We start from the raw sequence: 288,358 nt of genomic DNA on the forward strand, positions 1-288,358 counted from the left end.
TACCCTCATCTAGTTCACTTGTAAAGATATTAAACAGAACTGATGTTCCTCTACACTGAGCCCTGGGGAACACCACTGGTGACTGGCTGCCAACTGGATTTAACTCCATTCACCACAACTCTTTGGGCCCAACCATCAAGACAGTTTTTTTACCCAACAAAGTGTACACCAGTCTGGGCTATATGTAATCAGTTTCTCCAGAAGAATGCTGTGAGAGACTAAGAATTCTGATGTCCTAAGAAACCAGCAAAGGAAGGTGTGATATTGAGCAGAAAATAATTAAATATTCATAATGTCACAAGGAGAAGATAGTAGCATGATTTTATAGCCTGAAGAGCAGGGGAATGACCTGTTCATAATTATGAAAGGACTACTCTGTATATTATTCAATATTTAATATAATACATTAATAGATATTTTGATTTAAAGTATATGCTTTTATTCAATCAAAGCTGTTACAGATTTTAGCTTAGTTGTTGTGGTTGTATGAAATTGATTTTAGTGTAGATTAAAATTTATACCTGTGATCAATCTTATTTTTTTTCTTGATGTGTTATCTCATCTCAACCAAAGCTGACATACAGAAAGCTTTAAAAAATTATTACGATATGCACACACATAACCTCAAGGTTTGTTATTCTCCTTAAGGATTGAAATTTATCTGAATGAGAATCAAGTAAAAAGGAACAAAACCGGAGGAATAAAACGTTTTTGTGACACAGTAGTCCTGTCATAAGAACTAACAAAAAAAAAAAAAAAAAATGACTGTGTGTCTGATGCAAGAAAACTTTATACACTTACTCAATAAACCTTTTTGAGGTCTTGACTGTGGTAGGAGTATGTTACATGCCAGCTGGAATAAAACACAAGTATGTTGGACATCTTCCAAATAATGACATGCCAGGATAATGAAAGTTCCAAGTATCCCATCTTTCTACCACGTTGAGCCAACACTTTTTCCTCTCAACTCACCATTTTGTGTCTAAGAGAAACAGAAGTGTAAGAAGGGAAGTGAGTCTGGTCTTAGACAAAAGTGAATGAGTGATGCCTATTCACATAATTGTAAAATGGGTTGGGTTGGAAGGGCCTTTAAGATCATCTAGATCCAACTCCCTGCATAGCTAGGGACACCTTCCACTAGACCAGGTTGCTCAAAGCCCAACCCAAGCTGGCCTTTAACACTTCCATTCATTCTATTCATTTAGGTCCTCACATAGTTTCTAGCACTTAGTATTACAAGTGTCAAACCAATATTTGAGAATACTGATTGAATTGACAGATCTTCTTACTTCAGATATTTAATACTATCAACCTACTAACCTATCAGAGTGTGGCATTAGTATTTGAAATGTTTGAAAAATGACAAAAAACCAGACTATTTGATTAGTTTGATACAGCTCCATTTCTTATTCTGAAGTTTTAAGAATAAAATAATATTTAAGAGATGCTTCCTCCTTGCATGAATTTAAAAATAGCCAGGTCTTTAAAAGATAAATTCACAAAATGCTGGATTGTTCAGTTACTAATAAGGAATATGAGTTGGGTTAGACCGTCAGGAGACAGGTGATGATGTGTTGTTGCAAAACAAATTTTGAGCTTTTGCATAGCTTGCAAATTTAAAATCCAACATTTCAGAAATTTCAGCCACTGAACATAAGGGAAAAGAATGTAAATATTCAATTCCACCCATTTCCACACTCAGACCTTTTGTCAGGTGCCACCCAAATGGAGTCTGTAGACTCCAAAAGATCTGTACTTGCAAAATCTAGGACTCTAAATATCTGTTCTTAAGGATGCTCAGAAGCCAAACTCTAGAAGGTGGAATTGGTATAATTAGTTGCCCACTTCCTGCTCAAGCTCTACCTGCAAGTACACCCTCTGGGGTCAGCATACATGTAGCAATAGAGGATTATGTCCCTTCCTTTGCATCCCTGCTGTGTTGAGTTCTGGAACCCTGGACACAAGAAGGACATGGATCTCCTGGAGCAAGTCCAGAGCAGGGCCACAAAGGTGATCAGAGGGCTGGAGTACCCCTCCTATCAAGACAGGCTGAGAGAGTTGGGGTTGTTCAGTTTGGAGAAGGCTCTGGGTTGACCTTAAAGCAGCTTTCTAGTACCTGAAGGGGGCCTATAAAAAAGCTGGGGAGGGACTTTTTAGAAGGAGGAAATTCTTCACTATGAGAATGGTAATACACTGAAAGAGGTTGCCAGAGAAGTTGTGGATGCCCTATCCCTGGAAGTATTCAGGAGCAGGTTGGATGGGCTTTGAGCAACCTGGCCTAGTGGGGGGTGTCCTTTCTCATGCAGGGGAGGTGGAACTAGATTATCTTTCTAGTCTCTTCCAACCCTTTCAACATTCTGTGATTCTGCGATTCTATGGCTCTTTTCTCTGGTGGCCTAAGACAGGCTTAGGCCTCAATAAGTGCCAAGGTTGATCCTCTTTGTCTGTCTCAGTGGATTAACTACATGGCTTCTGTGTGCAAGGCCTACTCACAAGTCCAGAGGGCAGTCTTCTCTAGACTTGGGGACAGAGGGGTTTTTTATCTGTCTTGAAACTTCAGAAAGATCAGTTTCCACTTTGTAAACGTCAGTTCAATGGGCTTTCAGAGTTGTATGGGTTTGATCTTATAAATTTGGCAGGAATTTCTTGCTAAGAGTGCAAAATCTAGGCTCTTATCTCTTCTCTGGTGTCTAATTGCCACAGGGAGCAGCCCAAAGGTTTCAACATAGCTATGACAGTAAATATGTTAACAAGTACTAAATAAAAGCAACGGTAAATGTAGGAACTTAAAACTCTGAATCTCATGGCTTATCATGTGTGTCTTTTGTAAGATAAAAAGTAAACAGAAGCTGAGTTACAAAGCCTTTTAATGCCTTATTTGGCAGTACTGCAGAAAAACAAAGCTGAGTCACCTTGCTCTAAATGATACATAGGAGAGCCATGGCAGTTAGTTCTGCACAGACCTTTTATGTACCATGATTTGAGATCCTTGCCTTTCTTCCTGTTCAGGTATAAAGTCCTGTCAAAGGTGATGCCCAATACAAGAGATTAGTTTTTGCACCTCTGATTATTGTACTGTTTATACTTATCTTTTACTCCTTAGCTTGGTGAGTGCAAAGACTTAGAATTCATGACATGCAAAAACCATTTCAGTTATAATAAACTACTGCACCACAACAACAGACCTTAAGCAAACATAAAGTCTACCAGCTTCAAAAGACATCACATAAAAGCAGAGGCTTGATAAAAATTTCAACACTTCAGAATAAATTATCATTGGAGAGGATTATGGAAATAGGGATGCATTTTTCCCCACTTCTTCAATAAACATCCACAATAATTACATCCTTCCTGTTGCAGAAAAACAGAAGTGAATGACAAACATTTTTTAACAGGGCAAAAATTACATGTTTCTGTTTCTCACCCTACTGATTGACATTATATAGATGAATTAACTCCCTTAAGAAACCTCAACAACAAATGGAGATCTGTCTTGACTTGGGGGTGCTCTGTGAGAACTCAGAAGTATCCAAGCATGACCCTTCCATAAATCTGGAGAAAGAATGCTTCATATAATGGACTTTGAGACACCAGATCATCCCTTGACTCCTGTACAAGCAGGATTGAACATAAAAACACAATAGTTTTAAAGAAATCTCTCCTTTGTACCTGCTTATTCGCTCTCTGCAGTAGCAAATTACCAAGAAACCACTAAATGTTTGGACCCCAAAATCACAAATGCAAGTAATGAATCCAGAAATTTACGCAAAACTTGGATTTACATGTGAATTTAAGAGAAGTCATAATTGCATGGAAAGCTAGGGATGGGATTATGGATTCCAGTGTCTGTCAAGCAAAAAACCATCTCCCTTGAACTTCACAGAGAAAAAAAAGATGCTCTCAGCAGCAGCAGGCTAAGGCAGGCCAAATTATCTGTAAACTGGCTAAACTGTTGGCTTGATCATCCATTTTATCAGATTACACAGGTTTAGGATTGTATTTGCTTTCAATGCCTCTAATTTAGCAATGTTCAAAGCAGAATTAAAATATGGAAAATGTGGAAACTTCAATCAAAACTCCAAACAATTTGCAAAATTGAGCAGTTTTAAGAAGTTTCTAGTGTCCTTTTTATCTCTCCCTTTGTTGTTTGCTTGCTTTTAGTTCAAATACTGACAAGGGGTTGAAGTCACAAAGTTACAGAGCTAGATTATTTTAAATATTTGGTCTGTGAGTCACACCACAGCTTCATTATTTTTCAAGTGCCGACAAAAATGATGGAAGTTATCAGAGACACACATATGGACATTTTTGTATTAAGCTTTCTGATCCTTACCATTTTATCTCTAGATGAAATCTGAGTTAGTGTAAAATATTTCAAAAGGTGCTAATGACACAATTAATGTATCTTCAAATGTTAAGTGCCTGAGCAACAATAAGAGGCAAAGCAAATTCAGATTGTTCTTCCTTTGCTAATCTCTGGATACCAAAGCAATATAAGCTTTTTGATACCAATATATATAAAAGCAATTCATATGGCTATTTACTAAAAATGGTACTCAACACCTGTTATGTAAGTAATATAGATATAGTTATTGGCTAGATAGAAATATTTAGAAATATAATTTTAGAATGACTGTATAGATTGAGACCTCAGGAACAGATGCACATGTCTATTGGGTAAGGCATAAGGTCCTGTTAGCCCAGTAATCTCTCTGGTTATTTTTACTATCCCAGAACCAAAGTACAATAGCATAAAAACTAAGAACATACCAGGGAACCTAAGATACAGAGTCTTCTTGTGATCTGACTTTCTTAGACTGAAGTTATATCTTTCTGCTAAAAGATAAGATTGGGCATGCTGAAGAGGTGTCACAAATCAATTTTACAGATGTTTAGACCAAACTGACTCACCTTTTATAGGCGGCTTGTAGAGAGTGGGTCAAGCCTTCAGGTAATGTATGTCAAATATGTTAGTTACAAGTTTAATTTCAGGGGCTTTTCTGAAAGTAAAACTGTTTTTCTCTCTACATGCTACCAACTAATCATGTGTTTAATGGCTTAGCTTGTCAAACGGCCAGCCTGTATTTGAATGGAAAAATTCAGTCTGATCTGGATTATCTTCCTAAGCTTTTGCAACATTACACTGTGTCTAAAAAAAAACAAACACAAAAAAAACCCCAGAAAAATCATAAACAAAAGAAGAATTACCTTTTGCTGTCACTTGAGTGTTAAAACTCTATCACTGTGTTGGTTTTGTACCTCTCAGGTGGCATTACAAACCAGAGTGCAGAGGCTATAGACCTCCTTTTTCTAAACCAGTAGCTAAAAATGGAATTGTGGTAATCACTAAGGAAGCAAACAGCACACACTTGATTCTGAAGCTTTCTGCTAGTAATAGTTCTTACCTAGGAAGGGGAGTTGTGAGTTTTTCTAGCACAGCTGCAGAGAATTGCAAACTCTGGAATAAATTAAAAGCTGAGGTAAGCAAAAACAGCCTCAGCTTTTTTGAATGCCTGGTGGGTGAGACATTTGGATATCCAATGAAAATACCAATTCCTTCAAAATACGTGGCGCCACTTCTCACGGAAGCTTTACATAAAATGTACATACCAGTATTCATCACTATGCAACTGACATTTTAAAGACAGGTCATTGGTCCTGAGAAAATACTAGAAATTAAGTGACTAAATTCCAGGTAAATTGATTGTGTGAATTTGCAAGGAGTTTGTTTCATAGAAAATATTGTTTAAAATCAAAAAAGCATAGTGGTAAAGCTTGAATGTCCAAATTAATAATAGAGGACATTAACATTATATGATAATTAGTGAACACTGAAAAATGGAAGGATCACATATTTTCAATTATTTAATTTTTATATAGTTGGAAGATTCTGGATGTGCCGCTGGGTGCTTGGGTCTGTAATGATATGGGCCCAGGCCAGCAAGGCACGGACACAAGCAGCATGTTCTCATGCCATCAACGGAAGAACAGGTGACTCAAGGGATGAGTCTGAGGAAGAAGCAGCAGAGATTCGTTATTTGTTGATATGTAATTCATAAATCTCAAATGAAACCCTTGCATGTGTGAATGTTCACCTTTTCTTTATGGTGTATGACACAGAAAAAGTATTGTTTTAATTGCAGTAGCTGGAGTGGGCTTAGAGACAGAGGCTGTAGGCCTGCAAGTTAAAGAACTGCATTTTTAACCTTTGTATTCTTGCTACTGTACTCTAGTCCTTTTCTATGTTTGTGTTACTTATTGAATCTGGCATAGCTCTTGCTTGGATTACTTAGATTGAGGTGCTTTAGGAAAGAATCCAGACAGTGTTTTTCTTGTGTGCTCCAGATGTTTGCAATAATATACTACTGAAGTGAATGCTAGTGGTAAAGGGATATTCCTCCACAGGAAATACTTTGCATCTAACACCAACCAATAGCTCTTTAGGGGGAAAAAAAGCACTAATTTGCTAGCTGACAGTTAACCAGTAAACAAAAAAAGTAATCTTGGTAAAATTAGATTAAGCATATAGCTTCCAGTAACTCAGTTTTGAAAAAAACCCACAACATAAGAAATGACCAATACAAAATATTGCTTTAGGACCACTGCAGAAATATATTCAGCCATTATTCTCCTTTCTGTCTTGCCACCTGTTTATATTTCAGTTTTTAAGAGAAATAAAGAAACTTCTACTCTCTCCAAGAAATTATGCAGAATGTATTCAATAGAGAAAAAAATTGTATCTTATCTCCCATTATTCCTATACTTAAAAAATACTTAGATGGATATTTCAAAGAGACTTGCAATAAGCAAGGTATAATCATGTTTCTCCTTCCCTGATCCATTTCCTGTTTATTTTTTGTCATGTCTAATGTACTACCAATTTGCATTAAGACAGCTGTTTTTGTTAATTTTCTCCACCAAAAGATTGGACATTGGAGGGTTTACCATGAGAGCAAATACTTTTCTTCCCCTCTCAAGGATGTGTATGCATATAGTTCAGTTTTATTTTCCAACATTAAATAAATACATTGCTGATACTTTTTTTTCATTTCCTATCCAGCATGTCATTGGTAAGTCAAAGCATTGCACATGGAATTATTTACAATATTAGAAGCCACTGTGTAATGCAAATGGACAATGTTCACATAAACTGGACAAAGTTCACATCACATCACCTCTAGGTATCTGTGTTCTGGATGAATTTGGTTTTATTATCCTGTCTTAGTAGATCTATAGGCTGTACTCTGTTAAATTCTGTACTGGAACCTAAATTGTTGTTCAATTAAAATAAGTCAGAGATATAACTGATACTCATATTTTTTAGTAAGATGCTCCATTTCTTTATGTAGGTACTGAGAAACTATTTTGCAGAAAACAGAGAATTTAAATTCTTTCTCTTGTGTATTTTTCAGAGCTTTTGACATTTTTTCAGAAATACTTTATTAAAATTTGACAGAAAAAAAAAGTTCAATGCAGTTTAGTGCCTGGGAATATCCTGGGCAAAAGATGGTTCATTTAGTATGGTTGTTTTACAGGTCACCAAGGAAGCCTGACAGAAGTCAAGTGGTTCAAAGAGGACTTAGTTGCAGTAAGTTTATCTTACTGCTAGGTAGTATTTCTTATTTCCCTGTGAAGCTGTAATAAATCTTGGGAGCTGGCATTCCATTACAAAGACATTACACAGATTTTTCTTTGATCTGTGTTAACTAATGTGGCACTCCATCTTGAGCAGATTGATAGAACTGAACATGAGTTATGGATGGGAGACATTCCTATTTAATAGAGTAATTCTTGAATATATTTTTAAAACTAGGCCAAAATAACTAGATAATTTATTTCCACAACATCACTCAACAAAGGATTTGCCAGATAAAGTGTGTAACTTCTGTTGTCCCTCTGATTGTACATATTACAAATAACATGCAATGAAAACAGATTTGGATTCCGTAAAACTCTGCTATACTTTTTTACTTCTAAAGGAGAATATCAAACTCTGAGCTTTCTGTGTAGTTTCTTAAAAGCTTAGCCCAATGCTTGGGGTTCTGCTCTACAAATAAACATCCCTGTACCTTTTTATCCAATATGTAAATCCCTATGAGAAACGTGTAGAATGTGCACTTGACTGAAGGCACAATATGAGTAGTTTCATATTATAAATAAGGCATGCCTGATTTTAAGTGAATAATAATAAGAAAAAGTTTGGAGAAGTAAGACAAGAATTTGTTGCAGAGGCTCACTTTGCTTTAATCCTGACTTCCTTTATGTTTACTGCTTGGAAATGAGCCAACTCTATTCAGAACTGTGTAGTTTACTTCATGAGATCTGGAGTTCTTTTTAAGGGAATAACTTGATTTTAAAGAAGTGAACACAATGACATTTAATTATACCATACTTCAGAAAGTGCTTTTAATTTTTTCCAAGAGTCTTTCAGCTTCTACCCAAATGAACTACAACTCTATAGGTTGGAGTGTAAGCAGCCAGTGTGACTTCCTCAGCATCACTGTCACAGAACTTATTAAGAATTAAGAAAAGAGCATAATTTTCAGTTCAATATTGGAGCATTTTGGAAAGAGATTAGCCCACTATACTTGGAGGGTGGAAAAGATAAAATACAAAAACCTGTGTTTAACAAATAACATAGAGTGTAAGTTAGTGACACTGTACTATAGCTTAACCCATTGTTTTAATTTAACTTATGATTAATTTTGAGGATTTCAGTGAGTATTTTAATTAGAATTTGTCTAATAAGCAAGCCTGTGGCAATTGAATTAAGCTTTCTTCCACAATTTCATTTGGGATGAAGAGTAAAGTTTTTCTGTTTCAGTGGTTCCCCATTTTGTTTCTGGAATATTTCCTTTAAGGAAAAATTCAAAAGGGATAGAAAATAAAATACAGGATTTTTTTATCTTTCTCCAAACTGGATAGTTTATGTAGGTATCTTTTTGCTTTGTAAATTCTTCAAATTTTTTGAAAAGTTTGAAAATTTTGAAAATAAATCAGAACTTTCAGATTAAAAAATGTTTTGTTTGAACTTGAGGACTTAGTTCAATTTTTACCTTTGATAAATAGCACAAATCTCAAACAAAACACCTTCAACAGGCAACAGCAAAACAATTTTTAATTAATCTATCTGAAACACTAATGACATACACAATTTGTAAAGTACTCATTTAGTTTTTACTATAATACAAGAGTAAGTGTGAAAGTTTTCTTTTATTGTACTGCATCAGCCCCTAGGAAATAAGTAATCATTTGGGGCTTTAAAAATTTTATTTTGTTTTAATGTGATTTTTTTAATAAGAGAGAAGTAACTAAGTTTTAATGAATTACATTTCTGTATTTCTGATAAGACTGGTCTGGCTGATTCTTAGGAAAAAATATTTCTGTGATCCATATGCATTTTATGATTATTGATGATTTCCTGGGTAGTTTCTGACTCTCTTTTTGACTCCACACATAAAATAAATAGCATAAATCAAACTGCATTATAAAATAAGTGCTTTCTGTGTGTGTGCATTTAGTTTCTTCTACTTGTAACACTGTTCTGAGATACAGGATAATTTTTTCCAAAAGGAAAAGTGCCATCTACTGAATCACCAAAACAAGATTTTTCAGCATCTTAAGAGATTTTCCTGAGTGATGTCTTTTCCAATTACTGATCAGGCCAAGGCTTACTCAACCTGTGAGCTTTAATGAGATCACAGCTGGCAATGGTATGGTCGAGTGCCACATCACTACGTATTCACTTGATAATGTGCTTTGTTTTTGTTTGGGTGTTTTTTTGTGGATTAAAAGCATTAGTGGAAGATCAGTGAACTGCACTTTGAAGGTCTTAAGCTTTTATTTCCAAAATAGCTTTCTCCCCCAAGATTTCTGGGGAGATGTCTTGTGCATCTACTGTATCTTCACTACAGCCTACAGAGGTCACATTTACAATAAGGAGTTGCTCCTCTTTTCCCTGATATGCCACTTCAGGTTTGATGAAGGTACAGACGGAAAGACTTCAAAAAGAATAACTGATAAGACCCTGATAAATACCATTTACTTGCAGTGATGGAAGAACTAGAACAGCTATTACATAACTTTGCTATGAAACAGTACCTATTATTTAACTGAGATATGGTTTAGCAAGGTAAGACACATATTTAAAGAAATAAAATTGTGTTCAAGACCAATAGGACAATGAACTTTACTCAGGAATTAGAAGAGCTGTCAGGTTTTTTTCATGGATAAGTAGCAGATACTTGGATGAATACAAAATATCAGCCACTATATAATCCTGCACAGCTCTTAATAGAATGTCACTACAGAAGTGAAGTGATTTGTGAAGTGGACATGATTTATGTCTTCAAAAATTTGGGAATTCTCCAAATGGGATAACACAATTAAGGAAGTTGGATAATCATAGAATTATGGGTTAAATCTTGTTATGTCTTAAAACTAACTGATGAGATACAATAGGAATAAATATTCCCTTCTTTGAGTAAAAATATTTAGCAGAATATTTAGCATGTAAGTAAGTAAGTAAAAATATTTAGCATGGATGCTCAGTTAGGTTAGACAAAATTTAAAGGGTCTAGAGCAAATTTTGTAGTAATTTTATGACAATGTTGATGATATATAAAGAAATACAGCAGAAAGCATCCCTATCTATTTAAACCATGTTATGTATAGATATGTACAGTATACTGTTATAAAGTATCCTTAAATTATCTCAGAAAATAGACTTTTTTCTCTAACTATAGATTGGATAGGTGCTGACTTCTGCAAGGATAATTTCACTGACAGCTTTTCATATATTTTTTTTTTCTTTTCCTGTTCATACAATAACTTTGAGGAATAGTATTCAAACATATTATTTAAAACTTACTCAACAACTTGTGGGTTGATTTCTTCCTAATTTAGTGGTGACAGCAGTTTGGAAATTCAGACTGTATGACTTAGCTAGCTTCAAAACCCATATGATGTTATTGCTCATACAGAAACAGTTAAGCAACAATCATAGACTCATAGAATGGTTTGGGCTAGAGGAGCCCTGAAAGATCATCTATATCCAAACACCCTGCATTGGCAGGGACCTCCCTCACTACATTAGGTTGCGCAGAGGCCTGTCCAACTTGCCCTTGAACACTTCCAGGGATGGGGCTTCCACAACTTCCATGAGCAACCCGTTCCACTGTCTCACCAGGAATGCTTTTAAACGTCAGTGTTGGATGATCTTTTGCTTTAGTGAGGTGAAAAAAAACCCTACCATGAAACTTGGGGAAAGTTGAAACACATAGATAGGCTCTTCTTGAACATGGCCTGAGTGAAATTACTCAAAAGGTCTGTAAGACAGATGCGGAAGAAGTTACAATGTATGCCCACTAGCAAATTATTTCAGCCAAACACCACAGGTTTTATAGTGGCAAAAAGTCGAAAGATAATCATACCTAACTCAAGGCAGTAAGAGGTGCTGTCAGCCCCTGTCTCTTCATATCCCAGTCCTACATGCTTCCTAGAGACAAACTGTTTGGCATTAAGTGAGTTTTTTAACACGTGCAGACATATCACTCTGGAAAAGGTTTCTGCTTCTCCCCTCCTGCTTTTGCTAGGTTAGAACATCTCAACCTGCCAAAACTCTCAGAAGCATTTACTGCATCAAAGTCAGTTGCAACCATGCAGGGTAATCCTCACAGCTGGAGTTGGCTGCTTGCCTTCTCCTTGATGTTCATAGCTAGTGGGAGGTAGAAATACCTAAACCAATTCCTTTTACTTGAATGTTACACCTTTTTGCAGTTGGATGAAAAAACACCTGAAGTGAGTGATAGCTAGTAATCTCTTACTTTTGCTCCACAGACTGATCTCTGAATAACACTAGGGGAAGTGTGCGTTCAAAAGCAGCGCTGGCTTCTACTTCTGAGAAAGAGCCAGGCAATTGTACTCATAAAAGCTGCTCTGGTTCATGTGCATTTTCATTCTATCTGATGAGATGCACAACCTTTACTTCTCGACCAGAATAGGGTCTACTTATCACTGTGTATTTGCAAAGTGGAATACAGGGGTGGGCAGAGACATGTAAGAGCCTTTTACCAGTCTGGTGGCATTTACAAAACACTGTCCTTCCTACAGCTTCCTTACAGCAGCAAAGTCCAAAACGATTACTGTGCAGAGGTGTGCGAGTGTCACCTCCCAGCTATGACTTCTTCCACCAGAAACAGGCACTGTCGTTGCCTCCTTCGACAGGAATTTTGCAACAAGCCCGCCAGTAAAAGAGTTGTGTTTTTTTTTTTTTTTCGAGAGCTCTTTCGGAGGGTAAGTATTTTTCTCCGTGCAGCCAGCCTCCGTGACCGGGGACTACCGGGGAGGGTCTAGGGTGATGCAGCGCTGCGCTCTCGTCCCCACGGGCTGTTGGGCAAGGACGAGGTGGGGGAGAGAGCGCCCCTTCCGGAGGAGCTGCCCGGCTTCCCCCGACCCCCAGGAGCGCAGGCGGGGGCGATGCTGCGGGTGGCCGGGCCCTTCTCCCCCGGCCGGAGCCGGCGCCGGAGTTGGCGCTGGAGCCGGAGCCGGAGCCGGAGCCGGAGCGGGCGGCGGCGCGGGCGGGGCGAGGCGCAGGCGCGGCGCACGGCGGGCTGCAGCCGGGCCCCCGCGCCGCTCCCGGGAGCCGATGGCAGCTGCACAGCGCGGCCGCCCGGCGGAGCGCGGCGCGGCTCGGCGCCCCCGGCGCGGGATGCGCGGGCGGGCAGGCGGCGGCGGCGGCGGCAGCGGCTGCGGCAGCTCCGGGAGCCGGAGGGACGGGGCCGGGCGGCCGGCGGCCGCCGCGCTCGCCTGACCTGCGTGCCCCCCTGGCCGCTCCGGGCTGCCCCGAAGGATGTCCGCCCAGTCCAAGGGGACCGCATCCTCCTCCTCGTCGCCCTCCGAGGGGCCGCCGGCAGGCTCCAAAGCCAAGGTGAAGGAGCAGATCAAGATCATCGTAGAGGATTTGGAATTAGTCCTGGGGGACCTCAAAGACGTGGCCAAGGAACTTAAGGAGGTGAGAAGCGGAATGCTCCGCGGCGCGCACACCCGGTCGGCCGCGGGGGTGGGGAGGAACACCCCTCGCCTGGGGGCCTCGTTCCCTCGGGGCTTCACTGACACCCCCAGGCTCTTTTCAGCAGTTCCTCACCGCAGGTCGAGCAACTGGTGGCCGGGCAGGGCACGGGGCGGCCCCAGCCCATGCTCCAGGCCGGGCGGCTGTGCCTCGCTGGGGCGCCCGCTGCCTGGACCGGGACGGGGCGGCGCGGGAGGGAGCCCCGTGTCCAGGGTGCGTTGCGCTCCGGGGGCCGGTCATGCTCCCCCCGGCTGCCAAGCGGCTTTTTCCCGGGACTTCGGCTCAGCTCTGGGAGTTGTGGCTTTTTTTTCCCCCGAAAGGTCGGGGGTGCCTCTCTTGCAGAGTCCTCGCTGGGCGAGCCGCGGGATCCGCAGCCCTACCCGATGCCGGGCTGCGCTGGGCCGGCATCCCGACCACATCAGGAGCAGCTCCGCTCCTGTTCCATGTTCCAGTGGGTTTGAGTTTACGGCTGCACAGTGCAGCCTATGTTCACTCCCAGCCAGCAGCCCGGCTCTATCTCTCGGCCGGTGAGAGCTGGGGGGTCCCGGATCCCCCGCACTCGCTCCTCTGTGCGAAGGGTCCCTGCCTGACTCGGCGGTACCGGCGCGGCGAAGTCTGCCTCTGCAGGCTGCTTCACCCAGAGCTGAGCGCCCTGTTTCTCTTGCCGGTCTGGCAAGATTGCCTTCGTAATCTTCGTTTTGCCGGTGGCGAGTTTCATCTCCCCTAGGTTAATCTGCAGGCGGAGTGCGATTACCACTGGCACGTCCCTAAACAGATGGGTGTTGCTGCAGGAGGACAGTTTGTCTGTCCTTTTGGAGATTTCCACGTTATCTTGATTTTGCTGCACAACTGGTGAACAGATGGCTGGATTATGCACTGAAATTCAAGACCAGAATCTCTGTGCATTCCTTTATAATCCTGCATTTGACATTTATAACAGGAGGTATTTCTTTTCTGTCAAATATTACTTTTCTATTTTAACAACATTGTCAACAAGTTTCATTTAACAGACTTTTGCCATCTGAGGCAGTCTGAAATTCACCCGGTGCTTCATATAATGTTGAAAGATACATAAACACATGGCTCACTAATCACAGCTGTTGGACTTCTTTCTCACCCACAATTCCAGTTTTCACCTTCTTTTTTGAAATTAAAGCTATACTCAGTATTTTCCTTAATGTCCTGCTGTCTGGGCTTTGTAATTTTTTGAGGTAGTTAGAAGTGGAAATAAACATGGTTTGTACGGCAGTTCTTTCAGCATTTTAAAGACTGATAGGGCAAACTGGCTTCTTTTGCTGCAGAAGTACATTTTCAGGACCTGGAGAGGATGTACTGTGGTCTGTCCCATGAATGTAAATCCTTCTCTGCACATAATCAGTCCTAGCTTTCCACTAGTGAGAGAACAAGATTGCTGTAGGTGGAGGTCTGATGGCATCCTTTACTGTGGTGTGTTTTATCTAAGCAAGCTTGTCTGTTCTAGTTGACTGCATCTGTGAAAGAGAACTGGATTTAACTCTGCTTGACATGGAAGTGGCTTGTGTGAAGCTCCTATTCCCAAGTAGAATGAAATGTGAAAAGGAAGTTGTGGAGGAGTGGTGCTGTAACACTCTTAGATACGATGTACCTGTTGAAGCGTGGAAGTATTGCCAAGGGCATCTCTTTGGAGAAAATAAAAGTATTTTTATAAAAACGGTGGTTAAATCTTACAACCAAACACAAATTTTTAAGTAGTGCTTTTCTCTAAATATGTCTGACAAAGATGGTATCTGTGATACTCTGACAAATGGGTTGCATATGCAATTATCTGCTTGCTTGCAATATTAACATTACGTATTAAATACACTTTGTATGACATTTATTTTGAAAAATCTGTAGAAGTTTGCCGTCTGAGTACCTCCAATTTTATACCTTTTGTACCATGGACTAAATCTGTAAAAGATACCTTGATGCATCTGCAATGTATGCCTTTCTGTGTCAAAGTGAGTTGATTGATGACCTCTTTCATAAGATGCAGGTGTTAGAACTGACAGATCTTTCCTTAAATCATATAGGAAATAGGTCTGTAGTCAATTTTGGTGTATTACACCTGTGCTTCATTTATGCTTCCTTACTGTAGGACAAGGCAAAGTGATAAACTAGAGGATATTAAGTTCACACTTTCTATTTTCACTACAAATTGTGTTCTTCTTCTGGAAGTGTTTTGGCAACGTTTTTTTTTCTTCTCCACTGTGAGTTTTCTGCACTCTGGTTGTGGTACTACAACCTCTCTGTTGTTAATTCCTTTTTTTTTTTTTCTTTTTTTTTTTTTTAACTAAGAGTATTCTGAAAATAGACATTAATTATTTTTATTACTATTATGATATAATGGTATATACCAAGAGGGCTTTTGTGTGACATTATAGTAATATTTAGTTGTAATATGGAAAAGATGGCTCTTGTAGAACACTTTTTTCCTATTTATGTCTACTGGTTTTTTATCCTTAAACAAAACTATTTTTTTTATTAGATTATACTTAATGTAGGTATTAGGATAGACTGGATGTCTCCTAGCATCTTTCAGTCTTATTTTGTGAGATTTTATATTCAAAGTCCTGTCAAATGGCTTCAAAGGGAGCTGTTCTGTAACAGAGAATATGGCTGTACATAACTTACGTGTTTTGTTACATTTAGCGTGTTACAGTTTACATACATGAATGTATTTGCATCTGCTCTTTGTTCCGAATATTTTTTCTGGTTGACACTTTTTTTTTTTTTTTTACATTTAAAAGGAGGTAGAGGAGAAGTGGGGAGAGAATGGGGTGCTAAACCCAGATACACAAACCCTGAGGCTTATAGATTTTCTGTAAAAACACATGACTAAATAATGTGGATTAAATCAAGTACATGTTAGGAGTTGCATTGTTTCAAAAGTGGAACATTTGTCTCTTCCTTTCTCACACCCCTGTGCCCCTCTTCCCACCCCTCCCCGCCCTTCATTTATTGGTCTGGTTTGTTTAGGGTAACACAAAAGAGTAAGGATGGAGAAGGAGAATGACTGGGAGATGTGTTAGGATGGAGTGCAGTGAAGCCCTGAGTCTGAGCTCATGGCTAGCTAGTCCTATCCAGGATGCAGTTGAATAAGGAGAGGCTTGGCCCCTTCTGTCTCCTTGCTAAAAAGAAACACAGAGTGGGTGTGTACCAACAGTGGGATGTGTTTTTGTGCTGGAAGAAATGGATGGATTTGAAATGGATTGAGAGGCTGTTATTTGATGAATATTCCAAAGAAAATTCAAAGGAGTGCCAGAGGATTGAGTAACACTGACTGTTCATTTAGTCCAGGCTATTTCAAAATCGAGTTGCTGAAGCCTTAAGCTTTGATTCTTCTCCAGAAGTTGGGATAAGAGACCATTTTCTTTGGAGTCTGTCTAGAAAAATTGTTATTATTAAATCTTGCTTTGCTGATGATATTTATCTGTCTGCTGTGTAAATAATGAGGTGATGAACACTACTGGAAACCAGAAGATGTGCTAATTCAGCTATTTTGAATGTAAAATGCATGGTTTAGACTTAATTCTGTGATTACTTCAGAAGGGATTGTAGGTGGTATGCATGTGCACCTGTGGACAGCAAGGCAGAGAGCTCTGTATCATCTTAATACTAGTACTGTAATATTTAAGACTTCCCTGCTTTCACATTTTATGATAATGTTGCAAATTTCTGTAGCCTTGCACTTGTTTACATTAAGGAGATACTTAACTAAATCTTTTGATAAATACTTTTTGTAGTAATAAAAAATTCATCATGCAGAACAAATTCCTGGAAGTTATGTGTGAAACATTTGCATAGCTTTTAATTGGCCAAATATGCTTTAACCTTTTATCAAAAGGAAGCAGCTGGGTAGCTATTGCCAGTGTTTAGAAAAATCCAAAATGGAGGTGCAGGAGGAACAGAAGCCCTCATAGGCATTGCACATGCATCAGTAAATTTCCTGTCTTTCCAAGTCAACCTCCTCTGCTTTAAATCCTCCAAAAATGTCGTGGTGACAGAACAAGTGAATAATCCGCCCTCATCCAATGGATGCATTTATTTTCCATAAAGATGTGATCCATAAAATTTGGGCATGATTTAACAAATAATGTTTTCTAAGTTATGATGGAACTAGCAGATGCCAACCCCTCCTTCCCTTCAAGCAGTATGACAAAGTTTTTTATGGCGTAGACAATCTGATTCCATAATCATGGTCAGTTGTCATTCTTTCAAGTGGAGGGTGTTCATTTATTCCTTGGTCTTAATTTCTGGATCAAGCCTGCAGGAGCATATTAAAAATTCAACACCAGTGTTTTCCATTCAGTTTTGTTTTTGTGTTCAGCTAATGATCCAGATGGCTGGAAGAAAATTCAGGTTCTTGCCTCTTAATCCAGAAACTAGGAAGCTGCAATTTGTATCCCTCAAGAGGATTAGAACAGCAACAGACAGTCATGAATCACTATCTCTCATGAGCAAGCAGCAATGCAAACACCAATTAAAAAAAAATGTTTTGGGTTCATATTGCTGCAGGAAGGTGAGGGATGGGGGATATTACAGCAGAGATATAGAATATACTAAATAGAAACCTAAGAGTAGGTAGAGCAATAGCAAAACATTTGAGTCCCTCCCTTCTTCTTCTGCTGATCCCTGTCTCTTTTTGAACTCTTGCCAGATGTCAAGAACCTGCTGTGCTCCTTATGCTTGGTTGTGGCAGTTGAAGGAAAAGATTTTTGAGTGATGTTCCTACCATTAGAAAGTCAATAAATGTGGATGCCCTTCTTGTGTGTGGATTCTGGATGCTGGCCCTCTTAACAGTGTTCCCCTCAGAGTCTTGCTTCAGTGCATATTCAGTGCATATTCAGTGCATATATGCAGATCTGGTCATTGAGATGTGAGAGGGACTAAAGTTTTCTTGTGATTTTTATTTCTGTAGTTGATGTTGTGGTCCAGTTCAGGAACCAGGATCAAGATGCCATATGAATAATGACAGTGCCTATTCCAAAACTTGCTTATCTTTCCAGCAGCAGACTTTTTTCTGATTTCTTATTGTGTGTGATAAATGCAATCATGAACTGTACTTGGATGTTTATTGAAAATGTAGAATTATCTAAGAGAAGCAATGCACATCAACTTTATTGTGATCTTGCCCAGGAGTCCAAATGGGTTCATAAATAGTTATTGCAGGTAGCTTAATAATAATTTCCCTTTCCTTTTGTTTTATATCTTGTGGTCTATGAAGCATTTCTACAGCTATACACAACAAGAATGTGCAAATGTATCAAGATACAATTATTACAGTGGTAGTGTCAATAAAGCTAATAGACCTAAAAGGTAACTGTGAAACTTAAAAACATGCGATGGTTTAACGTTCTCAGGAAGATTTTAAATGCTGATACGTGACAAGGTATGGTTGCTCCACATCTGATTTGAAACCAAAGCTACCAAGAGTTAGTAATTGTATTGTGTAACACAATGAAAAGAGTAACTAGTCTACCTATAGAGCATTGCTTGCTTGTATCAAGGGGCTTGGCAGAGGGAAGCACACTGTCAATTTATGCTAGCTATTTTGTTTTTATAAACACTCATGTCAGCTACTTCTTTCTTTTTATGCAGTACTAAGCTCCTGATTGTAATGTGTATTGTGCAACCTTAAGCTAAATAGAGCATATATAAATACAGTTTTCAAATAAAAACAGTATCACAGTGAAAAAATATCTTTGTGTTAACGTTTGAACTTCCACAGTCTGTGCACTACTGGCAGTGATGGAGAAAACTAAGGCATGAACTTCAGTCTGTTGCAGTCAGATTTTGCTATCAGCTTCAGTAGAAATTAAAATAAGTGTAAGGGTGCTGAAAGTTAGTTTTAGGCAGCTTTGTTTTTATTAAAACTTCAGAAATCAGAGGAGTCTGTTGCTGCCATGTGTATATATGAGTACATCATACAAAAACAATGACTTAGTTGAGCACTATTGTTGAAGTTTTGCAGATTTTTCCAGTTTCCTCTGGAAATTAAACAATGCTTCTGTTCCTGTTACTCACATTGGACAAAGTTCTGGAATAGCCTTCCCACTTCCAGTCAAAAAGTTCCAGCCACATTTCTGCTCACAGTTCATTTGTCCCCACCTAATTAATACTTCTCTTTTGGGAGATGTGGAAGAAGTGCAAATGTTGTCTCTGAGTTTATAGAGTACTTTCCCATAGTGCCTGCTTCACAACGCTTTTATGAAGAGCATCGCTATCCTCTTCTAGTTTTAGTTTCTCTTAGAGCTGCAAAATATTGGTGGCTTATAGTTTTCACTGTATGTTATACCTGCTCTTTGAAAGGCAGATGAACTGCATGGTTAGTGACCTTACAGGTCACTCATGTATATCCTGCTCAGGTGTCCCCATTTTTTTTCTTCAGTAGAGGTTATTGCTGTGAAGCAGACATTGTGAAGGGGTTTGCTTTGAATATGGATTGCTGTCCTTGCCACATAACCTGTGAGTGACATTCAGCCGTGCAGGTTAACACTAGCTTGGTTACCTATACATAGCTAGGACTTTGTTTTATTCTGCTAGTACTTGGGCTTTTTGTTTTGTTTTCATGTTTTGGTAGATTTTTTTGTTTGTGGGTTGGCTTTTTGTTTGTTTGTGGTTTTTTTTTTTGTTTGATTTTTTATTTTATTTTGTTTGTTTATTTTCTTTTAATAGATGCAGTAAATAGAAACTAATGTACGTTGTTTTCTTAAGGTAAAGGTTTTGAGGTAGCATTTCACTCAAATTTCAATGTAAGGTGCATATTATCTGCTTTACTGAATCCTTAATATGTTTGCCATTAATGGACAATAAAGGCTGCATCCTATACATGCCTCTTTCGCTCACAGCCCATGTCCAGCTTGGTACCTCATTGACTTGTAATTCTTACTGCAGCTACCTACAATGCTTCAAAATTCCCTTTCTAAGTGTACTCAGGGTAAGAAGAAAAGCACAGCCTTTGCTGTGGAAGGGCTGAGAAAATCCTCTAGCAGATCTCTCATTACAGTTTCCTTATGTCAGCATGCGTGTTCATGTTGAATGTCTGAGGTTGAAGGCTTGGTAGCTAAGCCACTGGCATTCTGGTTTGGTTTAATAGTATTGTGCTGCAGCTGATGGTAGTGGTGAGGCGCATTTGCTTCCAAACAGGAGTAATATTGTCAGTTTTTGCTTTTGCAAAAAATGCACTATGTTTGTATGTCCTTAAAGGTTAACACACTCATCCCTTGTTTCGTGCAGCATGTGCCACATTGCATTATGAAGACTGAGAGCATTGATGTTGAGTAATTTCCAGATTTCATTGTAGATTATTTTCAGTAATCTGAAAATTCCTGCAATTTTAAATAATCTTTCAATTTTTTTTATTTTTTTATTTTTTTAAATAAATCTGCAGTAATCATTTTAGTCTTTCACCCATGATGGTATTTTATTCTTCATTTTATTGTGGTCTGTTTACAGTTCTTTCAGTGAGTAACTTCCATGTAGATACAGAGTAAGACATCCTTATTTGCACTGTAATAATTTTGGTTGTAAGTAAGAGAAGAATATAATTTAATAGTTCTGAAAATAGTGTGAGAAGCTTATTATTTATTTAAAATGAGACCATCTGCATGGGGCTCCAGAACTTTGACAGGGGACTAAAAACTAGATTTGGTCTTTCCATTCATCTGCAGAAAGTGAGATAAGTGTTTAAAGCATTCGAAATTTAGGTGTGTAGTCATATGTTATACTTTACTGGAAATGGCAGTGTGGTGAGACAGGCATACATAGTAAGCGGCCTGAAAGATGCAGATTGTAAAAAAAACCCCAAACAACAAAAAAACAAACAAACTGAAAATATTAACAAATTAACAGTTTGGACTTGCTTCTCCATTTTAACTTAGTGCATGCCCATATAGCTGTGTCCTTTCTGTATAAAATTAATGTGAAGATGTGAAAAATCAAGGTCACTGTGTTTTTTTATTTACTGCAGTGTAAAAAAGCCCAAGCATATTTCTTTCTTTGTATGCTTTGTCTCTGAGATTTTTTTATTTATTTATTTTTTAATATGGTATGCCTTCTGCTTTTTCTTGCTTTTTTGTTAAGTAACATGCAAACCCCACTACTTCTTCAGTGTTTATTCTTGAATTGTGGTAAAGGCACATGCTAATGAGAGCATAATTGTCTAGCTAATTTAAATACTGAAAGTTCAGTAGTTATTGGAGAAATAATTGGCACAAATGTATTTCTTTTTAACTACAGAATCACAGACTGGTTGAGGTTGAAAGGAGCCCCTGGAAACTGTCAAACTTACTTGAGTCAACTAGACTTGCATAAGATCTTGTACTTGAGTGTCTTCTGGGATGCTGACCCCACAGCCTTTTTGGACCGCCTATTACAATGTTGAATCACCCCTACACTAACAATGTTTTGTCTTTGTCGAAATAGAATTTCCTGTATTTCAATTTGTGCCTGTTGCCTAATGTCTTTATTTAGCATCACTGAAAGGAGTCTAACTTTGTCTTCTTCCTCCTTTCAACCAAGTATTCATACTTGGGAGATAAGATTCTCCTGAGCCTTTTCTTATCCAGGCTGAACAATCCCACTTTGCTCAGTTGCTCCTCACAAACTGTTGCTCTGACATCTTAGTCATATTCCCAAACTTTTGCTGTACTAGCTCCAGTATGTTCATAACTGTCTTGCACTGGGGAGCCCAGAATTGTGCACTGTACTTCAGAGTTGGCATCAAATAATCTGGTATATAGTCAGTAAAAAAGCTAGGTTACACACATTAGCTTTCCTCAACAAATATTTCTTTCTCTGAAAATTTAAATTTAGCTGAAAACATATTCTCTGCTTTTTCATTAAAGTTGCAGTAATAAATGGTTATGGACTTCACACTGTTTGTGATCTGAATCTGGATTTTACTTTCAGACAGAAGAATAACAGATTTGCAGTGTAACTCACTGTATGAAAATAATGAATGCATACAGCAGGGGTATGGAGCTGGTGTTCATAGGTGAGTGCAGCCACTGAAGTGTGTATGTGACATTAGTCAGTGGTGACAGGAAGGGAGGACTGCAGCTCCTTCTGCTTTTACAGGAATACCACTCCTCCATAGCGTCTCTCCATGAAACTATGATACATCCTTTTCTGCTCCTCCAGTCATTCTGGATATTTTAAATATGTGTGTGTGAAGTTGGTGTCTGATTTGTGTAATTAATATTCTTCATTTCAGGATAAATTAGAACCTCAGTACTGTGTAGACTGTAATGTTGAGTTTCCATTTCTTTTATCTAAGGCTTAAGTTCATTACATACCAAAGAATTATAGTTTAAGATTGATAAAAATATATGTAGGAATTTTACATTTAATGTTAGGTAACTGATAGAAATGCATGTTAAACATCTCTGAAAATGTCTTTTAAAATCTTTAAAGTCCTTTATTGGACTTCTAGTGTCTTCTGTTCACTAGTGAATCTTTTCTGAGAGTTTATTACACGATTATAGGTGTTGCAGGTAGCATCCTACAGCATACCTCGCTGTATCTTCATAAATGACTGCTGCATACTATTTCTAGGAGATGAACTTTTGGCTATCATAATTAAAATTTAGTTCAAGTTTCTTGCAAATTTAAAAGAAGAACAAATCAGATCTGTTTAAGTCTAAGATTATTCAGTGTACAATACTGTAGAAATAGGGGCCAGTTTTAAAATATTTTTAACAGAATATTGAGTGTACCAAGTCAGTTATTTTCTCCATAATATGTTAGTCTGCTGCAAACTTATGTCTGGCTTTAATGGATAATAGTCAACCAAGGGTATAATATAAAATACTAAAAGAAAAAGTGAATAAATAACCCTCTGAATTAATTATTTCTTTGGGCAAAATGTAAACAACCTTTACTTGATACTTTGTATTATTGACTCAGGTGTAGTTAAACTATTATGAAAAGAGGAATTATCTATATTTTTGTAGATCGTGCGGATCATTTGCCAAACATGAAGCATGCTTCTGCCTAGTTTTTGCCACTTCTGACAGTGATATCTCATGATGTAGCGTTAATGTCCTGGTATTATATAACACCTTTTCAAATTATTTTTGTTTCTTTTATAGCTATCTTTTGAATGAGCAGCAAGTCTCAGAGGGAATTTGGAACATTATTGAGGCCTAATTTTCTAAAAATCAAGTTTTTGTTTTAATAACTGCTTAATTTGTACAGGCAGAGTACTTCTCCCATGTTCATCTATTACTTCTCAGCTTAATTTATTAATCACCAATAAGGCAGCATTGTTATCACTGTAAATTACAAACATGATATATCTTCCTTCCATGCATGGTTTCTTGTACATAACAAAACAAAGAGGTCTGTTATATAAATGTGAATATATTGCAATTAAATCTTGACCAAGTTGATTTAATGATATTTAAATGTCTATTTGGAACAGATTAAATTGTTCTCTTGCTTTTTGTTCAGTAGCTATAGTCTGGCAACACTTCAGTACAGTTTTTCATTGAAGAACTTTGGGTTATACTTTAGGAGCATCTGTGGCTACAGGACAGTATCTCAGCATCTTGCTTTCTTCTAGTGTAGAGCAGTATCAATCGTATGTGGCTTTAAGGTTTTCTTCCGATGAAGGAACTGTTGTTGGAACCTTCATGTGCTTCCTACTGCACACTGCCATGTGATACAGACATAGGAAGTATAATGCAATGTTTTTTGTGAATGTAAACTGATCTAGGCAAAAAAAACCCCAAAAAACAAACAACAAAAACTAAACAGGGAAACAAATAATCAGTGATGCTGAAACTTTGTTAAATTGTTTTTTAAATTTTTATGGTAGCACAGAGTAAGGGGAGGTTTATTGCAAAATCTTTTCCCCTTAGCAGTACCCTTTAGTGATTTTTCTTCTGCTTCTGATTTTTTGTATGGCATTCATTTGAGATGCTAAGTGTATGTATGATATATAAACAGAACACTAGTGTGGCTAGACTAGTTGCAGAGCTTGTCTCCTGTGACACAGACATGTTCTTTATATAATTTACTCTGCTTATGCATATATGTCTAGTGGAAGTGGTTGCAGGTAATACACAAGGCATCATCCTTATTTTTAGTGAGCACATCCTTTTTATTTGCTCTGTAGGAAGAGATTTCTCTGAAGGAATTATTTTCTTCAGGGGCATCAATGGGGAAAAGAATTACCTTAACTCTTTTCTGAAACCCATCTAAGGAATAATGAAACTATAAAAGCTCTGCAGGGACTTGCAGGCTAAGTATTTGCAGGATGAGATAGTGTGGTCCTCAGTATCACTGTAGTGTGTACATTATCAAGAATGAAATATTGAAAGTGGATAGTCTGCTTTCCTAAATGAGGAGGCAAATGTGTTGCATTAACAGTTTCCTCTTTAGAAAGGTTCTATGTTGTTATTCTCCAAAATAAATATTGAGACAGTCATCATCTTGATTTGCAGACTGCTCTTGGGCCTCTGCTGTTCCTGGGCTCATCCTTGCCTTTTGTAACAAGTTGGGTAATATTTCACTTCAGGTGTGAAGAAAATCTTAGTACAAAAAGAAGGAATAATAAATATTTTTAAAATTTTTAAACTCTTGATTAAACCTCAGCATGTTGCAGGTGATGGAGGAAATGCAGGAAGAGAGGAAGGAAGAAAAAGGAGGGATGCTGATGGTGAAGGAAGTCAGATGCTAGAAAAAAACCTTTGCATGACAGTTTTTTTCAGTTAGAAGAGGAAAATTAAATTGGAGTAAAAAACATTGAAGCCATAAACTCAGCTTATGATAGTATCTTTAAATTTATTTATTTATTTAATAAACACCCAGGGTATTTTTGCTAGTTTTGCCATTCAGCTCAGGTAGCTCTTGAACATTCCTTCCTCTACCTGTACATATATGTTGGTACATTAGTAAAGCAGGTCTTACTCCTTTTACTAATTGGATATATTCTCTCAATTTTATGAAACTGAGAGCCTTTAATCTCTTGATTGAATTAATGTTCGTAAAAATGTATATGATACTGTAGGTGAGGTCTAACCAGAGATGAGATAATCTAACTGGAGGCTTGATCTTGTTCCATACAGACAGTTATATGTAGTTTGATTATCACAGTTTAGCCAGTTTCATTTACTGTCTTTGTTTCTTTCTCACAGGCATTTCCAAAGTGAAGGGGTTTCATTTTAGGTGTATCAGCCAGTAGCTGCCATTCTTCCAGTTAGATATAAATGTAATATAGTACTTTTTCTCCATCCCCTGGTATCTCATTTGATTGTCAAGATTAAAGAGTCTTGCTACTGGCCCTGAAGGTAACTGTGTCAGCATTTTTAGACCAGCACAGCTGAGCTTGCCCCATGCTCTCACCTCGGCACATTTAGTTTCTAGGCTTTCATTTCTGTCTCTGATGCTTGGAGTTTAATTTCCTTTGTCTGTCTTGTGGCTTTATAGGCATAACTGATATTCAGTGTAGGAATAAAAGCCAAGTAGTTCAACCAGTACTCTTGAGAGCTAGTACAAATTAAAATTCGAGGGCCAGCTGTCTTTAAAGTATACTGGCAACCATATTCCTTACTTTTCTTCAGCAAGTCAGAAGAATCTTTCACTGCTTAGTATCAGTTACAAAGTGTAATTCAAGTTGTTAATTATCTCTTTAAGAATATATTCTTCTTCATTGTTATTTTCATAAAGTCTTGGTGAACTGTTTATATCTGTGTGCACTTTGAGGTAGTTTCACACCAAATTAATTCTGGATGTGAAAGGCTGCGATACTTCTGATTGGTTTTGTACTTTTACATTAATAAATTGCAGTTCTCTGGATCGAGATTCATGAGCTTCTCAGTTAACATTGCTAATCAGTCCCATATATTCTGTTGACATATTTATTTATTTTTTTTTTAATTCAAGACCTATTCCTGTTTGATTGTTTTTATTTATTTATTTTAAACTAAGTTTGTTAATTTCCTGTCATTATATGCCTATTTATTTCTATGATTGCTCTTTCCACAGGGCCTGAAAGATCTGAAATGGTGTAATCTATTACTGAAGCAATGACTATTTGGGAAGGATGTATCTGCTTTTACCCTCAGGAACACTTGTGTATTACCATTAACGATAGCCATGTTGCCTGTGTCACTGGACATAATGGAGGTGGGAAGAGATGGAAAGTGCAAATACTAGCTACTAAGTAGTTTCCTGGTCAGTGAAGTAGTTTCTGTGGGTGTAGTTGGTCTGTTAGGCTCAAAGACCAAACATTTACCAAACCTTGTTATGAAACAGTGGTTACACCACTGTAGTGTTATTAAATTATTGTTGCAAAAATCTAACTGACAACAATTGAGACTGCAAAGAGATGAATTGAAAAAGCAAGATACAAGGTGAAGGAAACTGATCTTAATCTTCGGAGTCTGATTAATGTCTATGCTGTCTGGCAAGGAAATTTGAAATGTCAGGAATACAACTCCAGTGGGGCTTTTCACTAAAAATTTATCCTTGCTATTCTGAATATTTTCCCTACCTCCTTTAAAAGCTTCTTCTTAGTCACCTTACATTGCAGCTTTTACTTTCATGAAAGAATATGTCCACTGTGACTTTTCCACAGGGATAGTCAGTCTCCTGTTGTTATTTATAGACTTAGGCATGTTTCTGTTTCTTTTGGGATTTTTGTTGTTAATGTTTTGTTCTTTGGATGTTAGAAGATGATAGCATTTTTGTGTTGTGCTTGATGAAGGTGGCATATATTGTGGTTCTGCTTTTTTTTCTGCCTGTTTCTCAGACCATGATTATTTTCCAAAAGCATGTTTCAAAATATATTTTCCCTTTCTCCCCTGTTTTTACATCTAAGAGGAAACAAAGGCTGTTTACATGACTTAAATTCTGTCCTTGTGCAAGGCAAAGTGATGCTTCTAATTAACTGCCACTGAGTGTCCTGGCCTGGTTTGTCTTGTGGCAACCCCTTAATTCTCTCAGCAGAGGAGTGAACTTTCTCAATGTTTTATGTCTTCTGCAAGAGTTAGGTTTAATCTCTTGTGAAGCCATGGCCAAAGAGTAACATCCTGTTGGGACTCGAATGTCCACTTTAGCACATTTCTTCTACTCCCTTCTCTTCAGTCAGTAGGTTTCTGGTAAGGATTTTCAGGCTATAGAAAATATTGTATCAAGACAACCAATTAAAAGCAAGAGTAACAGTAGTAGAATATAGCAATTTAAGTGGTGTTCTTTTATGAGGAAATGACATTAAGCATTTGTCTTTGCATGTTGTTACAAACCTACTCTATCAGTGAAGTAAAATGTCTTAAAGACTAATTTACTATAGCATATTCATGTCAAAGGAGCACTGTTGAAATGGCTGGGTACATTTTCAAGGGCATAAAAACCCATTCTGAAAAGTTTACTTGGGTTTTTTTCACTTAATTTTGATTTGTCTACCTTTGCAGACCAGCATAATGATACAGACAGTATAATGCATGACTAGATTGCCAGGTGCTTTCCTTTATAAAACACTGTCTTCAGGTGGTTGTAACCTTTTTTAATATTAAATAGTACAGACAGAAATTTTTTTAAAACCTACCAACTTTATTTTAGACTAAGTGATTGATCTACTTTAAAGCAAAAAGCATGCTACAATGTCATTGTTTAGATGATGCTTGCCATCTTCATGCTTGAAAGCTGTTTTCCCCTACCTTTGTCTACTCCAGCAAAGGGGTCTAGCCTTTACTAGAGTGTAGGTTTTTTATCAGGGAAGCCTGTATGGCATGACCAGATGATGTAAATGCCCCCCTCTCAGCTACTAAAAGAAGTCTGAGTCCAGGACTCCAGCTTGTAAATGAGGAGGAAATTTTTGGTTTTAATTGTTGCCCTGGGTAAACCAAGCCACTCTGGTGAGCTAACTTGGTAGAGTGATCCATACCTGTAATAACAGGAGAAGGCTGAACAACAGATCGAGGGTCAACTGGGATGAGGATGCTGCTATGAACGTGAACTGCATATACAGTTTACCTTAGCATAAGGAAAGGTTGGCAGAGGGGGATGGCAAAATGAAAGTAAATGAAAAGCTGGTATGATGACAAGTCTGTAACCAGAGATGTGCATGTTTGCGGGCTCTGGGAAGATGTCAAGTTGGAGAGTTCTGAGCAGAATCTGTGTACTGAGGTCCCTTTTCTTCAGAGTGCTGAGTGAAAAGGCTTCCAGCATCTTGGACTCTTTCCCACCTTTGTCTGTAAATGTGTGAAACCCTCTAGTAAAAGGCCCATCACTCTCTCAGGTCCTTTGTGTCATGGCTGTCAGTTATCTTGTTTCATTGTGTATCGAGGTTCTTATAATGATCTTCAGACACAACTATCAGTATGGTTCCAAATAATGCAGCTGATCTATTCTCTGTTTTGATTTACTTTTAAATTAGGAGATGCCACATAATCTAAGGGTGTACATTATTGTTTTTTATGAGTTTTCAGTTGCGTTCTCCTAAGTCTTTTATGTGACACTTTGCCTGACTTAGATTATTTTATGATGGTTCATGCTTGCTATGTAATTAGCTCTGTGATACTATGTCATTCTAATTATTTGGTGAGGTAGCCCATGCCTCATACATAGCATGTTGTTCAGAGCTGTTCTGGATGAAGAATTAATTTCCTTTTGGATTTTTCTGTGAAAAACATCACTATGGTCTGGAAAAGTCTAATAAATCTTTAATTAATTTGTTTTCTTGCTACATTTATGAGGTGAGATCCTCCAGTCTGCAGATTCAAGACTTGACGGTGCCAAATGAGGAACAGTAGAAGCCTCAGTTTTCAGTGTATTACATACTTTATAGCTCCACTGACTTCAGATGTAATAGGTTTATCTTTGGCAAATCAGATATGAGTGTTTCTGGTCAGAATTTTTATTTTTTTTTTTAAGTCTCTGTTGTTTTTCCTTCCAACACAGTAATCCAGGGTTTTTTTCACCAAATGAAATTGGTCCAGTCTCAGGCCAGCTTCACCTTTTCCATTCAGTCAAGTGGGAGTTACGTTGAGAAAGTCCTGTGCAAGCAAGTTTGGACTACAAAACAGATGTGCTAAGGGCTCCAGCTAAAATAGTAGGGACAATTTTAACCCAGTTACTCTAATTTTTACCCTTTAGACTTTGGTAGACACTGAAGGGCACAAAAGGGATGCAAGTTTTACATTAATTTTCCAAATTAATTGCTTCCTAGACTGAAAAGAGGCCACTAAAAATTGTGAGATAGCTTATGGAAAATGAACCAACAGCTAGCTGAAAATTAACTACCTGAATAATGAAGACATGTAATAGTGTGTCTGTCTGTTAACTGTTTTCAGCTGAAGCACTATTGAAATCTGTATGCATTAAAGGAGAAAATACCACCAAAAAGCAGACTCTGTTTTCAGAAGAGATTTCAGCCTTGTATTTTCATTATTCTGTGTTCTCAGAATCAATTTTGCAGAACCTTTTGCAGAAAGATCTTATATGCTCATGTATTACAAGGTGTCAGATATAAGCAGCTACCTATTAAAAAAGCATTTCAGGATCTGTGGAGTCTAATCAGTCTATGGAAATATTTTAACTTATGATTGATTAACTGTAAACATTAATTTTAAATTATCTGTACTATGGATATATTGTTTTCTCTCTACAATCGAAATGTGTATCATCTCCTGGTTTAAATTGCAGTCCTTTTTATCTCATTGTTCACAGGTAATTAAGTTATTTTCATTTAAAAAACAGTCATTTAAGGAAATGTGCCCTCTTTTTGCCATGTTATCTTGGTCAATAATGATCCTTGATGTCCCTTCCAACCTATGATTCTATGATTTTAAGTCATTCAAAGAGTATCTTTTATTTCCTAGTTGTGGCTGGTCTTCATCTCTTTTGTAATAATGATTTTTTTTTTTATTAATTAAAAAAAAAAGAGAGAAAAAAATAACTGGGATATGTTTGATCTTCATTATAATACATACTGTGACAACAGACTGGTTACATTTTTTTTGCTAGAATTTTAATTAAGCTCTAAGGAAGACTCTGTTTTGGTACCACTCCAAAAGGTTTTTGATTTGTAAATTTTGTTGCAGCATAACCCCAAACTCAGTGGGGTGTTTAGTTTCACATATGTTGAAAGGCTCATCAAAACTTGGAGAGACAGGAAAGGGGACTTTTTTGTGTGTTTTTGTTATATTTAGAGGTGACAAATTGCTACTTTACATGTAACTAAAATTATGCCTAAGTCAGCAGTTGAAACTGAAGAAAGTTGGTATTGGTCTTTTATGATTTATTTTTTTTTTTAATATAGCTTTTACATTTCTAGGTTAGGGTTTCTAAGCAAAGCAGAGTTTAGCACAATTTTGATTTGAGTGTATTGCTGTCTGGTCTTTACACGCATGCATGCACAAGTACAGTCTCTGTCTTGCCCATTTTTTTTTTAATGTCGTTTCTTTCAGATCTTCTAGTGACCTCTGTATATGGTCATTGTGGCAGTGTCAAAGTTTTTCCATGTGCACAGGCTGTTTGTCAGCTTTCTTGCTCAACTGTTGCTGTCCTTCCATTGAATGTGCATCTGTCCAAACGCTAGAAAGACCATCTTTGTAGTTTTAATATCTGAATGAGAATCGGCTTTAACTTTAGTGGGAACTGGGTACTGTTGTTGCAGTCCAAAACCAGCCCTGGTTCAAGCTTTAAACTTGGGCTGGAGTGGGCTCTTTTTGAAAATCATTTTAACATCTGCAATTTATTTTATATTTGAAATTAAGCCCTGAAGTTAATTATTTTTCCTTGTTTTGACCTACTTCTAGGTTTCATTGCAAGTATAGTGCACCCAGAAATGCCTCCTGACAAAGGATTTTGAAAATGAAATGCTGTGTAACTTTATAGCTTAAATTCAGCTCCACATCTGTGCATTTGGTTTGACTATATTTCTCTGACCTCACCAGGGTGTTGTAAAAATAACTGCACTGAAGATTGTAAAATGCCTATATGTTATGGTAATAGGGGCCATGTAAGTACCTACGATAGTTGGATAGACAGATAGCATTAGTGCATTAGAGGGTTCCTTGAGAACACTAACTAGATTAAGTGCCAGTTTTCTCCTATGTAGCAATGTTAATTGCCAATTTTTGGCAGTTGCACAGGTGCTAATTACTTTTTAATAGAACCAATGGAAGAAAATTTTCCACTAAGCTTTTATGGATAATTATGGCAATTTTTTTTCCTTCCAGGAGCTTGAAAGTTTGCTCTTACAGCATCCATCTGATCTGTCTTCCAGATAAATGGTAGCATTACACCACAGGCAAGATTGTGTTCTGTAGTTTTATACCATCCCTGTCGGCTTTTTAAATGATACCATTTAGAACCTAATCCCTCTTTGAACAGAGGGTTTATAAAAATAGCATTATCACATAGCTTTGTTGCATTGGAATAAATTGTGTTTCTATGCAGTGTGTTACACAACAGACACATCTGTAGGGACTGTCCACTCCATTCAGAGTATCTGAATGAAGCCTCACGACTGTGCTGAATAAATACACAGGAGCGCTAGGATGTAAAGTACTAAATTTGCCAGTGTCTGTTTCTAAAGGTTTCCAGGATTTACTCTTTCTATGTTTTACTCTGTCATTATGTATTCACGTTGTGCTTCAATTAAAAAGAAGACATTTTTGTACCAATGGTCTCAGAAATATAAGATTCAAGTAAGATGATAAACTTTAAATCGTTAAAAGATGAATATGTCATTTTGGATGGACTGAAATAGTATTGGCATCATCTTACATCACCCTTCTGTCAAGAATTAATTACAGTTAATTGGGATTTCAATGAAAGACTCATCTTTCATAATAGTTCCTAAAAAAAAATGGTATGCCTTCTCTGGGGTAATGAGTTAGGCTGAGCACTGGTTTTGGCTTCAGACCTTGCAGTGGCTTCACTATTCAGCATTGGATACAGGACCAAATATCAGGTCTTCAGCTGTAGGGAATTCCTTCAAATACAAGACTTAGAGATTCAAAAGGAAATGAAGGTTTGCATTGGTCAAATTCTGGTAGTTATTGAAAGATCCTTAAGAAAATAGGTATTTGTAAAACCAAGAGTGTTTTGGTGGGCTATGTGTGCAAGTAGGAACAGTGCCCCAAACCATCCGCTCTATGGGGATTGATGCAGAGTTTACTCAGATGTGTGTGGGTCCTCCCTTACCTCTTGTCCTGTGTTTAGCTCTAAAATACTGCTCTGACATGCCTGGTTTATATTATGCATTAGTATTTTTTTTCTCAGTGTTCTGTTATATGTAATAATTTAAACGTATACACCTGAAGTTATAAATAACATTATGATATTATGATTACAGAGTAAGAAAGCTGTGATTTAATAAAAAAAAATAATTAAACATCAGCAATTGTGAAACCTGGTTGAAGCAATGTTTGGTTAGAGATCTGTTAAAAGATCCTTTTAGTGTTTGTATGTGTATAAGGATAATGTGTTTATAATGTAGTGTATGCTCATTTGCTTCTCTAGAGCCATTCAGTTGATTTGCATTAGTTGTTCCTCACTGCTTCTTTCTCCCTTTCTTTGTGCTGATCTTTTCAAAACCATAAATCACTCACTGCCCTCCCCAAATCATCTTTCTTTTCCAAACTATTACTTTCCACTCTGCTTGTGACTTGGTCATGGAATAGTCAGGATCACAAACCTTGCTTACAGTACTTCATATGGCATTCATTCACACATTTCAAGGGGTTTAAAACTGCAGCTCAGTAAGGTATTAATAATGATGAAAAATCTTGTTGTTCTCCTGAAACTTAAAGTAAAACTGCAAGTTACAAGATTTATTGCATTTCCTTAACTCTTTTCCAGAATCACAATATTTTAATCAGCTTATATTGAAGTATTTTATTTGTGTTTTTATAAGTTAGTAATTTATACTGACACAGATGAGTAGATGAGAAGGAATGGAAGAAGCACTAAGAGAAGAAGCTTCCAGAGGAAGAAGACTCCTAACAGAATAGGTGGAGGAAAGAAACACCATTGAGTTCAACTAAATTGACTGGTTCCCTCATCTCCTAGGGGTAGAAACTACTACAATTGGTTCAAACACATGATGTGAATAACCTGTGAAAGACCGTTGGGAAGATTATTGAATCTGTTAAGTGCCAATTTCTGAGACTGAGTAAACATGAAACATCGAACAGGAAATAGGCAACAGTTCTCAAAACAGGCATATGTAAGAAATCCAAATGACACTGAGGACAAGGAGTGGCACTCTTGTAAGTCACTCAACATAACACCTTAATCCAGAACTATCATTAACATCTGGCAGTTAGGCTAAGTGGCTAGCAGAGGGAGCAGTAACAGGATTGTCCTCACCAGCTCTCTTTTCTCATAACTTGTAATTCATTAACAGAATATTGTAGAATGCTGGTACATGTGGAAGTTCGTTCATCAGAACAAAATCCTGACTACGTAATCATTGTCCACAGTTGGATCTAGTCCAAGGCACTCCCTTCAGTTCCAGGCTCTCAGTAGATGGCCATCATTAGATGTTAGAGCTATCGTCCTGTACATTATCAGATCTGCTGATGCCACTGTTCTGCCACTACTCCTACAGTGTGCGTGGAGAGCAGGAGTTCACCAGGAATTTTCCTATATGCACTTTGTTATTTAAGATTTTAGATGTTGATTTGCCATTAGTACACAAAAGATTTTGTGATGGGTGTTTTGAAAGTAGCGTTTTCTTCTACACAAAGAAACACTGCACATGCAAAAATGTCTGAATTCTGTACCATAGCCAGCCCTGTAAAGAAATTAATTTGTCATTCATTTGAAGCTGGATTCAAAGGCAGTTCATTCTTGATTCAAATGAAGATAGGAAACAGCTTCTGGTTCTTAGCAGGAATGATTTCTTACAGTGGTAAAAAGCTGCATTTTGTCACATGTGGAGTTTTAAACACCTCTTCTTCCTTCGCAAGCTGAACTTCACTCGTGTCCTTGTTTAAACAATAAGGGCGAACCACAAACTAGAAGGCAGAATTGTTCCTGGTTACACCCCCTCCATCCTTCCAAGGGAAGATAGAGGGGAATAAAGAGGGGAGACTTAAGGGTTGGAAATTGAAACTGGAACAAAATTGCTGTAACAGAAAAAGGGAATAACACATGGGGGAAAGAATAGATATATAAACTAATACACAAATATATACAAAACTGATATTGATGATTAAAGGAATAGGTGGGTAAGAGTCCCTTGCTGCCAAGCTACTTCAGTAGAGGGTTCCTCACAGCACCTGATGGAGTTGGATTCTGGAGAGCACATGGCAAACTGAAGAATCTCCAAGCAGTGGCAGCAGCAAGGAAGAAGGCACAGAAAGGAAAGGGGCTGAGCTTCTGATTCTCCTGGCTTTTACAGAGTATGGCAGGAAGTGGGGGAAGTACTGACCCCTCTCTGTTCCAGCCCTTCTGGGTCTTTCAGTTCCTCTTATAGGTGTCCAACAGGGTCACTTAATCTATAGCAACTCCTAACTCTCCTGCCTCCTCCACCTAGAAAGTGCAGGGGGATGGGAAATGGAGGTTGCAGTCAGTTCTTAATGCTTTGTCTCTACTTCCTCTTCCTTCTTACTTTCTTTCCCTGCTCCAGTGTAAGCTCCTTCCTGTAGGCTACAGTTCCTCAAGAACCGCTCGAGTGTTGGTCCTCACCACGTGATGCCATTCTTTAGAAACTGACCTCTTAATCTTTGGTCCCCTAGGGGTCACAGGTCCTTCCAGAAACCTAGGGGTCACAGGTCCTTCCAGAAAACTTATTCCTGTATGGGTTTCTCTCCTCAGGCTGCAGATCCTGTCAGGATCCAGCTCTGACCTATGTCCTCCACAGGGTCACAGCTTCCTTCAGTGCACTTCCTGTGGCATGGGGTTCTCCATGAGTGCAGGTGTATGTCTACTCTGATGTGGTCCTCCATGGGCTGTAGGGGACAACCTGCCTCACCCTGGTCTTCACAACAGACTGCAGGGAAATTTCTGTTCTGATGACTGGATCTTCTTCCCATGCTTCTTCACTGACCTTAGTGCCTGCAGGGTTGTTTATTTCACACTCCTCTCTCCTTGCTGCTGTTGCACATTTTTTACCCTTTTTAAAATGTTTCTCACAGAGATGCCACTATCTTGGCTGCTGGGCTCAGGTGCCCTGCAGTGGGTCTCTTGGACCTGGCTGGACTGGCTGTGTCTGGCAGAGGACCTCACAGCAGCCACCTTGCAGCCCCTCTGCCAGCACCTGGGCACCTGCACCCAGCACAGAAGGCTTGTTCCAGAAAGTAAATGGAATGTGCAACAGAAATGGAGTGCACTTTTGTTTAATATTAAATAGGAAACCCAGATGCTGGTAGCAAGATGTGATGCAAAGCCCTTGTCATATCTCAGGAAACACACAAAGGTTCTAGTCTTCTACTTCCAGTGATTATTTAGGAATAGGTAAAGTTGTATTTATTTGTATTTATTTTGTATTTATTCCCCCTTTATGTGCAAAAAGCCCCTCCAGAATCAATGAGGTATCTATTTACTTACATTATTATAGTGGACCTAATTCAAAGTAACGTAAAGGCCATAGTTTTTGTGTGTGTGTGGTTTTTTGTTGTTGTTATTGTTATTTTTCTGTTTGTTTTGCTTTGTTTCTAATGGAAAACCTGCCAGGTGAGTAGCTGAATAGCACAAGTGTGATGTGTGATCAGCCGGCTAGGCTGATATCTGGCAGGTTCCTTTTTGGTGTGACTCAAGTTTTTCTTCCTCCATTGCCTTCAACAGTATTAGTGTTGCAGTGTTAGTGTTACAGCAGGCTTTATTTTTTTCCTCTAATTTTTGTCTTTCTTGAATTTTGGTATAATCATAAATGGTTTGTTGAATAAAATGTTAATAATGCTTTAACTTTTTTTTTTAATTCACAGTGCATTAGAAGGTATCATGCCAGTTTCAAGTCCAAGAGGACATTTGGTTTTAGGCTGCCATAGATAAGGGGTAGGTTTGTGTGAATGCTTTGCTGCAGCTTCAGATGGACGTTTCAAGTTTCTGTGCAGGAGCAATTTGGGGTTCTGACAGTAAGAACACTGAGTTGTCAATACATTGTGACAGGACTTACTCTGGTAGCTAAGAGACTTTGTTAGGGCATGAAGCTTATTCCTATTTTACTCAAATGTAATCCAGTCTCCAGACATGAATGACTGTGGTTATTAGTACAGAACTATAATTTTAACAGATCTTGTAGTAGTATGCTGTTAAAGTGAACATCCTGAACGGTATCATATTCAAAGTCTTCAGATGAAAAGAGCTGGCAGCTTACATTAAAGGAGAGAAGAAATATTAAATCAGTTATGTCATGTTTCTTTCCAAGAAGGTGATTTTAAAATTATTTTTGTGAGCCAAATAAAATTTCATTGACAATTTACTGATTTTAAACACCCCTAACATCAGCATTGTAAGGTATGAGTATCTGGAGCAGCAGAGGGCAGGAGAACCTACAGCTAAGGCAAAGTCAAAAGAGTACAAGGCAGAAATTTCAGAAATAGAAAAGACATGACAATTAGTAATCTCTATTTCTGCCTCCTTGACTTCCTTTACTTGAGAAATATATGCAAATATTTTTATTTTGAACAAATACACTGTTTTTCTATTCACTGGATATGTTTATCTTGTTAGTGGGTGGATGCTACAGCATGTCTTTGGGGAAAGTGCAGTTCTGAGGTATTCAAGTATTGCAGGGACTGGGTGGGATGGGGAAAATAGAGTGAAATGGAATTGGCCTTTTGAAGTTCTATACGTTAAATATTTTTCAGTAGAAAAAAAGCGAAACTGAAAACAGCAGCTGAGAGAGTCTGTACACAGCTGTCTAATTTTCCTTCAGGGTCAGCCACAGCTTCCCACCAGGCTTCCTAGGTTTTGTGCAGGTATTTACAATGCTGCTTAGAATAAAATATTTCAAGCTGGGAAGTGGTATAGACTTAGTCAGTAATTGGGGAAAAGGGGAAAGGGAAAGGGAAGGAAATCCGCAGGCTGCTTCCACAAGTACTTTGTGATTCAAAATTATTTGTATTATTTGGTTATTTATCAGGACTGTATTGTACCAGATACTACAGCAGAATATCCTTAGTGATTTGCTGTGTAAGGATAAGACAAAAATCAATGGGTGAGTATTAACTGGAAGCACAGGAAAGCAATATTAATCATTTTGATTTGTTCAGCTATGGCTTTTCAAATACTTTGTAGGAGAAGGGTAATGGTTTTCTGCAGAAATATCCACCCTACCTCTGTGGGGTAGCATTGAAGAAAGCTCACAAATTCTCACTTGAAAATTGTAACTCTGTGGCTTAATCATGGATACTTTATTGTTGCTGTTCCTGCTGCAAGGCTGAGTGAGAGCATACAGTGGAGGATGGAGAAGAAGGAAAAATAAGTTAATGCTTGAAAAAGTGTTCCAGTAGAAAGGAACCTTTTTCAAAAAGACTTACTAGGTTAGTCATCTTGCAACAACATTCTGGATAGTTCTGGATGAGGCAAGTTTATCTTCTTCAAGATCTGGGAAAAGGATGTTGCAGTAATCTTTACAGCTGCTGGTGACTACCCTCTTCCTCAGCAGTCACTGTTGTTTTTCATAAGATTTCTGCTATCAGAGTATAACAAGATTTTTTGCCCTGTAATGATAATGAAATCTGTTCAGTGGAGTGTATGAGTAAGAGTGCTCAGCACAATGCATGGATGTTTTAGATCACAGAATAACCACCTTCTTGTACAGCTGCCCTTTCTCTATCAGTAATCACTCTGTCTTAAAGAATGGAAGCCTGTATTTGTCAGTGACAGCAGAACCTGTCTCTGAGAACAAGTGATTGCAACACAGCCAAGAACTGGATGCTAGAAGGGGGATTGATGCTCACCTGCTCCCAATTAATTACAACCTTCTATGGTGAAACCAGGAATCCTAGTGGACAGATCACTCTGTCTTTTTTTTTCTCCCCATTATTTGCCCACCACTAGACTGTAAACTGCAGAAACTTGTTAGAAGTAGTTTCTCGTCTCTTAAAACCAGCCTTCTCTGTTTTTCCAAAGAAATGCTAACTCCAGACACACCAGCTCCCTTTCAGTATTGCTACACTGTCAGATTCCACCAGTTTACAAGCTTCCATGGCAATACCATGTTTGTCTGATTTTCTCAAAATCTCCAAACCCAAAAACAAGCATTAAATGCTGGCATTCCCAGCATATCTTTCATGGTGGGTGAATGTTGAGGATTTCAAGATTCCTAGCTCTTATCAATGCAGTAGTGCAATAGCTTCAAAGACCTAAAGGCAGTAAAGAGCTGTGAGTAAATATATTCACATACACTGTTGGAAAAATCTCTTTTTTAAGCTATTAAAGAATAGCTTAATTTGGGGGGTGTAGTTTTTTTGTTTGTTAGGTGGGTTTTTTTCAGCTCCTTATTCAGTTTAAAGATATCCCGTATTTTAGGTCAACTGGCACATTTTTGCACTGACCTTACCAGTTCCTCTTGTGGTTGAGTGCCACACTCCAGGATTTATGGCCACCAATCTCAGAAGCCCCCCTGCCTTGCTAAGAAACAATCCCAATGGGCTGTGAAGAGTTTCTTGGAGGAAGAGGAACTGAACAGCTTCGTTTTAAAGCAGTGCTGTTTGCATTAAGTTGTCAGAGTGAACTTGATCAGAGCGGACAAGAAGAGAACACGCAGCTGTGATAATGTCAGGTGTCATAGTTTGCATGGAAAGATTTTGGTGGCAGGGGGGCTACAAGAATGGCATCTGTGAGAAGCTCTAGAAGCTTCTCCTGTGTCCTACAGAGCTCTAGAAGCTTCTCCTGTGTCCTACAGAGCCAATGCTGGCCAGCACTAAGGTGAACCTGCTGCTGGCCAAGATCAAGTCCATCAGTGACAGTGGTAGTGCCCCTGGTACAGTGAGTGTATTTAAGAATTGAGAAGAAAACCTGCGCAGAAAAACAGCCAGATGATAAGAGTGGGAATATGTGAGAAAAAACTAAGCAGAGAACAAGGTCAGTGAAGAAGGAGGGGGAGGAGGTGCTTCAGGCACCAGAGCAGAGATTCCCTTGCAGCCTGTGCCAAAGACCATGGTGAGGCAGGTTGTCCACCTGCAGCCCATGGAGACTTGCAGAGGAGCAGGTATACACCTGCAGCCCATGGAGGATCCCACATCAGAGCAGGTGGATGTGTCTGAAGGAGACTGTGACCCATGGTAAGCCCATGCTGAAGCAGGCTCCTGGCAGGACCTGTGACCTTGTGAGGAGAGGAGCCCACACTGGAGCAGGATGGCCCCTAGGACTTGTGACCCTGTGGGGGATCCACACTCAAGCAGTCTGTTCCTGAAGATTACACTCCATGGGAAGCACACACTCTGAAGCAGTTTGTGAAGAACTGTAGCCTGTGGGAAGGACTTACATTGGAGCAGTTCATGAGGGACTGTCTCCTGTGGGAGGGACCCCATGCTGGAGCAGGGGAAGAGTGTGAGGAGTCCTTATCCTGAGGAGGAAGGAGCAGCAGAGACAATATAAATTGAACCCAATTCCCATTCCCCACCCACTCCCCTGTGCCACCAGGGGAGGGGAGGAGGTGAAGCAAATCAGGAGTAAGATTAAGCCTGGGAAGAAGGGAGGGAATGATGGGAAGATGTTTAAAGATTTGGTTTTATTTCTCATTATCCTACTCTGATTTGATTGGCAATAAATGCAATGAATTTACACAGGTCAAGTCTGTTTTGCCGTTGGCAGTAACTGATGATTGATCTCTCCCTGTCCTTAACTTGCCCCACCAGCCTTTCGTTGTATTTTCTCTCCTGTCCAGCTGAGGAGAGGAGTGATGGTGCAGCTTTGGTGGGCATGTGGTGTCCAGCCAGGGTCAAGCCCCCCACACATGGGAATGAGTGTTGTATCGTATAAGGTTTCTGGAGGTGCAAGCCCCCTTAATCCTCCTGCTTTCTTGCTGTCTGAGTGTGTATCAGGTTGTATGCAGAATCTATGTCAGGCAAACTGTATTTTCCTGATCATCATTTTATAAAACTCTTCTTAGATGAAGGCTTTACTGTTTGATTGTAATTCTCTAAGTTTAAAAGCATCTTGTATGTTACTTTCACTCTATTTTTATTTTGGGGGAGACTTTTTTTTCTGAGACTGGAAGCTGTACTTTGTGGCTGCAGTGGGATGTTACTTTTAGTCAGCTAGCAGGAGAGATCATTTTGACTGTGCAGTGTACAGAACTGTACATCTTCAGGGTTTGCTTCTGTATATGCACAGATGTCTTGCTCAAATCTATTGTTTCTGCCTTCTGCAGATTGGTTTTGAGGCATCTCCTCTTCTATCTGAAGACTCTAAAAAAACCCACAAACAAACCAAAACACAACAACCAGACTGAAATTTCTTTCTTGGGCATGCATCAGAAATGAATTATGCCTAGCTCCAGTGAATAACCAGATTTAACATAGGGATTAAATTGGCCATTGATACTGTACTATTTTATTTATTTATTTATTCCCCTAAACCATGCAGGCATTATTTTTTCCTATGGAACCTCTTAACTTCTTTACTGATGTAAGTATAGCTTTGAGGAGAAAAGTGTTTTTCAGCATTTCAGTGTATTTGCTGCATGATTTATGCAGGCTGATGTGACTTACTGTAACATGACTTGTCATTAGAGAAAAGCTGAGAAAACAAAAGTGAGTTCCTGGAAGCTAATGCTGAAGAAAAAACGGTGTTAAGGGCAGAGCAAGAAAAATGCATGCTTTTAAGAATAGTGCCTTCCTTTTTCTCTTATTTCCATTAAACTTAAAGAAAAAAGTTAGCTAATAAAAACTTGGCAAGTAGTAAACTTTTGGGTAAGATCTTGGATTGTTTTCCAATGATCAGGCAAGGGAAAAAAAGATACTGCTGTGGCTCTTTTTTTTGGGAGGGCATTAATCTCTTAATAGAGGAGGAAGGCTAATAATTCAAAAAATAACTGTGAATGTTGTATATTTTAAATGCTGTTATAGTTTTAGTGGTCACTTGCAGTAATTTGAAGGTTGAAAGCATTCATATGAGGTAGCCTAGCCTTTTAAGATTGTGTTATTAGCGTTCAATTTTATTTTCTTTTTATAATTAGTTTTCTAAGTTTCTGTTCTTGTGGCTGTTCTTCACCCAGTAATAAACTTTATGGAAGTCAAAAATAAAACACAGATCAGAATATATTCTCTATAGTCAAGTGGAAGTATTTGATTGTTTTATACAGATTTAAGCCTGTAAATACATTGAGGAGCATAATTAGTTTACTGAAGTGCGTCTAAGCTCTTGTATGGCAAGATGAGAATACGGTGATAAAAGGATTGCTGTCTGGAGTCTATAATGAGTTGAATTCTGTATTTAACTAAATGCTAATTATACTAGAAACAAATTTGGAGCATTTTTCAACTTATTTCAAAGCCTCAAATTTTAAAGAGAGAAACTTCCATGCAGTCACAACCCGCAACATCTGCTTGCATGTTTCAAAACATAGCCACTGCTATAGTCTGTAGTATTCCATTCAATTTTTGCTTGCTTTCTACTTTTAACATCACAATGAAATGAAGAAAGTAAGGTAAGATTCTAGTAAAAGGGATTACCAATGTTAGATTGATATGTAACAGCAGGGCTTCTAAGTGACTTCTTTATTATTTTAGCAAACTACTTGCAGTTCAGGATGGAAGACAAAGCATGAGGAGAGACACAATGAATCTCGAAGTCTACCAGTGTGAAAAAAGCAAGTGGCTAGGCAGGAGATGTTACAGAGATGTAGAGTGAATTCACTAAGCAACATTATTGTATGTCTAGTAAATAATGCAAGGTTAATATATACAATTTATCTTCTTCCCAAGAAACAGTGGATATAAGAAAAGAGTAGGGATTTTGGTCTGTATGACCTCCAGAGGTCCATTTCAGCCTAAGCCATTCTGTCATTCTGTGATTAACATTTGTTGTCGTTGGATCCTGAGAGAACTGAATATTTCAAAGAAGTTTTGTTTGAGTTTTTGTTTGTTTATTTCATGTGGTAGTTTGGTTTTTTTTGTTTTGTTTTTTTGTTGTTTTTTTTAAATCATGTGCTTGACCTTTACTAGTTTGAATTTAAAAAGAAAGATTATTTTTAGTACATATAATTCACCAGAATTTTCTAATTATATATTTAACTGTAAAGTGTATAATGGTATAGAATTTCTTAGTTGCCATTCAATTACAGAAGAACAGCAGGAAACTTAAGACATAGCTAATAAAAGAGCCTTGATTGGAAATATTTTTCAGATCAGTTTCCTTTCTGTGCTTTAATTTAAAAGTGTTATTTACTATTTAGGAAGATACTGGCTTAATGTTATTTTCTCAAATAATTCAGAGTTAATACCCTAAGAGGCGATGTAACTCATCAAGAAAAAGTCACCTCTTTAAGTGGATGCTGTTCTTGTTCTGTAAGCATGTCTTTTGTTAGTGAAAGCTGCCAGCTGCCTACCATTTTTTAAGGACTTCTAGTGTATTGTTGGCTAAGAATTGCCTTGAAGTCTTTAACAGATTCAGAGTTATTAGGGATAAATCTCAGATATTACAGATGGGTTGTTTGATTTACATACTGCAAGTTCTGAATGTCAGCCACCGAAATCTTTTTGAACTGTGTAAGTAACAGAATGCATTTGGGCTAATGTTTAGCCAATCTTCTGTAAATGACATGAAAAACCTACCTAACTCAAATTTAGGTATAAGTGTTATTGTTAATATCTTTTCAATTGGGAAGATGAAACAAATGGCATACCAGTGTCATGTGGGTTAGTTTTTTCATTGCTTATTAAAAGCCTGGAGAGGAATCTCCTGGTGTGGATATATTGAACATGTATGCTAAAATAATCCCACTGATTTGTTTGCATTTCCAGTACTATAGTAGAGTTTTGGCTTTTTTTGCAGCTGAAAAGTATGTTTTATTTTGACAGTGTGGCTGCTTGTTTGGTAGTTGGCAGCTCAGAAAGTGCAGGCAGTTACTCTTCACCCTTCTGAACATGTTCCTTTCTGACCTCTTTGTGACTTCTCAGCGTGGTTGTAGCCAGCTAATTTGGTTCTGTGAAATAAAAAATCAGAAAGTGTCAAGCCAGTGGCTCCTGAAAAAAAAATACCTTTAAGAACCCTATTAAAAAACATAAGCCTATAAAAATGTGTCACCTGGAAACATTTATTTTTCAAGTATTTTGAAGTGTGATTGTTCATTTTCAGATTGTATTTTGGCTCTGTTCAGAATATATGTGTGGAAAATAGCCTTTTTTCCCCAAAAAAAGGTTTCATCTAGCATGAAGAGAGGACAGAAAGAGAAAGATGAAATGGAAGAACATGACTAAAATGCAAACACAGCTTTGAAAACAACTTTTGTCATTTTATTGGTCCAAGTGTTTTTGCAGAGGTAAGCTGCCCTTCCCTTGTCTAGAGTTAATATATGATATCACATGGCCATCATCTTTTCTTTTCTCAATTACCCCTCTTTCCATCTTTCTTGCAGAAACATTTGTACTGGAAATACTTTTCAGCTTGCTGAAGTAGTTTGACAATTTTAACATTGTAATAAGTAGCATTTGAAAGCTCAGTTCAGGCACAGTCTGCAAGTACCTAATTTATTTGCAGACAAATACTCATAGAAGCTACTTATCTTATTTAAAATAGCATCTGAAGCATATCACTTCCCTATTTCCATCCTTGTTTTCTTTCACATCTGCAAACCAATTGTGCAGTTTGGGAAACTCAAGATCTCTTTGGAGTGCTTAAGAAATTTCTTGAAGACAACTTTTTTTTTTTTTTTTTTTTTAAACAATATTGGCAGTGCTGAGTAACATTTGTCTTTTTATTGTGGGTTTGGTGAATTCATCTCTGACATGTTGAAGTGATTGAGTCCTATCAGTTGCAAGTTCCTGTAAGAAGATTATGGGAACCTATAGGTGACCACTGAGCTCCCTTTTTCTGTTGTCATCATTTTTTAATGTGTTAAATTTTGTTTGAATGCATTGAAAAAAAACAGAAGTATGACAAACACTCTACTTCTCCATTACTCAGAAAAAGTTAAATAATTGCGATAGTTAAAAACTTCTAATTTGAGGGAGAGGTCCTTATGCAAATGCCCTTAGCAGTCCAGGAGCAAGATTTCCAAACTCACAATATAGAAGGTCAGTAATTAGATCTAAAGAAACAGAGTGTTAATTGAGAGGAGGAAAAAAGGAATACATTTGGAATACTTTGTGTAATGCCCAAAGACAAAGCTGCTGTCTTCAAGAAAGCATTTAATATGAATTCTGACTATGATTTCCTGCTGGTTTTGTGGGACTTGCTAGGGTAGGCAGCTGTACTACATACTTCTTTTCCATCCTGTGTCTATTGTCAAAGCTTAAGTGATGAGCAGTATGAGCTGATGTTCATAAAAACAATGTTGATTTTTTCCAGGAATTACCTTGTCCCATCTATAAGGAACTGTGTATCCACTATTGGAAAAGATGATGTGTCAGGCTGGTATTCCTTTTTTTTAAGGTTTGGAACATTTGAGATGGTTTTCAGTGATTTGCTTTTATATCATCGTTACTCGCATAATATTTTAGCACAATCAGTTATTTCTTAAAAAAAAAAGAAAAATCTCACTCATTTTACTTCAAATAATGACCTTTACCTTAATAAGACTTCAAAATGTATAAAACTAGGAAACCTAAATACTTTAAACCTTTAAGTCCCCCCTTCCGTATTTTCTGATCATGAAAAATAAAAAGACCTGTGCACTGAATACCCAACTGGTTCAAGTATGAGTCAATACAATATAAAATTCACAGATATTTTAGAGTTTAGAAGTGTTCTGGAATCTATGTAGTCTGGGAGCAAATCTTTCTTCTTTTTTATATAGTTCATGCCAGAGTGAATAACCGAGGTGTTCCATTGGTCTGAAAGGCTGTGGACCTGAACACTGGGAACAGCTTAATGTAGGGACTAATTTCCCACTTGGCTTTTGGCTTCAGAATGGAAAGCTTCCTGAATGGAAAGGGCATTTTTAATCCCTGACTGTGGTGAGCTAGCCTTAGCTAGCTGTTAGATGCCTATCAAGCAGCTCTATCACTCTCTCTTCTCAATAGGACAGCAGAAGAAAATGCAACAAAAAGTTTGTGGATCGAGATGAGGACAGAGATCACTCAGCAATTACCACCATGGGCAAAGCAGGCTCAATTTGGGGAAAATGAATTTCATTTTTGCCAATTAATAACGGATTATGATAGTGGCTAATGAAAACAAAACAAAATCCACCTTTCACCCTGAGGCTCAGCTTCATGCCCGACTCTTCTACCTTCTGTCTGTGAGTGGCATGGGGGGATAGGAAATGGGGTTGTGATCAGTTCATAATACTTTGTCTCTGCTGCTTCTTCCTCCTCACACTCTTCCCCTGCTCCAATGTGATGTCCTCTCCACTGGATACAGTGTCTTTGAGCTGTCTGGAACTGCCTGTGTCTTAGGTGGAGGCTGCTACTGGAGTCTTTCATAAACCACACCTGTAGCCATCCTGTTATAAACAACTTGATGTGTAAACCTGATACACTGACAAAATGCGCCAGAAAAGTCAAGAGGCTTCCTTTTTGGTAGCAAGTCAGTTGTTCAGAGCATCCTTTACACTGTGGCTCAGTAGGAGAAGAGACATTTCAGTTCATGGCATGAGAGCAAAATTCTTCTTTGGAAAATACTATTATACATGCCAATCAGATACTAAATTTTTCCTTTGTCGTTCTTTATGTCTTATTTAAAAAGTGTATTATAGAATACTGTTGTCTTAAAACTCCCCACAGTTTCAACTTTCTGTCTTGCAATTTAATTAAATGAGGTGACATTTGGTATAGTAATTTCACAAGAAAGACGCTATCACTGTCAAATCTTCATTTATAACAGTTTTAACACTTGATAATTTACATTTTGGTGGAGAAAAACTCTTCTGCAGACTGCTAAAGCTGTGGAAGTCTATGTGAATTATAATACAGAAGAGTCTGTATGAGAGGTTGATGCATCTTCCAAAACTTGTTCATGTAGTGGTTCTGCTTTATGCCAGTACATCATTGTCTGAGAATGTGCAAGAATTGTCTGTGTAATCTCTTAAGTAAAGCAGTTATCTTGTTCAGCAGAGCTAATGAGATTTTTGTTAACCCCTTTTTCTCTTGTCCTACAGAAATACTAATATGGATAGTTTCCAGCTATTTTCAGATTTCTGTTGGATCTAGCAACAACAAGCCAGCTTCATGTATAGCAAATCTAGATCTGTGTTAAGAATAAGAAGTTGGTGCAAGTATGGGTGAGAGGGAGCATAAAAGGGGGAAAAAGGGGAGACTATACTCTCTCATAGCACTGAACATTCTAGAGTATCCTACAAAGTCTTTAATGGAAAGTTGTTGTTTTTTGTGGGAGATGCTGGGACTCGGATGTGGCAGCAATGTCATTCATACTGCACCACCCATTGTAAGCAAAGCAATATATTTTCCCTTTCATTTTTCTCTGTTTCAAGATGGGAAGTCAGGAGGGAGGAGATTAATATCAAAACTGCAGATTATTAAAGTATATTTTTAGTAAATGACAGGACTTTTTTTTTTTTGTACCCTACATATTATTATTAGAAGGTAACCATACGTAGAATTCACTATTGAAGCTTGCTTACCTCATGCCCTGCCTGCTTTGCTTCTTCAGCCAGCGTTTTTCATTCCTAGCTTTAAAATAGATACAGACTTTAGAACTGTGCTGTTTGAGGAGCTTTTACCCCACATACTCAGCAGATATATTTGTGAGTGAATTTCATTACTATTTTTTACTTTATATGTCTTGTTTGGCATATTACATTATTTAGAAAAATCTGTAAACAAAAAATATTTTGTTGGACTATTTTTGTGAAGAAATGAAGTATCAAGCCTTTTTTTACCAAAGTATTCAATCTCATTTGTTTTTTATAAGGCAAGACAGTGGGAAGCTTGGCAAACAAGCATAACTTAATTTGCTTTCCAAGATGTAAATGCCTCTTGAAGTGAAAAGACCCACTCAGTTGCAAATCTAAAGTTAGTACATATAATATATTCAAAGCTGACAAAATAAAATTATTCCATGATGACTGTCATTTTGTTGATATGAAACTTATTTTTAAATCCATTTAATGTGGGCTTTTTTGTTAAGTTTAAGCTGGGGTTGAATACCTCAGACCTTAGAGTTCTGTTCTCTTGATGGATTTATTTATCTTTTTATTTTAAAATAAAACAAAAGGGAAGAGAAATAAGGAAGTGACTGGAAAACTTGGTGCATGTTTCAATATGTGCAAATTGGTGGATTCTTGACACAGCTTCCACAGTCTTAATCCATGAGGATATTCAAACCCAGCAATGGATGAAAGAAATTAGGGAGAAAGAGTAGAACTTTCTGTGTAAACCAAGCTTTTCTGCAAAGAGTTAGCTCCATGTCAAACCACATGGAAAATTTTTATTGCTACTTTTAATTTTACTTCTTTTGTATTTTGGTTTGGCTTATGTGGCATTAGAGACTCAGAAAAGCTAAGTCTCTAAGGAAATGTTAACTGTGATGAAGGTGCCACATGAATAAGGTTAAATCGAGTCCAGGCCGAACCAGGTATAGTTTCATGATGATACCACTTAGTATCTCCAATTAGCTTGCTTCTGAACCTTCTGGGAATTTTACAAATGAGATGTATCAGGTCTGTGGGATGAATCTTTTTAACACCACTGATTTAAAGAAAGTGTAGCAGTCTTTGGTACAAGACAACTGTATCTTGCATTCTCTGTAGTGCACTAAAGCAAACATTTATAGAATCATACAGAGGTTTGGGTTGGAAGAGACCTTGAAGATCATCTAGTTCCAATGCCTCCTGCCATGGGCAGGACCACCTCCTACTAGAACAGGTTGCTCAAAGTCCCATCCAACCTGCCCTTAAACACTTTCAGGGAGAAGGCTTCCACAACTTCCCTGGACAATCTGTTCCAGTGTCTCACCACCTTCACACTAAAGGATTTTTTCCTAATGTCTAATCTAAATCTGGCCTCTTCCAGTTTATACCCATCATGCCTTGTCCTACCACTACATGTTCTTGCAAAAAGTCACTCTCCAGGTTTCCTGTAGTCCCCTTTCAGGTACTGGTAGGCCATTACAATGTCTCCCTGGAGCCTTCTCCTCTCCAGGCTGGACAGCACCATCTCTCTCAGCCTGTCCTCATAGGAGAGGTGCTCCAGCCCTCTGATCATCTTTGTGGCCCTCCTCTGGACTCACTCCAACAGCTCCATGTCCTTCTTGTGTTGGGGGCTCCAGCACTGGACACAGTACTTCAGGTGGGTTTCTCAGGAGAGTGGAGCAGAGGGGAAGAAACACCTCCCTTAACATGCTGGTCACTCTCCTTCTGTTGCAGCCCAGGACATGGTTGGCTTTCTGGGCGGCAAGTCTATCTGGTTGCCTCATGTTGAGCTCTTCATCAACCAACACCCCCAAGTTCTTCTCCTCAAGGCTGTGCTGAATCCATTCTTTACCCAGATTGCCCTGACCCAGGTGCTAGACCTTGCACTTTGCTTTGTTCAGCCTCGTGAGGTTGGCATAGGACCAACTCTGAAGCCTGTCAAGGTCCATCTCAATGGCATCCCTTTCCTCCAGTGTGTTGACTGTACCACACAGTTTGTTGTCGTCAGCCGACTTGCTGAGGGTGCACTCAGTTCCACTGTCCGTGTCACTGGTTAAACAGCACAGGTCCCAGTACTGACCCTTGATGGACTCCGCTCATCACTGGCCTCCATTTGGACACTGAGCTGTTGACCACAACTCTTTGAATATGACCATCCAGCCAGTTCCTTTCCTACTGAACAATCCATCCATCAAATCCATGTCTCTCCAGTTTACTGAAAGCATTTAACCCACTAAGTTAAGTAGGAGTTAAGAACATGGTGCATCTGGTGGGAGTGCACCCTGATTCCGCCATAGTTCTGTGACGCTTGCTCCAGGCTCATTCTTTGTCGCAAAAGAAAATTAAATACAAACACATCGTGTGGGCTATTTCACACGTACCACCTTTTCAGACAAGTCTTCTGCAATAGATTTCCTTCCTGTTGATTCATTTTATTGAGAGCTGGTTTACTGTTTTATAGAGATCCATGTTGTGAACATTTACCTGCCTAGGAATGGCAAAAGACAAAGAATTAAAACTGAACAGTTATTTTTACATTTCTTTGACTTCAGCAGATAATGTTTTTCCTAATGACCTTCTTTTTATAATATGATTTCCTTTAACCCTTAAATCACTTATCTCAGTTTAAATCTGCATTTGACAACCTGCTTTTCTCCAAATGGTTCCCTTTATACCTTTTTGGTAGGCTAAGGCAGTTATTTGAATGGATTACACATGCCACAGCTTGTGCATGAGATTGATTTAGGGACAGAAAGTGGGTCATGTCACACTAGCTTAAAAAATATAGTAAGCATTTAGTTAACCTGCTTTACCCAATGTTTAATTTCAGTTGTCATTTACTAAAAAAATGTTTAAAGTAGATAGTACTCGGTTTCACCTTTTTTTTCTAAATTACTCTTTTGCCAAGACAAATGGCAGTTTAGGTGAATATTAATATATATCCACCCCTATTTATGAAGTCAGTCAGGTATCTTTTCGCATGTTAGAGTGATTCTCTTTCTTTAATGACTTGTGTTCAATACTTAATTAAAAGGTGGAATTTCAGTGGAAAAAAATTTTGTCCTCTGGCAAATATATGAATTTGTATTTTGGTGCAGCAGTGGCGGCACACATGGTAGCACAGCAGTTACACAGCCTAGCACAGCAGATAGGCAAAGAGCTGTAGCTTGTAGAGCAGACATTCCTCATTTACCAGTAGTGGAGTTTTTAAGTTCTGTCATTAATTACCTTTTCATATTTACTCTAAATACAACAAAGTATGGATTATGCTTACTACCCAGAAAGAATCATAAACAAAGCCTCAGTGAACAGAATTGTCGATGTAATGTATAAGGAGTATATGCAGACATGGTTTTGACTTATAAATCAATTAGTACAGATTTAGAAGACTTTGTCTCAGAGATGTTATAAAGAAAAAATAATTAGATAAATGCTTAGCCTATGTTAGTAATTATAATTTTTCTATTTCTATTGTATCTTCTACATAAAATTTATTCAGGAAAAAGGTACGTATTATGTCACATATATATATGGGGTTGGAAGGGACCTCAAAGATCATCTAGTCCAACCCCCCCTGCTAGAGCAGGGTCACCTAGAGCACATCACACAAGAACGCATCCAGGTGGGTATATATATATATATATACACTGTCACAATTTAGTTCAGGATTGGCAATTAAGTTAATGATAACAGTGGTCTCTATCCCCTCCCCCTCCCATTGAGGTAAGGAAAGGAGAGAGAGAATAAGGAAAGCGGCTTTTGGATTGGAAACTAAACTAGATAGCTTTAATTGGATACTAATGATAAAAGAATATATTTACAACTATATACAAATATGTGCAGGAATGTGCAAACCCCTGTTGCCTCCCCCCATCCCCAGCAGCTCCAATGGCATCTCCTGAGCTGTGAGCAGTCCCGAAATGTGGAGTGAGCCTTATGAAGTTCAACAGGGAGAAGTGTAAGGTCTTGCACCTGGGAACACAAAACCCAGGAGGGCAGTTCAGACTGGCATCCACTTGGCTGGAGAGCAGTACTGTGGAAAGGGACTTGGGGGTCTTGGTGGATAACAGGCTCAACATGAGTGAGCAGTGTGCTGCAGCAGCAAAGAAAGCCAACAGGATGCTGGGTTGCATCAACAAGGGCATCACCAGCAGAGGTAAAGAAGTCATCATCCCACTCAACTTGCTGCTTGTCAGACCACACCTGGAGTATGGCATACAGTTTTGGTCCCCTCTCTACAAAAAGGATGTGGACAGGCTGGAGAGGATCCAGAGAAGGGCCACAAGGGTGATCAGGAGACTGGAGAACCTGCCATATTAGGAGAAGCTGAGAAAACTGCATTTGTTCAGCCTTGAGAAAAGAAGGCTTTGAGGAAACCTTATTACAATGTTCCAATACCTACAGGGTGGCTACCAAGAAGATGGAGACTCCCTATTTACAAGGAGTCACATGGGAAAGACAAGGGGTAGTGGGCACAAATTGCTCCTGGGGAGATTCCAATTGGACACAAAAGGTAAATTTTTCACCGTGAGGACAATCAAACATTGGAATAGTTTCCCAAAGGAAGTGGTAGATTCCCCCACACTGGAGAGTTTTAGGTGTCAGCTTGACAGGGTACTGAGCACTCTCATATAAACTGTAGTAGTACCTTGAAAGCTTGGACCTGAGGTTCCTGTTGGGGACTCTGGAAGTCCTTTCCAACCTGGCATTCTATGATTCTGTTATTCTATGAAATGTCTCTGAAGAGTGAATAAAGAGTTTGCTCTGTCATTGGCTTTGCACTTCCTAAAAAAAAAACAACAAACAAAAACAAAACAACAAAAAAAGAACACTTAACATGTATGACAGAATTTTTAAAATACTGGTTTCAGTTTAGATGAAAGGCAGGAGGTCACTGTTAACCTGTCTGTACTTAAGCTGGATATAAAAGAAGATATCTGAAACTCAAATGTTTTGAGAAGCAGCAGTTCACCAGTGCTAGTCCCCTTATTATATAAAGTGTTATAGAAGTCCTACTTATATTTGAAAATGGGGAGTTGTGGCCTTTAGAATACCTGACTTCAAGAAGGATGAAAGCTTGTGTTAAAAATTGATAGTTTGCTACAAATACAGGAAGAAAGGCATACACTTTGAAAGCTGATGTTTACTTGTCTGCTATGATGCAGATCATCTTTCATGCCATAACACAAACACATGCAGTACAAGCAGGCCATCAGGCCTTTATGAAGATATTTTTGGTGCAATAGTTGATGAAACTAGATCAGTCGTTTTTGTATAATTTCCTTTAGTTGTTTGGGTTTTTTTCCCTTTTCTGCGTCTCTACAAAGCCTTTCTATAGATTAATCTCAAGGCTAAGTCAATAGAATTGTTAGACATATTTTCTTTTGTTTGTGAAGTGTGTTGTGACATGCTAGAAGTAATCTGAATGGTATGTAAATACAACTGATCTGAGGAGAGCAATGGCATACAGTCAGATCTTTCCTGTTAGTGACATATTGTTGTATTGCAAAGTGGAGGGCAGCGCAGAGAATTCTGAGGCAGTGAAAACTCCAATTAGTTATAAACCTCATTTTATTACCACAGGAGAAATCTTTAGTCTAGAAAAATTTCTTTATGTAATCATAAAATGTGTCTGTTTTTTAATTATTTTTTTTTTAAATTTAAAATCATGAAGGCATGCTTTCAGAGGTGACATACTATTTTGTAAAATGGAATGCTATGGTGTTAAGTTTCTATTAAATGAGTAAAATTAAATCCAGTATTTATATTACCAAAACCAGGCTGTTACTAGCTGGACCTGATGCATTAAATATATTCAACAAATGTATTCAACAAAGGTGTTTCTGCATTGACAATTCTTCTGCACTTCTATGCATTCATCATTCTCTTTGATGATAGTTATAATTGCGATACTTACAGGGTCACTGTTTCCTGCAGTGAAAACATCACAGCTTGATCCGAACATTAACTACATCTAGCAACAGGATCTGACAATGCCAGTAGGATTCTTAGATACGTTTAGAGAAGGTTTGAAACTAAAAAGTGTGAAAGTGATATGTTAGAAATTACTAATTTGAAACATAATTCTAGGCTGCTTTTCAAAGGGAAAAAATAACTACTTAGTAGGATCAGGTAAGGTAGATTAGAATGGCTAGTACATGGTGAGATTTACTCCATATGAAAGTGGAAATTACAAATAAATGAAAAAAAAATCAGAATTTGAAAAAGCATTGAGATTGTAAATGCTTATGAAAATAAATGGCTCCTTTTTCTTCTGTCGTATAAAAAAGTGAAATTATTATGGAATAGAATGATTTATCAGCACTCCTCAGTGACCCACTGCAGCAAAAGCTGCTGTCATGGAGCTGGGATGGGGAAGAGCCCAGCTCCATGACAGCTCTCATAGGCACTGGGGGCAGCTGTTACGTGCCCTTGAATCTCAACCGTGCTGGTGGCTCTCTGCTGAGCTTATCATGGCTTATTGGTGTTTTCCTCACGGTGAGAGGCCCCTGACTGGACACAGCATCTAAGCACAGTCTAATGCGTGCTGTGTAGAGGTGGAGAAATTCCATCTTCTATTTTACTGGCTATCCTTGTATACATCCCAAGTGACAACTGGCCTTCGCTCTCCACTGGTTCAAGCTTCATATCCAAGCCATTGCTGAAGAATAACCTTTCCTAGAGGTGCACTGATGGTTTATGTTTCAGCTGCTCAAAGTGCTGAATTTAAGCAATAAATGTGCATTGTTTAACTGCACAGCACTATGTCTAGCTGATAAGAAAAAAAATCACAGTGAAAATGATGTCTCCTAAATAGAGTCTCTGAAGTCTATTGGAGTTTTGGGAGGGTGTCACTAGAAAGCTTCCCTACCATTTAAGTTATTGAAAGTATCAACAGAAGATGAAAAACACAGATTTAGCAGTCTTGCAACTTTCCAGCTGACTACCTGAGCAGCATCCACAGCATCTGAGGTAAATTTTTTGTGTACCTTTGTCAGCAGTTGTGACTGCTGACAAACTGGAGCTTCTCTACCAGAAGCTGACCTCTCACCTAGAAGTTATCATCACTGGTAGTGAAAGAATGGTAGTTGTTCACTAGTAGTCAAAGGGATGCTTTTTGTTGAGAACTCAGATTTTGAGAACTGCATAGCTTAATCAGTAAAAGTATTTACAGCTTATGTGCCTATCTTTATCTTTATCTTTATCTTTATCTTTATCTTTATCTTTATCTTTATCTTTATCTTTATCTTGTCTTTATCTTATCTTTATCTTTATATAATGCCTTTTCCCTGATGCTACAAAAATGTGAATGAATTGGAGCAGTTATTGAATTTGACTTCTTAAAGAATTAGTTACCCATTCAGACAGCTAGCCTTAAAAAAACCACCAAACAAATACAAGAAAAAATGCCCTGAATCTGACAAATGCCCTGAATCTGACAAATATGTGGTTGTTATGAACTGAGGGCATTTTTGAGCTGATGTAAAAAATCTCAGTTTTAGTTCTTATTCTAGAAAGTGTCAGATAAATAGTGTAGAAATCAGACATTTGTGCATTTCTTCAGTTTTTCCCTTCTGCAATTCTTCAGACTCCTCTGCTTTCTGTAGCTGGGTTGGTTGGTTGTTTGTTCATTTGTTTTTAAAGCAGAAGCAAGTGATTTCTGCTTCAGTGCTCTGATTAACAGCTGGTTAATCAGAAAGGTGAAACACCAGAGTCAGAGAGCTTATTAACAAAAAGGAGTGGAAGAAGCATGCTGTAGCAGAGATCTGATAGGGAACCAAACCTGCTAATGGGCCAAACACACTTTTTCTTTTAAACCCTCTCTCTGGTACTAAGAGTCACTAAATAAAATACCTTGGTAAACTATGAAACCCATAAGAGCCAGTTAAGCTACTGTTTCTGTGTTTCAAAAGCTAGCAATAAAAGTGATAAGAGAGCCTTTACTGTCTTTTTAGTTCATCTGAATCTTTGAGAGGTTTGGTTTGTTGTGGTGTTTCTTCTCAACAGCAAGATCTTTCCTCTAAATACTAAATACTAATACATTTAAACTGTTGGGAGTGTTGGGGTGTTCATTCTGATGGAAACAAGCTTTCCTCTAATTCTAGTAGAATAATAATGTCCATTGCTCACATTAGACTTTTTTGCATTCAAAGTTTTGTAGAATCATTAATTAAACAGAAAATAGAAGCCTTAGCAGAGTTGGATTCAACGAATAAATGCTAAAATTTAAAATAAAAAAAATTGTAATGTAATATTAAGAGTATTTGCAAAACCTAATGGTTTCATTTCTCCTTTGTTGAATATAGGCTTCACTAGTTTTGATTTGACAGATTCACTAGTTTTGTTTTAGTTTCAAGAGGTAAAAATGAAATTTTGAACTATTTAGCACACAGAGGATATTTCTAAATGTAGGCTGTCAGAACACCATTCCAATTTATATTTCATTGTTCCTTTTATAGTTATTAAGATCATAGTGGTGCACTATTGTGAATTTTACTGTAATTAACATTAAAGACACACAAACGTGTATTATAATACAGTTTTATGTGTAACACAGTCACCTATCTCATATCATGATAGTGTAGAAAGTGCAACAGTGTTCAGATGCAGATTGTTAGTCAAGGTTTAACACTGGGCTAGCAATTAAATGAATGATAGATGCTCTCTATTAACCCCTGTCCCTTCCCAGAACCAGCAAGGAAAGAGAATAAGGGAGAGATACTTAGGAGTTGAAAGCTAAACTACACAGCTTTAGTGACACATTAATGATGAAAAATAAAATATATATACTAATATATACAAAAGTGATATCACATTCCCCTCTCCCCACTAATGCTCATGTCACCACTGAGGCAGGCCCAGGGAAAGCAGCAGATGGGAACTGGATTCAGGAATGTATGGATTAGGATCAAAGGCAGAGGAATGGATTGAGTCCTCCGAGTATACTGGCCAAAGAGAGCTTGATCCTCACGATCCCTCAGATTCATACCGAATATGATGCATATGGGATGGAATACTTCATTTGGACAATCTGGGTCACCTGTCTGGTTCGCTTCTCCCCACCGAAGGGTTGCAGATGTGACTCCTTTCCTCCCTTGTGTTTCTGGAGCATAAGAAGTGTAGCAGAACAGGGCAGTGGCTGTGGTCCTGCATACCGTTCTCCAGCAGTAACCAGAAACAGGGAAATGTTATCAGTCCTAAGGGCAGACACTGAAAAACGAGCTGTTAATTTCAGCAAATGCAGCTACTTGGAAGATACTTAACTGCAAAGTAAAATTAAAAGTAAAATTACTGGAAAGGGAATTGATTCAGTTCTGGCTCAAACCAGGACACTGGTCTGCTAAGCATTTGTTCAAAGGCAACACACAATTGAGTTGCATCTTTATAAACTAGTTCCAGTATTTCCATATTCCATTTTCATAGTCAATTCCATTTCATTATCTCTGCATTTTTAAACTTAATTATTAAGTTTAAACCAGCAAATTAATCATTGGGGTCTTTTCTCTGAAGTAAAAGATACCAGAATTATTTTCTGCAGACTGAAGAAGGCTGTTTATGAATAATTTTCAGGTGATTTTCATATTTTTTACCTCTTCAAGTAAAACAAAGAAGCATATTTTAACATTATTTAATATACATATTTATAGCAATAGTTACTGGATAATTTATACTCAGTTCAGAGGGAAAAAGTGATGCATAAAGTGTGCTCATATCACGTTGTAGTATTATCATTTATGAAAATGTTTCATTTATAAAATAGAACATAATGGATATTTTGAAGCTCTGGTGCTTCTCATGTGTTTGTAATCCTGATTAAAGCAGTTTAAGTTGGAATTCATACAGGCTGGTGTAGTCCGTTATGCCAGTAATCCATGGTTTAGCGATCTCTAACATCTGGTGCACATTCATATGAAGGATCTTAATAGATGAACCATCATGTTAGTGGTCTGCAGATAGATTTTATTTTGGCAGTTTCTGTTAATCCTGTGTTTTGTGTCTGTGGAGGAAAACTTTTTACAGAATGGTTGAAAAATTATTGTCTATGAGCAAAGCCTCTGTGAGTAACTGAAAAATGCACCAGATAAATAATCTCTTAGGTATTTTGCAACCATTAAATAATGATAAGAAGTCTAACAAAAATAATTGGCAAACACCTATTAAGCTTATCTCAAACTGTTGCTGTATCTGTGCACAACAAAATGAGGGAAGGCAAATGAGGGTGTTGAAGGCATGTGATTTAAATGTAAACCGTAGCTTTTATTTGTGTAATTAGCAGATGCACTTATAAGTTAAATAATGTATTGATATCTACGTAACTGATTATAGGTACTGTTAGGAAAAAAAAGTGCTGCCATTTGCGCTCAACATCTCTTGCAGATACAAAATTCAAAACATACTTAAAATATTGATTGCACTAAGTGATACACTAGGGGATAGTTGCTGAATTATTTGAAAATATCAGGTTCGCATTAACATACATGGCTTTTTTTAAGGCAATGTTGTGACAATTTCAATAATGAGACTGTTCCTTGAACAGTTTAAAGGGAAAAAAAGAAGAGAACTTGGAAAAAATAATCAGATTAATTGATTATATCTCTCTGTATGGGGTTGTCTTTGTAATGTACTTTGAGCAAAGTTTTGTGTTCCTTATAGAATAAGAAACTCCATGCCTGAAATCTGAAGAGCATCTGTCACAGACAGCAAAGCCTTAGAAATATTTTGGTATAGCAGGCACAAAGAAGATGTAGTGGGAGGTTTTGACTAAACCTCTGTAATATATATTCACTAGTTATGGGAAAGTATGAAGCTGTTTGCTATAAATGATGAGTTGGAGGCAGGCATGTCAGTGTTTTATATGCCATCATCTGAAACCATAAAAGGCAAAACTGTGGTTTGCATGTTTTATGGACATCTCCTAACAGAGGGGTTTTACATGACTTTGTAGGTCTCAATAGCTTCCATATCTGAAAAAAACATCCATGAGTTTTCACATGTGGTGTAGACATTGTTGTCTCTAGCTGGTTGACCATGAGTTGTGCTGTGGATTCTGCAGTGTGGTTCAGGAATACTTCTTGTATCTGTCCTGGAGACTCATTTGGAGATCTGCACATCACAGAACATGAGGGACATACCAGGCAGTCTTGCTCTATTTGAACCAGTGGGAAAGGTTTTTAACTTTCCATTCTCTCAGCTGGTGGACAAGAAGCTGGAAAATGAACTACCAGCACAGAAGAGTTAACATACAAATGGGCTTTTATTTAATAGCGAGTTTGTGAAGATTTTGCCCTGATGGAGTAGTGTCTCCAGCTGTTGTTTCATTTTGGGAACTTGCTGATAATAACAATCGGTTCATCTGCTCTAGCAGATGTGGACAAAGGACAGACAGATCTTTCCGACTTCAGGGAGGAGGCTGCCAGTGTAAGCGATATGTAAGACAATTGTGCATGAAGGGAAAAATTCTTACTGAAAGACACTTAAACAGAGGTGGTGAATTTTTTTTTTATTCTTATTTGAGGACAAATGCACTGGCAGAGTGAAACTGTCACTCTGATTTACTGAGGAAAGGCTGAATTTCTCTCAGATATAACAAACTTTACTGATAGCATTTAAGATTAATGATGTAGATGTTCTAAAGCAGACAAACAAACAAACCCCCTTTATTTGTTTTTGCAAACTTTTAATTCCTCATAAAATGTGTAAAATTATTATTTTTAAATGGTTAAAATATGAACTGCTGTTTTAAGAAAAGAACCAAGTGAGAATGGAGAACTTTTTTTGCTAGAACAGATGAGTAAGAATTTTGAGCTTGTCAGTGAACAAATGCAATGAATATTTTAAGAAATGCCACCATATTGTATCTTTGCACCTTTAACTGATTTCCGTGAGTTTAATATAGATTTTTACATTTTTACATTTTACATTTTTACATGCTTTTTCAAGAAAATTCTGTTTTTTAGTAGAAGTACAGAGGGCGGTAGAGTAGAACCGATCAATTTATTTATTTCTACTTGCCTATTGCTCCTGTTCCTAAGAGCCTTAAAATCAAAGGATATCTACTTTTTTTTTCTTTTTTTTTCTTTTTTTTTTTTTCTTTTTTTTAAGAAACATTATGGAATAAATTACTAACTCTATGCATTTTCTACTTGAAAATAGTTTGGAATTTGAAAAATGATACATTGATATCACACCCAGGCCATGTGCTTCCTGTATTTTAGGAACTTCAATTCATTTGGGAAACAACTGGTAGGAAACTTTGTTGGAGACATGGACAGTGAGACTGAGTGTATTCTCAGCAAATTTGCTGATGATACCAAGATGTGTGGTGTGGTTGACACCCAAGAGAGAAGGGAGGGCATCCAGAGGGACCTTGACAGGCTGGAGAGGTGGGCCAGTGCCAGCCTCATGAAGTTCAACAACGCCAAGTGCAAGGTCCTGCACCTGGGTTGGCCCAAATCCAGGCACAAATACAGGCTGGGGGAAGAATGGATTGAGAGCAGTCCTGAGGAGAAGGACTTGGGGATGGTAGTTAATGAGAAGCTCAACATGAGCCACCTGTGTGCACTGGAGCCCAGAGAGCCAATTGTGTCCTGGGCTGCAACAAAAGAAGTGTGGCCAGAGAGGTGATTCTGCCCTTCTACTCTGCTCTGGTCAGACCCCACCTAGAATACTGTGTACAGCTCTGGTGCCCTCAGCACAAGAAAGACATAGACCTGTTGGAAAGGGTCCAGAGAAGAGCCACCAAGATGGTCCAAGGGCTGGAGCACCTCTGCTATGAAGACAGGCTGAGAGAGTTGGGACTCAGCCTGGAGAAGAGAGGGCTTCAGGAAGACCTTATAGCACCTTCCAGTACTGCAGGAAATCTGGGGAGGGGCTTTTCATCAGAGAAGACAAGTGATAGGACAAGGGTTAATGGCTTTAAACTGAGAGAGGGGAGATTTAGGTTAGATATTAGGAAGAAATTCTTCACTGTAAGGGTGGTGAGGAACTGGAAAGGGTTGCCCAGGGAGGTTATTGATGCCCCATCCTGGAGGTCTTTAAGGCCAGGTTGGATGAAGTTTTGTGCAGCTTGGTCTAGTGGTAGGGTTCCCTGCTCTTGGCAGGGGGGCTGGAACTTGATGATGTTTGAGGTCCCTTCCAACCTTAATGATTCTATGATTCTATGAATTCAGCTGCATTAAGAAGGCATTAATTACTAATAACTGAGCTAATTTCTTAATCTTATTCTTCTCCAGGTGCCAGTATGTCCTTGTAGAAGTGTAGTAAGTGTTTTGTTTTTTTTTTAAATAATTATATTGTATTGCGTTGTATCTTACCAATGAATTATGAATGTTGAACTGAGGTTAGGAATCAGAATGTGTAGTCAGAGTCTTCAGCTAGTCAGAGACTCAAAGGTAGATACCTTAATTGAAAATGTATGGCACTTTGGTCTGTTTTAGGCAATTCCCATGAAAAATTCATGTTGAAATTATAGTAAATTACAAGACATTTGTTGGACAATGATCAGATTTTTCTATGTAACCTTACTAGAAATTCAGTCATGATTTCATATCATGTGAAAACTTTAATATGAAATTGGAAGAGTATATGTGGGAGAAATCTGACAGTGAGGTTAAGTTCTTACTCTTCCTGCAGGTATGAAATACGATTTTCTGTTAGAATTGGGAACTACCCTTTCTGTACAGCAGAACAAGGAATTCTATGTAACAACATTGAAAAGATATTAAAAAATTATGGGAGCCCTCATTCATTCATAGTCTTTGCCCCATACAGGAGTGAAACGTAGATAAAACTGGAATGTGAGTTGCTGGCCAAACACAAGCCGATCCTGCATCCTTAGCAGAGGATCAGCTGAACTGCCGCTCCATCAGGTGGTCACAAGCAGTAGGCATGGGTTGAAGAAGGTCTATGGCAAGATCCAGTTGTTCTGTGAACAAATGCCAAAAAAGGACACAAACAAAGGGCAGTCAGAAATGATAATGGCATGGAGGAAATTATACTAGTGGAAATCATAAATTGGATCAGCAAGTTAGAAAAAAAATTTCCTGGGCTGTTTTTTATGTATTTGATAGGGTGTGCTATTTAGTTTTTATTTTATCCTTAGAGTTGTCACTTTTGCCAGGAAATGGTCTGCATCTACAGGTAAATCAGGCTTAGGCCATCTGCTTCATATCTGGAATTTTAGCTTTACAACAGGTGAAACACTATTAATTTGCTTAACTCTCTTTATGAAGGTCTCTCATGTTTTTCTACCCATTTTCTCTGAGAGAGACACTGTCTTTCTCTAGGAAACCTTTTTTTTCTTTATAATGCAATGCCATTGAAATGGGTATTCCTTTTTGCATTTGCTGAAAAGTCTAAATTAAATACCAAATCATAATTAGTGCTTCCCTTTCCCCCGAATACTGGAAATCAAGCTAGCAACCTTCACAGAGTTAGTGAAGGGAGGAAATTTCTAATCTTTATCAACTGTGGTAACAGATACAACTTGTGGAATAAGTGATCTTACCCATGTTTCACAGCCATTTTCAAAAACTGTGGGTTTTTTAAATCCCTTTTGCTGGCTTCCAGGGGATGTTTGGGTACATAGTAGGTAAGAATAGAGATTATGAGGAAGAATATAAAAGGGAAAGGAGAATGTCAGTGTCAAGGCATTTCCTGGTGCTTCATCAAAGTATTTCCTAGTTCTAAAAGTGGAACATCTAGGAAAAAAATGCATATAGTGCATGTGTGCATCTGAGATGTTGCTTTAGCTGGAACAACATAGATGCCCACATTAGTTATCTATACCAGGAGACACATTTACTTTTCCTGCTAGACTGGCTAAAGGAGATTGAAACAACTGAAGGAACTTGGCTGAGAAAGGATGAAAGCTGAGGAGAAAAGCTGCTTGCTCAATCTGGGAGAGGAGGGGTTTGGCGTTTCATTTTTAGCACAGGAGGGAAAACAGCTGTCACTGTCTCACTGGAGCCTGATTGAGCAAAGTGTCCCTGATTAGTAAACCCTGAAACAGTTATGGATATATTGAATTTGCTTTAAAGATGAGGAATTAAAAATGTTTCATATCTTGCTGAAATTAACACTGATAGTCAAGACAAGTCAATTTCTATTTCAGTAAAGCTTACAGGGAAAATGTTATTTAGAATTTAGGCTTCCTTTTTAGTACATAGAAGACACTGAGTATTTGGAAGATTGAGGATGCTTAATACTGGATCTCTACCTTTTAAAAGAAATATCTGAGATTCTCAAACACAATAGAAAGGGGGAAAGATTTATGTGCACTAGTATGCATTTCTTTTTGTATGCGTGATGTCATGATTCACTTTTATTGTTCTTTGGTGCTTTTGATCAATGTTTTGATTAACCTGGTTCTGTTCAAAACACCTGGGTAGTATGTGTCATTTAACTGATGATGGAAGGGAAAAAATGGCTTCACAGACTGGGGCTTTAAAAGACAGTTTAGTTAATTTTGACAGTGAATTTGACACTGGCCATAAACTTTTAAGTTTTCTTCAGAAAATTGACCTAATTTTATTTATTTATTTGTTTTTATTTAGCACTATGCCTATGTAAATACATTCCACTGCTTTTTATTTTGAATTAAAATGTAATGTTATTATTTACATTTTGTTGTCTGTCAAGATGTTCCACCTATGCATGCAAGCATTCATCTTTACAGATGTGCTATAGATGCAACTTCAATGGGTGAGGATATAGCCACTAAAGATTTCACAGATGTAGAGACCCATGCACAACATGGATTCTGTATGAGGTCTGGAAACAATTCATTTGTGTTCATCTGACTGTTGCTGAAGTGTAAGCTTTTGTCTTGTCATGTGAAGAAGTATGGCTTGTAAGCGTGCAACAAGCCTCAGTATCTTTATGCTCTGTGCTGCTACATGGTGTAGGTAGGAAGCTGCTGCAACACTGAAGAATCATACAATCATAGAATGGCTAGCATTGGAAAGAACCTTAAAGATCATTTAGTTTCAACCCTCCTGCATAGGTGGGGATACCTCCCACCAGATCAGGTTGCTCAGAGCCCTATCTAACCTGCCTTTGAACACTTCCACAACTTCCCTGGGCAACCTGTTCCAGTGCCTCATCACCCTCAGAATAAAGAATTTCCCTCCTAATGTCTAAATCTTATCTCTCCAAATTTTAATCCAGGAAACCACAGACCTGAGTACTTAAGCTCCATGTGTAACAATTCAGGGCCTTTAGGTACATTTAACAGGATTGCAACAGTCAACAGACAGGACTGGGCAACTGAACTGGTCAGGAGAAAATGCTTATGACACTGCATGTGTTCTTATCTTGCCTTTGATCACTGGTTGGATGTCCAGCTCCTTCCTAGTGTGAGTGCTTCCTTTCATAAACAGCAGAAGCATCACTTTTGTTACAGAAAATGTCAGGAAGTCTATGGGAGGTAGTATCTAAAAATAACAGTGATAATTGCTTTCTCCTGGTGGGAGGCTTTATTTTGGAACAGGGAGAAAGGAGGAAAGAATGGGAAGGCTGAAGCCAAGGGAAACCACATCAGGCTGTAGTCTCCATGTGGTGTAACCTCTCAGTTACTGCAGGTATTTTTAGTGCTGCTTACTTGCCTACTTGATGTAAAATTTCATAGCATAGATAGATTTCCAACCTCTGATGAGATATTTGTGCCATTCTTTGTTTAAATTGCCAGTCTGTCTAGGCCATTGAGCTAGAGGCCAGACAGTGCTTGTTGGCAGCCAAGTGGCTTACTGTTGGGTGCTCTGCAATCATCAATGCAAAAACTCAATGGGAAGGCCTCCCTCATTCTTTTTTCCTAATCCCTGTGCAAATCACTCCAACTTAATCCTCACTAAATCTCCCCTATCACTATTTAAATAATTTCGTCCTGTCCCCATGTAAATCCCTCCAGTCCAGAATTTCAACACCTACACATCTCTTTCACGTAGTAATATAGTGAACCTTACCATCAAATCTTCTTAAGTCGCACTTTCACAAGTTTATATTCAAATAAATTTTACCTAAAATGTTTTTTGTTGATTCTTTAAGCAGCCTTAAGACCTTACACTCCTGTTTGCAACACCAAGTAATTATATTATTTAGCTTTCCAATTCTGAAATCAAAGGGGATATTAGAAGATGATCCTTTCCTTCCTCTATGCTCTACAGCTGGATCAAAATAATGTCTTCTATTAATATCTCAGATGACTGAGATTACAGAAAATTCGTAGTTGATCTGGTTCAGTGTTCCATTGTCCTTACTGTTCCCAGAGTTTTCCTAATGGAGTACTCTTTGCTGCATTTGAAGCAAATTTACACTTCTTTGATGTATAGAACATTTGTTCACTCCAGACATCTTGCAGCAGCTATGGAAAACTGTTCTTGAATGTTCTGATTCCTTTTTCTATTTTTAAGTATACTGCCCTGGGAGTATGAAAGACTGGTAGGAAGGAGAGCTGTAGAAAAGAAAAATAAAAACATGCAGCAGAAAAGTATAAAGAAGATGTTGAGATAGATATTACAATTTTTATATGTTCAGTGGCTGATCATTCAGCATAAAGGACTGGTAGTTTGGATGACATTGGAAATTGATATCCGATGCTTTAGTGAAACAGCCTAATGGTCCTAATGATGTTTTATTCAATTTTTTTGTGGATAGGCAGCCACATTTGATAATTTGGTGCTTTATTGGTACAATGTCTTCCCTTTTGGCAATTTTAATGAAGATTAAAGCCTCAGTTGCCGTCTCCATAGGTAAGGATTGAAGCACATTGGCAGTGAAATTTCTAGGGCACATTTTCTATTTGTGTCAAACTTGTACTGGATAGAAACACAAGATTGTTTCTGGATCTGTCAGTCATGCTCCTTTCAGAGGTAATGAAATGCAAGAGTTGTTCTTCTGAATTAGGTCCTATTCAGACATTCATCCAACTTCTGAAATTTTACTGATGTGGCAGAAATGCCAGGTTTCTTTTCTAGGGTGGAATAGCAAATTATTCCTTCCTTCTTGCTGTGTTACAATACCATTAGCTGTAAATGTTCTTAAATCTTTTAACCTAAAATACGTAGGATGCAGACAGCCATAGCAGAAGGATTTATCTCCAGTAGGTGCTTCATTTTGACCTCTTCCAACCTATTGTTGTTTTATTTTTCACTAATTAAAAAAAAAAGTATATAATTATTTGGTGTATTAATATAGCAAAATTGTGGGAGCTGACTGAAGTCTATGAAAGGATCAAGTCTATTTATTTGTTTTTTCCCATCTTGTTAATTAAAAAGGGTCACAAATCAAAAAAAGACACAAATGAATCATAGTACTTTACATTAAACACAATTACTCGAGACACCTTGTAGTTATCAATTGCATAGGAGTTAATAAATAATTATATAGAAATTTAAAAAATTGTTTAAATAAACATTATTTTGGTTTTTTTAAGTTTTGTAGCTGTCCTTCTGTTCTAAGAATATTTCTTGTTCTCTCTAACAATCTCAGAAGTTACATGGATTCTTAAAGAATGTCAGGCTTTCCTGGTTTCAAAAATTTAGTACTCCGCTAATGTCATTGTGGAGGTTTGAGTGTACAGCCATGCAAGGAAACAGTGTTCAGTTTGTGACATGCTGACATGAGAATGTAGTTTTCCATCCATTCACTTCTTTTATTCTAACAAAAGTATGGCTGATGCAAAAACCTAAGTAAAAATAGTTTCTTATCTACAGAATCATAGGTTATCTCCTTTCCTGTCCTTGATTTGGGACAGAGATGGAGAAAAGTAGCAGCAGCTAGAGCATTGCTTCCTGCAGAAGCATTAAGAAGAGAAAGATTAGTTTCAGGTGTGGCCTCGGAAGCTCACTTTGATTTTGGAAAGGAGGAACCCACAACATAGATCCACTGATGATAATTTTTAGCCAATTCTAGCATTAGACCTCTTTCTTCTCTATGTGCACGGAGGCACTGGAAATGCTTGGTGTTTGTGCACTGTGTGAGGCTCCTTGGTGGCAAAAATTATTTGCCATATCTGCTAGACTGTTGTCTGAACTGAGCATAATATGACTCAGGCAATGTTTTTTGGCACTGGGGGGTGTCTGCCAGCTACATAGCAGGTCATGACACTCCCATGCTTGAAGGGAGGCTGCTGTCCTACTCTGTTTCATATTAAAACAAAGTCAGCCAAACAATAAGTTTCATTTTACTGTTTTAGTCTGTGCAGCACAATTGTGTCTTTTCATTGAGAACTCTTTCAGCTGTCCCTCTGGGATCCTGTACATCCTGTGATGCTCTAAGTGAGCTCTTTCTACCCATCTGCCCTGCTTCACAACTCTCTCTTACAGTCTGAATTTAGCAAGTCTTCTGGAATGTTTGAAATATATATATTTTTTTTTTCCCCCAGCAAATCTTCTAAAGCCCTCTACATGCAGAATATGTAAAATTACACTTAACCAGGTGAGATAAGACAAAATCTTAGTATTTCTGTTGGCTTGAAATTCACAACAGGATTGAAGTGTCTCTGAGGTGATTTCAGGAAACAAGCATTACCAAGGATTAATACAAGTATTTGTTTGCCAGAGGTGATCTCAGCAAGAGACGTAGTATCATGGTATCCTAGGGAACTATTTTAGTTTGTGTAACATGTATCAGAAATAGTGAATATACAGTGGAGAAAACATCATGTCTGATACATCATGTCTGTATGTCAATTATTGTATTCTTTCATGCTGTAATATCTTTAAGCATTGATGGAAGTTTGTTGCACCTCAAAGTTATTTAGCCTGTAAGGTAACTGAGATTGCTGCTCCTGTAAACATCTGGATATTGCCAGATGCATCTTCTGTATTGTATTGTGGAAACAGAAATTTAAAAAAATATATACCTTTCATAGATAAAGAGGCACGATATTCCTGCGTAAATTTCTAGTAGCTCTGAACTGCATTCAGTTCTGGTTTTGCTCCAACACCACTTTCTGTGATTAGGAATATTTGTCCTTTTTCTGAATCTCCTGTCCAATTCAATGTATTGTATTTGCTGAAGGCAACTTTTTCCTGAGGTGGGAGGAGTGGAGGGAGTTAGTTTCTTGTGGAGAGTGTCCTATGAAGGTAGAGCTTCATTACTGGTGACAAGTATCTTTTTATAGGCAGATGTAACCTGAGTGGCATTTTAAATTGGGAAAGATTTTTTAATAAAGTTGAAGCTGTTGAGTTGCTGTAGATACTTTTTGTTGTAATCCTCTTCTGGTATGTTTGGGATAATGAAAAAGTTTGGGATTTTTTTTTGCCTGTGGGTTGTTTTGTTTTTTTTTAAAAAAAACAAACACACAAAACACAAGTATGATTTACTGTGGATCCAAGATCCTTTCTTCAGATTTAGCTGGTTCTCCCCATCTTGTATTTATACATCTGACTATATGCTTATTGAGAGGCAGTACATAGTTGCTTTTCATCCTGTCTTTTTCAGATCATGTCACAAACTTGTGATTTGAATTCTAATCCTCCCTTGCAAAATAACTATGTTGCCAATTTCTGCAGATTTAAAAAGGATATTTTCCATTCCTCTACGTTGTTAGTAAAAATGCTGAATGGCAACAAATCTAAGTTGTCTCCTTTGGTAATTTTTTCCAGTTTGACAATGATCCGTTGGCAGATGCTATTTTGGTACTGTATTGTGGTGAGTTTTGCTGGTTGTGTAGTGGGATCCCTGTACAAGATGGTTTGGAGTCCTGCAAACAAGCTTCCCTTTGGGAGCATTCTCTGGAGTCCTGCAAACAAGCTTCCCTTTGGGAGCATTCTCTGGGAGCGGTGGCAGGGTGCAAGGATCATTTTCCCAGGTCTGGTACACTTCAGCATGTGGGGCAGCAGGGGCAAGTGAGAAGGATTTTATAAGGCAGTAGGATTATGGCTGTCTATCTGATGTGGAGAAGCCTTCTTGTCTTACACCTCTTACTCTGGGCTTTAGCCTCCAAAATGGGAGGCCTGCATTGAAGAGCTCCTAGAAGAATTGGGAGAAGAGCATAGGCACAACTTAGGGGTTTACAGGTTCAGTATCAAGTGGCCAACCTTGATTCATTGCCCAGGAAAAGATCTTGCATCAACCCCATACCACTTTATTAGTCTAGCCCCAAATAGGCACATGGGGCCAGGAAGGGTGGGGAGGGCTAGGAAAGTAATAAAACTTAGCTGGATCTGTTGCAGACTGTTTTCCTAGTTAGCTTAAGAGAATAACACATGAGGAAAAAGCCAAGAGTTGTTGCATCCTGTGTCCTTCCCCTCCATTGTACCCTGTCACAGAAGCAAATTAGATTTATTTTGACATGGTTTGTTCTTGACAAGCCAGCGTTGGCTATTACTCATCTCCCTGCTTGTCTGTTTACAAGTTGTTGGTGTGACCATTTCTTCCAGTAGTTATTTAGGAATTGAAGGGTTTTCAGTAATTCCTTGGACTGCTGCACTGTAAATTTCTAAAGGCAGGTATTCTTTTGGTCCTATTCTAGTCAACTTGGATCTCAACTTTTGAAAACAGTTAATAAAGAGCTATGTCATTTCTGCAGGCAATTCCTTAAGTGCTCTAGAGTAATTTTTCATGAGGCCTAGGTGACTCGAAAACCTGTAGTTTAGCTAAGTAGACTCCAGACTGTCTAGCTAGTCTGAACTTGATTTTCTTAATCCTTTTTATTTATTTTTCTATTGAGTAGTAGGTAAACTATTTCTTTGGTCTCCTATGTGTTCATGTTTTCCAGAAGTAATATTTTCATTCTGTTTACTGTATCCTACATGGCAGTTTTAGATGATGACGATTTAATTTATTTTTTCTCTTTTTTTTTTTTTTTTTTAAATGTTTGGTCTGTATAATTCTCTCCATAGACCTCTATTGTGATAACTTTTATACTTACCCCTAGTAATTTGATCTATTTTTCACATTTTAACAGTTTTTTTTTTAGCTGAATAAAAGAATAATGTTCTAGTCCATTTGACTTCCATTTGTAATTTGTTTCCTTGGATTGTGATGGATTGTTCTTGTACCTTTTATATTGTTTAAGAAATTAAGAATATTTTTTTCCTTGATCTGTTCCTCCCATCGGATATTACTTATCAATTATTTGTGTTTATAAAGATTATTTGCTGAAGATTATTATCGTTATGCTTAACACCCCACCAAAAGTAAACCCTAAACCAAACAAACCCCATACCCTCAAACAAACAAACAAAAAACCCTGGAAATAGTATAAAACCAAAACTAAACAAAATGGCTGAAAGGCCTGTGGAGACTATTCAATCTAACTTTCTGCTCTAAAGAGATGTAGTTTCAAAGTTCATTCAGGTTTCTCAGATGGAGTTACTTCTTTTACCAAGAATAATGTGTTCCCTGTTGTGTGAGCTGCCGTTTACTTTTTGACCAATTCCTCCCTTTTATTCAGATTTAACTCTATCAAACCATCCTGAGCTTTTATTTTCCATCTTTTGTATCAAAAATTTATGGTAAGATGCTGGATGCACTGCCTTTTTTTTTGGTGGGTTTTTTGTTTTACTTTGTTTGTGTGTGTGTGTTTTTGTTTGTTTGTTTGTTTTTGTGTTTGTTTGGGGTTTTTTTACATATATATCTTTAGATGATTAAAACTAAGTCCTACAATCTTGCTGCAGAATAGCCTTTTCTGTGACCACTCCCCGCTTGCTGGTATGACTGCAAGTCATTGCTGAATGGCGCTTTTCTTACTCTCTTCTGTGCAGATGTTTGGATAGTGTAAGATGATGCCCTGTTGCTTTTCCTTCTTGTTCCTTGCTTTTACTTCTTCAATTTGAAGACATGCTGATAATCTCTGTTGCTGTCAAGCTACCTAAATTACTCAGATAGCAAGTCTCTAGCATATGCTATAAACCACTGTAAGCTTCAACCAACTCAGCAGATCAAAACCTACTCACCTACAGTGATCTGGGATTCTCATACTCCTGCTAGGAATACAGTTCTTCATTCTTCAATATTCTGCAACTTCCTATTTACTGCCACTTATTTGCTGCTAATAGCTGTTTGCAGTTGCAGAAGAGGAACAAAAAAATATACAGCAAAGTGCAGTAGATAGCTGTGTGTCACTGTATTGTTTATTTCTAGTTAAGAAAGGTTAAATTATGGTTTGTGAGAGGTGGGACACCAGGATCAGATTTTCTCAGCAGAAAGAAATTCTGGATTAAGAATTACGGTTGTCCACCATTTTTGACAGTAACTACTACTTACAAAGCCAGCTGTTACACTCTTTGTTTCATCACTTCAGTTCAGGCTGAGAATTTTTTGAAGGTGAAATGTTTTGTGTCAAGGATGAAAAAAACCGAAATCACCTCAAAATCCAAACAACAGACCAGGCATCAAACACCTCAGGGTCCTTATGCCATAGAGAGGTCATGAATGCAACTGATTACATGTGTATCCAAATGCAAAAGTCTGATGTTTAATGGCTAACTGATCCTTTAAAGTAAGGACCTAGTTGGTTGTTAAAGTATTTAGTTTATATGCAGCTGTTTCACCCTTGAATATATACATATATAACCTTGATTATAACCATAAAAGTAGGCTGTAGGTTTTCCAGATGGAAAACAGTTTTCTGTACAACCAATATCCTTGTATCCAAATTGATACATAATGCTTCAGAAGTTATTTTATCACAAAGTGGACACTGGCAACAGCACGAACAGCAGCTTGGTGTCAATGGTAGCACCTGAGTAAGAGCTGTCTGCCAATCTCTGCTGTAGCAGTTTACATTTTTAGCTTGTGGACTGTCAAGATCAGACCAAAAACCCTACAATTAGGCTGAAGGGTTTCTAGGCTCTCAGCCAGGTAGTTAAGATATCTGGCTCCAGTTTTTCAGTGTCTTGTCTTTACTTTGTCTCATGTTTGAACTGATGAACTAAAATGACTTGATAGTCTTACAATAAGATAGAAAGTAGTTTCCAAGAGAAGAGAAGAAACTAGTTTTTTTCAGTGATGTACTTGAAAGGTTTTTCACTATTTTAATTTCAGAAAAAGGCAACATTCCAAATCTCATTCAGCTCTGAAACAAAGCACTATTATTGACAACGTATCTTGCAGATTAATTAATGAGTAGTATTTATGGCATAAAACAATAAGCATGCCTGCCTTCCTACAAGAGAAAGATCAGTAGATTTAGCCAGGCAGGCAATTCAGTTTTGAATATTGTTGTAATCATCTTTCTTATATTCTCCAAACTTTCTCTAAAGAGATTAATCTGATTCTTAAGTTGTACTTAACTGCAGTGCAGTCAACTTGTCATGGAATAAATAATATTTTATTTTGTATTTTTGGTGGGGAGTTTTTCCCCTACAAAATCATGCTTTTCCATGTAAAGGTGAAATGTAAAAGTTAAGATAATTTTGGATTATTGATTTTCCAAAAACCAGCTAATTAACAAGCTGTGGCTGTACTAATTACTTAGTTCTTTCACTGTAGATTCTGTCATATTACCTTAAAAAAAAGTAGCCATAATTGAAGGAAGGCTGCAGAGCAATAAAGCTTAATGTAGGTTTCCTTACGTAATTGTGGAACACTGTATTAATTTCATGAGCATTTGAAGCATATTGTGCTACTTTTGCTAGAAAAGAAGGCAAGAAATTTAGCTCTTCAGCATTAAAAAAAAAAATAAATTAAAAAAATCCCATAAATAAATTATTCTTAGAAAGTTATAATTCCTTCTGTGACCTTCTAGACATTCATGTATGTGGCATGTTTAAAGTGGGAGATATTTCTGCGCATCTGCAGAATGCAAACTTGTGTGAGGAGAGCCAAACCAGTCTTTTTCCAGTTATATTTCCAGTGTAACTGTCACCATTCTTATTTGGAAAATGTCGTGTTCTAAAGTGATTTTGGATATTATTGTTAAGCTGCTTGCTGCATGCAAATTAAATAGCTCATCACCAGAGGAAAAAAAAAAAGGAAAAAAAAAAAGAAAAAAAAAGGTCATAGAAAAGTATGTTGACAAGTTGTTTCCTATGGCTTAAAATGTAACATCATCTATATCCTCCTAGATTTATTCTAGGAAGTGTTTAAAAAGCATCTTGGCTTGCAAGCAGCATCGCTGTACCAGCGCAGTGAGCAATTAAGGTGCAAAACCCACCCAAGTATTATGTAACCAATTTATTATCCGCGGAGACCGTTTGCAACAGCAGAGCTGCATGTTACCATAGAGACCTTATTAGCAACTTTACTTTAGGCTGGATTGGATACATCCGTAGGAGCTGCAGTCGCAGAGGGTAACGCAGAGAGGAATACCCTGAAGGGATGATGATGGGATTTTTTAATTTTCTTTAGTCCTAAGTGCAGTTTTGTCCAGCTTCTGAATTAACAGTGATAAAAATGTTTAGCTTCAGTTCTCCCTGATGCTGAAGGGAAGTGTATATTGTAACAGTGATTGTGTCCCCTTAAATTCTTGAATTCTGTGTGAACAGCTCATTCTGCTCTCCGTGACAAGCTACTGCTGCGGCCTCACCTCTGTGTTTCTGTATTGTAACATGCTTTCCTGTGCAAACATTATCTCCTGCAGTTGTGCTGATGAAGAATAATGCTTATTGCACCATATTTTAGCTCCTGCCCAGTTTCACATGCCTGATTTCAGGACTGGTAACAGTCATACTAGTTTATGTTCACAGACATTATTCCTAGCTGCAGAAGCCTGCCTGAGAACCTCTCTGAATTATAGGCTATGATGTACATAGGCAAGAAAGTGACCTGTTTTGACGCTATAGAGGATACTCCCAGCCTGTTCAGTAGAACTGTTTTTTGCTTCTTAAAGAGAGAATTGGCTTAGACTGCCCAAAGTAATACACTTAAGATAAGTTTACATGCATTGTACATGGGTAGGTATTATCTGCAAGCTCCTGACCATCTTTTAGAAGTGTTTGAAATGCACAGATGGAAACCAGTGTGCAAAGGGTTCAATAGCTTCCAGATTTGTGTGGGAGAGAGACCCTACTTCAACAGTTACTGTTTTTCACTATTTTCAAACAGCTTTGGACCAATCAACTGGTGGGGTATGTGTCCTCAGATAGTCCCTTGTTATTATTATTTCCATTATCTAGTCTATTGATGGGACTAAACTGCTGATTGTTAATGGGACTATTATTTTGTATGACTGTATAGACTTTTGCTGGGTGGTAGCCATTCGAGGCAAGTCCCTTGCTTGTTAGTGATTCTTACTATGTCTTATAAAAAAATGAGGGTACATCTTGCTACTTTTTCCAGCACGATTTTGTGCAACCATTTTTTAGATATATTTTGAATAGGAAAATATCCCAGCCCCAGTATGCCAGACCATGCTTTTTTGCATGTTTTGTTTTTTTTTTTTAGTTTTCTGAAGGATCACACTTATATTTAGGTTGCAACTGCAGGGTAGTACTTCACTGGCAAAAGGGCCCCTTCCTTAGTTGTGCAGCTGTCAGATGATTAGTGAAAACCTTTTACAAAATATAGCCTTAAACTTGGCATTGACAAGCTAGCGTTTAGTGTTGTGATTGACAGCCTCAGAATTAATTTTCAGCCAAGCCTGCTTTTGTTCTCCACAGAATGCAACAATTTGGGGAGAGTTTTGACAAGATTGGCTAAGAGCGATAGTGTGTCTGCTCTAGCCATTGCAACTAAGAACCTGAATTGTGGTTAAATTTTATGTGGTAACTTAACAGTACAGCTGCCAGTTTTATTTAAAGCCTAGCAAATTTTAATCTGTCTCAAACATAACGAAGTTCTTCCCCAGTTTACAGATTTTTGGAACCAGGTATCAAGAGAATGGCTTCATACAAACTCTTCAAAACCAATTGTCTTTGCAGTTAGCCCATTCAAAGTCAATCGAATTGAGTCTACAGCGCAGTAGGAGAAATAAACTTCAAGGTCTGTAGCAGGCCAATACAATCAACATGTTTTCTTCTTGACAATACTGTTAAGGATCTTCTAGGCACCCTTCCTCCTATCTAGCTCTTTCCTTAGTATGGTGCTTAACTTCTATCACCGCAGAGGGGGTGATCCCTAAGGTGGTTTGCTTTAGTTTTGGGTGGATGGTGATGGTATAAGCAAGCTGTCAGCATGCGTGTCATGTACCAGGAAGAGTCTGGTGTTGACAGACTTTGCCCGTCTGTCCTCTTTGCCGAGGGAAGCATGATGTTATTGATACCCTTTTTCTGCCTTTGGAGTCTGAGGCGGATTTCCACCACACTACGCCATGCTCATTTTCATTGCTCTGCTCCTTTACATAAGAATTTTATGTATATGGTGAGTTTTCTGTATGTTTGGTAGTTATTCCTGGGTCATTTTGCTGTTCCTAAAATAAATGCATTTCCCGGTTCCCAGGTTTTCAATGGCTTTAAGTAATGGCTAGAGAGTATCTTATACCCGTAAGATCTCCATTGTCATCCTCTAACCCCCTCTTACCTTATAGTGGCCATACTCTTCTGCACTTCATTTTCATTCTTTGTCTCTGCTTTTGAGGCTACTATTGTTACGCTGTGGGTTTTTTTAATTTATTTTGTTTTGTTTTGGTGGGTTTTTTATATTGTTGGTTTTGTGTGTGTGTGTTTTTTCATATGGCATCATTATGGCAGTGTCATCAGTGTTTAATTCTGTGCAGTCCACTTGCTTGTTACTACCAGCTATATAAAAATTATGGTTATACCACATGATTATGCAAAGATAATTCAAAGTAGAGCAAAATAGACAGTAGGCATCTAAGCTTTTACAGTTAAAACAGCTAGAAAAAATAATCTCTGTGTAAGCCAGAACATTCTGAGACAAAGCCTGACAAGTCTTGAGGCCTTTCAGTGTCAGTAAAATATATATATGTATTACAGGCAGTAGTGATGCTGTAGTCACAAGGCTACAGAGTGACAATACAAAGCATAACCAATGCATACTCCATATGATGAGTAATTTGTTGTGTAACAGTCTAAAAGAATTCTTAGCAGTCAGGAGATCTTTTAAATTAGTATGAAAGCCAACTGTGAAGCAGTTGAGAAACTTTATGGAGGCAGTGTAGTAAGTGAAGGGATCAAAAACTCTCTTTGCTGTTTTCCAGCATGCAAACCAACTTCAAAGGCAAAAGACAGTGGAGATAGGCATCATCAAAGTTATGATTTTATTAAACAGGAAGGACCCCTCTTACCCCATTTGATATTAAAAAGATGCACATCTAAAAAAACCTTATTAATATTGGCTCAAAAGCAAAGCACCAAGACAAAGCAGAGTAAAGAATAAAAAACTGAACACAGAGAGATTAGAAATGCTTGAAGGCAGGACAGCAGAGCAGGGGGAGTATGTCACTAGCTTTCAAGACAGCTTTAGGACAAGATTCAGAAAATGCTGGTAGTTACGGAGACAAAAACATAGATCTCATGCTGTATGTTAGATATGAGAAAGCTGGGAGTCTTAATGCTACAAAAATATAGGTGAAGATTACATTTACATATTTTGTCACACTTTTTCCATTCTTATAATTGAAGCTTAGCCATAGACCTTTGTGGAATGTATTTATTTTTACTCTTTAGTTTGCCTGAAACTGTAAATGAGTCTGAGTGGGATCTTTGAAGAAAATTAATCCAGAGCAGGAGTGTTTCTTGATGTGTTGAAAAATTTCATATGTGATTATTGTTTCTAGGATTTTCAGAAGAGTTATGTCCTGCTATAAGAATCTTTTGTTCTGTGTGTAGATGGCACAGAGATCTTGCAGCTTTAAGCAAATCCACAGGTATATGTACTCTTCTTAGCCCTGCGTTCTTTGATCCTAAGTAGCCCTGTCTTTTTAATACAGGGATTAAAAGTATTGATGATGGGTTTATGTTTGTGTCTCCAATTATGGTGACTTTCAGTGTCTTAATCTTCCTTATGTTTCTGGGGTTTTTTTGTAACTTATTTTCAGCTGCAGTCTTTTCACAAGTGTGTTAAACCAAAATTAAATTAATAGGTCTCCAGTGGAAATAAGCTTGTGTGTCTTATGTAATTGTAGGCTTAATTTGTCTTTACCAGAGGTCTTAGAAAGAAAATATTAGAGGTGGCATAGCAATGAGCCGGAAATTCCTGTTAAGTAGGTGGTAAATTTTGTATGCTTCTTATGTTAAGCTAATTTGCTATAAAACAGCAAAAATACCTTTGTTGTAAGGATCACTGAACTTCAGATGGTATCACAGGAAGAAGAGGAATGTGTCTTTACATTTTTAATATGCTTTTGTACTCTTTAAATTTTAACTTTCTCAAGCAATATATATAACTATTTTTTTTTTTAATCTGTTACAAACTCTCAGGATTTTGTTTTGTTTTTTTTCTACCAATCCTTCATAACCAGGGTTTTTCTGCATGTGAAGAAACTTGAATCTTACTTCACCATCCACGACATACAGCAGTTGTGAATTGTTTTCCTCCTACTGTGTCTCTAGTCCTATGTTTTTCTGCATGTGAAGAAACTTGAATCTTACTTCACCATCCACGACATACAGCAGTTGTGAATTGTTTTCCTCCTACTGTGTCTCTAGTCCTATGTTTCATTCCTTTCTTTTTCTTTGAGTAGATAAGCATTTTCATTCTCAAATGAATACAGCCATTTTAAGGATAGTGTCCTAGAGCAGATAAAGCATATTGTTAAAATTTTATTCTCTGAAAGCCTTCTAGTGAAACCATGCTTTCAGAAAAATAGTACATCTGGGCTGGGAGGAGCTCTGTTATTGCAATACAGCTTTGCCTTCAGGAGCACATCAAGCTTGTATTTGCAGTGTAGCAGTGAATTAACTAACAAATTTTATAGAAAGAGCTTATCACCATGGACTAGGGGATGAAGGAAGAGCAAGCCACATGTTTCATCTTTGCCTACAGATGAGAACCAGCTAACCAGACTGCTTTGAAGGAGTGGCATTTTAACCAAAGTGTAAATGGGGCAGATGTACTTAGACAGGACAGTTGGTACCACTTAAAAATAAAACTCACACCTCTCATATCTGAAGAAGTCTAACCCAGAACCTTGATTTTTTATGTGTCTATATTCTTTAGGTTAGCTGATGTCCTCAGAACTGACTCTTAGTTTGTGTCCCCAGACAACTATAGAAGATAATTTTGAAATTGTCTTCTGTTTATGGATCATTTTATGGGGGCACAGGACCTTGAGTATGGTTTTGAGGAATCTAATACAGAAAACAAATTACATTAGTGGAATGCAGTAATATTGTTCTCCATAGGTGTTCTACTGGTGGAGGGAAGCCTTCAGTCTCTTATACCAATGGGATGAATTGTGAAAGTAATGCAGGTGATTCATCAGGATTTTCCAGAGACTGAGGTCTTTTGTTCTGACTTCTCAGTTGTTTTGAGACACCAGTGTTAAGGGTTATGTGTTTTTGACTCATGGTTTTCTTCAAGAAAAACAAAAAGCAGAATCAGAACAGCACATTTGTTTTAAAAATATTTATTGTATTAATAAACACTTCCTTGAAATATTAATATGGGGAGAATGTTGGAGAACTTTTTTAAAAAAAAAAATCCACAACAATACAGAACAAAGCTAACATTTTCTGCATGATTAGATGAAAGTTTATGTTTTGGAAATTCTGACTAGAAATATGCACTTTATTTCAAGGAAAGCAGACTGTAATTGCATATAATGATTCCTTATCTAATTTCAGGAAATAAAAAGCCTGGCTAGTCTTACTATGAGACCAAATACTGCCTCTGAAGTTAAAGATTGGTAGCTCTTAGCTTTCATCAGGAATTCCTGTGTGGGTTTTTTTCAGTCATTGTTAATTATCCAAAGTCAAGGGTAGATGTGACAGAACACAGCTATAAAGCTTTGGAAACCAGATACTAAATAAAAATTAGCTATTTAAGTGCTGTGAATTCTGAGAGTATATATAAGGGTTTTCCTAAAGTTCTTTAAATGTTATTTAAACTTAAGTACTATTGTGTACACAGTGTTTTGAGTGGTAAGGTTAACTATGAGAGGTCTCCAAATAAATGATTGCTGGGTTAGATGTTTCAGAGAAATCAAGGGAAATACTAAATCCTCAATGTAATTGAAAATGCTAAGAGTCTATCCTGCATGTTTTATAGGCTTATTATATAATTCTTTTTTTCTGAAGTACTTCAATGTGAGTAAGTTGGGAATGATAGAAAATGATAAATCAAAAGTGCCAAAACTTTAAGATACCAAAGCAATTGTAGACTTTCTGCCTCAGAATCAGTGTCTACTGCAGAGGCTGTGAAAGGCTGAAATGGGATAACATTCTAGTTGCATGAAAAGCCAAAGAGTTTTGGAAGGCTTATTACCTTGAAAACTGCATTTCACATTTTGACTTATATCAGTTGAAAATGAAGCATGTGCTTTTCAGAACAGAAGATACTGAATCAGAGAATCACATTGATATGGGAGAACCTGACCTTTTTTGAGAGATTCTGACTAAAGAAAGAAAGGATAGAGCATATTTCTAGTGGAAAGTGTGAGGGAAGAGGAACATCTCAGTTTAAAACTCAGAATTTTGTATCCTGTAGCATTCAGAATAGTTTTATATTGCAGTATTTGCTTGAGTTTTATATGTAAAAATCCTTACTTTGAACACAGGAATTTTTGTTGCTGACCTGCTGCATTCTTCTTACTGAAATGACACAATTTTTTTCTGCATACCACATCCCATGAAACTGTTCTAATAGAGTTTGTCTGAAAACCATTTACTGTTTTTCAAGCTTATTTTTTTTTTCTGAGAATATAAATGGCTAGATACCTTTACAAAATATTTCTAACAATCAGAAAAAAAAAAAAAAAATCACACTACTTCTCAGGGGGCATACTGAAGCTGATCTACTAAAAACCGTATTATTTGAACTACAACCACAAATACTTTTTTATATAATCATAAATATTAGATGTATAAGACTGAAGGACATGCATGAAGTGAAATGAGAAGCAGAAGTATTTATTTTATTTTTTTTAAAAAAATCACAAAGCTCACAAATGGAGAAGCTGTCATTGACTTTCATGCATTCATGAAATGCAAGAAAAATACTTTTCCACTGACTTTTTTTTGGTATGTCATTGGTGCTGATTGTTTAAGATTGTTACTGATCAACACTTAAGTGTTTAAAATTTTTCAACACTTGCTGCACCTAGTAAGCTTTGGATTCTTGAAATTAAGTATTTACTTCTGTCCACAAGACCTTCTTTTAAAATGCAAAATGTAGAACAGATAGGTATTCCTATGCTGTTAGAAGTGCTTTGTCTAGGACAGTACAAAACCATACTCTGAAATTCCAATAATTATTATCTGCTTCTCAGGCTAAGAAATTTTACTGTGAATTATAGGACATGAACCATTGTATCAGCAAGATATTTTAAAATAATCATTACATTATAGATATGAATAGTTTAGTTTCTGAAAATCTCCAGAATACACTGAACTAAAAAATCATACTGTTGAAAGAATCAAAGAAACAAAACCCAAGAAACACTTTTGAAAAATTATTAAAATAACTAAAATGCTAACTATAACTAACTAAAAAATCATGAACTAAAAAATAATGAACAGAGTACCATTGTACTGATATGTCATTGTTATCCAGGAATTTGTCCTAATGAAATCCTTTTGTGGCTCTGCTGCCCCTAGATAACTGCTTTGGGTTGTTGTACCTATTCAGAAAAAGTTCATTCTTTGCTTTTGAGATTGTTGTGTAGGTGAACCTCAGTCTATGCCTTTGCAAGCTACAGTATTTCTTAAAACACCACCTAAACCACAGCAGTTATTACAGTGTTGTGATGTGCTCAAAGGTACTGAGTGCATGACAGCTGAAGGATTGTCACTTAGTTTTGCAGCATTTGAATCATGTATCCCAAATACTGGAAAAACACATTGCACACAGTATCTAGTAAAACCATGAAAGCTGCTGAGCATTTGAAATGTTTTTTGGCTTCATAATATGTCTACAGGTCTACTGTTTGATAAGCAGCATGCTCGGAGGTCTCTGCTCTCAAAAGCAATTCAAAGCCGTAGGAATTCTGCTCTTGCAATCACATCTCTTGTACCTGAGGGAGGCTAAAGCTTACTACCTCTGTAAATCACATTGGCTCTCCTGCACTTGGTGTTTACTGTTGTTCTTTTTTTTTCCTTGACAAATGCTACTTTGATAAATTCAGTTTGGCAGGCATGCTTGAGGAGTAGTTGTTGTATTTATCACTCCTTATATACATGATTTATTTTTCTCAAAATCAGCTGCTGGCATAATTCGCAGTCTCCTCTCTCACCCTATCAAATTAATCCTGGTAATATACATCAGTTGTAACTGCTTTAGACTCTATGCTAGGTTCCAGTCATAGCCAGCTATCGGAAGGGAAGCTGATTTTTCAGCAGTATCAAGCAGTACTGTTGAAGCCAGAAGCAGTGGTGTTGCAGTGTATGTCAGAACACATCCGGGGTTTCCTGTGTCTGGTTTTGGCTTTCCCAGTATGAGGAAGATGTTGACAAGCTGAACAGGACACAGGCAGCTTCCTAGGTGGTCCTATGGGATGTGAGGAGGGACTGAAGGAACTGTGCTTCTTTGTCCTGCAGAAGGGAAGGCTGAGGGTGGGCACAGGATGCCTAGTGGGTGTCTACAGCTACCTAATGAGAGGTTTTGAAGAAAGTGGAGCCAGACATATATACCAAAACGATCAGACATAAGAGGCAAATAGCAAAGAAGAGAAATTCTAATCAAGTGTTAAGAGAATAAATTTTGCAGCAAAGAGGCTAAGACACTGGAGCTGGGGCTCAAAAGGCATGGCGTACTTACAGATTTAAAAACCTCATTTATTAGAATGAAAAACACCTAAGGAATGTTGCAGTCAACCTCAAACAAGTAGTAACTTTAAAGTAAAATTTAGTTTGCTCAGAATTTATTTTTAATCGATCCTTGGTGAGGATCTTTAATAAAGATAGATGGACGACTTTTAACAAAATTTTGTAGTACCTGTAGTAGTATACTTAGGGACTAAAACTGCTTAGAGGTGCTGTGGTTGATAGGCCTTTCATATTTTTTCATGAGGAAATAGCCTTGGTGAACATTTTAATTCAGCCTGTAGAATCCATAATCCCTCTCTTTAAAAAAAAAAAAAAGAAGTTAACATTTCTTTTAATTAAATTGGACCAGTAACTCTGAAACAATTCTTTTTTTCTATGTCTGTTGATTTTCAGTTAGGGTTATTAAAATAGTCTTTAAAAAAACAGATGTCATAGGAGTCCAGTTGATTTCTCCTGATAAAGGCAAAAAGAAGCGAATATGTCTGAAAGATGTTTTTATATTATATTCTAATGAGGATATTGGTAATGTGTTAAAAACTTTTGAATATATTCCAAGCATGCAGGAGTTTTTACGCTGTTGAAGTAAAAAGGTAAATAATTAAATTTCAGGACTGAAAGAAAGTGATAATTTTGAGTAACAGAAATACAAGTACACAGTTAAAGAAGATGCATTGATAATCTTAAAATGTGAGTCTCCAGCTACACACCTAGACTCACAAAGATTTTGTTCTTTTTATTCCTAAACACCTGTGTGGAGTTTCAGTCCACAGGACTGGGAGATAATTTATGGCCTTTGTATTAATGTTTAATCATACTTAGATTCTACATTATATTTCTGTGCCAGACCACAAAAGACAAATCAGTAAATTTTTAAAAAGGGGAGTCGAGTCTCATCTCCAGTTGCTGTGTACAGTTTTTGTCATTACATTTAAATGAAATAGCACTGGCAATATAGAAAATCTGGGAAATCTTATTTATTTATTTATTTATTTTTATTCCTTGCATGGAGGGGAATGTTGGAGTCGGATTTGTGCCAATGACAGACTTCTGACCCCTTCTGGCATTTCTGGACCCCACTATGGGTTAAATGTCTCTTGGATTCTGCATAGTGGCATAAGAGAAATTAGGAGGTTTTTGTAATGAAGATAAATCTAGGAAACAAAGTGAAAAATAGGATTAGGTCCAAAAAATGTGTAGTCCAGTATTGAGAACTAGGCAACATAAGTCTGCAAAAACCCAAACCCCTTCTACTCCATCAAAATGAGTTTTGTCACTTCTGGTAGGTTAAAGAATGATTAGACTTACGATTGACTTCAGATGGTGAGTACTTCAGCAGTCCAAAGATGTTTTTCAGATTAACTTGAAGCACCTTTTGACTCTAAAGGCTGTGATATGCAGTGGAAGGAGGTGGGTTGTTGTAATGGTGTTCTTGCATGATTCCTGTCAGTGTTTTCCTCTCAGTTGTTCAGAGAGGAAGCCACTGCCATAATACCGTTTTTGCCCGATGTGTTTCTGTAGCAAGACTCAGCCAGCCCTGCTTTAACCTTGCCAGCCTCTCTGCTGGTAACTCTGTCTCTTCTCATGGTAGTATAAATGAAACATAGACTTGTCCCCTGCTATCTTTACTGAGGTCTCCTCTTGTGAATATCAGAGCTGGTTAGGATCATGTATGAAATGGCACATTGGATCAATGTCACTACCTCCCTACTGCAATGTACATAAAGGGAGGTTGTACAAATAATGCCATGAATAAGGTTACTTCTAGCAGTATTGCAGCACAGTACCATCAATTGAAACTTAAATGGTAGCCCTTATATTTACCAGCATTGCTTCTTGGCCATTGACTGTTAATGTTAGGATAATAAAGTATTTAACAGAATTATTTTTTAGCAACCTTCCTTCTTACAGCTGAAACGCTTAAGCTTTTGACATTTGCCAAGTTACTGTTCAATGGGGCAGCATCTCCTGCCATGTTGATGTGAATCCTTTGCAACAGCAGTTATGCAAAACAAAACAAAAACACACAGCAAGACTCTCTGTCTTGTACTAGGAACCCAGTATTGGGCCCTAAACTCCAGATGTATCTGACCAGCGCGTAGCAGAGTAATGATTGCCTCCCAGGAGGCTTCTGACTTTGGTAAGGGTGATGGTCAGCTTGGTGTCTATCAAGATCTTCAAGTTATTTTCCGCAAAACTGCTTTCCAGCCACTTAGCCTCCTGGCATAAGAAGTCATGACCTTCCAGGCCCCTTCCCTTTGTGACTCACACCTAAGTAATCTCAGACTTTGTGTGCTCCTCATTGGTACCTCTAGAGGTTCAGGCCTATGAAGCCACAGGGTCTTAGAGGAGATATATTTCATGTCTTCCTTGTCACTGTGATGCTGTCCAGACTGTTGGCTTCCTCTGTGACACAGATGGTGCACCTGCACACACCTCCTCCAGCCACCCGGAAAATAAAACTTTCCTCTTGTCTTCGTCTCCTAGGAGGCTGAGACCAGTCCTCTCATTTCATACTAGCTTGAAGAAAGGTAAAGGATGCGTTTAAGATCCTACATCTGAAATTTCAAGTATTCTTCCATCCTCTTACACTTGCTTTTTGACTACATGTTTAACTTTGTGTTCTGTCATAAGCAATAATTGTGAATGCATCTTTGCAAATTTGACTTTGTGATTTGGGAACTTTCTCCATTTGTCAGTTTGTGAACTTGGTTAGATTAACCGGTTCTTTGTGTTCTGTCTTCTACTCATTTTACAGTTTTCCCAAAAAGCTTCTCAGTGTTTCTCATTTTCTGTGCAACTAGAAGCACTGTTGGGCACAATGTTGGCTACTGTGCAGACCAAAAAGGTTTTAAAATTTAAAGACTCCTTTCTCAGAAGGGTAACTAAGTAACAGGTTGCTGGATGAGAGAGAAAGTCAGTTACTCCATTAAGTGGAGATCTACTATGGCTTGAAAATAAGCTTCTCCATTCATGTAAAATTAAGCATCAGCAAATGGTAAATAATCTGAATATATATTACAGCCTGTTTTCCTGTGGCATTTATCTGAAATTAGGTTCTACTCTTCTAAATCCATTTGTTAAGGTAGCCTGCAGCTATGAAGAGAAATTAAAGTTCTTTAATGCTATTTGATGAGAAATTCATGTCTTTAATTCCAGAAACTGGAATAGCTGACCTCTTTGTAGAGGCCAAATAATACATAATGCCAAATAATAAATCATATCACGGATGATAATTGCTATCATCTCCCATTTATAGAGATATTTGCTTGCTAGTATCACTAGAAATTTTTAAATTAGAAATGCCTTTTCAGGAGAAAGATTCATGGGGCATTTTATTTCCATGCTCGATAAATTAATTGGGTAATTTTACAAAGGCTTATAAAGATTGTTGATTGTAATTTAAGCTGAGAATTCTTGGTTTTTTTGTAGTTCAGTTGTAGTGTTTAATGTATTTGAAAATCCAAGTATCCATTTTTTTACTTCTAGTTAGTCTGATAATCTTTTTACATGGATATTCACATTTCTGAATGTATAGCCAGCTTCTGAGGAGAGGCTTCACTTCTGAGAGGCTCTTTAGCCTTCTTTCCAATCAGTATTATTTTGGAAACCTGAGTAAAATACATTATTTTAAAAATATTTTAAAAATAAATAATCTTTGATTTCTTACACAACAATGAAAGCAAAGCAATACATCAGGAAAACTATGACAATAGGAAAAGACTAGCTCTATCTTGGGAGTTTTCAGCCATGCAGACATCTTATTTGTTATCTTAAAATCAACATGATGTGAATAAGAAGTAAGGTGGTCGTAAATTCAGTCAGTCCATCTGATCAAAGCTTGTACTGTTTAAAGTTCTCTGTCCTATTTGTGTACTTAAGGGCTCTTCATATTATTGAGCACATCACAGTTCTCCTCTGCTGCATAAAGGTGAAGTGGAAGTAGTACAGAAATTGCCTTCATAGATCTGCTGTTCTGTGGAAAAGGTATCTTCAAATTCACCAGCTGTAGGATGAAGTCCAGGAAATTATTACCCATACAGCAAAAGTGCAGAAGACTCTTGGGAGAGAAACTTAAATGTACTTGATGCTTACAGTGTCTTTTGCCACTTCGTGTTACCATCTTGTGATTCACTGAGTTTTATGAAAAAGCAGATTTCTAGCAGCTTTTCAAAAGTCTTAGTGAATGATGCCAGGCCACATTATGATCTCTGTACATTGTTCATTAGTCCTTGTTTGATCAGCCTGTGAAGTCCCAGCATTTAAAAATATCCACAATGAAAAATATAGAGGACTAAACTGGTATAGCTGCTCCCGTGATCTTCCCTAGGCATCTCCTCATTGCTTTTCAGCTATTATTACTTTTTCATTTAGTTGCGTCTGGAAATAGGCAATTAGAGCACTGACATCCTTTCTGTCACACAATCTAACAAGGGAAGATTTATAAAATTTTACTATTCCCTAAAACTTTTCTGCAGGTTCCAGTGTGGCAGATGCAGTGTTAAATTTAGTGTCGTTTGTAAGAAGATGCTGCTGACTTGTCAGCCTTCCCTTACACAACTGAAACTGGCTCTGATTTATATTTACTATAGGTTAAATGGGAAACCCCATGGATTTCCACAAATATTTTATGCAATATACATGCAAGAATGTAATTTCAGCAACACTTCTGCAGCTTGATGCATACGGCTTTTGCCTGTGAATTAAAATCTTAAGATATTTACTCAATCTTATACATACTGTATTTCAATGTATGTTTTCAGATATGAGAAATATGTAATCACAAAGGGTGAACATTCAAAAAAGGGATTTTGTATATAATGCCTTCCTGTGTCCCAAATTGGACTGATTTGTCTTCATTCAACCAGGACATTTCATTTTTAGATATCTCCCTTAATTAAGTAAGAGCTGTCTGAGTACAATGAGAACAGTGCCTTAGCTTTAGATTTCCATTGGTCAGTTGTTCTGAGGCCCGTTTTTGTATTGAAAGCTTCCCATGGGACTTTAATGAAAAATTATAAACCTGAAAGGAAAGAACATAAGGATTTAAGTAAATTAGCAATACCTTCTGCAAGCAGCATGTATAGAAGAAGTATGTGTTTCTTAAGTTTTGGTATTCAGTATTTACAACTTCTTTTAAGTAAAACACTAACTTTACTATTTATTGTTTCCATTTCCTCCTTTCTATTAAAGACAAAACCCCAAGAAAAGTAGTATGTTTTGTGTTAGGAAGTTACTTATTCTGAAGGCAACTGACCAGACGTATGTGAAAAATAAAAGCATATGTTCACCTCTCTGTGTTAACCCAGAATAGTTGTATTCCCTTAAGTGACTTCATTTACATGAGTGAACATTACAAAAAAATAAAGCAAATGTACTATAAGTAGTGCTCTTCTTGCATCTGAATAGCATTTTTTTGGGGGTATTTATACAATAAGATGGTTTTTTTGTATGTGCCAGTACTGCAATGAACTCAAATGGCACGTAACTTCATCACAATAAGCTGCTTATTTCTCGTGTCTGAACAAAAGTAGAGTATCATTTGGTAGCTTTTAATTTCATTGAACTATATTTGATTTTTGTATTTTAACATCTGAAATGTATAGTTGAACATGGTCTTCCATCTGTCCTGGTGGACATCTGTCTCTAGGCTGCATGTGCTCAAGGAGAGTTGATGACAGGGGCTGCTGAACACATCACATAATTCAGTAGGTGTCCTGACATCATCCTCTCTCTTGACAATGCGGTTTATTTTTTCTTTTTGTGGAGTATGGCAAAAGGATGTAGCCTGGAAAAGATACTTGTCTGCAATTCATCCTAGTTATCTGCAGCTATGTTCCCTCTACTGTTCCATTAATCACTCCTATGGCATGTTTTTGCATTTATTCACAGATGAGGACAGTGTGACTCTCCTACTCTTAGATCAAGCTTTTGTTTATATGTCCTTCATATTATTTTATGCCCTTCATTACCCCAAACACCCAGATTTACTGAGTAGCCAACCCATGGTTCTTCCTTTTTGGGGAATGTTGCATGATTGGAAGTGAACAGGGAAACCTAACAGTTCCTTTAAATCATAATACTGGGGTTTTTTTGTTTTGGTTTGCTTTTTGTTTGTTTGTTTGTTTTTTGTCTTAACAAACACTTACTGGAGAAGAACATAAAATCTATTGAACACATTCGAATTTTCAAATTCAAGTTCAAGTTTCACAAGTGATTTTTCTGAAGAAGAGTGTAGGAAATGTAAAAAAACCCACTGATTTTAGCTAAGACAAGAATTCCAGTCATGCTGTGTCTTGAAATTGCCTTTTGATAGCTTCATGTAATGCTTTTTATGTTTTGCATTATGAGAGTGACTAATCTTTACCTTGGTAGTGGTGAATAGGAAAAAGATTAGTCACTCATTTCTAAGGTGTTGGTGAATTGCAGTTTATGATTTGATTATATCTTTGTTCAGCTGATGCTTTTCCCAGGTGAAGAATCTTAATTTATTTAGGGTTTTTCATTTTTTTCTGTGCAGAAGCCATTTCATTGCCTTTGTTGCCCTTTTAGCTACCTTTTCTAGTTCTATCTACTGTGTCGTTCTGGGAGTGAGGGGCCAGAATTGAGCACATCAGTCCAAATACAGTATATTTTGAACTTTTTCACTGGCCTCCAGCTGCCAGTAACTAAATTCCTGTTGCAGCTAAACTTCTTCACCTTAGCTCACTCACTTCGTGAATTTGCTCCTCCTGTGCTAGAAGCCTTCCTGCTGGATTTCTAACATTTCCTCTTCAGTGATGGTGGAGGGAGAAGAGAGGGAAGGAGAGAAGTGAAGAACATGTGCATATCACCTTGATGCTGACATACTGAAGCATTCAGGGAACTTAATGTTCCCTGCAATGTGTAAGGTTAAAGTTCATTTTGAAAACAGCTACTGGGAAAAGGAGTTTATAAATCTCAAAACAAAAAAGTGTGTGGGGGTGTTCCTTCTGATTTTTGAATCTTAGTGCAAGGGAAAAACAAGCAGAGTGGTGCCTTTTATCACAAAAGAACTTGAAATTTTAGTTATATTTTTCTTTAACCATACCATTCTGAGAAGATTTTATGCATTGTTGAATGTTCCTTGCAGGGAGGTGTGAGGAAATTAAAAAAAAAAAAAAAAAAAAAAAAGATAATTTATAAGGAAGATGCCACCTTCAGCAAGTTTCTGACAGGAAGACCTACCACCTCGTGCTAAACATTTTCATATGGAGGTCTGTCTTAGTGTAAACCTTATCTGTTTTCTAACAAATTGGTATTGTAACCTCTCATTCTAGCTGGAAAGTAGCAATAAGGAACACCAAGAGCAAGTAAAAGATAGTCTGAGTTGCCTTTCTCATGATGGGCAATAATCTATTATGGATTCTCAGCAACAATGACATTTTATTCTGGGTTTGCAATATGAGTGGTTATAGAAAAATTTATGTACTGCTATCCTTAGTATTTCTAGAGATGAACTCAACGGATTTCATTTCCATAAACTTTCACTAGTATAGGTCATTAATAATCAAAAGTATTTATGAATTAATAAATTTCTGTTTGTTAATTCAATATACTGCTCTAAACATGGAATTGTGGCTAATTTACACTATTATCATGAAAGTAGTCACATAATAATAAACACTGAACTCTAACTTCAGCCTGTGGAAATCAGGCTTATTAAGTCATTTGTGATGTTCTTGCATAAAAATTTACTGCATAAGATGTTAGTGTTCTATCAAGCTTATTTTTTAAATGCCTCAATCTGCTGTGTTTTTTAAGAAGCATTCCCTTTGGCTGACCTTGCTGCAAACACTTTTAATGTTTTCTTTATGATGGGATATATATAGAGAGAGACAGAAAACTTCCTACTTTTGTTAGTTTTTCTCCAGAGCAGGGAACTTCCCGTTTTCCTTGGCTGGGACTGTCCATATTCCTCTCATCTCTTCAAAGCACCTGATTCCTCCCACCTCCCTCTCTTTCTGTTAAGATTTGAAAACCACAATTAGATTTTTTGTTTTCTTGTGACTATTTAGGTTTATGGGGTTATCTGTCTCAACGGATGCTTGAGGACTCTCTGCAGGTGGTACAGGAAACGTGTGAAAGCCTGGTTGTCCTTTCCAGGGGAGCTGCTGCTCCAGCCACTTCAATATCCCCCACACCACCTTGTTCTCTCCAAATCTGCAGATTCTTTTCTCTGGTTTCTCCAGTTGCCTGAGTCCTTACAGATGAGATCTGGGAATTGAAACTGGAGTGCTTTATGTAGGTGCATTCTGAGATCTGTTTGGTGTTTAAGTGAATTTGAAGACTTTTCAGAAGGTATTAATTTCTAAAAACAATTCAGGTGATCTCAAATTATTTAATATGCTTCCTCATTGAGCACATTATACGTGTACTATACTCTGAAAAGAAGGCTTTTTATTTTAGTTTCTTTTAATGAATTACAATGATTTCTGGGAGACCATATGTTCCCTGCCATTACCACCAACTAAATTTTTCCTTATGTTTCATTCTTTGGCATAGTTATATATGTTTTATGTCTTTCTAGACTGTTGTTTTGCAAGTACTTGCATAGAGTTAATGGAATGTTTGATGTGTTCATATGTATGTCTGTCAGTATGAATGTTCCTAATAAACTATATATGTAAATGTTTTTAATAAGCATATTAATTTTTTTAAAAGCCTGTTTTAAGACAAAACACATTTATCATACATAGGAAAAATACTGTATGGGTTAATGTTTTGAGGTGAGATAATCCATTCAGTAAGGATTAAATATTCTAAAGGGTGTTTTCGCACTTTTGCTGAATTTGAAAGCAGTTAAAATTCCTGGGATTTGAACATATCCCTGAACATGCACAGCCAGTCAGAATTTCCTCAACTGTTGGACCTCTTTACTGAAATTGGCTTTGACCCTTGTGCCAAAACCCTGATGCTCCTGTGAATTGTCTGGATAATCACTTTAATTTTCATTCACCTCACAAATACTATTTGACCAATAAAATGTTTTAAAAAGTTAACTTGTGTTTGGCTATATCCACTTCTCAAAGGAAGTTCATATAAATGTACATGTTCAAGTAAATCTTGTGGGCTTGATGAGTAGACAGTGAGGTGGATTGAGAGCTGGCTATGTGACAGATCTCAGAGGATGGTGATCAATGGATCAGGGTCGAGTTGGAGGCCAGAAACCACTGGTGTCCCCCAGGAATCAGTACTCAGTCTCATTCAATGTGTTCATCAATTATCTGGACGAGGGGACAGAGCGTATCCTCAGCAAGTTTGCTGATGATACAAAACTGGGAGGGGTGGCTGACACTCTAGAGGCCTGTGCTGCCTTTCAGCGTGTCCTGGGCAGGCTGGAGAGTTGGGCAGAGAAGAACCTCATGAGGTTCAATAAGAGCAAGTGTAGGGTCCTGCACCTGGGAGGAAAGAACCCCAAGCACCATTATAGGTTAGGGGCAGATCTGCTAGAAAGCAGTTTGGAGGAGAAGGATCTTGGACTCCTGATAGACAGTAAATTGTCCATGAGCCAGCAGTGTGCCCTTGCTGCCAAGAAGGGCAATGGAATCCTAGGTTGCATAAAGAAGAGTGTGGCCAGTAGGTTAAGTGAGGTCATTCTCACCCTCTACTCTGCCCTGGTGAGGCCACAGCTGGAATACTGCATCCAGTTCTAGGCTCTACGGTTCAAGAGAGAAAGGGAGCTGCAGGAAAGAGTCCAGAGGAAGGTGACTAACGTGACAGGGAGGTTTGGAGCATCTGTCATATGAGGAAAGGCTGAAAGAGCTGGGAGTCTTTAGCCTGGAGATGAGAAGGCATGAGGGCAGACCTTATCAATGTATGTAAGTATCTAAAGGGTGGGTGAAAGGAACATGGAGACAGGCTCTTCTTAATAGTTCCTGGTGTCAGAATGAGGGGCAATGGGTACAAATTGGAACATGGGAAGTTCCATTTAAATATGAGGAAAAACTTATTTATAGTGAGGGTGACCAAGACTGGAACAGGCTGCTCAGGGAGGTTGTGGAGTCTCCATCTCTGGAGATATTCAAGACCCACCTGGATGCAGTCTTGTGTAAAGTGCTCTAGGTGATCCTGCTTCAGTGGGAGAGTTGAACTAGATGATCTCTAGAGGTCCTTTCCAACTCCAGCAATTCTGTGAATCTGTGATTCTGTGATTCTCTGATGCCTAAAAAGCCTTGCATAGAAATAAACCCGATCATAATATTTTTCCAGTATAGTACTAGGCCATCAGTTCTGGAAGTACAGTATTGTATTGATCTTTTTCTCTCATCCTCTAAGAAAAATATCTAGCCAAACACTTTGACAAAAGAAATGTTTTCAGTGGTGTGTGAACTTGCATAATTCTCTGACTTCGTTATGGGTGGTAACGCACTCCTTGAAGATAAATAAAAATAATCCAATTAATGTATTATATAAAAGTTTTTACATATCTCAGCCAGCTTTCTGAAGCTATCTTTTCTATCTGCAGGAAACTTGCCTAAAACATATTTACTATCTTGCTTTGTAACATAGTATCATTCCCAACACACCACAGTCTCATTAAACTTATAAATTTATGCAGCAGTAGAACGAATTACAAGCAATTAAAAAAAGAAGACACATTTTGTGGTTTTGTTTTGTGGTATTTTTTTTTTTTACTAATTCATGTAGTCAGTAAAAAAAATTCATATCTTATCAGAAATAGCATTTAGTGCAAATACATGTGATTAAGAGAAATCAGAAACAGTATCGAATTTGTATCCAAGAAACCTAGATAATGTAAATGCACCTACGATTCTTCTTGAAAAAGTAAGAAAAGTTATTTTGTATGTTAAATGCACTAAATTGTAATGGTTCAAATTCTTTGATGACTTCTTCATCAAACCCATATGCCTGTATTTTTACACTATGTAATTTATAGGGAATTAAAGAAATAATATTAGAAGGCTTATTTTTTCTGTGCTGACCATGATTTTAGACTTTTTCCTACCCTTACACAGACAGTACTGTCATTCAATGCTGCCAGATTCTTTTCTACAGATTAAGATTCAGAAGTCAGTACGAACTATATTCATGGAATCCTTCCTCAGAACAAATCCTGGGCTCGAGCTGTGGAGTTGCAAGGGACAGCGTGATTTCTTATTCACTGTTCTGTCCCCAGATCTGATAGACCAATGATGCAAGAGAAGATGCATTGTTGTTCCTCAGGGGAGTACCAGCTAGTAAGGGATACTAGTTCCACCTTCTGGTGTCTCAGGAGGACTAATAGAAAATGCAGGATGGTGTCCAGAGTCTGGGTTTCCAGGGTTCATGGCAAAGTCTTACTGATCCAGCATGAACTCTAGAGGCTGAAGATTTTGTCTACTTAGATTTCAGTTTGTTAGAATGACTTTTTGATATTTGAAGTTCCTCCAAAGCTACAGTGAAGTCTTCTGCCTTCCTTATGCCTGGTGTCTTGATGGCAGCAGAGATATTTCTAATGCAGTCACATCACAGGCCAGTGGAAGATAACAAGAGCTTCCCTTTGCTGGCACGGTGCTGCTTGACTCACGGCTTTGCTGGCAGAAGAAGTCAGGGAAAGGAAGAGAAGAGGTCTAGCTAATGTGGTTAGGCCAGCAAAACTTTATAGCATGCAGCTGGTCTGAAACATAATGCCTAACATTACGCTGTTGACCGCAGGGTGGGAGGCACAAGTAGAGTGCTCAGGCCTGGCTGTTGCACAGGTCGTGGTGCTACCGGATATATGTAAGAACTGCTGGCACAGGAACAGTGAACAGGGTAAGGTGGAGGTTTTGTTCTGTGAGGGCTGCACAGTATGTCTCACACCACTTTACATTCAGGTGAGTAGGTTTGGTGTTGTGTTTGGGGTTTTTTTTGTTGGTTTTGGGTTTTTTGTTTGGTTTTTGGTTGGGTGGGGTTTTTTTTGTGTTTGTTTTGTTGTTTGCTTGTTTTTGGTTTTGTTTTGTGTTTTATTTTTCATTTCTAGCAGTAATGGATTCCTAAAATCATAGAATCATAGAATGTCTTGTGATTGGAAGGGACCTCTACAGGTCCAACTCCCCTACAATAAGCAGGGACATCTCCAGCTAGATTGCTCAGAGTTCTGTCAAGCTTGACCTTTAATGTCTCCAGGAGAGTTTTTAAGTTATAACATATCTTGTAGAAGGTTTGCTCTTCAGTGTCATCTTTCTATCATCTATCAATGTACTGACAAAAGTGAGAAAGAGTTTATATGGATATATTGTTAACTGGCTGATTTGTGTAGTATCATTACTTTCTTATGGTGGTAGTCACTGTACTACAGTTTTCTCACTTCAATCTTTCTGCATATTTCCGTGATTCTATGTATGAGATATCTAAGAGAAGCAGGTATGTTACACTCTTTCATGCAAAGATGTGTATTCTTCTTACTGTCTACTAAAAAGCAAGAATGTTTTCTGTTATTCAGTGATACAGTCATTACTTTGAAGGTCATGACTTGTGTAGCTTTGAAGCATGGAAACAGTATTAAGACAGTGTATTTTTTCTTGGGTACTACTAAAGATTACTAAGCTTTGAGAAATCTGAATTTTTCTTGCACATTTACTTGCTACCTAAGTAGTACATGCATGGTGCTATTGAATAAGAACATTTAAATGACTAGTTTAATATTATCAGTGCAGTTGCTTCAGTACCTCATAGAGGTGCAATCTGGAATACTGAAGTCTTGGCAGCTGTAGCAATTAGCAAGTCTCTGTGTTCATATTTTATTAACATGAGCATAGTAGCTTGTGCCAGCTACCAGAACAGGAGCTCTATGGAAAAAGAATTAATTTTGTTTTATTGCTGTTTATTAATGAAGTTATTTTTATTCAGCTTAGCTATAGCTGCTTTAAAAGTTGTCCAATATAAATGTCAGTTATGCTTTGAGATAACATTACTTTACTTTTGCTTTTGCTCAAAAGTTAATATTTTGTGCTAGACCCACAACTGCAGGAAAGTTGTTTGACAAAAGATAACGGTGAAAGATCTGAAGAGGAAATAGGTGTCTGAAATGTCAGATAATGAGATCAGGAAGACTGTGTTTAATTTTATTCACATATTTAATGAAAACAAGATGGAAGACTAAAGACTGATAGAAGTAGACACTGTAAGGGACCGTTGCAGTATCTGCAAATAATAGATGTCAAAAGATTTGGCAAGCCAGTATGAATCAACAGAAAATAGAAATTAATTTGATTTTCATTTGATGTTCCTTCTTTCATGGAAATATTTCATAGCTCATGGATTGAAGACAGCTGTGTCTTCGTTTTTCATAATGAAAAGAAATTATTTCTCCTGTGACTTCTGAGATCACAAGAATTAATTTTCACCTTTTTTTTTGTTTTTTTTGGGTTTTTTTGTTTTTGTTGTTGTTTTTGTTGTTGTTGTTGTTGTTTTCAGTAGAAGGCACAAAATGAAAAGGAGCATCAAAGTGTCTGGTTTTAGTAAAGAAGTTGGATCAGCCTATCTGCTTTTTTCCTCTCTTGCTTCCATGTCTATAAGTTTTCATTTTACTGAGAAAAAGGAAGTAGATGTATAAAGGAGTTGAATGGGGTGGGTACAAGTCAGGGAAGAAGTAAAACCTAAAATCTTTTCCTTTTTTTTTTTTTTTTTTCCTTACTTAATGAAGATTTAGTGTGTTTGAAAGAGTGTTTTTTTTCCAGCCACTGGCTGGTCTTATGAAGATATTACTGCTTGCTTATTTTTCAAAGTAAACATATTAATATGAAAGTGAGATGCACTTGGATGTCTAGCTTAGCTGAAGGTTGTTTTTTTTTAACTAAAGTCTAACGTATATCTTTCAGTAAACTCTGCTTTTTTATTATGAATACAACAAATAATTAAAGCTAGCCTTAAAAGTGTATACTTCAGAAGATTAATTCCGACAGCCTGGATTTATTTATATGTTCGTGACTTCTTTTATCTAAACTCTGTCCTTAGAGAGAAGGGTTAGATGTAACTCCGCTGGTGTTAGTAGCAGTGGAAAGAACTATATTGTTGAGGGGTTTTTAACAAGTAGAATTCACCATTTTCTACAGCCCAGTGAGAAAAAACACAGATTCTTATGCTCTGTAGTTCTCTCTTCCACTCCATCAGTAAAAAATGTCAGCATGAATGAACATGTTTTGTATCTCCACAATATCTTGGCTCTTTGATTCTATATGTTGACATATTATTGCCTCCTTTATACCATGATGTTTTCTTTATTGTCTTTTTTTAGGTAGTAGTGCTGCTCTTTCAGATTATATTTACAGGTTGTGAGGAACCTAGTTTTATCTGTGGAATCAGAATCTGATGTCAGTGAATAGAAATACATTGATTTAATTAAGAAGGGAACTAAGTCATTATTTCATTATCTGTAATATAGGTGTACTTTTTTTACAGAAGTCATACTACAGTTGCAGTCTTTAAAAAATTCAGGCTTTTAACTGTCAGGACTCTGTTCACTCTGTTAATTCCATTTATCCTAATAATTCTAGGATGTCTATTAACTGAAACTAGATAGTCTGAATTTAGCTGTGCTTTGTCCGTGCTAAGCTTCTGAAAGACCTGAATGCTGGCTGTCTCACTAGAGAGGGGGTATTCTTACTGCTTACCTCTCATCACTTTTATTAATTAAAAAAAAAAAAAAAAAGGAAAACCCCTAAAATCTCTGTCTAATATTCACTGCATATTTCATGCTACCGTGCTACCATGCCTACCTAGATCTACAAACTGTCCTTTTTCAGTTTCAAACTGGTGCATACATTAGTGTTATTAGATGTCATTGAAGTAGTGAGTCGATCTCCATCTCTTTTTTCAACCATGTCCTCTTAATGATGTAAAGTTCATTTTTTCCAGTTTTCATAGTGAAACTGGTCTACTTAAAGATCTAAGTGAAAAATCCCACAGCTAATGCTTCTCAGTGCTCAGTTTTCAATTGCTTTTTTACATTTTTAATGCAAACAGAAAACATTTTTCTAGTTTTTGAGTTAGCACTCTGATATTTTTCTTATATGGTACATTAAACTATCCTGGTTCTGAGATTTGTATTTTTGTATTTCAGAGAAGCTAGAAATTTTGAATTCTTTATATTAACCTCTGCTTAAGGCAGTCCACATAATGCAAGCTTATGAATAAGCTGAGCAATTGTTATGCTTCATTTACTTCATTACCTTTCTGCTGTGACTGTATATATGAATGCAACATGTAAGGGGTGGTGGAACTAGATGATCTTTGAGGTCCCTTCCAACCCAAACCATTCTATGAATTAGGCAGATAAGTAAACAGATATTTATATTTTTATTACTCCTTTTTTTTAATTTATTTTTATTTTTTTTTTATTTGAATGGAAGCAAGATCTAAGACCCGAAGTTGTGCTCTGAGAATACTGATCAGTGTCTGTGAGAACGTGACTTTACTAGTCAGGGATGCTTGATGTGTTCAGAATTACCAGGGGAACATTTGATGTTATGTAGACTACCGTGTCATAAACTTACACCTTGCTGTTGCAAATGTGTAATTTCCACAACTCTTTACAATAGCTGCTATCTAAAATGTAGTTTTCATAATACATAGTTAGATGAAGTGAATTTTGAGTGGTTTGGGTTTTTTTTCAATAAATTTTCTAGTGTGTATTTTACAAGGAAATTATAATGAAAATCATATTTGAATTTTAAACATCTACACTTGAAACCTCATTGTAAATGTTTTATTTCTCCTTCTGTAAAGACAACCTATCAGCCAACAAAATTAGCCACCAATATTAGTTAACAATGTTCTGCTCTGAAATAGTATTGAAGAGTAATAGTAACAAGTAGCACATATTTTACAGGAAGGGCTATGCACAGGAAAAATATAACTCTTGCTCCAGAGTGTGCAGTGTAAATGCAGGAGAGATAAAGAGTAAGGAGAAAAACATACAGATGGAGCTCATTTCTTGAGTTTACCAACAGTTCACTGGACACGCACGCATTTATTGTGATTTTCTTGGGAAAATCTGTGGATTATATATTATTTGAATAGGTAACAAATACATTCAAAACAATTTTTATTTTATTTTTTCTATCACAAAGAAGAAAAAACAGGTGAAAATGTATTATGAATTATTTCTTCTGCCACCATACCTGTGATTGAATAGCAGTGTGTGCAGTGACATAATTATGTTTGTTGGGTTTTTTTGCAATAACATGTTGATTTTGCACTTCTTGATCTGTAGGAAGGGGAAATATTTTACTTTAAAATACTTAAGGAGTTAAAATCAAGAGCAGCAAAACTACCTTATGTAATCACGGGAAGTGGAATAATCCATGGACACCTGTTTTTTATTGAAGTAAAAAGGCTACTATTGTAACTAATTGTTTAAGCTAAAATTTAATTCAGCCCTGGAATGTCACTAATCTAGTAAAACAGCACGGAAAATACAGTGATAACCAGGTTAGCCAGATATATTATAAATATTTAATATCAGCTGGAAAATATATATATATAATATTGCACATATACATTTACCAATACTTGTATACTTAGGCATATAAAAGAAGAGAGAAGAGTTTGGGAAAACTTATCAATGGAAACACTTAACAGTGTTTATGATCTTTTGCAGAGTTGCTTTTGTCTTAGCTTCTCTGATGTTAAGAATAGTATCAATAACTATGGTCCTTATTTGTACATTCAATTTGGGTTTTTTTGTCACTTGATGTTTCCTCTAATGCTTTCTTGAAAGAGGGTAGTTGAGTTTTGTTACAGTTGTGGTGTGAAGACACAAATGATGGAATCAGATAGTTATTAAATCACAGTATTTAGTACATAGTAATAATGTTGGACCAATAAAGAATGAACTAGTAGTAATTTAAATGTACAAAATTGTAGTTTCTAAAAGTTAAATTAAATGTAAATGTTATTTAATGTTAAATTTTCCTTATCCCTGAGTTCTTATCTTTAATATGTTCTATCTAGCCCAAAAGAAACACCTTAACTCCTACCAGGAAGATATGACCTACCTAGGTGTGAAGAGAGAGTTCTCTCTTTTTGAACTGAGTCACTGTTTACAGTTTTATTTTAAATAAATATAATTATTTGGCCAAAACTAATAATTTCTCTTACGCCTTTTAGAAAAGTAAATACAAGTCCATAGGGTTTTCAGTAATTTTAATTTAAAACTTTAAAATCATTTACAGTACTTGCTTTTTAGGCATTTCAGGATTCCTTAATTTTTCAAGTTCAGTTTATATTTTTAACATAGTTTGCAGCAGTTTCTTAAGTTAGACATACTTTTTTTTCTGTAGCATGCAGGCCTATTTATGGATTTTACTTACAGCTTATATTTAATTTGCTAAAAGAGCAAATCTGGTCCTTAAAATTCTATATCTCAGTATTAGAATATGAACTGTAATTGTAAAGATTACCTGTGTAGTTTACTTTTCAGTAATTGCTCAGAAAACAGAATTATTTGTAAATGCAATCTGATTACATTGTATACAACATGAGCAGATGAGATTTAAGGTAAAACGTCTATGTGTATACCAAAGGTCTGTTGTATGTAATGTCTTTTCCTCTTGCCAGCCATGTTCTGTTGAGTAGTAGGACTGCATTTGTATTTGAAATAAAGCAAATCAAGATGACCTCCAGAGGACAGCAGCAGAAGCAGGCACTTGATCCGTTTTCCTGTTGCCTCTCAGTGCATCCTGCCAGCAGCACTGGAAAAAATCCACTCTTTATATCTGAGGATCACTTCAACATAATAGGTACAAAACATTTCATTCCTGCTGCCACGAGTACTACAATTATCAGAAAAGGATTGGGAATTATAAGGACTGGATGTGAAGACTCTTCAAAGTGGATTAGTAATGTGGGTGGCAATCAAATAAATGATTTAGTGCTTGAGGGATTGCGTAATTAACCTTAGCAAAAATTGTGCTGTTTGCATGTTGTATAAGAAATAATAATTTAAAAAGTAGTAATAATTAAAAAAAAAAAAACGGGGGGGGGGGAGGGGGGAGATTGTAAGTACACCAAGAAACAGAAATTTGCAGTAGGTGTGTTGAATTTTCACTGCAGTTTGCTACCCTGCATGACTGAGGCAGGGCATTGCTCTCCCAGCCTGCAAACCACTGTGTTTTGCAAATGTGTTTGGAAATTATTTTCTACTCTTTTCATCAATGTAGTCTACTACTGCAGTTTCTTGCTGTAATGCAGCTGTTCATTAAATGAGGGAAACAGATCTCTTGAATTTCTCCGTGAGTCTTTAATTTATCCTCCTAATAAGTTAAAAGTAACTACATCCATGGGAAACATATGCCACAGGTGCAGGGGCATCTGAACTGAGTACACAGGAGAGTTAGTACACCACAAATGATAAAAAAATCAGTATTGTGGTTCTCGGTACAACACAAAGTGCAAGGTGAGTGCAACACCAAGTGCTGGTTCTCTTAAAAGTTCAGTAGTGCTGGGAGTGTAAGTACGTTATGGGCATTAACAGACTCAGCATCTTTGCAGATTGTGCAATAGCAAAGAAAAACTTATAACCTACCTGATGTGTAACCAGAAATAGAATATGAACAGCAGGTTATAGTGCCAGAAACATGAGCTAATGGTCTTATAAGGACAGAAAATTATTAGTCATTGCTTTAAAAAACAGGCATGATACTGTGTTTTGGCACACTCTGAAACAATTACCTCCTTCATAAGTGCTGGAAATGTCTGAGCTACAGATTTTCTGATTTTTTTCTATTAGCGTGATTAATATTACAAACACTGGATTTGAAAATAGAAGACTTCTCACATCTTTAGGTCATCTTAGAGATAGTAGATAAGCATTTTAAGGCTCAGCAAATAGTGTATCTCATTGCAAACATTAGCTGTAACTCTGCTACTTCACCTTTGCTCTCCATGCATCCTTAATTTCAAGCTCTGAAAAAAAGGATTTATGATTAAATTCAGCTTTAACTATAAAGTAAGCAGCCATCTATGTAAACTTGTAACATTAGATTACATTACTTACTTTGATTTTTTTATATTTTTTTTTAACAGCTGTCTTGGCAATATATTAAGCTAATGTGAATATTGCTATTATTGCTATATCATGTAATTATATTATTTATTGAAAAAGTCCTTAGCTACAATTTGCTTTTATTCACTGCTTGAAATATGTATAAAGCTGTAGTAATTACTTAAAGGGATCAGATTTAGATATCTGCATAAGGGAACAAAAGTTTTTGGTAGATTACATTGTTATTAGTTATCTTCAGATAATTACCATATTGAATAAAAATGTGGTTCAGGCCAAATCCATGGAGAGCTGAGACTCAACAAACTTCTATAGCATTTTGACAACTATATTATGTATAGAACCAAGGATGACATCAAAATCCTTATTTTTATATTTCCCTTGTGCACATGCAGCATTTTATTGAAAGAAATCTGAAAAAAAAATAAATCCATAAATACTAAGATAGACTATTCTGTGACTTTTAATTAAATTCCTTAAGTGTGTTGTGATGTATTGTGAGCAGAAGTCATTTAACTTGGAGCAAATAATAATTAAAAGGCAACCAAGTATTAATTTCAAACCTTCATGATTCATAGCAAATGCTTTCTCTAGTAGCAGGTTTTAGCTTATTTATTACTATTATTTATTAGTGGTAAGCTCACACCATGGGCTATTTCTTGTTATCTATTCTGCCCAGTACACCCAGATGGACACCTTCAGTAGGGTAAATATTACAACATCTTTTTCATTCTCTCATTCTTGGAACAATGTTTATAGCACACTTCAAAATGTTGCCAGCAGCTCACTGGGAGAGCAAGGGGCAAAGGACAGCTTACCCATTTTAAGACCTCAGCTGAAAGGGTTACACAACTTTTTAATAATCGTCATTATTATCAATAATATCTTTTTTATGCAGGCAGATGGTTCAACCTACTGCATAAACAGAAGCTCACTCCTTCAATTAAATTATATCAGCAGAAAGACTATTGCAAGTATATCTAAAGAAAAAAATAAAACCTACTGCTTTAGTATTTTTTTACTGTAAAAAGCAAATTATGCTGGCACTTCATCTAAAATTTGCTGTGAACTTTGGAGTTGTTTAAACTTGTAATCAGAATGAAACCATGGGTTGTGCAATTTTGGGTCATGTTTTGAAGCCAAAAGTTACTGAATTAAACCCTCCAGTTCTGTTCAGCTCTGCTGAAACTGTATTTTAATAACTGTCCGAGAGCCTTGGAATGAGTACTTCTGGATAAATGTAAATTTTTTGCTCATTTCATTTGGGATTAAATGTGGCTTTGGTGCTCTACAGAAATTGTGCTGAAATAATAAAATGTGGAGGCCATCTAGACCCAGAGTAGTATTTCACTAATAAAATCCTTTCAGTCAAAAAATCTACCAGCCCAACATGTGGTCTAAAAAATCATATATTGGCTGTTTTTGGAGGAACATCTTTTTCTTTTTAGAACAAAAGGATTTAAAACATTTATTTGTGGAGTCTCTTTTAAACTGTCAGAGGAAAAGGAAGGATGTTGATTAATACTTGGCCTAGTGAGGTGATTTATTTGAAATCAAGAGAAGTATATCCAGTGCTTAAGACTGGAATTAACACAAAATAATTGCAATAGAATTGTTTACCAGTTTATGAGAAAATTATTTTGATTATGCTAAATATTTTAAATTCTTTTTCAGACCTGTAACATTGCAAAGGCTTTTTTTAACAATAGATTTTAACAATAGATTGACAACAGTTATATTTTACTAATATATCTGAAGAGTGTACCTAAGGAACTGTTTATGTAATTAGTGGGACTTTTTTTTTTCTAACCCTACAGAAGAACTTTTATTCTCTATGGTAAGCATTAGTAGCTTGGGGATGCACCTACTTTAAGGAACATCTACATGCTGTTCACTTTAATAGTTAAGACGTTAGACAAATACTTACATTCATTCAAGATAATACGAAGTCTGAATAGGCAAACTGCTGTTCTTGTATTCATTATGAGACAATGTTCATTAGGTATGGTTGGTATGTAAGGACTAAAATCTATCATTTTATAGTACTGCATTTTCAGTTGTTCTACAACACTTATTCAGAAAAGATTAGAAATAATGATGATGTACCGACTAACCGCTCCTTAGGTTTTGTCAACATGCAGCCATTTTACATTTTGTTACCCATTTTGAGAAGGAAAAGCAGTAGTAGACCACAGCTTCTAAAATGTTGATTTAGAAAGATATGTTTAATTAAGGCGACACACCAAAGTCTGATGGCACTGGCTTTTTCTGGCCTCTTTATATTAAACAAAAGAGATCGGTGGCTAGGGAGTAATACAAAACATGTACGCAAGTATTCCTCTTTCATTCTTTTGAGGTTTTTTACAAGGAAGCCTTTTTGTTTGTGTTCACATGTACATTTAAGCATTAAATGCTGATTAGAATTTTGTTTTTTAAATTTCCTGATTTGTGCCACTGAATTAAAAAATTATTTCTGCAGAAATAGTTGATCAAATGCATATTTACCATGTCCAGCTTAATCCATTTCAATGTTGGTTTGTTGTTTTTTCTTAGAGCATAATAATAGAGGGGTCCAGTCTTTGTGTTTCAAAAAATGAAATTTATAAATCTACAAATTTAGGAGAAAATGTATGAAATCCAAATAATAACCTGTACACTCTCCTTGTTATAGTCTTACATGAGCTGTTTGCAGCAATATGAAGAGTGGATTTCAGTGTCCCCCCCCAAAAAATGAGCATTTTTTCACTACTTTCATGAGCCTGACATGCTATATCTACACTGTCAAACCTAAGATGGAAGAGTACCAAAAAAGAAAAAAAAAAAAGAAAAAGTATAATTGACATAAGTATAACAACATAGGGAAAATTGCTGATTTCCTGTTAAGTTGCATTTTTCTTTGTGAGTCATAGGAAAATTAAACTTTATTTTTATTTTAATATGTAGTCCTCATCCATAGCCCTTTTTTTTTTCTAGTTTTGTCGATGTTCAGAACAAGCTGTGCCAGACTCACGTGCTGCTGCTGTTGGAATCTCGTCTTGAGCAACCCTTAGCTAACACTGCTGCCCTTAGAGATACACATCATACTTGTTATTTCAAATATGTAGATTGGTTTTCTATGCTTACACAGTTTTGGTGACTGCATCATTGTGAGCAGGATAGGGGTGCAGTGGAAAGGCATGACTCATAACTAAGCGTGAGACTTCTCTTTTAGTGCTGCCTGAGTTACAGTTTGTCTTTCAGCCTGAGTAATGACCTACATGTGAAATCATTGCACTCCTTTACCAGAGTTAAGACAAGTGTAAGCTCTGTGTCCCTAAATGTGACATAAAACCAGATCTAATTCCCTTTACTTTTGTGAAATTAATTATTTTCCTATACTGCCAAATACAAGATGCTTTGAGTATTTCACTGGAAATGTGGAATTCTGCTACTGTTTATAAGGAATGCTAAATAATTTAAATTAATATTTTAGAGCAGATTTTTTAATTTTTTTAAAATTTAATAAATATTCTTACAAATAGCTTTTCTAAAAAGGAATTTGCTGGTTTGTTTGTTTTCCCAGGGTTTCTAGTTTTTTTATTGTAATTTTATTAGGCTTCTTTTCTGTGTGACAGGAATATAATTGTACTTTTCTTCATGCTGTGAATACCTGACATATATCTTCCTTTGTCTCGCTCTGATTTTCCAAGCAGTAATTCTAGCAGGCTTCATCCAAAAGGATATGCAGAAGAATTACCATGACTATGTTCTGTTCTTAAAGGAGAACACAGAGAACAACTTACTGCCTTCTCTATTTCTTTCTTTATTCCTTCATGGAAAAGAAATCTGTTTCTTGTAAGATTTTGAATATGGGTTTTAGAGTTTGCTTTCTATTAAATGCTAAATCAGGATGATAATGAACTTACATGGCCTTGTGTAGATTCCCAAGAGTACAGCATATTCCTAAATTTCCATTTATGCATTTACATCCAGCCTAACTTTGTGTTCAGTATCCTTCCAGATGTCAAGAGTACAGTTTAGTAAAGCCTGTCATTGACTACAGTGTATTTCTGAATTAATTTATATACAGAGGGTAAGGGTGGATTGATGGTAGTATAATGTTCTCCAAATACTAGTTTCCTGAAATTACTACTTTATTCCTTAGCAAAAAACCTTATGGTGGTAACAACAGCATGTGGGGTTTTTCTTCTGGTATTTATTGAGTTAGGATTTGTGTATGTTTGCTTAGGGTGGTGTTTATCTTTTAGAGACCTTAATACTGTCAGGTCTCACACTAACCTTGCCTTTTGCTAGCGCTGCAGGGTGGGTGACCAAGATGCCTGCGATGCTGTTGTAAGAGTTGTCTCCTGAAAGCTGAATTTTTAATTGTCTGGAAGACAGATTATTAACTCAAATATCTGATTAATCCTCAGTGCTATGCTAGAATATCTTAGCATAAATAGACACGATTATTTATTAATTCAGCTTCAGATATGAAGATGCACTGTAAAGTTTTATTATAATTTATTGGTGGTAGAAGTACAGGCCTTTCAGTTGTTTGGTTTTTTTTCCCTTTATAAGGTTGTTGCTCTTTGTCCTACAGACATTTATCACAATTCCAAGCCTGAGAGGGCTTGCATAGCTGTGGTTTTACAAAACAGCTACTGCTGAAGTATTATATAAGTCCATGAAGAACACTGTCTATAAAAGCTTCTGTGTGTTTTTGTCAAGCAGGAAAAAGAGTAGGTAATGTAGCCGTATAATGATGGTGGGAAACAGCAGGATATTGCAGATGCTAAAAGCTTACATGAGTTCCAGGTAGGAACAGGCATGATTGCAGTAGATAAATATGTCAAGATCTGCTTAATTCAGAATCTGTTAAGAAGTCTTTGAGTTAGAAATTGTTTGACCCTGGGACGGGATTCTACAGAAGGATTTGGTTTGACTTTCATCCATGTGTTCTTGTCTGGGAACCTGCTTTTTGTAGTTTTTCATGATGTCACAGTTTGACTCAGGATTGACAGTTAAACCAGAGAAAACAATGCTCTCAATCCCTTCCCCCTCCCCGAGGTAGGAAAGGAGAGATAAAATTATGGAGAGAGAGACTTTTCTGAATTGATAACTAAACTAGACATCTTTAATTAAACACTAATGGCAAAAGAAAATATGTACAAATATATACAAGTATGTGTCGGAATGTGAAAATCCCTATTGCCTCCCCCCACCCCCAGCAGCTCCCACGACATCTCCTGAGCTGTGAGCAGTCCTGAAATGTCCTGGAGCTGCCAGAGAGAGAGGCAGAGCAGACAGGAGCTGAGGGCAGAGTGAAGAGGGTCAGGAATGCACGGGCCTGGGAATCAATGATGATGGATAGACGGAGTCCTCCCCGAATGCTGGCCATGGACAGAAGAGAAGGGAAGAAGCAGCAGGAAGGAAGTTCTTTTCTGCTGTTATCTGTGACCTTCCTCTGAGCTTACATAGGTATATGGAATGGAATACTTTGGTTAATTTTGCTGTCCATCTAGTCTACTCCTCCCTATGGGCTGATCCTGCAGTATCTAAGGCAGCAAAGCAAAGAGGCGTCCTTGGAATCTCAGCAGTAACATAAACATTCCAGTGTTATCAGTCCACTAGCTGGAACACCTGCTGCTTTTTAAAAGAGAGCTTGCTGAAGGAAAAAAAAAAAAAATCAGTAAAAAGAAAATTGGCTTAATCCTGGCTCAAACCAGGACACATGATATTGTATGAAGTAGACTACTTGTCTTTCTTGGACCAGATCTTCTTTTGTTGGTTTGTTTTAGGTTTGGTTTGGGTTTTTTTGGGATTTTTTTTTGTTGTGTTTTGTTTTTTTGGGGTTTTGTTTGGGGTTTTGTTTGTTTGGTTTTGTACTTGATTTTAGTTTGGTTTTGGTGAGGGTTTTTTTGTTGTTTTCAAGTATTTTTTTGTTCTTATTGAAGCCTATAAGCACATTTCTAGTCTAAATTTGGTTCCATTTCTCCTTGACCTGGAAGCTGTAGTCACTGGGGATAGAGGGAGGCAGTGTAGAAAAGTTATCTGTAGCAAAAGCTACAGGAGAGAACAGCATCTTGTTCTGATGTTATGTATCTTAAACTGTAGAGGGAAATACTGGCTCTCAGTTAATAGGCATCTCTCTTTCATTTGTTAACTCTGTGTTGGTTCAGGATTTATAGGCAAAGACTTGGTGGGGAAAAAGCTCCATTTCTGTCCCTAGTTACATTGAACATTCATTTTTGTCAACAAAAATCTACTAACTCTACAGGAAATAATCAGCTAAGATAACAGGAAGGTAAATAGTTTGACAGCTTGTCTTAAAGATTCCACTAGTAATTACAGCAAGTGAACAATTTCTTGTAGAATTAGAGATGCAATCATAAGATATTAGAGCTACTGACATGGCATGTTTGCCAGTCCCTTACTTAAAGGCAAGAGCAGCCTCTTTCATATGGAGCTGACTGCTGTTTTTTTCTGGCTTGTCACACAGTTAATTTTTGCATTTATGGTGCAAAATCTATCCATGCTAAACTTTGCAAGTTTTTGGAATTGCTTCAAAATAGTGAAATTAAGATATTATGATTGCGCTTGTTTGTAATTAAAGAATACCACCTGATTTTGTTTCTTTCCCCTGTAATTTATTTAGTTCTAAGAAAGAAAGTAAAAACTTTTGCTTGTCTCGTGACATCACTTGATTTAGTTAATTTAACATCACGTTCAGCATCTGTTTGTAACTATTAATTTTCTAGAAAACTTGCAGCAAGCTGCTAAAATAAATCTCATAGCTGTGCTCTGCTTTGGTGTAGTATTAAACAGTAATATATGGATTATAACTGTTCCATCTCAGAAGTAATATCATAGCTAGGTACTATTTCCATTTTGCTTATGTAGCTGTTTTTGAGAGGTACTAGCCTGTACAGAAGGAAATAATTTTAAAAAACTAATCTTACACATAAATCCACATGAAACTTTGAAGAACATACAAAACAGTGAAAATGCCTGGACATCTAAGGAAAAAATATAACTTTGATGTTCTGTGAACTTAAAATTAATCTTTTAGAATACATTGATTTTTTTTATTATTATTATTTTTTCTGAAAAGCAATTTGCTTCTTTACTCAAGAGTTGAAAAAAAAGCACAATTACCTGTGATGGATTAAGTGCAATTAGTGGTTTATATATTCACTGAACATCTGTACCTTAATGATTTGTTTCCTGCTGCCTTTAAGCAGGGGGAAAGACAAACCTGCTGAAACATTTATTGTAAGGAGATAATAAAACTCTCAATAGGTTGCAAACACGTTTATGGATGCGTGTCATGTAGTCACACAAAGGAAGCACTGCAAAAAGTGTTTGCGACTACTGGTTGATTCTCTTTTCAGAGAAGCTTAGGGATACAATTAAGAAGAAACTGTCAATTCCTGTGTCATGTTTTAGCCTTATTGCCAAGTTAGATTCATATAATGAGAACTTGGCATCCAGTAAGAAATACAGAGTTTTGAGTATTGGTCTAATCAAGTTAGGGCATTCACCTACACAAGGGCCTTAGCAGAGGGGTAAAAACCAAACAAAACCTACAAGTACAACTCAAATAATGAAAATATTAGGCCAGCATAGCCTACTTTTGATAAACACAGATGTTTTCTTGGACAAGATTCTCAATTACTTTAAACAGGAACTTTAGTTTGACCTCAGTGGAAAATCAAAGAATCATAGAATCATAGGGGTTGGAAGGGACCTCTGAAGATTATCAAGTCCAAACCCCCTGCTGCAGCAGGAACACCTAGGGAAGATCACACAGGAGCGCATCCAGATGGTCTTGAAAGTCTCCAGGGAAGGAGACTCCACAGCCTCTCTGGGCAGCCTGTTCCAGTGCTCTGTCACTCTCACAGTGAAGAAGTTTTTCCTTGTGTTGAGGTGGAACTTCTTGTGCTGTAACTTGGTGCCATTTTCCCTCATCCTATCGCTGGGCAGCACTGAAAAGAGCTAGCTCTATATTTTTAAGTGATTTAATATAAATGTTTGATATCATTGAGGATGGGGTTAATTGTAGGATATCTTTGCATTGCAAATTATTTTCAACCTCAGTGTCTTCCTTTTTTTTTTTCCAATTTTTTTTTTATTTTTTTATTGAGGATGGGTAGTATCAATGTTCTTTTGAGCTCCTTACTTTGCAGATACTGATTCATTCTCCCTACCATGGTGGATGCAGCACAGAATTTCTGCAGCAGATTGGCAAAAGTTTTTTTTCAGTACTGCATAACTTAATCTTGCTTCTATCTACAGGAAGGAGCTTTACATTTATTCTAACAGTTGAATATGCTGTGCACTCCCCAAGATAGACAACAGGGAGCAAAGTTGTCTCCAAATAATGATCTTCAGTCTCAGTTTACTTATGGTTCTACCTTATAAATGTCACATAAATCATATTCATCTCTAATCTTAGTGAAGTGGGAATAAAAACTCATCTTACCTATTGTATAAATTTAGGAGTTACGTGTATGAACTTCTGCATGCCGTCTTTCTCACAAATTCTCCTAAAACTTTAGCCATTACCTCATATATTTTGTCAGCTCCATGTTACATGTGCTCTTACATGGCTGCCTTTTCTTTCCTATCTCTACTTACACTATTGTTTTTCTCTCAGCATACATGTTTACAACATTAATGCACTTATTCACTTTGGCTTCTTCAACTTCTATTATGCATTGCTTAAGTGTATCCAGAGTGTAATCACTGCATTCCCATCTTAAGGTCTAGTGATCTTGCTTCATTGCCTCCTCTTAGGAATTACTGCCTGGCAAGTTGTCTGTATGAAACAATCCATGGTAACTTCATGTTTGTTTTTCTTCTTACCTGTGGCAGTTTGTCAGCTCCTGAACAGGTACTTTATTTCATTTGTGTCCACTTTGGAGTGTGGAGTTTTCATTTCAACATATGCTCTTTTATAATCTTCTAACCATTTTGTTTGTTTGTTTTAATTTCTTTGATGAATATTCATAGCATTTATTTCGTAGAAAATTAAAATTAATCAAAAAAAAAAAGGTAAGAATTTCAAATTTAACCACACATCTATAATTTTCCTGTTGTTTTCATTTTACTAGCATTCTTTTATTTTCTGAATCTAATAAAAACAGTACTTCTTACCATCTTTTTGATTATATATTTCTGTGCTATTTTAATACTTAAGATATGTTGAGAAAACCTTTCCAAATAGAGATTTCAAAAGAAAAGTTTTAAAAGTGTATTTAGAAGTTTTAAAAGTTAGTTCATTGACAAGCAAGAATTCAACAGCAGTAGTATTAATGTGCTTTAGCAGAGATCTGTGAACTTCCTACAGTCATATAAAACTGATTTTTTCCTTGAAACTGTCCTCAGAAAGGACCCAATTTATGAGGTGAGTTAGTCAGTACGTCTGATTTATGTGATTTAAAACTGCTGGTGCATTTGAGTTCTTCAGTGTTTCCTGATTGGAATGCTTATCATTAGTAACTTTTTTCCCCAAGTCTACTGAAAGGTTTGAATGTCTGCATAAAAATTTAAAAGAACAAGAAAAAGAAAAATAATTGTAGTGCATAATTCTATTCTACTTTTGTTGATATTTTTTTTTGCTTGTATTTGGTGAATTGTTGTTAGCTAGTGTTGGTTTTTAGATATAGCCGTACTGGGGGAATTAATATCAGTCTTTTAAGAATATAGTTTTTTCTTTATTTTTTACTGGAGAAAAATAAAAATATTAAACTAGAAACTGGAATGCAGCATGGTATTGGGCTTTGAATAGTGAAAAAGTGAACAGTTGTTTTTGTCTTGGAGAGAAAAAAATACTGCGTTTTTTTTTTTAAGATATATGAAAGCTCTCTTTCTGAATCATGGTTGTCTGCATGTTGATGTTTTTAGGAGAAGGAAAGCACTGAACTGAATTGTTGCATATAAATTTTTGTTAATTTTATATTACATATCTCTTAGCTACAGTATGAGCAGTGGAAACTAAAGAGTTGCTTCATTCTGTGGTGATTTTGTTTCCATTATTTACTGGACACATAAGTGTACTGGTTTGACCAAATAGTCACGACCTTCAGCAATGACTTTCAATTTTTGTGGTTAGTGTATGACTCCTCAAAAATAGGTGTATTTGAAATCAGTAATATTAGGAGCAAATTATTGAAAGCAGGAAGTAGAAATAAAAGTCTCAAAAAGGGTAAGAAGGATTGATTCAGTGGCACAACTAGAGGCATCTGGTTTTATTTCAGATACACTCAAGTGCCCCCTCTAGCACTCCCTCCAGAACATCACAAATCTCCCTTAAAGTCTCCAAGCAGTAGCGCAAGTTTTTTATTCATGCAACAAAGTTAGCTAGTAACAGCTCAGCTACAGATTACTTTAGGTAAATCCTGTGAGGATCTAAAAGATAAAGATCAGTTTTTAAAGGTGTGCTTAGTTCCATGGTGAGTCTTGTAGTTACCTGTAGATTACAACTACAGTTTTTCAACCAGATACTGAGTGAAATGCAGTTTTCAGGAAGGGCTTTTAATCAACATATGGCAAATTTTTGCTGCCTGGTAAAGACACCATCAGTTGCACATGCTATAAAATTTCAGTAAGAAACGAGCCTGGAAGATTGTAGGAGATCTAAAATTGTAGAAGCTACAAACAGAAATATGGGAGTTAGAGGAAATCTTGGAATAAATAGCTAAAATTAATAAATGCTTTTAAGTTTGGAAACCAGGCTATTTTTCCTCTGAACTTGAAGCAAATGCTATTTCAGGATTGCTTCAGAGGATCTCAGATCTTAAGGAAAATATTCAAAAGGGAGATAACACAGTATAATGCTGGAGGGAGGCTGCTTCTTGGTACCTTATTTATGCTAAAAAGTCATCAGGAAAGAGTGTACCAACTTATGATTGTACATGTATAATATCACCTACACACCTAGGCTGTGTGAAAGGTCAGACCTAAAAGATACTCTGCAGAAGGTGTGGATTCAGAAGCTTCATGTAGAATCTGGAGTTAAATAATTCAATCTCCTGCACTGAAAGGGAAAACAATATTGCAGGATTACAGTTCACTTACAGTGATATTGCCAAGTAAACCCCAGAGGGAAAGAAAAAGAATTTAATTCCAGAGTGTTTGAGGTGATGTTACTTTTGTATTCAGGTGCTAACAAACTATCCATCCCTATTGTTTTTGTTGTTGTTATAATAATCATAATCATAATAATAATCACTATTATTGTAGTGTCATTATTATCATTCTTATATTACATTGGCAAGAAAAAAGAAATAATGGTGAAAAAAAAATATTTTAATGCTTCAGTTCTGGGAACTGGGACAAAACTGATAATGGAGAGTCCTTTTGTTTTTCTGTGCCTCCAGTGGGGCAAGCTTTTCTTACTGTTTTCACTCTGGCTGTTTTGCAGGTGGTTGACCAGATTGACACACTGACATCTGACCTGCAGCTGGAGGATGAGATGACTGACAGTTCCAAAACGGACACACTCAACAGCAGCTCCAGCAGCACAACAGCTTCCAGCTTGGAGAAAGTCAAGGTGCGGGGCAGCACACCCCTCATCAAGCCCCCCTCGCACCCCTCTGCTATCCTCACCGTGCTGAGGAAGCCAAATCCACCCCCTCCTCCACCGAGGCTGACGCCCATCAAGTGTGATGAGCCTCCAAGGCTGCCTTCTTCAGCCAAACCTGTCAAGACTAATGGTACCCTCCTGCGAAACGGGTGCTTGCCCGTGGGGTCCAGCCGCATCCCAAACGGAGAGATGTGCTGCATGCCGAGCAGTAACTTAGAGAAAGTTGTGATGCAGCCTCTGATGCACAGACCTGAGAAAGAGCAGTGTTCTCAGCCAGGAGCAAGGGAACGGGTACGATTTAGTGAAAAAGTGCAGTACCATGGCTATTGCCCTGACTGTGATGTTCGGTATAACATTAAAAACAGGGAGGTGCACTTGCATAGTGAGCCTGCCTGTGCTGTGGGAAAGCTGCCACACCAGTGCCCTCCTCTGCCCCCTCCACCACCTCCTGTGCCTCCATTTCCTCTGGAAAATGGAGGGTTGGGGGTAAGTCCTAGTAATAGCTTTCCACCTCCGAGACCTGCAACTGTGCCTCCACAAACTGCGCCAAAACCCCAGAAGACCATCTTGAGAAAATCAACCACTACAACAGTGTGATGATGTATGCCACTTGAAACAACTCTGTTTTTTTTCGTATCTATAAACAAAATAGGTAATGAGCACTTTCTACTTGAGCAATAAAAAGACCCAATGTATTACTCCGTGTGTCCAGTGAAGTGGCATAAAAATAACATGGTAAGTACAAAGAGGAATGCTTGTTGATCTTACTTGTACTGAACAAAAAATGTCATTATGGCAAAGGATGCTGAAAAACTAATCATGCTTTAGCTTATAGGTTGTAAATGTCTATTGCAGTTTCCTATCTGTAGCATCATTTAAGACAGTGAAAAGAAAGTTCAGTTTGAACTTCTGTTCAAACGTAATTCATGACAGATTTTGGTCTGTTTGATATAAGGGAATAACCATTGCTTCTGCTTTTTGGGAAACTTTCTGTTTCTAGAAAGTTTATTTTAAACTGTCATTTGACAAAGCAAAATGGAGTACCAGATAACAGGTTCTGATTGAATTCTAGCAAATGCATTTTTCTCTGACTGCTTGAGTGAAGGCATCATGTGTGGAGTACTGCAATAGCAGTGCTAATCATCAGACTTTCAGTCACCTTGATTTTTCGTGAGGAAGTGAAGAGATAATGGAAAATTGTGTTGACATGGCTTTGGAAACTGAATTATCTCACATTTTGTTTCTTGCTTGCTTAATGTGCCACACCGAAGTACCTTTGTACCTAGTTTTCAGATGAGCAGGAATAGTTTCATTCAGTTCCCCCTTATTTTCACTGCTCTATCTGCAAAATGCTAGTAATATTTTATCTCATGTGTGATGACGGTAGATTGAAACAACAAAACGCAGTCCTGCATTTTTACAAAGCTTTTTTCTGGTGCAAAGCTGTTTTTGAAGGCAAAGAAAATTTTGCCCAAGGCCTTCAGGGACATCCACTTAATTCATGTAAAGAGCTTTGAAGCTGAAAAGCTCTGCATGATTATGAAGCATTAACATGCAAAACAAGATATTTTACATGTTATCTCTTTTTTATGGTGAACCCAATTAATATTCTTGCTACTTGATAAAAAGTCTTCAGTGTTTAAATTACTTAATAAAAGAACAATCTTTTAGTCTCACAAGGAGAGTTGTTGGGACGTAGAGTTAAAAAGCACCCAATCAGTGAAAAAAAGCTGATAATAAATTTATTATTTACAAAAGTTGTGCCAAATTAGTGACAATTTGTGCCAATCTCAAATTGCCCAAAAGCAGATGCTATGTAAAAGCTTTTTTCAGCTGAATTGTAAAATGTACTCTATGGCAAAAGAGACAAAACAAAACAGATTTTTCATTTAAATTTCCATGTGCATGCTGTAATGGGTATTAAACTGAGAACCAATCCTGAAGCAATTCGCCTGTATATACATTACTGTCCATCTGACTTTATCACTACTGTGGAGGACATATACTAACTGTTAAAAGTTTAATATTTATTTCCTTCTTAAAAGAGCTACTGTGTACAAGAAATTATAGGATAATGTAAAGCAAACATTGCATATTTTATATAAAATATGTCTGTTTCATCTTAAAGAAAATAACACTGAATAATTGTAAGGGGAAGGGTCTGCTGCATGTCTTACCTCATTTGGCTTGATTTGTCCAGTGTAAACTCATCTCTGATACAGTATTCCTCCTCTGGATTCTGTCCCCGAACTTGTCAGAATCTCATTAACATACTAGTACCTCCTAAGTAGGTGCTGTAGTCTGTGGGTATGTATTGATATACATGTAAATTCCAATATTCTTACAGTGTTTACAGTTCACAGCTCTGGAATGCTTAAGTGGCATCTGACTTTTGGCATTTTATGTTCAGTTTTAGTATCCAACACCTCAGTTCAAGAAGGACAGGGATCTGCTTGAGAGAGTCCAGCGCAGAGCTACAAAGATGATTAAGGGAGTAGAACATCTCCCTTATGAGGAGAGGCTGAGGGAGCTGGGTCTCTTTAGCTTGGAGAAAAGGAGACTGAGGGGTGACCTCATTAATGTTTACAAATACATAAGGGGTGAGTGTCAGGGAGATGGAGTTAGGCTTTTCTCAGTGATGACCAGTGATAGGACAAGGGGTAATGGGTGGAAATTGGAGCATAGGAGGTTCAAGGTGAATATACGAAAAAATTTTTTTACTGTGAGAGTGACAGAGCACTGGAACAGGCTGCCCAGGGAGGTTGTGGAGTCTCCTTCACTGGAGACATTCAAAACCCACCTGGATGCGTTCTTGTGTGATGTGCTCTAGGTGACCCTGCTCTAGCAGGGGGGGTTGGACTAGATGATCTTTCGAGGTCCCTTCCAACCCCTAAGATTCTATGATTCTATGATTCTATGATTCTATGATTCTATGATTCTATGATTCTATGATTCTTCATCCTCTTTTTTCAGAGGCACCTTCTTGTCTCTTTCCCCATGCCTCCTGACTACCCTTCCACAAACTGTTGCCCTTCTATGTGCATTTCATGGGGGGAAATGTACTGTGTTATGAAAAAAAACAGATACAGCTTTTCAAATGCAATGCTGCTTCTGGCCAGAAATGCAGTTTCCAAATGTGAAGGAAATACTGTTTTTCTGCAAAGTTTGCTATCCCAGGCTTTCTTTGAAGCACCAAAGTGTTCCAAGGTCTCTTTTAAATCATACTGTGAACCTTGAATCAATTTCTCTATTTTAATGAGAACATCACTGGCCTGTGTCCTATCGTAAGGTATTTTTGTCAGTGTAACTATTTCACGTTATTAACATGACAGAAATAAAAGTCAGGTTAAAATAAGTAAACTTGAAAAGCATGGGAAACCATTAACTTTAAGCTTTGCAGCACTGCCTGTAAACTTTTAACAAAAATGGCATAAGAAAGCATGTAATTCTGTATTAATCCAGGAGGTTTTTTTGCGTTTCTGTTACAAATGTAATCTCCACAAAGCATTTCTTAGCACCTAGCGTATGTTTCACACCTTAATGAGGAAAACACAATAAACTAACAGAAATTGTCTACCTTTTAAACATAAATATATGGTCTTTGAGGTAGTACTTAGTATTTTGCAAAGATGTTAATACCTGAAAATCTGAAAGGCCAGAGCTTTAATTCAGCTCTTGTCATAATTTCAAAATGCTTCTCAGTTTTGATTACCCAAAGGTTTTGTAAAGTTTGAATTGTGCAGATCTAGTCTTCTCAAATGCAAATAGAAGAAAAAGGTGGTTTCTATCAGTTTAATGAAGGGGATAAGGTTAGGAAAACGGAAAGAAGCAATGAAAATGGCTTCATTTATAATAATGGCATTGATTAATGCCATTTACTAGCATATGGTTGCTTTGTAAGAAAGGAACAGTAGGAGAGTATAATCCAATGAAAATCCCTTTTAAGGACAGAAGGTAAGAATCTTTGAAAATATAGTGGATCTTTTTATCATCTGGTGAAAGTAATTTTTCTTCCTTTTCCCTTGACTTCTGGAGTTGTTAAACTTTTAATCTCGTCCATTGTTCACAGAAGCAAGAAAAGATTCCAAGTCTTCATCTTCCTCCTCAATTATTAAATCAACATTTTATTTAAAATGTTATATGAAGTAAGTGAAGTAGACTACCACTCTTCTTAACTTCCTTCAGGTAACTTGGTTATTGGTTTGTGTGAATTCTTTAATTACAAGAGGAAGTTGTGTACACCCTCTGGACCTGCTCAGATCTCCTTTTTTCCAGGTTCTAATTATGGCTTTCATTTCAGTGATACCATGAACAATATTTTTACAAGTGGACATAAAGTCATGCTATGATTGCTTTGCCACTCATATGATTTACTCTTGAAATAGGCCTGAGCATTGGGCACATATTTTTATAGAGGCATCATTTCTCATTCTCCATATATATATATATCTGCTGTGATACATGCTTTTGCAGAGGGGGTGGGTGGGGTTTAGAAGAAAAAGTCTTATCCACTGTTCAAACTAGTAATAATAACAAAAGCAGCAGGCTGAGAACTGCAGTGAGGTCTTTGTAAGTGAGGTATGGGCAAAAGCATGTGATAGAAGAAATGTCTATGGTAAACCATGGTAAGTACAATGTTTGGAATACTTAACCTGAAGAGTATTGGCACTTTGTATTTTGTAGGGCTATGTGTGATACATCACATGCAATAGTTACGCACTGAAGTGGCCATGGCAGCGCTGGCATTATTGGCTCCAGCACGCTGCAGCACAGTGCATACAAACTGCAGTTCAGCCCCATCTTTGTTTGGTATCAGTTACATGGCGATGGTTTTAAGTGAGAAAACCTTTGTCTCACTGGCCTGCTTTGTGGTGGAGAAGAGTCTAAGAGGGTAAGTTTGCAAGAGAGTGGCCCGTCTTCTTATCAACTTGTGCAAGTCTGCTACTGTTTGGCTTTTTCACATTTGTTCTTGTGTGGCAAAGTCCCCATGTTACTACATGGTTGGAGAGTTGTGTTACGAACTTGCATGGTGCACTGTGTCCATCAGCTGGGCTGTTTTATTTTGGTGGTGTAAGCAGGTGGGACCATGGCTGTGGCAACCATAGGTTGACCAGTCTTTTTTGATCCTGAGTCTTTGGAAACTTTGTTATTGTTGAGATAATCAGTCTCCTGTTAAGTTATAAAAGTAAGCTGAGAATGTTTCCTGCAGGTATTACCAAGAAGAACTAGAACTTTTTGTATTTTTCAGGAATTTTTTGTTTTAAGACTATGCATCTTTTGTGATGAGAAAATGTTTTTTATAGATAGGTGAGAAAAAGTTAGGTCTGATCCAATAAAAGAAGTAGAGCATAAATTGCACTTGATAGCCAGCCAACATCAGTGCTTCAAACAATGAGTAAGACCAGGACCCCTCTGCTGCTTTTTTCTGGAAGATAAAGAGTGGAGCTCCAGAAATCGTTGTATCTTGTCCTCAAGAGAAGAGGTTTTTATTTCATCCTGAAATATTTGATGCCTATATTAAGACTCTTTAAGGAACTAAGCACAGTCTGCTTCACTGTTGGTTGTAAATTATGCTTATAAAAAGAAATTGTATTTTTTAACAATTTTCTGATCTCAGATGTGTTCCTTTATGTTGCTCACCTGATCTTCTGATTTAATTATTTTGCAATCTTTTGAGTAATAAAAAAACATTCACATAAGAAGGGAAAATTAATAGGTAAATTATGAAAAAAAGGAACTTTGAACAAATACGTATATTCTTCAGCAGTGCTCACATGATGGTGACTGCGTCGATCTCAGAGCTTTTCTTTAAATAGGGTTATCATTAGTTTAAAATGAATCTTGAATCACTTCTAGCTTACAAGAGCAAGCAAGCAAGCCAGTCTGAGGCAGAATTTTTCATAGAAGTGTTTGTTTCCTTTCCATCTGAATGCTTTGTTAAGTAAAAGTTATCAATGCATGTCAGTCACCTTCCTGTATAAATTAACATGTGAGCATGATTATACCACCTTTTTGTATAAATGCCTACAGAATATTTTGTTTTTCATTTTTTGCAAATACAGTTATGATTGTGTACTGAAGCTACAAATTACATTCTCTTCTGTCACCAAAGAGAGCTGACATGCTGTAATTTTGATGGATTACTGTTTTCCTTTAGTTTTACAATTTTGTCATGATTATGTGTTTCAACTTTTAATATTAATTTTAGTATTCAGACCCACAGAGACAAAACATTGTGTTTAGCAGTCATTAAGATGAACTACATGCAACACAGGGGAAGCTGACTTTTGAAACAAAGCTCATGTACTTTCCTCACACCCACTGCAAAAACATTGGTTACAGAATCTTCCTGGTACTACATAAAAAGCTGTTTATATATCTCTATGTTGCATTTTCTTTCTTGTTTATGAAAAACATTCCACAGTGATTTCTACTTTGGAAAATGTTAGAGTTGCAAATATTTTGTATTAGGAAATGCTGATTCATTGAACATAATACAAAGGAAAAGGGAAACCTCACTGATGCTCACAGTATCATGTATTTACTCTTATGAGAGATCTATGTAGCAGTTATTTCTCAAAAATGTGTAAGAAGACACGTATAAAGAAAGGCACTTGGGCTACTACTTAGTCGTTGTTGTAGATGAGAATGCACTTTTGCATTGGATAGCAATACATCTCTCTGCACTGATTAAATTTATGAAGGAGATGGTCTGGAGACAACTTCTGTTTATCCATGTCTGCATGGACTAGCTTCCTCACACTGTGTTGCTAAACCAGTCCAGTTGAATCTTAGGCAAAAAATGAACATTTATTTTAGTTTTGCTTGCTTTCAGTCTTTTACTTTGAGTTTTAAGACAGTGTGGGCCTTTCTATATCTGTAAGAAACAGAGGCTTATTTTCTAATGTATTTAAAGCATGGAACATGCACATAGTTGTGAACTAAGTCTGGCAAAGTGGGAGCAGTGGGTATAGTGCAAGCAGAATCAGAAATAATAGAGGCAGGCCAATTTGTCCATGCTGAAATCAGCACAATTCACCTGAATTTGAAAGCTGCCTCCATTTACTTCCGAATTTTTCAAGTACAGAGGTTTTGAAAAATGTTCATAAGTAAATCTGCTGATACCTTAAGTTGCACTACATTACCTAGACAGGAATGTTTTTGAAATGGTACACTGGCTAAATAAAGAAATAGAAGTAACTTTTGCTCTTTAGGATATAACTAAAAAATAAGGCAGGTATACACATTGAAGTTAAGTTCCTGTGTTAGGATTGAAGATAGAGAAATAATACAGAAAGCTAAGAGGCATTAATAAGACTTTTATAATGAGCTGCCTAATGGGTGTAGAACCCATGAATGAATGCATAAAAAACATGAAATTTAATTATAGTAAATAAAGCAAAATGTGGTTAAGTGCTTTAAATCCTGTCTTGCGGGACAGAAAAATTATAAATTTAAAAGGAGATTGTGATAAGCTAGTAAGACACTAATATCTCTGGGACTTGTCCTTTAGAAGCAAGGTGAAAAGTGTGATGTATAGCTGCACTGTCCACGATGAGTACTGGGAGGCTATGACAAACTTCTTCCTTGGATGGAATGTGTTCCTCACATTGTGACATTTCTAGACCTGATACTAAATCAGATAGTAGAGATGATTTATCTCATTATCCTTTGCATAGCCAGACACATCTACAGCTCAGTGTAGTACGAAGGCAGTGCCTCAGTGCACTACAGCATACACTAACCACACAATTTGCTCAGCCCAGGGTTTAATTGTAGCAGAATAATATGAGACTCGGCTAATTTAAAAGTCTGACTTTTTTTTTAATCCATCATTATTTTCTCCTTTCCTCCTCCTCCCTTTCTTTCTCCACAAATGCACAAAAGCATGAGAATGGGATAAAGTTAGCCTCTGACTGTTCAGCTTTATTTAATGTGGCTCAGTACTAGTAAAATTTGTTAGATGTGGCAATAAAAATGCTTATAAAGGATATTCAGATACTCTCAGCTCCCTTTTAATTGGAAACATGCCAATCAATAGTCAGTGCTAGGAACTGAACAAGAGAGAAAACTAATTCCTTTCCCTGTCTTAACATGCATTGACTGATACCAGACAACTAGTTTGACTTTCCATGCTACCACTAACTTTACTTCTAAGCAGATGATTGAAACTAAGGTCTCTGTGATTGTCACAAACTAAAGGTGTTTTATTACACATTTTGAAGGGCTTCTTGATGTGTCTGTCACAGATTTAAATATTCGCAGCATTATGGTCAGTGTTTTTCATCCTAAATATTCAGAGTAAAGATTCTGACACCATTCTTCATGCTTGACTTTTGGAGGAGAGTAGAGAGTGGGCATTTTTTATCATTTCTTTGAGCAACATCAGAAGCTTTTTTCCTGTCAGAACTTTCCTGGCCTTTTAGATTGTGATTTTAACCTGAAGACCAAAAGGCTGAGGTTACCTAGGGAGGGAGGGAGGGAAGAAGGGAGAGAGCAGGGCTAACAAAACACTTCTAGTAGGATATATTTGTTTTAATTATTTTTTTAATAACTCTTTGTTGTTCAGAAGTGTAATAAAACTTCCATCAAAATGCTGTAATTCCTTACCAATACAAATACTCCTAGCTTCTGTCTTCTCAAGCCTTTCAGGCAGTATATGCCTGAAAATATGCCTGCAAAGTATATGGGCAAGAAAATCTTACAGAATAACTGCTGCAAATGCAAGAACTGGCTTGTGTGTTTGTTAAGTGGAGCATAGGATCAATTTCTTCTCTCATATCCACCCTTATATGCCTCATGGATGTTAACAGGACAATTATGTACAAATTTGGAATTGAATTTTCCTTTTTGTATTGGAAATCAAAACCTTATGACTTATTCTTTTTTTGTCTCTTTCCAAAGAGCTGTAGTACTCAAATGTGTGGCTCATGCCAAGCAGTAAAATGTAGGAAAGCTTTCCATAGTCCAAATATCCAAATACATGATCAGCAATTACCTCCTAAAATATACTCCTTGATAGGTCTTAAACATGCTTAGAACTTCCTTTGAATGGAAACAAGCAATCAGGTACCGAAAATATTCTAGCTCTGCTGTTTTAAAATGCAAGGGGAAAAAATACTGAGTTTCTTTCATTCAGCAAAGTTTTGCACTTGCTCAAGTTTTAACCTCTTAAGCGCGTAGTACTTCTGATAGAAATGGTTAATGACAGTCTCTGCCTCTAGAGAATTTACATGTCTGTAAATATCTGATGCCATCAAGATAATTTTATACTGGCTGATTTAGGAACAATGAAGTATTAAAACTGGGCAGATGGTAGAGAGTGCAGTCCCCCAGTGAAATACATTTTCAGTTTAGAGGGACCAAAAGGAATAAAATGATAACAAGGACATAACTTACCAATTTCTCACATTTAGCTATGTAAACAATTATTTTAAAGCTCATTTTTCGTAAGTACTGATGCAAAATCAAGTGTTTTTGGGGACAAACAGATTAATAAATGATGCTGAATAGGTGTGAGAAGTGAGAAGAAAAAGTAAAAGCAATAGAAAAGCTCATCATGCCTTTTATTTACAAGCTGGCAAACGCATATATTTTATTGTAGCTTTGCAACAGTTATGTGTTAAAAATACAAATATTGGTGTTTTACAGGGAGATATATGGTACAGGTAGACATACATACTTGGGTCAACCCTCTGCAACAGAACTAGTCAGAGGAGCTGAAAGTGGATGGTGCATCTTGACTTCCTGGGGCTGTTCTGTTGGGATAGGTATTGCTCATTTAGCTATTGTCTGTGACCGTGTGTAGTTAATGTGCATCTACTAGGCAGCTTTTCAGCTGTACAGCCTTGGTCTGGTGCAAGTATGCAGGGCTGGTGACATTTCAGTTGAATTAATCTCTGCCTCTGGGTGTCTGTGTCAGGTTGCCATTTGCTGGGTGTACCAGATGCTACCCACTACCTGTTCTTCCTCAGCTGAAGACACAGGTGTTGGGAAGAGCCTTTCAGGCACTGCCAGATCCTATTTATCTGCTGTTACCGTATTTCAGTTTGGACACAAGCAAGCATCTCTTAGAAGGAACAAGACTTCTCAGGAGTCCACTATTACAGAATTACAGAATCACAGAATAGTCATGGTTGGAAAGGACCTCTGAGATCACTGAGTCCAACAATGAAAAAAAAAAACAACAAACAAAACCAAAACAAAAGCAAAGCAAAACAAAACAAAACCCAACACAAAAATCTGCAAAACCACACCCCAGAAAACCTCACAACACACAACCTACAATCTCAGCCACTAGAGCATGCCCTGAAGTTCCTCATTTACACATTTCTTGAATGCATCCAAGGATGGTGACTCCACCACCTTGGGCAGGCTGCTCTGGTGCCTGACCACTCTTCCAGTACATAAATTCTTCCTAATGTCCAATCTAAACCTCCCCTCCTGCAACTTCAGGTCGTTTCCTCTGGTCCTCTCATTATTCACTTGGGAGAAGAGGCCAACATCCACCTCACTACAACCTCCTTTCAGGTAGCTGTAGAGGGCAATGAGGTCTCCCCTCAGCCTCCTCTTCTCTAAACTAAACATCCCTAGTTCCCTCAGCTGCTCCTTGTATGACTTGTTCGACCCTTCACCAGCTTGGTGGGTCTTCGGACATGCTCCAGCACCTCAGTGTCCTTCCTATAGTGAGGGACCCAGCATGGCCTCACCAGTACCACATACAGGGACACAATCACCTCACTACTCCTGCTGGCCTCCTTGGCCACCTGGGCACACTGCTGTCTCATGTTCATCTGGCTGTCAGCCAGAACCCTGAGGTCCTTTTCTGCTGGGCAGCTCTCCAGCCACTCTTCCCCAAGCCTGTAGCATTGCCTGGGGTTTTTGTGACCAAAATGTATGACCCAGCACTTGTCCTTATTGATCCTCATAAAATTGCCCTTGGCCCATTAATCCAGCCTGTCCAGGTCCCTCTGCAGAGCCTTCCCACCCTCTACTCCCCCCCAGTTTGGTGTCATCTGCAAACTTACTGAGGGTGCATTGAATCCCCTCATACAGATCATTGATAAAGATATTGAACAAAACCAGCGTCAAAACTGAGCCACTGGTGACTGGCCACCAACTAGATTTGACCCCGTTTACCACAACTCTCTGTTCCTGGCCGTCCAGCCGGTTTTTTACCCATTGAAGAGTACACTTGTCTATGCCATGGTTCGCCAGCTTCTCCATTAGAATGCTGTGGGAGACAATGTCAAAGACCTTACCAAAGTCTAGGTCGGCAACATCCACAGCCTTCCCCTCACCCAAAAAACAGGTCAATGGTCATAGAAAGAGATCAGGATGGTCAAGCAAGACCTCCCTTTTATCAACGTATGCTGGCTGGCCCTGATCCCCTGACTGCCCTGCACTTGCTATGAGAGCTCACTCAAGATGAGCCCCTCCGTGATCTTTCCTGGTATCGAGGTCAGGCTGACAGGCCTCTAGTTCCCCTTCTGGCCCTTCTTGTAGACAAGCATCTTATTAGCCACCCTCTAGTCACCCAGGACCTCCCCTGTTGACCAGGATTGTTGATAAATGATGGAGAGAGGCTCAGCGAGTTCCCCTGCCAGCTCCTTCAGCACTCTTGGGGGGATTGTTCTGCTCTCCATCCTTATCTTATAGCTCAGGAGCCTGAATGCCCTGGGGGAAGATGGTCTAACTATTAAAGATGAAGGCAAAGAAGGCATTAATTATCTCAGCCTTTTCCTCATCCCTGGTTGCAATGTTCCCCCCTGCATCCAGTAAGGGATGGAGATTCTCCCTGATTCTCTTTTTATTGTTTATGAATTTATAAAACCGTTTTTTGTTGTTCCTTATGTCAGTGGCCAAGTTGAGCTCCAGATCGGCTTTTGCCTTCCTAATTTTCTCTTTGTATGACCTAATGAGATCTTTGTGACCCTGGTCTTGCTGTAAGCCTCCTTCAGAGTTTTTCCTCTCTCCTTCCAGTAGGGGGCAGAGATGCTGGAAGAAACAGGTGGACGCAGTCTATTAATATATGACTGAATGCCAGAATTTTAGGTTTTTCAATAGTGAGGTAGCATAAACAGCACCAGGCTTGCTGGTGTCAGGTGGGATTCATCTTTGTCAAAGGGAGAAGAGGGTCTTTGCTCCTGAGCTAGCAGAGCTGATTGACAAAGCTTTAAACTAGACTTGAAGGGGAAGTCACAGGCTTGCCTGTGACAAGCTTTGCATTGGTACATCAAGGTTAGAGGGATGTGATGCTGGCAAGGGTCTACAGTCTATTGCTCTGAGACTTTCTGCATACAGCAGAGCACAGTTAAAAGTCTCATGTAGATGAGCCAAGGGCTTCTGAGGTAACAGAAGCCAAAAGGAACACTAATGAAATACCTCAATGGAACTGAGGTGTTTTCATTTTAAAAGATGACACAGCTGGCAGCCCAGCTGAAGTGCTTGGTGGTACGAATCCCATGGCAGGAGTGTGGCTGTTGATAGCTACAAACTGTTCAGAAGTGACAGCTGAGGGGGAGGGGAGGGGGGCAGCAGACTGCCCTCTATGTCAAGAGCTGAACAGATTGTTATGAGCTATCTCTGAAGAATAGCCATAAGCAGGTTGACAGCTTATGGATGAGAATTAGAGATGGAGGCAACAAAGGAAACCTTATGGTTGGTTGGTGGTTGCTACAGGATGTCCAGTCAAGGGGGGTCTAATGATGAAGTCTTCTTACTCCAGCTACAGATGACATTGTAACTTGCAAGCTCTTATCTTGCTGGAGAACCTCAACCACCTTGACATCTGCTGGAAAAGTGGCACTGCGAGCTACAGGCAATCCAGGAGACTCCTAGAGTGCATTGAGGATAACTTCTGAAGCCAGGTAATAGATACTCTTATCAGAGGGAATGTGATACTGGACCTGATGGTCAACAATGCAAATGGGCTAATCCATGATGTCAAGATTGGAGGCAGCCTGAGCTGCAGAGGTTACGCACTGTTGGAGTTCACAATCCTGAAGTGACTTTACTCCTTCTTTACTCCTTGCCTGCCTGAGTCAGGCAAGGAGTAAAGTCAGGACCGTGAATTTTACGAAAGCAAACTTCCAGCTGTTCAAGTTGGTCAGTGGGACCCCCTGAGAGACTGCTCAGGAACAGAGAGACAAACAAAGCTGGCAGACCTTTAAGGTTTATTTCTGTAGTGCACAAGAGCTCTCCCTCCCCAGGTGTAAGAAATCAGGAAAGGAAAGCAAGAGACTGGCATGTCTGAGTCAAACTAAAAGGCAAGAAGGAAATGCACAGGCAGTGGAAGCAGTTACGGGTCTCCCAGGAAGAGTGCAGATACACTCTACAGTTGCGTAGGGATGGGGTCAGGAAGGCCATGGTGCTGAACTTGGCAAGGAGCTATCCCACCAGTAATGCCAATGAGATTGTAGCCCTGCAGGCTCACCCTCATCTATAATTTCTCCTGTTTATTCCCCATGCTGCATGCATTTGTATGAAGGCATTTAAGCTGGGTCTCCAGGGAGGTTGCCTGACTAGCTTGCCTGACCACTGATGCAGTTACTAACCTGTTAGTGAGCCCTGTGTTTGCACACAGGGCTTCTAGCTCTTCCTGTTAGTTTCTCATGCTGCATGTATTGGTGTAAATGCACTTGAGCTGGGTTATCAATTTCATCCTTGATAGGGCACGCCACCCTTGGGCTCATCTGTAGCAAGCCTGGTTTTATCCCCTAAACCTAGTTTAAAGCTTTATCAATAAGCCCCACTAATTTCTGCCCTAGTACTCTTTTTTCCCCTGAGGGACAGATCTTCCCATCCAATGCCAGGCGGCCCCGTGTCCTGTAAACCAAACTGTGGTATGTTAAGTCTTTGGAACCTGACAAGATGCAACTTAGTCGTGAAGGAACTGGCTGATGTAGTTGACAAGCCACTCTCCATGATATTTTAAAAGTCATGGCAGTCGGGTAAATTCCTCAGTGACTGGAAAAATGGAATAAAAGAGGACAGGAGTGTTTTAGCTTTTATACAAAAAAACTGTAGTCTTTCGAGCCAAGATACATAGTACTAGGAAAATAAGGAAAAGGTTCTTAACTGAGAGGGTGGTAAGCCACTGCAGCAGCCTTCCCAGGGAAGTGATCACAGCCCCAAGCCTGTCAGATTCCATGGAGCATCTGCATAATGCTGTCAATCATATGATTCAGTTTTAGGTAGTCCCACAAGACACAGGGATTTTGACTTGGTGATTCTTAGGAGTCCCTTCCAACTTGAGGTATTCTGTGATTCTATGAAAAAATTTATGTTGAATGGCTACTAGAGGAGGCAGTTATTAAACATTTACTGATGACAAACCTTCTCTGTAAATGTCTTTTAAATGAAGTGTTTAGCACAGAGCTTTTCTGCTTGACTAGGAAAGAGGTTCTTTCTATGGAGAATTAGATCTTGGTGAGGTAAAGTACAGGCCAGGCCACATGCATGGCCACCTGGGTTAGATTTGCTCACTTTAGTGGCTATGTGTTGAAGCAGTGATTCTTAGAAATTTACTAGTCTTGATTACCAAGTTGAACAGCAGAAGCAGTGTCTAAGAGTGCCAAGACCTAGTAAGATCGTTGCTAGAAAATGTCCTTCCCTTATAATGAATCTTCCGAAAAGATAATACAAATTAAAAAATCAGGGGAAAATAATTTAAAGAAGATATTTTATACTCTTAAAGTTTTGCTGGAAGTTAAAATTTTCTGGGTATGTGTTGCTTTAACTTAAAAAAATAAAGTCTTATAAATAAAGCTTATTCATTAACTCAGTAGAAATAAGGTTTTCAACAGCAGAAGACTTGTTAATACAGTAAAAAGCACAAGGTACTGTTGCCTAAGTTAACAAAATGTGACTGGAAATAAGCTAAAAATTATTCTCAATGAGATGTGTAGATACTGGAGCAACTTACTTGGAAGAATTCGTTAGTAATCCACACTATGAAATTTTTCAATTAAAATTGGACATCTCTTTAAAAAGTGATACACTAAATCTGAGGAAATCACTTTGAAGATCTACAGTAGTAAGCAGGAGGGCAAAGTAATATACCATAGTGCTGTCTATTAGCCCTTAAAAGAACTAACACCTTTCATTAAAAGGCAGTTGAAAAATACAACTTTCTGATGTTTTCAGCAGGTGCAATTTTGTACTTGACAAAGAAGATAAATAAAGCAGTTAAGCATAGCAGAAGCAATGGAAAATTAAAATGTCTAACTTTGTTTTTTATAAACAGGAACAACTCAGTACAAATTTTGCAGAGTATTAATAAATTGCTTCTACTTGTACAATGACTTGAAATGAAGGGGTTATATGCTTTGTATGGATATATATGGAAGTGCCTTTCTACCTTTTAGATATATGATTTCAGACAAAACCATCGTTCTTTATCTTTGTGCAAAATCTACAGAACGGTGTACTCTGAATCAACCATAGCAGCAAATCCTTGAACAAATCCTAGACAAATCTAGTTGGCACTGCGGAAGTCAGCCTCAGAATCAGTCTGTGGATGCAACTAGAGACAAATGCTCTTTAATTCCCAGTGCTGATGTGGCTTACTATAAATTTAACCCTACAGTGTATTTTGGAAGACCACTCTAACCCACTTTTGCTGCTCATTCTTGTGTCATCTGTACAATGTCAACTGCTCACAATTTTTTCAGTGAAGCAGTGGACAAGATGGGTGACTGAAAAAATGTTTAACCCCAAAAATGGTGAGTCAGTCAATGAGACATTTATGAAGGAGGAGAATGGATTTTATTTCTTATGACACCTAATGTTTACATTACTTTGCTTTTCAGCACTTAGATTATGTCCATGTGTTGTGGTCCGAGTTCAACCCGTGCTAGAAAACTCGAGTTGAATTGCTGATCGCTCCTTCTCTTCTCCTTAATTAGAGGAGGAATAGCCCCAGATTGGCTGGCTTTACTTTCCCAGTGGGTTCGTCCCTGGCTTGGGACCGGCTGGCTACACCGGGTGTGTCTCTAGAGCACAAAACTCTGCCCAGATGTGGGCACACCAGCACAAACACAGAGCTTATGTGTTTAAAATACCACTTGACTTTAACAGTTTTCAAGGAGTGTTTCTCTTTACCCGGTTGGTAAAGAGAGACTATAATAGCTGGGGAGAGAGAGAGAGAACCTGATGCCTTTCCCATATAGGGTCGACAAGGCTTGTGTGTGTGTGTGTCTGATTATTTTTGCCCGTGGAAGAGAACGCAGGAAAACCAAGGTTTCTTGGTTAGTGAGTCTTACAGTTCCCGGCTCAGAAACACTGACAGCAGTAATGGCGATGGCTGCCTCGGGAGCGCGGCTGCAACGGCTGCTCCAGGAGCACTTGATGATGGAGGCTTTGGGGAGTGAGTGGTGATCCTTCTGTTTCTTCAGCTCCGTTTGTGTAGCTCCTCGCGAGAAGGCTCCACGAGAGAAAGCAGAAGCAAGCTCCCTTTTCCCAGCCACAGAAGGCTCCCTTTTATCTGGCCTCCTATTCCTCTTTCTTCTGTCTTCTTTTACTTTTCTCCTTTGCTCCAGCAGCAGGGGACAAGAGGCGGCAGCGACCCAGAATGGCCCTTAAGGACCGTTTGGTGGGTCTTTTTGTCCACCCAGCTCCCAGCTCCAAGGTGCAGTTCCTGCAAGGGCTGGGTCCTGGCTGCAAACACAGCAAGGTGGGGTGGCTGTGCCTGCCTGCAGCCCCCTCCCCGCTGTGTTGCTGCCATTTCTCTTTTTAATTTTTCTTTTAGTCTGTTTTAAGTCTCTATTGCAGTCAGTTTGGTTGAGAGACATATCTTTTGTGGAGGCCGGTTCTCCACACCATGCGAAGTTAAGCAAAGGCCTAATTAACCCTTTAAAGGAAAGCATGTGAGGATGCAAAGGAAATGTTTTCATGTTTACATACTACAATATATTTCAAATAGGTGGTTGCACTTCACCAGTGTAACTGGGGAGAAAATGCAACCAAAATAAGAATCTGAGTTGTGTTTTAATGTGATTTCAATAATCCTTCTAGTAAAATATGTATTTTCGTAAGAATTAAGGTAAGCTAGTGTGGTACTTCTAAGAAATTTATAGCATAATTCTGCACCAAGTTGTCACAATATCAGTAACGAATACAAAAGGAAGAGCTTCTCATGGATGTTTATTTTCTAAAACATAATCCCTGCAAATACGTATGAAATACAAATGCATTTTTAGCAACAGAAATAGTACCTCTCATATTTGCATTAATAAGATAGCTGTCAAGCTTTTTTTCTGCTAGGGACTTGTTGAGGAGCTTTTTCTTTTTGACCTACCATCTATAAGGAGTATAAGGAGAAAGTTGGGGGAAGTTGTTTTTTCAGGTTTTTTTGGGGGGTTGTTTTTTATAATTTTTTTGTTTTGGTTTCTTCCATCTAAAACCAATCAGGGCAGAGGGGTGGAAAGAGAAAGAAGAAAATCTAGTATATGTTCAGATTCTTTATGGTATATAACACAGCATGCTAAGGCATTTTTAAATACATCAGTAATTCTCACTTTGTCACCTCCTGAGAAGCTTAACAATTGAAATGCTAATGACAAACTTACCTACAAAAAGATGAGATAGCAATCAATGAAAAAATAAATTCACTGAAATTTTGATAAATATGTATCATGCCAATAATTACTGAAAAGACTAGGCAAGAAATGCATCTGATTAAGATTCAGTGCTTCCATTTTTATTTTACAAAAATGGTCATGATTTACAAAAATGAATTATGAGACTCCTCTAACATCTTATGTGGAATGTTTTGTGCTTTTGCCTGCATTAAAATTGTAACTGTTAACATTCATTACAGGAAAGCTTGTGTAGGCCAGTAGGCCGAATTTTAATGATGCATTTATTTTCATAATTTGTAATACATATTGATAATAAACTTTTTTCAGGATAAATCTATTAGTAATGTTTTTTTGCAACCTCAATATTTTTTTTACTGAAAAATTAAAGTATATCACTCTATGATAGATTTCTTACAGACTTTTCAGTAATCACACCTTCTGAATAATAAATTAAAAAATAAATCTAACATTGTTCATAACTTGCAACTTATATGTCTGAAACCTGTATAATCAACTGAATGTGATCCTGAATACTTCAGCGACTTATGATTTTCATTTATTTTTTCTCCTGTAGTTCCCTGATTTTTAAATAAAGAGCAGTATTTCACGAGTATGTCTAACTTGCAGATTGGTAATTATACACTGCTTGGAGCCTAGCTGTACTATTTGAATAACTATTTGAACTTGGGTTTTGCATAAACTTGGAAAACAGTCATGAATACTGAAACAATCCTTTTCTTACAGTATTACAAAGCATTGTTCTAATCAGAATAATCATTTATTACAATATGTTGCGTAAATTATTAAGTATGTACAAGAAAATTCTATGTCTTAGTGGCAAGAAGATGTGAGTATCTCATGTTAGAAAAATAAGAATGAAATGTCTTCATCTGAAGGCTCATAACTAACATTAACTTCATCTTGTTAGGGATCTTAAAATGTGTGTATTTACATTTTGGTTTACTGCCATTTAGATTTGAAAGTGTCACAGTAGTATATAGGGTAATTATGCTAGTGTTCAATGCAAAATACAGAAAATTTAAAAACTCTGTTTCAAGTAGTTTGTAATTAGGTGTAAACTGAAGTCAGTTCTAATCACATTTAACACTTGGGAGTGAGTCTACTAAAACTGTTCTTCCACATGAGAAACAGCTTTCAGAGCCTGAATTTTATTGCTGAGGCAGAAGATGCATTTAAACAAGGGAAGAAAAGTTGAAGCAGAATAATAAATACGGTAAGCAAAATTTCATATAAACTTAAGGCTCCATGTGTAAATTTTGCAATACTAATGCATTTTACATGCATTGTTCATTTTCTGCCTCTGCTTTTTCCAGATACTCAGCTCCAGCTGTACAAAGACATGCTGTTCAGTCACTTCTTCTAAGGCTAGGTTGTAAATACATTACAACTGACTCATTGATTTCTAGAAAGATTGCCAGTGTAACAAGCTTCAGTGATCTTATTGTCTGAATTCACAAGCTGAGGCAAGAAAACAATTAGAAAGGCATTTATATATACTAGTATCTTTTTTAACAGGTTTCTTTTGCTATCACTCATTAATCACACATTCAGGAGATTAATTATTTATCTCTCAGACCTGCAATGAATCTTTTAAATCATGTTCAAGTGAATACGTAATGAGCTTTCAACAACTGTGTTTTGTGTGGTGTGTTTTCAACAAAAATTTATCAGTGTATGGAGGCTTTAAGTGTCTGAAATACAAAGGAGAGAGCTTTATCATAGTACTGTAAGATTCTAGAACACAAGATAAAAGTTATAAAGTACTATGGGTAGGAAGGTATTGTACTGGTTTTCTCTTTATTAGGAAATACCCTGTTTGGTAAACCAACCTTGCACCAAATGTAGCTAACAAAATATTATAATCCAATCCCAGTGCCTGTACTTGTAAGAAGCCTAATTTGTCTAATTTGGCCTGTTGTTTTTTTCCTTGGTGTGGAAGAAGACAGTCTCCCAGTTGTATTGATAAGACTATCAGCTGTGACCTAGACATCCTATGTTTTTCATTGTGTAGAAACTGCTGTATGGAAATATGAGACATAGGAGAAGCACTGCTGCACTCTTGGCTTTTTCCAGGTGGTCATTTGACATAGCTGGTACATAGACTTGGACTAGAAAACTTCACTTGGAGCGCTCCTAGGATCCCAAATTCACATAGGCTTAGTAACCATATGTATTTCGTTTACATAGCAAGGTTTTGATAGTGTGGGGTGTTGCAAGGGTGGCTTCTGTGAATATATGTCAGAAGGTGTCCCTATGTCAGACAGAGCCATTTCCAGCTGCCTCCAGGATGGATCCACTGCTGGCCAGAGCTAAACTCGTCAGCAGTGTTGCTACCACCTCTGTGATAACATATTGTTCTTATTTCCAGTTTTACTACTCTGATTTGGATTCGCAGTAGATTAAATTAATTTTCTCAAGTTGAGTCTGTTTTGCCTGTGACAGTAATTGCTGAGTGATCTTGTCATTATCTTGTTCCATGACGCTTTTGTCATACTTTCTCCCCTCACCTAGGTGGCTGTCTCCTGCACTTTTAGCACCAACACGCCACTGGTGCCCTGAGTCTGGGGTCAGGAAGGAATTTTTTCCCCTGGGGAGACTGGCACTGGTCCTCAGGGATTTTGCCTTAGTTGTCTGCATTGAGCACAGCCCCTCGCCAGAGCTTCTCTGGGTAATTTTGGCTAAGTGCCTGCCTACTGTTCTTGCAGCATGAAGACATTGTGGGTGCCCTGGATCTCTCAGGAGCTGCCACTTTCCAGCTGTCCCTGAATGTGGTGAAAGTGCTGTTTTCTCCTTGAGCTGTGTTCATGTCACTTGCATGCTGATCTTGGCCAGGAGCCTTGTCCTGCAGCTGTGCTGTCAGCAGTGGCATGTACAATTATTTGGTTAATATGGCAAGTTTTGGTAGGAGACGGCACTGCAGGATGGCTTCTGTAAGAAGAAGCCAGAAGGTGTCACTATGTTGGACAAAGCCATTTCCAGTTTCCTCCAAAGACAGGCTGCATCAAGTTCAACAGGGCAAAGTGCAAGGTTCTGCACCTGGGTCAAGGCAATTCCATGCACAAATGCAGGCTGGGAGGAGTAAGGATTGAGGACAGCACAGAGGAGAAGTACTTGGGGGTTGTGGTGGACCAGAACCTTATCATGCGCCTTCAGTGTGCACTTGAAGCCCAGAAAGCCAACCGTATCCTGGGCTGCATCCAAAGAAGCATGGCCAGCTGGTCAAAAGAGGTGATTTTCCCCCTCTATTCTGCTCTGGTGAGACCCCACCTGGAGTACTGTGTCCAGTTCTGGAGTCCCCAACATAAAAAGGACATAGAACTCCTTGAGCATGTCCAGAGGAGAGCCACAAAGATGATCAGAGGGCTGGAGCACCTGCCCTGTGAAGGTAGGCTGAGGACGTCAGGGTGTTCAGCGTAGAGAAGAGGAGGCTCCGTGGTGAACTTATAGCAACTTTCTGATATCTGAAGGGGGCCTAAAAGAAAGCTGGTGCAGGGCTTTTTACACAGGTGTGTAGTGAGAGGACAAGGGGCAATGGTCTGATGCTTAAAGAGTAGAGATTCAGGTTGGACATTAAGAAAAAGTTCTTTCCTGTGAGGGTGGTGAGATGCTGGAACACGTTCCCCAGGGAGGTGATGGATGTCCCCTCCCTGGAGGTCTTCAAGACCAGGTTGGATGGGGCCTTGAGCAACCTGATCTAGCAGAAGCTGTCCCTGCCCATCCAGGGGGGTTGGAGCTAGATGATCTTTTAAGGTCCCTTCCATACCAAACCATTTTATGATTCTATGATTCTATGACAGACCCGCCTTTGGTCAAAGTTGAGACTCTCAGCAATGTGGGTAGGGCTTCTGTTACAGCATATTTAAGAATAGGTGAAAGAAGCTGCACAACAGGTGGGAGAGAGAAGTGCAAATATATGAGAGAAACAACTCTGCAGAGATCAAGGTCAATGAAGATGAAGAGAGTGGAGGTGCTTCTGGAGCCAGAGCAGAGATTCTTCTGCAACCTGTGGTCAGGACCATGGTGAAGCAAGGTGTCCCCCTGCAGCTCATGGAGGTTAAAAGTGGAACAGATATCCACCTGCCCATGGAGGATCTCATGCCAGAACAGGTGGATGTGCCCAGAAGGAAGCTGTGACCCTATGGAGAACCCATGCTAGAACCAGCTCCTAGGAAGACCTGTGGAGAGAAGCCTATGCTGGAGCAAGGGAAGAGAGGGGGAAGAAGTAGGAGATAAAAAGTTTTACATATTGACCATAACCCCCATTCCCCACCCCCATGCACCACTAGCAGGCAGAAGGGTCATGTGTAATGTAGGGTTTCTGAGTCTGTTCCAAGAAACAGAAGTGCAATGTTAGTTAAGAAAAAAACTGATATGAAGTAGAGACATGAGTGAAATCTCATAATTTTCAAATTTTAAATGATGTATGTAGTGTTCTGGCAGTGTAGATTCAAAGCTTAATATTTTGATTAGACCACTTCTGATTTTTATTTTTATTTTTTGCAGATCTGTGCTTCCATCAGGAATGGAGAATAAATTATTAAATTTAAATCAAACTATAATACTGATAGCCTTTTTCTGATTATCAGAGAGTAATTTATTCTGGATCTGTTTTCAAAATCACAGAAGCATTTTCTTCATTTTAATTTCTCATAGTTTTTAATGTATTTAATTTATATTAGAAGGACTAAGTAGAGGTAACACAGAGTACAGTTTTGTTGGTTTTTTTTAGCCTTGGTAGTAAATGACAGCATGAATCCTGGAGAATTTAATCCTGGGTCAATTTGTCTCAACCTAAAATCAAGTAGTAGGGAGACGCAAAGGGAGGATGAGGGATAGTGCAGGGAAGGGATGATAAGAAACACATTTTCCCTGCCCTATTTCCCAAGGAGGAACTGAAAAGGAGAGGAATGCAGCTACTGCAAGAACAGAGCAGCGCATGTGCCACAGGCACATGGGATTTTATGGTTCTCTTTACTCCTTAGGTATCTTGGTTTGGATCCAGTTTATTGCAGAGATATTTCTTTATCACTTACCATCTGTTTCATGTAATGTTGAACACTGAAAAGTTTGTTTGCCCTCTTTCATTTGGAGAACTTTTTGGTAATTTCTCATTATTTATTCATGCCTTTCTGAACCCAACAGCTTAAAGTGACTTGAGTTATCAAAAAATAATAATTTTTGCCTACTCACTTTTCATCATTTTTGCTTACTGCCAGAGATGTTTTTGGCTGCCCAAACCATACAGGTGCCACATTAATTTTACATTAGAAGCTTTTTCAACATGGTCAGTAGCAAGTATTTTGGCATAGTGCTGGAATTTTAAATATGTTTTCTTTCCCTCCAGCTATTATGGAATGTTTGTGTTTATATGCAGACAAATATTTAAATGTAGCTAACAAAATATTATAAAAACTAGGAAAAAATGCTTTTTTGGTCTAGATTTCAAAATATGACACTTCTTTCCTGGCACATAAGTTTAGAATGCTGCCTTAATGTATGTATAAAATCCAGTGCTCCAACTTGAATGGAAGAGACTGCAACTGCTTCAAACACGAACAATTTTAAAACGTGTAGGCATGTCTTTGTGTGCATATCTGTACCTAACAGTGTCAGAACAACTAATTGCAAGCTTATGCTCTTATTTCTTCCATTTACTAAGACAAAATTTTATTGGGTGGGTATGATTTGAGTCTCTTTAATCCCTGGCAAAGGTTATTAAACGTTAGGAGTCTACACCTGGGGCATTGCTGAGGGTTACATTTGTTGAGGGGCTGTTGGTTGCAACAAGAACTGCACAGAAAAACAGGAAGTTGTCTCCTAATCCCCCCTCCAAATGTCCAAACCTTAATTTACAGCACTGAAACTGTGTGGAAGGAACAGATATTGCTCTGGCCAAACGACAACTGTCAAAGTAATGCTGTGATGTTGCTGGGCTTAAAAGAGGAAAGCGTTGGAGATGATGAAAAGGCAAAAGTAAGAAGCAATGAAAGGAAGGACCCCACTGAAGTGGAAAGTGGAGAGTGAGGTTGAAGTGAAGAAGAAAGGATGAAAGAAGGAAGCAAGACCAGCAAGCTCACCTAGAAAGTATTCCAACTGCATCGCCACTCTAACATCCCAGTTTAGATTAGTTTTACAGATAATGTGTAAGTGGCTTCCTCACAAAAGTTTCCAAAGTATTTAACGTGTTGGTTTTCTATTGAACATGTAAAGAGTGAGCCAGGAACATCTGCTTTAGTTCCAGATCTTCATGTATTTGCTACTTCTGTTTGATTTAGGTTGTTTTGGGGTTGTTTATTCATATAATGCCTGGAAGTCCTTGTGGCTGAACAGGAAGTTTTTCTTTTGAACTTTTCTGACTCATATAACCACAGGAAATGTAAGAACATTGCTGGGATTTCAAAAAAAGGAAATACAGTATGAAATAGGTAGCATTTCATAAAAGCCATGGAGGTGATCCTGGGAGTAAATGGAAATTGTAAAAGTACAGATGCATCTTATAAAACATGACAGTTAAGAAGGAATTGCATTGAAATGTCATTTTAAATCACTTAGACATAAATTAACCCTCTGAACAGAGAAGACCAAAGCCACCCCTAGAGCCAGTGGCTAGATTAGTTACGTCAGAGGTGAATTGGCCGCACTGTACTGATGATAGGATTTGGAGCTTGAAAAGGGCATGAAAAAAGATGAATTTGAAACAGATGTCAGAAAGAATTTTTAGAATCATGCATTTCAGAAGTAGCTACTGGGCAAAACACTTGATGAAAAACACAAGAGGACAAGAAGTGGGGAGAGAGAGAAGCAGAGAAGGGGAGAGAGTTTGGCATCTCTTAGTAGCTGCTTCAGATAGATCTGTGCAGGTTATGTCTAATGTCCCTAATAGTTCTTTTTATTCACTGCCACATTGAAGTATAAATTGGCAATATTGTGACCTTTTTAATACTTTCTCTTAAAATCTTGCTCTATGCATCAGTCAAATCATAGAATCAGAATGTGTTGGGTTGGAAGAGACTTTTACAGATCATCTAGTCTAACCCCTGAATTAAGCAGGGGCATCTTCAACTAGATCAGGTTGCTTAGAGTCCCGACCAACCTGACCTTGAATGGTTGTGGGGATTGGGCTTCTGCCACCTCCCTGGGCAGCCTGTTCCAGTGTTTCACCACCCTCATAATAAAAAATTGCCTCCTTAAATCTAGTCTCTTAAATCTACCCTCTTTTAGTTTAAAACCATTACCTCTTGTCCTACTGCTACAGGACCTACTAAAAAGTCTGTCTCCATCTTTCTTACAAGCCCCTTTTAAGTACTAAAACAAAAAGATCCCAGCAGAGCCTTCTCTTCTTCAGGCTGAACAACCCCTACTCTCTCAGCCTTTCCTCATAGGAGAGGTGTTCCATCCTTCTGATCTTTTTTGTGGCACTTTGTTTGGACCTGCTCACACAGGTCCATGCCTTTCTTGTGCTGAGAGCTCCAGAGCGGGACACAGCACTCCTGCTGGGATCTCATATGAGTGGACTAGAGGGGCAGAATCACCCCTCGGTACCCTACCTGCTTTTGATGCAGCCCAGGATAGGATTAGCTTTCTGGGCTGCAAATGCGCAATACTGGCTCAAGTCCAGCTTTTCATCCACCAATACCCCAAGTCCTTCTCCCCAGGCTGCTCTCAATCCCTTCATCCCCCAGCCACTATTGATACTGGGTATTGCCCCAACACAGGTGCAGGATCTCACACTTGGCCTTGTTGAACTTCATGACATGAACACAGGCCCACTTCACAGCAGTTACAATATTTGGCATGTGCCATGCTATTAAGATTATGAAAGTAATTTTATAGCCACTTTTTGTAACTCCAGATTGAAAAAGACTGTGTACACAAAGCTTCAGGTGAGCTAACTGCTTAGACTGTGTGTGGAGCCAAAGCAAGCCTCTGATGCTGGGAGTCTTGGTTACAGGATTACTTCAAAGTACTGACCAATGACTACAGTAAAAAAGGTGTCTAATTCTCATACTTGCTAGCAAAGCTCATCAGATGGCCATCAGATGAGTGGCACAGCTGAGAGTCCAGCTTGCATTTCCTTAGTTTCCAGTTTCCAGTTTCCACTGGATTTGGCAGTGTGGAATGTCCCACAGGGAAACTGAACAACCACGGGGGAAGGGAGTCTCCCTGCCTCCAGGGGCTCCTTGTTCCCTTTCATGGAAAACATTATCACTGTGTAATATAAAAAATACGTGCCTTCCTGAATATGTGCATCTGTAAAATACATACACTTGGGTATGCATAAAGACATTGCATTGCTTAGGAAATTATAGATGTGGAAATAGTGGGTTTTATCCTACATATGAATACATATTGTATGTGTGTGTGTGTATATATATGTATGTAAACTTTAAAAGCCAAATGAGGAAGGTTTGAGTTAGCAGCTATGCATTGTGTGTTTGGATACTACGGTGATACATAGCAGTTTCTGAAGAATAAATGTTCAAGTTTTATGCCAGTGTTTCTAGAAGTCCCCTAAAACCAAGTTAAGTAACCATAGTAGCTGTTCAAATGCCATTCTATTTTATGATTCTGATAGTGAAATATAGGGACTTATTGCACCAGTTATTTCTCTTCTTCACAGTGGTTTTAGTGCTTTCTTTCGTAATAACCTTCATATAAGCTATACCTTCCGTAACCATGATGTTCCTCATCATCACCTGATAGAAATTCTGCCTCTTGTATTTTTTTTTATTCTCTGCCTTTCAATTTTGGGCCATTCTGGGTAAATCATCACTGTTCCAAGATGACTCCTATTGTCCAAAATGTGGTTGAGACTTTTTTATATATTGGAGGCTATGTACCCAATTGCATGTGTGAAAATTTTATCTGATCTAATGTTTCTGATGAGACTTAAAACAGTCTTTGCAGTAGCCAAATCTTTTGCCATTTTAACCACATTCTAATAATCTAGTAAAAGGATAAACACTCACCAAAAAATGAGGTATTTCCTGTAGGGACATAAACTTCAGCACAAGGTATTGATTCAAGTATTCTTTACAGTGGAAACAACCAATTACATAAATATCATGTGAATTCTGAGGTTCAGACATAGTGACAGGTCTGTGTATAGGTTAAGGAGAACAAATCCATAATAAGTTAAAACTTGAGTTCTGTGGTGCTTCAAGTAACTCTTTGCTAGCAGGAGAACATTATATGAACTTAACAGGGGCTGCTTCTGTGCTTAGCTGGTTAGACTTCCACCATCTGAAAGTTAACTTCCATTACTTTAGCTGAACTGACATTTCAACTTTCCATTAGGCAAAGAAAATTCTGCTTCAGAGACTGCAGTAAATTTCAGCCTCTTGCCTTTTTATGTTAAATAGTTAATGATGGGAGCTCAGAGCAACCTCTTGACTATAAACCTGTAGCCAAATTCAGCACCAGCAGAGGCAGGCAAATTTCATCAGTGTAAGCATAACCATTTATAGAAATACTGGGTTTGATCTGTTAAAACCATGAGACCTATGCTCACCTTTCCCACAATTCAATTTTTCCTTAGCTATTATGTAATACAATGCGAAAGTCTCTTTGACCCCTTGAAGATTAGTTACTGCAGTTTTCCTCAAGTTCAGGTAGCTCCTATCAGTTGTTCAGCTGAACTCACTTAAAACTTTTAGATTTTTTTAGTGCCTGCTTTTTCTGAAATTTTAAAGTCTTAACATACAAATATGAAAGATACTGCTAATAATGTCTAGTTTAATAATGAAATTATCTCCAGAAGATATGTTTGGGATTGCTAATGTGTATTTTCTAAACCATGCATTAAGCCTCATTTTGCTCAGAGATTAATATAAGGTAGGTATTGATGCATGTGTATGCCATGAGCTATTTCCCATTTAACAATCTGAAGAAAGCAATGTTAGAATTCTCTGATGTATGCAGTGGCTATGGATGGGTTGGTCTTAATTTTCTTGACTTAGTTGAAATTGGCAATATGATGAAGTGCATGTTTCTGTGAGTCTGAATTTTCCTCCTGAATTTACAGACTCCATTTTAGTCTTTCTGTGTTAACACTGAGTATTGTCTGAAGTCATGTTTACTCTTGTCTTAAGGGTATCTGCACTAAGTAGAGGATTCTGTCCCTTCAGGCTGTTCAGTGAATGCTTTCCTCAGTTGATTCAGTCTTACGACCACCACACGTATTCTTCTTTGTTACTTTATGAATTGAAATGAAAACACCGTGTTGCTATATCACTTGTACGATATGTAACTATTGTTTATAGTTCAAGCAGAGAGTATATCCATCAGACTTTTGGTTAGTTTTAACTAATAACACTGTCAGTGGTATTGTAATTTAACATTTACTTGCTTCCTTCAGTTATGACATAATTATGTCTTGGAGCATAATGATGCCTTTCTCTCCATTCCTTAAAACACAAACATATGAACGTGCTTTCTCTCATGCTAGTATTCATTGATATTGTCAGAGTACTGTCTGTAGATGCTCTGGCCCATTGAATTAATTTATTAGTGTGCCAATTTAGTGACTGGATGTGGTTTTTGACTGATGGGTACTACATAGGAAGTAACTTGGTCAAAAAAATGGGTTATTTTTTGCCTAGGAGAAATACTTAGTCTTTGGATTTACTAATAAAAGCTGCATAGAATATAACTGCATCATATTGGTATACAACGTTTGAGCAAAATATCATGTGTCCATTTATAAAACAAAACAAAATAAGACAAAACAGCTTTCCCTCTGTCAGAAACTTGTGGAACACATAAAATTACATTTCAGTTATTCACCTCTGAATTAATTTGTTGCAATAGCAATGCAGCATTTTTCAAAAGTGTTGGAAACTTTGAATTTGCAAATACTACCACTACATTCCTGTAGCACTGGCAGGCATTGTTGTCTTGAATATCACAAGTGATAAAGCAACTAAGAGATGCAGTGTGTACTTTTTACACACCAAAAGTATTGTAATTTCTGAAGTAACAGGAGATCTGGTAGTACAATTTTTCATGAAAGTATTCATTTACTTTGCACTCTGATTTGCCTTACATAGAGAGAAAATTTTAAGTGCATAAATTCGGTACTGGGACCGGTGTTGTTCAACATCTTCATCAACGACCTGGATGAGGGTATAGAATGTACCCTCAGCAAGTTTGCTGATGACACTAAGCTGGGAGGAGTGGCTGACACACCAGAAGGCTGTGCTGCCATTCAGAGGGACTTAGACAGGCTAGAGAGTTGGGCGGGGAGAAACATGATGAAGTTCAACAAGGGCAAGTGTAGAGTTCTGCATTTGGGGAAGAAAAACACCATGCACCAGTACAGGTTGGGGGCTGACCTGCTGGAGAGCAGTGTAGGAGAAAGGGACCTGGGAATCCTGGTAGACAGGAGGATGACCATGAGCCAGCAATGTGCCCTTGTGGCCAAGAAGGCCAATGGCATCCTGGGGTGCATTAGAAAGGGTGTGGTTAGTAGGTCAAGAGAGGTTCTCCTACCTCTTTATTCTGCATTGGTGAGGCTGCATCTGGAGTATTGTGTCCAGTTCTGGGCCCCTCAGTTCAAGAAGGACAGGGGTCTGCTTGAGAGAGTCCAGCGCAGAGCTACAAAGATGATTAAGGGAGTAGAACATCTCCCTTATGAGGAGAGGCTGAGGGAGCTGGGTCTCTTTAGCTTGGAGAAAAGGAGACTGAGGGGTGACCTCATTAATGTTTACAAATACGTAAAGGGTGAGTGTCAGGGAGATGGAGTTAGGCTTTTCTCAGTGATGACCAGTGATAGGACAAGGGGTAATGGGTGGAAATTGGAGCATAGCAGGTTCAAGGTGAATATGCGAAAAAAATTTTTTACTGTGAGAGTGACAGAGCACTGGAACAGGCTGCCCAGGGAGGTTGTGGAGTCTCCTTCACTGGAGACATTCAAAAGCCACCTGGATGCGTTCTTGTGTGATGTGCTCTAGGTGACCCTGCTCTAGCAGGGGGGGTTGGACTAGATGATCTTTCAAGGTCCCTTCCAACCCCTAAGATTCTATGATTCTATGATAAAATAATCCCAAAGCCAGCTCATAAAATCTTCAGGCTAGATGAAAAGTTGGAAATTGTGGAGATGAAATAACTATAGACAGCAGCTCAGGCTCTTTACATGTACAGATTAATGCAAATAGGTTGAAATTATGTGAAATCTCTGTACTTGATTGCTTCCCAAGTCTCTTACTACTGTAGCCTGATTGACATGAAACCTAGTTTCTGATTGCTTCCCTAATTTAGACTCTTTTTTTCAGGGGTTAAGTTACATGGAAAACTTATCCAGAGAAACACCTGAGGAAAGGATTATCTGGGAATTTCTATTGCTCCCATCTATAGGAGTATGTTTCTTTTATCTATTTATCTATCTGTCTATCTAATTATTTATTAGCAGTCAGTAGAACCCAGAAGAGTATGTAAGTGGGAAATACTACTTGGTGTTCTATATTACACGAAATACTAATCTTCTTTGTGGCTTGCAAATGCTCAAGAAATTATCAGTTGAAGCAGTCAAGAAGAAAACAAAATGAAGACGCAATGCTATGAATGACTTGGACTTCACTCCATAACAAGACTGCTGTTTTATCCTCTTTAGTTTCATGGGGTAAATTGCAGTGACTGCATTAGAACAGCTTATGTGTCTGTGTGACAGCTGTTATAACTTCTGTCTGCCCTTTTTTTCATTTCAGTTTTTGGACACTGTGTAGGTCCTGCAGGTACAACAGGTAATGCGGGTACACTGTGCCTCCTGGGAGAAAAGCTAAGGGTGCTGCAGAGCAAAATGTTTGGCATGTGGGATGGAAATTTTGGAACAGGCAAAGAACATTTAGTACTGTTGCGCTGGCAGGTTCCAAGACAAATTTATAAAAAAAATAAAATAAAAAAAAGATTTTTTAAAGATTATTGTCTTATAGGAAGCCATCAAAAATGCTTGATGTTGAGCAAGCTTGGAGGGACATCCTGGCTAAGGGGAGATTGGTTCAAAACCATTTTCAGTTTTGGTCAGTCCCACACAACAGCTTCAAATTGCCTTTTTGAAATGTTACTTTTTTCCAGGGACCCTACTGAAACCTAACATTAAAAATCTAAGGGCCTTTTGGTGTTATAAGCGTTTTCACTTTAAGGAAGTTTCTGGCAGATCCACCTGAAAACTGCATCCCATTTCAGATCCTGAGAGAGCATTTTTGCTTATAATTTCTCTGCCAAGTGCCCTAGGGTAGCTGTCAAAATCCTTTAGAGTAGCACAGTATTAGGATAGAAATAAGGAGGGAGCAAGTATGGTTTAAGTATAAAACGTTTTTCTCTGTTTATATTCCTCTTTCATCAGAATCCTCCCATAACCTGTAGTGAGTCATTAACTTCAGTCATGCTCTCTGTTGCGCGATGACTCATACATTATTTTCTGCAAATGTTGCATTGTTTCAACACAAGCAATGGGGCAAAATCCCACACTCAGAGTAGTTTGTAATTGGGAATCATGATTGTCTTCTAAATGGAAGACTGGTGTTAAAAACTAGTCACAGCAGAAAAATAAACATTGCCTTTCTCATTACTAGGAGGGTGTTTTAACATTCAAGATCTGCTTCCATCTCTTCCTTCCTATTTTCTCTTTGTCCACTCTCTCTTCTTTATGCCTTCTATGGATGCATTTCAAAATTAAAAGGGAAATCACTTCAAGTGGACCAGATCTGGTCAGGTTTCTCTAGGAAAATCTATGCTTATAGAGAAATTAGGTACAAGAATGCTTGTTTCTGAATCCAAATCAACCATGAATGTCAGCAGGGCAAAGTGGCTCAGCCCGTCAAAGAGTTTGAGCATATCTACAAAACCCAAAATATGTAAAGTTGCAATCTGCATCTTTTAGTAAGTAAAGGCATCTGCAGGATTCAGTAGTCACTAAACACAGGCATTTCAAGGGTAATTTTGAATTTTATACTTTTCTAAATGACATTTCCAGAGGTCCTTCAGAGTGTGTAAGCAAGAGGAAGGATATGACTGAAAACAGAGAAAGTGAATTATTGGCTGTGTAACTGGTGAATGTTTTAATTTTACAAAGCATTAGTGAGTAGAACCATAGAAAGAAGGTATGTGTATGTAATAGATAGAGAACATGCTCTTATCTCTGAAGATTCGATGGACAATCAACAGGTGTTGACCATTATAACATCAGAAGACTGAGCAACCATGTAGAAAACACAATTAGTATGATTATGAAATTGAAGAGAAGACAGCTGAGTGACTATTGTAAGTGCTAGGAACCTGGATAGCTAGCAAAACAAAAAGGTAAATTTCCATTTTTAAAAATAAAATTAGTATATTTTTATCATTGCTTAAATTTACATCTTGCATTATTGGGACATTACATTCTGAGGTTATCACTTCTCTAATGTGTGGTAAGTTCACACATTTTATATGTCAAAAACATAAGTATCTAGGTTTAAAGTAAGTAATTCTAATATTAAGATTATAAATGCCTATAGAGGTATTAAAATGCAGAGAGGGTAAAAGATTAGAGGAGAAAAAAATGTTAGAGACCCATCTGTACATGAATGGTTTTTAGCAGTGTCTGTATCACGCTTTAGGAAAAGACCAGAAACACTGGAGTGTCTCTTCATCACTCAAAGCAGTCATGGACCAGTAGTGGAAAAGATAAAAGGTTGTCAGGGTTTTAAAGGCATCAGTGTCCATTTCCATGGGGAGAAAAATTGCATTTTTCACAAAGCAAAATAGGAAGCATAATGTGGCAGCAATATATTTCACCTCTTTTAAACAATGCCTTATGGAAGCATTCCAGTCAATACAAGAAGAAATAAAATGGCAAACCACTACTCATTGTTAAATGCTGGGAATCTTTCAGATTATCTTTTTCCTGTGTTGTAGTTAAAATGCTCCAGCTTGGCTGTGAGTCTGCTTGCTGTTGCAGGAGCTGAGACTCAGCAAGCAGGTGGGATTTAGGATGCCGCTGGGGTGGGAATGCCACACCCCAGCCACCCATTGTGTGCATACCCAGCAGTGGTGGGTGTAGACACTCTTGGATGTCTGCTAAGAGAAAGTACAAGTCTTCACTGTCTCTACCACAGGGTTATGTGTGCAACTTATACGCAGTTTGGTTTCTTGCTGATGTAAATATCCCACTTCTGGTCCAGTCTATACTGCCAGCCAAGTTGCAAGGCTTATGCGGGTGGGTGGGTGTCCACCTAGTGTGAGACATCTCCGTAAGTAATAGAGTGGAACAAACAAAAGACAAGAGCAGTGGCCTTTCACATCGTTGCTGTATTGCAGTCTTCTTTGAAGGTGAAAGTGGATCTGATATATGCCACATGGAGCATAACTGATAGAGCAGTAAGAAAGATTAAATTATATTATTAATACATATTTTACTTCTGTATCTTCCATCAAAACCCATCAGTTTAGCACCAGTAATGAAATTAAAAGTATAACAGCATTAGGTCAAGCAGTGATCATTTCTGTTGACTTTGTTTGGAAATACCTTCTCTTAAGTATGCAGGTATTTTTGTAAGTACTGAAAGGTTGCCAGTATTTTTATTAGTAAGTGTGATTTCTGAATATAAGCTAGATTTTAAGTTTACTAAAATTTTGTCCCCTTAGCAGACTTTTAAATGTAGTTTTTGGAATTGCTGAAAAAATACATGAGAAGCTTAAATATTATTAATCGTTATTAGTGCACTGGATATTTCTTACAGGATCCAACACTTGGAATTGCATTTTACTTAATACAGATAACATAAATAGCCTCCTTCGATTTCCCTTCTTATTCCATGCCGGTTAACAGTATTTCAAAATCCTATTAAACAAAGGGGTTTTATCTGTTTAATCTTGTAATTTTCTGAGGGAGAACTTTGCAGCATTGTCTTGATCACAATCAAGAGCATATTGAACCTCCTCCAAAAGCTTTTAGGTTACTTTTTTCTGATTGTCTATTTTTAAAGGAATAAAAACAAACAACCTGAGACACCATCATTCCATTTAGTTTTTGTACTGCTAATGTTTGATAGCTACAGTAAAATAAAGTTATTACTAATTGCTTTCTTAAAGAATTACTATCCAAACAACAGAAAACTTGTATTTCAATTAAAACCTGTAATGCAGAAAAGACACTTATCAGTTACTACTGATGCATTCTTATCAGTTGCTGAAGTGTTCAGGTAACTCTTAATCAGTTCACACTTTTTGAACTTTCCTATTTATGGGAGGTATTCAGGGGATAAAGGAGGGAGGATGATACATGAAGAGAATTATTCACCTCTAATCTCTACTACAGAAAATCCTTGCATACAAGATAATTCCCCTTTTCAACTAATGTATAGTTTGATTTCAGACAAGATTGCAGTTTCACTTTTTTGTTCCCATTTGTAGCTGTCCTGCTATATTTCTGTTAAATTAGAAACATGAGAAATATAGCTAATACAGTAATGGTGTTAAAGTCAGAGTCATCAAAAAGAAAGATAAGAAAGATGGCAGTTTTACTTTTCCACTATCAAGACCATCTGAGGTGGCCACTAGGCTGCATTATTTCAAGCAGTGCAAGCCAGCCTGAAGTGTTCATTTGTGTCCATGCTGGTTAGTTGGAACTCTGGCAGGAAAGCCAATGTATTTTGACTCACACTGAAAGTAAAACATAGACTGTGTATGTGTACGGCTAAAATGAAAAATGGAATTCTGTCATTCCTTTCAGCATTTATATATTCTAGCTGACACAAATCCAATTGTTTTTCATTCACTCATAAATAAAGCATGAGACAGATGTGCTAGATTTACAAATTGCTGTAGAAGGGGATGGTGTAGGTAGACTGCCTTTCTTTTGCCCTCTGTTGCCAGAGATAAAACAAATCCAAATTGAGTTATTTTTGTCTGCCTGAGGCATTTTGGACTTGCAGCCTCCCCACATCTGAAGTACTCTCTGTATTTCTGTATGAAGCAATATGGCTTCAGCTGCTCATGACTGCATCTCTAGCTTCTTTGAGATTTTGGTGGAGAAGGCTGTCTCAAGAGTTGCTGTGTTTTGGAAAAGCAGTAAGAACCACATTGTGAGGACAAATTAGCCCTTTATTCACTAACTGTATCCTATGCCTGAGAGGTCAATTGGACCCTCTTCTGTAGCCTCCACAAAGGCACATCCTCTTCAGTTTTTCTGAGAGTTATGAATGCACTGCCAAGGGCATTCCATATTTTGGGGCATCACATCTAAAGGCTCACTACTGCCCGCAGTGGCAGGGCTCCTCCAGGCTATGAGTTCCTGCATCTGCAAGCATCACCACCATCCAAGCTGCACTTTGTGCCAGCTTTCCCCCTTTCTCAACAGCCACAAATAACAAAAACTGCAAGAAAAACCTCACTGAATTCTGCCCTCTTGTCCTTACTCCTTATGTCCCACACCAGAAACTGGGTTTTCCCATGCCATGAAGAGGGGTTAAAGTCTTCTGACTCTTTTTAACCTCATCCCTCTTATCTCCCTATATTTTATTGGAAGTCATATTCTCTTGGTGATTTGTTTACCTCATGCTCATTGCAGGAACAAAGGCAGCTGAGTGTCTTTTCATCTACTCTTTGCTGGATTATGTTTAGACATTCCCTAAAATAGTCTAGAATTTTGTTCTCAAAGCAAAACAAGTTCACAGTTATACTAAGACTTTTAATAGAACATTGCAGGAGGGTGCAGCTAGCAATTTACCGTTCAACACATACTCTGTGTTGGTGGGAGGAGTGGTAAGACTTCACTCGAAATGGAAGCTGGTGCTGTGGAAAAAGGCTTTTCAGAAGTGAGCTGTCAGCTTGTCATTTGTCCATTATGTACTTTACAGTTTGATGTGGTATATGAAAATTTTGTTGCATCAGCAATGAGCTTTCAGCTGATCACTGACTTACAGTTGGGATTAGATATATCCCATGCTTTATACCCACATGCTAAGAGCTTGTTATATTTCTTGCTGGTTTTCTGTTTCCTCAGTTTCTTACTGGAAAATCACTATGACACTGGTAAAACAATTTGTTTGCAATTGTAAATGTAACATATTGACTTTTAGTGACGCTTACACATTGATGCCTCTTTTTGTCTAGAAAATGTATTTTGAAAGTTAAATATTTCTACATAAGTGGTAGCCTGTACTTCTCATTATTGACACAAATTACTCAGTTTATAGCAGTTATTTATCCCAAGACACGTTTGTGGGTATGATTATAGAGGTATTGGAAATAAAGCTGTTCCAGTTTTCTTCTGTTAAAAGTTTTTGTACTGCTCTTGATTAGAGGCTTTTTTAGGCATTAAGAGTTAAGAGTCTCTTAGATAACTTTAAAAAGGAGAGTTGATTAGTACATTTTTCAGTATTAACTTTAGAATAAAATTTTCATCAGGCCAAATTTCCAGATTCTGTTTTTGGGTTTGCAAAGAAAATACAAAGCCATTTTAATTGTTTTATTTGGCTAAGAATTTCCATTAAGTACTTCACCTCTCCATTGCGCTGCTCAAAGCACAATTCTTTGCAGATGAAAACACCCAACAAACCCAAAACCCACTACAACAAAATAGGTTGTGCTATTACTGGAGCAGAGCTCATTTTCAGCTATTTACAAGGGAATTATCCGAAGTATAGATACAGCAGGTTTACTTCCCCTTTTTCTTCTGAGTGCATTGCTTTGTCACATGATGCATAACATGAGGTGCTGCTATCTTTACCAGAGTCTGCTCACTGATGTCTAAAATCATCCCTGGTCCTTATGAAGAATTTCAGGAAAGTTTATTTAAAAGTGAATTTGTGTTTTGATTGCTTCATTTACATAAATGTTATGGATTGCGTTTTTTTTTTCTTATATCTGACTAACTGCACCATCAGGGCAACAGAGAACCCCCTGTGTAAATTCCTAGTCTAGTTGTGTTGTAGTGACCAGGTCACTGCTTTTCACCAAATAAATTTAGTTTGTTCCATTGTCATATTTGATACAGCAGTGTCATGTGTGTGTCAATCCTTCTTTTCCTGAAAGTTGCCCCACCTGACGTAATTTGGTCTTTTGAACTGCCAGTAAGTGGTCAGTGCCTTAGATGGGCTCTCTTGGTTGTATAAATTAACACTAGTCCTTTTTTTTTGTTTTTTTGATGTTTTAGCATTAAAAGGAAAGAAGGAACACAGGAAAATATTACCATTATAAGAAGTCAAACATTATTTACTTGCCAGGGTTGTTTTTTGTGTTGGTTTTGTTGTGTGTGGGGTTTTTTTTGTGGTGGTGTTTTTTAGGGTTTTTTGGGAGGGTTTTCTTTGTTTGTTTGGAGGTTTTGGGGTTTTTTTTTGGTTGTTGGTTGGGTTTTTTTCTCCCTAATCTCTCTGATTGATAGGTGGCAGTTTATTGTCTTCTAGACTATTCCAGGCTCTGAAAGAGGTGTCCCACAGAGCTTCTGGGGCCACATGTCTTTTTTTTAGTTTTGTTTCTTGTATTGTTATTCACTATTCAATGTAAGTCACTGGAGACACACAGGCGCCTCTCAGAACATCAGACTGCAGAAGCATCAAAACAGTGATGATTCCCATTAATTCATGAGAAGAAATCACCTTCCCATGCAAGGGCACAGCAGCAAACATAGGTTTATGTTAGGCATTAGTATTGTGTGTAAGTGAGAATTTGTTTTGTGAAACTGAAAGTTAAGAGTCTATAGGATAGAATATAAAGAACAAGGGCATACAAAATAGAGAAAATTCATGCATATAACTTGAAATATAGAGTTTATAAGATTTGGGCATTTTTTTCAAGATTAAGTACTTCCTTATAATAATTTTGACTAGTTTAGCAACAGCAATCCATTCCTGGATGCATCAATCACAGAAAACAAAACCAAATTACTTTGCTGTTGATTATGACAGACAGAAAGCCCATCCTACTTTAAAAAGAATTAACAGTGATTTTGCCCGGCTGTCCAATGCAGAGGAGAAGATGCTTGGAGAGGGGTTTCAAATATTCAAAGTACCATCTGTGATTTGTCTAAAGAGCTTCAAACTCTCTTAGTTTGAGCTGTGGCTTGGAAAAGAACATTGGTGAGGACCTTATCAACTCAACAGGCACAGAACTGATTCATCACTTCACAAATAATTCCAGTCTACACAGGACAGAGCATGTACCTCCACTCTGATTGGAATCAGGATTTTGTAGCAGGCTTTCTTATATATCATACCAACTGAATTAGATAAATAGATCCAAAGGTTTTATTCTTGTTTTCAAGGTAGTCCATCAAAATGACTAACCTCTTCAGTGAACAGCTCACAGAATTGCTGGCTCAATAGCTTGTGATGGCTAAACACAGTATTTGAGGCCTACGCATTCTGAATGCACAAGAAAAAGATTAATACTGATATTTCTGATAAACTGGTATTCTTGCCTTTTTTATATATGGCTTGTTATGTTGGATGTGGTGAATAAGTGGGAATAAGATAGCTAATAAGTAGGTTTTAAGAGAAAATTTAGAGGACCATCTCCTGTTTTATACACATGTATTTGAAGAAGTTTTGGATATCACTTAAAATGGAAGTTTGCCTTAAACCGTTGTATATTTGTAAAAGTTTGAGCTTCCTGTATCTACTTTTATGATTTAGAAAGCAAATACATTCTTGTAGAGTATGTCCTACTTCACAAATCAGAGCTCTTTCACAACTTTAGCTGTACTTGACCCTTCCCAGAAAATACATGATGCTTACCATAAGGACATTCTTTCATACACCTTCAGTGTAAATGTCATGCCAGGTTTATCTCTTTAATACATATTGTGGTTAAACTACAAGCCATATAAAGGTGCTAAGTAATTTACCAATGCTTAGCTATGCTGGTTTGGGGTTTTTTTCACCTCTAATCTAAGAATATATTCAGTTACATTTTTATAATTTATTTTGCTATTCCCATTCAATTTTTTCCTGAAACCATTATTTCCTTGGAAGCTCAGGAAAGAAGTTGGTTAGGTGTTGGTAAATGAATGAATGTGTAGAAGTTTCTGCATACTGTTCATGCTGTTACCTCTGCAATAGCTAATAAACATTGAGCGTTATCAGTCCTAGAAGTAGACACTGTCTGGAAAACATGTTAGGTTCAGAAAGTGCAGTTACTTAGAAGGGACTCAACTGAAAAGTAAAATTACTAAAAAGAAAAATGGTTCTGTCTTAGCTCAGACCAGGACAATTTGTCTTTCACAATCCATGAAGTCTCAAGCAGTTGATACAATCCTTTATATTATGCTTTGTGATGAAAAAAGGCTGCAGCTGCTGATCAGGAAGTTGTCCCATACTCTACTGCAGTATGGAGACTTGTAGTAAAAATTCTCACATTGCTGCATTACCTCAGGGCCTCTCTTGCACTTACAGGATTCTGCCCAAGATTCAGCTGTGAGGTACTCAATAATTTCTAGCAGCTAAACATTCCTAGCTAAAAAGACAGAAGCTTGCAGTGTCCAGAAACACCACATAAGACCTTTTTCTTTTGTAAAGGAAAAACTGAATTTCAGTATGTTGACTAACCAGAACAGTAATAAATCATTGTGAGAATTTAATCACATTGATATGTTATGGAGAACAGGATAATATAGTTTCAGTAATCTCCTTATCTTTACTGGCAGCAAAATTAATTCTTTTTCTTGCATGGCAAAATTTTTGTGCCAAATAATAAAGGAAAAAGTGAATCCTCTAAAGCAATTGTTAACAGAAAACATATTGTCAGCTGGAATAATAAATTATTTCATCCCTCAATAGGCAAATCGGTAGAAAAGCTGCAGCAGTTTTCAGGTATTTTTTGGTCTTTTGTTGCTTGCAAAGTAGGCCTAATCCTACACGCCTGCTGGATTGCTTGAGTAATTTGAAATAGATGAAAGTTCAGTAATTGTAAAAAAAAACCAGCAATATTGATAGTTACATTGTCTTTTACATGGCTGATTTCAACCAGGGCTGAATGACAAAAGGTTATACCTGTCAACTGGAAGATGTACTCTGAGGAGAACCATTCAAAAACAATTCACACATCACTTTAAGACGTGTAATTATACAAGAACCTCTAAACTCTACAAGTTGGAACATAAAACTTGAAATTTTAAATTAAGACTGTGTGCAAGTCCTTTAAAGCATTTAACTATTCTGTGTGAGCTTCTCTTTGTCCTGAGACTGACATCCTTTTCACTGACTGATAAATATTTTTTTCCACTTGTATGTAGATTATGTGATATATTCAAATAAATTATTTTTATTTAGTGCATAGAGGTTCACAGGGATTCTCATTCTGGTTTTTGCTGCATAGTCAGCTTCAGGAATTAATCAATTTAAAAGTAAACCTCAGGAAATCTGATTTTTTACAGAATAAACACTGGCACATAAAGGGGCATGGGACTGTGGTGTCTTTTCTAAACTAGCAGGCTTTCCATCGCTTGTAGTTTCTGCCAACCATTAGAAAGTTACAAGGCAATTAATGATGGCAAGGTCCTTAGATTAAGCAAACAGGTAATAGGTACAGCATTGATAGGGAACCTTCCAGCACTAGATACTGGATGTGGCATTCTTTGACAATTCATTGCAAATGCAAAGCTGCTTCATACTTAATAATTTGCTTGCTATGGCATTGTGTTTGTTAAACTAGATAGATAAACTTTGTAACCAAACGTCCCAGCATGTTATTATTTAGTTTTCACTAATTATTAGAAACAAAAAGTTTATTTTGTTAGACATTTAGCTGTCTCTGAATGTTTGTTCTACTTCCATTTGACACAGATGTGCATTCAAGCTAATTAATTAAATTTACTTTGACTTAGCACGAAAAGGAGGGCAAAAATAAGGGCAGAAAGATTAAAATAATATCACACATCATCTAGCTGTTATGTTTAAAAGCCTGCTATTAAACAACAAAAAGAAAATACATTAAGAATTAACAAGCGGGTTCCCATGTACTTCATGCACATCTCGGATACAGACCCTCTATTTGGTAAAGCATAGGTAGGCCTCAGGTTTACCTAGCCATGTAACCCCACCCCTCTGCTATTCAGCAGAAGGATGCTGCAAGAACCAAGTTTTTCTTTACCTCTGGCAATATAGTGTTTGTTTATTTGTTTCTGTTGACTATAGAAAGTTCTCAACAGGCATCAAAACTCTCTTGATTTAGTTTTTGTGTTACTAGGTTCAATGTTTCAGAGTTTTTACATTCTGAAAAGATGAAGCAGAAATCTGTAGAGGCTGAAAACAACAGAGTCAAATAAAATGCTGCTAAATTGCAATGTGTAGATGATAAGTATTGCTTGGATCTTGAAGGAAATCTGCAGTCAAACCAGAAAGTGGATTCAGATTTCCTTTTATATAGTGAAGTTCCTAATATGCAAGGCTAGCTTTATGGTTTAATCGTTGTCCACTGATCACTTAGTATAAATTATTTCAGTAATGATAAAATTCAGTCCAAAGCTATTTTCTGGAGCAAATAGCTTTTCTGGCTGATAGTAAGCATGTATCCCAGAGAAAACAACATGAAAAAACACCCTTCCAGAAATATTTTTTGACTATTTGTCTCATGAAAGATGTATCGTAACATATCCAAAAATAATTAAAAAAAATAATAATAATTAGACTTCCTAGGAATTCATTCACAGTTGGTGTAACCAGTTCTATCCTAAGATAAGCCTTAGGATGGACCTACACAAGCAGTGGAAGAGGGGACAGGTATCCTGAGAAGAGTATAGGGACACTGCCCAGTTATGTAGGGATGAGATCAGAAAGGCCAAGGCGCACGTAGAACTGAACTTGGCAAGTGATGTAAAAAATCAAGAAGGGCTTCGACAGGTACGTAAACCAGAAAAGGAAGGTTAAGGAAAGCATACCCCTCTAATGAGCAACAATGGTGAACTAGCAACAATAAGATGAGGAGAAGGTTAAGATACTTAACAACTTTTTTGCCTCAGTCTTTGCTGGCAACCCCTCTTCCATATTACCTTCATGTTGATGGCCCACAAGATGGAGACCAGAGAGAGAAAGTCCCCCGCAATGTAAGGGAAGACAAGGTTCATGACCATCTGAGGAACCTGAAAATACACAAGTCCATGGGACCTGATGAGATGCATCCCAGAGTCCTGAGGGAACTGGTGGATGCAGTTGCCATGATATTTGAAAAGTCATGGCAGTATCAGATGAAGTCCCTGGTGACGGAAAGAAAGGACACGTTACTCCTGTTTTTAAAAAGGATAGAAAGGAGGATGCTAGGAACTACAACCTGTCCCACTCACCTTTATGCCTGGGAAGATAAATGTTGCTGTTGGGCCTAACATGACAACAAAGAAATTGCCATGTGGCCAGTCACTCAACTTCCCGCCCCCCTGTCCCCCCACACACACTGTGGGATGAGGAGGACAAAGGCCAACTAGAAGCTATGGCTCGAGACAAAAGGCAAGGAGGGTTCTTCACCAATTAAGGTCCCAGGCAAAACAGACTCAACTGGGGGAAAAATAATAATTAATTTCATAGTAATCAAACACACACAGGACACAGACAACACAAAGAGCAGGGCTTGCATATGTTACTCCAGCCCTCCCTTCTTCCCTGGGCCTAAATCACTTTGTTCCTGGTTTCTCTCCCTCCTTCCCCCCAGCGGCACAGGGGGATGGGGTTTAAAGTCAGTTCACAGGCTGGTGGTTCCTGCCACTCCTTCCTCCTCAGGAAGAAGGGATTCCTTACAGTCCTTCCCTGCTTCCCCCAGAGGTCCCTCCCCTGGGAGAGAGTCCTCCACAAACCTCTCCTTCAAGAGTCCTTCCTACAAGGTCCGGAGCTGCTCTAGCCTGGGCTTCCCACAGAGTCATGGGCTGCTTCAGGAACAACTAACTTGAACTACTTTTAAATTAGGTTTCCCTGACTAGTTGATACTTCGTGTTACCTGTGGGAAAAAAAATAAAAGGGATTAATAATATATCAACTTCAAATTTATTTATTTTTTCCTTGCCAAAGTGATATTCTGTCCTACTCTTTAACAATTTTTGTGAAATTGATGCATTCCAGTCAATATGAAATAAGAGGAAATATGAAGGCCTAGATTCATAAAACTAATGGCAAAGAAGTAATTTTCCTCCCCCCTTCAGTATTTAGTGCTGAGTGTAAATCACTAACACTGGAAGAGGAAGTTCACATTCTTCTCTTCAGGAAGTGTGAATTTAATCTTGTAACACAAGTTAGTGCCCTAGCTACCAACAGGTAAGTATCTCAAGGTCTATCTTTTTGCTTTATTTTGCGTAATAAATAAAGGAAATTTAGTGAGTCATTGAACGTCAGCATTAGATTGGAGCATTATTCTCTTTCACTGACTTCAGGACAATTTTAGTGTTTCATATAAGTTAAAGCAGTTCCACAAAAAGAGAATGTGAAGATCCAAATAAAAAATTTAAATAGTATTTTAGTGATTTTGAAATTTACCTGTCTGGTGCGAAACATCTGCTGAATTCACTTTCTGTTTGGTTTGAAAACAGGGATTAGAATCCAGATTCCTCAGTTAATCTAGACTTGAATTCTTAGAGGTTTTTGTAAATGCTTAATGTGTAATGCTCTGTTTTTCAGATCTCAGAAGTTCTTGTTTCATTTTGTGCTATAAGGCATATTGTTAAGATGAATTTTTGTGTTTGATACATCAAGAAGGATAATCTTCTTAAAAAGAATAAATTTAAAAAATATTTAAAATTATGATTTCAATATTTCCATATATTCAAAGACCTTGAATAGTAACAATCAGTTTCTCAGATCATGTAATACATTGTGATTCTAAAACCACTGCAAGTTAAACCCATTTACCCCAGTAGAAAACAAAGGCTTGTATCAATAATAAAGCACAGCTATGGAAGGTCAAGTTTCAAAATACAATTTTTTGTACTTGTCCTAACAGGAAAAATGGAATGATCATTCAAAATTCTGTTATTTACTATTAACTTTGTCTATTTAAATTAAAATTTTTATAACTTTGTCCTTGTCTTCTCTTTTTAACAGCACCTTCAGGCTTGAAAGAATATCTACATTTGGAGGCATATCAATTAATTTCTTGCATATCAGATTCATCATTGTGACTTCTCACAGACCAGATCTGAAAAGTAACCAGGAACCTGACCATCCATGGAGAATGGAAGAACCCTTCAAGTCAGAGCACAACTGATCACAAGTGTAATCTGCATTGAATCATCTTTCTCCAATCAGACAGCTATAAGCTGAGTCCTGGCAAATGCCACAGCCTTAAATTCCATTTATTGTGAAAGATGAATAAGGAAAACTTAATGTCCTGCCCCATTGCAGAATACTGCTTTCTCCAAGCCTGACACTTGAGTTCTGTGCTGAGCAACCAGAGTAACAAACAATGTTTTTAATGGATCCAGCCAGCGTCCAAAAATATTTCAATATGTAGCCAAAAGGATAAATGAAGCATGTAGGTGACAGCAGAAAATTAATGCATTTACAGGAATTTTACTGTCTGTGGGGAAAGAAGACCTCTGTCATACCTTGTACATATTCAAAGCCATACAGGAACAGGGAATCAGTGATGTTAAATTGCTTAAAAGATTGCTGTCTCCTGTCCTCCATCCAACTTTTACAAAGTTCAGCTGTTTGAGATTGCATCTTAATGCACTTCTAGTATTTGCACTGTCACTGTCATTCAGGGTAATGATGTGCACCACCATTTGCACAGATGGCCCCAGGAGATTTTTGACCACAACAAGCTATATTTTGCTGGGCCTCCAAAAGGAATTAAAAAGTTAGAACTGAAGCAAAGCATTTATGCTCTCTTTTACTTTGGGGATCTTGTTATGGAAAGGACTAACATCCTTTCTTAGGTTTAAATAAATGCAAACATATACATACATACATATATATATGTATATATATGAAGAAGCATCAACGTGATGAGGTGATTTAAAAAGGGGATATAATCTTTTCTAATAGCATCCATTTTTATCATATTAACAGCCAATAAATTTAGTCTATTAAATTATACATCCAAAATATTCCTATTGAGCCTTGACATTATAGTTCCAGTTACTGTTAAAGGAGTAATTTGTAATACGTATTGGACATGAAATTTTTCTAGTCATTTGTCTATATTTCATGGATAAATCTGAAAGACAAGCAGCATTTTCAGTTTATTTTTCTAAATAAATGCGTTGTTTATTTGACGCATTTTGGCTGGTTTTCGTTATCTCCAAAAATGATTTGAAGACAGAACCAAAACACAGGAATTGTTTGTTCATATTAAGCTGTAATGATATGCTGACTGAAAGCTTTAATATAAATACTGTAATTTGTAAAATGATTAAGTGTATTTATACAGGCAAATATGTATGGATATCAAGAGGAGGTATTTTAACTCTTAATTTCAAAACATAGTTTATTTTAATATCCACACAAAGAAATCTAAATATATAATGGGATAGATTTTTTTATTATCAGTGAGTTTTAGCAAGTGAAGATTTGGATGTTTAAGAGTAAAAGGAATGTAGCCTAATAATGGTGGTTTCTGAAATTATACAGAGACCTTTTGTGAGCTGTCTTATTCAAAAACTGATTTTGTTTTTTGGGATTTGTTTTTTCTTTGTTATGCATGTGTGTTAGGGTTTTTTGTTTGGGTTTTTTTTATTTGTTTTGGCATACTGACAAGGCCATGAATTTGACACTATTCAATCACAAAGAATTTGAGAAGCTACAGTATAAGAAGTTGTTCCCTAGAACAATCTACAGTTAGCAGGAAAGAACAGTCATTGTTACCCATCTACTGCAGTGTCTGATTATCGAGTTATTGAACATGTTAATGCTAGAGTTGCTTTGAATAAAAAAGTATATTTTTTCCTTTTTTATTAGTCGGTTAGCCTGTGTGTAACTTTAAGAAAAAAGTAAAGCATGTGATTCCCAGCTCACAAGGACTTTCATCTTAAGTCCAGTCACATGTATCTGATTTATAAAGCTGAATAGGTTTTTCTTTATTTGCATTAGTTTATGGAAACTATTAAGTGCTTACTAACAAAAAAAAATATCTTTCACCAAACAAAAAAAAAGAAAAATTCAAACATTTTATAATCTGTGAATTAACTTTGTAAAGGGCAGATATCTTAAGAATGTGTTGCTCTGCTCTAGCGTATGCGTGTATGTTTGTGTGTGTGTGCACGCATGCGCGCCGTTACCTGCTGATAAATGAAATGCCAGCTCTGCTGAAGTAAGTGCCGCAAGTCTTGTTAGTGCAAAAGATGCTCATGTTATTCTATCTTTCAGAGAAAGACCTGAGCTCTGTCTTTGCTTGTGACTCTGAAGCCATAAATAGCTTTTACAGTTTGTCAGGAAATCACAAAATTGAATAATTAAGTGAATGTTAGCCTCCCTCATTTGGCAAAACTTGGGATAGTCTCATGATTTGAGTCTTTTTTTTTTTAAAGAAAGTTAGCGGTCAATTTCCATTGATGCAATGGATAAATGAAATCTTTGTATTTGTTAAAAGAATAATGGCCGTGTGTTGTTCCCACACATTTTAGCTTCTGGTTGGCTTACAGTCTTTTAAGTGTGATTTCATTCCAGTGTCATTAGAATAACACAAAACTTGCAGGGACTTGGTTATGCTCCCTCTTTGGATAACCTGTGTTTTGAAATTGGAGAGCTTACTCTTTGAGACTAATATTTAAGAGTTATTTAGAGAAGGGACAACATTATCAAAACAACAAAAAAAAATTCAGAATGGTAATTTGAGTACTTCCATTATTCTATAATAATAGCACTTGGAAAAGCTCTTATTTTTGTGAACAGAATGCATTCCTCTATATTTGAAAATAGCCCAATAAAAACATAGTGAAATAATTAATTACCACTTGCAAATGCTTTTCTGCTTTGCTGAGTTATAGGTCAGCTTGTGTATGAAATTTTTATTGTACAAAAAAATCCTGAAACAATGCAGAATTTTCTTCAGAAAAATTTAAATATTAAACAGATGGAACTTGTCTCAGGAGTGGTTTTACACAATGTGTGTAATGCAAAAATAATAAAAATATATCAACATTTAAGTGACCATTAATTTAAATGGCAAATGTAGTTGGAAGAGGACACTGTGAATCATTGTTCTCATGCTGTTTACAGATCTGCATTAACTGAGGTTATAAGCTCAAAGTATATTTCAGTGTTTGTGCACAAACATGCACTCACGTGTATACTGTCATTCTGCTACTAGTGACACTGCAGTAAATCCATATTTCTTAATTTTTGTAAGATTTAAGTAATTAAATCTGTAGGTAAGTATTCAATATTATGGTATCAATTGCTTTAATGTCTGTATGCTATGCAGTACTTGCTCCCCTGAGATAACACTTCAACAAACGATAATAAAATTATGCATTATCTTAGGCTAAACTTTTTCAGAAGACCAGCTGAACTTTTTCAACAAAGTGATGTTATAGTGACTGTTGTGTCCTTTTGTAGGTTTATCACTGTTGTGTATATAAAAAAGTTACTGGAGAGGTGGTTCTAGAATTGTGCAGTGTTCCAATATCTGGCACTTGAAAAGCTCTCTGAAGCAACCAATATGCTGAAATTATGGATGTGCGAAACAAAAACCTGACAATGCTGGATCTGCCAGTGAGATATATTTTCAGCACTTGAATATTTTTAAAGACAAGAACTGACATAATTAATGCAAAAAAATAGGGGTATGTTAACATTGCAAAAATCTCATGATCACCAAGATGTTGTGAAAGTGTCCCTCTCCTGGTACAAATGAACACCCCAAGGGATGTTCACCCCATGACATGAATATCCCCAAGGGACATATGTTTTTCTGGAGTATGTGCTCAGTCAATAACAAGGCTCTCTGATGACACTGTAAGTAAAACCTGTCCACAAGATAATCATGTCAGTTTTGGTGTAGGAGGGTATTACATAGGGAGGGCTGGGAGAAGGGTCAGCCATGTCCCTGTGCTGGGGTTTCCGCTGAAGGTAGGAGATTGTTACTGGGGCATCTGGCAGAAATAGAGCCCATTGGAGGGCAGCTGTAAGGGAACATATCTGCCAACTGTGAGGTAATATAAATAATCCAGTATCAGGGCCATCTGCTAGCCAGCAGTGTAAAGCAGTCAGGAGACATTGACCCTCTGGGTGTCTGTAGCAGAAGGAGACAGGAACTTGTAGGGAAAAATGTAAAGGATGTTGGAAAAGAAGCTGTAGGCTTAACATAATCTAAATCCCAGAAAAAGCCTAGGAACAACTGACACATCAGCCTTACCTTTGTGCTGGGGAAGACCATGGAATGGATCCTTTTAGAAGCTAAGCTAAGGCACATGGTGATTTGAGACAGCCATCATGGCTTCATCAAAGGACAAGTCTTGCCCCACAAACCTAGTGGCCTTCTGTAATGGAGAGACTACATTAGTAGACAAGAGAAGAGCTATCAATGTAATTTACCTGGACTTCTGTAAGTGACTTTGACACATGCCCCCTCCAACATCCGTCTTTCTGAATCAGAGAGATACAGATTGAGGTGGATGAGGTATTGGGTGTGTGGTCACATCCAGAGGGTAGTGGCCTCTGCACTGAAGGCAGAGAGCAATTGCATCCTGCTTACAGAGAAAGGCTTGAGAGAGGGCAGAAGGAATCTGCATGGCTAAGCAGCAGCGTATCAGAGACTGCTGAGAGCAAGAAGACATCCTTCAGATAACTGAGGATTTGGAAAGAAAATGTAAGGACTGTGAACTTAAGATTAAATTTAAAAAAATAATAATAAAAATCCACAGCAAGGCAAATTTAAACAATTGCGAGAAACATAAGAATTAAATTCTATTTTCACAATAGATGCAGCAGAAAGACTGACAGAATCTGTAGTGCCAAAAGATGATCAAGGAAAACAGAAGCACTCAGAAGAAGCTATAGGAACAAAATTATCAACATTTCAGTTCTGCTTTTGCTGTAGAACGGTTTTGACAGACTCTCACACATGATTTTTTTCTCTATGCAGGAGCTCATCTGAAGTCATAGTTTTATCAGTGTGAGGTAGTACAAAACAAACTTAAGAAACTATCAAAAGCAGATGGCATACACCTAAGATTTTTAAAGATGTTCAGGGGTGAAATAGTCAAAGTGTTAACTATTTAAAAATAGTTTGATAGCTTTTGAGAGGTGAGGTTGCAGACAGGTTGCCAATTTTGAAGTGAATTTGAGGGAGGCTGAAAGAAGAATATAGACTGTGAAGTCAGTACTGGACATGAAACACTGCAGCTGGCTAAGAAGAACCACAGGGGGAAAAAGGTAGCTGGCTAAGAGAAGAGTTCCTGCATTCATTAATGTGTTAAAATATGGGGGAAATTGCTTTTTGCTATGGTTAGTTTTCACAGTGGAAAGAGGCCATGAGTGAAGTTCCATGGGACATGTGCTGGGACCCATGTTTCTCAAGATTTATGAGAACATGCTGGAAAAGTAGTGAATATTTCTTGGTAAATTTGCTGATCATGGTAAGTTATTAAAGGTATTAAATATGAGTGACCTGTATGGCTGGTTATTAAATTGGCTGATGAAATTAAATCAAGATAAATGTAAACTGATATATATGAAAACCGATTTTTATTTCAAACATTTCATTTAGTTTAATATTTAGCAGTTAAGTAGTTCTATGAAAATATAATTCCTGAGCTTATGATGTCACAAAAATGCAAGTATGCTGTTAAGAATTAGGAAAGTAACACAGAAAATAAGTGAACATCATTGTATCAATTAATAGATGTATGGCAGGCCATCATATTTAGTTTTTTTAATACTTTCTGCAATTCTGATTTACAAAAAGAATGTATTAAAACTGTCATGGTTTGACTTGGGATTAGCAGTTAAACCGAAAAGCTTCAGAGAATTAACAAGAAATGTAGTCAAATGGTAGGATTAAATTCTGTCTGAAGAGTGACAGCAGACAATGATTCTTCTGCTCAAGAGAGAGCTGTGAATAGGAAGTACAATGCAATAAAATCAAGAACAAAATCAAGTGTGTAGTGTTAGGGAATTTTAAGCTAGCCATTTGCAAACTCAGAGGTTATGGGACTCAGCAGAGGCTGTGAGAAGCAGAGCAAATATAGTCATTGAGAGCTATTAAATGAAATTATCTCACTTTTGATCCAACCATAGATCTCAGGAACGATGTCATGATGATTGATTTCTATGTGCACTGTTTTGATCAGTATCAGCTGCTTTTGTGACCCAGTTATGCCATTTACATAAGGTGAAACCCTGGGTCAGAAAATTTTGGGATTGTAATGTTTACTGTGTGCTTTATAGAGGCACCTTTATTACTCAAAAAAAATTGACAAAACTACCTAAAGCATTCTTACAGAATCTTCAACAAATCTTCTTAAGATAGGTAAGGGATGGTCTTCTGAAAGTTATGTAATTAAAAGTTCACCTGTGCATTGATTCATTACCCTGTTTCGTTGCCTGGAGAAGAGAAGACTCCCATTAGACCTTACAGCAACCTTCCAGTACCTGAAGGGTCTACATAGAAGCTGGAGAGGGACTTTCTACAAGGGCATGTAGTGATAGGTCAAGGGGGGATTTGTTTAAACTTGAAGTAGGTTTAGATTAAATATTAGAAACTTCTTTTTTTTTCCTGTGAGGATGGTGAGACAATGGCACAGGTTGCTGAGCTCCCTGGAAATGTTCAAGACCAGGTTGGATGGGTCTTTGAGCAACCTGGTCTAGTGAGAGGTGTCCCTGCCATGCAGGGGGGTTGAAACTAGGTGATCTTTAAGGTCCCTCCGAAGCCAAAACATTCTATGATGCTGTGATTCTAAGTGTAGTGTTTCAAAACAATAATGCCAAGCACAATGATGCATACTTCAGAAGGTAAAACACTCATTAATGTAACTTACAATCTATTGGTTAGTGCTAATTACATATTTCTTTAAAATAAATTTCTGTGTTATTTATTTCCTTAATGTTATCAATGGAATAAATATACTGTAATTATAAATGCAGATGCATTGTAAGTTGTGAATAGAAAACATCTGAACAGTCAGAGAGAGGATAATCTGTGTCTAAGATGCAAGTTGATTGGACAGTCACCCTTTGAATTACTTGCATTTGAATAACTGGAGAGTTTTTGTATTCTTATGCCAAACTGACAGCAGCTGGGCATATGACAAACCTATTATTAATAGTGAAAGGTGTATTTAGGAACTTTATTTTCTTAGAGTTATTCAGAATTGAAGTAATCCTTACCAGAAGACCTAGTCAATAGAATTTAAAACTTTTGAAAATAATTTTGAATACCTAGACTGGATAAGATTATAAAATGAACCAAAATCTATATGTAATGTGGACTGTAACAGAATGTATTTGATTTGGCCGATTGTTTGTTTCCAGTTAAATAAGTTGTAAAATAAGGTTTTTTCATAGAGGAAAATGTTTTTAGAATACTGTAGCTGGGAAAGTCAGTACATAATTTCTGTTTATTATAATTTAAGTACAATACAGACTTTTCTTGTGTATATCACATTGTGTGTTACATTTGTGGTGCTATTGCTGAAATGAGACAATTCATTTAGTTTTAAAACTGATTTTCAACTAAGTCTTTTTTGAACAAATGCTTGCTTTTTTTCTGGTTCCTCTATAAACTATTTGCTTTCATATTCCTAGAAGAGGCTTCTGGTTGGTGCATTCGTCACTTTTCAAACTAACATTGTCATCTGTGACATTGTAAAACTAATTTAATTCATCTGTTGGGATTTTTTTGCCTGTTGATTATATGCTCTGTCCTTTCCCCTGAGAAGCAGACATTGAAGGTTCATCTTGTGTTAAGACACTTAATTTAATGTAGCTTGGACTTGACTTATCTAATGAAAAGTAAATACTCAGGATTTGTGTGGAAGACCTAACTAAAAGTAATGTCTTTCCTATAGGCTGTTTAAACAGGCCTTTCTAAGAGAAAGCTGATTTAGAATGCCTTGGGAATGGATGACAAGTGTATACTGGTTATGGCTTTGTTCCATTTGAACTAACAATGTGATATTTTGAAAGAATTTAACTGACTGAAATCACCACTATATAACTCATCTGGTTCTAGTTTGCAAAATTTTTGCTTTTGTTTTTTTGCAAGAAACAATTGACAGATGGCATGAAGGCCTGTTCAAGCTGGATATGAGGGGAAATCTTAGAACAGAAAAGTACTGGAATATATCTCACAGTCTTCATCTTTAGAGGTCTTGAAGCATACAGTAATCTGAGAGGAAAGATTTAGGTATATTTGTTCAAGCACAGAGGTAGTAGAATGACATAGATGACCTTTATTTGAATGAGAGAGAAGCTGTCTAATGGGATATGAGGCTGGGAATTTCAATATTACTAACTTAGTAATCAAATGGAAGCAAGTAACCTTGGAAAAGAAGGTGGGTGACAGCCCAAGACTAAATGTGAAAGTTACACTTTTGATGTGCTTCTCAGGGTTTCAGAGAACTGTGTCGTATTCATGAATACTACCAATGAAGCTACCTAACACAGCAGGATGATGCAAGAAAATATATGGTTGTCAGATTTTAGAAAACATTTAAAAGTTTTAATCAAAACACTTTGGAAAAGATTTAAATAATATAAAATTGGCAAACATTCAGTGTTGTCTTTTCTACTGAATGAAGATTTGAGATCAAAATAGTTGGTCATGCTGGCAAGCACAGAACCCCTTTGAACACATTATCTAAATATGCTTTTAATTCATTTGTGCTGACCCCATATGTAAATGAAAATAGATTATTATCTGTGAGGAGAAAATCATCATGAAAGGCACAAAAAATTAAATTGCTTGGAACTTCATTATCACTTCCACTGGATACCTAGCAGGGAGAAATTATGTATGTGCTGCCACAGGTATAAAGATAATTTGTTCTCAGTTTAGTTCTACTTTCTGTTGATAGCATAATGCAAAGGATGACTTACATGAAAATAAGACCTGTCCTCACCATTACTGTTTTATCCTAGTCAACAGAAAATGTAGTAATTAATGTCTTTTGGCTACTTTGTAGGATAGCTCTTGAGTTAAAGAACCAGATCATTGGTTTCTGGGAGGATCTCAGTAAGATATGAGTGGCAAAACAGTGTCAGAACAAATAATGTTTCTTTCTCACTATTTGAGATGTATTATGTGAGAATAAGAATTATCTTCTGAATATACATCCTTCCTGGCACAAAACATGAGTGTATGGGAAGCTGATTTATATTAGACACTTGAAGTTAACTTGAAGCTACATAAGATGAATCCTTCTTTACTCAAGATCGCTGAAATAAGTTTTGACCAGTGGTTCACTGTCATGTTTAAAAATAAATTACTAGTCTATAGTGAGATCCACCAAGCATAAACAGTAAAAGTAACAGATAAGCTGGCTTTTACTAGGACTTTTTTAAGACATAGTGGAAAAAATCGTATTTGCACCATCAGAAATGATAGTGATGCTAAAAAAAAGTTTACTTTACCCAGATAGATAGAAGATAACAACCTCATACTGTCTATTATTCATTAGAGTTCAACAAATACTACCCGATTTTCATGTCTAGTTGGCTACATTCATACTTAATAGATGTTCTTTCTAGAACCTACCCTAGTAACTAGTATATTTTTCTTTTTGGGGGGATCATATTGACAAATGTGTTTACTCAGAATATGTAATTTAAGTGCAAACATTTCTAAGGAAAAAGTTGTTTTTAAAATCTTCTTAGAACCTCATTAGTATGAAATGGTCATCACATAATCTTTGAGGGATGCTATATTAATTTTGATTGAAACAGGAAATGCAATTTAATTATGTCTGTAAGGAGAGAAAAATCTGAGCCCCAGGCAGAAACATAAAGAACACAGGGAGTTTCAAATGAATGAACTGTAGAGATAATGTGTTCTGTTCTTGTACCCTCTGTCGTGTCTGTTAAAAGTGTACTTATTACATTGATGTAGAAGCATAAATGCTATAGACATCACCTGCTGTTCTCCTGCTGCATGTTCATGTACTACTTCATCTGCATAGAAATAATCAGGTTACCAGACGGTTGTATTTTTTATTATTAATGCTGCTATTAATATTACTATTATTAAAATTTTACCGATTAGGGATTTAAATATTATTATTTTTAAGCTACTACTTATAGAATCATAGAACAGCCCAGGTTGGAAGGGATCTTGAAAGATCATCTGTTCCAACTTTTTGTGGGAAAGGGAGCCTAGATGAAATTATCTAACATGCTGTCCAATCAAATCTTGAAAAACTCCAGTGACAGAGACCCCGCCATGTCCCCTGGGAGGTTATTCTAGTGTTTAATTATTATCACTGTAAACGGTTTCTTTCTTGTATCAAGATGAAACTTCTCTGGTGCAACTTGCTGAACAGCATGGGACCCAATATCAATCCCTGAGGACTCCACTTATGATAGGCTGTCAGCCTAAGTAAAACCCATCAATCATTGCCTTCTGTGAGTGACTGTGAGCCAATTTCCCACCCATCTCACAGACCACCCCTCCAGTCTGTATCTGGCCAGTGGGAAATAGGGTGAAACACTTTGCTTAAGTTCAGATAAACAACATCCACTTACGCCCTTGTAGATGGAAATCGTGGTTTGGGCCCAACACGACAACAATGAAACAGCCACATGGCCATTCACTCAACTCCCCACCACACGCACACACACTCTAGGATGAGGACAACGGCCAACTAGAAGTTCATGGGTCAAGACAAAGGACAAGAAGGGTTCTTCACTGGTTAAGGTCCCAGGAGAAACAGACTCAACTTGGAGGAAAATAAAAAATAATAGTTTCACAGTAATCAAACACACACAGGACGCAGACAACACAAAGAGCAGGGCTTGCATATGTTACCCCACCCCTTCCTTCTTCCCTGGACCTAGATCACTTTGTTCCCGGTTTCTCTTCCTCCTTCCCCCCAGCAGAACAGGGGGTTGGGGATGGGGTTTAAAGTCAGTTCACAGGCTGGTGGTTCTTGCTGCTCCTTCCTCCTCAGAAAGAAGGGATTCCTTACAATCCTGCCCTACTTCCCTACGGGGTCCCTCCAATGGGAGAGAGTGCTCCATGAACCTCTCCTTCAAGAGTCCTTCCCACAAGGTCCGGAGCAAGCTGCTCCAGTGTAGGCTTCCCACAGAGTCATGGGTTGCTTTGGGAACAAACTCCCCTGGCGCTAGGGCCTTCCAAAGCTGTGTAATCAGAGTCCACTGGCAGCAAATCCACTGGCCACAAAATCCAAGTCCACTGGTCAAGTGGTGCTCCCAGGGAATGTTCCACCACATTCCTCCGTGAGTGCAGGGGGACAGCCTGCCAGCTAGCCATGGGTTGCAGGGAAAATTCTGCTAGGGCACCTTCTTCCCCTTCGCCCTATCCAACCACCAGCACTGCTCTCCTCCTCTAACCCAACTCTCTCCCTCCAATGCCTCTCTGCTCAGGTCTTACATCAGTTTTTTCATATGTTAATCGCTGAGGGGTATCCTTTGTCTCTCTACTGGCTCCTTGGCTGGCTTTGGAGCAGGGAGAGCTTCTCAGCTTCTTACCGGAGCCACTCCTATGGCCCTTCCCCCGCTACCAAAAAACCCACCAAACCAGAACAACGGAAAATGTTACTTTGTCATAGAAGGCGATCAGGTTACTTTAATGCCTTTGATAGATCTCAGCTGACTCTGAATCTTCTTTAATTCTCTGGTGCAAATATATTGCAAATGTTTTATTTTGCAGATATCCTAAGTTCTCAGGTACAAAGAAGACTTGAACCAGGTAATGTGAGCAGCTAGCTTTATCCAAATAAAGTCTTGTCTACTATTTTTGTTTTTATATTAATCAGATCTCAGGTTCTTTCTTTTTTTTTTTTTTAATCCATTTCTTTGTTTTGTTTTTGTTTTGTTGTTTGTTTTTTTTTTAAATTAAAAAAAGCTTTATTTGCTCAACCATTTTGAATCATCTACTTCCCCATTAAGAGCTGGCCATCAAGATAACATCATGCCAGTTTTTCTTCCACTGGTATTTAATCTTCTTATACAGAAGTGTACTTATATGAACATATGTTGTGCTAGAGTAGGAGTTGCACAAAAAATACAGTTCTAGTGTTTGAAATTCTTAGATAATATATTATTTAGAGCCATAAAGATTGCAGGCACAGAGCTTGCATGTCCAGATACATTTTTTTAGTTTTGGATTAAGCAGTTATGACATTTATCTCCACTGTCATACTGCCAAGGGCAGTTCTTTTTGTTTAATATCTTGCTGAAGAACAGATTGGCAACAAATATTGGAATCAAATATTAGACATGATGCATGCTGCAGTAAGGAATATTCCTTAGACAACACTAATGAATCAATAATCTTGTAGAATACAAGATTGAGAATGACTTTCCTTTAGAAAAAATAATGATTTTTGAGGTCTGTTTCCAATACCCAATACAGAAATGATGCTAAGGGTGTTTACTGAGCCTTCATGAATCTGCAGTTACAGAAGTAAATACTTCTCAGAGAGTGTTTGTATGTGAATTGGGATTATCTGGAGACAGAATATGCTCAATATCAGTTAGAATTGAGAGCCTCAGAATAACTGTGAAGCACTGAATTCCTGCACATTTGGTCCCTTGTGTCTATAATAATTATGTCTTTATTAAAGGTGTTTTTTGGAGGAATGTGTTTAGTGACCTAATGACTGCAAACCACCTAGAAAGAGGCATTGTTTAGCACTGCTAATGCACAGCTAAAATGTTCTAAGTGGCAAATGAAATAAATATGAAAATTTATTTTCTGAACACATAAAGAAAATTCTACATTCACAGTAAATGGCAAAATGCTAGTCTCACGTAAGTATTGCAACATCCTTTATAGCAAGCACAGGGACTGGCAGCTTAGTTGCTTGACTGACTTTTACTCAAGTTTGTTTTTTTCCCCAGATCAGTGTTCTGTTGCTTGCAAGTCTATTATATACTAGCAAATAGCTATGGTAACAGTCCCCTGCTTTACTGAGTGCCTTAGAATCTAATAGAAACAATAGTGTCTGCTGAATCAGACTAAAGTTCCTTAGATCCTCCCTCTCTCTTTTTTTTTTTTTTTTTTTTTTTTTCACAACTAACTCTCTGTTTTCTAAACTGTGAGCAAAGGTCTCTACTGAACCTTCAAAAAGCCCGGAAAAATAATAGTAGCCAAGTCTCAAAGTATGAGTTCTTTTCATTAAATCCTTTATCAAAAACTATTACTGAATTGTGTCTTCCCAAAATAAAAGTTTCTTTGGAGCTTCTGAGATGTAACTGCAAAACATCTGGTTTAAGTACATGCAAATGCAGTACATTTATTCTTATTCTTTGCAAGGAATAATCCTTTGAAGTACCTGCCTCATGCAATATTGGTATGACTACAGGTACATCACTGCTACTCATTTTATCTCATGCAGAGACAAGATGGGCAATTCTGACCAGATATTCTCATAATGTTCTAATTCTATTAAAAATGTATAAGAAGAAAGAAAGGCAGGGGGTAGGAACGAGAGAGAGCCTTTAAATGGACAAATATTGTCGCCTCAGTAATTAAACATGACTAATATAATTCTTGAAGCATCTGAACTAAAACAGAAGACTTTGTTTCCAAGCATCATAGCTTCATGCACTTTCAAGACGAAAAGTCCAGAAAGTGTAAATTTCTGATAGATCATGGAACAGATCCTCCTAGAAGCTCTGACAAGGCACCTAGAGGACAGGCAGGCGATTCGAGATAACCAGTATTGCTTTACTAAGGGCAAGTCCTATCTGACCAACCTGGTGGCCTTGAACAATGGAGTGACTGTATCAGTGGACAACAGAAGACCTATGGATATCATCTATCTGGACTTCCGCAAGGCCTCTGACACAGTCCCCCACAACATCCTTCTCTCTATGTTGGAAAGTTATGAATCTGACTGTTCAGTGGATAAGGAATTGGCTGGATGATCACATCCAGAGGGTAGTGGTCAATGGCTCAATGTCCGGATGGAAACCAGTGACAAGTGGTGTCCCTCCGGAGTCCATACTGGGACCAGTGCTGTTTAATACCTATATCAATTATATAGACAGTGGGATTGAGGACATCCTCAGCAAGTTTCCAGATGACACCAAACTGACTGGTGTGTTCAATGGGAAGTTATGCAGAGGGACCTGTACACGCTGGGGACATGGGCACATGTGAACCTCATGAGGTTCAAGAAGGGCAAGTGCAGAGTGGTGCACCTGAGTAGGGGCAATCTTCATTATCAATGCAAGCTGGGGGATGATATGATAGAGAGCAGTCCTGCAGAAAGGAACTTGAGAGTACTAGTGGACGAAAAGTTAGACATGAGCAAACAATGTGCACTTGCAGCCCAGAGGGCTAATTGCATCTTGGGCTGTATCAAGAAAAGTGTGGCCAGCAGATCAAGAGAGGTGATTCTGCCCCTCTGCTCTTCTCTGATGACACCTACCCTGGAGTACTGTGTCCAGTTCTGGAGCCCTCACTACAAGAGGGACACGGACCTGTTGGAATTAATCCAGAGAAGGGCCACAAAGATTATCAAAGGGCTGGAGTACCTCTCCTACAAGGACAGGCTGAGAGTGTTGGGGTTGTTCAACCTGGAGAGGAGAAGTCTCCAGGAGGACCTTATAACAGCCTTCCAGTACCTGAAGGAAGTCTAAGGAAAGCTAGGGAAGGACTGTTCACAAGGGCATGTAGTGATAGGGGCAATAGTCTTAAACTAGAGCAGGGTAGATTCAGATTCGATATCAAGAAGAAATTATTTACTTTGAGGGTGGTGAAGCACTAGAACATGTTGCCCAGAGAGGTGATGGAGGCCCCATCCCTCAAAATAGTCAAGGTCAGGCTTGATGAAGCTCTGAGCATTCTGATCTAGTTAAAAAGGTCTCTGCACACTTCAGGGAGGGCTGGACTAGATGACCTTTAAAGGTCCCTTCCAACCCCACACATTGTAACATTCTGTGTTTCTATGGTAGCCAGTAATTATGCATAGAGAAAGGACAAATCTTAAATAGCATTTAAGTAACTTTTCAGACTAATAGAAGTTCAAATACACAAATAGACCTCATATATCATATACAAAAGACTCCTGTGCATCTAAATCCACATCCAGTTTGTCCAGATCATGTTTTCTTCTATCTCACATACTAGAATCCAAGAACCTCAACAAAACCTGTAAATCATTTGGCAGAAACAAAGCTGTAGGCAAATACAAATTATTTAACACTATTTCTGGATTATAATTATGAGGACATTAGTGAAAATTACATATATAGTATGTAGGGTCTTCCATAGACATAGAAGAAACCTGTCTTTTTGAATCTGAGAAGTAATGTATAACTTACTGGATGAATCCTGGATTGGACCACAGAAGCCAGAATAAGCAAAGAGATGTGATATAACACAAATACTCCATTCAGGTGCATGCCTTATATTTGTGTGACAGTATATGAACTCTAAGATAGACTTTTGATTGCTGCTGTTTTCACTTCAAGGTCTCTCCCTACAATTAGATATCTTTTTTCTCTTATACTTATTTTCAGGCTGATTCTTTCTTCATGTTAAAAGTCAGTAATTCCTTTCTTATTGTTTAATTCAGCTGATGGTTATTCTGCCATTTAACATGTTCAGTTTGTACATTCAAGCCACATCCATGCTATTTATACTCATATTCTTCTCTTAACAGATGAAGTGGTCTTACCCAGATTATTTGCCAAAGATGGACCCTGTATGTACCCCTACAGTATACTGGTGGAAGGAGTGTCATGCCAATGCACAAACATTTTCCTAAAAATAGAGACATTTTCTTGAAGACTGCTTTCTTACATGAACTAAGCAGAGAATATTTCATGCAAAGAAAATACACAACTTCAATGGCTATGTCCAGGATGTAGGAAACTTATTTTCAAGGTTTTTCCTTGCCTGACAAGAAAAGGTACTAAGCAGCCCAAAGCTCTTTATTTTTTAGGAGACTGGAGATCTTTGAGAAAGCTTCTTCACTTCATAGAAAAAAAATCTTTTTGAAAGAAAAAGAGATGGCACAGGATTTCCTGCCCGTTGATGCCTGCTCTCAAGAGGCAGACTTTTATCCTACATGTGTATACAGGTAATGTAACAGTATGTAAACGTGTACATAAACAGTATGTAGACAGGTGTGCTTAGTGCAGCAACATTTGTCTATGTTTTTGAAACATGGTCCTTATTTATGTGTCATTAGTCTGCTCACCTGATAAAGATAGGTTTACTCATAAATCATCTGTATCACATATACCTGCAATGATGGGTGTTATAAGCACAGTAGAATGGTCTGACTGTCCAGAATATGAGTCTTGAAGAATGTATGCAAATGATTTTTACATCTCTACTTCCTTTATCCCTGCTGCCCTTTATGAAACAAGTACTCTAAATGATAATTATGAAGGCTCAATGCCATCACTGAGAGTTGGTTAAGTAAAATATGAGTTTTATTTTGGTTTGAGGTGACCATGTTAAGTGGGCTGGTTTGCTATCTGCCTTCATTTAGGTCAGATCTAAAATTAAAAAATAAGTCTAAAATTAAGCCAAATATTAAAATGTCCATGGCTTCAAATACTCTGGATATAAAGACTTTTACTCGCAGAATCATAGAATGGTAGGGATTGGAAGGGACCTCTGAAGATCGTCTAGTCCAACGCCCCTGCAAGGGCAGGTTCAACTAGAGCAGGTTGTGAAGGATGGCGTCCAGGCAGGTTTTGAATGCCTTCAGAGACGGAGACTCCGCAACCACTCTGGGTAGCCTTTTCCAGTGCTCTGCCGCCCTCAAAGTAAAGTTCCTCCTCATTTTTAGATGGAACTTACATTTAAGATTGTGCCCTTTGCCTCTTGTCTTGTCACTGGGCACCACTGAAAGAGACTGGACCCATCTTCCTGATACACACCTTTTTTAAAATTTATGAGCATTAATAAGGTCTCCCCTCAATCTTCTCTTCTCCAGACTAAAAAGACCCAAGTGCTTCAGTTCTTCCTCATAAAAGAAATGTTCTAGACCCCTAATCATCTTCGTAGTCTTTGCTGTAGCCTGTCAAGCAATTCCCTGTCATTCATGAACTGGGAAACCCAGAAGTGGATACAGTAAACTCCATGCATACATATGTAAAAGAAACTAAATGGAGGAGAAGTAACAACATGCGGGAACAGAGTTGGAATATGGTATTTAGCAGCACTGAGATATGGCCAAGTGGGAAAATTAATTAAATTAATAAATTTCATTTAGAATGCTAATGAAAAAGCAGGAGGGGAAGGTAAACCTGTTCACACAAATGGAACTTTTTTCAATCTCTGTTCCACCAGAAAAAAAAAACTGATGGAACCATCCCATTTATTTCTTACTGAAAAGCTCTTTGAGATCCCATTGGCTTGTTTTACAGGATTTGGTTTATTTTCTAATTTAATAATTATTGTTCAGTTTAGCGTGGTATTGAGTCTAAATAGACACAACTGATTTTATAATGTATGCATCACACAGGAACTAGACTATTGTTCTCAACTCAGTAGGGCTACATATATACCGAAGACAAAATATATAGAATTTTATTCATTAAGATGACTATGCCATTATTATGTGAAGTTAAATCAGTCCTAATTGCTTTCTCATATTCATATTTCCTACAAAACCAGCTAGATGCCAGATTTTATTATTCTTGTGTTTTTTAATTCTTGTCATATAACTCTAATAATTTTTTTTACATACCAATGTAAGACATATCAAATGAAGACATATCATACATACCAAATGAAAGACAAGTATTAGAGGAATCTAATCAGCATCATTGGTTTTGCAAGACACTTGCATTGTTGACTACTACTTTCTTAATTTGCAAAAAAATAGCTTCAATAACATTTTAAACCATCCTGCAAAACAGGGTCCCTTCCAACCTTGCCAGTTCTATGATTCTATGATTCTGTTCCGGAAGTACTGACTTAAGTCTTTCTTAATCATAGAAGCTTAAACAAGATAAACTCTGAAGCTCGAGTATAAAAAGAGGATAAGGAAATGCTGGGTAGAAGAAAAACCAGTCTGGCTTTAGCTCAGTTGTATTTATGCTGTTCAATGTTCCTTTACTTTATCTTTTTAAATAATGTTCAATATTTTATCACAGCTGTAAAAGTCATTTGATTTCAGCTGTTACAAATGCACACAAAAGCCTTCCAGAAATATAGCACCACTAAATAGCATGTCACCCAAATGTGTAATCTTCAATAAACCATATACATTTGAGTTTACTGGTAATAGATTAAGTTTCACAGAATGCCATAGTCTGGTCTGTTTAGCATCAAGCCCTTGGTGTGAATAAGAACACAGTCTCACTGTTCCAGAGCTTGTTGTCGGTCTATCATAAAAATAACTTCATGGTACATTGAAATATTTGGAGACTAATTTTATCAAGGTTAAGCTTATTAAATCATATTGAAATAGGGATTAAAATACCGAGATCCTTGTCTAGCATAGGTCTTGACAAATGTAAAGTACAGAGTTGTTGCTATCAGTTATTTTGCAAATGCATGCAGTTGTGAAAATTCAGAATTTTTGCATATTTACACATTACCCACCAAGAAAATAACTATTTTCCTCCATTCCCTTTGATTCTATCTACTAAATTCCTTGTAAGGAAAAGCCTTTTATTTTTCCACGTCCTGTTGGGTAAAAATATCTCCAAAGTAATGCAATCTAAGCCCTGGGTTACTGCTGAACTTTAGTGCATCAAAAGTTTTTAATAAAAAATGCATTTTGCTTAGCTTCATCAAGATTGCAGCTATAGAATAGATACAATAGTATACCTACTACACGTTTCAGCATATGAGTCAGTTTGGGAATTTAATCTGCAGTCTATGTAGAATTGAGGTCTTGTCTGTCTGTCCACTTGAATGAATGTTGGCCATCTTATGAATCTGCTTTTGTCCCTGGAAGACTTTCAGAAGTCACTTCCTGATTTCTTCTTTTTTAAAACTAACATACCCTGGCAGTAATGCACAGCTAGAAAGCCATGTCTAGTTTCAACATAAGAGAAAAGAACATTTGCTGTTTTGGATTAGTGACATTTCCACTGTCATTGGGAATTCTGGAAGAAGGAGTCACTCCACTAGAGCCACAAATAATGCACCATGTTGACCATCAAGGACATGCATGGTCTTTTTTACCAAATTCTTGTAAGTACCTTCAACAATTCTCAAAAGCATAATTTCCAGATAGGTATTTTTCTTGTTGGCTATAGGAAGCAAAAAACTTGTAAGCAAAATTGCTTCATTGACCTAATGTCAGTCATATTTTAATGATAATGGACACCAAAATGTCTCATGCCTATACTGAGTAAAGCAGGTAAGAAAAGGCTACTTCAGAGAAGAATCTATTGACTACCTGTAAGCCATAGGTGGCTAAGAGCAAAGAGCTCTGAGAGATTCATACATCTCTAGTCTCAGTCAAGTGCATGCCTTGCCAATTGTTTGAGTGTTTTCCTTTTTCTGCCTATTTTTTTTTTTTAACAAAATGTTTTTAAACAGTCTGACAGTGCCATTAATATTGAAATTACATTGTGTGCAGTGCAAGGTATTCCTCAAATACACTACTCCAGTAACCTAGGACATCATAATCTTTCCGTTAAAAAGTGTATATTTTATGTTAAAAACCCATTATGTTCTTACGTAAATCTTTTGGTGTAATAACAATGGTTATCTTTTCTTTGGCTTTGAGCCCTTAATTTCTCTAAGAGATTATTAATAGAACTGCAAAATCATATCCCTCTACAGAGAAAAAGATTGAAAGGATAATGTATTGGTGACTTTGCAGTAAGTGTACAATGGAGCTATAATAAAAATCTGTCATCTCGGTCTGCAGCCGAGATACTTTGTATTACTACTGTAATAAGAAAAGAGGCAGCGACAGTTACTATGGTGTGAGAGCATGAAAATCAGCCTTTGTTTTCAGACAGTGTACTGTTTTTGAAATATCGTGGCAAAGAAGTGATCCTCCGAGTATTTTCTGGTTGTTTGGGCAATGTTACCGCATAATAAGATGCTGGCATGCTTCCTGGATTTCAGCAGCTGAATTGAATTTTAAGATAACTTCAGCAATGTAGAATACTTGCTTAATATTCCTTTTAATGTTAAAAATTGCTTAACCATTTTGAGGATGCAAATAGGAAAACAAGTGTACATCAAGTAGTCTCTCTTTTGGGACCTGAACTGTCAAAACAAGCCTTTGCAGTTCCCCAGTACCGTATTTACATGAACATTTACATGAACATTTCTTATTTAAAAAAAATCTGTATCCATTTTTGTGTATTATTCATGAAGTGGTCTATTCCACCGAAAAAAAAGTGTTTTGAAATTCTTCTTTACTCCCTGAATACAGAAGCTTTAAAATGGGTTATTGGCAATTTTTTAAAAGAAATAAATTGCCTGATTGACTATGGAATAGTCATCAGACTTGTTAAAAGGATGAGTGATTCATCCCCATACAGGTAATTTCTGTCAGGTTACCAGTACACTTTGGAAGGGGTAAATTATTGACTTCTAATTCTATAGTTGCTAAAATAGAGGTTTTCCCAGATTCAGCATCTACTATTCTTGGGAGTGAGGAGCTCCTGCACCCCAATTTTAGGTCTGCTAGTGCTTACACCATTTATTTGGAATGTCAGTATGCAGCTGCTTGGCTGGCAATATATAATATGACAGCAGGTTTTCAGCCTTTTGACCACTGGCACTGATCACAGTATATTTTCAGCCCAAAAAATGTAGTTGTTTGGGCTCTGTGTGGTCATAGGCCAATGCTCATTCCAATATTTGGGTATTGTAGAATGCAATCATTCCTTATGGGAAGGTATTGGAACAATGCACCTAAATTCGATTTTCCTCTATGTCCTGGTGCTTTCAGTCCAGAGCAAACTACAGCTTCATCCACTTAGAGGGCAACTGAACCAAGATGCTGCAAGTTAGCTGTTTTGGTTCATTAACTTAAAATTGTGAGTGAAACTCATAATCATACCATGGGTTTAAAATTACTTTTAGGAGCTATTCTTACTTATTATAAGGGTATTTCAGTGAAGAATATTGCTTTTGAGGCTATTCTATATCTTGATACAACCTAGAACATATTGTTCTGGAATTTAATGTATAGCAGGAATGAAATATAAACAATGTCATTGTATCTATCTTACTTTATGATTAAGCATATGGCCTGTTAATTAATAAAATGAGGCTAGTCATCCTAGTGAAAGCTCCAGATTTTATTGTACTAGATGTTACATTGTGTGCCAGAATGGGAGAGGGTGTGGCACAGGGAGGTAGAGGACATAGAAAAGAGAAGCTTGGCTTCCAGATGTTGTAACAGTGAAGCAGGTAGCTTGTCCTCACTTTTCAATCAAAGACTCTTTTTTCCCACTGTTTTTACACTTTTCATCAAACCAAGTAGAACAGGCATTAGTTTAGATTATTCTGCTTAATGTTTAATCTTTTTAATCCAGATGTGTTTATTTCAGATTTCGGGTTGTTTTTAATGTAGCAGGCCGCCATGACAGCTTAGGTAAAATCCAAGCCATCTGTTAAATCTTTGCCTAAAACACCACAGATTAAAAAGCAACTAGCAGTAATTCAGAAAAATACAGGTCTGGCCCTCTAAATGACATACAAATCTGTTTAGGTTAAAGTAAGTATACATTTACTTTAGTTTGTTTATTTGTTTAATTGAAACATTGAGAGAAAAAGACTCATGCTGTTCCTATTCTTCATCTATTGTTTAAGGTCTGTCCCCACTGAATCAACTTTCACATACAGATTCTATGATTCCACAGATTATTTTATAATAGTTGAACTTTGTGCTCTTCATTTGGTTTCCTACCTAGTTCCCTGAGGAAAGAAGGCCTATGAAATTGTGTTATCTGCATGCATGCCTCACTTTTTGAACTCTCTGCCAACGTCAGCCAAATCTGACATAAGGTAAGGGCTCAATGATGTGAACTTTCCAAGGTCCAAGAGAGCGAAATGTGACAGTTGTGTCAGTGCTCAACAGTGTAGCTTGGATCAGTCCTGGGATGCAGCTGAGAAACAGTTCAGGCTGCAGCCACATTTCCAGATAGTTAAGGAAGGAGGTAGGATTAAGGAGAAAAAGGAAAAGCATCCTTTGGAAACTACTTATTGTTCCTCTCTGTACCTAGAAATCAACCTGTTTCCTAGCATCCCAAATTCTGAAGGTTGCACTGTAACTGTGGTTCAAACAGTGCATCCCAAAGGAGATTAAGCTGGCAGAATACCAGTATGTGTTGTCAGTACAAAAGAACCTACATCACATTTTTTAATTAATTACAGTACCTAGCCTCTTTTTATTCACGGAAGTTACTACAATTTCAACATAAATAGTAAGCAAAGAAAATCCTGGCATGCAAGTGAAATTCCTTTGTCCTATAAGATAACAAAACAATTGCCAAAATTGTGTGATACTATTGTACACTTCTTAAACTTCAACATCGAAACATTACAGTGCTCAGCTGGAAATAAAGGCAGCCTTGACTCTTCAGTGACAATATCTTTATCCCTGAATTTCATTACCTGTTTCTATTCTTTTAGCCAAGTTGCATAAAATCAGTTCACATAAAAATAATAATAAAATGTATTTAAGTTACATATGATTTCTTGTATGTAAATATCATAATAAAAAGTCTGGGTGGCTTTTTTTCAGGAAAGGGAGTAAAGACTGGAATTTATTATGTGGGGTTTTTTTAAATCTGAAGTATATTTTATTGTAATGAGCATTTGTAGACAGTGGCTTTAGATCAGTACAAAAATACTGAATTCTATAAAGTGTCATGCCCCAAAAGAGAAAAACTGATAGTTTTTTATGTAACTTAGGGCACAATTTAATCTATTTTTCTCTAGAAGAACTATTCATTATAAAAACAATTTTCCATAAATCATGTTGGGCTTGCAGACTGCGTTTATCTGATAGTTAGATATATAATCCCAAATAAAATGGACTATATTTTCTGAATTACAACTGAGCTGCTGTAGTGCAGCAAAACAAAATATACCACATCCTGTAAGAGCTTTTCACATGGTAAGTGACAGCAATGTGTGAGGCATAACAAAACCCAACAACGTTCTGACCAAAGAAAGAGTCATACAGCCCCTAGATTTCAAGTAGCAAGCAAGATTGTAAGATCAGGGTTACAACATAGCACCGCTAGCTCCAAATAGGGGGAGAGAAAAAGGAATATGACGGATGCTGTCTTGTGACATCTTTATGTTGTATTATTTGAAGGCATTTAATCACAGTGTTCCAGTGCCCATGTATTGAGGAACCCTTTGCCGTCTCTCTGTCTGTGCAGCTCCAGGAAACTGTGACTGATATCAAAATGTTTACCAGATGTAGAAGTCAGAGTTTCACTGGTTTGTATCAAATTAGATGCCAACAGTGTTCTAGAAGAAACTTGTGCCTGAGTTAATTTGCTGCCAAAACTAAGTTTAGCTGAAAACCTTTTGATCCATGTCATTGAACTAACTCAGCATCTGAAATGAATGCTTTGTGTTTTTCTCTGCTCTCTGATAAAATAAAATTGTACAGCATGTAACAGAAGCGCCAGAAGAAAACTGTGCTTTGTGAAGTGTCACTTCCAGCACTACAAGTACTATAATACAATAATAATATAAATACAGAAGTAGAGTTCTCCACAGTGTTAAACAGTTTGGGCTCTAAGAGTGCAATTGAACTGCAGGTTACTAAGAACTGCCCATCCTGTACAGCCATCCTGTACAGCCACAGCTGGCAAGTCTGTAGATACCAGTACCTTCAAGGAATGCTCTTGCCTTAGGAGGCCAACATGATGCTGTTTTTTCAAATGAGTTACACATTCTGTTGCCTGGGTAGACTGACATCTGCATTAACTTCCCTTCATTACAAAGGCAGAAAATGGAAAAAAATGCCTCTGGCTTCTTAAAAGAGGAGGGCTCTTTACCCTAAATGTGGATTATTTTGATCAATGAGAAGGTATAATGATGACAATGGTAAATTTGTATAATGACAGGCAAGGGAATATCAATTTTACTTCAACAAACATGATGCCTGCTTCTGTGTACATATTTATTTTGGTGGGTTATTTGCTTCTCAGATAGTCATTAAAGAAGATATACAGAGAAGGGATGGAAAAAAAACCCAGATATTAACCTTAACTGAGCAGAAATGATCTGCTAACTTAGAATATGGGATCCTAGAGAAACTGGCAGTACAATGTCAGTCAGGCCTTGTGTGGTTTATGGACTTAATGTGTCCTAGCCCTAGCCTGGAAGGTATATTACATCATAAAACAGAGCTGTCAGGTGTAACCTAGGTAAAATCCAGTCATGATGCAGAGATATTACAATTCTAGACTCCTGTTGAGATTTGGGGATTATTAGTTCACATGTAATTCTTGAGTTCATATGCATTTCCTGAACCTCAGTCTGATTTGACATGGCATTTCTTTGATCTGTGTGGATTTTCTAGTTCAGGATTCTGCAAGATCGAGTATGGAATCTACAGCAAGTGATCCATCTTTGGCTTACAAAATAGTCAAGAGCATAAATACCGATGTATTTTTTTGTAAATAATAGAATTAAAAAAAATAAATGTGGGTAAAATAATTTACATATAAAACTCACTTGCTTAAAATCTTTTCTCAGAGGAATATGTGGTTTTGGGCAATATTAACACTTTTTATTTTAGAAAGTTTTTACTGTGTCTTCATGTTCTAACTGCCACTTACAGAATTTTCAGGGAAAATTTTTCGAAATGCCATGCCCCTGAGGACTGCAATATATTAAAGCTAAAAAACAGGTAAAAATAATCCAGACAGCAATGAAGACAGTCCTGGAGAGTCCTGGAGAAGGGTAATGGATTTCTTTCTTAAGGAGAGCCTGGAGAGCAGATCTGTCATCTCAAAGGTCTATACTCTGGCTTACAAATTGTGACAGAAATTAGCGAAGATAGAAAAAAAAAGTTTCTGCTTAGAAAGCTTAAAAAAGAAGTTATACTTCAGAATTTACAGGCTTTTACTCTCTATAAACTGTCTTAAAATAACTATCTTCTACCAAAACCTGTAAGATATACTCACTGTTTCAATAGAGTTTTTTTAATCATTTGAACTAATCAGATTAGGAATAGAATTCCTATAAATGTACAAGAAAGCTTAAATATAGAATCACATAATGGTAGGGGTTGGAAGGGACCTTAGGAACTCATTGAATCCAGAGAAGGACCACGTAGGGTAGGCCACAAAGGAACGTATCCAGATGGGTCTTGAAAGTCACCAGTCTGCTCTAGCTTGCCCCTTGTCCTGCCACAGGACACAATTGAAAAGAGATTGGCCCCTCCTTCTAGACACCCATCCTTCAGATATTTATACACATTTATAAGATCTCCTCTCACTCTTCTAACTAAATAGCCTCAGGTCTCTCAGCCTTTCTTGATAAGACAGGTGATCCAGATATGAAGAACTGTCCTTCAAATGGAAAAACTACTTTCACATGACAACCATTACTGCAAAATAACACTATAAAAATGGTTTGCACTTGGAAAAAATACTTGTTAATCCTTGTTCTATGATATTTTTACAATCCCAAATTGACTAGGAACACCAAACAGTGCATCAAATAATTCACCAAATTCAGCAAATATGAAAATATTTTATATAAGTCCTGAAAACTTAGCTAAAATAATCTCTTTTTCAGTTCTTCCTTTTACCTTTCTCCACATGCTTTATATTCAACTTTTTCACTTTTCCAGCAGAGGGTTTTGCCTTTGTCCCTGTAGCAGCTTAATTTCTGTTTGCAGGAGTCAGCAGAACCCCTCTGACTTCTCTGACACAGATCTGTGCTCCAGTCTGTCAAAGATTGGACTGAGTCGGATTTGATCAAGTTCTTAGTTAAAGAAAACATAAACTTTGTCAGTAGTGTATATTTTCAGCAATCTTTGGTAACATAGAAATAGTTGTTTTCTGCTTAAAGGACAATCACGCTCATAGAAAACCTTGTAGTATCTGGTTCTGTGTTTTACCGTCACAGAGTGTTTTTAGAAGACTGTTTTACCTCTATCAAAAAAAAAAAAAAAAAAAGCTGCAGAATATGAAATTCTGCAGTTTTTAAAATCCAAGCATACAAATGTTTGTGCAAATCTTTCCTTGATCTAGGCATGCCAGAAATAGTCTGGGTTTTCTGGGTAGATATTTTGTGAGCACATTCCTAAGGATATATTTTCATAAAACTACTTGTGTTAAATTAGCAGCTCTTCTTCACTGAAAGATGCACAACCTATTTCCTTCTCTCCTACCTGCTGACCCTAGTGTAACCTCCCTATGTCACTTATCTGAGTACACAGGAATTTGTTTCAGCTTCTCAAAAAAGCAAAAAATTAACTTGTCAAGAAAGAAAGAAAGAAAAAAACATTCTGTGTTGGGCTGGTTGCTTTAGCTCTCTGTGTGATCGGAAGAGCAGCAGAGGCAGTTTCCTCCCATGACCATCCCAACTCGCATGATACCCCACCAGCTTTCTTCTGGTCAAGGGTAGCTGTGTTCTCTTATTTATTATTGCATGTATCATCAGTTCTTGTCCTTTACTTATATCAGCACTGTATTAATTTTCTCTTCTTTGCCAGCTGGTATTGTAACACATAGTTCTTCCCTCACATACTTTGCTCTTTATTTATTTAACATACTCCTGTCTCAGCAAATCCTTCTCAGTACTTTCCTAATGTTTGATTTCCAACAGTTTTATATCTTGGTGGTTTTTAAAAGGTTAATATTTAGTCTGAAGAGATAGTAAAATCTGTCTGAGCATATATTATTAATAAATCCATCAAAGTTTCCATTCTGGCTACGTCATCGGTTTAGAAGAGTATTAAGTAAGTCAAAGGTTCATTCATTTTCTAAAAAGATAATGGCCAGTCAGACACAAAAGGTTACATTAGAAGGTTTGCAAAGCTTTTGGGAAAAAAGTAAAAATAATTAAAAAAAATATATACAACTTGCTGTTACGATACCAAGCAGACTTAAAAAAAAAAACAAAAAAAACCCCCACAAATAAATAAATAAAAAGCAGTAACAATGCAGTAATGGATTACTAAGCTTTCCAAACACCCCAGCTTTGTTTTCACCATTGGACTAACCAACATTCACCCTGTATTGTCCAGCAGATAGCTCCTAAATTATTTTTAAAATCTGAAGACATTTTTTCGCTTTTGATATTGTAGTAGAATCTCTTTGAATGCCAGGCTTCAGTTGTTTGTGTCAAACAGAGGTGAACACGGATTACATACCACACAGTGAATGATGCTGTGGATAGTGCAGGCCAGCAACCAGCAACAAAATAATGCCATCCAGGCACGAGTGCAACCTCAGTTTTCTGTTTGATAGAATATGGGTCAGCTTGGTTACCACCACCTGCACTCTACCATCCCATCCCCATCTCCACAGGGCTCTGTTGTCTTGGCAGGGGTGGCACAAAGCCAGGACTATCATGATGGGGAGAAGGCTTTCCTCAGGGCTGAATGTGAGGGGTCACATTTTAGGAGCCCTGTAATCTACAACTGATTGCTAGCCAGCTGCTTGAAGTCCCCTTGTGTTGCCTGGCTTGCAGACACAGTCAGATATGTCTTTCTTCATGTCTCCCTTTCCATGGGCTGGGACCAGCTAAATGCTACTACAGTGTTTTGGAGCACTGCCTTCAAGGAGATGATACTGGCAGATCTGTTAGCTGGTGGGATTTTTGGTATATAATCTTTCTCAAAAACCCACCTCCTGTAATTGATTAAAAAATAATGTAGGTAAAAAAAGAGGAAACCACACATCTATGTAAATTTTTATTCCTTTGTTCATCTGTATGTGATACCAAAGCTGTGAAATCTACTGGACTTCATTTGTTTAAAATCCTCTATGTGAAAGAAAAACTCACATATGATTTTTAAGAACTATGTTTCCTTTTATTTTAAAAACACTGTATATCTTGAGATCCATATCTTCAAGAAATGCAGGAATTGCCAGGCTGGGAGGTTTTGCAACCTGAAAATCAATATTCGGACCACAAGGTGAAGTTATCCTTGCCAAAATACTTCAGATTAACATGTGGGGAGCACATCTGTTTTTGCATTATCCACCTAAATATGCAGCACTTTTTAGCAAATTTGCACAGATGCATTGTGCTTGTGGCCAAAAAAGCAGAGGCTGAAAAAAATTCTGCTTGGGGTTTAAAATACTTAAGCACCTTTGTATTACGTTTCCCTAGAAGAAACCCAAATTCTCAACATGCAGAGGGAGCAGAAAGCTACTCCACTGTAGAAAACTGCATTGTGTCAAATTAAAAGCAATTCTTTGGGTAGGTGGACTGACAGAACATGTTTCTTAAAGCTTTGTAAATGACTAAGTTTTCAGCTCATTAGTCAAACCAAGCCCAACAATAATTTTAAAATGTTTTCCTGATTGAATTAAATTTGTTAAATTTATTAATTTGAAATAAAGCAGAACTTTTTCAGAGAACCAGAAATTTTAGAAAACTCAATTGTGAAAATTATTGCAGTATGTAATTGATATAGCATATACATCTATGTAACATATATACTTAATAAGGTAAGTTGAAATTGAACTCATGTTGGCACTTACTTACACTTTCGTATTGAGAGATTAGTAACTTCAATATCTTTTAAAAGAAGCTCTTCTCTTCACTCCTTTCAATTTGGCAATAAATTTTTATAGTCAAACCATTCAGATTCCCACATAAATACAACAGGTTAAGCTATGGCAATGACTTCTTAAAAGAGAACTGTAAGGTATCTAAACTGGAACAATATGGATTTGATAGATGGACCACTCATTGGGTAAGGAACTGACTGGATGGTCGCACTCAAAGATAGTGATCAATGGCTCGATATCCAGATGGAGACCTGTGACGAATGGTGTTTCCCAAGGATTGGTATTGGGACCAATGTTGTTTAACATCTTTGTTGGTGATGTGGACAGTGGAATTCACAGAATCACAGAATCATTTAAGTTGGAAAAAACCTTTAAGATCTTTGAGTCCAACCATTAACCCTACTCTACCACATCCAGCACTAAGCCATATACCCAAGCTCCACATCTCAGTGACTTTTAAACACATCCAGGAATGGTGACTGAACCATCTCCCTGGGCAGCATGTTCCAATGTCTGACAACCCTTTCAGTGAAAAAATTCTTCCTAGTGTCTAGTCTAAAACTCCCCTGGCACAGCTTGAGGCCATTTCGTCATGTTCCATCATCAGTTACTTGTGAGAAGAGACCAGTGCCTACCCCTTTATAACATCTTTCCAGGTAGTTGTAGAGGGCAATGAGGTTTCCCCTCAGCCTCCTCTTCTTCAGAGTAAACTTCTTGGATTGAGGTGCCCAAAACTGGACACAGTATTCAAGGTGTGGCGTCACCAATGCTGAGTACAGAGGGACAATAACCTCCCTGGTTCTGCTTGACACACTATTTCTAATACAGGCCAGGATGCCATTGGCCTTCTTGGGCAATCTGGGCACGTGTTGGCTCATATTTTGCTGCCTATCAACAGAACCCCCAGGTCCCTTTCTACTGGACAACTTTCCAGCCATTCTTCCTCAAGCCTGTAGCATTGCATGGGGTTGTCATGGCCCAAGTGCAGGACCCAGCAGCTTCAGCAAGTTTGCCAGTGGCACCAAATTATGGTGAGGCTGACACGCTGGAGAGGAGGGATGCCATCCAGAGGGACCGTGACAGGCTTGAAAAGTAGGCTTGTACAAACTGCATGAAGTCCGACAAAGCCAGGTGCAAGGTCCTGCACCAAGGTCGGGGCAATCCCAAGCAACAGTACAGGCTGTGTGGAGAATGGATTGAAAACAGCCCTGAAGAGAAAGACTTGGGGGGGATGGTGGACAAAAGGCTCAACATGGGCCAGCAATGTGAGTCTGCAGCTCAGAAAGACAACGGTGTCCTGGGCTGCATCAAAAGAAGCATGGCCCGAAGCCTAGGGAAGCGATTCTCCCCCTCTACTTTACTCTTGTGAGACTGCATCCAGAATACTGTGTCCAGTTGTGGAGCCCCTGACATAAGAAGGACATGGAGCCCCTGGGGAGAGTCCAGAGGAGGGCTACAAAGATGATCCAAGGGCTGGAGCACCTCTCCTACAAAGACAAACTGGGAGAGTTGGGATTGTTCAGCTGGCAGAAGAGAAGGCTCCAAGGACACCTCACAGCAGCCTTCCAGTGTCTGAAGGTGGCCCACAGAAAAGTTGGGGAGGGACTTTTTCCAAGGGCTTGTAGTGAGAGGACAAGGGGTAATGGATTAGAACTGGAAGAGAAAAGCTTTATGTTAGACAGAAGAAAGAAATTCTTTAGTGTGAGGGTGGTGAGACACAGAAACAGGTTTCCCAGGGAACTTGTGGAAGCCCCGTCCCTGGAGCTCTTCAAGACCAGGTTGGATGGGATTTTAAGCAGCCTGATATAGTGGGAGGTGTCCATGCCAATGCAGGGGGGTGGATGTAGGTGATCCTTAAGGTCCCTTCCAACACTTGCCATTCTGTGATTCTATAATTATATGATTCTATTATTCTATTAATATTAAGTCTGATTTTAAGTTACATTAAGCTCGTTTGGTTTCATGTTTCTTCAAAAATATATCTGTCTGCCCACTACCTTCAGAGAATCCTTTTCCGTGTCCCTCTTTATTGACTACCAGCTATAACAATTCAGAACAAAATAATGTTATGTATAGAAATCTGGAACAGCCTGAGACAATGTCCTAGTATAGCAAGATAATTAATAACATTTATTAAGTAGATGATATGCATCAATTCAACATCAGGGGACTGATTCTGGTGGCCCAGAAAGCTCTCTACCCTTTTTATATTCCAGCTTTTTTCTGGTTTTCTGGCTGTGATTCTCCTGTCTGCTAATTTCTTTGTGGGTGGGTAGTTTTTTTGGTCTAGATATTTGAAAGTCTGCTCAGTTTAGAATAATCTATGGATTTGATTGAAACAGCTTTCTTGCATGTAAGTTTATTTGACGTCTTCATTAATGCTCTACAAGGAGATTAAGTTGTTTCAATCAAATCTGTAACACTGAGCATGCTGGCTTTAGTCTTTATCCTAATTTATTATTTTTCCTGGGCACCACAAATTTTATAAGGAACTAACCATTTTGTGCAGTCAGAACAATTGAACAGAAAGAACAGTATGTTTCTCTCATGGCTGAATAAATTACATAAGAACTGATATTTGGCCATGCTATTTGCTCTGCAGGTAAATCATCTCCCAAGCATTTATCCTAAGGAAATTGGCATTGAAAACTGGCAGTTTTTTAGGGAAAAAAAAATAATAATAATTTATTCAATGCTCTTACAGTTCTGCAGAATATAGAGCATGAACTGAGTCATTAAATTAGCTGGTAGTAATGATTCATGTTATGAAGGGAAAGGTTAGTCTAGCTCTCCTCTTTAGCCTATACTCCTCTCTCTGCCTCTCTTACACATGCGAACATAAGTTGGGTATGGCATATGAAGACTCCTATTCACATTTCTTTTGCTGTCCTTTCAAGGGCATATGCTCACTTTGACTACTCCATTTTTTTATTATTGGGGAACAACTGAACTTTATTAAATTCAGCTTGATAACCTCTTTATGACCTTGTATGGCAGAAGGGGATTTCATTTTAGGTCTATGTCCCCAAAAGAAAGAAGAAATTGAAAGGGGGAAAAGAAGTATCTGTAGTATTAAAATTAATTCTGAAAAAGTCTTGATCTAAGGAAAGTATCTTATGCTGTAATGCGTGATTACTGTGAAGGTTACACGTTGACTCAATAGTCGACAGGAAACTGTGGGCTAAAAATTCCAAATTATTTTGTAAGAGCTGTTTTGGTGGGTGACTTTGGTGGCTTGGAGTTTTTCTTTGTTTGTTTGCTGTGTTTGTTTGTTTTGTAGGTTTTTAAAAAATATTATTAACTACTTTACAGCTTGGTATACAAAAAAATCTGATGTCAAATAGACTGTCTTGACAATTTGTGTGTGTATAGGATCTTCTAACACAATTAGAACCATTACATACTATACAGATTTAACATAGGTTTTTTTTTATGCCAGACAGTTATAATTCTAGAATTACAGTCACACTTATATTTTCTTCTTTAAGAGAGATAATCCCCATTTAGGTAAAACGAAGTGCAGCACTCTTCAAGTAAATGTACCTAAAGTCCATGTGGCATGTATTTTGTGGGTGCCAAACTGAAGTTAGTTTAATCATAAAGGTAATAACTAAAGCTCATTTTGCTGCTGCATATATATATTTTGATTTTTTTACACTATACGTGGTAACTGCACTATACCTTCAAGGTGCAGAGTCTGGAATTCAATGAAGTTTTATAACACTAGCAGTAGTGCTGAGAATATCCATTCATGGCACTAACAAAGCTTCAATTCTATCAGCAGTTGAAGTGAAAATGCCAGAAACTCAAATCTTGGCCTCTGTTATTCTGTAAAAATTGCCAGTTCACTTATCCTGGTAAAGTTTTCACATCAAAGATTATGAGCCTGCAAAGTGGCTGAAGAAGGACCTCTGATTGAGTCACAAGGTTCATAAAAGACCATCTTGCTTTCTAAACTTCTCCTCAGAGAGGAATCTAGGTGCACCTGAATGCATTCCTAGACTCAGACTTGGTCAACCGTGTTTGGCTAAGCACTACGTGTGTAGCCATCTATCAGAGTGAACCTTTGCTTGTTTCAGAGCTCTGATAAGGACTTTCACTAAGTTTCACAATGTTGAGAAGATAGATAATTTATTAAGGCAACAGATACAACAAGTTTGAAATTGCCATTGATAAATACATCTACTGCATTAGTGCTAAATGTCTCAAACCTACCCAAATAATTAGCTAAACCAGTGTTACAATTCATGCAGATGTTATCTGCAAAATAGTGAAGGTTCAATTTCTTACCAAGGAGGCATCCCTGCCTGGGGAGGAGCTTATCAACCTGTCTACAAATAGTTGGGATTCTCTTCCTCAAAACCAGAAGATTCTAAAGACTGATTTATACTTCTTGATTAGGCAGAACTTGGTCATATCTTGTGTGCTGATTGATTCCTAACAGGCTCATGGTGCTACTAATTAAGAGAGGGAGGGAGGAAGTAGAACCAACACTTGCTACAGATGTGGAGTCCTTCTCAGCCAACTTGACACAGGTCTGTCTATGAATCTTTGCCTCCAGCTACTGTTGTCACAACCATCTGGCTACAGGATCTTCACCCTATCTCAGCCATTGTATTAATTACTGGGGCTGTAAAAACTTCCAAACTGCCAGGCTGTAAAGAATGCCCAACATCTATACTGGGTCTTGCTTAGATAAATTCATCCTTCACCCTTACTCATTGTTACTAAGAGATAAGAACAGTCAAGTAGCCTGCTTTCTTATCCAAAAGCTGATAGAAATAAGCACATGAATATGGGACAACTCTGGCAGATTTGCCCACAGAAGTTATTAAAATTATGTGAAAGCTTCACCTTGATCCCCTTTCCTGTTTATAGTGAGTTGGTAAACTCATTTACTAACATAGATTAATTCAATCTGGATCTGTACTTAAAAGATTGGGCTTTGGAGAGAAGGAAAGGAAGCTCTGATGAAACCTCAATAGTTGTGCAGAAATTTCTAATGCACATATTCCATCCCTTATTGTCAACTTGCAAAACTGCTTTGGGTATGAGGTTCTCCTTTCCAAAAATAACTCAATCAACTGGAGAATTTTATAAGTTGATCATCAGTATGAGACATAAATTGATTCTACTAAAGAGCCAAACAACCTGCATTCTTTCCTTTGGTCTTGTCCCTTCATACAAGCTAGAAACTCATATAAATAAATTGGCAAAGACTTGACTCAAAATGTAACACAGCTGTATGTATTTTTACATACTCTGTTTTAGGGAGATACGAAGGAAAGGAATTGCTTGTATTTTCAGGGTCGGTTAAAAAAGTTGAGCTTCCTAAGAGAAAATTTAATGTATTTCAGTCCATTTATTGTGATACATCCTTTTTTATAATGGAAGAGAACATAATATTTTCCATTGGTTTATCACATTAATTCAGAATCTTTGCTTAATCTCTTGAAATGTGGCCCAGCCTTCTCTGAACACCCATCCTTTGGTTAGGAAAAAAGTGCTGTTCCTCAAACTGCAAATCAGGCAGAAGAAATCCCCCTTCTTTCACTGTGAGACCCTAAGGTACGTTACAATTATAATGAGAAAAATGTCGTGAACTGATCAGTTCTTTACAATATTCATTATCTAGCAAAATTAAAATTAACACAGAACAGTTCATTTACCAGACCAGAGACAGGAAAATACAGAACATTGAGTTTCATGAAGTTCACAGCAGACATTAAAAATCCAATGTTGAAGTAAGTAAAAATACAAAAGTTAAAAAGGGTGCAGTTTGTGTTGCTTAATGTCAGTGTTCATAATAATGAGGGTTGATAGGAAAACTTCAGTAATTATGGTGGAAAAAACATGACTTCTCCTCTTATTATTGTGTGATTTCACTGGCATTGAGGTACCTATCTGAATAAGGCTGCAATTGTAATTCAAGCTAGTACACACAGTTCTGGAAAGACTTGAACAGAGATGGGAGAAAGGTATAGGTCTCAGAATTAAGTCTTGAAGCTCAGTTGAATGTGTAAAGAGCCCTGGTGATATCTGAGTTCTGATTAATCAGGCTGTTTTTATCCTCTTGGAGAAAACAGATCGAATGCTCCCATCATAAGAAGCTTACCAGAAAAACATATTAAGTGAATCACATAGGGGAAATTAAAACTCCCAAGGCCAATAGGTTCCAAAAAATTAGTGTTTGCAAACTGAAATAAAGAGAAGGGGGCCACTGCTATTCGCATGTCAGTAAAACACCTATTCCATTCCACAATCCCAGAGGCTGAATTAAAGTCATTTATTTAGAGAGGCCCTGAGGCTGACTCTTGTCTCTTACAGTTGCAGAGCTACACAGAAAAGGCCAGTGGTTCCTTGGAGGCACATTTCAAAGAAATTAAGGATCTATGCATACAAACCTTATTATTTAAAGTGCAAGTTCTGCTCTGAAAGTAATTGTGTAAGAACAGCACAGAACACAGTAAGAACACTATTTTTTATTTCAAAGCATACTGATTTGAATATCAGCTGTGTCTAGGTACTCAGACTATCTTCCTACAACCAGTTATCTAAAATACTGTCTTTCCTGATATCCTTGGTAAGAAATGTGCAGCTGGAACTAGTTAAAAATTTTACTGTTGAAATGTATGCCAAGAAAATAACAAGCTCTTCCTATATTTCATTGACATGGCCAAAAAAAATGAATGGTAGCAACATCTTTTTATTTCTTCTTCACATGAAAAAAAAGCAACTTTGAGCCTGAATATTTATCAATAACACATCAATGCAACATTTCAAGGTTGTTTGGTTTTTTTTATAGGTATCTTATTTGACTTGTTACTATTTGCATTTTCTCCCTTTTGTGTACAGCATTATGCTCAAGAGGCTGATCAAGAGTCCCTGGACTTAACATCACTAGGAACCTTACAGAGCAAAATGAGTATGAAGAATGGCGTGGGGTGTTGAACTCACTGAAATGCTTCCACATCTGTTCTTACCAAACTCTGAGTAGCTGAACTTCAGTTATCAGGTTATACTGGGTGTTCAAGATGTCTAGTAAGGACCTGACTGTGTACTTGTGTTGGTGATAGGTGTCGCGATGGGATGGACAGCAGACAAGTCGTATATATACGGATCAAGATTTGTTGCATATGATGTTGGGGTCTCAACTCCTTAAAGTAGAAGGCACAAGTACAGTAAAAACGCAGAGAAATTGGGAGATCGGAACAGAAGCTGAAGTTGGAATGCAAAGAGTATCTTAACAGTGAATTTTACTACTTACAGTTAGATAAAACAACAAAGGTTAACTATTTAAATGCTAGCAATTTACTTATTATCAAATTCTATACTAGGCCTAGAACATGAATTATCAATCTTAAAGTATTCTACAATCTTGAAGCTTAATGATTAAAATTACTTAATGTGGAGTTTACTAACAAAGACAATGAAAGAGTTAATATCTCTCACCCTTGTTCAGCCACAGCTGGGTGTTCCTAAGTGGATCATAATTCTCAAGAATTAGTCTCTCTGATGGGTGTCCCTGCTGGAGAGAAGAAGGTCCAGCAACCCCCTGAGAAACTGTAGGGGAAGTCCCCTTGATCAAAAGTGGGACCGGGCTTTTATATTTAACCATTAGCCATACCTCCAACAACTCTCATTGGAATGTGAAAAGAAAATAGTAGAAAAAATCATGAAGGCCTTGTTCTCACCAAGCAAACTATTTCATTTATCTGTTTGCTCTTACTTTATTTGTTCCAGGCCTAGTTGTGGCTGGGCTGGGCTCCGTGTTCACAAGAGAGCAGCTGGTGATTATGGACATCAACTTGGTCCCTATTTGTACCTTTCAAGGTTGTTACCAGCTCACGGTTTGCTAGGTCTTTCCCTTTCTCATGGGAATCTTTCTACGCCAGGCCTGGGCCTGCAAAACTGAGAGACAAAAGCAGTTGCATAACAGAAAGAAACTGAGGCAGGCATATTGAGAGATGGAGCATCCTGTTACAAGAAGTAAGCAAACAATTTTCACAGCTGGCTATTAAGCAGTGATTATGCTCTAGAAACCTCACACTTGCAGGTTTCTGACAGGACATATCTAAAAAACAGAAGTGAAATAATTTTATTTTATTATATCCTATACACACATGAGACTGCCCTGAAATGTTACATCTCTTTATTGGAAATTTGTGATGACATAGATCTTCTTGTTCAGAACATTTGTTTGCAGAGAAAAGTTAAGATTTTTTAATTTGTAAAAAATGTACCAAACAATACTGAGACATACAAATACTCATATATCCATGTATATTTGGGATTCAAGGAAAATGAAAAAGAAGCAAAGAAGGCAGTTAGATTTGTATCATTTATAGTATAATCTCTCACGAGATTCACACTAATAAAAAGAGTAATATCTTGTCTACCTGAAGACATGTTTCCCTCAGCTTATCCAGCTTTGAGTTTTTATTATGTAAAAGGAATTCTGTAGAGTAATTTTGCAGTTTAAAAGCTCACAAAGCTTTTATGTGAAAATGCAGCTGCCTCATGCAATCTGACGTCTTTGGTCAGTTTGTGTAAGTTGCAAGCATCTTTTTCCTTTAAAAAAATGAAAGCATAAACGTGCATTGACAAATGCAGAAATGCCTGATGGAAGGAAAAACAGTTTCCAGGCAAATTACTACAACACACAGCAAATGGTGCTGACATTTTAGAAAAGGTGACAAAATCCACATTAGATGCAGTCTTACTGCATTTTGACATTGCTGATGCAAAGCAGCAAGGGGCAAACTGCCTGCCAATTTGTATCTCATTAGTTCTTTTGAAAAAATCTTAGAAGCATTTGTCGATATTTTACCAAAACAATAAAAAACAGTGTTTGATTTTCTGCCTTTAGTTAGTTAGTTAGTTAGTTAGTTAGTTAGTTAGTTAGTTAGTTAATTAGTTAGTTAGTTAGTTAGTTCTGCATTTCCCAGTAGCATCATGCTTTGCAAGGTTAATCTATCTGTGGAAGTATGATGGGGTTTTTTGCTGAAATTTGACAGAGGTAACTTGTAGTTCATCAGTTTTCTGTGAAACAAATCTCTCTTTCACTCCAGCTGATGACTGATGTGCCACATCAATCAAATACTTGTTAGAGTGGGCAAAATTAATTTTCAGTGTTAATTTAACATAAGGTAGTTGCAGGTATCAATGCAAAGTAAATAAAGCTTTATCTAGTTTTATTTATTTTATTTATTTTATTTGTTTTATTTATTTTATTTATTTTATTTATTTTATTTTCAATCAACACAATGAAGTTGATTGGAATACAGTAAATTCTGCCTTATGAATAAACTTTGTCTGTGTGGATTCTGTGTATCAATGAAAACACCTGGTACAGAAGAGCTGTTGAACCACCTTACACTGTGTAAGTGGTAAGGAATGCACTATGAAATTTGTCTGGAATAAATATAATGGTTTTTCTAAAGTTAAAGTATAATATATATCTTCATAAAGATCTGAAACTAAACAATGTGAAAAAGCATTCTTTCAAGTAATTAAATGAATTATTTGTATAAATATTAATATATATAATAAAAAATAATGATATATTACATATAAAATAGTATTTTATTTCAGTGATGTAAATGTAACCATAAGATTAAAATCAGAGGTAGTTTGAGATGGCAATTTGTCTTAATCTTGCTTATAAAAAAATTCTGAAAAGTAAAAATTACTGTTATTGAGTAAAGCAAACTATTACTAAGGCACCCAATTTTTTTACTCCTAGCTAGAGTAGCACAGCTTAGCAATTTTTGCTTTGCAATCTTTTTGAAACTGAATTGGTTTGTAATTGCTGTGAAGATGCATGCAGAAGATAATTGAGAATTTCACCCTACTCTATTATAAAAGTTTTATGCTTTCCAGTAATTATCCTTATTGTTATGGTTTGAAGAGGGCCAGGCTAGTTTTATGGTACAAGGACTGAGCGAAAGGGGCCTGTAGGACTCTGAGAGATACTGGAGGGGTAGAACAGAGAGGGGTCAGTGTTCCCTTCCGTTTCCTGCCCATCCCAATAGAAGCCAGGATGACAGAAAGTCTTCCTCTTCTTGCTCTCTTGTGTCTTGCTGCTCGGCTGCACTCAAAGGTCTTAAACAGGAGAAACTCCTGTTTTTTTGTCAGCTCGCCATGTGCTCTGCAGGATCCAAATTCATATATGTATATATTTGTTTGTTGTTTTTTTCCTTATCCCATATTGTATCATGAGTCACAGATCAATTATCCATTGTTTTTGGCTGTGGAAAGTGTGTTTTCAACTCTTTTTCAGTTAAAAAAAAAAAAAAGAAAAAATATAATAGCAATTAATTAAAGTCTGTCAGTCTATTGAAGTATTTTCTGATATTGGTTCATAGAATCACAGAACCTTCTAGGTGGGAAAACACCTCAAAAGATCACCCAGTCCAGTTTTTGTGGAAAAGGAATCCTACATTACATTATCTACCACACTGTCTAATTGCACCTTTTTTTTAAATTTATTTATTTGGTTGAGGGTTTTGGGTTTGTTCTTGTCACAGTTTAATACAGGATGGGCAATTAAACAAATGACAACAATGGTCTCCCTCCCCTCCTACCCCGGCAGGGAAAGGAGAAAGAGAATAAGGAGAGAGGCTTCTGGATTGAAAACTAAACTAGACAGATTGAATTGAATAATAATGATAAAAGAAAATATGTTCAGATATATACAAAAGTGTGCAGGAATGTGCAAGACCCCTATTGCCCTCCCTCACCCTCAGCAACTCCTGGTATTCTCCCCTGAGCTGTGGACAGACTCACAAAGGTCCCAGACCACTGCTAGAGACAGCAGCAGAGCTAACAGGAGCTGAGGGTAGAGATACAAAGGTCAGGAATGCATGGGCCTAGGGATCAAAGGCAATGGAGAGACAGAGTCCACCCTGGACACCAGCCATGGGTGGAAGAGAGAATTTCACTTCTGTTATCCTTTAATAATAAGTGTGACATATAAGGGATGGAATAATCTGTTTGGACAATTTTATCATCTGCTTAGTCCACTCCTCCATATGGGAGGGCTGTAGATAAAACTCTTCTGCTCCATTAGTGCCCAAAGCAGCAGATTGAACAAGCAAAGCAAAGTGACCTTGGTGTCTCTGCAGTAACTATGGCTGGAAAAGCTGCCGTTAATTTCAACAAGTGTGCTGCTTAGGAGAGAGTTCACTGAAGAAAAAAAAGACAATTTGCTTCATCCTGGCTTAAACCAGAACAGTTCTGTTGGGCTGAGGGATGTTGGGTTTTGTTTTTTGTTGTGTTTTGTTAGTTTGTTTGTTTTGGTTTGGTTTTGTGGTTTTTTGTGGGGTTTTTTTGGTGGTTTTTTTTTGTTGTTTTTTTGGTTGGTTGGTTTTGGTTTTGTTTATTTGTTTGTTTTTTGTTTTGGTGGTGGTTTGGGATCTGGATTTTTTATTATTTTTTTTCTTCCTCTTTCTTTTTTCTTTGTGGAATGATCCAAATTTCAAAAGGCAGGAAAAATCAGATCTGTGTGATTTTGCTCAGTGTTATTATCGAAAGAATAAGAAAGACAAGATATGCAAAGTACTTCTGACTTGGTCATACTATCATGACTACAATTATCACTACTGATAAATTAGTATTGAAAGTCACTAAAAAGTGAATAATAGTTGCTCTCTCAGCTCCTTCAAATAACATTTTGAATTCATGAGACTTTTAACTGCTAGACCAGGGTCTATCTGAAGCCTTTTACTTTTCCTCCATTATTAAAATATATACAAACCATCTACATATGGGGAAATTGTAACTGTAGTTTCAGTGCTTTTATTCCTTATAATTAAGTGTGGGTATTAGTGTCATCCAGTAAATAGGAGTAATATTAATTGCAAACTGTCATGTTGACTGTTTCTTTTCTTCAGCCATGCTAATAAGAAAACTAAATGTCACTAGTCACTATGTAATAAGAAAAATACCTAGAGAATTGGTCTATGTGCAGTCACAAAAATAGCAGTATGTATGTGTCCTCACAGTAAGAATAACAAACTTCCTTGAGGTATCTGATAAATCTGTAAATACCATTAAATGCACACATCATGAGACATTTCAAAAAAATTGTTTATAAAAGCATAGAAAAATTCAAAAGTCTAGACAGTTTTATCACAGCTATTTTTATTAGCAAGAAGAAGGAAAAAGTAAATATGGGAAAGAATTTATGGCACTGTTGAAATCACACTGAGAATTTGGCTTTATAGAACTCTGAAATTCATTATGCTATGAGATCTGTCATCTTTGCAGGTGGACAAAGGAAGGGACTTAACCCAAACAGTAAAGAGGGAGTTAAATCACCAATACATTTTATGCAGATGTGTGTATGTATGTGTACACAGAAGTGGACACATACATACACATAAGTGTAACCTTTAAATGCTCTGCGTGTTTCGGGTGTTGCATGGTCATCAACCTAAAGTAGTATGAAAATTTAAGAGAATAACTTATTTTCTTAGCTCTATGCAAAGCTCAGAGTCTTATTAAATTAGAAAGATGCATTGGGTGTTCTTATTGCTGAGAATAAATGTTGTAAAATTGACATAGTAAAAATCTGATTGTATCTCACTTGTATATTAAAATATCTGTTCATATTTCTATTTGCATAGAACAAGATGACTTCAGAAAATAGTAATGTGGTCATGTTTGAAACTCACATTTTTTTAGCTGTGTTGATATTTTTAGCATCAAACTATCTTGAATATCTGCTTGTTCAAGTGAGTGGCAACAGTGTCAAGTGCTTCATTTTAAGTATTTTGCAAATTAGAACACTGATTGAATATTTCACTCCAGACCTGCTCTCTAACTCTTGAAAAGAACTTAATTGTTACAAGAAAATTCAGCTTAATGTTGTAGGTTTCATATAGGCAATAAGAAATAGCTATAAAAATTCTAGAAGTTTCTACATTGTATCTAACAAGAACTTACTGTATGCAATAATATATGGACAACTAAAACAATGAAGAAAGATTACCAAACTGAAAGTCGCTTGTTACTTAGAGATCGAGAATGATTCTTTTATATTCAAAGTGTGCAAAGAAAGAGTGAAAAAATATACATATACACAAAGGAAAACACATATTTGCTACTACACAAGAACTAATTCAAATAAAGACTTTATAAAATTATATTAAAACATAAGTAGGATTTATCAGTAGGGAAAGAGAAGCAGAAAATTAGTTGACAACTGGGAAATCTTCAACTTTTTGTGTGGGCGGGTAGCCATATTTCAACAAAGAATAAGAAAGATATTTTAAAACCTTATTTTGGTTCACTAATAAATTTTCTGAAATCAGAAAAACTATGTGTAACTAACTGAAAAAAAAAAAAAAGCAGAATATATAATACTGTTGTAAAAGTCATGCTGTTAAGAATTTTTAAAGTTATAGTTAAGATATGAAAGAACAGTTGACTGTAGTTGCTGCTCTGTTCCGATTAAGACAATTTAATTATATTGTGGCAAAAAGAATAATCCCACTGGCATACATATTTTTAATAAATATTATAAATCAAAATAAATAAATTATTCAATAAATATTTACATCTTATATTTCTAATTGAGCATACTGCTGTGAGTATTAAAAAGCAATTTGGATATTTTAATAAATTAAGCAGGATTTTTAAACATTATCTACAAATAGAAAATTTGAATAAATGGCATCTGAAAGAATAGGTTGAACAAGTCTGCTATTAACTTTCTCTAATCCTTGAACACTGAGGATTAAGCATTTAAGTGTAGGTGAAAATTAATGCTATATTACCATTCAAAATGTGCAAGCTGATCAGAATACATGCCAGCTAACTTTTATCCTAAAGAGTGGCAAGCCATTTATGTATTTGGCAAGGTTAAACAGTTGGCATACTTGGGTAGACAAAAAGAAATATGAAAATGTTCTGATCCATTACTAGATATACAGGAACAGAATTGAAAGACACAGTTTTTCTGATTATTTATCATAAAGACTTGGGAAAATAGTTTTAACAGCTGTTGAGAAAGACAGTGGATTTAGAAAAGTGTCCTGGTTTGAGCCAGGATGAAGCCAATTTTCCTTTTACTGTTTTTTTCTTCTTCAGCAAGTTCTCTTTTAACAAGCAACAAGTTTTCCAGCCAGTGGACTGATAACACTGTAGTGTTTATGTTGCTGCCAGGACTTGAAGGTTACTTTGCTCTACGCAGTGGATCTGCAGCACACATGCTATGGAGTGGAACAGTCACATCTGGAGCCCTCCCATACGGAGGAGTGGACTAGATAGACAGCAAAATTGATCAAAGTATTTCATTCCATGTATCTACATAAGCTCAGAGGAAGTTCAGAGATCATGGAAGACAAGCCACTTCCTGCTTCTTCTTCCCTTCTCTCCCATCCATGGCTGGCATCCAGGGAGGACTCCATCTATCCATCATCATTGATCCCCAGGTCCATGCATTCCTGACCCTCATCCCTCTCCCCTCAGCTCCTGTCTGCTCTGCCTCTCTCCCTGGCAGGTCTGGGACATTTTGGGACTGCTCACAGCTCAGGAGATGCTGTGGGACTTGCTGGGGTTGCGGGAAGGCAATAGGGTTTGCACACTTCTGAACATAAATGTATATAATTGTACATATTTTATCATTAGTATTTCATTAAAGCTGTCTAGTTTAGTATTCAATCCAGAAAGTCTCTCACTTTATTATCTCTCTCCTTTCCCTACCAGGGAGAGGGGGCAGGGGACTGAGAGCATTATTGTTGTTGGTTTAATTGCTGATCCGGAGTAAACTGTGACAAAAAACTAATGAAACAATCAAATGGCAAAAAATTAGATACTGTGTCCAGTTTTGTACTTCCAACACAAGATTGCCATTAATAACAATGACTACGGATGTGGTCAGGAGTGGAGTCCTCATCATGGGATGAGAGACTCTACAAGCAGATCAGCTTGTAGGCATGATCTGAAAAACTGTCAACCTGTTGGAGCCCTATACTTTAAAACTGTATTGAGTCTCCTGGAATGGAGTTAACTTTACCTATAGCAGCTGTTATAGTGCTGTGTTTTGTTTTTGTTGCAAGAATCATGTTGATAGCACACCAAAGTTTTGCTGAGCAGTGTTTACACAGCATCGATTCTGTCTCCTAACTCCACAAAGGCCTGCAAGCTGGAGGTGGGCAAGAGATTGGCAGATGCAGCCAAGATAGCTTACTCAAGGTGACCAAAAGGGTATTCTGTGCCATATCGTTTCAAGCTCAGAAACAAAAGCTAAGAGAAAAAGTAGGGAGAGAAGGCATTTGTTTTTTAAGGCAATTGTCTTCTGAAGTACCCACTACATGTATTGGGGCTCTGATACCCAGGAAGTGGCTGTTAATCACCTGCTGATGGAAAGCAGAGAATAAGCCTTGTTGCTTTGTTTTACTTCCATGTGAAGCCTTTCCTTTTCTTCCTTTAACTGTTCTGGACCCATGTGTTTTTCACGTTAGTTTATCCCCCAAGTTCCTGCTGAGGAGGAGAAGTGAGAGAGGGGCTTGATAAAGCACTTGGGGACCTGCCAAGGTCAACCCACCACAGTCTCTTTTGGGTGCTCAATGTGAGACTTGAGGAAGTGGAAGTTTTGAATTGAGAGTTACTAATTGACATGGTTCTATGTGAGTCACAGAGTTTATTTGCTGCACCCTTCAGCTCTTTATTTTGCTCAGCTTGGAAGCATGCTAATACAAAAAACAGCTACCCACTTTTTTTTTTTCAATGTTCAAGGACCACTTCTCCCAAGCTCAGGATCAGAGCGTCCCAATAGGTAGGAAATAAAGTAAGGGAACCAGGACACCCACATGGTTAAGCAAGGAACTGCTGGGCAAACTCAAATGGAAAAAGAGAATCTATGGATCATGGAAGGAGGGGCTGGCCTCTTGGGAGGAATATAGGACAGTTGTCAGAGGATGTAGGGAGGCAATTAGGAAAGCTAAGACCTCCTTGGAACTTAATCTTGCAAATCAGGTCAAGGACAATAGAAAGGGCTTCTTCAAATACATAGCATATAGAACTAACACTAGAGACAATATAGGCCCATTGCAGATTGAGGTGGGTGCCCTGGTGACAGCAGATATGAAGAAGGCAGAGGCACTGAATGCCTTCTTTGCCTCTGTCTTTGCTGCTGCAGACTCTCCCCAGGAGCCCCAGATCCCTAACGTCCCAGAAGAAGTCAGGATAAAGGAGGAGTTTGCCTTGGCAGATGAGGATTGGGTTAAGGATCAGTTAAGCAATCTGGACATCCATAAATCGATGGGTCCAGATGGAATGAACCTGTGGGTGCTGAGGGAGGTGGCAGAGGTCATTGCTAGGCCACTCTCCATCATCTTTGGTAAGTTGTGGGCAACTTCAGGAGAAGTGCCTGAGGACTGGAGGAAAGCAAATGTCACTCCAGTCTACAAGAAGGGCAAGAAGGAAGACCTGGGTAACTATAGACTGGTCAGCATCACCTCCGCCCCTGGAAAGGGGATGGAACAACTTGTTCTTGGCACTATCTCTAGGCATATCAAGGATGAGGGGGTCATTAAGAGCAGTCTACATGGTTTTACCAAGTGGAAGTCATGTTTGACCAACTTTATAGCCTTCTATGAGGAAGTAACTAGGTGGGTAGATGATGGTAGAGTGGTAGATGTGGTTTATCTTGATTTCAGTAAAGCATTTGACACCATCTCCCACAGCATTCTTGCAGATAAACTGAGGAAGTGTGGTTGAGATGATCAGGCAGTGTGGTGGATTGTGAACTGGTTGAAAGGAAGAAGTCAGAGAGTTGTAGTCAATGGGACAGAATCTAGTTGGAGGCCTGTGACTAGTGAAGTCCCTCAGGGGTTGGTACTGGGACTGGTGTTCAATATCTTCATCAGCTACCTGGATGAGGGAACAGAGTGTGCCCTCAGCAAGTTCGCTGATGACACTAAACTGGGAGAAGTGGTTGACACACCAGAAGGCTGTACTGCCATTCAGCAAGACCTGGACAGGCTGGAGAGTTAGGTGGGGAGAAACTTGATGAAATTCAACAAGGGCAAGTGTAGAGTTTTGCATCTGGGGAAGAACAACCCCATGTACCAGTACAGGCTGGGGGCTAACCTGCTGGAGAGCAGTGTAGGATAAAGGGACCTGGGGGTCCTGGTAGACAGGAGGATGACCATGAGCCAGCAATGTGCCCTTGTAGCCAAGAAGGCCAATGGCATCCTGGGGTGCATTAGAAAGGGTGTGGTTAGTAGGTCAAGAGAGATTCTCCTCCCACTCTATTTTGCCTTGGTGAGACCTCATCTGGAATATTGTGTCCAGTTCTGGGCTCCACAGTTTCAGAAGGACTTGGAACTGCTTGAAAGAGTCCAGCACAGAGCCACAAAGATGATTAAGGGAGTGGAACATCTCCCTTATGAGCAAAAGGCTGAGGGAGCTGGGCCTTTTTAGCTTGGAGAAGAGGAGACTGAGGGGTGACCTCATCAATGTTACAAATATGTAAGGGGTGAGTGTCTGGAGGATGGAGCCAGGCTTTTTTCAGTGATGCCCAGTGACAGGACAAGGGGCAATGGATGCAAACTGGAGCATAAGAGGTTCCATGTGAATGTAAAGAATTTCTTTCCTGTGAGAGTGACAGAGCACTGGAACAGGCTGCCCAGAGAGGTTGTGGAGTCTGCTTCGCTGGAGACATTCAAAACCCACCTGGACGTGTTCCTGTGTGATGTGCTCTGTGTGATCCTGCTCTGGCAGGGGGTTGGACTGGATGATCTTGCGAGGTCCCTTCCAATCCCTAGGATTCTGTGAAATACTAATCAGAATCTGTCCTAATTCTATGACTAAAATAGCAAAATTTGGCATATTATAGCTTGGAAAAGATGCAGTTGTGACATATGCTTTATTTATCTTGAAGCAGTGTTTTAGGACCTCTTTGATAAGAATATATTCAGGATTTTTTTCCTTTATTTATTTGTATTTTTATGTAATAGTTTTTGTATTTTTAAATATTATTTTTTTCCTTTTTTATTTGCAAGTGAATTTCTTCACAGTCCTAGTGACTTTGGTACATAGGAGGTTGTGGATTTTCAAAGTAACTGCTTCCTGGAAAAGCAGTTTGTGCATTATGGAGTCTGAGAGATGAGCAGCCAGCTCAGCATGTTAGCTAAGGTTCAGAAAGACTTGGAATTAAATTTAGTGGGCCAGCTTGAATTTTGATGAATGCCTTAGGCAACTGATGGAACAATGAAGGGGTTGGGACCCGGCTCAAAGCTGAAACTACAGTTGCATTCACAAATTAGCAGCACTGTAATGTAACATTTGCATTATATTTTTTTAACTCATTAAAAGATAAGTAATTTCTGTCACATTCATAGGCATTGAAAGAAGAAAGCCTACCTCAGTCTGATTTAACTCTGTGATTCCAGCTCATCATCTTTGCAACTACCTTTTGAAATTATGACCTAGAGATAGAATAATATTTTAAATCTCAGCTTTTTAAAACAAAAGACTGAAGCAGTCCTTTCTGAGAACTGATTTAATCTTATGATGACGCTTTTCATTTGGGTGTTCTCCTTTTACTTAAGCATTCTTTTGCTACAAACTACTATGTCCCTGACAGGGAACAAGTGTACAATTTAGACATATGCAAGCAATAACTACTAAAAAGTACTTACCAGCCATGAAATAATAAAATTTGAGAATATAATGAATTAATGCATCCAGAAATTACTGGACAAAATGGTTTAAAAAGTTTTACAGAACAAAATAAGTGAAGAGTATGCCATGAAATACTGGATGATCTCTCCAGACATGCATACATATTTTATTCCTGGTCACAGTCAAGCATGATTCATAGTAAAAACCTTCATCAGATTTTCCAGACAGTGGATATTTAATTTATTCTCTCATAAACCACGACATCAAAAAATAAAAAAGTTGTAAGATATAAGAATGTCCAAAAAGAACTTCGGTTTGTATGACAATCTTATTATTTAGGCTTATATTTTCCTCTATTCAAGTGGTTTATGAAGATACACGTTTTGGGGCAGCCAGGCATACACAGTCTGTAATCTTACTAAGACATCTTCTGAAGAGTTGGGCTGCAAAAGAGCAAGCAAATTTGAAATTCTTTTGGTTTTATACATGCACTGCTTCCATATTGCAGGACATCAGTAACTCACATGTCTAATGGCTTGTATGATGCGTACCTCATTTATGCACTCTTTGTTTTGTGTGTCCATGTAAACTATTACTCATTGGCTGTAACTTTTTAGGGTGGGCATAAAAGTATCCACATTGTTCTTTTTCACCAAGCTTTCATATAGTTATAATAAATGATAGATCTGAAGTTCAAAATGAAGAAAGAATGAGCAATGAGAAAAAAAAAAATACCCTGTTGTAAAGTAGTTACATTGTCCAAAATTCCAATTAAAAAATTCACATATCTTAAGTGGTAAAGTATTTAATTAAAATTTATCAGACTTGGAAATAATTGTTTGGTAATTAGAATTTTCTAGGAGCAGTTTCCTAAACAGAAACTTCTTTTTGTGAGAGGCTGTAATCTTACATTACTATTTACTGAGCTTATGCATCTTAGTTCAATTGATAAAAACAATATTAAATATAGTTCCAGAGGATTTCCTAGCTAATTACAAAGTACCAAAAATAGCAAATTTGGATACTTGTGTTTGCTCTCACAGTTTGATCTCTGTTCATTTCTCATTGGAACAAATACAGGCTTTTTTTTTTTCCCAAGTGCAAATAAGTTGATTGAGGTATTATATACAGCAGAGAACACTTAAAATGGATTTCTTGTAGTGTTTCTAAAAGCTTAGTACTATTAGTTAGTTGCTGTATTTGTTTCTAAGCCTGGTTTCCAAACTGAAGCTCAGGTACGCTAAATGAGACCTACTCTAGATACCTAACCAAAATGGAAATATTTATACAGTGCGTAGCTTTTCAAGGGAAGGCTCATATTGGAAGGCTGATATTCCTCCACAGTGCTTGAAATATCAATAAAAAATAAACTGCAAATACTTCTCTGTCTAATATAAGGGAGGAAAAAATGTTTTAAATCCCCAAGTGATTATCAGTTAGTGATATTAATAAGGAAAGATGATCTAAGTTGAAAATGAAAAAGAAAGCACTTTGAAACACATGGGTATATGGGATCAAGAGATTCCGAATCACTGAAAGAGTACTTAATATTTAAGGAGTACAATTTACATTGCACATTATTTTACAGTAGATCAAATGTACATGTTTATTCTGGTTTTGGTAGTGTATGTATCTATCTTCAAAATCAAAAGACAGCAGAAGGACCAGGCTGACTGGAGTGCCCCGGCAAATTTGTCTTTTCAACCCTTCCAATGCTTCCTGAAAGAGTCATTATTGTGCAGACTCTGGGTTAGCAGCTGAAGATGTTGCTCATGTCTTCTAGATGACTGAAGAAGGGCAAGCCACCTAGCAAACAAAATAAAGAAAAATGGGAAGTTTTATAAAACAGGAGGAAGGACTTTTCTACCTTTGCACAAGAACTTCATGTCTTTCTGGTTTTATTAGCTTTAACAACTAAGAAAACCCAAACAAAAACCATTTCTAGTCTTCTAATTCAATGCCCACTCAATTTTTTTCAATGCCAGTAAATTAAGGACAAGACTTCTATTGCAAACAAAGTGCAAAATGTCATTGTACTGTGACAGTGATTGGAGTTAGAGGTATCTGACTTGCTATTTATTCAGCTAATCACCCATTTATCGTTTTATACTTGATCTTTATCTCCAGAAAATAACTAGAGTCTTGGAGTTTTCTTTTGTAAAACAAGTGGTAGGGAAGGGGAGGGTGTATCAGAACTGATTGTTCTGCATGTATTAAGGAATAAGGCTTATTCTGTCAGGATTCTGTCAGTGCATAAAATCTGTCAGTGCATGGGTAGTCTGTTCAGGGTATGATTCTTTAAACTCCAGTGCTTCTATTAATTATGTGGTTCTTTACCCACTGCAATCACTGTGTGCATATGATTGTTCTTCATATGCATTTTCAGTTTATCTCTTGAGAATCTGTGTAATAATTTAATTGACTGTGATAAATCTTGGAAATAGGAATCATTGTATATTGGGTGTTCAGTTACTAACTTTATGCAACTTCTGACAATTATTTCTTGTTTGTGAGTATGCAAATTCACACATTCAGTCTACTATTATTGCCATTAGGCTTTCTCTTTCTTTCTGCCAAAATAATGATTCTGATTAGATTTTACCTGCAGGGCATGACATTTTACTGTAGACATCCTTTATAGCTCTATTTATTTTTTTTTCTCCTTATTGCTCCATTCAGTTTGATTTTCCTATTTAAAAAGTGATGCATTCTCTCAAAAGAAGCAAGTGTATTATAGTAATTGTAATACTCATTCCAATGCATGGGAATGAGGTGGGACCCTAATCAAGCCTTTTTCTTTTCATTTTTTGTGCAGCCATGTTCAATTAAGCAGGAGAAGAAAGAACAAGGTAAGTGTTTGGGTGCAGTACTTCTTAGCAGCAACAAGGTGAAAGGATGTAGGGCAGCATTTACCATTTGTGGTGGTAATACAACAGGCAAGTAAGAGAATTAAAAGTAGCTCCTGCTCACAATATACTCAACAAATGGCTTTTCTTACCCTAGGACTCATCAGTTTTGTGGACTCGTTACACAGCCAGGACTTTCCACATGGTCAGGTTAATGTCCTCATCCAGACTACTTTTTCATCTAAACCATCCTATGTAGACAGTGGTTAATGGATCATATGTTACTTCCCAGCTGACATTCCCTGGAAAGACGTTGCATCTCCCCATTGCATTTATACATCAAATTCTAGGCAATTTTTATCTCAATGTCACTGAAGCATGCTAATCTCAGTGAACAATCTGTGTCAGAATGACAACACATCCCAAAAGATGTTGACATACCAGGGATAATTTTATAAGATGCTCAACAAATCTTAAAAGGTGGTCACGATTTGAGTCTCTTAATAGGAAGCCCAGGGTCATCCATACTGCCAAAAGTAGTGCACAGAATAAAGACAGAATGCCAAGTAAGCAGAATCTTATTCCATTCCCATCTTTTGTTCCAAGTGTTTTGAGACCTCTTTTTAATTCGAATTTATTTTAAATCAGTATCTCTCTTTTATCTTGTCAGGACAGAGAAACTTATTCTATCTAGGTGAAATAGAGAAGTAAATGGTTACTACTACTAGGCTCTATGTTGCATATTGACTTAATCACTTTCCGAAAGACTAGAACTTCTCTGTTGGTTCTTGGTCCTGATTCTTTGTTCTGTCTTCCCTTGTAGAAGGATAGGTAAGAAAAAACTGTTATGACACTCTGGTTTCTTCTGCTCTGTGCAATAATGTTTACTCTGCATTCCATACCAGTGTCATTTGTTTCTTCTCTCCCCTCTCAATGAATCCTCCAGTAATGAAGTAAGGGGTGAATAATATCGGTGTGGTTAGTCATTCCCTGGGGACGAAATATAAGACTGTTTTCTTTTATCTTAGCTGTATGTGGTTACTGCATATTAATAAGAAACATTCTCAAGTCTGCCAATAGATGGAGCTACAGATTCTAGGTTTTTAATGGTATTTTCGGCTGTGCTTGTATGTTGTTCCACCAGGAAGTTAAAATAGTTGATTATTTACCCTCAGGTTCTACCAGATATTTCTTCTGACTGCTGAGTATTAGTTCAAGGCCTACATTTGTCTGACATTTTTTATAAAAAGAAGTTCTAATAATATATTAAAGTCTATTACTACATTTAATCTCCTTTAACAGATTTCCACCTTTGAGTAAAACTGTTTGCTGAAATCACCCAGAATAATCTTATTTCACTTGTTCTCATATCTACTGTGAACTTTATGCACCCAAGAGTCTCTTTTGACACGTCACAAATATATCTCATCGCACATCTGATGCAGAAGGAAGAAGAATTTTACTATCTGCTATTCCTGTATTTCTGATAAATGTATTCTTGAGTGAGGCACCCCAAGCTTTCATTGTTTTCTCCAGTCAGCACAGAATTTCATAGTATTATTTCTGTTAATGAAGAGATTAAGCTTATTGTCCCTTTTTTGTGTCTCAAATTTCAAGATGTAACCTTCAGAACATATATGTAGTAACTAAATAAATTACTGTAAACCCACTTAAACTGATCAGTTTGGATTTTTTTTTTTATTTTTTACCCCAACATGCCATTATGCAAATAAGCTTGAAAGTGACCATAAGACCTTTAGAAAGTCGATACGCTTCCTGTTTCTCCAAACTTCTTCTAAGTTAGAAAACCACATCTCAGTTTGTGTGTTCTTTCCTTCTCAGTCCCTCTGACTCCAGAAGAGCCACAGCTCTGGAGCCAGGTATACCTTCAGCAAGAGATGGACCTTGTATAACTCTGGGTCCCACTGCATTTTGGAGGCATGTCCCCGTAAAGAGCATGCCCTGTGCTAGGCCAGGCATGTGTGGGTAGCAGGGGCTCCTCCATGCCTCTGCCCCCTTCCTGCTAGAGAGGAGAGGAACTGGAAAGGAATCTTTTTCCCTGATCTCCCCTCTTCATGACTGCAGTCTTGGCCTCTCTGTTTCCACTTCAAAACTAAACCTCGCAGAAGAATCTGGCAAAACAGTATTGTCATATCTAACTTCCACAGGCTGGTACCAGGCTGTTTTAAGACAGGGGATACTAAAGTAAACAGTTAGCTGGGGAGGTGACATCTTTCAGTTTTTCTTTTTTGAGTAAGTAACAACCTGATTTGAAATGTGGAAAACAACACACTTGTCATGTTCTATTCTGAAAATTAAAAAACAAAATTCAACTAGGAAATACAGGCTACTATCAGAGGAAGCTTTTAACCAAAGTTTCCAGAAAAGCAAAGGATGCCTCACCTCGCCTCTTCTTTTTTTTTTTCTTTTCTCACAAGAATGAGTACACCAAGTATGAGATTTTTAGATTTTCCTTCCACATCCAAGGAGGTGCCATTCAAGCTTTAAGATGTCAAGGACAGAAAGCATAGGGAGTGTCATGGTTTAGCAGTAGCGGTTTTATCCTAGCTGCCACGGACTGCTGTGAACCTAGATAGCTTTTCATTCCCACAAATTGTGGATTAATTTATTTGTAGTTACATCAGAAGTCTCATTTTATGAGTTTATTTTTACTTTATTAACTCCTTATAAAGAATAGTTATGCTGGGCCTGAATTAAAATGTACTTTTAGCTGACACTGCAAAATTGTGCTTGAGTTTAATGAGGATTTACTTTTAATTTGGACCTGAATAGAAAAGGAAGCAAATTCTGTTGCTCTATTGTCTATTCTGCCACTACTGATCAATAGCAGGTTTGTGCTGCTCACTATGCAGTAGAAAACCAGATAATCATCATAGTCATCATAGTCCTGAGTTTATGTTGACTGCTACTTGATTTGTCTGATACATATTTTTCAATGCTGAAAAGAAAGGATTACATATTTTTCTAGAAATCTCCTGCCTAACACCAGTGCTTCATTTCTGGAGAGAAAACTCTCCTACAAACAAAACAACAATAAAAATTCCAAAACCAAAAGCAAAACAATCTAATAAAGTAAGCTTAATCAAAGAACAATTACAAAACTTACTGTCCCTGTGTTTACTCAAGTCTTTCATTTAAAATTGAAGTTAAAGGTTATTTGTTTGGTGTTTTGTTTGTTGATTGGTGGGGTTTTTTTAATTCTTTTTACTTCTCTTTTCCTGGCAACTTGTTCTAAATTAAGAAGGCTACTGTGAAAATGCACAAGTTCAAGTGAATTTTTGAAAACATTTTCAGTTGAGAAAATACCCATAATGAAAGAGAGTAAAAAGGCTAGGAAGAGCTAATAGGGATTTTTGTATTTTTTTTTTTTTTTCACATGCAGCGAAAACAGAAAGACGAAAGGCAATAAATAAGTGAAGGAAAGAGAAATTATGCTCTGGAGAGTGAGGAGCTTTTGGGGCAGGGGACTGAAGGGCTCAGAATTGTCTGAGGGATACTGTTAAACACAGCTGCCTACTTCAGTCATATAAAGTCAGTAGCCGGGATTCTGGAGCTTTTAAATATTACAGAAATGCAACCTAGAAATAAAAATTCTAAAATATTCACATGAAGAGTGGTTATTCTTTCTTTTCTTCATGAACTTTGAAGGTTTATGTAACATATCTTTATAATAAGCTATTTAATACACAAGAGAAATCTTACATTATTATTCCATGGTGCAGTGAAGCATTGAAAAGTACATTAGTTTTCCTGAGAGGATTATGTACAGCTTGATATATTTTGTGAGAAATACAGTTAACAGGGTGTTTGGATTTGCTTACAAAATGTTGGTCAAAATAAAAGGCAAGCCCCGTTATTCGGAACTCTCACTTAAATACTTTATTAATACATTCTAATGCATTAGAAACAGTACCAATGAAGTCAGTCTGCTAAAAATCTGTGTAAAATGTCAAAATTACATCTAGTTTCTGTGCTTTATGAAGCTTATGTGTTGACTCCTTCATTTTCATCTGTCTGCAGAACAACAGAAATGCCACTCAACCATTAAAATGGGGCAAGCAAATTGGAGTAAATGACAACTTTCCGGTTGCTTTCTTAACAAATAAACAATATAGGTCAGAGACAAATTTACAGGGATAGGCATCTTGCCTTACTGCTTTGTCCTCAATTCTGATCTGGATTTGTAAGATTCCCATTATGTTGGAGAGCACAGAAAGAAAGGACTAAAATGTACATGGTGCAAAAGAATATATTTTTTTGTTTGTTTAATCCCATAATCGTTTTTATCTTGTTCAAAACATAATATTTTAAGTCTTTTTCAACAGCTTCTCTGAAGGGCAATGAGTAAAACATTGTTATAAGCCAAAATTAAGATTCAAGGAGGTATGAGAAGTACTTATTGCAGTCTGATATCTGATTTTATACAAGAAATATTTAAATTTTCACATATAATTTTCAGTCTGTAAAACTGAAAAGTGTAATATTTTAGAGAATCTTAAAATGCTACACCTCAAAAATGATGACCTGTTTTTTGCAAATGGGAAGGTTTTGCCTTCTTTGTAAGTGTCAAGATTTCACTATTATTGCAATCCATGCAATCACAATATGAGTATCACTTTATACTTCTTCAAAAGAATTTTCATCCATTACTGTTATTATTACTATTTTAATTAATATTTGAGCATTCTTTTGCTGCTTTTGTACAGTTTGTTGTTTTTCTTTCCTAAATCTATCAAGTGTGTAACATCAGGTGTAGATGCAAAAAGTCATTTGTTTCAATTTTATATATATATAATTTATGTACCTCAGTCATGTTTTCAGCAGTACTTAACCTTGTTGGGAAAACTATATGAACAGCTCTGAAGTACAAAAATTAGATATAAATTAGGTTCCAACCAAAGTACTGAAATGTCAGGTTCCACTGCTAATACAAAGGAATGAAGACAAATATCTGTGAAATTCAAATTAAATTGACTCAAAGACCTTCTTATAATTACTGCTGGTTTACGTTCTGCCATTTCTATAAAAGATTATTATTGTGATTCTCAATTAAAAGTATAGGCGATATCCATCTTATTTGTTTCTTTTCCTCAAACAAAACAGATGATTCTGTATTTATCAGATGAAAGAAAGTATGAATAGTTATGGAAATCTGAAGAGCAAACTTGGAGATACCTTTAAAGTTTGCATCCTGAGAATGGAAATGAAAACAAATGGGACATTACAGTTTCCTGTCAGGAAGGATAGTGAGAAGAAGGGCATGTGTCTGTTCCTTCTACCAAAATTGTTTGTATATGAATTGGGAGCTTCACTAGATCTATTGCATCAAGTTTAACGTTAGTTGTCCTTTGCTGATAGAATTATGTTCAAACTGACAAACAAAAAGGCAAAATTATTACATTGTCTGTATGCTAGACTAAGTCCAAAGCTTCCTTTCACTCTGTGGATGCCTTGAAATTGGTGAAAGTAATTCTGAAACAGAAGTAATTAGATTTCAAAAGAAGGTGGTACCACCAACATCTGTACTGTAAAAAATGAACATATTCAGTAGATGCTTGGCAACACTAACAACTGGCCTAAAACTTAAAAGAAAATGAAAAAACATAAAATCAAGTTCTTAAAAAAAAAAAATCTTAGTTATTATGGCTTGTTCTGTTATTATGTTTCAGAATTTAGATATTTCTTCTAGCTTTTACTATCAAAATACTATCAAAATACTATGACATTGCAGAACAGATGTTCTATCATTTAATATAACATTATTCAGACTAGAGCAACAGACTAATGGAAGATGGAAAAAAACAATTTATTATATACATCCTATCACATGCACATAACATGTAGAAAAAATATTGGAATTAAATATGTGATGTAATTTTAAGTAACACAAATATGATTTAGCAAATCTTGCTTATACTTGCAGGAGTTTTTAGAATCATAGAACAGTTAGAGTTGGAAGGGAATTCCAACTCCTCTGCATGGGCAGGGACACTTCCCGCTAGATCAGGCTGCTCAGATCCCCATCCAACATGCCCTTGAACACCTCCAGGGATGGAGCTACCGCATCGTCTCTGGACAGCCTGTTCCAGTGTCTCACCACACTCACACTAAAGAATTTTCTCCCAGTCTTTAACCTAAATCTCTCTTCTTTCAGTTTAAATCCACTGCCCCTTGTCCTCTCACTACAAGCCCCTGTAAAAAGTCCCTCCCCAGCTTCTCTGTTGGCCCCCTTCAGGTACTGGAAGGCTGCTATGAGGTACTCCCAGAGCTTTCTCTTCTTGAGGCTGAACAACCCCAACTCTCTCAACCTGTCCTCACAAGAAAGGTACTCCAGCCCTTGGATCATTTTCATGGTCCTTCTCTGGACATATTCCAAAAGGTCCACATCTATCTTGTGCTGGGGTCACCAGTGCTGGACACAGTATTCCAGGTGAGGTAAAGGGACAGAATCACCTGATTTGCTGACCACACTTCTTTTGATGTGTGTGATCCAGCCCAGGATGGAGCTGGCCTTCTGGGCTGCAACTGCACGTTGGTGGCTCATGTCCAGCTTTTGGTCCACTAGTACCCCTAGGTCTTCTTCCACAGGGCTGCTCTCAAGTATGACCTCCCCCAGCCTGTATTCATATCTTGGGTTACCTTGGCCCAGGTGCAGGACCCTGCACTTGGCCTTGTTGAACCTCATGAGGTTCACCTGGGCCCACTTCTCCAGCTTGTCCAGGTCCCTGTGGGTGGCATCCCATCCCTCTGGCTTATAGACTGCACCACCGAGTTTGGTGTCATCAGAAAACTTGCTGAGGGTGCTCTCAATGCCACCATCAATATCGTTAATGAAGATATTAAACAATACTGGTTCCAGTACAGAGCCTTGAGGGACACCACTTGTCACCGTTATCTGTCTGGACTCAGAGCCATTTACTACTACCCTCTTGATGAGACCATCTAGCCAGTTCCTTATCCACTGAGCAGTCCACCCACCAAACCCATATCTCTCCAATTTAGAGAGAAGGATGCTGTGGGGGGCCATGTAAAAGGCTTTGAAGAAGTCCAGATAGATGACATCCACTGCTTTTCCCTTATCAACTGATGTAGTCACACCATTGTAGAAAAAAAGAAAATTTGTTGATTATATTTTTAATACAGTACATTTGGGTAAATGCTACTGTCTACAAAGTACAGGAAAAAGTATGTACAGCATGCTTTAGACCATTTTTTGGGCTGCAAGGCAAACAATGCTTAATTATGGTCTAAATAATATTAGTAATCTATGAGAAGATACAAGGCTCTAAAACATTGTGCATCAACCATGAATTCAGAATAACATACTACATAACATATATATATATACACACATATTACATATAATAAATCAGTGGAAATATTTTAAAGTACAAAATAGTTATTTTTAAGACTTTATACTTTCTATGGTTTCCTTCACCTTTTTCAAATTTCTAGTACACTTACATCATGTAACTTCTACCAATTGTTACTAATTTTTACCAATTTTTTCTCCTCCTTTTGCTATTTTAATATTTTCTCTGAGATTCATTTTTTGCTGTTGTCTCCTTTATTGTGGTGGGGATTATGCCCTAATAATATTATAAAAGCAAATAATGGTAGATTAGTTTTCTGTGACCTCTGTTTTAACAGCTAGAGGTTTTAGCACTACACATACGTAGATGAAGAAGCCTTCAAATATAGCAATAATTATGGAACACTAAGTTTTTAAAATCCAAATACAAGTGAGGAATTTCAGTCTTTTTATATGCCTGCATCATTGTGAGCTTCGAGAAAACAGCAAAAGAAACAAGATTCCCCACAGTAAGACAGAAAGCACCCCACCCACATGGCAGTTATCTGTAGGAGGTACCTGGCACCCTAACCCATCACTTTGCAGCAGCTCAGCAGGCAGCTAAAAGCAATTAACCTATAGCCAGATGCCTTGCAGGCAACAGTTGGTGATGTTGTAGAGGGAAAAGCTGGTGTGCTGAGTTCAGCAGAGAGAAGACTGTGACAAGGTATAAGCGGAGAAAGAAAGAAATAGCAAGGAAGTTTAATGGAGTGAGGGTCAGGGAAGATGAGAGGTTTAGTGTGTTTTCTTCCTTTTTTGGATTGAAATGGATAACTAGGCTACTCTATCTTAAGTGAAGACAACCACTGAGTGTGCAAACTGATGGACTTTAGTGTTCTTTCTTTTTGGATAACTTTGAATAAAAAAAATCTCATAGGGACAAGACAAGATCTGCTATGTCAGGTTGCAGTGAAGCATTCTATATATGTTAAAATTATTACATAATCACAGAATTGCTGGAGTTGGAAGGGACCTCTAGAGATCATCTAGTCCAACTGTCCCACTGATGTAGGATAACCTAGAGCACTTTACACAGGACTGCATCCAGGTGGGTTTTGAATATCTCCAGAGACAGAGACTCCACAGCCTCCTAAGACAGCCTATTCTTTGATGATACTTAGGAACATGCTGATATATTCTGAAATACAGTAGGAAAGGCTATTAACATAGCAGCAGCATGTCTTACCTGTAATGGAAACACAATTTTTTGTCCTTGGAGGATAGTGGTTGTAGTTCTAAAGAGCTCTGGAGAACACTTGAACACCCATTCTCAGTTAAAGAGGGGGACAGCAATTAGCAGCAGCTGTGACAGAAGCACTCTTATATTGAAATGTAAAAAAATAGACACCTCTCATGAGAAGAATCTTGAACGAGTTGGCTCTGTTGGAGTAAGTAGTGTACAGCCACAGGGAAAAAGGTTTATAAATACGAGTTATTTCTAAGCAGTTGCTTCAAGGGAAAGGGAAAGGGGAAATGCGGGGGAAGGGAAGGGAAAGGGGAAGGGGGGGGAAAGGGAAAGGTGAAGGGGAGGGGAAGGGAAGGGAAGGGGAGAAGGGGGGAGAGTATACCAAAGTTATAATAACTTCCCCTACCCAATCTCAGAAAGATCTGATGCAAGAGCTGCATAAAGATGGACTGATAAGATTGTGAGCTGAATTTCACAATTAATCTGCTTATCTCTGGGCCATTGGTCACTGACTAAGTGTTTCTGGAAGGTCTTTACATCTCTATGTGATTCTGAGCACAGAACTCCTCCACAAGCCCGCAAATTGTGTTGTTCTAGGAAACCAAGCAAGGTCTGGGTCACTTATTTTAATTATGAATATGGAAAGATCCAGTAGTAGATGTCAAATATCTACTTAGGTAGCTCCCATGGTTAAAGCCATGTTGTGGACTTAGCGTTCCCCTGAAGCTGAAAAGCATCCTAACCATTAACTGTAGGTTCAGATTGAATGAAGATAAACTTCAGTACTCTGTATTGTACCACTGCACAGAAATTGCCAGTGATTTAAGACTCATGGTTTCTCCTTGACTTTTGACCTTGATATAAGGATTTTTGGGCAAGATTGAGAGTTTATTTGCTCTAATAACTGTTCTCAAAATTGTTTATGTCCTAATTTGAACTTTCATTATACTAATTACAGGAGCAAACAAGATGAGAAATAGTTTTGGAAGTAGATAATACAGAATTCCCTTGCTACCAAATAAGTGCCTGAAGTCCTTAACTGCTTTTTCTTTATGTTCTTCTTGTATCTCTCTCTGGTCCTAAGTAACTTGTGTAATTTATTGTGTAATGGCTTGTTCTTTGGCCCCCATTCTGACAATGAAGAAATGAAATGGGGTTATTTTTTTTTTTTTCTGACAGGTACAACTTTATTGTTTGTATTCATTTCTACCAACCACTTATTTCTATGTATGATTTATACTGTCCAAAATACATTTGATGTCATTTAAAACAAGTGGTATCTTCGTTTTGACAGAGATACACAATCCGATTTAAGCAATACATAAGAAATATAATAAGCATAGCACAGATATAGATGAGGTTGAAAAGCAATGCATTTTCTATGCTGGAATCCTTAAAAGAATTTAAATGATACTTCACAAAATTAATGACCCTGGCTATATTATTATATTGTTGAGAGGGATTCATGGGAGAAAGGTAGAACAGATTACAGAGGAGAATCAAATCTGCATACAAAATAATTCCTGCCACTTACTTTGTGCTGTGTTGACTTCAAATTCCATGGCAGAAGGCTGTGCTTGTCCTTCACTCCCGTGTTTCTCTTGAGGGCTTTTTCCCCTCTTCTTCTATGCAATGTCAATCAGACAGGAAGAGTAGTATGTGTTCATATGCCAGTTCACATAAGAAACAAAATGCAAAATTAGCACTTTTGGGAGAAAGCTTCCCTTGACAGTCTGCTTTACCTCTCATCATTTCCGTAGTACTGCCATTCACTGTGATATCTGCTGACATTTTCATGATCAGCAGTGAGTTGAAACTGATGGTAGGCATAACTGGAAATAATGTGTATTTCTACTTTGCTTTTGTTTACATACATCTGGGTTTTGTAATTTTTCTCCGTTGACAGACTATTTTTCTGCAGAAAACAGAGCTAAACATTACTTAGAACTTAATGAACCTTATTCAAGTTCATTCTGATATGAAGTCCTCAGTCGGGTAAAAATTGTAACAGATTATTTAGAACTTACTAGAATTTGCCAGATAAAGGTGCGTAAGTACTTGTTGGCTGTTAATAGTAGAGTAATGAAAGAGTCTGATGAGCAATTCAAAGAGTTGTGGACAATGGCTTGTTGTTCAAATGGAGATCAGTTATGAGTTTTGCTCCTGACCAGTAAGTACTGGAACCGGAGCTGTTTAATTTTTTTGTTGGCAACATGGATGGTGGGATTGAGTGCACCCTCAGCAAGACTGCCAATGACACTAAACAAACGAACAAAAAAAATTATGCAACAACAACTTAAAAATTTTTTTTAAAAGCCATTTTATACTTGCTTTTATGCACTATCACCATTATTATTTTTTTTTTCTGCTTAACATAATATTCAGAGCTGTATTTTGCTCTTTAGCTGCCTTAAAACACTATTAAAAAAGGACTAACAGTCTTACAAACCACTTTTTGATATTTTATAGTTGCATTCATGTGTCACCTACCCATCCTTGGAGGGTTATCCTGGCATAGAGATGTCCCATTATAGAGGTATCCCAGATTAGAGATGTCCTGGCATAGAAATGTCCTGGCAGAAAGTTGTCCTATGGAGAGTTGGCAGCAGAGAGTTGTCCCTTCCTGGTTCAAAGCAGCATTCAACATGGCCTTGGACATTTCCAGGAAGGGGTCATTCACAGCTTCTCTGGGCAACATGTTCCAGTGTGTCATCATCCTCACAGGAAAGAATTTCTTTCTGATTTCCAATCTAAATCAACCCTCTTTCAATTTGAAACCATGACGCCTTGTTCTATCACTACATGCCCTTGCAAAAAGTCCCTCCCCAGCTTTACTGCAGGCCCCCTTCAAATACTGAAAAGCTGTTGTTATAAGGTCTCCCTAGTTTGTATGGGCTAACTCTCAAGCCTGTCAAGGTCCCTTTGTATGGTCTGCCTTCCCTCCAGCATATCAACCTCACCACACAGTTTGGTGTCATTGGCAAACTTCTGAGGGTGCACCCAGTGCCACTGTCCGTGTTGCAGACAAAGATGTTAAACTGCACAAGTCCCAGAGTCAAGACCCTTGAGGAGCACCATTCATGCCCACCTGGACATTGAGCCACTGACAGCAGCTCTTTGAGTGCAACTATGTGGCCAATTCCTTATCCACCAAGTAGCCCATCTGTCAAGTCCATGTCTCTCCAAATTGGAGACAAGGATGTCGTGCAACTCAGTGTAAAATATTTTGAACAAATCCAGGTAGATTACATCAGTTATTCTTTCCTTATCTACCAACACTGTAATTCTGTCATAAAAGGCCTCCAAATTCATCAGGCACGATTTGCCCCTAGTGAGACCCTGTTGCCTGTCACTAAACATAACCTTATTTTTCATGTGCCTTAGCATTGCTTCCAAGAGGATCTACTCCATTAACTTGTTGCACACAGGGGTGAGACTGACTTTCCTGTTGGGTTATGGGTCTTCCTTTTTTTCCTTTTCAAAAGTGAGAGTTTTCTTTCCCGTTTTTCAGCCAGTGGTAACTTCACCAGATTGCCACAATTTTTCAAATATGATGGGTAGAGACTTAACAACTTCCTCTGCCAGTTCTCTTAGGACCCATGGATGCATCTCATCAGGTCTCATGGACTTGTGAACCTTCAGGTTCCTTAGTGTCCTGGTATGAGCCAGGATGAAGCCAATTTTCTTTTTACTGATTTTTTTTTCCTTCAGTAAGATCTCTTTTAACTAGCAGAAAATGTTTCAGCTAGAAGACTGATAACACTGGGATGTTTGTTACCTGGTGGGGGAAGGGGGGATTGAGAGCATTGTTGTCTCTGGTTTGATTGCTGATCCTGAGTCAAACCATGACACTTAGATGGTCTCAAACCTGATCTACCCCTACCACAGATGGATTTGCCTTCTCCTAGCTCCTGCCTTTACCTTCTGTGACTTGGATGGTGTAGCCAGAGCACTTGCAGGTGCAGACTGAGTCAAAAAAGTAACTGAGGACCTCAGCGTTCTCCATGTCCCAGGTAACCAGGCCCCCTTAAGGTACTGGAAGGCTGCTATAAGGTCTACCAAAGCCTTGTCTTCTCCAGGCTGAATAACCCCAGCACCCTCAGCCTGCCTTCACAGGAGAGGTGCTCCAGCCCTTGGATCATCTAAGGTGGTCCTTCTGTGGACCCTCTCCAACACCTCCATGTCTTTCCTGTGAGCAGGGCTCCAGAACTGTACACAGTACTCCAGGTGGGGCCTCAGCAGAGAAAAATAGAGGGCTAGAATCCCCTCCCTGGTCCTTCTGACCACACTTCTTTTCATGGTTGCTGCAATCAAGGCTGCCCTTTAGTTTAATATCCCTCACCAGCCTTTCTTCATTGATGAGAACAAGGTCCAGCATAGCACCTCTCTTTGTTGGTTCCTCAGTTACTTGGAAAAGGAAGTTATCATTCTTTCAGTCTAGGAACCTCCGGGATTGTTAGTGTTTTGCAGAGTTGTTCTTCCAACAGATGTCAGGGTTGTTGAAGTAACCTATGAGTACCATTGCTTGTAAGAGTGAAGCAGCTCCTATCTGTCTGTAGAGTCCTTTGTTTATATCATCGTCCTGGTCAGGCAACCTGTAGCAGAACCCCTCTGTAATGTCACCTTTGCCGGCCTTTCCTTTAATCTTAATCCATAAACTCTCAGTTGGCTCCTCATCTGCCCCCAGGGAGAGCTTCATGCACTCCAGCTGGTCTTTGACATAGAGGGCAACACCCCCACCACATCTTCCCTGCCTGTTCTTCCTAAAGAGTTTATAACCCTCCATTCTGACACTCTGATCATAGGACCCATCCCACCAGGTCTCTGTGATGCCAATAAGATCATAGACCTGCAGGCATGCACACATGTCTAACTCCTCCTGTCTATTCCCTATGCTGAGTGCATTTGCATAGAGGCATTTAAGCTGGGCCTCCAGTGAACATAACCGTCTAGCTGAAGGGGCTGAGATTTCATTATGCCACACTTCAGGTGCTCCCCTGCTGACCTGCACCCCTTCTATACACTGGGCATCTATTACTCGTGCCGTCATCACATTGAATTTTATCAGGTCTTTAGCTCTCCTAACCTGATCTGTGCCTGCTTGGACAATTTCTCTGTATTCCTCCCAGGCTACTTGTCCTTGTTTACACCCTCTGCAGGCTTCCCTTTTGTGTCTGAATTTGTCCAGGAGCTCTTTGCTCATCCATGAAGGCCTCCTGGTGTTTTTGCCTGACTTCTTCTTTGTTGGGATATATTGCTCCTGAGCTAGGACTAGCTGATCCTCGAATATTTACCTGTTTTCCTGGGCTCATGCTTCCTCCATTGCTTTATTCCATGGTACTCTATGAAGCAGGTCCCTGAAGATGTCAAAGTCTGATCTGCTGAAGTCCATGGTAGTGAGCTTGCTGTTCTCCTCCTTGTTTTCTTAGGGATCTTGAACTTCATCATTCTGTGGTCACTGCAGCCAAAGCTGCCCTTGAGCTTCACATTCCCCACCAGCCCCTCTTTGTTGGTGAGAACAAGGTCCAGCACTGAACTCCTCATTGATTCCTATATCACTTGGAGAAGAAGGTTATCATCAACATATTCCAGGAACCTCCTGGATTGCTTATGCCTTCCCTCCAACCTATACTGGGGTGGCTGAAGTCCTCTAGGAGAAGCAGAGCTTATGAACATGAGGCTACTCTTATTTGTCTATAAAAGGCTTCATCCACTCAGTCTTCCTGGTTGAGTGGCCAGACTGCCATTGTAATGTCCCCTGTCCCTGCGCTTCCTTTTATCCTGACCCATAAGCTCTCAGTCAGCTTCATGCACTCCAGCTGGTCATTGTGGTAGAGGAAGACACCATTTCCTCATCTCCTCTGCCTGTCCATCCTAAAGAGCCTGTATCCTACCATTCCAACATTCCAGTCATGGGAGCCATCCCACCATGTCTCTGTGATGCCAGTCTGGTCATAGCCTTGCGGGCACACACACATCTCTAACTCTTCTTGTTTACTCCCCATGCTGCATGCGTTTGCATAGAGTTATTTAAGTTGGACCTCTGATAAAGCTGAATTACTAGCTGGAGTGGCTGAAATTTCTTAGGTGTATTTCACTGTTATTTCCCTATCAGTTTCTGTTACCTCAGGAGCTCCTGGCTTGTCTCTCTAAGACTTTGAGCATGCTGCAGTGCCCAGTGCATCTATGAGCACTAGGCTGAGCTGTGCTAGCACCCTGTCCTAACCTTGGTGTGTCATCCCACCGGTTGTCACAGTCAAACCTCATATTATCCCACTCACTCTTCAAGTCCAATTTAAAGCTCCATCAATGAATCTCACAAGCACATAAGTATAGACCTTCCTGCTTTGAGACAGTTAAATCCCATTTGAAGTTAGCAAGCCTAGTGCCATGTAGGCCATCCCATTATAAAAAAAAAACCAAAAACCAGAACTGTGGTGGTTACAGCAGTCATAGAGCTGTATGTTAATCGACTGGGTCCACCTGTTTCTTCCAGTGTCACTGCCTGCAAGTGGAAGGAGAGAGGAAAAAATAATCCGTGCTCCAGGTTCCCTCACCAACTGCCCCAGGGCCTTGTAGTCTATTTTGATCACTCTTGGACTACATGTTGTAGCTTCATTGCCACCCAAATGGAAGATCAATAACAGGTAATAGTCTAAGTGCCACACCAGGCTAGGAAGCTTCCTAGTGATGTCCTTAACCTGGACCCCAGGATTAGATTTTACTTCGGTCCTTACAAACAAGAGAAAGTACCATCAGAGTAGCAAAGATGCATTGTTACATATTTATCAATTTTAGCTTCTGTTTTCTGTTCTGGTCTTCAACCTTAACCAAATAAAGCTAAATGGTTCATGCCTAAGGGACATGTTTTTTCTTGCCTCAAGAATTTTGACATTTTAATATGAATAAAATTAATTTCAGTATTTAACAATAATTTTAAAATAAAGTGCCAACTGATTAAGTTAGTCTGTAAAATCAGGCTGTAGGTTAACAGCAGTTTTATCTTAGTGATAATGCTGCTGCGAGTAAAATTTCCTCTAGCATATCTAACCATTGCTTATTCCTCTGTTCAGAAGTTTTCCATGTCACATTGAAATGGTTTGTTTTCTGTGTATATGTTTGCATATTACTTAGACCTGTTTCCCCAATTATTCTAGGGTAGAAGAAAGGATCTAGCTAGAAGAGAACCGTTAACCTAGCTTAAAGTAGTCCTATGATAGGAATTCATAAGCTCTGAAGAAGAAAAGTAACGCTACAAAGTCAGCTAACACCTTTCCCGTGTGGAAAATGACACGGATAGCAATGTGAGAACTAGCTAGGTGTTACGATACAGGTGCCCTTGACTGGAAGCTGTTGCGATCTGTCTCCTATGTCTTAAATACTTCTGCTGTGCATGAGGACAACATCTGAAAAAAATAATTAATTGAGCCTAACTTCTATTAACTATCAAAGAGCAGAATAAATGCCGTGGAGATGAGTGACCTGGGAGCTAGGAGTATATACAAGGCAGTCATCTACAAACTGGGAATAAGATACAACTAAACCTTTCAAGCACTTAAGGTGCATTTTGATCTTCAAAAGGTGCCAAGTGTAAGCAAAAGATGTCTGGGAACACGATTCTTCAGTTAAAATTGAGCTATAATGTAAAATTGCTTCTTTAAAATAAAAATTCCTATTTTGAATTGTCTCATAAATGATTAAAAAATTTATTTATAAAGGATGCTATGGTACTTTCCTATTTTTTGCAAGTCAGAGTAATGCCAAACCACTGCTTACATGGGAGAAGTTTAGCACACAGTTAAAAGACTGAAAAAACTAAAAGAGTATCAGACTGTGCTCTACAGTGAGTTGGCTCTAGAAGACCAAATATTACAAAAAATTTGTAGGGCTGTTAGGCAAAATATAAAGGAAGGAAAGGAGAAATATTCATAGAATTATTTTTTCATGTAAAGAAAAACTAATAAAATAATCCGAAAATTATTTGAAACAGCACAGGAAATGGCTGTATCTTTTGCCAGAGGAGACAAAAATTATTAAATCAGATTAATGTAGTCTTCTACAGAAAAGACAATATGGGAAAACCGTCAGCTTTTTTTCATGAAACTGATGAGTAGGGGAGAAGAAACAGGACTTTTAAAAAAGCATCCTTATACCACAATTACAGTTTTGTTGTTGAACAAAAAAATTTAACCTGTCCCATTTTTTACAGGGTAATGAACTCCTGAAAACTTTGTACTCAAGTTGATTCATTCTTATAATGCAAAAATAAGGTCCTAGATAGACAGACAGGAAAGAATTTTTCTCTTTAATAAGTGGAAATGTTCTTTTAAATTAAACAGTGATGTGGCATTGCTTACCTTTTTCACAGACAAGCACTTAGAGTCCAAAAAAGGAGGGGGAGAGGTGTTTATCTGAGTGTGAGACTCACTAATGTAGTCTTTGAGAGGGCACCCATTTTAGGAGCCTAGGCTATATTTTTTATATTGGAGTCAACAGAGAGAGGTCAGCTCTTAATTGGTGTTTATTTTCTTCTATTATAAAGACGACTTAGACCTTGCTTTAAATTGACATAGTTGTATTACTGAAGAAAGAAGCTCGTAGCTGCTGGCTGAGCTTGATAAGTAATGGATTTGGTCACAAACCAAGCTGATAAAAGGAAAAAGAAACCTTTTAGCCAGATTAGACCTCAAATCTATCTCATTGTTTGGGTTCATGAATGCTGCTGCTGACAAAAACAACAATGTGGTAATGCACAGGGAGAGTTCAAGGAAAATGATCTTCGATTTGCACGTGTTGACTGAAGTAAGTTGAGCCTTCCTGTAGGCAATGTGAGCATTCTGCTGTGGAATACATATTCTGAATTACATACAAAATTGTCTGCTTCTCTGTCTTATCTTTTTGCATATGGTGTGTGTCTGGGAATAAAGCCACCTTTCACTGGCAATGCAGATAAATTAACTTTCTCTGTGGGCTGTTTATTTCTAATTGCACTCAGTAAGCTTAAGCTCAAGTTGTTATGAAACATCTGACATAGGTCATTGTTGCAGTGTGGAAGTTGTATTAGAAACAGCAGCAATCAAATTTAACATGGGAATTTTAATTATAATAGAAAACCAGTGTATCACTGCTACAAGGAATACATAGAACTATGTCTCTTGGAGAACTAAATAACCTAGTTTAGTTATGTCTGAGTTATACTCATGCAGTGGTGTGCTCTTCAAATTGTCTGAGAAATGTTGTTTCTCCTTGCAATCACATTACAGTTGACTTTCCTAGTTCAAACACTGAAATCCCCTTACTGTATAACACTTCTCATACTAGAAATTTCTTTAAAACTAGCTTTTAAAGTGATGTATTGAATAGTACTCAGTACATTTTTTCAGAATGTCTAATCTGATTCCAATGTTGTCCTTCACAAAGATGTCATGTTAGCACTCCTTCCAGGGTACCTCAATTTTCTTAAACACTTACTTAAACAACTAGACCAGAAGGGTAGAGAGCAGAGTTAAGTTACTGACTGCATAAATATCATCTTCTCTGGTAAAGGAAGTATGTTCCTGTCACAGTTTAGCTTAGGATTGGCAATTAAACAAATGTCAATAACGGTCTATTCCCTCCACCTCCCATCCAGGTAGTGAAAGGAGAGAAAATAAGGAGAGAGGCTTCCAGATTGAAAACTAAATTAGACACCTTTAATGAAATACTAATGTCAAACCAAAATATATACAAACATATACAGTTATGTACAGGAATGTATATTCAACCCCCACCATGGCATCCCCCCACCCCCAGTCACTCCCACAGCACTCTCCTGTGCTGTGAGCAGTTCCTAAAAGTCCCAGACTGCTTCTGGAGATAGAGGCAGAGCAGACAGGAGCTGAGGGTAGAGATACGAGGACCAGGAGCACATGAGCCTAGACATCAGCTGTGATGGATAGGTAGAGTTCTCCCTGAATACTGGGCATGAACAGACGAGAAGGAAGAAGGGCTTGACTTCCATGATCCCTGAATTTACACAGAGTTACATATATAAGGGGTAGAATAATCTGTCTGGCTAATTTTGCCATCCATCTAGTATACTCCTCCCTACAAGAGGACTATATATACAGCTCTTCCACTCCTTCAGTGTCTGAAGCAGCAATTCAACAAGTGGAGCAAAGAAGTGTCCTTGGTCTCTTAGTACTAACTATAAACATTACAACTATAAACATTATAATTCCACTAGCCGGTAAACTTGCTGTTAATTTCAGCATGTGTGCTCTTTGAAACAGAGTTCACTAAACAAAAAAAAAAAATCAGTAAAAAGAAAATTGGCTTCATCCTGGCTCAAACCAAGACAGTTACCATTCTCTCATAGTACAGAATCATATTCATATTAAAAAAAAAACACAAATAAACTAATACATTAAATTTTAAATAGTTATTGAATACTCTGACATGTTTAAAGAACTACTGTGGTTTTTTTCTTGTACCTGGGTGTTTACAATTTTAAATAATAAAAATCCTCCTTTTTGGTTCTAGTCAGACTGAGTTGCATATTTTAATATATTTTTCCTGAGTTCTTTTAATTGTCCTACTTATTCTTGAATTTTGTATATTTCAAAATTCTACTTAATTACTGCCTTCAGCACATTATAAAAAATGAGCAATGTATCTCCAGATCATAATGAGACACTTATCTGTTTGATGCCTTCGAGTCTTTTCTTGTAAGCTGAAATAACAAATTTATTAAAAAATAAAGAAAAAAGAAAAAAAGAAAGGAAATAAATGTGGCTAAGTCTGAGACAGGTAATGTTACAAGTTTGTTCTCTAACAAAACAAAACAGAACAAACTAAACCAAAACACAATTTTAAAAAGTTAAGCCTCAAAAGCAGACCTGGACAGAAATTTTTTTCTATAGCTGTTTTTATGTTTATGGCCAAGCAGCTTTGCATTCCTTGTTTCTCATTGCTGTTACATCCCTTTGTGGTTTCCTCCTGCACAATCTCTTGCTCAGCATAGTAAAATGAAAGGAAGATTTCACTTCCATTTTGAGCTTGCTGCAAGACCTTACCTTCTGAAGACCATGACCAAGTAAAATTTTTAATTAAAAGGTGGTAATAGTTTTATCTCACATAACCTGCCACTATATTGTCAAATGGTTTTCTAATTTTATTTTATTTTATTCTGTGCAATACTACAGATTTATAACTACAGGTCACTCTTGCAAAGTAAAGTTAGCCATGGTCATGGAAAACATGGCATGTCTTGATTCTGTGATAGATGTGTTTCATTTTTTTAAGTCACCATTAATTCTTCTTATTGTCATAGATGCATGACAGATGGAATTAACTACCATATTTTGATGCCATGAGCTTTTACTAGTTAATATAGGACTGACCTAAGATTGGCCTCTGAGCATACTATTGTGCATATATGTGTGTCCATACGTATACACCTGCAAATAAGATATGGTAATCTGTTGCTCTCTTTACTTTTTGGGTTTGTCAGGCTTTGTGACACTGAATGTTTCAAAATACCATCAGTAAAATGCTAATTCAGCTCTTTTTCTCCATACATTTTCTGTGAATGCACTATGGCATTTTTGTACATACCTAGAGAGTAGAATTTTTTTCTCAATACATTCTCAATAGTTTTATTTTTTATACAATGAACTAATGACTTGATATTACATGGGGGCAGAAATTAACTGGTGTGGGTTTTTCTTCATGTATCTTTGTCTTGCTTGTATAAAATATGCAGAATGGTGTGGAAGCTATATAAGAGTTATGTGAATAGCTTCATTTTAAGAATTATTTAGATAATTTTAAAAAATTAATAATTACATCCTATTCATCTTCCATTAATGTAGTAAAGACCATGACAAGACATTAATCTGTCCATTGTCTGATTTTTATTGAATGTATTGCATCCTAACATTTGCTAAATTCTTCACTGGTTTGTAGAAAGGAGAAAATTCACACTAGAATTCTTTCCAGAATTAATGGATATCAGCACAACCTTTTCAGTCACCCTTGTTAGCAGTTTTGGAAAGTCAAAGACCAAATGGACAAGAAAATTGTTTTTTCCAGAACAAGTCTGATGAACACCGGCAGATAAAAGAAAGGAATATTTTCCTTTTAGCTCTGTATATTGTTTTTTTGACTGTTCATCATGTGTTATCTAAGGCTGTCAATGTGCTCAAAACCATTAAAAATACATTTCACATCCCTGAAAAATACAAGTGTCATTATATCATTGCCAGCTATATCAATTCCTACCTAATTAGTTTGGATCTCTGTAAATGCTGCAAATCAACACAGCTTTCAAATTAAAATATGTATTGAAAAAATTGGTAAAAATTCTTGTAAATCCATTGGTTTATGTTTAATACAGCAATCCTGAAGCTGCATCTGGCTGAAAAGATAAAGATTTGATTTCTTTTTTTTTGCCTTTTTTTTTTCTCCTTCACCCTTCAAACGGTTTCAACAGTGCTTAAACTTCAGGCCCAGAGGAATGTCCTTGGATTGGCAATATAAATCTATTTCAGTTTTCAGTGACAATTCACAGAAAAAGCAGGGAATAGGAATGGAAAGAAAGGTTGGGGAGAAGAAGGAGTGAAGAGGTAGAATAAAAACAACAGAAGTGGAGAAAACAGGAGTCAGACATTAGGAAACAATAATGCATTCAATGTTCTATTACTATAATATGCTGACTCTTTGTTCATGCCTAAAACTACTTTCAATTCTTATTTTAAAACTCATCATTAAGCACTTTGTAAGTCAAGACATTTATCTGAAGTGTATTTTCTCATAAATAATTGTCAAATTAAATTAAAGAGAATTTCCATGAGTTAATTATCCTATTAAATGAGTTTATTTTTAAGGGTTTGCAAAACAATGCTATAGATTGATAGAAAAATCTGTAAATATGCAGAAAATAGTATAAGGAAAGATACCCTGATACTGAATTTTAGTTCTGTCAAACAATATTTAGCTAAATCATACAATTCTGAGAATTACTGTTTGCAGACTTCTGTGTTTGGAAAGCATCATCAAAAGCCATAATCTATTTTTCATCCACAGACAGAATTTTATTTTCATGTTACTTGTTACTTGCAAGCTGGCAATGAGTAGTTGAGGTACACTTAGGCTTTATTTCATACTTTATTTGTAACAAATCAAACAGGGGAGAAACCAGTACTGATTGATTAAGAAGTGATACTGAAGACATAATGCTTCAGGAGAATAGATTTATAATGTCAAGTCAGTAGTTCAGTGTGTGCTTGTTGGATTCAACAATACTATGTTAACACACTAAGGATACAGAAAATGGAAATGAGGTTAGGCACACGGTATGGTGAGGCTTCTCTCAATATTTGCATTTCTACAGAGACATCCTATAGAAAACATTAAATATATATATAATATACTTTTTAAAAAAAAAAATAGTAAAATAAAATTTGAACCCAGTATTCTGGCAAGTGCCTTCTTCAAAACTGGTAATGGTTTTACTGTTTCATTAAACAGACTATCTGTGGAAAGACTAACTGATGATGTTCAGAGGAAAATATTCTACAAAGTAAGACAGAGTAGAATTGATGGCCAGATGGGCAGATGAGTCTGGCAGTGACAGCTGATAAAAACCACTTGTGTTCAAGGAAACAACCAGTTGTTGTCAGAAAAGCACTTGTATTGCACTTGCTCTTGTTGCCGCTTTTGGTTAGTGTTAACAACAGAGTGATTTGTATCTGGTTTACCTTAAATTTGTTGAAGGTGTTGTCTAAGGGTTGCAGAGTGATAAATATAATTTAGACATTAATTTTATATCTGTGTGTGGGTTATATGAAGATTCTGCTGTCCCACATCTTTATTAACTTAGCTGCATGGCATATAAGCTTTGCCTAAAAAGTAATGCATTTTAATCATAGCATCTTTCATTTTGTGGTTCAGGAAAGTCAGCTTTTAATACATGAAAAATAAAACAGTGTTTCCTCCGCTATTTTTGACATCCTCAGTAAGGATCTTAATCCATAAAATACTAAACCTTTACAAGGTGGTGTTCCAAGGCTGTAATTTGGAGAGGAAGATGAGGAGGGGAAATAATCTTTGTGCTCTTGTGATAGACTCCAACCACATGAGTAATCTTTATTTGGCTGAAAATGGTTTGCTTTCTCACTCATTAAACTCCTGGCAGCATTAATGTATGGAGTTGCAGACCTGCATCTCACTGCATAGAAGTTTAAGCTAGAAACTAACAACTGAATTCACCCACAGAATTAAAATAACTGAGGTCTGACTTTGGTCTTTATTAGTGGGCCTGATCAGTAAAAAGAGGAACCCTTTCATGTGCAACTTAATCCCTTTCCTGTGTAACTTAATTCATTTTTCCCTAATTACAGAAATAACCATACAAATTGTAGGTTTCATCATACAAGCAAATATTTAAAAGCATATCAGAACATACAAATAATCTTTTTACCTTGCAGATAAATGTATTCAGTCTTAGCTTTGTACAAATATTACTGTCACTTGCAGCATTGGTGTTTTCTGTATCTACTTCAGTGCCTGTCATTTTGCCTCTTTTCCTTTCATAACAGTGGAATTTAGTGATAGAGAGTAAATTATGTATTTTTATGACTACAGTGTGTTGTCAATGCAAATCAGCATATCTATTTAACAGATAATGCCACCCTTTTCTTGTCGTGTGCTAACAGCAACAACAGTGACCCTTGGAAAACAAAAATCTTACCTTGTGGGCATACAAAAAATTCAGAGTTGTAGTTCAGTGGGACAGACTGGTTATGAGCATTAATCTTCAATACAGAACAAAAAGCTGTATGGTTAAACCAAGTTAATCCCTTGAGAAAATACAGGTCTGCCCTAATCTTGTTGATTATGTTAAAATCATGATTAATAGTTCTATCTGATCCATGGACCTCAGCTTGAAAAAGCTGATGTTAGTTAGCTTTGACACAGGGGCAGCAGGAGAAGCTGTAGTAAAAAATTAAACTAGATTTTATGCATCATTCTGACATTAAATATGAAGATCATCTATTATAAAAATTTGCTTTTCTGAAGAGTCTGTTTGAGTCCTTTGTTGTTATCATAGCTTCTCTCAGGCTCTTCAATCATATTAAACACATAATTACTTTTCTAGTCATCTGTTATGTTTGCTAGTAGCATTAAGCATAGCATACAGCAGATGATAGGTAAAGAACAGGAGAGAGCAAAGTATATTTTGCTATTGATACTAAACTGCTTACAGACAATAGTTAAAAGATGTGTAAAAACTCTCCCCTTGCCACATAAAAAAGTCCTTAAAATCCATATATAGAAACTGGTTTTGGCTTCAACTAAAAGTGTCTATAATTAATCAACCCCATGTATCAGTACAGGTTGGGGGCTGACCTGCTGGAGAGCAGTGTAGGATAAAGGGACCTGGGGGCCCTGGTGGACAGGAGGATGACCATGAGCCAGCAATGTGCCCTTGTGGCCAAGAAGGGCAATGGCGTCCTGGGGTGCATTAGAAAGGGTGTGGTTAGTAGGTCAAGAGAGGTTTTCCTCCCCCTCTATTCTGCCTTGGTGAGGCCTCACCTGGAATATTGTGTCCAGTTCTGGGCTCCACAGTTTCAGAAGGACTTGGAACTGCTTGAAAGAGTCCAGCACAGAGCCACAAAGCTGACTAAGGGAGTGGAACATCTCCCTTATGAAGAAAGGCTGAGGGAGCTGGGTCTCTTTATCTTGGAGAAGAGGATACTGAAGGGTGACCTCATCAATGTTTACAAATATGTAAAGGGTGAGTGTCAGGACACAAGCTTCTGTGTGATGTACTCTAGGTGACCCTCCTCTGGCAGGGGGGTTGGACTAGATGATTTTTTGAGGTCCCTTGCAACCCCTAGGATTCTGTGATTCTGTGATTAAACAGCTGGCACCTCAATACCTGTGCATTTGCTCACCCTACAAATCACAGAATCACAGAATGTTAGGGGTTGGAAGGGACCTCTGGAGATCATTGAGTCCAATCCCCCTGCCATAGCAGAACCACCACAGAATCTAGGGCAGGTCACTCAGAAACACATCCAGACGACTTGTGAAAGTCACCAGAGAAGGAGATTCCACAACCTCTCTGGGCAGCCTGTTTCAGTGCTCTGTAACTCTCACAGTAAAGAAGTTCTTCTGCATGTTGAGATGGAATTTCTGTGCTCTAGCTTGCATCCATTGCCCCTTGTCCTATCACAGGGCACAAGTGAAAAGAGATTGGCCCCTCCTTCTTGACACCCACCCTTCTGATATTTATATACATTAATAAGATTGCCTCTCAGTCTTCTGTTCTCTAGAATAAACAGCCCCAGGTCTCTTAGCCTTTCCTTGTAAGACAGGTGTTCCAGTCCCTTAATCATTCTTGTAGCCCTCCGTTGGACCCTCTCAAGTAAATCCCTGTCCCTCTTGAACTGTGGAGCCCAGAAATGGACACAAATAACACACAAATAATGGCAGACATTCAAGAATGGATTGGCTTAGCCACTGAATTTTTAAACAGCACTGATTTGTATTATACGTATATCAGATTCTATCTTGATTTCTAAATCCTGAAGTCAGCCATCACTTAGGCCTAGACTGAGAATACTATGCTTTCATTCAAGAGGTGGGGAACAGCTGCTGGGACTTGTGACATCTTCCTGGCAATTTAGAACAGTCAACTGGTTCACAAAATAGAGCTTTCTTTGTTGCTTGTGATCTGTCTATGAAACACATTGCTGCTGCAACAGTGCTGATTATTTTGGATTTGGATTTGAGGTGGATGGGTTTTTTTTTTTATTGAGCAAAGTCACCTTATAAACAGGGTAAAACTATTCATTGCAATAATTTTAATACTTGTTCAAGGGTTAAGTTTATGAAAATCACCTTAAGTTGGGTATAAGGTTAATCTGTTGCTTTTATTTCCTGTTTGAATGACCTATATAATCAACTTATCAGTGAAACTATTTCAAATATAAATTTATTTCAAGGTGAATATTTTGAAATGTTCACTCTGTTTTGGTATTTCTGAAGACTGTAATGCATGTATTTTCAGGTTGGAATTTGAATGAATAAATGTTATGGTTCTAGTTGTAGCAGTATTCCATTAGTCACTGAAATATCTGTGAATTTTTGTAATATTATCATTGCAATGAAGATATAGTGTTTTTACAAGTATTTAATATTAAATATAATGCTTATTTATAAATAAACCTCCCAGTTTTATTACCAGTAGCAAAAATGCACTGGTATTTGCTCATGAATGACACTAGTGTTTTCAGTGAGGGGAAAATAGGATGAAATTCTGGAAATATTTATATTTTTCCTTTAAATTTTTAGGAGAATAGTAGAGGTTTGGATACAATAGAAGTTACAAATGCTTTATCTGAACCCACTTAAAAAGCCATAAATTCTTACAGTATGACTGTTACTCTATGTTCTTCACAACATCTGAGGAATTTTCTTGTGGACATTCTTCAAGATCAGAATTAAAGCAACTCTTGCCAACAGTACACATCTGTAAACAAGTTATTGCTGTAATATCATAATAACAGACAAGACAGATTTTTGCTTGTTGTTCAGAATTTTAATAAAATTTCAAGCACTATCAGCCGAGCTAGATTTTTAGTATATATTTAGTTCATGATAATAGCTAACCACCTCTACACATCTCTCTGTATTTACTATTACTATTTATATTTGATTTTACCTTTTCTTGCATATATATACCTTATTTGCAAGGAGAAATTATTTACTTCAGAGACATCCACCTCTTGCTGAATGGGTTTTTTAACCTCCAAAGAGAAGGCAAGAGATAGCTGGTGAGTGACAATACTTTTAAGATGCAGATTCTTCCCTGTCACCTTGATTCATATTTTAAAATTAGAGTACATTGGCAGGGCTTGATAAAATGGCAGTACTTAAATTCCTATGAGGGACATTTTTAGATAATTTAATTTTTATACTTGTATTGTATATTAGAACAAGAAAAAATTGATTGAGGGAGATTTTAATATTTTTAAGGGGCATTGATTCTATGTCATGCAAGAGAACCTTAATTTCTTAATTGAGGTCCACCAATGAACTTCTTAAATATGATAGATAAGTCAAATTAAAACAGAGAGTAAAACTGACTACATGGTTACAAGAGCAGTAGTAAGGCCTGGATACAAGTTTATGATACTGAACTACAGTAATAGCTTAACTTTTGCTGTATGTACTAGACATGGTTAAAGAGTTACCATTTAGAGAAAAAACTGCTTTTTAAATTTTACGCTCTGTCAGGTGGGATTTGAAGAGATTACCAAACAGGAGAGAGGGTTTTGTGGAATGGAGCAAAAGGAAGAGGGAACTTGAAATATGAGATGGGAGGAAGATGAAATATTAATTTACTATACCCATCCCTAGCATAAATGCTGCAATTTCTCATTTTAATTATTAATGCTGTTGCATTCTACGTATGCCAGCTGGATTATCCACATGGAAACAGCAAAAAGCAGGGGACTGATTACTAAGGGACAGTCACAAAATATTAGAGTAATTAGGCTACAGAGCCTATAACAACTGCAACATATAATTTGAACAAAGCACATCTATTTTATTACTGTATTTCTTAGTCATTTTCATACATATTTATGTGCTGTTATTATTCAATGGCTAAAGAAATGGGGCAATATGAAAAACATAAGAATACAGATGTACATGTCCAACATGAAATCACAAGGAGCATGATCAGTCTGTAGTGTCTATACTTCCTTTTCTGTAACAAATAAATATTTTATTCAATACAATTGAGTAGACTATTGGATTAGTCATGTAGTTGTCATTAAAAACCCAGCAATACTTGCACAAAGTGCCAAAGCCTAGTCTGGTAATCGAAGGGTGACTTGGAAATGTTAAAGGAGAAAGAATTACTCTTTTTGTTCAACCTGGCTTCTCTACAGCAGCCACATTTCCCATCTTATCTTTGGTTGAATATTTGCCAGCATACTTAGTAATGAGAAAAATATAATACATAGTTATTTTTGCTGGTATGATCTGTGAGATTATGTTGAAAGTTATCTCCAGCGCTTGTATCTCCTCTAGTGTTTTCTCATGTTTTGTGCATATAAAACCCACCACTTTACGTGAGTAATCGTATAGCTAGAAGCACTATATCTTTTGAAGGTATGAACTATAGAATGACACAATCCATCCAACTTCATAAATCCCTTATTCAATTTATTCCTCAGATTAGCATTTATTTTTGCATGTTTTATATGTATTTTAATTTATGTGATAATGCTTGGAGTCCCAGTCATAGTTGTGGCTTCTCTACCGAACAGCATACTAACAAAGTTACACTTACCGCTACAGAGTTTATGTTTCTGCAATCTAAACACTGTGAAATTGAGGTGTTAAGAGGTCAGAAACAGGCCTGAATACATTCCTGGAAGACTGGGTTTCAAATTGTTCACCACTTGGCAAATGACCCCAGTGAATTGAGGTGAAACCATACCTGACCATGTAAAATGGCAGTGATATCATTGTTACTCACACCACTTTGCCAGGTGAGACTGGGCAATACCAAATGAGAGTTCAGGAACGACAGAGTACCAATCTTTATTAAGCATTGTAACAATCCCTGCTGAAGCAGTTTACCAGGCTACATACCTACAGAAGCATACACCTTCCTCTTCAGTACTTTCTAGCCTGAGATTTGGAATCTTCATGGTTTTTTGTGATTTTAGGGGGTTTTCTTTTCTTTTGTCTTTGTTGTTGTTTGTTTGGGTTTTTTTGTTTTGGTTCATTTTTGTGGGTTTTTGTTTGTTTGTTGGTTGGTTTCAGTTTTTTCCCACTAAAATTTTAAACATTAGCATGTTAATTTGCTTTTTCTCTAACTTAGTGTATCAGCTGCATTTTCTTTTTCCAGAGTAATTATTCTGGCACAAAGCTAACTATAGTTAAGCTATTTTACCTAGATATCTAGAAACTTCTCAGATTGTGTACTACACTGTAGTCAATAATAATAAAAAATTCCAGTTCTATCATCAAAGCTATGAGTAGTTGAAACTGATCTAAAAATATTTCAGAGGAGCACCTACCCTTGGGAACATCTCTTTTTTTGATGGCATTGGCAAAAAGTATAGAATCATAGCTTAGAAAATAATTCATGTAACACTCCACATGTGTGAAAACTTGCAGTGAAAAATTAGATGTCATGGAAATCAAGCCAAAATTACCTGAGGCCAAAAATATGATGATTCATTTGACTAACATCCACCACCCACACCAGCAAAAAATGAGCATGCAAAAGAAATATCTAGTTGTTTTTTATACACCCTTTACCAAGCAAATCTCACAAGTGGAAGTAACTCAGGGACTTCTAGATGTCTGCAGACACCAGATTGCAGACTATTTCTATATTTATAAACACCCTAAGACAATTATTTGGGAAAGACAGCTGCTAAAAGACAAAAATATGTAGCAAAACTTACCTCCACTGAAAAACTGGTATTGGTAATTTGAAGTTAAGGTTGAAACCACTCTTTTTAAAATTATATGTATTTCTTGCATTTATGTTAAGGAAGCATATGATTATATCACTTGAACAAACCAGCATCCACTGTTCCTGTTCATACAATCCAGTATATTGTTGTCCTACTACCTTTTGTAGGATGAGACCAGAGATTGCTCCCTTCTTCTGTCCTGTCTTCCTGACATAAATTTCTGTCATGAAGAATGTATATCTTTTATATCACTCATCCTTCCACACAAATTAATAATAATCTTCTTCACTTTCTATAGTTGCCTAATGCCTGTCCAGTGATTTTGCCCCACCCAAACCCCTAATGATCTAAACTGGGATATGTAAAACAAGCTTTCCCTATTTAGCTCATTTGTCCCTGTATACAGTTACCCACATTTTTCTGGGAAATATAGCTGTTTGAAAAAAAAAAAAACCTAAAAATCAAAATTTGTTGAGATCTTTTTCAGTGTGGCAACTTTCCTAAGGGGGATAAAATCTGTCAAACAGGGTGGTCAGTAATTTCCTTGGTGCGAACAATAGCATCCATTGTGCAGGTATTTGCAACTTTGGCTTCCAATAGATTGGATGAGAGCCTGCATCTGCTTCTGCTTTCTGTACAAATAAAGATCTAGAGCTGTGTGTCCCGTATCCATCAAGTGTTTGCATTGAGTCATGAGAAAACTTTAGCCCATTTTAAGCTATTCTTTTCCCATTAAATTACTTGACTTTGCTGAAAAACTCTTAAATACTTGTTTTTCTGCCTCTGCCTGAGTATGGGATGTTGCCTAAAGTGAAGTCTCTGGAAAAAAAACAACTATGAGGCAGCTGTTTCTGTTTGTAATTGTGTCAGCTGACCACTAGAAATTCTATAATGTCTTTGATTTTTTTCCTCTCCAGACCTTTTCTATTTTCTAAAATGTACAGTTTTGTTTTTACTATTACTGGGTATCTAATATCGATAATGTTTATTCATAATCCCTTAATTCTGCTATGTTTTATCTACTAAGACTACTGGGTAACCTGAAAATGCATATAAACCCCATATTTTGTTCAAATGTGAATGTTTGTCTTGGTTATTCTGCTCGTAACAGTTTTCATTTATTCAGTGTAACTCTTCCAGACCAATTTTTAAATAGTTATCAATGTTCTAAAGTTCTATCACTTATAAGGCTTTTCTGGCTCTGCCTGCCATTACTTCATTTAGTGCCATGCTAGTTCTCCCTTTTCTGTTGCTTCTTATTTTTCCTTCTTTAAAGTCTTTCCTTTATCAAATAAATTTATATTGTTTTTCCTATCCTCCTAGTATCTCATTTTTACCGAATGCTTCGTATTGTTATTTAATGAAAAAAATTATCTGTAGTGCCTATTTAGTAATCTTAAGAGTTTTTTATTGTTGTTTTCAAATACATTTTTAAATGGTCTTGGTTTTATATTTGCAATGACCTCATCGTGCTGAATTGCATGTTTTTCTTCAAAAAACAGAAAGTACTAGGCTTTGTGCCTAGCAAAATATCACCCATGGAAATAAACCATATGGTCTGGAAAAGACTGAAAAATGCCATCTGAATGTAATGAACAGAAACACCCAAATCAAAACCAGTCAGTCTCAAGGGAACTCATACAGTTCTTGTGATGAAAAGTGAGCACTGAAACTCTAGGGGTTCCTAAGTCAATGCTGTTTATCTTCAAATGACATTTTAAAAACAGTTCTACTGTATTTACTGTTTTCATTTCTAAAACTCAGAGAAAAAATGCTGCCTGATTTTTGTACTTTTTTGTTTACTTCAGTTAAGTGTTCATGGTTTGATTTCAGCACTAAATGAAATATTTTTAAATAGCTTTTCAGTTTTTATGGCTACAAAACCTTAAAAACTAGAGGCCATATTTGTCCTTTAGCTACTCCATGTCCATTCTGGTAAAGCAAGACAGCAGATCTGCATAGAATCATAGAATCATAGAATCTTAGGGGTTGGAAGGGACCTCGAAAGATCATCTAGTCCAACCCCCCCTGCTAGAGCAGGGTCACCTAGAGCACATCACACAAGAACGCATCCAGGTGGGTTTTGAATGTCTCCAGTGAAGGAGACTCCACAACCTCCCTGGGCAGCCTGTTCCAGTGCTCTGTCACTCTCACAGTAAAAAAATTTTTTCGTATATTCACCTTGAACCTCCTATGCTCCAATTTCCACCCATTACCCCTTGTCCTATCACTGGTCATCACTGAGAAAAGCCTAACTCCATCTCCCTGACACTCACCCCTTACATATTTGTAAACATTGATGAGGTCACCCCTCAGTCTCCTTTTCTCCAAGCTAAAGAGACCCAGCTCTCTCAGCCTCTCCTCATAAGGGAGATGTTCTACTCCCTTAATCATCTTTGTAGCTCTGCGCTGGACTCTCTCAAGCAGATCCCTGTCCTTCTTGAACTGAGGGGCCCAGAACTGGACACAATACTCCAGATGCGGCCTCACCAATGCAGAATAAAGAGGTAGGAGAACCTCTCTTGACCGACTAACCACACCCTTTCTAATGCACCCCAGGATGCCATTGGCCTTCTTAGCCACAAGGGCACATTGCTGGCTCACGGTCATCCTCCTGTCTACCAGGATTCCCAGGTCCCTTTCTCCTACACTGCTCTCCAGCAGGTCAGCCCCCAACCTGTACTGGTGCATGGTGTTTTTCTTCCCCAAATGCAGAACTCTACACTTGCCCTTGTTGAACTTCATCATGTTTCTCCCCGCCCAACTCTCCAGCCTGTCTAAGTCCCTCTGAATGGCAGCACAGCCTTCTGGTGTGTCAGCCACTCCTTCCAGCTTAGTGTCATCAGCAAACTTGCTGAGGGTACATTCTATACCCTCATCCAGGTATAGGTCTTTATATTATCATATGAATCCTTAAGAGGATTGCTGTTGCTGTTTGCTGTGCTGTTGTTCAAAGATTTGCAGTGCACTGGTGAAAGGGATAGCAGCTAAGAGGAAAAGGCATCCACTGACAACTACAGATCTGTTACACAAAAGAACAGGAACATCTGTTTTACTTGTGACGCTCATCAGTTCATGAAGCCATTTTAGGAGTTTTCATACAATTATAGAGCAGCAAAGTTTGCAAGAGACCTCAGAACTTCTGGTACAACATTTCATAGAAAAAGGAGCCTACATGACATTATCTACCACCCTGTCTAATTGTGTCTTCAAAGTCTCCAGCAAAGGGGAGTTCCTTCTGTCTCTGGGAAGGTTGTCTCAGTGAATAATTGTGTTCACTATAAAAAAATTCTTCCTTCTGTCAAGATAAAACCTCTTCCACTGCAACTTGTACTTGTTTCCCCTTGTCCTTTCCAAGTTCTGCTCATAATGAGAGAGCCTCCATGCTATTTGTAGCAGCCTTTTAAGTACTGGACTTCTGTGATGGTGTCCTCAGGGGCTGTTCCTCCAAGGACGAGATGTTACTGCTTCAGTCTTTACTCATAGGCCAGGTTCTCTGGCCCTTTAGTCATCTTTGTGGCCCTCCTCTGGAATGCCTCAAGTCTGCCCACATCTTTTTTCAACTGTGTGGACCAGAACTGTGCACAGGGTTCTACATGCAGTCTAGCAAGTGCTGAGTAGAGTGGGATAATCATGTCTCTCTCTCTGCTAGTGACATTCCTGAGGATGCAGCCCAGTATCATATTTGCCTTTGATGCTGCAGAAGCGAAGAGCAGCAGCACAGAGCTGACTCATACCTTCATGTACACCAGGATCCCTAGGTGTCTTTCAGCAGGCTGCTTCCCAGGTGCAGAGTTTCTAGTCTGTCCTGGACTCTTTAGTTATATCATCCCAGGTGCAGTGAGAAAATGGAAGAGATTGGGGTCAGTATGTAGTGGCTCCTTCCAGCCACTCCTTGCTGCTTGCTCCTGTCTCCCACCACTCCATGCTTCTCACTTTTTTCTGTTCCACCCTGAGTGTGGCATGTGTGGTGTCCTTGCTCCAGCCTGGAGTCCATTCCGGGGGGTGTCCCTGCCCAGGGCTTGCTCTCTGATAAGCTTCAGCTCTTCAGGAGGTAATTTTTCCCTCCTATTTGGAACCTCTTCTTCCTAGACTGTCTCCAGCCCTGGCCTCAACAATGCTCCTACTCCACAGACCCCCTCCTGTGCCTCCTGCTCAGGTCTGTCAGGTTCAAGAAAAGCTGAGTATTGCTGCTGGTAGAAAAGTGAAAACTGGGAATAAGACATCTGATTGACTCCATCTATGTCATTTTAAGCATAAGAACTATATTCTTCCAGTCATCTAATGCCAAAGTTACCACTAAATACTCTGCAAAAGAGATTAAATGTAACTCCTTATCAGCTGTATTTTTTTGTTTGTTGGTTGGTTGATTGCTTTGTTGGTTTTTTTTTGCTATTATATTTAGACTAATGAGAAAGAGAGAATGAAGACCAAAAGTCCTGATTCTTGCTTATGGAAATTTGTCTTCCTCACTTGTGCCTTCATTCTAACATACAATTATTGCAGTACATTCAAATTATTTTGACAGCAGAATGATTAAAGGTGTAATTATGTGGATAGGCCAAGGGAGTTTTTACTGTATTTGGAAGCACTGTTAATGTGGGTAAACAGAACTGTAAATCTAAAATCTGGAACAGATGATGATGCACTGATCTATAAATTGCTGACTCCCAAAGTTAGTGTAAAAAACTACATTAAAAATATTCAGAAATATTAAACATATACATCCTGCTGGTTTAGTGCTGACAGAGAAACTATTTCAAAAGGAAAACTGAAATAACTTTCAAGTAATTTTTTTTTTAATAATACAGTTTTTAATGCAGTATTTTGCAAAGTTAATCACTAATTTAAAGATTGTATCTCACAGATTAAAGGTTCTATTGCAGTACCTTAGATTTCGAGTTGGGACAAATTGCATTTGACAAGTTTTGATGTTATTACCATATTTTTATCCCCTTTTTTGGAATATGGAGATTTCTGATTTCACAGAAAGGCATATCATTTTAGTGAAGCATTACAAAATCTGCCATTTTCAACTAGAATGTGAATGATACCTGGCTTTTACAGCATCAGTACTTGTTCTATAATTATATTTTTAGCTAGTGAAAAATTCTGTAAATATTTTCATTTGGGATTTACTAATTGAGGAGTAAAGATTTATAATACGTTAGCACTGGTTTGTCATGTACATCTAAAGCTGTTTGAAATTAAAACATACCACAATCAGGAAAAAATAGTCTTTTCCTGAGTGGTCATGTATTTACCTGGTAAAAATTGAAGTAGAAGGTGTTGGAAAACATGGGGTTATTAACAAGTATAGTCTAAAGCAGACTTTCAGGATTCAGAAAATAATGAACACTATTTGTAGTATTGAAGAATGTACTTTTAAACACTCAATTGTTGTTGCTTCACATTTTTTATGGCTGGAAATATCATTTTAATATGTTTTAAATTTCAAATAGGCAGATTTTTAAAATGAAAAGCCCATATGTACTTACTAAATCAGGTGGTCCACAATGAAAGCTACACTAACGTGAAATCTCTTATATATAATCATATTGCATTTGTAACTCTACTAAATGTGTCTGTGTGTTTTCATTATTACTTTAGTTTTAATATGTATACTGATAGTGTTTAGTAGTCATGTAGAATACATATAGGTTTTAATAGTCATCTATTAAAGGATATAACTTTGACCAGTTATTTGCTCCTTTACTTTTACTGAGTCTAAAGAGAGAGATAAAGGAGTTACACATTCAAAGGGTATGGTACATTGTGTCAAGTCAAATTACACCACTGCTGTGACTAAATCATGCATGGTCCTTGACTCAGCTTTTAACAGGTTCTTCAGTAGTTTGCTCCTGCAAAAGCAGTGCTGTTGGCTCATGAAATAGGAAAAAGCATTGCTACAGCTCATTATTGCTCCTGACAGCCAAAATTATCTTTAATGTTAATATTGTACTGTAATGAATCTTATAACTGCAATGAAAAGCTTTGGGAAGCTAATTTGCTCAGTTGAAAGGACATTTAGTGCAATACTTCATCGGGTACCTTGAGGGCATCCACTTTAACTCCTTCTGTTTCTTCTCTCTACAACTCACTTCTGGTTTTCCTGTTTTACATTAATTTGCTCCTAACTGTTATATCCTTTGATCTTCTTGATGACTAAATAAATAATTCTCACTGAAATGAAGTTATTATTTTTTTCTTTTCTTATGGAAATAATCAGGTGGGTTTCAGAGAAGCAAGTTAAAATCTGCTGTTAACACCTAGAAGAGTCAGCAGCCATGTGCAATGGCTAGCCAACAAGCTTTTTAATTCAAACCAGTCACAAGGCACACTGCCACTTATTCAAAAAGGAGACAGAAGGGAGTCAGGGCATCAGCAGGTGTGTAAAATACTGGTAAAGAATTGTGCTGAGAAAAGGAAAAGTGTAATAATAAAATAAAAATAAGTGTAATAAATCAATAATGTATTGGGAAAATCTGGGGGACACAATTCTGCACATGGACAGACTTTGCTTCTCTGCTTGTAGAGTAATTTGGGTTTTAGCTATGAAGACTTTTAGCCATGACAAGTGTTTCACATCTTTCTGTTCTTGGTAATTTTTTAAAGGCTTCTTCAGTAAGAGAAGTAAGAGGCATGGGAAGAATGTGAGTTAAGGAATGGTGCAGCCTACTGTGGAGAACCGGCCTCTACAAAAGATATGTACTTAAACAGAGGGATATAAAAAGAAAAAAAAAAAAAAAAAAGGAGAAATGGCAGCAACACAGTGGGTAGGGGGCTGCGGGCAGGGGCTTACACAATGAAGGACAGGGACAGCCAGCCCACCTTGCTGTGTTTGCAGCCAGGACCCAGCCCTTGCAGGAACTGCACCTTGGGGCTGGGAGCTGGGTGGACAAAAAGACCCACCAAACAGTCCTTAAGGGCCGTTCTGGGTCGCTGCCGCCTCTTGTCCCCTGCTGCTGGAGCAAAGGAGAAAAGTAACAGCAGCCATCGCCATTACTCCTGTCGGTGTTTCTGAGCCGGGAACTGTAAGACTCACTAACCAAGAAACCTTGGTTTTCCTGCGTTCACACACACACACACACACGCACCTTGTCGACCCTACACGGGAAAGGCGTCAGGCGCTCTGTCTCTCTCTCTCTCACCCCCAACTATAGTAGTCTTTCTTTCTCTTTACCAACCGGGTACATTTGCATACCCAGTTTCCCCACACGCTCCTTGAAAACTGTTACAATCAAGTGGTATTTTAAACACATCATCTCTGTGTTTGTGCTGGTGCGCCCACATCTGGGCAGAGTTTTGTGCTCTAGAGACACACCTGGTGTAGCCAGCCGGTCCCAAGCCAGGGACGAACCCACTGGGAAAGTAAAGCCAGCCATACATGTATCTACAAACTTAGGTAAGAGTAAAGGGTACATGAACTTACTGGTATTTCTGCTGATTGTTGGGGTGAAAGAGCTGAAATGCATAATTTAATGGGCATTAGGACCTCAAATGCAAAATCCTGAACATCTTCCTTTCACCTCTCTTCCAAGACCTCACTTGGTACAGGTTTCACATCCAGGATCAGATGTTCAGACCCTAATAAACCAGTAGTATGAGATACTTAGATACTTTTTGTCTCAGAAATAGGCATGACACAACCAAAGAAGGAAAGAGGCTGGGAGAAAGGCATGCTTCTTCTGTTATCTCATGTTCTACCACCATGCAGCAGCTTGGAACCCCGCAAGCAGTTTGAAACTGCTAATGTATCTTTTTAATTCATTTGCAAATTTCAGCCAAGGTGAAAGATGAATAAACCTAATGTCTCCCTGGCTCATGGACTATATTGCAAGCAATTTCACAGCTCAGCAAAGGAACAACCTCTTGTCACCTCTCCTCTGGCTATTTCTGTTATTTCAGTGTATCTATCACAGCCACCTCACAGCTTAAACAAGAACTGAGTAATACAGCTCAATGAAGACCAAAATTTTAACATGATGTGTCTTGAGCCAGTGCCTTTTAGAAATCTCCTCCTGAGCTTCATACTTCTTATACTCATTTTTCAGCTTCTTGAGGACACACTGCGTACTCACTGGTGGAGTAGCGTGAGAAGCAGAGAAGGTCTTGATACTACGTAAGCACTTCTCAGCAATAACAAAAACACCCCTGTAAAATATTAACACTATTTTCTGCAGAAATCTAAAACATGGAACTATACAAGTTACTATGAAAAATTTTCACTGAATCCCAGCCAAAACCAGTACAAGATTTTAGGTGTCAAGTAAAATCACTTTAGGATGTTTTTTAAGATGTCTGTGCTGGAAATAAAATTTAATGAAAGTCTATAAGAGCCCAGTACATTATTTGCTCCCCATAGTAAGTGATTATTATTGAAGGCCATCCTGACCCTGTTGAATTATTCATGGAAATTTTTGACATTGACTTCTAGGATGCCAGCATGGTGCTTTTTTGAATTTTCCTGATAAAATAATTGATTATTATTTTTTTTTCATTTTTGAGGACTTTCAGCAGTATTTTGTTGAACATTCATTCATTTTTAAAAATATTAACACAGTTGCAGAGTGTATCTCTATGTAAAGAGCATACTTATTATTTTAGAATACAGAAAAGTATTCGAGTTTGTTGGAGGACATGAGTGAATGCAACTAATTATTCATATATGAGACTGTATTGTAATGATCTTTGAGCCTCTGTTATGTTTCACTGAGCAATCTTTATGAATATACTGTGATGAGCTTTAGAAATTCTGCTGCATTTGAAATACATTAAGCTTATTCTCCGCTTGCCTGCTTACATGACAAATGGTTTGCAATTACTGAGTTTTAAAATAAATCAGCCTAATGTGTTCTATTTGCAGTGTATTTCAATATTAGCATATTTTTGTGTCATCTCTATACTTTCCCAATGCATTATCTTCTATTAAAGCTTGCAACCAATAACTACTCAATAAAACACTGATGCTTTTTCCATAGAGCCATAGAAGTGATGCTTGGAAGGGACTTCTGAAGGTCACCTTGTCCCACCTCCAACTTCAAAAAAGGTTATTACCAATGCTTTGGTAGGTAATTTATGGCTTTTTCTAGCTGAATCTAGAAAAAAAATTCAAAAACCTAAGTTTCACAGCCTTTTTGGAAAGTCTGCTCTAGTGCTGTATTGTCTTCCTTATATTCATAAGGTACATTTTATCTTTTCATGTTTTTTAAAAAATCTCAAATATCATATTGCTAAATTAGCATAGCACTTCCTTAAACTTTTTTTTTTTTTTCATTATTCTGCTTATTCAAATAACGTAGACTTTTATTCAAACAGCATTCTTCAAATGAAACTGTAAAAACCCAGTACCACAATATTGATGTTGTACTATCGGATTTCTTAGAACAGTGATTTCTGATGAAACAGCAGAACAATGACTGACTTAAGATTCTTTCAGGGTGTTATAGAAATAAATATTGCCTATAGGGAATCCTAGAATTAGCCACCAAAATAATGAGAGATAGGAGTCTGATTTTCATAGAAGTATTGAGTTTGCTGATTAACCATTATACATACCTAGGAGGGCTGAGAATTTATAAGTCTTCAGCTTCCTTGGGGAATAAATTTCAGTGGCTGGATTTCTACTGGGAGATGTTTCGTTAATAAAAAAAAATAAATCATGAATGGTGGCAGTTTTAGCAAAGTTACATTGCAGAGAAAAGCTAGGGAAAGTTTTCCCCTTCTTTTTTTGTATACTTATATATTTTCCTTCTTCAATATGTATTACAGTTGCACAAGGATTTGAAGAAAATCTCTGCAAATAGTATTTTTTCTCTTATTTTTTTTTCCTGTTTTCTTCAGAAATAAACACATTTCTGTCTTCAAAATCTGTAAATACTTACCTAAATTGAATTAATCTTCTATTCAGCTAAAAGGTAGGTTGATGCTATTAAAATGTAGTTTGTATTATGTTAGGAAATTTCTATATTAGCCCTTGAGACAACTTAAACATGTTTTTGTGTAAATATTAAAGAAAAAATCGAGGATCAATGTATTAGGCAGAGACCTCCTGCAATACCTGACTCTACACAGTTTGCAAAGATGCAACACAAGTAGATCCTTTATATGCACTTGCACCAGCAGCTGTCCCCAGAGCAGCTGCATCGAGCTCCTCAGCCCAGCCTTCAGTTCATCCTCCAGCCCAGCTCTGCTGCCCAAAGGTAGACCCTGATCTTGGGCTCCTGAGTGCTCCCATTCCAGGCTGACTAGAAGAGAATGTTGAGGCTGTTTCTTTATCACCAAGGTAAACCTCAGTCCCTTCCAGGAAGTCCTGCTATTTCTGGCATTCTTTTTTCTTGTAGTTCAGCCTTCTTGCCCTCCAAGCTGGATCATTCCTTGGTAAAGATCACCGCTGCTGAGCAGTTAAAATTAGAATTGCCCCTTCCATTATTAGAGGTTTTTTATATCACTCTCAGAAGCCATTGACACTGCAACAAAGAACTGAGTATGATTAATAAGCTCTCAGCATGTTGTTGTCATCTGCTTAGGGACAAGTGCATCTTTTCCTAATAGACTGTAAGTTGAAGGAACTGTTAGTACTTCCTCAATAAGGAGCAAGTACTCCTCCTCAGAGAAGATTAGACAGTTGGTCATACAAAAAGCTTATGAAAGTACTTTTCTGACTGCAACCTTTCTGTGTGTTAGGTAGTAGTAAAAATCTTACTTTGGATCTACAGTATTGCTTCTTGTTTAATTTTGTGCTGGTGTCAATAGTTCTATATCAGTAATCTTTATGCAGTGGATCTCAGGAAAAAACATCTGAAAGCAAACAAAAAAAATACTTTCACTGTCATAGTTTGGTTTTATATGTGAGACTATACCTGTTTTGTGTGTACTAAAGATCTAGAGTAGAGGATTTCTTTGACAGACTGTAAGAGAACATTTGCATATCATAGGAAAATTAATTCTGTAAGTTTACCAGAACAGCATACTGTACTTTACAAGTGGAATGGGCAGCAGAAACGAACAAGAGGTTGGCAGTTACATATTTCCTGAAGAATGAAGTTAAATTTCAAAACACTTAAATACAAGAATAGTGACACCAGTACTTGCACTGAAAGAAATATTGTACAATGCACTGTAATGTTTACGAACAACCAAATTAAAGAGTCCTTTATGAATCTGCTTCATGTTTTTCTGTTGTAAACTTGAAAATTCCTTTAAAAAATTAAGTAGTTACTGCCCCAGATACCTGCTGAAATGAGAATCATAGAATCATAGAGTCATAGGGGTTGGAAGGGACCTCGAAAGATCATCTAGTCCAACCTCCCTGCCAGAGCAGGGTCATCTAGAGCACGTCACACAGGAACGCATCCAGGTGGGTTTTGAATGTCTCCAGAGAAGGAGGCTCCACAACCTCTCTGGGCAGCCTGTTCCAGTGCTCTGTCACTCTCACAGTAAAAAAAAATTTCCGAATATTCACCTTGAACCTCCTATGCTCCAATTTCCACCCATTACCCCTTGTCCTATCACTGGTCAACACTGAGAAAAGCCTAACTCCATCTCCCTGACACTCACCCCTTACATATTTGTAAACATTGATGAGGTCCCCCCTCAGTCTCCTTTTCTCCAAGCTAAAGAGACCCAGCTCCCTCCGCCTTTCCTCATAAGGGAGATGATCCACTCCCTTAATCATCTTTGTAGCTCTGCACTGAACTCTTTCAAGCAGTTCCCTGTCCTTCTTGAACTGAGGGGCCCAGAACTGGACACAATATTCCAGATGCGGCCTCACCAATGCACAATATAGGGGGGCAGGAGAACCTCTCTTGACCGACTAACCACACCCTTTCTAATACACCCCAGGATGCCATTGGCCTTCTTGGCCACAAGGGCACATTGCTGGCTCATGGTCATCCTCCTGTCTACCAGGACCCCCAGGTCCCTTTCACCCACACTGCTCTCCAGCAGGTCAGCCCCCAACCTGTACTGGTACATGGCATTTTTCTTCCCCAAATGCAAAACTCTACACTTGCCCTTGTTGAACTTCATCAGATTTCTCCCCGCCCAACTCTCCAGCCTGTCCAAGTCCCTCTGAATGGCAGCACAGCCCTCCAGTGTGTCAGCCACTCCTTCCAGCTTGGTGTCATGAGCAAACTTGCTGAGAGTACATTCTATACCCTCATCCAGGTCGTTGATGAAGATGTTGAACAACACCGGTCCCAGTACCGACCCCTGAGGGACTCCACTAGTCACAGGCTTCCAACTAGATTTTGTCCCATTGACTACAACTCTCTGCCTCCTTCCTTTCAACCAGTTCTTGATCCACCTCACTACCTGATCACCAAACCCATTCTTGATCAACTTATCTACAAGGATGCTGTGGGAGACGGTGTCAAATGCTTTACTGAAATCAAGATATACCACATCTACCTCTCTACCATCATCCATCCACCTAGTAATTTCCTCATAGAAGGCTATGAGGTTAGTCAAACATGATTTACCCTTGATAAAACCATGTTGACTGCTCTTGATGACCCCCATGTCCTTGGTATGCCTAGAGATAGTGCCAAGGACAAGTTGTTCCATCACCTTTCCAGGGATGGAGGTGAGGCTGACCGGTCTATAGTTACCCGGGTCCTCCTTCTTGCCCTTCTTGTAGACTAGAGTGACATTTGCTATCCTCCAGTCCTCAGGCACCTCTCCTGTTACCCATGACTTACCGAAGATGATGGAGAGTGGCCTAGCAATGACCTCCGCCAGCTCCCTCAGCACCCTTGGATGCATTTCATCCGGACCCATCGATTTATGGATGTCCAGATTACTCAACTGATCCCTAACCCAATCCTCATCTACCATGTTGAACTCCTCCTCTATCTTGACTTCTTCTGGGGCTATATGAATCTGGGACTCATGGGGAAATCCTGCAGGAGTAAAGACAGAGGCAAAGAAGGCATTCAGCACCTCTGCCTTCTTTATATCCTCTGTCACCAGCACTCCCGCCTCATTCAACAGTGGGCCTATATTGCCTCTAGTGTTAGTTTTGTTAGCTATGTATTTGAAAAAGCTTTTTCTATTATCCTTAACCTGACTTGCAAGGTTAAGTTCCAAGGAGGCCTTAGCTTTCCTAATTGCTTCCCTACATTCTCTGACAACAGTCCTATATTCCTCCCAAGTGACCAGCCCCTCCTTCCATGATCTGTAGACTCTTTTTCCACTTGAGTTTGCCCAGCAGTTCCTTTTTTAACCATGCAGGTCTCCTAGCTCCCTTACTACATTTCCTAACCATTGGGACGCTCTGATCCTGTGCTTGCAAGAAGTGGTCCCTGAATGTTGACCAGCTATCTTGAGCCCCTTTACCTTCTAGCACCTTGTCCCACGGGATTTCCCTTAACAGTTGATTGAGGAGGCCAAAGTTTGCCCTTCGGAAGTCCAGGGTTCTGGTCCTGCTGGGTATTCTGTTCCTTCCACACAGGATCCTGAACTCCACCATCTTATGATCACTGCAGCTAAGGCTGCCATTGATCACCACTGCTTCAACAAGGCCCTCCTTGAGGAAATGCCACTACATCACAGTCACTGAGCAGCGACATATGCTGAGGTTTTGATGTCAATACAGTGAGGGTGCAATGGAGACTCAGCCTCTGTGTGGTTTCTGAGGTGTCAAGCTGTCAATATCCACTCAGCCAGCTAAGGCAACCTCCTTAAAAAAAAAAGAAACAAAAAGTGAGCATTCTGTACAGGGAGGGAAATTAAGCATAGGCTCTCTTAAACCTTAGAAGAACCACTACTGGAAAAAGCCAAGACAGATTTTGGAGAGTATTAAAGGCTGACCAATATCATAGAATCATAGAATCATAGAATCCTAGGGGTTGGAAGGGACCTCGAAAGATCATCTAGTCCAACCCCCCTGCCAGAGCAGGGTCACCTAGAGTACATCACACAGGAAGGCGTCCAGGCGGGTTTTGAATGTCTCCAGTGAAGAAGACTCCACAACCTCTCTGGGCAGCCTGTTCCAGTGCTCTGTCACTCTTACAGTAAAAAAATTTTTCCTGATATTCATCTTAAACCTCCTATGCTCCAACTTGTATCCATTACTCCTTGTCCTATCACTGGTCATCACCGAAAAAAGCTTAACTCCATCTCCCTGACACTCACCCTTTACATATTTGTAAACATTGATGAGGTCCCCCCTCAGTCTCATTTTCTCCAAACTAAAGAGACCCAGCTCCCTCAGCCTTTCCTCATAAGGGAGATGTTCCACTCCCTTAATCATCCTTGTGGCTCTGCGCTGGACTCTCTCAAGCACTTCCCTGTCCTTCTTGAACTCAGGGGCCCAGAACTGGACACAATATTCCAGATGTGGCCTCACCAATGCAGAATAGAGGGGGAGGAGAACCTCTCTTGACCTACTAACCACACCCTTTCTAATACACCCCAGGATGCCATTGGCCTTCTTGGCCACAAGGGCACATTGCTGGCTCATGGTCATCCTCCTGTCTACCATGACCCCCAGGTCCCTTTACCCACACTGCTCTCCAGCAGGTCAGCCCCCAACCTGTACTGGTGCATGGCGTTTTTCTTCCCCAAATGCAAAACTCTACACTTGCTCTTGTTAAACTTCATCAGGTTTTTCCCCGCCCAAGTCTCCAGCCTGTCTAAGTCTCTCTGAATGGCAGCACAGCCTTCTGGTGTGTCAGCCACTCCTCCCAGCTTGGTGTCATCAGCAAACTTGCTGAGGGTACATTCTGTGCCCTCATCCAGGTCGTTGATGAAGATGTTGAACAACACCGGTTCCAGTACCGACCCCTGAGGGACTCCACCAGTCACAGGCCTCCAACTAGATTCTGCCCCATTGACTACAATATATATATAGAATTAATTTTCAAAGTGTAAGAAAAAAGACTGTTAACTTAATGTTTTCTGTTTAAAATTTTGTTGTTTTGGAACTTTAGAACATCATAAATAAATAATTTCATCCATAATGCTTTTACTTCAGAAGGAATTGAAAAATGTGTTTATAAACTTGTTACGTGGGCCATATGGCACGTTTATTGATTTTGGCTCTCAAAATGTACAAGAGAAGCAAGGGACATGAGAAATTGCTGAATAGGTATTCAGCATATACAAGATAATAAAAGGTAACAAACTGTTCTGTTTTGCTCAGGTTTTGAAGTACATGCTAATTCTTTCCATATCATTTGCCAACAGTAGTTCTTGGGAGACTTCAGCAAGATGTGGACTGCCTTCAAATGTTTAAGCTCATTGTTCATAACACATGGCTTGCTGGCAACATGTTTCCTAGTGCTCTGAAATTGCTTGTAGTGCCTGAAAATGCTCTGAAACTGAATGTGTAACATACTGTAAGCAATAAAATAGACCAGTAATCCAAAAGACCAGTAAAGGGTGGAAACTGCAGAAAAATACATGTATGTTCATTCTAGCTATAGTAGTTCAAGTGGTATTTTTCTACTAAAAAAGAATAAAAAATTATGAGTCGGTGGGGGCTACGTATGTCACAGAGAGTACCTGCAATCATAAGCATTCATTGGAAATTTGTACTGATTAGTAATATTTCTAAACAGCAAATTACTATGTTAGAAGTTTAGATTGCTAATATGAGGATGAAAATATGGCTAATAAAAAGCTGTGACTTCTGTTTCGTAAGGAAAAAAAAAACAAAACAAAAAAAAACCCCCCTCAGAATATGATTATTACATTTCAGAATATAATGTAAGTTTTCCTTATCTTTCTTTTTAATATATTTTGAGTGTTTTGAAAAGTTGAATTTTGTTTTAAAAGCCCAAGCAAAACAAAACATAATTGCTTGCTGTGTTGAAGCTCTAATTTAGAGATCATAGTGAGATATGCCCACTGGTAATTCTAAGTAATGAATCATCTAAGGAGAGTGATATGAAACTGGGAATACAAAAGACTTATGCTTCATGAGTAAAACTTTAAGCACTGGGCATAAGTATCAGCTTTCTTTGAACACAAGTTACCAAGACAGTGTTTATAACAGACACCAACTCTGAAGCATCTTGCACAGATGAAGAATTTGTGATATAAGCCAACAGATAACAAGACATATGTTTGATAAAGTTGCTTACATTTCCATAGAAGGCTACTGAAGTCCATATCTTCAACACCTTCTGGAGTTTAATGAGCTTTTTGAACCTGAAAAACTTAAAAGCATTATGAAATGTTGTCTTGTGTTGCATGTGAATTATGTGTGAAGACTACCATCACTGAAGGCTTTCTTTCTTCTTTGATTGGTGTGGTGGTCCACCAAAATACACATCCTTCTTGCTTGTAAGTTTCTTATTACTCACTTATACATTGCCAATTTACTGAAGAAGTATTCTTTCCTCCCTGTATATGATCTTTTTAGAAACTGTTATATCAAGCAGATCTCCCTCCTTTATGAGACTAAAGGTTTGAATTTAGATCTGTATCCTTTAAATCTTGTGTTAAATTTTGTAGAAATAAACAGTAATGTGTTTTTTTTCCAGCAAGATACAATATATGGAAATGCCAGTAAAGAATCTGCAAGCCATGTCAACTAATCTGATACTGCCTGGAAATATTTATTACTTTAAGATTAATTTCAGAAAGGTAGTTTTATGAAATTATAGTCTCACAGAGTATATGACATCTGTTTTCTCCATGGGGTGCAATGTGGATATCTGCTCCAGTGCGGTCCTTCATGGCCTGCAGGGGACAACGTGCTTCACCATATGTGGTCTTCTTCAGAGGGTGCAAGGCAATCACTATGTTGCACTTGGAGCAACTCCTCCACCTCCTTCATCATGACCTTGGTGTCTGCAGGGCTCTTTCTCTTATGATTTTTCTTATCTCCCTTTCTCAGTTGCTGCACAACATTTTTTACTCTTTCTTACGTATGTTACCATGAAGGACCCACAGCACTTCTGAGGAGCTCATGTTTGGCCAGTATGGGGTCTATTTTGGAACCAGCTGGAGCTGGGTTTGTCCAACAAAGGAGCAGTCTCTGGTCTCTACTTACAGAGGCCACCTCTGCAACCTTCCTGCCTGACTCTTTCTCCTTATTCCAATACCAAAAGCTTGCTACACAAATACTAGCAGGATCACGAAATTGTCACAAATAGAAAAGACTTTTAAGATCACCAACTCCAACTGTCCACCCAGGGAAACTAAACAAAGCAAGACCAAAAAAAATCAAAGAAACCTCCACAAAACCATAACAACACACCCCACAAAACCAACCACACATAACACATAAAAAAACGCATCATGCCCACTGGACAATGCCCTGAAATGCTACTTCTACAGGTTTATTTAATACCTCCAGGGATGGTGACTATAACACCTCTCTGAGCAGCCCATTCCAGTGCCTGACCACTATTTTGGTAAAGAAATTCTTCCTAATATATAGTCTAAACCTCCCCTGGCACAACTTTAGGCCGTTTCCTCTAGTTCTATCATTATTCACTTGGGAGAAGAGGCCAATGCCTTCTCTTCAAACTAAACAGTCCCATTTCTCTCAACAGCTCCTCGTAGGACTTGTGGTCTATACCCTTCACCAGATTGGTTGCTCTCCTCTGGACACATTCCAACACCTCAATGTCCTTCTTGGGTGAATCCCATCAGGCCCTACAGACTTGTGAGTGTCTAGGTGCTGTAGCAGGTCTTTAGCTGTTTCATCTCACCAACTCCTGGCCAAGAATTTTTTTCCCTTGGTGATAGCTCTACACCATCTTTTGCCAGCAGGGATGGTGTGATGTAAACATGCCCATGATCCAAGAAACCAAAATTCATCTGATGACACTAGCTTTGAAGCCAGGAGTTCATCAATCAGCTGTGCTTTCCTGTTCCTTTCAGAGATAAAACAAATTATATTAGCATAATAATGAACCCATGGCACGAAGTACAAACCCCTGCTTCAGAAGTGTTTGTTCACTGCAGAAGTGAAGTTCACTGTCAGGATGGGGAAAAATATTGATAAATATTTTAGCTTTTTCACTGTCATGAGTATATAACACACAAATGAGATTCAGGGGATTTAAATAGAAAGATTTAGAGGAGTACCAATACAGCTACTTGCTGTATAACTATGTAGGTACTTAAATGTAAGATGGTATATAATTTAGTGCAGTAAATTAAAGCTATAATTTTTAATAAGTAATGACTTGCATTTAATATGTCGCCATTGTTTTAATGTCACTACTTATTTTGTCCTTTTTACCTTTCATGTTAAATTTTTATATAACTACTTATATTATTTCATATTTGCTGGTTTAAAACAGTTGAAAAATAGAGGGTAAGATGCTCTTTTTCAAAGAGTTGACAATTATAATTTGTTCAAAATTATTTTTAGTTTCCTAATATAGTAAGTCACTAACCTAGTTGCTAGGAAAACAGTACATTCAGATGTTAAAATTTTACCAAGAAGAACAGAAAGTACTAATTAGTCTCATTTCAAAATACAAGAGAAAAAGAAGTGACACTAAGGAACAGAAACAACTACACTGAGGCCTGCCAAGGAAGATTTCCAGACAATATAATTAATTGTAAAATAGTTAAGTATGTTGTTTTGACCAGGTGACTTTGAATGCTAGTATAATATCTTTCTATGCAAAGGTGCTTTGAGACTCCTATATTTTGAAAATTATTTTCAGTCTATGTTAGATCTATTTAAAAGACATGGGTATGTTAAAAAAGGTGTACTAAGTTAGTTCTAGCTCATATACCTAGAATATGGTGTGTATATTGGTGATGTTTTCTTACTCAGGTTATGTTCCCAAAAAAATTCCTTTACCCTTGTATTTACACAGATTTTTCACATGAAGCAGCAGGTGGTTGAGGAACCTATGAGGGGCAGTGCCACCATGAAATGGTAGAATTTACTATTTTGAGTGGAAGTAGGAGAGAAATTAGTAAGACTACAACCCTGGACCTTAACAATGCAACACTTAACCTCTTCAAAGATCTACTCACTGGAATATCATGGGTCAAGGCTCTGGAAGGTATGGATGCCCATGAAAGCTGGGCAACTTTCAGACACCACTTGGTCCAAGCTCAAAACCAGTGCATCCCAATGAGAAAGAAATCAAGCAGAGAAGGTAGGAGACCTCGGATGAGTAGGGGTCTTCTGGAAAAAATTAAAAGAAAGAAGGAAATTTACGGAATGTGGAAAACAGGTCTGGCCACTTGGGAGGAATACAGGAATATTCTAAGAGAATGCAGGGATGCAACGAGAAAAGCTAAGGCCCACCTGGAACTAAAGCTGGTGAGGAACATCAGGGACAACAAGAAAAGTTTATTCCAGTACATCAATAAAAAAAGGAAGAATAGGGGAAATGTGACTGATGAATGAGGTGGGTTCCCTTGTGCCTGATGACACAAGGAAGGCAGAGTTACTGAATGCCTTATTTGCTTCACTTTTCACTGCAAAAGCCAGCCCTATTAAATTCCAGGCCCCAGAGACAAGAGATGACATCTGGAGAAAGGAAGATTTTCCCTCAGTAAAGGAGGACCAGGTTAGAAGCCACTTAGCCAGATTGGACATCCATAAATCCATGGGCCCTGATGGGATGCATCCAGGAGTTCTGAGAGAGCTGGCAGATGTTATTGCTAGGCCACTCTCCATCATCTTTGAGAGGTCATGGAGAATAAGAGAGGTGCCTGAGGACTGAAGGATAATTAATGTGACTCCATTCTTCAAAAAGGGCATTAGAAAAAATAATTCTGGATGTCATCACAAAACATGTGAAAGCAAAGAATGTAACTGGGAGAAATCAGCATGGATTCACCTAAGGGAAATCATGCTTGATCAACCTAATTGCCTTCTATGACATCATTACTGCTGGCTAGATGAGAGGAGAACAGTGGATGTTACCTACCTTGACCTCAGCAAGGCTTTTGATACTGTTTCCCATAACATTCTTGCTGGGAAACTCAGGAAGAGTGGGCTAGATGAGTGGACAGTGAGGTGGATTGAGAGCTGACTGTGTGACAGATCTCAGACGGTGGTAATCAATGGATCAGGGTCATGTTGGAGGCCAGAAACCAGTGGTGTCCCCCAGGGATCAATACTCAGTCTGGTCTTGTTCAATATATTCATCAATGATCTGGATGAGGGGACAGAGTGTAGCCTCAGAAAATTTGCTGATGATACATAACTAGGAGGGGTGACTGACACTCCAGAGGCCTGTGCTGCTGTTCAGTGTGACATGGACAGGCTGGAGAGTTGGGCAGAGAAGAACCTCATGAGGTTCAATAACAGCAAGTGTAGGGTCCTGTGAAGAAGGAACCTCAAGCACCATTATAGGTTAGGGGTGGATCTGCTAGAAAGCGGTTTGAAGGAGAAGGATCTTGGAGTCCTGATAGAGGAGCCATGTCCATGAGCCAGCAGTGTGCCCTTGCTGCCAAGAAGGCCAACGGAATCCTAGGCTGCATAAAGAAGAGTGTGTCCAGTAGGTTGAGGGAGGTCATACTCCCCATCTACTCTGCCCTGGTGAGGCCACAGCTGGAATACTGCATCCAGTTCTGGGCTCTACGGTTCAAGAGAGAAAGGGAGCTGCAGGAAAGAGTCCAGAGGAAGGTGACTAATGTGACAGGGAGGTTTGGAGCATCTGTCATATGAGGAAAGGCTGAAAGAGCTGGGAGTCTTTAGCCTGGAGATGAGAAGGCATGAGGGCAGACCTTATCAATGTATGTAAGTATCTAAAGGGTGGGTGAAAGGAACATGGAGACAGGCTCTTCTTAATAGTTCCTGGTGTCAGAATGAGAGGCAATGGCCACAAGCTGAAATATAGGAAGTTCCATTTAAATATGAGGAAAAACTTCTTTACAGTGAGTGTGACAGAGCACTGGAACAGGCTGCCCGGGGAGGTTGTGGAGTCTCCATCTATGGAGATACTCAAGACTCATCTGGATGCAGTCTTGTGTAAAGTGCTCTAGGGGATCCTGCTTTAGAGGGGAGTTGGACTAGATGATCTCTAGAAGTCCCTTCCAATTCTAGCAATTAAAAAACCATGTATTTGGTGATACTATTTGAAAGACAGGTAAGAAGATAAAGTGAATTTAACTAATGTCCAGATATACACCTCAAATATTACATTCTTGGGTAGTAGTTAGATATTCCTTTTGTTGATGTCAAGTGTCACTGGTGAATATTAACAAATATTTGTTTATCTGTCTCATGAGGAACAGTAGATATACAATAACATTATTACAATAATCATTATTTATTTGATTTTTTTTTCCTCTGTGTGCATTTTAGTGTGTGAACAGGTACTCATATAATTATGAATTGAATGAAAAGGCAGGAATGTCAAATATATAAAATTGAAAATTCTGTATGTTTGTAAAATTTATTTGTAAATCTGCATGTTTGATGGTAAATCACTGACAGAACAACAAATATTAATGTGAGTAAAACACTGTACTTAGGGATTTTTATGTTTTTATTTTTATAGCACAAAAAAGAAAGCAAAGTAAAGACAAATTTTTGACATGTAAGCAAAATAAATGGCAGTCTGAACTAGTATGTAGCATATTGTAAGAAATTAATTTATTTTGAGAATATGAATATGGCCATTTATATTTAGGGAAATCTGTGTGTTTATTAAGTGATGTAATCTTTGTTTTCATCTGAGAGATATATTTCAATTGTCTTGTTCTTGAACAATTGAGAACTAGAAGCTACTCCTCTTTAGCAACTGCTGTCTTTCAAAATATGTGTGATGTTTTAGAGACTCTAGCAGGTCCCATTTTGTAACATAGAAAAAATATATAGAAGGTTTAGGCTTCTCTATTTTCTCCAAGGAAGAAATTCTGGAAATAACAAAGGCAGAAGAAACTGTGTCTAAACAATTCTTACATTGCGTTATGATTTTGAGTAGTATTATTCTAGAAACGTCAGAGAGTTGAATTTATCTGCTTATAATAATTTGGAACTACAAGGAGAAATCTGTCATTCCAAGTAGCTTTTTAGTCTGACAGTAAATGATTACAGGAATAGTTTTTTGCTAATACCTGGTTGCTACAACATTTATCAGGGAAGCCTATATATTGTTCAGTTTCCTGAGGTTACAGATGGTATATTGGAAAAGCACAGATCTAGATAATGGACTATACTGAAAGGACCTGGCTGAGCCATTAATTTAACAAAAAAAATTTATGTGTTTCTGAGCACTTAACCCCACCATGTCTTTGTTCCCTATCTAGACAGGATATTAGTAGTTCATTGAATTTCTATAAAGATAAAACAATTGTTTGTGAAATTGTTAGAAAATAAGTGAGTGAACTATAAATCTGCATACATGAAAAAAGCTGTGTGGCTAATTAATGGGATCAGTTTCTTGGATCAGCTTGGCTGGCAATAAAAGATGCAGCTGGTTTCTTTTTTCAGTTTATTAAGCCCTCAGCTTTCTGATTTTAATGAGATGTGTCACTTTTAATGCAGAATATCTATATTTCAATTAAGTTCCCTTTGCTAGCACAGATTTCTTGTGTGTCATGGTGCTTTAGAAGTCTTAACCAATTTTTTCTTTATTTTAGTAAAATTTGTTTCAATGTAATTTTTTCCTTTTAAATGTTCTAGTGAATTTTCTGCTTACTTGCAGATACTTCATTATCCATACAGCACAGTAAAGAAGGGAGAGTTGATTGATGAATCATAATGTATTATTTACTTGGTTGCTCTTGGTGCCCTTTTCCCCCATCTACTGTGAAATTTGGGTTCTATGTTCTATTGCTTTACAAGGTGGAGGGGTGGTAGTTTTACTCCTATGAACTTTGCCAGAAGTTGTTTTATTTTTAAAGGAGTATTGAAGCCTGCTGATTTGTTCCTAATGTTAGGAGTATGAATTTCTCTCAGTAGTGCTACTCAGTATTTTTTTTTTTTTTACTTTTGACTGAAGAATATTATTCTAGGTACAGAGTTTTCATGTTGGTTTGTTTTTGTGTTTGGTTTTTTTTTTTTTTATCCCAAGAGACCAAAGTAGTTTATGCACCTAGTTATCACAAAAAAAACTCACAAAACAAAACACTTTTTAAAATGCACTGTTTCTAAATTAAACAGCTTCTTTTATACATACTTATGTGTATGTTTTCTGATTGAAAATGGGTGTGCCTATGAGCAATGCCTAGCTACTAATACCTAGTATTTGTAACTTTATTGTGAAGAAGGTGGAATGCTAGAAACATTTGAGCAGTTTTAACGACAATGACAGGGTGTAAACACTTTGATCTTGCACGGCTGATGCTGGGTTTTTGAATGCAGATCCAGTAAGTTAGAATTCTTGTGGATCAATTCCAGTTTAGAGGCCTAATTTTTCTGAGTTGTTCACTGCTTTTCAATTTTTTCCTTAGAAGAAAATGTGCTGCTTTTGACAGATTCATCTGCTTACATTCAACTCCTACCACTTTTCCAGATGGCAAAACTCGTATATTTAGTAGCCAAAGTGCCCAAGATACAGATGTGTGCAAAATCTAACTCTATTTTATTTCTGTCAAGGGAAGCACATTGAATCAGTACATTCAGCTAAATAACACCACACTACACTTCTATTGGAGCTCTGATATGAACATCCAAAGTACAGATCTTCTAAATAACAGTAACTCTCCACGATGTTTGATCTTTTTCTTGTTACAATAGTCAGTATTTTCTTTGTGCTTTATATCAATTATTATGTAGACTACCTGCTGTGAAGAGGCCTCTGTGGATCTTTGGAGTTCCACACAATGAGATCCAAAACACTCTGAGCAACTGCTGACTTTATGTCCACTCTGTGCTGTGCCATCGACAACACTGAATGAGTTGTCAACAAGCTTTATAAACAAATGGTGATTTCAGTTCCCAATAGAAAAAGTGGTAGTTTTTATTAATCGTCTTTAAGTAATGTAAATAGGCATTGATTTTTATTAGTATATTATTAGTAAATAATTATTGAATCTATATAATGGCAAATTGAGAGCAGTTTAAGTATATATCTAATTTCTATTTTTATCACTCTTTCTTTGTCATCTAATTAAATAAAAATTTCAGCATATGTATCTGATAACTGACATTGGATGAATCACAAAATACCGTACAGGTTACAAGTGATCCCATACATCAAAAGTTTAAAATTATTCACTGACTTTCACACTGGAAATATCCTATTACATTTCTAAAGAGCAAAAGACTTGGTTACAAAGTAGTATAATTGCATAGAAAAGCAAATTTACTCTCTTTTATTAATATGCTCATTCCATGGAGATTACAAGATTATCTTGAAAAAATTCTATTTAAAATTATTGATAACATAGAATATTTTTGTGACTCTAGAAAGTTGCTTCCCATTTTGTTTATCATTTAATGTAAAAAAAATAAATTGAGGATCTAGAAAAAACTATTTTGGGTATGAAAGAAATCTGTCAGGCATACTAGTTTTCCATGTTAATCATAGGAAAACAGGTTAGAGAGCAAAGTCAACAGTATCTTCTTAAACTATACAGATGATAGAACAAAGTTACATAGGATTCAGATGAAAAATAAGAGACTGTCAAGTTATTTCCAAGAATATCTGGAATTGTAACAGACAATAAAGCCTTTTGTTCATAAATAGATTCCTGGCTTTCTTATTAAGAGAATTGCTGAGAACTTGTGAAAAGTCTTTCACTAACAGAAAAGGCACCTCTAATATGTCCTAGGAAAATGAATTGTGTCCTACTCACTACCCAGGACTGCTTCCATCCCAGTCAAAGTCTAATAGCAGTAAAACAAAGTTGAACTGCCTGAGAAAGAACAGGATAGAATTTTAATATATGAAAATAGCCTCATCATCTGGCTGTCAACCGTTGTACTTATTCCCACTAATGTGCCCTGTAGTAGACACCTATTCCATCCCTTAGTTCCCCTCTCCATGGACCATGTGAGCTCTGGAGATGTGGAAGTCTATGCTGCTGAATCCATCAGTTTTGGGATAGGTCAGCTTTTCCTGAAATCAGTTGTCTTAAGGGATGCCATGTTATCACATACTGAGAGTACAGACTCCCAAACACAAAGAAAACTAGGTGAGCTATAGTCCTGGCTTTGCTGTTTTATGAAACTGGGATCCTGAGAGCAGAGACACAAATCTCTATGCAAAATTCTCTCTTTCTAATCAGTTTAGCACTCTATCACATTGCTATGCTGGTTCTTCTGTGCACGTAGAATTATCTAAATTTTTTCATTCTAGCATTTTTTCATAGCTTATCAAGAGACTTCTATGCAGACATGCTGTGACATTCAGGATATATGATGCTTGTCCTGAGCAATCCAAGAGATAGGTAGTGTATTCAGACATCTATGGTGTCTGGTGTTTGTCTCAATACATCCAAGAGATAAGCAGTGTTTAACAAAGAAACCTCTCAGCAAACCACCAAACCCGTTTTACTCAACTGATAATGACAAGACCCCCTGCAATTTGGTAAATGCCAAATGACTGAAAACGAACATGAAAGTTTGGTGTGCAATGTGCTGAGATTGCAGACAAAAGAGGCACACAAGTGGTGCCATAGCTGGCACTGAGCAAGGACATCCAACAATAACCAGGCCTTGAATTAATCAAGAGGCTCAGAGAGTGTTTACACGTAAATCACCAACGTGGCAGAATAGACTTAAGGTCTATACAAATAACTGGACCAAAGAAATTCAGGAGGTGATAAAGAATTTTCACTGCAAACATGGAACAGTGATTGGGTGACTGCTGTAACATGTCTCAAGAATTAACTGTATAAAGGAGAAGAACAGCAGTCTCAAGTTGCCTGCTAAGATCAGATCACGCCCCTTCTACTACAAGACCAATGAGACCAATGGGACGGACGCCTCTGGAGCTCTGAGTGGTGACTTTCCTATAACTTTATTTCCTGATCTTTCTCTTTTGTAGTTTAGGGCTAGTTATCATATCTATCAGACTCTTATGACAAATATATAGTTATAATTCTTACCAGCTGATCTGCACCTAAGCAAAAGCCTATTTATGCACCCAATATTGTAGTATCTTTGCTTTGTCTTGGCAGGATTGCAAAAAATCTCCATGTATCTGACTATAGGATAGTGACACATGTGTAGCACTTCTTATCCTGGTTCTACATCTGAATGCAGATTCTGTCCATTGTTGTCTAGATTGCAAGCATTTAACCACCATCCAGGGTAGTTGAATGAAAATGTAAATAAGAATTTTAAATTAACTGTAACTGTAATGGTTAAAGATGAGAGTCAGGAAATAGGAACAGGTCTTTGGCTTATGTTGGGAAATGATAAACACGGTACTTGTGTTAGAAAGATATGCTTTTATCATCTTGGTTACTAGTGGTTTTAGGCAACATGTTAGCCTATTTTAATGAGTTTATTAGTCTTTCAGAACCAGGGACTGTCTCAGCTAAGTATTTCTAAAATTTCCAACAGTGCCTTCACTTCAGAATATAGCATAAAATGTGGATGATTTTCAATTTTTGGCAATTCAAGTGGGTCTAGTCTCAAGTTCATAATGGTTACATTTTCCATCTGTTCGGCCTTTCTAATGCCACTATTATTGATGAGGTCACCTTGTAGAAGATTAACACGAAGATTAAATGGGAAGTGATCACCACACTTCTGGTCACTTCTGCTGCTCCTAGGTAGGTTTCTCAGAAAATAATTTAAATCACCTTCCAAAAAAACCTGAAGATGTACCTTATGAATGACAGATGCCTTTAACAAAAGCCAATTACTGAATTTCTTCATGGCAGGTGGTTATCAAAAGTTAGAATAGAGGAACAAGTGTCAAGGCTCTTACAGAGCATGCATACTCACCCTCACATGTGATCTTCATGTGAACACCTCGGTGCTCACTGTTCCTCTTTCAGAGCATTGCAGGAATTCACACTTCCTGAGGAGAAATCCACAAACTAAACCCTGGAAATCATGTGTGGAATGGGAGAGCAGAGCAAGAACTGGAAACAAGGACAGTAGAATTTTAATCAATAACCGTTTTCTGCAGAATAAATACCCTCTAGACCAGTGACTGGAAAATTCAGTTATTTATGCTATTCATACAAATGTTAGGCTTAGGAGCTAGGTAGTACATCCACAAATAGCCTTTGAAAATGGTTAGATGAGAGCTCTGAAAAGATGAGAGGTTTACTTCTATCACACAGAGAAGAATCAAAGTCTTTTCCAACACATGAAAAAATAGCTATTGGAAAAATAGCTACCTGCAGACAGAATAGTTGCTGTCATTTCTAAAACAAGGTAGAGGTTTCACAGCACTTTGATGAATTTTTTCTTATCAGGTATGTTTGAGAGAGAAAAGTAGTTAAAAAAGTAATCAAAAGAAGTAGAAATGTTGTTGAAACCCTTGGCTCTTCTCATGTACCAAAAGCAAAGCAATATTCAATATTACAGAGCACATGCATCATTTGCATTTCAATGGATCAAGTTATATAGTTACTCCCCCCTCTTTTTTTCTTCTCTAGAACTAAGAGTATTCTTTATATTTTTATTTATTTTTGCATTGATTCCTGTTAGTTCCATTTTACTCATTTTTTCTGTATGTAGCTTTTATGTTAAAAGGAGAACTGCTTTATTAGCTGTACAATGATCTTTGCCATTTATGCTTATAATGACAAAAAAAATACTTCTATGTTCATACACCTGAAGAATCTTTGAAGACAACATTGCTACTGCCAACAGTGCTACTACCAATACTGAAATTGTGGTAAAGAGGAAGTAAAAATACATCAGTCAGGAGTTTCTGAGCTAACTGCCATCTCTCATTTTCTCAAAGATAAGCAAACAGTTTACAGGAGCCTTAGAGGATCCCAGTGTCAAAATACAGTAAGAAACCCAGCTTCAATGAATCACATTATTCTAGTTGCACTCTCAGAGGTGCTTAAACCTAGTTGTTCACTTCAGAAAATCTTGATTCTGAAGCTTCTGAATTTTATCAGCTGCAGAAATTAGGAGCTTGTGCATTTAGACAGTATTTAAGTAGTAGGACACTGACAAGAAACATGCAAGCAAAACCTGTGCCTTAGTAACTCACTTAGGAGCCTGTCCTCTTGGTAATATACCCAGAACAGCTATTTTATCTCTCCCACTCTCTTTAATTAAAGCCTAGCTGATCTAAAGGATAACCTCTGAATTCTGAAGGTCAATGAGCAAAATCCTTGTAAGATTAAAAAGTTTGGTGTAAGACCACACAATATGGAAAGTGAATTGTGGTCTTCCTTTCTTACAAATGTGACAAAACTGTCTATACTGGTATGCTCATTATATTTCGGCTCCCTGACACACCTGTACTTACAACTGAGCCCCTTGGGAAGAAAAGAGATGTTTACAGGAGTAGCACTCAGTGATTATAATTTTTCTGCATTGCTGTATTTAGATCAACTGGTGCTAGTCTCCGTGATTTGAACACCCTACCAACACCTTTACAATTATCAGCTACATATAATCCCTGAAAAAATCCAGAGGAATGATGTTTTGTTGTTTTTTCCCTTTCCTTCCAGAGTTATGGATGGTTTGACTAGCACTTCCAACAAAATACCCACCAGTGTTTCTACTGTGGGAAGTTGTGTGCTTGTCTGAATCCTTCTTATGCATCCTTTTTTTTTTTTTTTTTAAAAAAAAAAAAGGTTATGTCTTCATAATCTTTGTCTTTTTCTGATCTATTTTCCTACCGAAAGTCTGCAAAACTGTAAGCAGAGTGGAAGATAAACCTGTATGCAAAAAGGCTGATGCTAACTTAGTTTAAGATACTAACTTTAATATCTCTACAAGACATGATTGTCCTGGTGATTGACAGCTGCTGATTGACACGGCAGCCTTGGCTGCAGTGATCACGAGATGGTGGAGTGCAAGATCCTGTGTGGAAGGAACAGAATACCTAGCAGGACCAGAACCCTGGACTTCAGCAGGGCCAACTTTGGCCTCTTCGATCAATTACTAAGAGAAGTTGCATGGGACAGGGTACTGGATGATGTACCATCTAGTTGCTGCTCCATATACAGCTATAATAATGCACATGTATTATTCCATGGCATGGGTACATCATATTATTCAAGTCAACTGGAAGACTGAACAACTAAGTGGTACAATTAATTTACTCAATTGTACATACTCTACAGTGCTTATTTACTAACAACAGAATAGCAGAAAGAATAGTAGAAAGACAGGTGGAAAACCAGATACTGCTTGTGTTTTTTTTCTGAAGACTAAGTGTTCTAGACATGTACAACATCAGCAGGTGATTTATGACCTTGGCCTAGAAAAAAAAACCAACCTGTTTTGGAAAAACTGTATACAGAGTATACCTGTAAATACAATTACTATTTTGTATATCTCTTAAATCACATCTTAGGGCTTATATGCGTGCATATTAATTAATACATAAGGGTGATCTCACTGTTCTATTTCAATGAACAGTGCATGCAATTGTTTGAGTTAGTTACTTTATTAATTCTTTTCCCTCATTTTATCCCAATAAAATGTGATAACATTTTAAAGGTATTTTTAAATTCAAAAAAAGTTTTGAGATTTTTGCATGGAGAATAATTAATGCACGTGTCCTTTGTGAGCAAAAAATGAAGCAGAAAGGAATCATACTCCTTAAAATTTTGTGTGTTCATGCTGAATGGTATTGTGTTGATGTGGAGTTTGTATTCACTTTTAAAGTGACTTTGTACCAGTGTGTGCCTTAACATTTGAAGGTAAACTCTAAAAATCAGCCCAGATAATCTCTCTGATTATGGCATGATTTCTACAGGACTGCGTATCTAGTGTGAAACAGGGAAAAAGAGACAATATGTGATGCCAGACACCTGTATTGCCCTGACAGGTAAACCTGTGACATGAGATTGAAGGAGCAGTGAATACTCTTGCTCTGTACAGAGTTGCAGCATTCTCCAGATCTTTGGCATAGATGTGAGTGAAAGTGAATACGACACACTACATGATGTAAAATATGTGATTCACTAGGACTGTAAAAGTGAAAAAGAAAGCCACAGAGGAGACTGAAGGTCCCCTCTGCCTGTATAGTAACTCTGTTTCTCACTCATTTCTATTTATATCTTGCATACTTCACCCTTTACCTCCCATCTGAAATGGCTCTGGTAGCTTGGGTGTCTTTTTTCTATATGGTGTATCCTGCAGTTTCTGATGAGCTAGAGTTTAGAAAGGAAAAATAAAGCCCAAGCAATTAGAGAGGAGTAAGTGAAACAGAGCCCTTTTTTCACACTTCCTGACTGCTTGTTGTATTACAATGTTTTTATATATTTGATATATTTGTTTACAGAATTGCCCTTTATAGGAGTGACTATATCACAAAGATTTCTAGTGTTCTGTCAGAATTGAGGCAGTAGAGAAGTAGGAACAAGATCAGAGAAGTAAAAATGATTGTTGACAAGATAAGGAAAAAAAAGTACACAGAAACTGTCTATACCTATTAAGTAGAATTGTAAGTATGACATTTATTGATACTGCTAACATGGAGCATCAATTCTTAAAGGACACTGAACTTCTAGTGCTATGGTCCTGACATTTTTAGAACCCTTGACATTAGCGCTAATGCATTTTGCAATTGTAGTTATTACTGGAAAACCTTTAGTTCCAGACTTTATCTGGAAATATTTGTAGTAGTGGCAGAAGCTAAACTGGGACACACAACTCATCAGTCCAACTGGAAATAATTTGTAAATAAGAAACAGATAATGCTTGCATTAAATACAAAAGTCCAGCGCTCAAATATAAAAGTTTCTGTGCATAAACATTTTAAAACTTGCATTTTTAAAAAATGGTAAAAATGCTGAAAGCTAAGGAAAATAGTTCTGATAAATAAGATTTTAGAAGAATACACCTGAAATTTTTAACATCATTTGTATTTTACAGTGAATGTCAGATGACACATATGGTGGACTTCAAAGTTTGTGTTTAAAAAGAACATATAAAAATAGAAAATGCTATTATAAAATATTATTAGTACTGCAGGCTAACTTGCTTATATTTGTTGTACCTCAAAAAAGAGGGAAAAATACATTATATATAGCTGCACAGAAAAGATTGGCCTAATGTGACAATTTTTGCTTGTAAACCTGAAACTATGTTGTTGTTAAAGCTGGAAGGACTTCTTGGAGTTATAGCAGACTGATAAATCTTCAGTCTGAGATAATTTCTGTTCTCTGACCACTATAGTCCATGTCTCTTCACATCCTTCCCAGCTTGAGGTAGTCTTTCAGATACCTTGCTACTCTAGTTTTTAACAAGTAGTCATAGCAACCAGCATAAAACAAGGACACAACATTGAGAATCTTTTTTTTTTCTTTTTCTATTTTCTTCTTTTCATTAGAATAACATTTACTAGATAGTTAACAAAAATAAAAGATAAAGATTAAAGGCAGACCAGCCACTTTATGTATCTTTGGAATTAGATGAATTCTATTAAGTTTTTATGTTGTGACACAATACAACTAAAATGTTGCCAGTAATTCTTGTTATTTCTCATGATGTAAAACACTTGAGAAATCCAGTTCTGAAACACTTGCCCATATATTGTTGTATAATGCTAATCCAAAGCTTGTTTCACTCATTTCGTTTTAAGGAAGAACGAAGTAATGGATTTTTTCCTTTCTTCTCCTGTTTAAATACTGCAAATACAGTCCTTCTGTTGTATTTTATATTCTTTCTTCAGCACATATGTGCAGTATTTCCAAAACTGGTTGAGCTAGAGGTGCCCAAACCTTTTCATTTATGTTTGAAAAATTTCTTGAAAGAGGGAATTTGTATGCCATCCATAACATAATCTTCCATTTTTACCTTTGCGTGTTTGGAGAGTGGGAAGTTAAAAAAAAGAATGCAGAGCATGGCTACAGTGAAAAAAGCAGGAAGAGGTATTATCTACTATAAACCAGTTTGTACTGTTTCCTTTTCTTCTATCTACTATAGTCTGGAACAAACAAGGAACCTTTATTTACATTCCTTTAAATATTCTTTTTATTTCAGGGAGATGATGGAATGGAATGGAAAGGAATGGAAAGGAATGGAATGGAATGGAATGGAATGGAATAGAATAGAATAGAATAGAATAGAATAGAATAGAATAGAATAGAATAGAATAGAATACAATCACAGTATAGCCCAAGCTGAAATGGACCTCAAAACATCTTCTGGTACAAACTTTATGGGAAAAAGAGCCTAGATTATATTATCTAGCACTCTGACCAATTTGGATCTTGGAAATCTCCAGTGATGAGTACTTTACCATGTCCCTGAGGAGGTTGTTCCAGCGATTTATTGTTCTCACTGGAAAAGAAGTCTTTCTTCTGTCAAGATTAAACCTCTTCCACTGTAACTTGTGCCCATTGCCCCTTGACCTCTGCATGTGGCTTCTTGTGAAGGGACAGTCCTCATCCTCTTTGTAGCTGCCTTTTAATTACTGTAATACTGTGTTGAAGCCCCCAGCCTTACATATTCCAGCCTGTCATGGGTTGGATACATCATCACAGGTGCAGGACTTAGCCCTTGTGTTTGTTAAACTTCATATCGTTTTTGCTAGCTGTGGGAAACTGTTCTTTTCTTCCCCACATAAGTCTCCGGTACCGGCTCGCGACACTAGCCCACTTCCCAACCTCTCCAGGTCTTTCTCTAACATGGTTCTCACTACTGTCATGTCAACCTTACCACCCACTTTGGTGTCATTAGTAAACTTGACCAGCATGTTTTTATTTCATCATGTAGATAATTCATATAGCTGTTGAAAAATGTGAGGCCAATATCAATTCCTGGAGGATTCCACTTGCATCATGCTGCCAACCTGAATAAAAAACAATGCTAATCAGCCACTCAGCATGGCTTGTTAGCCAATTTCCCACCCATCTCACCAACTGCACAGCCATTTTGTATTTTGCCAGTTTATCCTGGAGGAGACTGTGGGAAATGGTGTTGAACTCTTTGCTGAAGGCCAGGTAAACAATATCCACTGCTCTCCTCATGGAGAGGAAACAGGAAGTTTCACCTTGTTGTAGAAGGTGACAATAAATTGCATGGGAGTGTTACTTGAGCCTGTATGTGTTTTTGAGGGGGATGTGACTTCCAGAATTCAACTTAGGAGATAATTTAAACTCCTACAGTAGCAGGAATAACACCCAAATATTTTCTGTTTAAAAAGTCTACATAATGATACATTTTTATATATGTATACATATATATATATAAAAATATATATATACTTGAATAATTTTTTAAAGTAGCTTACATAATTTTGGTTTAGCTGCTGAAGTTGTCTTTGAAACTGTCAATTCTATTTTTAAGGTGTACTTGAAAAAATATAGTCATATAAGCTGACAAATATAAAGCTATATCTGAAATTATTGTTTAAATAATGAAAAATCATTATGTATTTTCCTCTGTTTAGTGATTTATAAAACTAAATTTCAGATATTATTCTCATGTGTAATTAAAAAATTGCTTAGATTAATTATATTTGCTCATTCTCTTCATAGACTTGACTTTTCTCAGTTACTGTAAGGTTTATTAAGGCAGTTGCCAGAATTTTGTAAAATGTAAGACAGTAACAGGGATTTTTGACATATTGAGGAATGACTTGTACATAATATGGAGTTGCTCATTCAGTAATCAGCCTGTATTCTGATAAACATAATTTTTGTAGAGAGAGAGAACTTCAAATCTGATGTGTAGCTGTTGTTGTTTGTTTATGAATCCATTAATTGTTGAATAAATGGAATCACATATGCTGATCCCATTATAGGCTGTAATGCTTTGCCCAGTACAGAATCTCTATTTGTGTAGAGAGCACAAAAAGAATATGCTTAGCTAGAATGAAGTAGCATAGCTAAACTGTAGCAGAAATGGTATATGGCTGACCTGTGCCAGCAGTAATGTTAAAACAGCCCCTCTCCAGAGTGTCCTCACCCAAAGCAACCTGAACCACCTGTCTTGTTACGGCTTAGCATCTTGTCCCTACTTTCAAGACTATTCAATACAGCTGTGCACTTTCATTGTTGTATCTCCTGTGTCTTTCCTCAGTTCCATTGTGCTGTTATGAATATACAGTACAAAATACGGCAAGATTACGTTGCAAGTGTTTGTACATGTGTTGCAAGTAATATTGATACGCGGAACAAAAATCTAGTGAAAATTTTTGTGTATAACTGTCCTAATCTGTGATTGTCACAGTGATGCATCTGAAGGAAGCACAAAATGCAGTGCTATTAATGCATTTGAGAAGTTATAATTGTGCATTACACTCTTCCCCATTAATATCAATGTCACTGTCTTCTGAAAATGCATTTCCTTGTAGCACTGAACCTCTGGGATCAAGAATTAATGAGGTTTTTTGTTGTTTATCATAAATACAGTAGCATCTTATGTCTATATGAGGATCAGGGACCTACTGTGCAAAGTCTGCTGTGGAACAAAAAGGCATTTCTGCTCTTAAATCATAAAGGCTTCATTGTTTACTCTCTGATATTAAATATAGGCCCTTGTAATAGCAATTGGTATCATCCCTAGCCACAGTGCTATTCTCTTTTTAATAAGACTTTTGCTTTAATATTTATTTAGAGCTAAAATAACATTCTATTAATCAGTGTCACATGACATCAGGAACCTTCTCTGTCTCTCAGTGACAGAGTTTCTCAAGACATGGAAAGTCTGTCTTGAAAGGGTAGCATCTGGAGTTTGTAAGAGTTAGCAAGGCAATCAAAGAGAAAAATTGTTGCTATAGATCTTATGCTCTTGTTTTCTTAGCTTCTATGCAACTGATAAACTAGTTTCCCATAACTGTGTTTCAAAAATGACTATCAGAATATAAGAAACATCATTGAGAGGAAGTAGATGTTAGGGCAAGAAGAGAAGTGTTTTTTTCACCTTGATCTAAGCCTCTTTTCCTTTCACTGGATTTTCTTAGAAGGCTGAGTCATTTCCTTTGTTCCAAAGACAGACTTACTGGTTGTTCCTTCACTGGTAGGATCACACATTTTGTGATCATTAAAAGTATTGCAATCCCTCTTCCTGAACTTTCAGTGCTCCTTTTTGAATCACTTTAACTCTTTAAATAGCCTATTCTTTAAGTTTTCTTGTTCATTACACTGTGTTACAAATCAAGGAATATATCATCCTACCTCAATTCCAGATACTACAATATTTTTAATTATCTTTCTTGGAATGAATTTACTACATAACAACTTTTTACCTCTTAATTTATTCTGTATTTACTCAGCGTTATTGTAAAAGATCATTATTTCCCCTGCCAGGCCAAAATAGTTCAGTGGTGTCCCCAGATGACCTTGTCAGAGGTGTTCTCGGTGTGACTTAATTGGCCATGATTTGTGCTGGTTTTTTCAAACTATCTTCTTTTTCTTCCCTTTTGAAATGTGCAGGCCAGAGCTATTGCAAAATTGAAAGGATCAAGAGCATGTTTTTGTTGTTGTTATTGTTGGTTTTGTTTGTTTTTTCTTGTGTTGTTGGGGTTTTTTTGTTTGTTTTTTGTTTCCTTTGGGGTTTTTTTTTTTTGTTTTGTGTGTGTGTGTGTTTGTTTTTGGTTTGGTTTGGTTTTTTTATGAGGTAGTTTAGGAGAGTAACAAAATGCAGTCTTTCAGGAGGTAGCACAATATTTCTGTTTCAGCAGAAGCAGTGATCTTGTGCTGTGCCCTTTAGTGACAACAGCTAACTATTCTGGTGCATGGACAACACCAAATTGGGTGGGTGTGCTGATCTGCCTCAAGGTAAAATGTCTCCATAGAGGGACCTGGACAGGCTGGATCAATGGGCCAAGGCCAGTTGTATAAGGTTCAACAAAGCCAAGTGCCGGGTCCTGCACTAGAGTCCCAACAACCCCACACTACAAGCCTCGGGAAGGTTGTAGGGAGATGTGTGTTGGCCTCCCGAGTAAACAGTAGTAAGACCACGGGAAATGGCCTGAAGTTGCGTCAGGGTATATTAGATATTAGGAAGAATTTCTGTCCTGAAAGAGTGGTCAGGCACTGAAACAGCCTGCCCACGGAGGAGGATTAGAGCATGTTTCTTATGAAGAAAGGCTGAGAGAGCTGGGACTCTACCATGTAGAAGGGAAGGCTTAGGGGAGACCTTATTAGTGCCTATAAGTATCTGAAGATTGGGTGCAAGGAGGATGGAGACAGGCTCTTCTCAGTAGTTTCCAGTGAAACAAGGGGCAACAGGCACAAGCTGGAACATGGGAAGTTTCAATTAAATATGGTTAAAATCTTCTTTATGGTGAGGGTGACAGAGCACTGGAACAGGCTGCCCAGGGATGTTGTGGAGTCTGCTTCTCTGGAGATATTCAAGACGCGCCTAGATTCAGCCCTGAGTAATGTGCTCTAGGGGATCTTGTTTTAGTGAGGGAGCTGAACTAGATGATCTCTAGAAGTCCCTTCCAACCCTGAAAATTCTGTGATTCTGTATTTGAGTCACCATCCCTGTAGGTATTCAAAAGCCATATAGATCTGGTAATTCAGAACATGCTCTGGTGGACAAAATTGAGGGTTTGTGTTTTGTTGTGGGGTTTTGTTTTGTTGTTGTTTCTTGGGTTTTTTGTGTGTGTTGACAGTGGACTCAGTGATCTTAGAGGTTCTTTCCAAACATGATGATTCTGTGAAATGTCAGAAGGGGAAACTTTTTTGTACTGCTATGAAGCATTACATCAAATATCTTCTAGGGGCTGACAAACGTTAAAAAATATTTTCACTTAGCCAAAATAATGGTTATCAACAGCAATAGCTCTATGAACAACAACTGTGATTTCTTTGTTTTCTCTTTTTAGTTCACTTATTCTTACTATTATCTCCACCTATAAGTGAAATGAAAAAATTCCTTTCATTCACTTGTTTTAATTAATGCCATTTGTATAGATTACAAAGCTGAGAACATATTGGAAAGTCAGTATACAAATGTTTGCACATCTAATTGGTTAACTTAACATGTTTGTATGTCCAAATATTGGCATTTGTGGCCAAGTTTTTTTGTGCAGAAGGGAAACTTACATATAAAAAGATCTTCTAACTGTTAAGGAATGAAATTGCCACTGATATTACAAAGAAAATCACTGGATTATCACATATTATTTAGACATATATTTTCTATCAAAAAATTATCAATGCAAATTTTATTACATATCATAAAAGAACCATGTTTTTTGAGTACCCTTTATGTCCATTTCAGTCTTGCTTTTTCAAGTGAAGGTAGAGGATTTTTTTTTTCTTGCCAAATAATCAAAAGTCCTCTAAATACATGGGAACGGAGGTGGGCAATGTTGTAACAACCAGTCAAGGTAAATGATCTTGTACTGCTGTTTCTGAAAGAGTAACATAACAACATTGACTCCATCTCACTACATTTTAATACATTTTGTGTGCAACTTTGCACTCACATAATGAGACATTGATATACTCTGTGTGACTCATACAACCAAACTATAAAATCAAATTTTCTGTCCATACAGAATCTCAAACCCAAAACAGATTTCTTCATCTCAAAGCTTCATGAGACAGAAATGTGATGGAACAAGTTGAAGAGAGCTTTGCTTTGCTGACATAGTAACAGCCACAAAGGGAAAGTCCTGAAAAAGTCCAGAATATGATGGCTGCTAGCAGGAATTATTAAAATCAGCACTAAGCATCTATTCTCTTAACTTCTTGACTTTTAGCATTTGAGTCTATGTACCATTTCTCTTACACAGATTAAAAATTAAAAATAAGTGAGCACAGAATGGTTTGATGCCTGAAAACAGACTACACTCTGAAATCTGTTTTAAAAAGAAGACTTTTCGTAGTGTGAGTTAAATGTCTGGTCAAGACACTAAGAGAACCTTGTTATTCTCTTAAGAAAAAAAATAATGCTTATTTCATGCATTATTTCAGTTTTTCTGTTTTCACTTATTTGCTCTTTTCCACTTGCATGTATGTCACATGTGGAGATCACCCTCTACTGTCATCTCTCATTATCCCAATTTATAATTCTTTCCAGGCAGAAAAATAATTTATTTTCTTTTTTAGTTTCTTCAGTTTTGGCAGAGAACAACTTTCTTGCTTTTATTCTGGGTGCTTTATTTTTCTCCCACAACCAATGAATCCTTTCCCAATAACAGTGTTTCTGGTTTTCTCCTAAAATTTTGAACTTTTGAAATTATAATGAGGAATGCTTCCTTAGATGTTTCTACCAAGCAGGACATTTTCTTTAGGTGGACTGTATACGGAATTTCTCTTAAAACAGCCTAGAGCTATGGTGGGAATATTGGCTGTTAATAGTAATATATATTATGATAAAAATTTGGAGGAAACAGATATTCCATTTAAAGTTTTTCAACAACCACTTGAAAGTTATGAAAGATTTTAAGTATTGATTTGTAAATTTAAAACAAATTGCTTCACTTTTTCTCAATATAATAATAATGCTGAGTTAATGAAATACCAATTTCCAGAAATTCTTTAGATCTTTAGTATGATTTCTCTAGGTATCCCGAGTAGTATTGCACTTGCATGGGAAAACTGCTTTCATTAAATATGTTAGAGGACTCAGAAATCCTAATCAGCATCCTTGAATAAGGCCAGCTTTTAGAAGTTGAGTGGAACTTTTAATAAAGTAAAAGATTAGAAGTGAATGAATGGATCTTGCAGTTGGCAGAAAAGTTATGTGAGCTAAAATAATTGTTACTATTTTTAATACATATATGAAGAGGAGTTTTGTCTCAGGGAATAATATGGATATAAAAGACTGGACTTTTCAGATGTGAAATAAGTGATGTAATTTAACAGTTCATTAACTACTTAAAGGCTGAGAAAAACAAGGTGATACACTCTCTTGCTGCTGTTGTCTTTGTCTTAAGGGAGAAGTATTTGTTTTGCTTTTTTTAACAGGAGCCCTAGAAGTTCCCTTTGGTATGACACTTCTTTTAAATCATATTTCTCACAGACTCAAACTGCTAAACTCTAATGTTGCCAGGCTTTCTGGTTCAGAGTTTATGAGACCATATAACTGAAGATACCCTAAATTTATGTTTATTTTGTAATATCAATTACTGCTGAATTTTCCTGAAAACTTGTCTCAAAGAAGGACTGTTGTACATTTAAAAGTAATAAAATACCCTATATATGCATGTGTCCATGGCTGAGGATATGCCAGACAACTATGCTCAACATGTTCAATGTTCAAATTATAGTAAATTTACATTATGATATTCTGTTTTTATAGGTATGCTGTAATCTGGCTTAATATAGATCCAGACACAAACACTCCTGAACATTGCCGTACTTCAAGAACTCTGTCCTCTATAAAACAATGTGGTTTTGCTGAGTATTTTTTTAAATACTTGCTATTCTACAGATTTTTTCATAAAGCAGATACTCTTCTACAGAATTACTGGCCTGACACACTAGTTTGAGCTTATCATGTATGAAACAGTCTTTTATGAGCCAGCTCTCATGTCCCATACAGGTTTTTTCTCATTAATCTGTTTTCTTTCTCTAGTTAAAAATTGTTTCATACTCTAACATAACCCTACCTAATCTGAATCAGTACTTACCCAACGAAAGGACTTCAATAAGCAGCAGAAAAGTGTGCTTGAGATTCAGGTTTTTTCCTGCCTGTCCTTAGCAAGCAAGGACTTCACCAGAGGAAGCATTCAAAAATTGTCATTTATTAAGGCTTATATTTTTACCTTCGGTGAATGTTGAAGACTAATAAACAGATATATAACTAGTTTTTATGCCAATGTTTTAACAAGTACTATACATAAACATGAGTACAATGTAGAGGGTCTAGGGATTTAAATTGGACACAAAGGTCTCAGTGGAGAAAAAACAATCCACAGGTTTGTTTCAAAGCTTTCTTTTGTGAGAATTCTGTCTTGAATCAACAACTCTTTGCTGGGAAATCTAGCAGAGTGGATAGCGGTTTAGATTCTAGTACAATATATGTACTAAGGGTTTATGTATCAAATAAAGTTATGAAGCTAAAGCAAAAGATTACACTTTACTAAAATATCCACGTATTTCTTTACAAAAGCTCTAAGTAATATAATTGTTTAAACTAAGTTTATTAAAAATACTGACCATGGAAATTTTAAGAATACAAGATCATGGGGGAAAAAAAAAACAACAAATAATTCAGTTTTGCCCCAGCAGCAGTATGTCAGAAGTGGCAGCTTCTGTTACAGAAATAAAACTTCTCTATGAAGACCTTTACATTAGAAAATCTTTAGGTACCAGTGCAGTGAATGTGGCATCTTTGCATTGACTCCAGAGACAATATAGTGGTAAATAATAGAAGAAATTTGTCATGGGAAGGTCTTATTATGCCCAGGTGTGTTGCGTCTCTTGTTTTATATGTGATTTTGGTTCAGTCTCTCTACAGACCACAGCTTTGCGATATACTCAAAATCTCTCCACCAAAGTTTTCTTTTAAAAAAACAACTTATTTTCAGATTATTGCACCTGAAATATTATATGTAATAAATATATTAAAATCCTAGTAATTAAGTTGTCTGTTGAGAAGCCGTGAGTGGACATCATAAATGCATCAGAGCTGGGAAAAAAATAGGAATGAAATGTCTCTGGCTCTAAAAAGATGTTAGAGTGATTTAATGCATTCCATTTATACAATAAGGCATGAAGGAGTCTTGTGGAGGGAAAGGCAGAATTCATTGCACTGGAATGAGAAAATGAAAAAAAACATTACGTAATGGACCAAACAAAAAAGCCCAGCATGCTTCACTCCATGGCACAATATTTATTTCCACTCCTGCTATGTGAGTTTATAAATTTTTTTAAAATTAAAATATTTCACATATATTACTTACAAATCTTTGTACTGTACGTTTGGGGTTTATCCTGTTTCTGTTATAACCTTACTGACTAGGAAATGCTTACTACTGTGCCTGAAAGCAGACTGATGTATTTTTGTGAACTAGCAGCTGAATTCATAAGCTGAGCCACCAGTGTACATTGAGAATCCTGTATTCCAGAGTGACAGAATCTCTGAGGCTGGCAGTGATGACCTGAGATATTCTGGTCGAGTCCTTGAGCTCAAGCAGAATCAGCTTGAACCAGTTGCCGAACGTCTCAAGATGCCCCTCTTTTTTCTAGAAAATTTTAAAATATATGCTTGGGTACTCCTTTAGGGTAGACAGTTTTGTAGCAGATTAAACCTCCCATCATCGTTGGTGCCGTTTTGCTGGCAGTTAAACTAATGACTTTGTAGACAGATTTTCAGACTGTTCCACAGAGATTTATGTTGATTGTAGCATTATGAAGTTTTAAGAGCAAACCTATCACAGATTAATAATCAAGGGAGCAAGGGAAGCAAATGGGAAAGGTAAAGAAACATGTAACTGTACTCAGACATGGTATGAATATGCCTACTCTAATGAGCAAAAAGCAGAATGAGGCATTATCAAGAACTAATCTCATAGTTACTCATCTTAAAGTTTGGCACCTTGCCCTTATTTTTCGTCTGACATGCTGTTCCATCTCCTCACGTATTTCGACATGGAAACAATACTTTGATGCAATCAAGTGACAGATCTCTAACAGAGATGTCTACAGTGATCACAAATTCAAGTAACTAGTGTTCAAACTGGTGGATGAAATCTCAGTTTAATTCACCAGAAATATAATTTTCAGCTAAATAGAGCTATTTACATTATTTGATTGTATTTCCAGAGAAGCCCTGCAAATCCTTTCTGAGTTAATAAAAATGAAGAAGCTTTGTGGAAAAGCTGAGACCTTCTTAATTATTGTATGTTTAACATGAGACATTCTTAAAAGACTTCTGGCACTTTAAATAAATTCTTGTTCCTAATGGTGTCTTCATGAATATAAATGCAGAAGCACTGTGGGGAACTTTATCACAGCTTCAAATCAAGTTGATTCTCGATGCATATTACCACAGTAGCAACAAAATGAATGCTTTTTAAAAATCAATTTTAGGTCATTTTGATTTGATTTTAAGTTAAGCAAAATGACACCAGGTACCTTTTAAAATGGTTATTATTTCAATTTATTATTTTTTAAAAAATTGTAGAACATGATGAAATGTAGTCTGATTTGCAAATATAGTAAACTCTAGTTTTATAAACAAGCAGAACTGATGAAAATTAAGGGTTTATGAGTGTCTTACTGAAGATAGATATGTATTTTAAATTGTAACACTAAGAAATTTTTAGTACTCAATTTTTTCAGCATCTCCACTTCTCAATTTTGTACCTTAAAATTTTAAATTAAATTTAAAACAATATCTCATTTGTAATGCACTGCTGTCACGATCCGGTATTTGGATACATGGCAATTTTTACGATCTTGCCAGAACAAAACAAAGAGAACACAACATCGGGTGCACAAAGAGGCACAGGGGCTGATGTGCGGTCTTACAAGAGATGGGGCAGAACCCCCTTGCTTTCCAACACTCCTCAGTGCAGTGGGAGGCTGGTGCGGCTGGATTCTGCCTCCCCTCTCCTGGGATGAGCCGCACGGGAGCTGCTCCCTTTGTTGTCCAGCAGGACCTGAGAAGAAGTTTAAAGGTGGTCCCAAATGGTGAAATGAAGATGCAAACGAGGTCAGATGTCACTCGCACAACGAACTTTTATTAGAGTAACACAACGAATTCCCTGGAGTGGATAGGACAGGGAGGAAAACAGAGACAGAAAAGAAAGAAAGCAGAGATACCGAGGACAGCAAGAGAGAGCATAGTTACCACCACGGTCCAGCGATGTCATTGGTGGGGAAGTGGTTCCTGGTGGGGAAGTGCTTTAAATGCACCTGTAGTGTCCCAGATTTTTATACAGTTCATGCCCACTGCACCCCCACTTTTCTCCCTGAATAAGTGAGAAAATCCTTCTATCTTCTCCATGCTCTTCTGAGATAGGAGGGGGATGGGTATGGTGCCAGGGGCTATGTCCTGCAGATAGTCTTTGTTTGGCTAATTGATGAGATCAGCCATTACAAAAGAGGAGGCTGAGACAACTGGCACCACAGGATTAGTTTATTGCAGTGGAGGTTTGTCCTAGGAAGTGGCTTGAGACTGGCACTCTTTGTCTTGTCCTCCTAAGTCTGTGATTTTCATGAGATATCAAGGCCTGATTATCACTGGATATTCTGCTCCCAGCGCCAGCTGTAGAACTCCTTTGTCTCCAGTCTCAGCATGTCCCACACTGAACTCCCCATTTCTCAGGTACACATTGCAGGAGGGGAAACAAAAGGTTGGGTGGGTTGCTGAGACACCTCTTCAGTCCATCACTTATCTCTTGGATTGTTCGAGACAAGCACTATACATCCTGAATGCCACAACTGTATTTGCCATGAAAGGGTAAGACCTGAAATGTAAACCTAGAAGGTGAAATATATCTTCGTAGTCCAAGCTATCAATTCCAGTTATGCCTTGTCATATGCGAAGTCCACCTGATATGTAATTTTTTTCCTGCCGTGACTGTTGAATACATGGACTGTCTTATCCCACCTACGTTTTGAAGCCTCTAGGGCTCTCAAAGGAAGCCAGCCTGGTCATGCTTACCGTGATTTTTACTATAGTTGGATTGATGTTGTAGCTAATTGTCTCTCAACTACTATTTCAATGAGTTGCATGGAGGTTTTGCAAATGTCTTACTCAACTACAGTAAGCAGAAGCCATTGCTGCATAAACATGTTTGTTCCTTACATATTAACTGTGGTATGATAAAAGCAGGCAAAGCTACAACTACTTATTTCAGCTGCCCATATTTGTTACACAGAAATCTGTAAGTATTTATGAGCATTTATGTCTTGTAAAACTGGGCCTTATTTAAAGACATTTAGGTAACTGAAAATATCAGTCATCAGTTATCAGAAGTTAGTTTTTCTTTGAAGTACAAAGACTGAGAACCAGTGTCTTAATGGTATTTAGTGTCCTAGCTCCTCTCAAACTAAACAGTAGTTGTAGAAGTTAAGTATTTTGAATACCTGGGCATAAAGGATTTCTTTTCAGCAATCATTGTAAGAGTAAGCACTGCTACTCCAGCCAGCTACTTTATTTTCCTTAATCAATTTTGTGTGATTTAGGAGATCACTAAAAGGTTAATACTCGTGTAGGAGGAAAAACCATGTATAAGAATTTTTTTCATTAGAGAATGGATTTAATAACGCAAGTGACTAAATACCTAGGCACAGAGCATGCAACTTGAGTAGTTATACTGAGCATGAAATAGTAAGCATATTTAACAAGTACATATCCTACAAATTAATGACCAGATTCTAATTTACTAAGCTGGGATGTGCGCAAGCCTGCAAAGTGTGTTGCTACACTGATTTTTGTACTTACGTAATGAGTATCACCTATAGAGTAAATAAATTTCAGCATCAGAAATATTTTCTATCTGTTCTAGAAGAAAGATTGACTTTCCTCATGGAAAAAAAAACCACAACAAACAATCCACAACAAAACACCATATTATTTTCCTTTGATTTTACTTCTGCACTTATATCTGCTCCAGTTCCTTCTGTTAGTGTGCTGTTAGCCAGAAAGTCCACAGGAACAATTATCTAGTTGATTAGCTCCATGGAAGAAAAAAACTTCATTAATTTTACATCAGGTTCATTTGCAAAATTATCAGAAATCTCCATATTGATTTTTCTAGCAAACAGTATACTGGAATTCTGAACTTACATAAGGATATTTAACAGTTGTTGCGTGAAAAGTAGGCACATTTCTTCCTTTGAGGATGATGCAAAAATGCACCTTTCTGTAGCTACTGCTGACATAGAATCTAAAATAATACAGCATGTAGATTGTGGGGTGCAGAGATCTTGGTATGTGACAGAAATTGATATTTCTAATTAATTTATTTGATTACATATTTTGGCAGTTTTAATTATTGGCTATGGTACCCCTTTGCCTGGGTAGTTATATTCCAAACTCTGTGCTTATTCATAGATGTGAGAAAACAGCAGAAAGACTGTCACACAGATAATGTAGTCTTAAACTGGTTTGGGTGCATTTAAGCTGTATTTCGCTAACAACAAAAAGTGTATCAGAGGCCGGACCTGGACCGAAAATACAGCAAGACTTTAAGAATGAGAAAATAAATATACCTTAAAAAAATTCAAGCAGAGAACAACCTTCACCATTTAAAATAACCAAATGATTGCCTATTGCAGGGCAAGGCATTCAGCAAAACTAAAACAAATTGAAAATAATAACATAATATCCTGAATTGCAGCTGAATTAGTTGTTATGCAGTCTCTGAGAAATAAACTTATAAATTCTGAAGGAGCAAATTTCTTCACAGCACAAGCAGATATATGAAATGCTTAAAAAAACACTGATAATCTTACAGCCATTCACCTTTCTCTCTTTAATTAAAACTGCAGGGACAAAATTGATGAAGGAACTGAGCCTAGACATAATTACTGATCCTACCTGCTACTGGAAAGTCCTGATAAAAACAAGGAATCAATACAACCTAATTTAGGACTTCCAGTCTCCAACTGACTTTTGCAGAAAAGGCTATTAGCTTCCATTATCCTCTAATAATAACAATTATCTCCTTTACTCTTAACTTATTCTCATTAAACAAAGATCTTCCAGACTCAGTGTTGTATCTATCTGATAGCTGTGCTTTACAGGTACCTTTCAGAATTCTTCTTTATGGCATTTTTCAGTCAGAAGCAGATTTTATGGTGAACCAAGAACAGAAATTTTATGTCCTGGTCCCTCCAGTTATTTTTAGCATTGCAAAGTTTTCTGTATGAAATAGATCATTAACTGTTTATGACTGATGTCAGAGAATAAAATGTGAAGTATGGGGCCACCATAAGCAGTGTCACCTTGTTCAGATATAAAGCATTATTGAATAAGAACTAGCCTATCAATAAAATTGTCAGTACTTTCACAAGAATAAAAATGCTTTTAGCAACTTTGGCAGTTCTTCAGGTTTCAAAGGCTGGCAGATATACTAAGTAATTCACAAACAATTTATTTTTCCACATTCAGGAAGATCAATCACAAAGCCTTTGAGTAAAGCAAATAGTAAATTTACCAGTTCTTCCTGCATCTGATACTTCCCATTCCTCTTAAACTTATGGACAGGTTATGAAGTACTTGTTTTCCTTAACAGTATATTATGTGAACAACAGCAGAGTTTCTCCCAATTCCTCAGACAGACAGGTGCTGTTTTAGTAGTGAACAAGCTACACCGATGAAACTCAGTAAGTAGAATTATTCACTTGTCTTGATTTCTCAGCTGAGGAGATGGGAAGAATCTTTGCTGAATTTATTAACCAATCTCTATCACTCAAATGGAAGTCTAAAATCTCTGTTATAGCAGTTCTAACTGCTTAACAGTGTCTCACATTTGAAAAGTGAGTTAGGGTGAAATACAATGTGCATAGACTTTATGGTCCTAAAGCAGTAGTTAGATGTCCTGACCTCAGTCTTCATCCTCAAAACCATAGGTTATCAGCCAAGTTTTGGCTAGCTGAATCCCCAAAACTGCTTGACTTGACAACACCAAAGAATTAGTTACCTCTGTCTTGTGCAACAGTCTTTGAGTCATGAGAAATACCTATTTTATGTCCACCTCAAGCTCAAAGAGTATTAAGCTTACAAGTACATTAACTGTAAAAGAAGAGTAAAGGGGAATATCTACCCTCTGCTGGACATAAGAGGAAACCTTGTGACTAAGGAGAAGGAAAAGGCTGAGCTGCTGAGGACCCAATTTTCATCAGTTTTTGTTAGCAATGCTAATTGCTACCCAGGGGTCCAGCTCTCTGAACTGGAAGACAGCGATGAGTAGAATGCAGCCCTCACAGTCCAGGAGGAAATCATCAGCGACATTTTCTGTCACATAGATGTGCACAAGTCTATGGAACCAGATCCACCCAAGGGTACTTAAGGAGCTGGCAGAAGTGCTTACCAAGCCACTCTCCATTATTTATCAACAGTCCTGGCTAACTGGGGAGGTCCCAGGTGACTGGAAGCTAGCAAATGTGATGCCCATCTACAAGAAGGGTCATAAGGAGGATCCTGGGAACTACAGACCTGTCAGTCTGACCTCGGTGCCGGGGAAAGTTATGGAGCAGATCATCTTGAGTGCTATCACTCAGCACATACAAGACAATCAGGCAATCAGGCCCATTCAGCTTGGGTTTACAAAAGGCAGGTCCTGCCTGACTAACCTGATCTCCTTCTACAAGGTGATCCCAGCTGGTGGATGAGGGAAGAGCTATGCACGTTGTGTGTCTGGACTTTAGTAGAGGACACTCTATCCCACAGCATTCTGTGGCCAGCAGGAGTAAGGAGGTGATCATCCCCCTGTCTTAGGCACTGGTGAGGGGACACCTTGAATATTGTGTTCAGTTCTGGGCTCCTCACTATAAGAAGGACATAGAAGTACTGGAGTGTGTCCAGAAAAGGGCAACAAGGCTTGTGAAGGGCTCAGAGCACAAGTCATATGAGGAGCGGCTGAGAGAGCTGGGGTTGTTTCATCTGGAGGAGGCTGAGGGAAGACCTCATTGCTCTTTACAACTACCTGAAAGGTGGTTGGAGTAATGAGAGGGACAGCCTCTTCACTCTGGTGATGTGTGACAGGACCAGAGGGAATGGATGCAAGCTGCACCAGGGAGGTTTAGGTTAGATATTAGGAAGCATTTTTTCACGAAAATGGTTGTCAGGCATTGAAATAGATTGCCCAGGGAAGTGGTGGAGTCACCATCTCTGGATGCGTTTAAATGGTGTGTGGACCTGGTACTCAGGGACATGGTGTAGTGCTGAGCTTGCGCTGTTAGGTCTAGGGCTGGACTGAGTGATCTTGGAGGTCTTCCAGCCAGGGACATTTTGTGATTCTGTGATCTTACATGGCTTTGATTTGTACATTTGTTCATTATTACTAATGGTAAGGCTTTACCACAGAGCAACATTGAAGTGTCGTCACTGATACATCAAAAAAGGTAGGATATTCTCTCTTGAAATAATATTAAAACATTGTCCTGTAATGTGATATTGTGTAGACCTGTCAGTGTAACACACATTTTACTTCTGAAAGACTGTCCCTCTTAGCAACAGAAAACAAAGCAATCTGCTGCTTGAAATTGTTAAATACAACCTAACCATGCCAGGTGAGAAGGAGGATTTTACTAGTTTCTTTCAGTGTCATTGAACTTGAATGTGCTGCATTTTTTGTTTTGTCAGTATTTTAGCGGTCAGTTTCCTACACATTTTTTTTGCATAAAATTGTAGGTTGCCTTTTGTTCTAACAGTAGCTTTCTGCAGCAGTGTTTAAAAGCAATGTAAGCAAAGTACAGACAATTTTAAAATGAGGGTTGGTTGTTTGCATTTTCTTGACTGAAAAAAGTCATAATGGAAAGTGTAGGTTTTAAAACTTTCATTTGCATTACAATTCTCACACTTGTTTTTCGAACACTGTACTAGGACGGGACCCTAAATATTAGATCTGAAACCTCTTCTTGCTTCAAAACATATGCCTAAAGGGAACAGTGAAAATCTGACCACTTACCTAATTAGTTTTCCTCATGCTTAGGAATTTTTCAATTCTGATTGAAAACTTACATAAATGTCTGTGATTATAGTTAACTGTTTTGGTTAAACTAAGGATAAAGTGCTTACTTAAAACTCCTTGAAATTAAAACATTTATCATTTCCATTCTATCGCCTGCCCATTTTAGGTAGAAAACCATCACTTGACCTAGAAATATTTTAAAACAAATTACTTCTGAAGTGTGTTATAAAGTAGACAGAAATTTAAGGCCTCTCAAAGAATAACTAGGAATATTTCTTTGCATCAATCTTAACTATAACTGATGATGACAGATAGTCATTGCAAGGGTGTTTTGTTTTTTGGGTTTTTTGTTTGTTTGTTTGGTTTGGTTTGTTTTTTGTGGGTTTTTTTCTGTTATTTCCAAATTCACTAGGTTACTTGCTTGCCTCCTTAAGTAAAATTCTTTAGAAAAATTAATATTTTATTTTATGTAGAGTTGTAGTTCAGATACCTGTTCTTCATTCTGAATTAGCCTACCTTTCCAAAGATATTTTTTGAGACAAGCTAATATCCTAATAGACCATAACAGAGCTACATATTTCATGCAGTCTAGAGAAAATGGCCTGGTTCAATGTAGAGGTGTGATTGAGCAAACCACAGATCCTACAGGACATACAACTATGCATTTTTCACAGAGATACAACAAAAATATTAGATTTTCTTTTTCATGAATGTTAATTATTTTTTGCAGAAATTACCAACTATTTTCCAGTTTTCATCTAATGATAAAGACCAGTGAAATAAGCACATTCTGCTTTTATATTGATTTGCTAGTGAAATGTTACATTTTAACTATAAGTAACAAGCAATCCCGAAAGGCTTTATCAGATTTTGACATGCAAAGACTAAAAGCAAATTACAATGTAAAAGGTAATTACAGTACAATTAATGTTGAAATGGTATTTACAGACTAGACAAAACAAAAGATAGCTTGAAGGGCTTGGCAGGTGGGCCCATGCCAAACTCATGAAGTTCAACAAGGCTAAATGCAAGGTCCTGCAAATGCATCAAGGTGATCCCAAGCCTACATACTTGTTGAGCAGAGAATTGATTGAGAACACCCTTGAGGAAAAAGGCTTGGGGGTATCAGTTGACTAGAAGCTCAATGTGAACTGGCAATACATACTTGCAGCCCAGAAAGCCAACCATATCCTGAGCTACATAAAAAGAAATGTGACCAACAGGTCAGGGGAGGTGATTCTTCTTCTCTACTCCACTCTCATGAGATGCCATTGGGAGTACTGTATTCAGTTCCGGCGCCCTGAACAAAAGGAGGACATGGAGCTGTTAGAGTGAATACAGTGGAGGGCCACAAAGATATTCAGATGGGTTGGAGCAGCTCTCCTATGAATGAGCACAGGCTGAGAAAATTGGAGTTGTCCAGCCTGGAGAAGAGAAGGCTTCTGGGAGACCTCATAGCAACTATTCCATACCTGAAGAGAGCCTACAGGAAAACGAGAGGGAATTTTTACAAGGACATACAGTGTTACAATGAGTGGTAATGGCTTTAAACTGAAAGAGAGTAGATTTAGGCTAGACTTTAGCAAGAAATTCTTTACTATTAAGGTGGTGAAACACTGGAACAGGTTGTACAGAGAATTTTTGGGTGCCTCATCCCTGGAAGTGCTCAAATGTTGGACAGGGCTTTGAGAAACCTGATCTAGTGGGAGGTGTTCCTCTCCATACAGGAGTGTTGGAAATACATGATCTTTAAGGTCACTTCCAACCCAAACCATTCTATGAGTCTTATTCTGTGAAAACCAGTGATTTTTAATTGCATTGGCCTGCAGGCAGTAAGAATTTCAAGTTACTTGCTCAAGGTCATGCTTAGCTGCTTTAACTTGTATAAAACTGCTACTTTTAATAGTCACATGATTCCCTCAAAATTGTTAGTGTTGTATTATTTTTATCATAGGCTCCTTTTATATATAAAAAAGTAGCAGACAATGGTTAGATGTAATAATTTATTACCCACAAGTCATTTCTTAAAATTCAAAATTCCCCCCCGTAAAATAATTATCTATTGTAAATTTTAAAGCCAAATCTCTGTGTAATCACAATTGACTTTTTCTTGTTAAGTATGACAAGGAAAATATATTTTTCTAGCTGGTCTAGGGTGAAGTTTCAAATTGCTTAGGCAAGGTAAGCCAACCTCCCCTACTCCCTCAGCCAGAGGAGAATGGCCTTATATAGTACCACAGTACTTTATGTAGTCTGCTGTTTTGTAGACTGGATACCACAAGCAAACATGCAGATCTTTCACACTCACACAGTCTGAGAACTGTGATATAATCATATCTACTGTCCATTAGAAAGGAGCAACACAAGTTGCAAGGAATTTGCAGGATAATAATCTCTGAAGGTCATTCTTCCTTAAAGGCTTCTAAACCATCTTCCTTTGGATTTGTCTCTGAGGTTTCCTGAGCTTGAGGGAAAGCAGCCAAGCTTCAAAGCATGTAAGTAGCACATGTTGTTTACGGAGCAGTAGATTTATTATGTTAGCTGCACAACACAGCAATATTGGTAGTAAATATTTATGAACTTACTTTTTGACATTTGGATTTTGTTGAAAAAAGTTCTGAATTAAAACTTACTCAGTCTACCAAAAAAAACCACACACACACAAAACCAAACCAAACCAAACCAACAAAAAAACCCAACACAAACCAAAACCAAACCAAAACCAAACCAAACCAAATAAAAAAAACTGTTGCAAAACATTCATAAAGCAAATTTCCAAAGGCTTTATTTCAACAAATATTCCCAATGTAAAGCTGAACTGAAGGGTTGCTTTTGGTTGACACTAAACAATCCATGCAAATATCCTAATCTAGCCTAAATAGCAGGTTACAAGTCAATAGCAACTGAATTTTAGTCTGTGCCACTTGACACACTAGACAAATTTAACTTAAAACACGGTTTAATACAAAAAGTATATAGCAGGAACCAGATTAGGGAAGGCATTAAAACTGCGCCTTGAATAATGAAAAGAAAAAAAAGGAAAAAAAAACCTCAAAAAAGAAGCAGCAAAGCTTTTTTGCAAACTATTTGTTAAAGTAAGATATTGCTCACTGAGTAAAGTTATAAACACAGTCATTCCTTTCTAGATATGAAAACATTGCAGAAGTTCTTGTTTATGTAATTCCCTTAAATTATGCCATTTTTTACATCTGGGGCAGCACTGATATTGAATAGTGTATGTTAGAGGAAGCTTAAATGTCTGTGATCTTTTAAAAAATAGAGATATAAATATTTAATGGAAACTGAGATCAAAACCCTCTGGGAGTGCCCAGACGGAGGAATGTCTTGCTGGAGGTTTTCTGGTGGTGAGTTTGTTTGTCTTATCCTAGGTCTTGCTGGCTATTTATTCCATCTTTCTAATCTGCAACATCCTGATTTACAAAATGGGAATAAATATTTTACAAAGTTTTGTTAATGCCTTTAAGTGGTCCTTAGACATATGTAAGTGCTAGAAATTTGCTCTTCTTCTTAGGTCACACAATAAATACATCTATTTGAATTACAGGACTTCATTAATAATATTTTAAAATACTATCTTAATAAATATTCATATCACAAAGGTTATCATTAATATTTTAGTTGAAAACAAAATTACATTACCCACCTCAGAGGACCTGAAAAAACCTACACACCTAAGTCTATTTTTAGTAAGTAATATATAGTTATGTGTTACACGTTGTATTCTCTGGACAAGTTCATTCTTTTCCTTGGTGTGAAGCACTGTTCTATCAAGTGGTATGTATGGATACTGTAACTATTTTCCTTCAAAAGCTGCCATTTTGTCCTTCAAAAATGTCTTCCTTAAAAAAAAATAGTTGGTGGAGAAATTCACCCATTTGTGAAAAATGCAGTAATTTATGATTAAAACTTTACTGTAGCATAATATGGCCTGCTGTTTCATTCTTACTAAATATGTTGCCTGGACATAACAATATTCCTGTCAGGATGATTTAAATAAACAAGTTGAGATTTCTAATTTTTTTTTTAAAGAAAAATTTTGATTTTATCCAACCCAACTTATTAGAAGATTTCTTTTTACCTCTTTGTTAAGCCTTCACATATGTTCTGGCATTAAATTTAAAAAAATATATAAAATACATGTATAATACCATCCATAGACGAATATAATGTGATATTACGGAACTCCTGATTTCACTGTTTTCATCATATTGATGAATGCCTACATAAGTTTGTTGTCCCTTTCTTAGCCCAAAGGGCTTTGTTCTTTGGCCAGTAAAGCACAATTTATCTTACAGAGACATCACCATCCAATGCAAAATCTGGTAAAGTACCATATTGAAATCCGTTTTAACTCCTTAGGTCTCAAAGTAACACCCAACATACATATACAACCTGTACTACTTCCACCTACTAATGTAACTTCTCCCTATTCCTCCCTGCTTCCTTCCATCCTGTTCTAACACAGCACAAGCACAGCACAGAAGGGCCAGAGACAGCCACCTAAGTAGCCAACCACCTATTTAATATCTAGTGCTTTTCCTTTCTCACTATGCAAAGTAATCCCTAAACAGTTTTAAAATGTTCAGTTGAACTGACTTAAGCTTTGAAATAAAAAAGGCATCCAAAGCCATTTATATTGATAAAATGTATGTGAATATGACTTAAGCAATTCTTTCCAAATACTCTGAAACTCTCATGCTTAAGTCAGAATCAATTATTCTTCAAATGGTGATTTTATAAATCAGATTTATGTCTAGATGGACCTAAACACTGATTATTTATGAAGAGCTTTTATAGAACTTGCATTGGATGTGGGTGTAAGAGGAGGTTATATCAAAGCAATCCTTCAACTAGATCAACAATACCTTTTCCAAACTTTTAATAGAATTCTGTCTGTCATTATGATAGAGTACCGATATACTGGCTAAAGCAATAATGTGAAATATGATTATGAGAGGCTATATAAGCTTATTTTTATCATGCAGTCTAGGTTTAAGTGTTTTGATACTTAAAGCTTCAAAATTAGAACTGTCAGTTTGTTAAACATTTTGAAAGTTGATAGTGCTGCCACATAAAGCTTTAAAAATTAATTCCTAATACTCCTACGAAAGTCTGATCCTCCTACTTTAGAATGTATTGCTGATTATTTTGATAAAACCAAAGGCCTATTTGTTTCTACTCAAAATCCAGAAAAGTTGTTTTGTAGAACAGATAATAGAAATATAATACCAACCAAGACAGATGATTTTAGCAGTTATCATCTATTTCCTCTGCCTGAGCTATCGTGTCTACCACATGTAATTGTTTTTATACCCTACTGATCATTCATTTATATCATAGAAGCATTCAAGCATACTGGTCTAAGTATAAATGTATAGAAAAACACAGTTCCTTTCTTCTATACTCTTAAAAACCAAAATATCCCACAAGAGCGACAGCAACAATGACAAGAGTAGCCATAAAGACAATAAGGAAAATCATAGAATCATAGAATCATTAATGTTGCAAGGGATCTTAAAAATCATCAAGTTCCAACCCCCCTGCCATGAGCAGGGAACCCTACCACTACACCAGGTTGCACAAAGCCTCATCCAACCTAGGCTTAAAAACTGCCAGGGATGGGGCATCAACAACCTCCCTGGGCAACCCATTCCAGTTCCTCACCACCTTTAGAGTGAAGAATTTCTTCCTAAGATCTAACCTAAATCTCCCTGCTCTCAGTTTAAAACCATTACCCCTTGTCCTATCACTATATGCCCTTGCAAAAAGTCCCTCCCTAGCTTTACTGTAGGACCCCTTCAGGTACTGAAAGGCCACTATAAGGTCTCCCCAGAGCCCTCTCTTCTCTAGGCTGAACCATTTTCTAGGCTAGCCCCCATTTTCTTAGCCTGTCTTCATAGCAGAGGTGCTCCAGGCCTTTGATCACCTTGGTGGCCATTCTCTG

At 37.5% G+C, this 288,358-nt stretch overlaps 1 protein-coding gene across 1 annotated transcript; it reads left to right on the forward strand.

Moving 5' to 3' along the window:
• Window positions 1–12,850: 12,850 nt before the first annotated feature.
• Window positions 12,851–157,684, forward strand: PRR16 (proline rich 16). Its single transcript, XM_051641938.1, has 3 exons — window positions 12,851–13,012; window positions 110,935–111,831; window positions 154,697–157,684. The coding sequence occupies exons 1-2, from the start codon at window positions 12,851–12,853 to the stop codon at window positions 111,691–111,693; spliced, it is 921 nt and encodes a 306-aa protein (XP_051497898.1). The 3' UTR covers window positions 111,694–111,831; window positions 154,697–157,684.
• Window positions 157,685–288,358: the final 130,674 nt, after the last annotated feature.

The sequence above is a fragment of the Apus apus genome, chromosome Z (assembly GCF_020740795.1).
Source record: "Apus apus isolate bApuApu2 chromosome Z, bApuApu2.pri.cur, whole genome shotgun sequence".
Classification (NCBI taxonomy): Eukaryota; Metazoa; Chordata; class Aves; order Apodiformes; family Apodidae; genus Apus; species Apus apus.

Coding starts and splice junctions, on each gene's coding strand:
- PRR16 (XM_051641938.1), top strand. CDS start 12,851: ATGTCCGCCCAGTCCAAGGGGACCGCATCCTCCTCCTCGTCGCCCTCC. Junction 13,013..110,934: donor TGGCCAAGGAACTTAAGGAG/GTGAGAAGCGGA, acceptor GCTGTTTTGCAG/GTGGTTGACCAGATTGACAC.